A 288,358-nucleotide genomic window follows, 5' to 3' on the forward strand; every position below is an offset into this window, starting at 1 on the left:
GAATGCCATATTCATGCATGATGGAAGTATAGAGAGAGGTTACATACATAGTGACCAATAAATAACTAGATTGCCATGGAATGTTATATATTTTGGCTAAAAAGTAATTTGTATCTCGCAAATATGAGGGCAGTTCAGTTACATAAGGACACAAAAAGAGAGGCAAGTAACGGGAAGTATTTTCTAGAAGGGAGGAATTCATACTCACAATTGGTCGACCTAGGGGGTGTTTCCTATTTTTATGGATCTTTGGTAAGAAATAAATGCAGGGAATTTTGGGAAATTCAACCTTCAAGTAGAGATACTCGTTGTGATCAATAAGGCCATTGGTACGCCATATATCCAACATCTCCCAATAAATAACTTGAAATTCAGTAGTGGGATTTGCACCTAATTTCTCATAGTGCTCCCTGTGGGATAGTTGGTGATGGGCCTCCTTAGTGTAACTCTCTACGTCCATGATTACAATATTGCCTCCTTTATCAGAGGGCTTGATGACAATGGTACAGTTGGATTTTAAATCATTCAAATCTTTCCAATCCATAACTGAAAAATTAGTTCTCTTATATCTTTTCAATTTGTTAAAATTCCAATCATTGCGAAAATTGTCAATATAATCAACTACCAATCCATAAAAGGTGTCAATTAAATTGCCACTGGGTAGCTGTGGATTGAATCTACTGGAAGGTTTTAATGCACTGGAGATGGTGTGATCTACTTTGAATCCCATGTTTTTCAAGATTAAATTATCAGTACCTCTAGTTTCACCAATAGTATCTTCTGTACTAAATCAGGAACATCATCAATATGGAACCCAGAGAGATCAACCACATTCAAATTTGACACTGATAAGTTTTCCTGTGTTTTGTTGGAAAAATGCTTCATTAGACTCAATGTGCGTGTGAATTTATATAATTCTATTCTTGTATCAACATAATCCCAATTCACATCCGGGCAAAAACTCAACCCTAAATTGAGAATACGTTCTTGATTCTGAGTCAAATCAACCTTAAAAATGTTCACAATAATATTGGGATTGTCAAACTGAGTGCCCCCCTCTAATCTTGATGTTTGTAATTTCTTCCTCTTCCCCCTCCGCGTCTTGTGCCTCCTCGACCTCGTCCTCTGTTCCTGTTTGATTGTGGCGTGACTAATTGCAATAATCGCATTTCCCCATGAAAATCCAATTTGTTGGAAGAGGCTTCATCCGCCTATGAACACAAATCAGAACTCTCATCTACAGAATTCGATTGCACATTTGAACTTTCTGGTGTATGAATCTTGTCTTGCGCTCTGAGGGAGTTGTATTTTCGAGCAAAGGTGTAGATTCTTCCTAATTCAGAATCTTTTTTGTCTCTATTGAATTTTAAGGCTTCACGAGTTTTAATTTCATCTTCTTTTTTTGTAATGCATTCTTCTATTTTCACCAACAGTTGTTGTGTTTCTTGTGAATTACCCATTCTTTCCAGTTCTTTCATTAGCTGCTCAATTTTTTGTGTCTGTTACTCCATACGTCGTTTAGCTTGAATAATCAAGGTGTCCATCAATTTAACAGAACAATCAGATGTGTGCGATCTCCATTGCTCAAGTAGATCGGGATCTATAGCACCAAGGGTTGGCAAAATTAGGATCCTTAGACCTCGTGGTACTCAGTCATTCCCTGTATATTTAGTCAGTGAGGTCATTTCCCACCATTTTTTCAGCACTAGAATCCGTGCCTTTTCCAATTCAAAAATGATATTGGATGCAGTACGAGTTTGAGGATTTATGACAGTCGATATCCCTGGAGCATTGCCAAATAGAGTAACTGCTGCTTGTTCCCATAATACTCTTCGATTGGCCATACTGAGCTAGATTGTTCAAGAGATAGTAATTTGGGACCACACAAGAAAAAAGAAAAAGGAAAAAAACAACCATAAAAAAGAGTCCTCATTATGAAGATATACGCAAGTGCTCAACTTTGTATAGGAGCAACAGTCTTAAGGTGCAAAAACTCCAAAAAGAAAAAGGAAAAAGAAAAGCAAGAGGACGGATGAAAAAACAGACAAAATTCCAAAGATGTGTACTTCAAAATGTTCCAAAAAGAAAACTCTGCTCCTCCAAGAAAACCATATATTTGGGAGCATAAAAAATATATGTATAGATGTTATAGAAAAATTGTGTAATAAAGTCCTTTCCAGACCGACCAGAACTATAAACCATGGGACAGCGTGTGAAAATGTAATTTCAAGGGCCGACGTAGTTTGTCAATCATTTTCTACAAAAAGCCACACGAACTCAAAGCACCACGAGCTGGATTTCCAACGGATATTTCATATACATACATGTATATATAAATATACATACAGACACACACATATAAATATAGATATTTATAGATATGTGTTTGTATATATCTGCGGTCAGAAAGAGTGACGTGCTCAATAGCTGGTGCGGAGCAGAGGGCTGACCGAACCCACGATAATGATTTCAAACAAAAAGTAATAGCGACGCACTCTGTTTAGACTCCAAAACAATTAGGAAGCTTATTCAGTGCAAAGGTGAACAATGCTTTTCGACTCTACAGTCTTCTTCTCGGTTACATTGTCCTTCCTCTATTACCTCTTTTATACTACTTTAGTCTGAAGACCAGTTCAATGCATTCTGGTCATTGTAGTTAACTATATATAATATACACCAATTGATCATGTGACATTATTCAAAACTTAAAATTAAATTGATATAAGTCTCAATACATAAACAAAATTCCAGAATTAGAAGAGGACATGGAAAAAATAAATGAACAATTATTATTAATCAATATCTTGACTTGAAAACTGAAAATATTATGCACGTTAGCCATGATTATATCAATGAAATCCTTCATCACTCTATGTTGTCCAAAATGTCCATTAATTTATCAAATTCAAGTATTTTCATGGTTAAATCAAAGCTTAAAAAATGATGGTACTAGAATCCTATGTATGTATATCACCCTCTTGTTTACTAGATTATAAATGAACAAAAAGTTCTTCATCGTTATTCAATCCAAAAGGACTCTTTGTTCTCATTAGAATGATATATCTGGACTCAAGTTGCCTCAATTTTTTAACTCTTTCACCACCTCTTTCATGTTCAGGAATATGGTCTATTCCAAAATATCTTAACATTTTCCAGCTACTTATTTCATGCTATTGAAAATGTTTGTCTAAAGCATACGGGAAGTCATTCTTATGAATTGCTCTATGTTCTAGAATTCTTTTCTTCAACATACAGATAGTACTGCCTATATATCTTAGGCCACAATGACATTCAATTACATAAACTATGAATTTAGTGTTACAAGTTATTCGATGTTTGATATTCATTTCCACTTCATTCCATAATTTCACTACTTTCGTTGACTTACCAATTTTACAAGCTTTGCAGCTATTACATTTCACAAAACCAAGTTGTTGTTCTGTTAACCAATTCTGTTGGCTTTTTATAGAAAAATGACTTTTTACAATATAGTCCTTTATTGACGGGGCTTTCCGATACGTGATCAGTGGCCCTGGTCCTATTTTAGGAGTCAAATCCGGATCTCTCTGTATGACATGCCAATGTTTACACAGGATGTTCCTAATTATGCCACTTTCTTTGGTATAGTCTAGCATTGTCTGATTTCGACTGTCTCACATTGGATTGTTTGGGAACTAAAATCTCATCACAGGGAATCGTTTTAATTCTTTCTAGATTCTTCTGTAGAATTTTTTGATTATAACCTCTTTGTCTAGATCTCTGTATAGTCTCCTTGTACTTTAGCTGCATTTCCTTCTCATTGGAACAATTCCTACGCATCCTGATTAGCTCACCAAATGGTATACTCTTCAGGAGAGGTTTGGGATGAAAACTTTTACCATGTGAAATACTGTTGGTCGAAGTTTTCTTGCGGAAAACTGTGGTTTCTAATCTATTGTTCTCAACATAAATATTAATGTCCAAGAAATTAATTGAATATCTACTTATTTCACATGTAAATTGCAACACTATATATGTATATATAGTTAGGACCTTGTTTCCGTAGTAAAGTGTTCATTGTTTTGTTAATAACTTTGGCATAGCTTGGCGAACTTTCATGACATTTTCAAAACTAGTTTGCTGCTTTCTGGAATGTTTTGAGGTGATCCATCAAGGGGAGGCCAAGAAAAAAGGAGGGATCCCAAAACATGTTTTCCCCATGCAATTTCGAATAGGGATTTTACAGAAGACTGCATCCCGAACAGTGGAACGGAATTACACAAAGTTTGGCAGAATACTAGATCTTGGCCCATAAAGAGTGTTTTTTGTAATTTGGTGTAAATCGCTTCAGTAGTTTTGGAGTTATTAAAGTAAAAAGATTTATGTCTATCCGGAGATACAGATCCATCATGGATCCTCCATGGTTCTGCGTGAAATCACGGATCCATGCACCAACAGTAATCCCATGATTGGCTGGTCACAACCTGAGAGGAAAGTTGTGGCCACTATTTTGTTCATCGGGACTCAGTTCCCAGGGAGGAAACTAAAATTTAAAAGTGATAGAATTGGTCATGGTAGAAGTACCTTGACCCCATTGGACTGATTGAGGGGTGAGTGAGGGACCCCTCATGGGCAAGACATTGTCTAAAAAATATTTATTTCAGAGCACAAGGATTTTCAGATCCACCCGGATCCTCCTGGGTCCTGACGGATAGGGTGGATATGGGTGGATCCAGACCCCAAAGAAAAAAACACATACACCTACTCACTGATCTACACACCCACTCACACACTTACTCACACACCCACACAATCACTCATACATCCATACAACTACTCACACACCTACTCACAGACCCACAGAACCACTCACACACCCACTCACACACCCACTTACACACTCACACAACCACTCCCAGTCCCACAAAACCATTCACAGACCCACACAGCCGCTCACACACATACTCATACACACACACACACACACCCGTATAGCCATGTCATCAGTGATTTCACTGACCATGTCATGAGTGCTGCAATATGTGGGGTTATAAGCATTGTATTGCAGGGGTGTAAGTTATAGTTAGGTGAGGAAACTGTATCTGCTGAATTCCTATGGTTTTGTACGTTTTAAATGTTATCCTTACTATAACGTCCCTGTAACCTTTGGATTTTGCTGTGAATTTCTAAGGTTTTTTAATTCTATTTTCCTTACTATAACACCCCTGTAACCTTTGGATTTTCTAGTGAATTTTTAAGTTTTTTTTCAAATATATTTTCCTAACTATAATGTACCTGTAACATTTGTTTTCTCAGTGAATTTCCTAGTTTTTTTAAATGTTAAGTAGTATTAAAATGTCTTTTGTTAATTCAGCCCTATATCTTTGCTGCATTATGAGCCATTACTGATTTGCTGCGGTAGTTTAGTATGTTAGCATATGTACACTTATATTGTTTGTGTTTCAGAATTTGACATAGAAAGGTAAACATATACCTGTTTTGTTATCTGTTTCCGTACCTAGCCTTTATTTGGGAAACTGTTCTTTAAGTAGGTGCGAAGTTTAATTTTCAGTCTCCTCAAACAATTTCTCAGAGTGATGTACTCAGTTTATAATAGGGGACAACTATTAGAGTGAACCCCTAGTAACATAAAGTAACATAAACATAAAACACCATATACTTCTGTTTGTCTTTCTGTTTTTTTACCACACTCACTTACAAGTAATTATGATCTGTCTACAACACCTAGCATGACAAAAGGCAGAATATATTGAGTATTCTTGGGAAATATAAAAACATATAAGAAGACTATATTTTCTTCTGTTGAAAGTCAAACAGATGAGGCACAAATCACTAGAGAGGTACTTTCACACATTTAATTAATTTCTGTTTTTATTAGGAAGTGCTCTCAAGAAGTACTGCTGTGCTATTGTTTCTAACTTCTAGGCACTATTTTTTTCTTCATAATCACTTAGTAGAACAGAAACGTAATTCCCTGTCCTGTTGTATCGTGGAGGTTGGGTTATTATTGTCTGTTGATGTTAATGTACCATGCTCTGTTAGAAATTGTACATTAGGCTGCTGTGCGAACAATGTTTTACTTTTCGCCACAATGAAGATTGCACAGATGTCCTTTATTATGATTCATGAATTAAAATAATGAGCTATGCCCTGCATTTAGCTAGAACACACAGAGAAAATGAACAGCAGGCTCCCTCATCTAATGCACCTCCACTGGCAGCAGGAGATACTTTTCAATCTCCAACTCCTGCTCCAGCTAAGTTTTTACCAGTGGCTCCTGAGTTGATGAAAGTGACTACTGTCTGCTAACACTGCCGTAAAGTGCTGAGTTTTGGAGAACAGCCTATACAAGCAACTTTGGATGTGGCAAGAAGCCACAAATGTAATTCTTTTTTGTTTTGACAACTTGTTGCACTAGTTCTGTGCATTCTGTTTTAAAGTTATTTTTATAATTGCCAGTCTACCATTTTTGAAAAAACACCAGAAAAATAATAATTTTCAAAAAACTTCAAAATTCACCCCCCCCAAAACAAATGGTTCTTGTTGGAATCACCCTTTATGGTTTCAAGAAAGATAAACTATACATTGCACATTTGTATGTTAATGTGTGAATGTCTGCTTGTGTGTGTGTCTATATATATATATATATATATATATATATATATATATATATATATATATGTTTGTGTGTGTGTATAAGTGTGTGCTTGAGTATGTCAGTGTATGCATAGGTGTGTGCCTGGATACATCAGTATATGCATTAGAATGTGCCTGGGTGTGTCAGTGTGTGCATCAGTGTATGCCTGGGTGTGTCAGCATATGCATCAGTGTGTGCCTGAAAGTCTCTGTGAATGCGTCAGTGTTTGTCTGGGTGTGTCAGTGTAAGTATCAGTGTATGCCTGGGTGTGTCAGCGTATGCATCAGTGTTTGCCTGGTTGTCTCTGTGTAAGCATCAGTGTTTGTCTGGAGGTGTCAGCATATGTATTAGTGTATGCTTGGGTGTGTCAGTGTATGCATCAGTGTGTGCTTGAGTGTCTCTGTGTATACGTTAGTGTGTATCCACATGTTAGTTTGCACATCCGTGTGTGTCTGGGTGTGCCTGGGTGTGTTAATGTGTGCATCAATGTGTGCCTGGGATTGTCAGGGTATGCGCCAGTGTGTGCCTGGGTGGGTAAGTGTACGCTTGAGTGTGATCCTTTGTGTGTGTTTGCAGAAGTGTGTGTGGGTATGTCAGCATAAGCAACGGGCTCTAATACTGCTGGATACATAACTGCTGTGTGTGTGTGAGAAAATGTATAGGTTTCTCTGGTGCTGTGTGTTTGGGTGTGTGAGTGGCTCTATGCTTTTGTAAATAGGTGTATGAGTTGTGGTATGTGTGGGAGACTGGATGTATAACTAGGAAAATGGGTTTGTGAGTGCATATGTAACATAGTGAAACTGAAAAGCACATGTCTTACATTTAAGCACAAAGCACCCTGCACTATGGCCTACCTACAGCCTACCTCTCGGGTGACATATATATTTTGTGAAAGGAGAGTGTAAGGCTTGGCAAAGGGGTTTTAAATGCCAATTTTGAATTGGCAGTAAAAATAAAACTGCACACACAGGTTCTGCTGTAGTAGGCAACATCACAGAACAAAATAAAATAATGGAAGGAGTATTGAAACTTTTCAAACACTCACCCTCAGTCACAGATCTGGGTTTAATCCACTGTTATTTTGCTTGCCACATCACCCCAGTTGGGAGACAGCCGTATACAAATCAGTCCTGACCCTGTTCCCCATTTGAACAGTCCAGCACGAACTGCCAGGCCTGGTCCTCTTGGGACAAGAAACAAGATTCCTGGGACCTGTTTTAGGGTATCACCCTTCATCAGCCAGGCTAGCTTGAATCCAGTGGCACAGCAAGCAAGAGACCCACATCTGGGCATACCCTAGCCACTTATGGCACACAAGATAACATCGCAAAACAAAATAAAATGATGGACGGAGTGTTGAAACTTTTTTAACACTCACCGCCAGTCACAGATCTAGGTTTAATCCACCGGTATTTTGCTCTCAACGTCACCCTATTTTGGATCCAGCCCTATGCAAATCAGTCTTGACCCTGTTCCCTATCGGAACATTCAGGCCGTAACTGCCAGACCTTCCCCGGACAAGAAACAAGCATTCGGGACCAGTTTTAGGGTATCACCCTTAATCAGCCAGGCTAACCTGAATCCAGTGGCGCAGCGTGCAAGGGACCCACATCTGGGCATACCCTAGCCACTTAGGGCGCACAAGGCAACATTACAAAACAAAATAAAATGATGAACGGAGTGTTGAAACTTTTCAAACACTCACCCACAGTCACAGATCTGCATTTAATCCACTGTTATTTTGCTCACCATGTCACCTCAGATTGAACCCAGCCATATGCAAATCAGTCTTGATCCTGTACCCCATGGGAACAGTCCAGCCCGAACTGCCAGACCAGGGCCTCCGTGGACAGGAAACAAGCATCCCGGGACCGGTTTCAGGTTATCACGCTTCATCAGCTGGGCTAGCTTGGTTCCAGTGGCGCAGCAAGCAAGGGACCCAAATCTGGGCATACCATGCTGTAGTAGGCCCAAGACATGCTTAAAAGGTTACTTGTCTGGATTGGTGAATAGTTTGAGTCAGTAGTTAACTACATATATGAGGGAGTGTATCAGTGCCTCTATGGGTGTGCCACTAGATGTTGAAGTAACATAACATGGAAAAAGAGACAAAGGGGTAGTAAGGGTGAAAGGCGGCGCACCTCTAGGCAATAAACAAATGATTTTAACCAAGTAAAGAAGTACGAGCAATGTCTGGTGCAACCTGGCCCAGTGCCTTACTACCCAGTAGGCACCAACACGGGTACTTGGAGTACCCTAGGACAAAATGGGACAAGATGGCCACAGCACACAGAATGTAATGTCCAACAGTATAGCAAGAATAGATATTCCTGATGTCGTATTGCAGGTTGCAGGAAGTATGTGGTTGAAAAGAGTCTCAAGTCTTGTTTGCAGATGGTGTCTTTATTTGAAGGTGTTAGAGATCATTGTGTCATCATGGAGATACAGCCAACACGTGTTTCGTCACACAAGTGACTTCATCAAGGCTGCAAAAAAGTAATGAAAGCAAAAATTGGGCATATATTTATGTTTGGAATCTAGTGTGGACTAATCAGTGACCATGTGGGGAAGTTTCCAAATCCATAAACCAGTAACCAGTGGTAAGGACTTGTGTAAGTGAGCATTGAGTGAAAATGGCAAGCCAGATAGGTGATTGGTGATTGGGACCCAAACTATAGAGCATGAAAAAGACAAAGTAAATCACTGTGGTCATGTGGATTATACTGAAAACCAAAATATTGGAAAGCTTACGTCTACGTCTAGAGTGCTATGTGGATAGAAACAGCGTTGTCTAGCAATTGGTATGCAGAGACAGTGAAGTAAAGTGTGATAAGTGGGAGAGTAGTACAGGACTGAGAGAGGCCAGGTAAAGAAGGTGAGTAGAAAAACACAAAAGGGGGAGATACAGAAATGTACATAGTGGAGTAGCAGAAAAGCGGCGAGGACGGGGGGCTCTGGGGGGGGCAAAAGTAAGAAACTCATACCTGGGCCAGCCGGCCAATGTAGGTAGGTGGTGATGCTGAGTAGCGAGGATGCTCTGTGATCAGTTGAGTGGGCTTGAGAAAGTAAAAAGGAAGATCTGGGAAGAGAAAAAGGAGAGAACGGGGGGATGTAAATATGCAGGTGTATGATTGGCTCTTTTAGTAACTACATGGGTCTCTAAATGTGTATGTAAGGAGCTGTATGAATTGATAATGGCTGTGTTAGTAAATATTGAGGTATGTAACTGTGTGCAATCGGTTCCGATACTGCTTGATACATGACTGATGTCTGGGTGTGTTAGTTAATAGAAGTGCCTGTGTTATTGTCTGACTGGGTGTGTGAGTGTCTCCATGCTTTTGTAAATAGGTGTGTGAGTTGCAGTATGGGTGGGAGACTGGAAGTATCACTGGGTGCATGGATCTGTAAGTGCATGCGTAATTTAGTAAAACTTAAAAGCTTTACAAATCTTCACAAATTTATTTTCGTCCTTTGCTAGTCACTATACTATACCTTGCTATTGTGTGCTCTCCCTTTTATCTACCTTTTCACTCTTTTATACATAGTAGACAGTTTCATCCACCTATTGCACACATAACTTTTTTCAAACATATTTTCTTTAAACTACAGCCTAATTCACATATCCTGTAAAATATGTTTTAGGTTTGTATTTCTGTCTCTCGGTATCAGTTAGAATCTCTTTTCAATGAAAATGCAAAAAACAAGCGGAAGAATAGTACACCACTATCATACAAGGTAACCATTAATAGCAACCTTTTCAACTTTGCTTTCAAGGTTACTTAGGCAGATAACAAATCATAAGCTTCCTTTCATATTTGGCCTATGTCACACTACTTCTGAATGGTTAACATTATTAATCCTTTCTAACACCCCTCTGAAGAACCCTAATTTGATAAGGGGTTCTGAGAGAATTTGTGAATCTGTTGCAGTGCTCAGCGAAGCCCCCCTGTGTACAATTGTGGCAGATTCATGAATTCATACAGCCATTAAACTTCAAAAGCCATTAATCTTTAGCAAATGATTAGATTAGCATTTATACTTTATTTGCTGTACATAAATAAATCACCACTTAAACACTCCATAATCATTATTACTTCTATAACCATATTTCTCTTACAAGCGATCTAGTCTTTTCAGCTCCCTTCCCCCATGCTGCTGTAGCGCTGTTACCATAGTGATCAAGTTTGAAACACTATCTTGTAGCAGTAGGTCACAAGTACTCTTTTTGAGAGCTGCATGCTAATGTCTAAACCCACTGTAGCAGGCGTGGTGGAGTGTTTGAAATTATAGCCATATCCCAAAAACTTTTACTTTTCTGTTATTTCTGCACAGCCAATTACACATCTACCTACTTTTCTCTTACAATTACCACCTACTTTTAGGCACCACCATATTTACAACTTCCAATCAAATTTGCTCTTTCAAATTTTAAATGCTAGCCTCCATTTTAACTGTCTTTCATTTGAAATCTGTATCATTCACCTGCAGCATTCTCCTGTGTGCACATCAGCTTCCCTCCACAATGCTCTGAGTCTGAATTGTGGGCCAGAGCTTTGCATTTTGGGCTAGAGAGGGTGCTAGAAAGAGTAGAATTGACAGCGACCTGGGTTTACCTAATGTGGATATTTCCTGGGTTAGACAGAGAGGGCGAAAGAAGCTTTAGTTGCTGCCGTTGTTTGAAAGCATAGCAGATTGCAAACACTCAGACCTTAAAATTGTGCAATGTGGTGGCAATGACCTGGGCACACTTACTAGAGGGGGGCAGTGGGGTAGGTCTGGAAATCCTAATGATAGATACCTTTTCTCAATTAATGGTACTTTTCCTTCACTTTGACTTGGTGTTCTCCAACAAAGATACACACGGAAGTGGTCAAATTAATTCTTTCCACAGGTAGACAAAGCTAGGAAAAATGTTATTAAAACTGTTTCTGCATTTCTCAGAGACCATAACATAGGCTTTATATACAACAACAATTTACGCTTTGACGTGGATGGTATCTATAGAGTGATAGTGTTCATTACACAGAGAAAGGCAACAAGGTCTTCCTCCACAACTTGAAAGACTGCATCCTGGTTTATGTGTAGTTATCATTCACACACAATAAACAATAAGGCTTTTCGTAGAGTCCCTTATCCCAAACACTGCTTTCTTTTCTTTTTAAATCCTTTTTGTATTATTTCGTACTTAAATTTGCAAATGAGTCATGATTTCACTACACAAATGCCTACATTCAATACATACCAGCACATTTAAAATGCACTGCTGTATGACTGACTCTGTGCATCAGACTAGGTGTGTCACTTACTGCGTAGGTCTGTGAGTGGGTGCGTAAGACTCTGAGTGGCTCTGTGAGTGGATATGTCAATCTCTCAGTGGGTCTGTGAGTAGGTGCAGAAGTCTCTCAGTGAGTCTGAATGTAGCTGGGTTACTCTCTGAATGGGTCTGTGAGTGGGTGTTTCAGTGTCTCAGTGGGTCTGTGAGTGGGTACATGAGTGGGTGTGTGAGTGTCTGAGTGAGTCTATGAATGGCTGTCTGATGTATATATATATATATATATATATATATATATATATATATATATATATATATATATATATGTATATATATATATGTATTAAGAAAAGGGGGAGGAGATTGAGAGCTGACCCTCAAGAGAGCAGAATCCAGGTGGATCATAACAATAGGACCAGAAATACCTTGGGGTTTGAATACGGATGGGGAACTTCATGTCCATTTATAAACAATATGGAAATTATAAATTTTGTTAGGAAATCTCTGATATTTAGAACAGGTGAATATTCAAAGAAAGAAGATGATTCCATCCCTCTGCCTATCACCTGGTCCATCTTTGCATACATGTTTTTTCACCTAATTTACATTTAGGTTCTTCGTTATATAATCTTCTCTTTCTTTTGAGATGTAAGTATTCACATGGGGGGATATATGAGAATGTGACAGTCAAGAAATTGTTAGCTTATATGAGGCTAGCATGACAAATCCTTAGAAGTACTTTACTGGGAGATAGTTACACCTTAAGCAAATATTTGATGGATTATTTATTTGTTATATAGTTTGTTCCCAGGGGGCTAACTGTTTTTTTTAGATAAGGATGAATCATGTGGTACTTTACCAGATCAGATTTCTTTCCGGCACTTTGCACTTTATTTCTCGATGGGATGGCAATAGTGGAAGATAGCAAATCATTTGTTGCAATGAATGTATACCTTTGATAAGCACTTTATTAAGGAAATGCACTTTATAAAAAGAAGCATTGTACCAAAAAATAAGTGAATTTAAGTAAATTATCATGTGCTAATAGTGAAAGATAGTAAATTACTTGCTGTAGCAAATGTAAATAATTATGATATTAAGGAGTCAAACCTATGATAAGCACTTTAATAAGAAATAGCATTTTATCAAAAGAAGTACTGTATTATAAAATGAGTGAATTGATTTAAATGATCATGTGATTCTAAAAACTGTAACTCATTACAAGGTCATTATTTGATTTGGATTCTCATGCTGCCATAAGGAGGATTGATTGTATAGGAATAGTTCTGCATGGTTACACAAGTGTTTTTTGTGTGTTTATACCTTTAAGCGAAGGAGTAGACAACAATGAGGAGATCCCTTTAAATCCATGTTTTCTACTGCAATATGCGATGGCCCAGTCGAAGGCTTTTTGCCGCAATGCGTAGGCCAGGTTTTCTTTGTGGCACCTCGCACTTTGCACTTTATTGAATGAAATAAAAAATCCCTTTTGAAAAGCAACTAGTCGAACTGGATTTGAGCCATCTCTCAGAATTGCCGATTGGGACAGGCTTACTGGGAGAGAACTATATATATATATATATATATATATATATATATATATATATATATATATATATATATATGCAATCCAAAGAGAAAATAAACGCTGCACTCCCGGATGTTTTCAATATGCATTCCTCATTTATTGAGAACCAAACTTTCACTCAGACACCACAACGCGTTTCGACACCTTGTCTTCTTCCAGGTGGCTTTAGTCTGATATTACTCGTTCTGTCCTGACATCATGATTTATAAACAGCATTCTGGGATTGGTAGTTCATGGGTTTAGCACCTGTGAATCATTACGGTGTTACTACTAATTGTTTCCTCTCAACATAATTATTTCAAATATGTGATCTTTCTTTGCTTCATCATTCTTTTTATCACAAGTTGTACTGAATTATATCATCTATAATGCCACTTTTCTGGAATATATACGATGTTGGATATTGCAGGGTCCGGATTGTGTATGTGTAACCTTCGTCTATGGGACTAGAAGCATGTGGAAAAACTAGAACTGGATTGGTAATTGAAACATCGTATACATTTCAGAAAAGTGACATTATAGATGATATTATTCAGTACAACTTGTGATAAATAGAATGATGAAGCAAAGAAAGATCACATATTTGAAATAATTATGTTGAAAGGAAACAATTAGTAGTAACACCGTAATGATTCACAGGTGCTAAACCCATGAACTACCAATCCCAGAATGCTGTTTATAAATCATGATGTCAGGACAGAACTAGTAATATCAGACTAAAGCCACCTGGAAGAAGACAAGATGTCGAAACGCGTTGTGGTGTCTGAGTGAAAGTTTGCTTCTCAATAAATGAGGAATGCATATTGAAAACATCCGGGAGTGCAGCGTTTATTTTCTCTTTGGACTGCACATTTCGAGGGTTTTGGTCTTAACCCTAACGCTGCACCAGCAGGAAGAGAGCGTCGTTATTTTAGACCAATTGTTTTGCCATTAACTTAACAGCGACGGCTCCCGGCATTGAAAACAATTATCTACTAACCCGGAGGAGGCAAGGAGATACTGATCTCCTGCTTGTGTACTAAACACTAGAAGACAAAAGATGGTGTTCTGACTTCTAAAAGCGCCTAATGCCACTCCCGAATGGATGTACACTCTCATCTGACAAAATATGGTGAGTGATGTCCCTCAATGCTTTCATAATGCCGATGCGGCCCTGCTAATGGATATTGCAGGGCCCGGATTGTGTATGTGTAACCTTCGTCTATGGGACTAGAAGCATGTGGAAAAACTAGAACTGGATTGGTAATTGAAACATCGGATATATTCCAGAAAAGTGACATTATAGATGATATAATTCAGTACAACTTGTGATAAAAAGAATGATGAAGCAAAGAAAGATCACATATTTGAAATAATTATGTTGAGAGGAAACAATTAGTAGTAACACCGTAATGATTCACAGGTGCTACACCCATGAACTACCATTCCCAGAATGCTGTTTATAAATCATGATGTCAGGACAGAACGAGTAATATCAGACTAAAGCCACCTGGAAGAAGACAAGATGTCGAAACGCGTTGTGGTGTCTGAGTGAAAGTTTGCTTCTCAATAAATGAGGAATGCATATTGAAAACATCCGGGAGTGCAGTGTTTATTTTCTCTTTGGATTGCACATTTCGAGGGTTTTGGTCTTAACCCTAATGCTGCACCAGCAGGAAGAGAGCGTCGTTATTTTAGACCAATTGTTTTGCCAATAACTTAACAGCGACGGCTCCCCGCATTGAAAACAATTATCTACTAACCCGGTGGAGGCAGGGAGATACTGATCTCCTGCTTGTGTACTAAACACTAGAAGACAAAAGATGGTGTTCTGACTTCTAAAAGCGCCTAGTGCCACTCCCGAATGGATGTACACTCTCATCTGACAAAATATGGTGAGTGATGTCCCTCAATGCTTTCATAATGCCGATGCGGCCCTGCTAATGGATATTGCAGGGCCCGGATTGTGTATGTGTAACCTTCGTCTATGGGACTAGAAGCATGTGGAAAAACTAGAACTGGATTGGTAATTGAAACATCGGATATATTCCAGAAAAGTGACATTTTAGATGATATAATTCAGTACAACTTGTGATAAAAAGAATGATGAAGCAAAGAAAGATCACATATTTTAAATAATTATGTTGAGAGGAAACAATTAGTAGTAACACCGTAATGATTCACAGGTGCTAAACCCATGAACTACCATTCCCAGAATGCTGTTTATAAATCATGATGTCAGGACAGAACGAGTAATATCAGACTAAAGCCACCTGGAAGAAGACAAGATGTCGAAACGCGTTGTGGTGTCTGAGTGAAAGTTTGCTTCTCAATAAATGAGGAATGCATATTGAAAACATCCTGGAGTGCAGCGTTTATTTTCTCTTTGGATTGCACATTTCGAGGGTTTTGGTCTTAACCCTAACGCTGCACCAGCAGGAAGAGAGCATCGTTATTTTAGACCAATTGTTTTGCCATTAACTTAACAGCGACGGCTCCCGGCATTGAAAACAATTATCTACTAACCCGGAGGAGGCAAGGAGATACTGATCTCCTGCGTGTGTACTAAACACTAGAAGACAAAAGATGGTGTTCTGACTTCTAAAAGCGCATAGTGCCACTCCCGAATGGATGTACACTCTCATCTGACAAAATATGGTGAGTGATGTCCCTCAATGCTTTCATAATGCCGATGCGGCCCTGCTAATGGGTATTGCAGGGCCCGGATTGTGTATGTGTAACCTTCGTCTATGGGACTAGAAGCATGTGGAAAAACTAGAACTGGATTGGTAATTGAAACATCGTATATATTCCAGAAAAGTGACATTATAGATTATATAATTCAGTACAACTTGTGATAAAAAGAATGATGAAGCAAAGAAAGATCACATATTTGAAATAATTATGTTGAGAGGAAACAATTAGTAGTAACGCCGTAATGATTCACAGTTGCTAAACCCATGAACTACCAATCCCAGAATGCTGTTTATAAATCATGATGTCAGGACAGAACGAGTAATATCAGACTAAAGCCACCTGGAAGAAGACAAGATGTTGAAACGCGTTGTGGTGTCTGAGTGAAAGTTTGCTTCTCAATAAATGAGGAATGCATATTGAAAACATCTGGGAGTGCAGCGTTTATTTTCTCTTTGGACTGCACATTTCGAGGGTTTTGGTCTTAACCCTAACGCTGCACCAGCAGGAAGAGAGCGTCGTTATTTTAGACCAATTGTTTTGCCATTAACTTAACAGCGACGGCTCCCGGCATTGAAAACAATTATCTACTAACCCGGAGGAGGCAAGGAGATACTGATCTCCTGCGTGTGTACTAAACACTAGAAGACAAAAGATGGTGTTCTGACTTCTAAAAGCGCCTAGTGCCACTCCTGAATGGATGTACACTCTCATCTGACAAAATATGGTGAGTGATGTCCCTCAATGCTTTCATAATGCCGATGCGGCCCTGCTAAAGGATATTGCAGGGCCCGGATTGTGTATGTGTAACCTTCGTCTATGGGACTAGAATCATGTGGAAAAACTAGAACTGGATTGGTAATTGAAACATCGTATATATTCCAGAAAAGTGACATTATAGATGATATAATTCAGTACAACTTGTGCTAAAAAAGAATGATGAAGCAAAGAAAGATCACATATTTGAAATAATTATGTTGAGAGGAAACAATTAGTAGTAACACCGTAATGATTCACAGGTGCTAAACCCATGAACTACCAATCCCAGAATGCTGTTTATAAATCATGATGTCAGGACAGAATGAGTAATATCAGACTAAAGCCACCTGGAAGAAGACAAGATGTTGAAACGCGTTGTGGTGTCTGAGTGAAAGTTTGCTTCTCAATAAATGAGGAATGCATATTGAAAACATCCGGGAGTGCAGCGTTTATTTTCTCTTTGGACTGCACATTTCGAGGGTTTTGGTCTTAACCCTAACGCTGCACCAGCAGGAAGAGAGCGTCGTTATTTTAGACCAATTGTTTTGCCATTAACTTAACAGCGACGGCTCCCGGCATTGAAAACAATTATCTACTAACCCGGAGGAGGCAAGGAGATACTGATCTCCTGCATGTGTACTAAACACTAGAAGACAAAAGATGGTGTTCTGACTTCTAAAAGCGCCTAGTGCCACTCCCGAATGGATGTACACTCTCATCTGACAAAATATGGTGAGTGATGTCCCTCAATGCTTTCATAATGCCGATGCGGCCCTGCTAATGGATATTGCAGGGCCCGGATTGTGTATGTGTAACCTTCGTCTATGGGACTAGAAGCATGTGGAAAAACTAGAACTGGATTGGTAATTGAAACATCGGATATATTCCAGAAAAGTGACATTATAGATGATATAATTCAGTACAACTTGTGATAAAAAGAATGATGAAGCAAAGAAAGATCACATATTTGAAATAATTATGTTGAGAGGAAACAATTAGTAGTAACACCGTAATGATTCACAGGTGCTAAACCCATGAACTACCAATCCCAGAATGCTGTTTATAAATCATGATGTCAGGACAGAACGAGTAATATCAGACTAAAGCCACCTGGAAGAAGACAAGATGTCGAAACGCCTTGTGGTGGCTGAGTGAAAGTTTGCTTCTCAATAAATGAGGAATGCATATTGAAAACATCCGGGAGTGCAGCGTTTATTTTCTCTTTGGATTGCACATTTCGAGGGTTTTGGTCTTAACCCTAATTCTGCACCAGCAGGAAGAGAGCGTCGTTATTTTAGACCAATTGTTTTGCCAATAACTTAACAGCGACGGCTCCCCGCATTGAAAACAATTATCTACTAACCCGGTGGAGGCAAGGAGATACTGATCTCCTGCTTGTGTACTAAACACTAGAAGACAAAAGATGGTGTTCTGACTTCTAAAAGCGCCTAGTGCCACTCCCGAATGGATGTACACTCTCATCTGACAAAATATGGTGAGTGATGTCCCTCAATGCTTTCATAATGCCGATGCGGCCCTGCTAATGGATATTGCAGGGCCCGGATTGTGTATGTGTAACCTTCGTCTATGGGACTAGAAGCATGTGGAAAAACTAGAACTGGATTGGTAATTGAAACATCGGATATATTCCAGAAAAGTGACATTTTAGATGATATAATTCAGTACAACTTGTGATAAAAAGAATGATGAAGCAAAGAAAGATCACATATTTTAAATAATTATGTTGAGAGGAAACAATTAGTAGTAACACCGTAATGATTCACAGGTGCTAAACCCATGAACTACCAATCTCAGAATGCTGTTTATAAATCATGATGTCAGGACAGAACGAGTAATATCAGACTAAAGCCACCTGGAAGAAGACAAGATGTCGAAACGCGTTGTGGTGTCTGAGTGAAAGTTTGCTTCTCAATAAATGAGGAATGCATATTGAAAACATCCGGGAGTGCAGCGTTTATTTTCTCTTTGGATTGCACATTTCGAGGGTTTTGGTCTTAACCCTAACGCTGCACCAGCAGGAAGAGAGCATCGTTATTTTAGACCAATTGTTTTGCCATTAACTTAACAGCGACGGCTCCCCGCATTGAAAACAATTATCTACTAACCCGGAGGAGGCAAGGAGATACTGATCTCCTGCGTGTGTACTAAACACTAGAAGACAAAAGATGGTGTTCTGACTTCTAAAAGCGCCTAGTGCCACTCCTGAATGGATGTACACTCTCATCTGACAAAATATGGTGAGTGATGTCCCTCAATGCTTTCATAATGCCGATGCGGCCCTGCTAATGGATATTGCAGGGCCCGGATTGTGTATGTGTAACCTTCGTCTATGGGACTAGAATCATGTGGAAAAACTAGAACTGGATTGGTAATTGAAACATCGTATATATTCCAGAAAAGTGACATTATAGATGATATAATTCAGTGCAACTTGTGATAAAAAAGAATGATGAAGCAAAGAAAGATCACATATTTGAAATAATTATGTTGAGAGGAAACAATTAGTAGTAACACCGTAATGATTCACAGGTGCTAAACCCATGAACTACCAATCCCAGAATGCTGTTTATAAATCATGATGTCAGGACAGAACGAGTAATATCAGACTAAAGCCACCTGGAAGAAGACAAGATGTTGAAACGCGTTGTGGTGTCTGAGTGAAAGTTTGCTTCTCAATAAATGAGGAATGCATATTGAAAACATCCGGGAGTGCAGCGTTTATTTTCTCTTTGGACTGCACATTTCGAGGGTTTTGGTCTTAACCCTAACGCTGCACCAGCAGGAAGAGAGCGTCGTTATTTTAGACCAATTGTTTTGCCATTAACTTAACAGCGACGGCTCCCGGCATTGAAAACAATTATCTACTAACCCGGAGGAGGCAAGGAGATACTGATCTCCTGCGTGTGTACTAAACACTAGAAGACAAAAGATGGTGTTCTGACTTCTAAAAGCGCCTAGTGCCACTCCCGAATGGATGTACACTCTCATCTGACAAAATATGGTGAGTGATGTCCCTCAATGCTTTCATAATGCCGATGCGGCCCTGCTAATGGATATTGCAGGGCCCGGATTGTGTATGTGTAACCTTCGTCTATGGGACTAGAAGCATGTGGAAGAACTAGAACTGGATTGGTAATTGAAACATCGTATATATTCCAGAAAAGTGACATTATAGATGATATAATTCAGTACAACTTGTGATAAAAAGAATGATGAAGCAAAGAAAGATCACATATTTGAAATAATTATGTTGAGAGGAAACAATTAGTAGTAACACCGTAATGATTCACAGGTGCTACACCCATGAACTACCATTCCCAGAATGCTGTTTATAAATCATGATGTCAGGACAGAACGAGTAATATCAGACTAAAGCCACCTGGAAGAAGACAAGATGTTGAAACGCGTTGTGGTGTCTGAGTGAAAGTTTGCTTCTCAATAAATGAGGAATGCATATTGAAAACATCCGGGAGTGCAGCGTTTATTTTCTCTTTGGACTGCACATTTCGAGGGTTTTGGTCTTAACCCTAACGCTGCACCAGCAGGAAGAGAGCGTCGTTATTTTAGACCAATTGTTTTGCCATTAACTTAACAGCGACGGCTCCCGGCATTGAAAACAATTATCTACTAACCCGGAGGAGGCAAGGAGATACTGATCTCCTGCGTGTGTACTAAACACTAGAAGACAAAAGATGGTGTTCTGACTTCTAAAAGCGCCTAGTGCCACTCCCGAATGGATGTACACTCTCATCTGACAAAATATGGTGAGTGATGTCCCTCAATGCTTTCATAATGCCGATGCGGCCCTGCTAATGGATATTGCAGGGCCCGGATTGTGTATGTGTAACCTTCGTCTATGGGACTAGAAGCATGTGGAAAAACTAGAACTGGATTGGTAATTGAAACATCGTATATATTCCAGAAAAGTGACATTATAGATGATATAATTCAGTACAACTTGTGATAAAAAGAATGATGAAGCAAAGAAAGATCACATATTTGAAATAATTATGTTGAGAGGAAACAATTAGTAGTAACACCGTAATGATTCACAGGTGCTACACCCATGAACTACCAATCCCAGAATGCTGTTTATAAATCATGATGTCAGGACAGAACGAGTAATATCAGACTAAAGCCACCTGGAAGAAGACAAGATGTCGAAACGCCTTGTGGTGGCTGAGTGAAAGTTTGCTTCTCAATAAATGAGGAATGCATATTGAAAACATCCGGGAGTGCAGCGTTTATTTTCTCTTTGGATTGCACATTTCGAGGGTTTTGGTCTTAACCCTAATTCTGCACCAGCAGGAAGAGAGCGTCGTTATTTTAGACCAATTGTTTTGCCATTAACTTAACAGCGACGGCTCCCGGCATTGAAAACAATTATCTACTAACCCGGAGGAGGCAAGGAGATATTGATCTCCTGCGTGTGTACTAAACACTAGAAGACAAAAGATGGTGTCTGACTTCTAAAAGCGCCTAGTGCCACTCCCGAATGGATGTACACTCTCATCTGACAAAATATGGTGAGTGATGTCCCTCAATGCTTTCATAATGCCGATGCGGCCCTGCTAATGGATATTGCAGGGCCCGGATTGTGTATGTGTAACCTTCGTCTATGGGACTAGAAGCATGTGGAAAAACTAGAACTGGATTGGTAATTGAAACATTGGATATATTCCAGAAAAGTGACATTATAGATGATTTAATTCAGTACAACTTGTGATAAAAAGAATGATGAAGCAAAGAAAGATCACATATTTGAAATAATTATGTTGAGAAGAAACAATTAGTAGTAACACCGTAATGATTCACAGGTGCTAAACCCATGAACTACCAATCCCAGAATGCTGTTTATAAATCATGATGTCAGGACAGAACGAGTAATATCAGACTAAAGCCACCTGGAAGAAGACAAGATGTCGAAACGCGTTGTGGTGTCTGAGTGAAAGTTTGCTTCTCAATAAATGAGGAATGCATATTGAAAACATCCGGGAGTGCAGTGTTTATTTTCTCTTTGGATTGCACATTTCGAGGGTTTTGGTCTTAACCCTAATGCTGCACCAGCAGGAAGAGAGCGTCGTTATTTTAGACCAATTGTTTTGCCAATAACTTAACAGCGACGGCTCCCCGCATTGAAAACAATTATCTACTAACCCGGTGGAGGCAAGGAGATACTGATCTCCTGCGTGTGTACTAAACACTAGAAGACAAAAGATGGTGTTCTGACTTCTAAAAGCGCCTAGTGCCACTCCCGAATGGATGTACACTCTCATCTGACAAAATATGGTGAGTGATGTCCCTCAATGCTTTCATAATGCCGATGCGGCCCTGCTAATGGATATTGCAGGGCCCGGATTGTGTATGTGTAACCTTCGTCTATGGGACTAGAAGCATGTGGAAAAACTAGAACTGGATTGGTAATTGAAACATCGGATATATTCCAGAAAAGTGACATTTTAGATGATATAATTCAGTACAACTTGTGATAAAAAGAATGATGAAGCAAAGAAAGATCACATATTTTAAATAATTATGTTGAGAGGAAACAATTAGTAGTAACACCGTAATGATTCACAGGTGCTAAACCCATGAACTACCAATCTCAGAATGCTGTTTATAAATCATGATGTCAGGACAGAACGAGTAATATCAGACTAAAGCCACCTGGAAGAAGACAAGATGTCGAAACGCGTTGTGGTGTCTGAGTGAAAGTTTGCTTCTCAATAAATGAGGAATGCATATTGAAAACATCCGGGAGTGCAGCGTTTATTTTCTCTTTGGATTGCACATTTCGAGGGTTTTGGTCTTAACCCTAACGCTGCACCAGCAGGAAGAGAGCATCGTTATTTTAGACCAATTGTTTTGCCATTAACTTAACAGCGACGGCTCCCGGCATTGAAAACAATTATCTACTAACCCGGAGGAGGCAAGGAGATACTGATCTCCTGCGTGTGTACTAAACACTAGAAGACAAAAGATGGTGTTCTGACTTCTAAAAGCGCATAGTGCCACTCCCGAATGGATGTACACTCTCATCTGACAAAATATGGTGAGTGATGTCCCTCAATGCTTTCATAATGCCGATGCGGCCCTGCTAATGGGTATTGCAGGGCCCGGATTGTGTATGTGTAACCTTCGTCTATGGGACTAGAAGCATGTGGAAAAACTAGAACTGGATTGGTAATTGAAACATCGTATATATTCCAGAAAAGTGACATTATAGATGATATAATTCAGTACAACTTGTGATAAAAAAGAATGATGAAGCAAAGAAAGATCACATATTTGAAATAATTATGTTGAGAGGAAACAATTAGTAGTAACACCGTAATGATTCACAGGTGCTAAACCCATGAACTACCAATCCCAGAATGCTGTTTATAAATCATGATGTCAGGACAGAATGAGTAATATCAGACTAAAGCCACCTGGAAGAAGACAAGATGTTGAAACGCGTTGTGGTGTCTGAGTGAAAGTTTGCTTCTCAATAAATGAGGAATGCATATTGAAAACATCCGGGAGTGCAGCGTTTATTTTCTCTTTGGACTGCACATTTCGAGGGTTTTGGTCTTAACCCTAACGCTGCACCAGCAGGAAGAGAGCGTCGTTATTTTAGACCAATTGTTTTGCCATTAACTTAACAGCGACGGCTCCCGGCATTGAAAACAATTATCTACTAACCCGGAGGAGGCAAGGAGATACTGATCTCCTGCGTGTGTACTAAACACTAGAAGACAAAAGATGGTGTTCTGACTTCTAAAAGCGCCTAGTGCCACTCCCGAATGGATGTACACTCTCATCTGACAAAATATGGTGAGTGATGTCCCTCAATGCTTTCATAATGCCGATGCGGCCCTGCTAATGGATATTGCAGGGCCCGGATTGTGTATGTGTAACCTTCGTCTATGGGACTAGAAGCATGTGGAAGAACTAGAACTGGATTGGTAATTGAAACATCGTATATATTCCAGAAAAGTGACATTATAGATGATATAATTCAGTACAACTTGTGATAAAAAGAATGATGAAGCAAAGAAAGATCACATATTTGAAATAATTATGTTGAGAGGAAACAATTAGTAGTAACACCGTAATGATTCACAGGTGCTACACCCATGAACTACCATTCCCAGAATGCTGTTTATAAATCATGATGTCAGGACAGAACGAGTAATATCAGACTAAAGCCACCTGGAAGAAGACAAGATGTTGAAACGCGTTGTGGTGTCTGAGTGAAAGTTTGCTTCTCAATAAATGAGGAATGCATATTGAAAACATCCGGGAGTGCAGCGTTTATTTTCTCTTTGGACTGCACATTTCGAGGGTTTTGGTCTTAACCCTAACGCTGCACCAGCAGGAAGAGAGCGTCGTTATTTTAGACCAATTGTTTTGCCATTAACTTAACAGCGACGGCTCCCGGCATTGAAAACAATTATCTACTAACCCGGAGGAGGCAAGGAGATACTGATCTCCTGCGTGTGTACTAAACACTAGAAGACAAAAGATGGTGTTCTGACTTCTAAAAGCGCCTAGTGCCACTCCCGAATGGATGTACACTCTCATCTGACAAAATATGGTGAGTGATGTCCCTCAATGCTTTCATAATGCCGATGCGGCCCTGCTAATGGATATTGCAGGGCCCGGATTGTGTATGTGTAACCTTCGTCTATGGGACTAGAAGCATGTGGAAAAACTAGAACTGGATTGGTAATTGAAACATCGTATATATTCCAGAAAAGTGACATTATAGATGATATAATTCAGTACAACTTGTGATAAAAAGAATGATGAAGCAAAGAAAGATCACATATTTGAAATAATTATGTTGAGAGGAAACAATTAGTAGTAACACCGTAATGATTCACAGGTGCTAAACCCATGAACTACTAATCCCAGAATGCTGTTTATAAATCATGATGTCAGAACACAACGAGTAATATCAGACTAAAGCCACCTGGAAGAAGACAAGATGTTGAAACGCGTTGTGGTGTCTGAGTGAAAGTTTGCTTCTCAATAAATGAGGAATGCATATTGAAAACATCCGGGAGTGCAGCGTTTATTTTCTCTTTGGACTGCACATTTCGAGGGTTTTGGTCTTAACCCTAACACTGCACCAGCAGGAAGAGAGCGTCGTTATTTTAGACCAATTGTTTTGCCATTAACTTAACAGCGAGGGCTCCCGGCATTGAAAACAATTATCTACTAACCCGGAGGAGGCAAGGAGATACTGATCTCCTGCGTGTGTACTAAACACTAGAAGACAAAAGATGGTGTTCTGACTTCTAAAAGCGCCTAGTGCCACTCCCGAATGGATGTACACTCTCATCTGACAAAATATGGTGAGTGATGTCCCTCAATGCTTTCATAATGCCGATGCGGCCCTGCTAATGGATATTGAAGGGCCCGGATTGTGTATGTGTAACCTTCGTCTATGGGACTAGAAGCATGTGGAAAAACTAGAACTGGATTGGTAATTGAAACATCGTATATATTCCAGAAAAGTGACATTATAGATGATATAATTCAGTACAACTTGTGATAAAAAGAATGATGAAGCAAAGAAAGATCACATATTTGAAATAATTATGTTGAGAGGAAACAATTAGTAGTAACACCGTAATGATTCACAGGTGCTAAACCCATGAACTACCAATCCCAGAATGCTGTTTATAAATCATGATGTCAGGACAGAATGAGTAATATCAGACTAAAGCCACCTGGAAGAAGACAAGATGTTGAAACGCGTTGTGGTGTCTGAGTGAAAGTTTGCTTCTCAATAAATGAGGAATGCATATTGAAAACATCCGGGAGTGCAGCGTTTATTTTCTCTTTGGATTGCACATTTCGAGGGTTTTGGTCTTAACCCTAACGCTGCACCAGCAGGAAGAGAGCGTTGTTATTTTAGACCAATTGTTTTGCCATATATATATATCTATATATATAGTAAAACAAAAAAGAATATGGCAACGCACTCCATTAAGGATTGTTCCTTCATATAATTTTAATCACTGCAACAAACAACACGTTTCGACCAAACGGTCTTCATCCAAGTTTGTGAGTCCTTTCACTTTGTTTACTTTTATATCGACACATATTGTTGTAACTTTGAGTTCGGACATAAAGGATTCAGGGTATCTATTAAGATTTCAACAAATATGAATTGGAGTGATGAATACTTTTTAGTTACAATTGATGTGGTATCTCTATGCACATCTATAAATCATGAAGTTGGATTGAAAGCTTGTGAATATTTTCTGAGGCAAAGAAGTATAGGTGAATTGGAACACTTTGAATGTTACTTTCTATGATAGAAATGTGTCTCAAGAATAATATATTCATGTTCAATCATGAGATTTATCAACAAATGTGTGGTACAGCAATGGGCATTCCTCTTTCTCTAAATTATGCCAACCTAGTTATCGGATGGTGGGAAAGAGAAATAGCATGGGGCAAGACTAATGACTTATATATGGAAAAGATTGCCTTGTGGGTATGGTTTACGGATGACCTCTTAATTATCTGGCATGGGTCACAAGATGAATTTATGAAATATTTTTCAGCTTTGAACAATAATGATGTTGGATTAAAATTCACATGTGAGACGAGTAAAACTTCAATTAATTTTTTGGACATTACTGTTTATGTTGAAAAGGACAATTTAGAGACAACAGCATATCGCAAAGAAACATCAACTAATAGTGTATTACATGGTAAAATCTTTCATCCTAAGCCATTGATAAAAAGCATACCATATGGCGAGTTAATAAGAATGCAGTGGAATTGTACAGGTGAAAAGGAGGTACAAATACAATTCTAGGAAACAATTCAGAGATTCAAAACGAGAGGTTACAATCAAAACATTTTGAATAAGAACTTAGAGAGGATGAAAACAGTGAGTCACAATGATGTATTATTCCCAAAGTATACTAAAAAAGAAGGAACACAAGATAGGAATAATTTGAGAATGATAATGAATTATACGAAGGAAAGTGGTATGATAAAAAATATTTTATGCAAATACTGGAATGTGATTTGCAGAGATCCAGACTCAGGTCCGAAAGTGGGTTCAGTACCTTTAATAACAAACTGCAAAGCACCATTGATTAAGGATTATGTAGTGAGGAGCCACTTTTCATTGAAAAGTGAACAAAATTGGTTAGTGGAACAACAAAAATAATTCATCAAATGCAATCACTGTAAAGCATGTGGAATTGGTAAATCAACAAGAATGATTATAATGTCCAATGACACTGACATTCAAATTAAGCATAGAATTACTTGCAATACAGAATATACAGTGATTGAATGCCACTGTGGTTTAAAATATGTTGGCAGTACTATTTGTATGGTTAAAAAAAGAATTTTGGAACACATTAGAGCAATTATACACAATGATCTCACTTATGCAGTGGCTAAACAGTTAAAAATACATGAAGCAAACAGTTGGAAAACTTTGAGATATTATGGAATAGATCCCATTCCGGAATATGAAGAGGTGGTGACAGGACAAGGAAGTTGAGACAACTAGAGTCTAGATATATTATTCAAATGAGAACCAAGATACCTTGGGGACTGAATAATGATGAGGAGCTTTTTGTACATTTATAAATTCTCTGAAGTTTTAAATTCTATTGTGAGACAGTTTAGACAAATTTTTGTAAAAACAAAATTAACTCAAGATCTAGTTAGATTTATGAAAACGTGGGTACTATACCAACATGTGTAAATAATTATTGGATTATTTAAATGAATATATATTTAATAGATCCTTGTGGTGAATGTAAATTAAGCTCTTACTGAGCATTGATGATATGATAATAACAATAATGATTTATAATTGATTTTAAATTTATGGAAAATGCATGTGCACTAGAGAACCAATCTTGAGAATTTTTTGAAACTTTTGGAAATTCAAAGTCTTTTTTTAAAAATTCACTTTTATTTTAATTTTGAAAGAACATTTTGTGATATATTTCTTTGTTTATAATTATTTTGTGTATTGACTGGGTGAGTTGGTGGGTGTTATGAGTGCCTGTATGTGTAAGTTAGTGGCTGTGCCAGTTGCTGTAACGGAGAGTGAGAGGGTGTGTGATTAGCTGGATTGGTAGGCCAGTGGATGTTCGAGTGACTGCATGGGTGAGTATCTGGGTGTGTGACTATGTGTACGGTTGAGTGATTGTGTTTCAGTGGTTGTACTGGTGAGAGACTGGGTGTGTATGTGAGTGTAACAGTGAGTGACTGGCCATGCCAGTGACTTCATAGGTGAGTATGTGAGTGGCTGCATGGGTGAGTGAGTGTGTCCGTCAGTAGCTGTGTGGATATATCAGTGGTTAGGTGAGTGGTTCTATTGGTGTATATGTGAGTGTGTGTGTGTGTGTGAGTGGCTCTATGGATCTGTAAGTGGGTGTGTGAGTAGCTGTATGAGTGTGTAAATAGCTGATGTTGTTTTATATGGGTAAGTGGGTTGTTGTCTCAGTGGCTGTGTGAGTGAGTGGGTGTGTGAGTTCCTGGATGGGTGAGTGAGTGAGTGAGTGCGTGTGTGAGTGATTGTATGGGTGAGTGAATGGGTGTCTAAGTGACTGTATCAGTGACTGAGTGGCTGTATCATTGACTTTATGTCCAAGTGTGTGGGTATGTGTGTAGTTCTTTGGGTGAGTGAGTGGGTGTGTGAGTGATTGTATGGGTCTGTAAGTGGGTATGTGAATGGTTGTATGGATGTATGTGTAAGTGTGAGTGGCTGTATGAGTCTGCAAGTGTGTGTGTGTGTGTGTGTGTGTGTGTGTGCAGCCATATGAGTGTGTGAATAGATGATTTAGTGCTGCATGGATGAGTGAGTGATTCTATCAGTGGGTGTGTGAGTGAGTGGGTGGATATGAGTAGTTTTATTGGTGTGTGAATGAGTATGTGAGTAGGTTTCTATTTGTGGTGATGAAGAAGAGTTGGTATGGATGTATGAGTGGTTCTGTGGATAATGTCATCAGTGATGTCATTTTAGATCCCATCAGTGATGTCACTGACCATGTCATGAGTGATCCATTATCTGAGGTCATAAGCAGTGCATTAAGGGGGTGTGAGTTATAGTTAGCTCAGGTAACTATAGCTGTGAATGTCTATGGTTTTGTCTGTGTCAAATTGAAGCCTTACTATACCGTTACTATAAAATCTCTATAACCTGTGTTTTTTTCAGTGAATTTCTAAGGTGCTTTTATTTCTATTTCCTAACTATAACGTCCCTGTAACCTTTGGTTTATTTTTCAGTAAATTTCTAAGGTTTTTACATTCTATTTCCTCACTATAACATCCCTGTAACCTTTGTTTTTTTCAGTGAATTTCTATGTTTTTTATTGTTAAGTAATTACATTAGTATATGTTTATCCAATACCACCGCACATGACCTTCACCTGTGCGTGGCAGGGGATGACACCAGGGCCTGGCCTGTGGCCAGGCCCTGCTGTTGAAGCACGCTATTCTGCACCACTGTATTGTCATACAGACCTGTTTTCAGTGATCTATACATTGCAGGGCTTCAGGTGTGAAAAAGGATAAGCTAGGGGTAGTCAGCTGTTTCAATTCATTGTCTCCTTAAAGTAAGTGAATCTGGTTGGTTTAATGCTACAACTACAGACTCTCTACAGCATAAAGTTTGCTGGTAAATTGCAAATTGGAGGGGACATTAGCCCAGCCCATGATAAATGGGTGGCCCTCTGCTCTACATGGTGGATCAACTAATGCCACCGCTTCATTACTAGCATGAGGCTTTTTGAAGAAATCACAGTTGTATATCAACTATAATTAGTAATATAATGGTGGGGTTTTTGTTTAAAAAGAAGAAATTTAGGAATAGTGTATCATACGTGAACCTCCGCGTACGGTACATGACTTCAGCGTGATTTAGAAATTTATAGAATACATACATACACAAATTCATACAATTGAGGTTAAGACACGTGGTTTAGTAATATTGTTCATTAACTACCATAAAAATACATGAAAAAAATATAATAGTGTTTTTACTAGTTTTTTGAGAGTCATGACGACGTCGCGCACTGTGCTGGCACATATTTCTGGAATCAGGCAGGGTATGCGACTCCGCCATTTATAAAAATAAGATAAAAACATATGTACACATATTTAATGCTTATATTATATAAAGAGGCTTCCTACCACACAAATAAAAATAATGGCTGTGTGTTATGACACTTCTCTGCCAGCCCAAAATTCTGACTTTTTTCTGTAGGGATTTCTTTGAATTTTCATTTTCTTTCAATGGCACCTTCAAGAGAACACAAGGAGGAGGAAGATGTGCATGTTTTTGATGAAGAAGGCCCCCCACCAAAAAAGGAAAGTCTTGTATGGGATTTTTTTCCCATTCCTGATGGCAAAAAAAAGTGAATGCCAGAAAAGTTACCTGCAGTCTCTGTAAAAAAAAAAAAAGGTTTTGTCACGAGGGACTGAAAAAATACTCTTGTCGAACGTTGAGTATGTATATACATCTCAGTACCATCCAACCTACTCAACTTGCCAGAGCAGAGATGCATATGCTGGAAAGGTAAGAAGGTACTTCAAGTGAAACTGCTGGCCAACCAGGAATATCATCTGCTGGAACCCATGTTTTCGGAGTCCCTCCCACTATTCCAGAATTTGGGAAAATTTTAATCTTTTGCCTAAAATGTGACAAGGTTTTGAGTGTGGGTGAGCAAGCTGCCCCAATTCTAGTGCAGACTATAATGCACACAACTGTTTATTTTTAGGTTTTCCGTTTTGCCTTTGCAAGTGATGTTCCTTTTTTACCTGGAAATACAAAGAAAATTCTAAAAAAAACAAAATAGTTAAAAAAACACACAAAAAAAAAAACTAACAAACCAAAAAGCTGTTTCACTTTAAAAAATAAATGTATGACTACTTTAATGGGTAAATGAGTACATGTGTGAGTGCCTGTATGGGGTGTGAGTTGCTGTATAAGTGAGTGAGTAGGTGTATGGGTGACTGAATGCATCAGAGGTAATGTGGGTGAGTGACTGGGTGTATGAGTGAATGTGTGCATGAAAGGCTGAATGTGTTAGTGAGTGGGTGCACAACTGGGTGCATGGGTGAGCGAGTAAGTGTATGAGTGATTGTATGGGTGAGTGGTAGAATGTTTGAGTGGTTGTAAGGTTGAGTGAATGGGTACCTCAGTCACTGCATGGGTAAGTGATTACATTTGTGAGTTGCTCTATAAATTAGTGATTGGGTGTGTCAGTGGTTGTATAGGTAGCGAACTGATGTGTGAGTGGTTCTATGGGTGAGTGACTGGGTGTGATAGTGGCTGTATATAGGAGTGATGTGCATAAGTGGTTGTATGGATCAATGACTGGGTTCATAAGTTATTGCATAGGCAAGTGACTGGGTTTATGAGTGTTTATATGGATGAGTGACCTGGTGTTTCAGTAGATGCATGGAAGACTGAGTGGGTGTATGAGTGGTAGTATGAGTAATTGAGGGGTGTGTGAATGGTTGTATGGATGAGTAAGTGTATATGCAAGGGGTATAGATGTGAGTGAGTGTGTTACTGATATTACTGGTGAGTGAGTGTCTCCATTAGTGTCTGTATTGGTGAGTGAGTGTGTGCATAAGTGGCTGTATGGGTAATAGGATGCCTGAGGTATTGTATATGTGAATGAAAGGATGCATGAGTAGCTGTATGGTTGAGTGACTGGCTACATGAGTAGTTGTGTAGGTGAACAATAGGATGCACGTGTGGCTGTAGGGTTGAGTGAAAGGGGATGTGAGTGGCAGTATGGATGAGTTACTGGGTGTATGAGTGGTTTTATGGATGAGTGACTGGTGCATGAGTGGTTGTATGGGAGAGTGAGTGGGTGAATGAGTGGATGTATGGCTCAGTAAGTGCATGAGTGTCTGAGAGGGTCAGTTAGTGCATGCATGCATGAGTGGCTATGTGGCTGAATTGGAGGGTGTGTGAGTGGTTATATGCTGACTGAGTACATGAATGGCTGTATGGGTAAATGAGTGAAAGCATAAGCATCTGTATGGATGAGTAACAGGGTGCGTAAGTAGCTGGAGGGGTAATTAAATGATTAAATGGGTGTAAAGGTACCTTAATGGGATACTAAGTGGTTATATTGGCGAGTGAGTGCATGCGTGTGGTTGAGTGACTGGGGGCATGAGAGGCTGCATGGATGAGTGACTGTGAGCATGACCGCTTGTATGGGTGAGTGAGTGGATGCATAAGTGGGTGTATGGCTCAGTGTGTGCATGAGTGACTATGTGCATGAATGATTGTATGAGTGAATGATAGGGTGCTTGAGTGGTTGTATAGGTAAGTGAATGTGTGTTTGACTGACTGTGTGTGTGAATGACTGGGTGTGTGAGTGACTATATGTGTGAGTAGCTGCATGAGTGATTGTTTGGGTGAGTAACAGGGTGTCTGAGCGGTTGTATATGTGACTGAATGAGTTCATGATTAGGTCTATGGGTAAGTGTTCGGCTGCATGAGGGGCTGCATGGATGAGTGACAGAATATGCCTGTAGCTGTATGGGTGAGTAATGATATTCGTGAGTGAGAGTGTGCATGAGTGTCTGTATGAGTAAGTGAGTGTGCACATGAGTGGGTATATGGCCGAGTGAGGGTGTGTGTGATTGTATGCATGACTGAGTGCATAAGTGGCTTTATGGGTGAGTGAGTGAAAGCATGAGTGACAGTATGGGTGAGTAACAGGGTATGTGAGCAGCTGCATGGGTAAGTGGGTGCAAAAGTACCTGTATGGGTGAGTAAGTAGGTGTATAGGTGAGTGATCGGGGTATAAGAGGTTGTATGGATGAGTGACTAGGTGCATCAGTGGTTGTATGGGTGAGTGAGTGGATGCATGAGTGGATGTATGGCTCAGTGAGTGCATAAGTCGCCACATGAGTGAGTGACTGGGTGCATGAATAATTGTATTGAATTGAGTGATAGGGTGCTTCAGCCGTTGTATAGGTGAGTGAATGGGTGCATGAGTGGGTGTATGGGTGAGTGACAGGGTGCATGAGTGCTTTGATGGGTGAGTTAGATGGTTCATGACTGATTTTGTGTGTAAGTGAGTGGGTTCATGGCTGTTTTTATGGGTCAGTGGTTGGGTGCATGAGTAGATATAAGGGTGAGGGACTGTCACTGGCTGTATGGGTAAGTGAGCGTTAAACTCTCTGTGTAGGTAAGTGATAGAATTCATGTGTTGTTGTATGACTGAGTGAATGGGTGTGTCAGTAGCTGTATGGGTGAGTGACACAGGATGTATAGTTGAATGAGTGTATCAGAACTTAAATGGCTGATTGACTGGGTCTATGAGTGAGTGTATGGATGAATGTGTGCCAGTTTGGGTGAGTGACTGGATGCATGAGTACATGTATGGATGAGTGAGTAGGTGTATGGGTGATTTTACAGATGACTGATAGGGTAAACAAGTGGTTCTATGCATGGGTGTCTATATTAGTCAGTAATAGGATTTGCAAGTGGGTTTATAGATGAGTGAGTCGGTGCATCCAAGGGTTTATGTCACAGTATTTTAGTCTATGTATAAGTATGTAATTGGGTGTGATACTGTATACATCACTGTGTCCCTGGGTTTATCTGTGCATGTTCATGTTTCCCTAAGTTAGAGAGTGTATGCATATGTGTAAGTCTGGGTGTGTTTTAATTAATCTGTTTTCCTGCTGTAGAATTAGTAAATAATTGTAGAAAGTATATGTATGGATCATGTATTAATCAATGAAGATTAAATTAGTTACCTGCATTAGAGCCAAAAATATGTCCTTCAATCTGTATTTAAAGAGAAAGAAGACAACAAATAGTTAAAGTTAGATATTTTTAATATATCTATTAAATTGTGTTAATCTGTCATAAAAAAACATATTGTATCATTTACACATCTTATGCTCCTTTGTCCACTGGTCTCAGTTTCTATACTTTTTCACTATAAAAGAAGTGTGTATAGATACTCTTCACTGAACAGTGTGGGGGGGGAACAGTCATATGGACTGTAAAAAAAAAACATCAGCGCATAGCATGTTATTTAAAATTAACACTATAATGCATCAGACTAATAACTTCACAGTATTTCACTACAATTGTGTTACTGTGAATTGCCCTCACTATAATTTGTAAAAAGTTTAATTAAGTTACAGTTACTAAACAAAATTATGTATGCTAAAAACATGTTGCTTATTATTGTACCTGGTACAAAACAATGAACAGATATAATCAACCGTTTTAATTATGGACTTCTTTTTCTAGACATGAGTTCCAATAGGCTGAATATTGTGTGAAAGATTAATGGTCCATGCACACAGAAGAGTGTATAGTTATTTTTTTTAGAAATAGTATGAATGTGTTCATCCATAGTTCATTTTTGGAGATATTTTTGTTGACAACACCCTTGATAGGCAAAATGATGTCTAAAACAAGTGTTGATCAATGTAAACTGAAGGTTGGTTACCTGTATTTTTGTGTGAAATCTTTCTGAATATATTTTATGCACGTGTTTCTTTTTGACATCTTTTGGAAGACATCACCCTTGTTTATCCGAATGATGTCTTAGGTAGTAATCAGCAACATAGAGAGAAGAGTGCATCCAGTATTTTTCCACACATCCACCTTAGAACTTTGATTGAAGAAACAAGAAGTAAGAAATAAAAAGTTTGAAAGGTAGTTTTTGTTTGAATTGCAGACTGCTGTCACTGCATTCTGTCCATCTAGTTTGCATTTTTAAATACGCAGTATAATGTCCACATGTGATATTTAGATCTTTATGGAAGATGATAGCCAATGTACAGTGTGTTTTCCCAGAAACTGATATTTGTCCAGCTTTTAAATTTGTAATCTCTACCTCCTATTTAGATCCATATGCTCTGCATTGTTGTAACATTGCTATTATATACTTACCACTTCTCTGTATCACTAATGTAAACAATGAATTTGATTTGATTTGCAATTTGGACAGCTCATGCTTTGCTCGCTGTTCTTTTATTAATTTATCAAAAGAAACACTTTTAGAATCTAGCAACATGAAGTAGAGAAATCGCTCTGAGTGGATTTTAGTGGCTGATGAGAAATGGCAATCATCACACTCATGGTTCCATATGTAACTCATTCGAAATATGGCATCAATATTTACATCTTCTTCTGATAAAACTCCAAGGATCACCATAACAAATACCTGTGCATCTTTTGAGTGTTTATAGTAAATACTATATATCCACTATATTTGTCTACTAGTTCTTGAATGCCTGAAGCAGAATGTATTACATTTCTGTCACACGATAACCGTTGAAGGCAATGAAACAATGCTGTGCACAATGTGCTCCAAGGTGTTTCTTGAATTGTGTTTAGAACATGTGGTAAATGGAATAGAACATTCAGAACAACATTAACATAGCAGTTTAAACTATTAGTGTTATCCAACTGGTATCCTACAAGATCTCCATCCGTTTCTATTTTTATTTTCTTAACACATTACTGTTTCTCCTTCGTTAGCATCTTATCAGTGGTATTCGTTGACTTTTTTTAAACCTTTTATTTAGGACATAATATCAGTTTTTCAATACTGTCCCAAATGAGGAGCATAGATACTTCTTAATCTGTTATACTCTCTAACACAATTAGCATGTGCACTAACTTTTTTATAATCAAGATCAACCTGAAACATACAATGGACAAAGTTCAAACTTGCGACAATGCTACATATGACATGCTTTCTTTAAATACTGTACTTCCACTATTAATAAATGCAGAATCTGCACTTAAAACCTGAGATTTGTGGATAGTTACATATGCAAAACAAACTGGGAAGTCCTTCCATTGCACTTACAAGTAAACACCATACAACACATCAAGCTATTTGCTTCACAGCATCAATCTGATCAAATTTTTAGCTAAGTATTCAACCTCATCACAGTTAGGGAATTGTATAAAATCAATATTTATTCCACTTGCACCATTTACTAATCCTTTTTTGACATTTAAATTACGTCTCAAAATAACTCTATAGTTTTTGTACACACATAAACACTTTTCTAGTCCAGCAGTCCTGAACCCAGATTTCTCCAAAGCGTTCAATTTTTTTTGCAGTTTCCACTCTCAGCAGCACTGTCACCACCTGTTGTTCAATTTTGTCTATAGCTGTGATTTCCAAAATGTCTTCTTTATCTAGTTTAAGTAATTGTTCATTAAAATCAGCACACTCTTGAAGTGTAGAAATTAAAGACACTATTGATTTGCCTTCTTGATAGAAACCAAACATTAGCTCTGCTGCTGTGTTAGTAGTTGAAAACAGTTTCTTAATAAGTTGACTTTCAAAGGTATGTTTCCAATCCTCTGTCAAAACTCATACTCTAATATCCTTTAGAAGTTTTCCATATTCCATGTCAGAAAGTTAATGCATATTTTTAACAAGTTCCTTATATTTGAAATATTGCCAAATGTTTACACTTCCAGTACTTGCAAATGAGTTTTGCATTTCATCATGTAAAAAGGTTTTGAAAACAGGTTGTCCTTTCACAGGGGTAAGTTGTAGTAGATCACCAAAAAGAACTGTATGCTTTCCTCCAAACAGCATGTCTTATTCTGTTTTTAAAATCTGTGCATTCCCAGATGAACAAAGGCAAACATTAAATTTGAAACCATGCTTGCCTCATCAATGATTAAAAACTTAAACTTTTTCAAAACACTTCATGACAAGCTTCACCAGATAGCTTCTTGTATTCCATATTATTGTTGTGTTTAACCGGTAAGATGAGTAGTCTATGTAAAGTTATTCCTTTGATATTGTGTCCAGCTAACCAACTAGGTGCTGTTACTACGCACAATAAGTTTGATTCTATAGTCTTGTGCAGATAACTGGAGAGAATTTTAATCAAAAAGATGTTCCCGGGTCCAGCTTGGCCACTGATATTTAATAGCATTAGCTTGAATGAAGAACACTTGCATTCTTTCTTGTCATGTAGAAATCCATGTTCTATTTTGTCTTTTACTATAACGTTTCCAGATATACAGATTCCTGTCTTGCTTGCCCCATTACAGTTTCTACTTCATTCATAGTTATTACAGCCTTGTTCTCAATAATAGGTCATCCAAGAGGATCCTGACTCAGTGGTTCTGAAATGTAGCTACTTTGAAAACTATCCTTAGCTACCTCAGCAGCAATTGTTTCTTCATGTTGTATCTTATCATTTAATATTTGTACAAAGTTTCTGACAACAGAACACTGAATAGTATGATTAACAGCATTGAAAGAATCTTTGTAGCAGTCATAGTCTCCATGTAATTCCAGTTCACTATGCCAAGGTTTGAACAGTTCAAGAAGGGCCAAATAGAAAAACCCTCTTTCCTCAGGAGTTTGGCAGCTAAGTTTTTGCTAGTTAATTAAATTTACTTTTGTGTGTTTGAATAAACGATCACCACTTCCAAGTACTCCATATTTTCCTTCTTCTATGTTTTCACTTACATTGCTTTTATATCCTTAGTATTGAAATTTTATACAAGCACTTGTCTTCTAGATGTGGACTCCTTCTTAGATCGTATGTGTCCAATACATTTTATTTCACAATATCTGTACTTTGGGGCTCAAACTCTGCTAGGTATCATAATTCTGGAAAGTACTTTAGCACTCTATTTCGTGTACTTGCTAATCCAAGACTTACTCTAACAATTCCCCTTGATTCAAGCTTGCTGAACTCAGCCTGTCACCGGCCTCGTAGAATCCCATTCCCCTATGGGAAAGCATTTTTAAACTGAAGGAATATAATTTCTTTGTAAGTGTCTTTTCGGTAGAAATCTCCTCCACATCTCCTTCATCTCTGTCTTTTTTGATTTTGTAATGTATGAAATGACATACCGAGCCACAGCAATGGAACTGTCAGCCATGATTTGCATTTCCATATTAACCTTCCACATTTTCAGCATGACAGGGCTGTAGTCGTTAATATATTTGGAAGCCTCTGTTCTTGTTAGGTTATATGTGTTCTTTGGTGGTCTGACTGAAGATAGAAAGCTATTGACTTTTCTTTTTTAAATATTAGGTTGCGGAAATCCAAATCAATATCTTGAATAAACTATTCCCTTAGATTTCTATTTACAATGGCAGTACTATCCACATTTATGTGATTGGAAACCTAAAAGTTGGGACCATATTTATACTTTTTTAGTGCCACATTTGCACTGCTTTTTGATGCAAAAACAGCACAAACTTTGCAAGTTTGCGCCACTTTTGCATCAAAAAATGACGCAAATGTGGTGTTATAAAAGTAAAAATATTGGCCTTAGTATCTTAGATCTCTTTCATCAGTAACTTTTGGTATGGTGGATGTTACATATTGTTCAATGTAAGACAGTACCAAAAAATCAGGGTCTTCTCCAAACTTGTTTGGTACTCTTTCTGCCAAAAGAAATCAGTCACTTCCCCAAGAGGAGAATTGGATTTGTCACAGATCAAAGCCATCACCGCTCGGAACCTATCGTTGAAATATCTGCGAACATTCGCAGGATCTAAAGAGCAGAGTTCTCCGAATGTCTTTAGATTGATGTCTTTTATATGTGAGTTTGCCTTTCTCAAAAATACAAGCAGGTCATCCCATGCATAAGCAGCGCAACTGAGTGTCAAAAACCAGGTAGGTAGACCCAGATTTCAGAGCATACATTTAAGTTCTCCATGCCAATTATACCAATATTAATTTGACCCACATTGGCACACCATTGCGATAATTAAGCTGCATTCCAAATTTTCATCTTTTCCATGAACTTTGTCAAGAAAATCTCTTGCAGATTTAGAAAATTAACTCCTCTCTTTAAAATGCACTGTACTGTACAGAAAAGTCCAGAAGGTGAAATATATATGGAATACACTGTCGGAATCATGGATCCTCTGAATATAGTCATGTTGATCGGTATTCAGCTGCTGGAATTTGTGTGGGCCACTTATCATAGAGACCACCTACTCTGGGGGGAAACAGTTGGGAAAAACAACAAACTTCTAGAATTCCCAAACACTCATCAGAACTCTTTTAGCTTTCATCATTTGAAACAGCTCAATATCATCACCAGTGATTTTTTTTAAATGAAAAGGATGGATGCTGTATTGCTCATAAATTTCTTCTGTTCGGGATTGATCTATTATTTCTATGTGACCACTTGCTGCCAAAGCTTCATCATCAACATTTGGCACGTTTTGTTCAGCAGCAAAAGGTTCAACAGCAACATTTTTATAATGAACATTATTTTGTACCAAGTAGAATGTGATTTTCTTTACTTTGTTACCATCAGCTAATTCTTGCCAGATTTTCCTATTCTAAGTTGGGACACCATTTACTAGAATAATAAGTATCTCATCAATAACTTTCTCTACCCATACAGTTTTAACATTCTGTTTAAAATGTAATGGCAAATCACCACTCTTCCTTTGAGCCCTTTCAGTAACTCTGTTGAAAGTAATTTACCTGTTTTTTGGTCCAAGCATATAATTGCTTGCAATGGATTTACAGACTGTATAAGTATGGGCTCATACACGTTGAAATGTTGCCGTTGTTCTGGTTCAGTTACTAGTTCTAAGTTATTTTTACTGCTCTAGCTGGCATTTTATTATCCTCTAACTTAATGTAGCAGTACTAACAAATAATTCGCTGAATAGACAACTCAAAACACTCTTCTACTAATAAATAAGCAGCAAATTCTTGTTGATTATCTCTGTTTTCCCTTCAGTTTTAGACAATTCATATACATTCAGAATTTGACTTTTATAGTAAGTGCGTCGACAACAAATGCACAAACAGTTGGGTTTTCCAGAACACACTGTGTTAAACTTATTAACCTCTTCCATACATTTCTCAGTAGCAACACCTATAGTCTGTTCCTCAACACTTGAAGGTGCAGATTCCTCATTTTCCCTACAGTTGTTTTGGGGACCAGAAAAATTAAATTGCGCATCCTCACAAAGTTTTTCTAGCTCTGCTACTGTCCAATGCAAAAGTACTCTATTCATTTCACCTTAACATAAAGCTGGAGTCTTCACAAAGTAATTCCTCCTAACTAAATTTTGCATCTTTGAGTAGAATATTGCCAACATTCTAAAGTGATGAAAGGACACTTTCTTTGATAGACAAGCTATTGTATGTCCTTGTAAATTAGTATGCTTTCTTACTTTGTATCAATCTAATGCTGGCAAAATTTACACTTTTTTGTTTCAGGCTTCTGCATAGAAAATCACATACAAAATGTCTTAGTGGGTCACTTGATTGCTGTTGAATACTATAAATGCTGCTACAGTTGCACTTATAAACAGGAGCCTGTTAATGCCTTCCCTCATCCTTCTCAGCTATCTCTTCTTCAACATTCCTTGGAACAATCTCTTTTTTTTCAATTGGACTATAATCCTTCTCCTCGTAACAATGGCCAGTTGAATCAACTGCATGCACTAATGTGTCCTCTTGGTAATAGCCTTCTTCATTAAACAAAGAGTCTGTACTGGAGATATGCTTCCATTCACCGCAAAAACATCTGCACAAATTACATCTTCTCCTTTGGCCTCATCTCTTTATACATGCCACTGTTTTGTCTAGTGTCTCCATTCTTTTGAGTCCCAAAATAAAAAGCTTCCTCTTTAAGGAAAATGCCTTATCATCTACATCCTCAACATAGTTCTTGTGTTTAGTACTTTTGTTCTCTTTTTATATTGCTTCATATTTGTAATTAGATTTTGAATTACCTTGTCACAGAACATGTTAGCTCTAATTTCTTTGAACTGTTGCTTTCTGCTTCTGCCATCTCTTTTTCATCAATGATTCATTACTCTTCATTTGAAGTGATTTTTTTCCATCTTTGCTTGACTTCAAACCTTCCTTTTTATGTACCTGATTTTGCAGACTTTGCAATTTTCCACAAACAAACTTTTTTTGGTTTTCTAACCAGTAGAGCTTTTTCCTTTAACAACATTGTGCACATGTTCTCCCATTTGTTTCTCTTTTGCAAATAGATAGTATGCTTTCCTCAGTTTCTTAAGTCTTTTTGTTTTTTTTCGACATTGTAGATGTATGTTTTTATTAAAAAAGATGTCTGACACGAAAATAAATATTAACATATTTACAATTGCATGATATACTGTTAAATTATATTTGATAAGCATTTAATTACAATACAAACAATCACATCACTATCTGGTAGGCGCTCTACATATTTTACTTTTCATGTTTACATCTGTTAATGCGGGCTTCTGTTCTCCAGGCATCAGTTCCTGACTCAGTGTTTCACTGTATGCATCAGTGTGTGCTTGGGTATCTTACAGTATCTATCAGTCTGTGGCTCTGTATCTTATCACATGCTTCACTGTGTCTTTTAGCTACCTTAGTGTATACAGAAGTGTATCTCTTGATATGTCAGTATAAGCATCTGTCTATCTGTGGGTGCATCACACATAAGTGTTACTGTATGGATCAGTATGTGACTGGGTGTATGAGTGTATGTATAAATGTGTCATTATGTGTGCTACGGCATACATGAGTCTCTCCTTGGTGTCTCAGTTTATCCATCAATGTCTGCTTGTGCGCATTATGGTATATATCAGTGTGTACCTCTGTATTTTAGAGTATGGGTCAGTGTGTGAATGTGTGTGTTAGTGTCTGCATTAGTGTGTGCCTAGTTTTCTAACTGTATGTATCAGTGTCTGTTTGGGTATGTCACTCACTCAGTATTTTACTGCATACATCAGTGTGTACTTAACTGTAAAACTCTATGGCTCAGTGCGTGCCTGGGTATTTTATCTCATGCATCTGTGTGTCTCAGTATGTTACTAAATGCATACGTGTGAGCTTGGGTGTATCAGTGTATGCATCCATCTGTGCCTGGTTGTGTCTGTGTTTATATAAGTCTGTCCCTAGGTGTGTCATTTTGTGCATCAGTGTGTATATAGGTATCTAGCTCTATGCATGAGTGTGTCTCTGGGTGTCTCGGTATAACCATCAATGTGTAGCTGTATGCATAGGTGTATCTCTGGGTATCTCAGTTGAAGTATTAGTGTGCACCTGAGGATGTTACTGTATGTAGGAGTGCATGTCTGGATGTATTAGTGTTTTAATGAATCTATGACTAGCTACCCTAGTGTATGCATGATTATAAGAATTACTTTTAAAGGCCTAGTTAACATGGATCCCTTTCACTCATAATAATTCATGAAAGGGTGTTCCATGGGTGTTTCTTGGGGTGTTTGAATACAACAGCCTTGGAACATAACAGAATCTGATGCATTCCCACATTTACAAAACTGGAAATGTGTTGGCGACCTATAGCACTTTATGACTAGTGTTAAAGTGATGGAACAGGGGCAAATAACATGTTTCCCCATTTGCTCCTCTTTCTATGTGTAGTGCATTCTACAGCACACATTTGAGGAGCAAACACCATTAAATATTGTTTATATGCAGGAAAGTGTCCTTTATTGCATATAAACACTCATCCATGCAATGCAGCTACCCGTATTCTATGATATAAAGGTGTCTGCAGTGCTCTCTCTGTAGCAGTCTGTGTGCTAGCACAGAGCAGAAGTACATAAATGTGTCATACCTTCTTATGGTGCATATCTAACCTTTTCTTTGTATGATGTGCAGTGCAGAAAAAAGATGTGCAGCACTACCCTGTGCCAAAATGAGGTCTTACACTACCGACGTCACACACTGATAAATGAAACTGTAAATCTTATCTTATAAGTACATACCATACACCATATAACCTACATATAGCATACTTTAGATTTAACTTATTTAAACTAAACACATTCTAGGTCTTGGAAAGTGTTTAGGAATGGAAAGTGAAGTTAGCATTGGAAACCTGTTCTAGTATGAAAAACTCATAGTTTATAAACAACTAGTGTGTTTCACTTTCTCACACAATAAACACCTTATTATACATTTAAGTGAGAGTTTCAATGCCTGTCTCTCTCTCAGGCAGTATACCTTTCTATATCCTATTTACACACACATCTGTAAATATACATTTGTTATAAATATATATTCTAATTCACACACCTCTCAAATAGCTTTAGTTGAGAAAATACTCTCACAATGTCATTTTAACCCTTTTCTTTTGTAAGCATGAATTCTCAGCATAAGAATGTTCCACCACTCTCACACCATGGAAATCTTAATGGTACCCTTGTCAACTTTGCTATGAGTGACAGGGGTGGTTGTTAACAAATCAAAAAATAGCTTTCATAATTATTTTCTATTACCCAGCATCTGAATGGTTAGTGGCTATTAACCCCTTGTTTCCCTCCCCATTTTAGTATATACTGCTGGAGTTGCAATTCCATTGTGGAGGTCAGTGCGCCTCATGTAGCCTTGCAACGGAGTTGCGACTCCAGGTTGGGGTTTAAAAATGTACTTGCGATCCTGTTTGATCAATTGTTATAGAGATGTAATATGTATTTATAATACTGAAATGGAAAAAAACTTTTTTTCCAATTGATACTTTTTTGAACATTTTAAATCTGCTTTAATGGAACCACCCTTCCCCACAGTCTTTCACCTGAGCTGCTATAGCAATCTTTGGAATACTACACTGTACCAGTAGTTCAAACGTTCACAGGACTGTCTATCTGACAGCAGCATACTAGCTTTCAGTTTCTTCTGTAGCAGGTGTGGTTGACTGTTACGGAGTGTAAGCATATCCAAAATAGCATCACTTGTTTGTGAAACAATCTGACGCAACCAGAGCTCTACTAACTTAATGTTATAACTAACTATCTACTTTTATCTACCAAAGTATTTACAATGTCCAAAGAAATTTGTGCTTTCTCCTCTTGGGACCCCATCCTCCAGGGCCAAAATGCACTTAAAAAGGGGAGAGGGCTGCACGCACCCCTCCCCTAGCCTCATTAGGCAATAGTAACTCCATCTCCCAAAGCTGTACCTAATTTAAGAGGGCAAGCGAGCCATGCAGCCCCCTCACTTACTATTCTCGGGCCCCAGGGACCCCATTTCCCAGGATCAGAGGTGGGTGCCCCATAGCTATTCCAGGGCACCCTTATGCCATGTACTGGGGCAATGGGGGGAGCCACAGGGCACCCTCGGGCACAGCCGGCTCCCTGAATGGTTTGGGAGCCAGCATTGCTCCCGCCCAGAAGAAACAGCTATCTTTGCTTGCTCGCTCCAGGCAGGAGCAATATGTTTCTACGGCCTTTTCCACATCAGTGCAGGCAGGGAAACAGAACACAATTTTGTTCACAGCTGGTGGGAGCATCTTTAAATCTCCTGCCAGCTGGGAGCAGACTTATGTGTTTGCTCCTGTTTGGTAGGAGATTTAAAAAAGCTTTCACCAGATGAGAGCAAACACATGCTTCTCTGCCCAGGCAGGGAAACTGCTGTGTCCTGGGGGCGGTCTCCTTGGACACAGTAAGTGAGCTGGCCCTTGGGGATGGGATCCCCAGGGCCTTTAAAGGCTCACAGGGCAGAGCCATGCACCCTCCTACATATTTATTGGAATCACGGTCCTGGGGAATGAGGTCCCTGAAGCCTTTTAAGGCTCATGGAGGGGGGGCCCTCTCTTTTTAAAAAAAAAACAGCCCAGGGAAATGGGGTCCCTGGATCCTTCAGAGGCTCGGAGGGCGTGGCCTCCTCCCAATTTTTACAAACTCAGTCCCGGGGAACAGATATCCAGGGACACCATCGGCTCAGGGTGAGCGCATGCCTCTTCCATTAATAAAATATGCCCAGCCCTATGGGATGGGGTCCCCGCAGCTTAAAAAAGGCTGGGGTCCCCACTCATGCCCCCTCACCATATACATGAAAAGAAATGGCAGCCGCCATCTTTTTGTTTTTACTGCGATCCTGCAAGTCCTATAGCAACCAATTTATTTTTAAGTTTGCCCCTTGGGGGTCCTCCCAATTTTTGTGGACTCTGTCCTGCATTATGAGATCACTGGGACCACCGTTGGCTCAGTTGCCTCACTTTAATTAAATATGCCTGGCCCCACAGGATGGGGTCTCCTGGGCCTAAAATAGGCTTGGGGACCTACTCATGCCCTCCTCACCATATACATGAAACAAATAGCAGCCATCATCTTTTTGTTTTTACTGCTATCCCGCAAGTCTTTTTACCACCAATTTATTTTTGATTTTGCCCCGAGGGATGAGATCCCTGAGGCCACCATTGGCTCGAGTGTGGACGCATATCCCCCCATCAATTCAATATGCCCAGCACCACAGGATTGGGTCCCGAGGGCCTAAAAAAGGCTGGGGGCCCTACTCATGCCCCTTCACCATATACATGAAAGAATGGCAGTCACCAAATTTTTGCTTTTACTGTGATCCCGCAAGTCCTTTTGCCACCATTTTGTTTTTAAATTTTGCCCCTGAGGGGTCCTTCTAACTTTTACAAACTCAGCCCAGGGCCAGCATTGGCTCGCGAGGTGGGTGCGTACCCCCCTCACATTAATTAATATGCCCAGCCATGGGATTCCCTCATTAGAAATGCTATAACAAATACCCTGAAAAACAACACCACTTACCCACATTATTAAAGTGCAGTTATAGCTTATGTGACTTCAATGAGTTAACACGAGCCTGATCGGTCATTTTTCTCCAATCTACAATCAGACCTTTAATAGTAAACTTGAAAAGCCTTTTTTAAGTGCTGGGTAATCAGAAAAACGATCTTGGAGATTAATGTTGATATTAAGTTCTCCCACATCTGGGAGAAATGTATCACTATCATACATTTGAACCTGCCTTCTGGATTGCATCCCAACAGAAGAGTTTCGCTTGGAGGGCTGCTACATTTGCAAATCTCATTGCTTATTTCATTCTGATGGATTGTATGGTGAAGGGACAATGTATTGCCAAATCTTCTCTCCAGAGGAGGATCTCATTTAAATCTAGGCCATCAGCCAGTTCAACCTCCCACATTTGACCACCCTAGAACATTTTTGGTATTCATTTTGTCACACTGGCCCATTGAAGTTGTACATAAGCCACCAAGAGTGTGGCTACAGAGATTTAGATCTCCCATTGTGTTTCTGTCAAACATTCCATGAGTTCAAGAATAATTGTTCATCTGCTCCTAATCCTAGATAGCAATACTAGTGTACTAAATGAGTTTCTTTATATTTCAGACTTCATATTAGTATCCCACCCAATTATATACTATGTAGCATAATTGAGCACTCATTATAAGTACAATAATGACTAGACATATTATAAACTAGGTTGCATTTCAGCTGGAGTATGTGATAAAAGTGCAGTCGTCTGCAGAGAATAAGGTGGGAGCCATAATCAAACCTGTTGGAGAGGAAATGAAATGCAAAGAAATTGTTCTACACCAGAAATCAGTAGAAAACAATGTAAAAGTATATGTAGGGAAAGAGCAGTGTAGGTCTAAACTTTGTCCTGATACCAGAGAGGTGAAGAGACCACTCGAACATAGAATGCATGACCAGTAATGTCTTAGTGAAAGGAAAACTGTGTTTGTTCGCTCAAAGGAATTTATGGTCATAGTATACAGGCACGTATGGTGTTTTCGCAGTAAATTAAAAACATGATTGAAGAATAGAAGCAGGAGATTGAATTCACCAAGGGTACACAGAATCTAATCAGAGGTCTTGGCAGCAGAGCAATAAAAACACACACAAATACATATGCATTCAAGAGCAGTGATTAGTTAGTTTGTTAAGTATTGTTAGAACTGCAATAAAGAATGTGCAAGAAATAGGTTAAATGTTTAGGGACACCAATGATGTCACATTTTGCAATAAACATGTAACTGCTTAGTAACTTATTACTTGACCTTCTGTAATAAAAATTATTCATGTTGTGCTATAAGTGGGTGCCTGTGAAGCAGTAAATTGAGATCAGCTGTTTACCTGCATGGAGATAGCTACAATAAAAAGTTGTTTTCGCCTTGCAAAGAGGAGTCTTCTCTTTTTCTTTATTTTACATTTCCTTGCAACAAACCTGATTTTGGGGGAGGCAAGGTTTGACTTTTTATGGCTAAGTCAAGTCTGACAAAAACAAATTTAAAAGCTGTGCACAAATAATACACCTCTTCTTCATCCCAAACTCAGCTAGTATTTTCATAATTGGCCTTTTATCATTGTTTCAGATAACACTACCCTGCTATGGCTGTAAGTTGGAGCAAATTCATGAATCTTTTAAGCATATTTAGTGCCTCACTTTTTTGACCAACCAATGACCAATCAATGCTTTGGAACACCTATGAAAAATCTAGAATGTACAATAAAGCAACTGCAGTCTTTATCAAAGAGCAAATCCAGCACACTTAGTTAAAGCAAGTCAGTTCTGACTCAACTGATTATTTGAAGTACATCCATTTGTAAAAAGGGGAAGATTTTCTTGTTCTTAGACTATTTTCAAAACCTTATAACAGAGTGCATTAGCTAGACCCATACTCCCCGGAATTAACAAGACTAACAGCTATAGTTAACACAGCCCCTTCAATCCCACCTTGTTGGAAAACTGGGCTGATTGAAGAAGCCCCCTAACTATTTACCCCCTTTTTTTTACTTATGCTGGAGTTTTTTTTAAACTCTGGTGGTGCCCTGGGCACTGTTAACCAGTCCCACGGCCTGTGCTCTGATTAAAATGATTATGCAAATTAGGCTAATTATAATTCACTCTGTCAACCTACCTATAAGTCCCTAGTATATGGTAGGGCATGTAGGTTCAGGGACCCCAGCATATGTAGTGCACCCATCATCGGTGCACTGTTGTGGTGCCCAGTGTCATTTGAAAGGCAGGCCTGCCTTGAAGGCTGCTTTTAAGTTACCATTAAGTCCAAATTCGTCTTTACAATTAAAATTACTTCCAAAGCCCTAAGCTACTTTATTTTTATATATGTCACCCCTAAGGTGTGCCTTAGGTGCCCCCAGGGTTGCGGGCAGAGTAACTATAAGCAGGGACTTCATAAAAGATGTTTTATAAGCCCTGGTGAGGGGAAAAACAGCTACATTTGCTTTTCCCCATTATAGTGAATGGGCTCCATGGGCTAACGTGGGGAGACTTTATTTAATAATAATAAAGTCTTATTTTCCTTAGAAAGGAGAATTTATTACAACTTGAACCTAGAAAGAGTTTTAGAACTTCCTCTAAAAGGTTCCAGTTTCAGCTCTGTAGTGCCCTACTCTGATTGGCCAGCCTCTGGAAGCCTGGGCAGGCTGCCTTGATGAGGTGTGAAGTGGCATGGGCTGAAAACGAAGGGAGTGCCTGGGGGAGGAGAACTGCCTCAGCAGATGCTGAAAAGGATGGGCGGGAGCAGCCAAACTGGTCTTCAAACTATGGAACGACATTAGGCACAGCCACTATACCTCCCCCATTTCCTGCAAGCCCAGACAGCCAGGAGTCCCCAGATTAGATTAAGGAAGGGTGTGTTAAGGGTAACTTAGCCACAAAAGTGGGTGAGCTCAGCCAGACCTAACCTCTGAGATTGAATTTTTGCCATCTTGGAGTTTTGGAGAATATTCCTCTATGCAATTGATTTTTGCCACACTTCCCAGGAAGTGGTCACTCAAGAGGGTGGTGGCCTGCATGTGATTGGCCAGAGCCTCTCCCCGCTTTCCACCTCAGGGGCAAGCAGACAATTGGCAGAGCTGCACCCCACCTCAGACCCCTACAAGGATCTAGACAAAGAAGAAGGGTTGCCCATCTATACCCCTGACCTGCACCTGGGCAAGGCACTCTGAAGGACTGCACCAGCTGCATACTTGAACTTCACCGTTAAAAGGACTTTGCCTGTCTTCGACTGCTTCAAGAAGGGACTCCCTGTTTGCTACATGTAGACAATAGCTGACCAGAGTCTCCTGCAACAAGCCCTGAAGAAACTGACCAGCTGACCAGTGGTCATTTGTGGATTTGAGGCAGGTGCATTCTGAGAGTTGGAGTCCTAACTCATCAAGTGCAATTCAGAGCTTGTGGAACATTGGGGTGATTTGTGGACTCCTAAATGACCTGCTAAGACCTTCTGGAAGAAGAGTCAGAAGTTTGGAACAGCTTTGGAAAAAAGATCCATAGGTGCACCGACCCGACGCTGTGAGTCAAGCTGGCTTATACTGACAGTGACCCACCTGACTTGCAGGTTCGTTCAGTTGAAAAGCTCCAGAGCCCAGGTCTTCCAGGATTTCACTGGGCACTCGTGGAAAGGCAATCCAATGATGTCAACTCAAAATCAGCTTGCTGTGGAGAGTTGTTCGACATTGGAGAGAAAATGCTCTAAAAAGGTTTCTAGGTCCAAACGTAAAAAGTTGACTGAGGCTTCCCACGCAGTGTATCCGAAAAGGACTCGAGGAAGGTCAGTCACAATTTCAAGTTCGCCCAGGGTGAAGATTTCCATCACGAAAAATCACCTAAGTCCATACGTAGAATTCTTCACTGAGGTCTCCTGCAACGCGTATCGGAAGAGGGCTCCAGGGAGGTTGGATCTGATTTGTGAGTTTGTCCCGGTGAGAAAAAATCTTCAAGAAAAAGGCTAAGGCCCTCATTATGACTTTGGCGGTCTTTTACAAAGACCGCCGAAGCCGCGGGCGCCAAAAGACTGCCAGTTCTGGTGGTCTCAAGACAGCTCTATTACGACTGCTGTCAGATTCAGGCGGAAATCCGACAGCAGTCGGCCTGGCATACGGCAGCGGAGAGGCGATTCCACTGCCACCACCACCATGCCAAAAGGACTCCGCTTACCATATTATGACCTGTAATACGGCGCAGCGGTGTCTGGAAGGCAGTGCAATGCTGGTGGTGGAAGCGCCGGGACCCATCCCCTGCCGGCCGACCTTCCCATTGGAAAAGGTAAGTGATTGTCCAAAAGGTGTGTCTTTGTGTGTGTGTGTCTGTGTGTGTGAGTGCGTGTCTGAATGTATTGAATGCGGGGGAGGGGGTGTCTGCGTGTGTGACTGCGAGTATGTGGAAGTTGAGGGGGATGGTGTGTGCGTGCATGTATGCGGATGGTGGTGTATGCGTACGTGTATGTGGGAGGGTAGGGGAAGTGTATGCACGCGTGTATGCGAGTGAATGTATGTGTGCGTGTGAAGGGGGGTGTTCATGTTCATGTGAGCATTTGCATGAGTATGCCTGGGTGAATGTATGTGCATGAAAGAGTGTTTCTGTGTGCATTTTTGAGTGTGTGTGCTCGAGTGAATGGGGTGGATGTAGTGAGTGCGTGGGTGAGTGTCTTTAAGAGTGTAGAAGTGTGTGGGTGCATGTTTGCGGGTCTGTGGACGTGTTGGGAGGTGTCTCCTGTCGACAGGAACGAATATTCCTGTCGCCGGGCGCAGGACCCCCAGCATTTTCGTGGCGATGCGACTGCCACGAAAATGATGCCGGTCTGCCGCCACATTATACCACTAGCGGTATTACGACTGCCATTGGGCCAGAGGTGCTCACCGCCAAAAGTGGCGGTACGGGTGGCATTGCGGCAGTTTGGCTTAAGCCAAACCGCCAAACTTGTAATATGGCGGTCTTTACCACTGGCCCTTTGGGGGTAAAACCAGACTCGTAATGAGGGCCTAATTCTGAAGGTAAAACTTTGACCGAGGCCTCCCACTCACTGTAGTTGAGCAGGGCTCCATTGTGGTCGGCCTCAAATTTTGACTTTGCCCAGGTCGAGTGCCATCAGATGTCCAGATTGTCACTTTAAGTTTCTATGAGCTAAAAACATTTATTCTTCAAAAATTCAGAGCTCCCATTCCCTTTATTGGATTGTTGTCATTTTAGTGTCATTTTAAATGTAAAAATATAATCTATTTTATAAATTGGTGTTGGATTTGTATTGTGTTTTGTGTTTTACTTATTTACTGTTTGGTGATTTTTAAATGCTTTACACACCTGTCTCCTCAGTTAAGTCTAACTGCTCATTACCAAATTACCAAGGGTTCAGCTGGGATTAATTTATTGAGACCTAACTTGACATAGTTGGGGTTAGTGGCCTATTTCTAAGTGTAGGTACTTACCTGCCCTTACCAATAATCCACTTTCCAACACACCTTACTTTGCATTTTAAATGTTTAATTAATAAGTAAAAGTTGTGTTTAATTAATTTTAAATAATTCATTTTGTATTTACAATTATTTGTAAACAAGTTAGCTATCTTTAAAATGATAAATGATTTTATTTCAACTGTACTAAAATGTTTTAACACTACAATAGCATACATTTATTTGAAAGTCAAAATGATGAATTATTTTTATAGTGTTTGCTATGGGGTGTTAATTTAAGTCCCTCTCTCTAGTATTTTCTATTCGAGTGGGTTGCAGTACCTGTGCGTGGCCATGTCTGGTGGTTAACGTATTACAGGGGTAAACCGTTTTGGGACCTTTATAGCTATAGTTACTTTAGAAGTGTACTTTATAAACAGAATGAAATCTCTCTTTTGTGGGTGAGTGTTTGAAATGTATGTCCCACACTAAACTCCTCCCTACAAACCCAACATGTAAGATCAAATATTTCTGATTTTCCAGCCACTCCCCCTAGTCTTTCAGACATTTACTACCATAGTTTACGACCAGAACCTATGTCCTTGTGTGCGAAGATCTTTGTACACCTGGTAGATATCTAGGCACAGAATAAACAGGAGAGGAGGAGTAGACACTCTCTGCACATAGGTTTGTAAATTTCATTCTGTAGTATGTGAGTAATACTATTAAATGTACTAGGAAATATAGTTTGGGAATAGTCCCAAAACCTTCAGGAATGCTAGACACAAAGGGGGTCACTCTGACCCTGACGGGCGGCGGAGGCCACCCGCCAGAGTTCCCCCACCAAAATACCGCTCCGCGGTCGAAAGACCGCTGAGGGTATTTTGGGATTTGCCCTGGGCTGGCGGGCGACCGCCAAAAGGCCGCCCGCCAGCCCAGGGCAAATCATCCTTCCCACGAGGACGCCGGCTCAGAATTGAGCCGGCGGAGTGGGAAGGTGCGACGAGTGCAGTGGCACCCATCGCGTATTTCAGTGTCTGCATAGCAGACACTGAAATACTAAGTGGGGCCCCCAGGGGCCCCGCGGCACCCCCTACCGCCATCCTGTTCCTGGCGGGAGACCCGCCAGGAACAGGATGGCGGTAGGGGGTGTCAGAATCCCCATGGCGGCGGAGCGCGCTCCGCCGCCATGGAGGATTCACATGGGCAGCGGAAAACCGGCGGGAGACCACCGGTTTTCCGCATCTGACCGCGGCCGAACCGCCGCGGTCAGAATGCCCTGCGGGGCACCGCCGGCCTGTCGGCGGTGCTCCCGCCGACCCGCCGGGTCAGAATCACCCCCAAAATGCCTTGTGTTCAATGTTCTCTATTATCAGTGTTCATCTGTGTCAATTGTGGGTGTCTTAAGTTACCATAGAAGCTGAGCAAGAGGCAAATCCGGTGTATTGCTAACCATGTTTCAACAATCGTGCTAGAAGAGAATTACACCTTCACTGGATGCCTGTAGTCTGGTTGCAGCAACGGTATAGTCTTGTTACTTCTAGTTAGCTCACAGGTATCAGTAGGTTTTCACCCCCATCTTTCAATGGTTCCGTTTTTCCATCTTCCTTGGCCTTCCTGGAAAATGGCTATTCTCTCTGGTCATCCAATAATGACCACAAATCGTGGAGTGCTGTGCAAGAGAAACCTGCTCAGGTTCAGTCTAGTAGCTATATTCATGTGGTGGGTGTCACATCACATAATGGCTGCTACCCTCAGGAGTGTTGTTCAAACCAACCCTTCTTGTTGGGTGTCTTTCATTGCATGCTTTTGGGACTGGAGGGGGTCCCGGGGCTTCAGAGCCCGTTCTTTCCTCCCCTTGCTCATGACTCTAACACTGCTAGGTAAGGATAAACTGCACTCTGTCGTTTCTGATAATTTCTTCTAAAATCTGGCATCAAGTTGTATTTCTAGGAAGGGATTCCAGTGAACAGCGAAGTGAGGCAATGACGGATGGATGCTCTATGGTGAGCAAGGTTTCCTGCTAGACAGGCATGTTGGAGTATTTTCATACTGTGATTCAATTCACAAACAATGTGTCACTTTCGGGGACCTTCTTGTACCTTATTAATATTGTTATGAAGAGCAGCCCACGGAGAAGCAATTTTTGTTGTTTCAAACTCCACCTTTTTTAGATGAGATGAAGCATCTTCATACAGATCGGTAACTCCAGCACAGGCTTCTAAAATGAGATCAAAACAAAATAAAAGAAATGGGTGTGTGTTATTTTTACTTGATAATTGAGCATTTCAGATATCTAGTACACAACATACAATACATTTCAGATTTATTTCGGATTATTTTGCTTCTTATTCTTTCTGCAATTTATGTTACTTAAAATAAATCACTGCTTTGCTTTTATACTTGCCCAACCACGGAATGTGCATTACACTGATGTTTGGTGTGTTTCTCACCCAAAAGGAAATTATTTCCTCATTATGTTGCCCATACATGAAACATTAGTAAGATGTACATTCGTACCTATACAAATAGCTACCATATTCACATAGGCCTATTGGGCCTAAAGATATTTCTTGAGTACGTGTTGCCATAATTAATACAATGCAATCTCAGAGAGCAGTATATATGAGGATCGTGCACACGTAAAAATAGCAATAAAAACAACAACAATAATAATATTATGTAGGGAACTTTTACATGGAGCAGATCTGAGTATAAAAGGAGGCTAACTAAGATTGTATATAATGTAGGATGCTTGTATTCTTTTTACTCTGATTTGTATGTCTTTCTTAGTATTGTCATTATAATCATAATAATTTTAATCCATTGCTTCTACAACAGTCTAAGGCTTATTGAATTCCCACTAATTTAATTGCCTGTTGTGTGGCGTCTGAGACAGGGTTAGACTCGTACTATTCTCTATCAATCATCTGACAGTCTGTTGTCCTTCAACTGTCTTTCACTTACATTTGCATAGCAAAGATGGAAAACACACCCAGGTCGAAAAACGTCTTTGAGAGTTGTCTCTATTTGTCCAACACCTTCAGATGAGAAGCATAATACAATTCATTCATGTTAATTTGAGTGCCGAAAGAACCACCCAACTAACAACAACATGTATGTACGTATGGGCCAGATTCACAAAGGGATTTACATGCAGAGTGTGTACGGTGTGGAGATTCCCCCACGTGCGCGTGCACTTTGCACTTCACGTAAGTGCTTTTGCGAATCGAGCCCTATGTATGTATGTAGTTGGTAATTGTATACAAACCTAGTTAAAACGGCTTCAGTGCTAAAAGAAAAACGGTGTAAAAAATGTCTCTTGTAGGTGAAACGTTTTCAAAGATTGTTATTTAAAAACATATTCTTCAGAATATTTCAAATATATAGTTTATACTTCCATGCTGATAGAAACAATCAGATAAATATATTGTCTCATGTTGTAATTTAGAGATTGAAATATTAAAATTTATAAGGAATGCTTTTACATTGAAAATTACGGGCTGATGGATTCTGCCAGAGAATTTAATTTACTTGACGGAAAGTGTATTCTGATGATGTTGCACAGAAATTTGTGACGTTTTCAAAGTGCCTTTGTTTCAGACCGAGGAATCAGGTTTTGCAGACGTCTTTTAACATCTTTTAACCCGAGAGCTCTCCTACTGTTTCTTGCCATGAGGAGCTCAGATGGCCCCTTATTGCTATGCATCTCAATGTAGTCTGACCCTACCACTTGCTTAGATCATGAAATAAAGATTTTTTGAATATCAGTGGTCACAATATAACAAAAGCACATGTTCTGATATGGGCGACAAGAGTTGTTTGATTCACCTCGAGGCATTATCAAGAAAGATAAGATCTGGCCATAATTTTAAGAAAGAAAATGTGCCTCGATTAAGTCAAAACAATTAAATACACCCCAGTATTCATGCTTATTCTCTTCTTCTGTCACCTCACAAGATTCAGAATGGGTGATGTACACATGTTCTCATTTCCTAAAGCCTAGGCCTATTCAGAAACGTTCTTCCGTGCCGGTCTTATAACAGCTCACCACAGTCAATTATGCACTCGATTTCTTTCTAAAATAAAACGCTTGTTCGGAAATGTTTTAGACCATTGTTAAAATGTGAAACTTTTAGTGGGTTTAGGCCTGCAATTATTATTAAAACTGTTACTTTGTTATGACATGGCCTGTTTTCTTCATGCCTCTCTCAAAATACGGAATAAATGTGAGATTGGCTTTTGAGCATTCTATTTTTAATATACATTAATGAGTAACTTTAACTCAGATCTGGCGCCACGCGTAGTTTCCCAGCAGACTCCATACAAAGGCAGGTGAATTGGGTTTTGATAGATTGATTATATCGTAATACCGAAAGTATGGTCAAAGAAAGTTTATAACTTTTACATCATAGAGAATCCCTTAAGTCACCATAACCCGTTGGCATTAAACCTTTACCTAGGGCTGCCAATCTTGGTTTGCGGCAAGGTGGCACCCCTAATTGAGTATACCAAGGGCAGGGGAGCCCGTAGCAAACGGCGAGACACTGACCCAGAGGCATTCTTATCCCCACTTTTAAAAGATAAAAGAGATCAATCTGAGCTATACCTACGTCTCCAGCCTGATCTTGGAGGGGGGGGGGGGGGGGTATGGGGCCTTTTCAGCAATCTCCACAAGGGTATCTGAGCAATTAGGGGTACCACAGCAGCCTCGAGCACCCAAGTAAAAAAAAATGGTTTCATAGATCATGCCCCCAAGTACATAGCAATCTGTTGCATACAGAAAACATCACCAAGGGATATGGAGGATGTCAGAACCTGCAGGAAACTCTATAAAGAGGCCACTCTAATAAGGAAGGAAAAGATCAGAAGGGAGGCCTGGGAACAACTAACCACTGCTTATGTTCAGAATGATGTAACCCAATTTTGGCAGATAGTGAATGCACCCTTTTATCAAGCAATTCTGCGAATAATGTAGTTGCGACTATTCCTGAACATCTATGAGTTAGTCACTTTTCCTATGTTTATGACTCCCGTAACCTAGTGTATGCTGACAGCACAGCAATGAAGGAGTTAATTAGCTCAGGTGAAGATGACCATATAACAGTCACACTTAAAGATGTTGCTTCCAGTCACAGCTCGAAGCATGCAGAAAGGGGGGGGCGCTGCATGGGGGGATAAAAATTAAATTTATAAAATAATAAACACTTACCTTGCTCCCTGCCCGCTCCTTCCACTCCTCCGTCCTCAAGTGCAGGTACAGGCTCCCAGCCTGCCCTCTAGCCAGTCCTGATGCTGCTCAGAGCAACATCAGGATTGGCTGAGAGCGCCCAGCCAGGTCTCTCCCAGGCAGACTGGGAGCCTGTGCAGGCTCTCTCCAGCCTGGCAAATGTGTTGCTGGGCTAGAGAGAGCCTACTATGCATGAGTGTTTGGCCAGCCCGAGACGGCCAGCCAAACACACATGCACTCTGAGGGGGAGTGCTGTGCTCACTGCTCATCATGCTCGTTGTCCGCCCCTTTACAAGAAAACAATAATAAACTCAGTTTATTACCTTGTAAAGGTTTTGCAGCTGCCACTGCTGGCGAGCTGGGGAGGCTCCTTCCCCCTAATGGAGGAGCCGCCCCTGGTTGTTTCTGATCTGGAAAGATGCCATTGCACTAAAGCACCAGCACCCGATGGGGTCCTGATTGACCTTTTTAAGAGTAAACTGGCACTCTGGGCCCCGATACTGGTGAATGTGCTGCGTAGTGCATTTGTGCTGGTCCTCCCAAATCCTTGTCCGTGGCAATTATTGTTCCCATTTTTTTTAAAAGGGCATGGGGTGATCCCCGGTGTTACTGTCCAATATCTCTAATTGACTCCATTGCCAAGGTGTTAGGCAGAGTGTTGGTGGCTCAATTGGAGAATTGGGCAATTCATAAGGGAATCCTAAAGGCAGCATAGTATGGATTCAGGTAGGGATTAGGAATGGTGGACCAATGCCTGAATCTCCATTTAATAAAAAGTAAATATGTATCTGCCAAAGGAGGCCGCCTTTTTATGGTGTTCATGGACCTTGGCACAGCCTTTGACAATGTCATCAGGGGCAGGCTGTGGAGTATACTGATAGAGAAGGGTGCCAATCCAAAGATTGTCCACCTACTGTCCCAGTTCCATGAGAAAGTGGAAGGAAACGTTAGGATTGGACCAAACAGGGAATGCACATCATCCTTAAATATTAGTATAGGGGTCATACAGGTGTGCGTGCTGGCCCCCTTCCTTTTCAGCATTTATATAAACGGTCTTGACAGCAACCTGACAGAGGCTGATGTTGACTCTCCCTAGACAGGGAGCAGAAGGTTACCATTTGTGATCTATATGCTGATGACAATGTCCTCATGGAAGGAGAGGAAGGGGTCCCCAGAGGCTATTAGACAGATTTGTGGCCTTCATGTCTGATCTGGGTCTGTAAACTAACAAGGCAAAGTCATTCACCATGGCTTGTGGCTGTCCTTTAAGCAGGATTACTCCTTTTCGTATAGATGGTACTGTACTTCAATATGTACACATTTTCAATTATTTGGGAGTCCCCTTCGATGACAGGAGCTCTTGGAAGCATCTAATAAATGTGCATTCAATGCAATTTGAACAGACTGAAGCCTCACTGTTCAAATTTGCCACCAAAATTGGGTCTATGCCACTTGATGCTGCCATCAAAATGTACAAAGCTAGAATTATATCAACTGCTCCTCATAGTGCAGGGGTATGGGGGCACACTGAGTATTTGCAACTTCAGGTCAGGGAAAACAGATTTCTGCACAGGCTGCTGTCAATTCCTAATAGTAACCCAGCTGTAATAACCCACGTGGAATTATGGCTCCAATATTTGGGAGACATTTTAAGGTTTGCACCAACAATGCTCTGGTTTTCAATCTGGTCTAGACCCAAAGCTGCCCTCACTCAGACCATGACCACTGACTGCCTAAAATGTCAAGAGTTCAGAATATCAAATGGTTGATGCACATCAAAGATGAACTGCAAGTTATTGATAGAATGGATTGTGTGAATATCCAGAGAATATAAACTGAGATTCTAAATCTTCAGTGAGAAATGAAATAATGAAATTTGTAGGTGGGAAAAAATAGAAACAGAATGAGGAAGAAGTCAGAGGAACCTTATCTTCTGCTGTGTTCAGCAACCGGTATTGAACTATATCTAGTCATGATGCCATGTCACCAGAGGTTCTATTTGGCCAGAATCAGACTATGTGTGGCCCACTACCTGGTATCCTATCCTTCAGAAGTTTCTACCAACAGAGAGTTGATACTATGTCCATGTGATTCAGTAACTTCCCAGTCCCAGCTGCATTTTATTTCTGTACACTATACAAAGACCTGAGAGTACATATTTTAAAACCCTTGCTGAGAAACTTTAGGAATATTAGGAAGTGCAAGGTGGCATTGGAGTATCTTCAACTGCTTCAAACAAATGTGGTCTGTTATACGATCTATAGATTTATTTCTGCCACAGTTAAACAGTGAAGAAAGTAGAGAAACAGGGGGATAAGGCCCTGGCACTGTGTTTGCAGTTATAAACTTAGCCATAGAGTTTCTATGATATACTTTTTCTTTTTATGCATTCAGACACTTTACGCAATGCACTGTATGTGTTTCACAGATTTTAGCTATTCAGGTTCTTTTTCCTCTTTTATGAAATATATGATATGCATGGAATAAACATGAATTATGTTGATTTTAATGTACAGATTGGTTTTAAAAGAGAAAAGTATGTTATTTCTGTGTTTTGTGGTTTTTTAGCCAAATAAAGAACTTGATTCACTGAGTAGCATTAAATCTGTTGAACAGTGCAATATTTTATATTGTAAAATTATTACAGTTTTTATGCTTATTGTTTTTTTAATTGAACAAAAACACATTTATCTGTCTACATACTCCTCAAAGATAGACAGGCTGTAATCAAGCGGTTAATCTGCTTACTGTCATAGCAAAAGAAGCAATTTTCATAAATACTGGGGACACCTAACTTCGCCACTAAACTATGTAATTCAACACCTCTGTAACTGAGTGGCTCAGTTTTAGGATAATTAGCTAAAAGAATGTCAGTTATTCAAAATGCCTTACTTAATTTTATCAACTTTGTTGGCAAACCAATTCCATTTGAGTCAGCGCTAAACTGAAGATAAGAAAATTGACACCATTTTAGCAGAGCAAGTGGGGCTAAGGCCTCTTTTTCAGGCACAAGGCCACAGCAGAGTTCAAATAGGCAGAAGAAAAAATTCAGGAGAAATACATGATCCACATGGAATGCCCTATGTTAATATATGTAAACTTTGTTGGACCTGGTACTTCATGTTGAAATGATTAAAGAACTACCCAACGTTCATCCGGCTATGCCAGTAATCATGGTTGAACTATAATGATATGTATGCTGACACACTCACTGAAGTTTTCTCTCCACCTAGGGTTCAGAAACCACAAGCCTGTTAGCGAGATACCATCACCATTTCCACCATTAGAGGTCAACAACATTTTTGGACTTGGTGAAGAGTGTAGTAGTCAGATTCACTCAATCATAAATAAATGACATTAAACCATCAACAATTACAGACACCATGAACAATTTAACACTAAATTAAACTCCAAACCAAATAAAGGGGGTTATTCTAACTTTGGAGGAGGTGTTAATCCGTTCCAAAAGTGACGGAAAAGTGACGGATTTACCACCAGCCGTATTACGAGTCCATTATATCCTATGGAACTCGTAATACGGCTGGTGGTATATCCGTCACTTTACCGTCACTTTTGGGACGGATTAACACTCCTCCAAAGTTAGAATAACCCCCAAAGTTTCATGGTTTTATTACAATCTCAAAATCTATTTAAATTGTATGGTGCGCAAACTAAATTATAAACATACATAAAAATCATAAGCTGACCAACACATCTAAAGAGATTCAACCTACTAAACACCAATACTGTTAAACACTCCAAAAGAATAACATAGATTAGCAACAACACAATATGCACATTTCTGCCAGATTTCAAAGTAGATGATAGTGACATCAATAAATCATCAAACAAAAGTATTAACATTCAGATTTCAGGGCTGGACCATTCTTATCACTAACACAAATTTCAGACTTGCATGTGTGGGAATGAGCTAACACATGCGGGCAAAAAGAAAAGAAAGACAAAATAATTTTCTGAAATCACCTAACTAGGGAGACTCTCTACAAAAATATGCTTGTTTAATTATCTAAACTGAAAAGGAAAACAAGAAATCACATTTAGTTATACCTTTCCTCATGGGACAGCTGACCGAAATACCTCATCAGCTAATGCGCTCACTTTCTCCCGACGTCAGTTGACAGCAGCACAGGAAAGTGCAGAACACGGGCTGCACATAGGACAAGTCAGCAGTTCAGAATTATCTGGGTATTTTACTACTGAACAGCATAAACAAATTCCGCAATGAAGACTAAGAGGAAGCTCATAATACACAGAATAAATATGGCAGAAGACTTGAGAGGTACAGGAGGTGGCGATAACAGCAACAGTCTTCGCCAGGCATCAGCAGACTCGGACAGAAACGTAGTAATGATGAGGCAGAAGTAGACTAGCTGTGTCAGAGTTCTGGACAGGCTAACACAAACTAATTCAAAGCTTCCAAAGTTCCTCACTACATAGAAATATTCATTGTCTGTTGATTGGTCCTTCATGTGGGCTCATTCTTACATACACGATTCAGCGTCCAATGTCTGCCAGGGTCACCATCAAATTTGCAACTATTCCATATTTTCTCAGCAAAAGTGCATTTTTACTTCAATGATTTCACACAGTTCTGACAAAATATTACATTATCTAATTATTTGTTACTTCATGTCCTTTCTCATAATACATAAAATAACCTAACTCATTTCACATGGGAATCATGAGTTTCCTGTCTTGTTCGACAGGTAGAACAATTATTATTACATAATTAATATTGAAACATGTTCTTCTCCTTCATTACAAAAGGACATTTAATATCACATCAGAAACCTAGGGAAACAATTCAGGTCAGAGGCAACAGAATAAGCAAGCAATTTTCCTCTACTGCTGCAAAATGAATCTTTCAGGCCTAGTCAAGCTAAGAAAGCCTTAATCCACATTTGTGCAATTAATACATTAATTAACCTATTGCACACCTTACAATTCAAATCACATATGCAAAACAAATTATTTAATTACACAACATTATTAACAACATGTTAGAATTACTTTAAATGTGCATTTATTTCTCTGCACACATGTAACTCATGGTAATAACATCCATTTAAATCAATATTAGTACAATTAATTAATGTTAATTTAATACTTCAATTCTAATATTCATCTTAATAAGAGCACATTAATTATGTTAATTCACATTAGAACATCATTTAATATAAATGCCAAATCTTTTTCATGTTAAAACGTAATGTCTAATACGAATTGCGGCCCCATGGTTCACCATAATTCAAACGTGCAGAGTTTTTATTTCTACATTAATTTCCCTGTTAGGCCTTTAAATGTAGGTTAATTAGTCACCATATGCTAACTTCTATACCACTAATATTTTAATAAAATGTGATCTCTCTCATGTACCTGGGCAATAAAACAATCCACTGGCGCTGTGTGGCATGTAGGGACATGGACCTGTTATATCAATTTCAGAGCGGATTTCTCTCTTTATTCATGATGCCATTAATATTTTTGTTTTTATGCCGTTGTTTACGCTTCATTGTTCTCAAGGCATGCCCCTACAGTACAAGGACTACCCTCACAAATAAAATAAACTTCATTGATGGTTGCACATATGTGAAAGACGTCTGTCTTTGACTGACAATCACGTTTCCAAAGTTGAAAATTTATCATTTCAACCTATGAGATTATAATGTGATAATTTCTGTCTCTGATTTAGGTGAAATTTCTTCGTCAAAGTCTAGACAATGGGCATATGGTATGAAAATAAAAAAAGGATGTAGGGTAGATATTCTCTATTGGTGATTAGTGTAGCAATCACCCACATAGATCTAGCACTATCACTGATATCGTCTGTAAATCGGATATTATCATGTAAAAAGCAACATAATGAGTGACTGTCCAAAATATAATTTTATGCAATGAAAGTTACTACTTCCTCCTCTCATAATTCAGATCTTACTCATAGTGGCAATACATTTTATGTTCTATAATATTTCTCTGCTTTGAACAATTTCTTTATTTAGGTTCATCATCTGACCATTTACAGTCCTTGAATGTGTTAACTGAGGGATCAATAATTCTGTGATTGCTCTACATGCTCTCATAGTTAAACAATAGAAAAAATACTCTCATGTATGTTTGGGCTGTCATCACGAATTTCTCATTTGCTGTCATTCTACACATTATCACTGTAGAGCTCAATGATCTTCTGTGAGCTGCTTTCAAAATCCTCTTAAGCCAACATCTCCGTGTATGTCCACATAATGGATGTAAGAATTACAAACACTGACAAAGATAACAGGTCTAGCTTGAGTTCTAAATAAACATTACAAAAGTGTGCTGAAGTGAAAGAAAAACAGAAGAAAAAAATATTGTTTTCTTTATACAATGTACCTATGAAAGAAGCAAATTAATGTGTGATGCCAGTATGCAATTTGGAAATGTAAAATATTCCCTAATGAAATGCAATCCAAGCACTACATTGGTGGGGGAATGATACACCAAACAGCAAATAGAATGAGGCGACAGAAAATTATTTCTGCATGGTGAGATCAAAGTCCACTATCTGTAAACTTTGTACCAATAGGTCTTGCAGACACCTGAAATCCCTTGTTTCCTTTTGGCCCCTACACAATGAGGGGCATTTTTCCATACTGTTACTTTTGTTCCCACATTTGCATAAAAAGTTGAAACCATCAAAATTCCTAGTGTAGGCTTTGAAAATAATGTCAGAGAATTAAATGGTTGAGTTAAAATAGAATGAAGTTCTTTTTCCTCATATGTTTTGACCTCCAAGTACAGACAAACTAATTTACCATCTAGTCCTTCCTTCATCTGCTTCATTTCAGTTAAGGTCCAATATTCTTTATGCTTTATATTCAACGGAAGTGTGGCTAAATGTGGAAAACCTAACACATCCTAAATGGCTCTTTTATGTGGAGCAAGCCTAGCATTACACAGAATTTTAATCCACAACAACAGAGGTTTCAGTGTAGGCTTGTGATCATTTCCCTTGATATTCTAGTCCAACAATAATAGTGTAGTCTGGGTGCTTGAAGGGCAAAAATGATTCAAAACACTCAAGCCACTCCTCTCAGCCCGTGCTAATGATTCAGATCATATATCTCTCCAAGAATCCATGATAGTACAATGCAGGTAAGAATATGGGGAGTCATTACATTGCATCAAATACATTGGGATTCACCATTATACCCCATTGTCAAGACATTTCAAGTAAACTTCCTTTTATATAGCTGTAATACACTGGTGCTATCCACTCTGCACACATGCCAGAGTTTCCATATAAAAAGCATTTTTCTTTTCTTAATAACTGAGGTGCCATTCCTCCAATCTACATGAAATTTCTCCTAATTAAGGTAATCCGATTTGTGTCCAGTATAGCAAGATGTTTGCAGAAAAAAGAGGAAGGTTCAAAAAAGCTCAATTTACTGTTTCAAGACATATATGATTCTGTAATCCCTTTTACAGAAAGAAACTGGCCCAACACAATTCAACTAAACCTAGTAAGAAGGTAGAACTTTTCTCAAAGAAGTCTATGCTTGATTTGGTGAAAATCCATTCATGAGTTTTTGAGAAACTAACATTTGAAACATTGTCTTGGAAGAGAATGAAGTTTATGAGATCAAACTTAAAGATATTCTGACAGCTGAAAGGGATTGTTTTGTGATTTTTCTTCAACTGTGTTTCCCTTTAAAAGATTTGCATGAAATGTGCTAGATGTTTAGCAAATTTAGCATTTTAAATTATTGCAGTTACGTCTGGAGCACAGTTAAAAAGAGGAGGGGGGTAAAAAAACAGTTAATTTGCTAATAACTGTGCAATCAACAGACAATTAGCCTTTTAGTGTTCTATTGTAAATGTTTCTTGCAGATCAATCGGGGGAGCTAAAGTTAAAAGGAGGGGAGTTGAAATTTTTTGTGTGTGCTCTAGTGCTTTGTAATAAATCTGCATGCAATTTGGCGGGGTGTTAGCAAGTTAAGCCCAGTGCAGACCGACCATGCACTTCGCAAAATTGAACCAAGATGTACATCATGGTTTAGGAGTTAATAAATCAGAGGTATACACAGCCTTCTGCCATCCATACCAAGTATTAATGTAAAATCACTGGCAGGAGGCAAAATTAATGCATAGAGGAATTATATAATATACACAACAGACATTCACATAGAAACACACACAAAATGCAAAGTAGCCAAATAACCTGTACTAAGCTAAATAATTAACAAATGAAACAACCACTCTACTCACATCTATATTCAAAGATACATAAACATACATAAATAAACAATAAAACAGTACACACCTGCATAAACACTCTTCATCATAGAACCAGATATTTTTTAACGTGTGTATTATAGTCAAAATTTCAATACATTATTTTAAAGGAAATTTTGATCTTCGGCACAAAATGGTTAATTTTTTCTTGTCACAAAATGTTGGCCATGTGTTTGTTTTTTTCATTAAGTTCACAATTGTACCACGGTAAACTACCTTTTTGGACCATTTTCCACACCTCTAGGTGGCTGCCAGCATTCCTCTGGGGTCAGTCACCTCTCATAGTAACCCACTTGATAAAGGAAATCTTTGTTTCACAATGTTACGTCTGTGATTTCTTTTTAAATGTGTGGTTTGTCTTGGATGCCTGTGAGAATCAACAAACCAGTATATTTGTGAGCTTTAACAAACTCCTGTAATTACCCTTTCCATCCTAGAAAGGTCACAGTTTTACTCCAACAAAGTAGCGGTGTAAATTCATTCCCACAGTGGCAAAGATAATGGATCACTGTCAAATTTGGTGGGGGTGTATGAGAAGATAATTCTCCACAAAGAGAAATATTTTCATAGCATAGCAGAAAAAAGAGAAACAAAAACACCTTTATTTGCACAAGGAAATCTATTTCCCCTGTTTGGCGCATTTTTAAAACAAGACACTCTGTACAATCGGAATGGATTCCAGACTTGGAAATCACATGTTTTCCCAAGAATTCAGCAAGGAAATCTGTGCTCGGAGCCTGTGGCTAGGCCCTAAGTACAACCCCCAGCGAGCATTCTATCCTTTGCAGTGCACGGCATTGGGTTGGGCACAGGGCTGGACACAGGTGTGTATCATTGACTAAGTGATGTAACAGTATAATGGGTGTCAATTCAAGAAAGACAGATCTACTAACTTTGTCAAAAGGTCAGAACACCAAAATATAAAAAGTGGACTGACTGGCTTTATCAAGTTGTCAGCACATCAACATATATAAAGTAAATATATTGTTTTTGTCGAAAAATCATCAATAATTGTAATAAAATGTATATTTTATGAACATAAATATTTACCAAAAGTGATTGTCCTAGTTTGTTTTACATTTTTTATTTAAAAGAAAAATATAAACAATTCCTGGAGTCTTTCTTATAACATTTTTCAGGCCACAAACTGCAGCCACAAAACCCACCTCAAGGGAGCACTGCACTCCAGCTGAAGAGCATACAGCTCCAGCGCAGAGTGCTTTCCTCTCACAAAACCACTACCATAGGTCCTCACAGACCCACACAGCCACTCACACAACCACTCACACACCCTTTCACAAACTCACGTACTCACTCACACACCTACTCACAGACCCCAAAAACCACCCAAACACTAACTCACACACACACAAACACACACAGAGCCACTCAGACAGCCACTCAGACATCTACTCACAACGTGCACAGCCACTCACACAGTCATACACACACCCGCTCATAAAAGTGCTTCCACACCCACACAGCCATTCACATACCCACTCACACACCCACTCACAGACCCACAAAGACACTCGCACACCTACTCACAAATGCACACAGCCACTCACACACCCTCTAACACACCCCTTCCTGCACTAACACACCCACTCACACACCTAAACAGTCACTCACACAGCCACTCACACACCCTCTCACAGCCCCATACACTCACACAGCCATTCACACACCTACACAGCCACTCATCCACCCACTCACACACCCATATAGCCACTCATGTACCCAGTCACACACTGACTGTATTAAATGTGTTGTTGTTTTCCATTGAATGTATGATTTTAGTTGGGACTGGATCCACGGATCTTAAATGTGTTGTTGTTTTCTATTGAATATGTGCTTTTGGTTGGGGATCCACAGTGGATTGGATTCAAGGATCTAAGTGAGAAATTAAACAAGCATTGGAAAAGCCAATAGGTCTTGCCTATGCAAGAGCTATTGGCTTTGGCAATGTGTTTTAGTCATGTCGTACACCAGAGTGGCTGCTGATCAACATGTCTTCAAATGATTGGGGTGGGGTAGATTAGGATAGAATGGGTGGGGTAGTTAGGTGTGTGGTAGAATGGGTTGGATAAATTAGGGCGGTATATTTGGGTAGAGTGGGGTAGATTGAGGTGGGTGGATTGGGGTAGTGTGTGGTAGATTGGGGTGGGTAGATTGCAGAAGAATGGTGTAGACTGGTGAGGGGAGACTGGCCCTGGGGAGACTGGGGCTGAGTGAGGTAGACTGGGGTGAGGTAGAGTGGGATGGGGTAGATTGAGGCAGGTTGGGGTAGATTGCAGCAGGATAGCTTGGGGTGGGGGTGATTGGAGTGAGGTAGATTGGGTAGGTTTGGTAGGGTACATTGGAGTGGGTTAGACTAGGGTAGAAGGGTGTAGATTGGAGTCAGGATATTAGGGTAAATTTGAGTGGGGTAAATTGCAGTGTGGTGGATTGGAGTGGGGCAAGTTGGTGTAAATTGTAGTGGAGTAGTTTGGAGTGGGGTAGACTGAGGTGGAGTAAATTGAGGTAAGTTGGAGTGGTGACATTGTAGTGGGATAGATACGGGCAGATTGCGGTAGGGTAGTTTGAGGTAGAATGTAGTTAAGTAGATTGGGTAGACTGAAGTAGTCGGAGTGGGCTAGGTTTGAGTACCTTGGAGTGGGGTAGACCGGGGAAGATTGGAGGGGTAGACTGGGGTAAACTGGAGTGGGTACGTTGGGGTAGGTTGGTGTGCGGTAGATTGAAGTGGGGTAGAGTGAGGTGCATTGGAGTGGGGTAGATTGGAGTAAACTGGAGTGGATGCATTAGGATAAATTGGAGTGGGGAGACTAGATTGGCATAGATGGAGTAGACTGGATAGATTGAGATAGGTTGTGTGGGGTAGATTGGGTTGGAATAGATTGGGGACAGGTAGACCGGGTGGGGTAGCTTGGAATAGGGTAAATTGGGGTAGATGGGGTAGATTGGAGTGTGATAAAAAGGGGTGAAGAAGATTGGGGTGGGGTACATTGGGGCACATTCAGGCAGATTGTGGTACAGTGTTGTGGGTTAGGCTGGTGGAGAAAGGGTGGGATAGATTGGGGTGGAGTAGATTGGGGTGGGGTAAATTGAGGTAAATTGGAGGGGGTAGATTGGAGTGAGATAGATGGGGTAGGCTGGAGTGGGGTAGTTAGAAGCAGGATACATTGGAACAGAGTAGAATGGAGTTGGGTAGATTTGGGTAGATTGAGGTGTGGTAGGTTGAATGGATTGGGTGGGGAAAATTGGGTAGGTAGCTGGAGGTGGAGTAGATTGTGGTGGGCAGAATGAGATGGGGTAGATTGGGGTGGGGCAGATTGAGGTAGAGTGGAGAGGGATAGATTGGAGTGGGATAGCCTAGAGTGGGGTAAACTGGAGAGGAGTAGACAGACGCAGATTAGGGTAGAGTGGGTGGGGAAGATTGGTGGGGGACAGATTGGGATGGGGTAGATTGAGGTGGAGTAGATTGGGGCAGATTAGGGTAGACTGGTGTGTGGTAGACTAGATTGGGATAGATTGGAGTGGGGTAAATGTGAGTAGACTGGAATGGGTTAGGTTAGGTGAGGTAGATTGGAGAGGGGTAAATTGGAGTAGGGTAGAATGGGGTAGATGCAAGTATACTGGAATGGGTTAGATTAGGTGAGGTAGACTGGACTAGGGTAGAAGGGGTAGATTGGAGTAGAGTAGAATGGGGTATATTAGGGCAGACGTACGTGGGGTGTAGTGGGGCAGCACAACTGCAATATTGAAAAATTATGTTTCACTACATATCAGCTAAATTTCATATTAGTCCCGAACTGCAATATCAAGAGAAACATACAAGGGTTCAAACTGCTTCCTCCATTTTTAATTGCCTTGGATTGCAAATTAAACAAAGCAAACAAAAATGTAAACAAAATGATGGCCCATTATCAATAACTAAAAAAATAGATCCAGTTGATCATTGTACTTCACTTAGGGTGTTGTTTACTAATACCCATTTGAGGAAAGGCAAGCTACTATCTATGGAGTGTGGGAGGAGTCACATTATAAAAAATGGGGTAGGATGAATGCCTCCGAGATTTTTAAGATTTACTAACCTCGAAAAACTGGAGTAGGGTCATAAAGAATTTTTGATCCATTTCAAATTTTAACAAGCCTACACATGTTCTGCCCTAGTATAGTAATTAAAACTATTAAGGCAATGCATTGAAACTATTTCAGGACATGTCAAAAACTTGTTTTAAGTAAAATGTAATTTTGCTGCACTTTAAGCTTCAGAAGAGGCACAAAGGATTAAATGCAAAAGACAAAAAATACTGAAACTGAAAAGGTTGAAAAGCTGCTGTGTGGTTTAGCAGCATACATTCCAACATTGTAAATGCAAGGCTACCCTCAATGTACACAATACCTGTGGGTAAAAAGCTTTTTTTCCACACTTGTCCAAGCACTAGCGGCTTTTGAAGTACTCAATTTATTTATAAAGAAAAAAACAAGAAATTAGTGTGCACAATTATGAAAAGCTTCCACACATCAAGCTGACTATGAAAAAAACATTGTGTGACTTTCCAAATAAAATATAGATTTGTTGATGCTAAAGTAAAACTTAAATTAATGCGAAATTGTGATGTGCAAGTCAACTAATTTTTCATACACAAGCAACAAGGCGGCACTCGTTCATCCTCTGCCTCTTTCAGCTTTGTCACATTAAGCCTCCATTACTCTAACATAATACACTGCATAAAATGTGACATCTTCATTCAAATCATTCAGGTGCGAAAGTCAAAAATGAAAAAAAGAAAGCGCTACAGAGACGGCAGCAGCCTCAGCAGAATGCTTAATCCAACAAAAAAAGCAAGCACTACAGAGGGAGAAGGAAGCATTGGGAATGGTGTGAAATAGTACTGAATCACGTCGGGAGCAGCGGACGGGCACTGAATTAAGTTGAATTAATCTGTGCTTTGTCCATGCTCCACCACAAGCATCGGAAATTATATTTCAGATGAAGTATCAAATTAGGGACTCTGCACAGAAGAGTGATGCTGACATGCACAAATGGTAACTGGCAGGCGGGCTCCAAGCCCTTTTTTGTAAGCTTTAGGGTCTTGCAAGTGAGACACATGTGCTAACACATTGACTCGCAGCTATAGAGCCCATGTTGTGGTCTCGAAGAAATGCAGAAACAGTTTTATTAATATCATTCCTGGATTTTTCTATCTGTGGACAACATTCAGTTAATCACTGCTACTTCTGTCTTTGGCAAATGTTAAAGAACACCAAGGCAGTATGTGGGAAAAGTGTCATTAATTTACCAAAGGTATCCTTCATTAGGATTTTCAGTTCTACCCCAGTAATGGTGCCTACGGTATTGTGCACAATCATGAGGTCTGGATGCTGGCAATTCGCAATGCTTTCAACCAAAGGCAGCAATTGATACCACTTTAACCCTCTCTGGTCAACCTAACAAGTGCAAAATCATGAGCTCTGGATCTTCGCAATCTGCAGTGCTAGCAACAAAAGGCAGCAATTGATGCCACTTTAACCCTCTCTGGCCAACAGCGGTAATTTGTACATTCGGCAAACCTAGGTCCCTGTCAATATCACTCTTTCTAGCATTCTTTCTGGCCAATAACACAGATCTATGGCCTACAGTCCAGACCAGGAGTAGCACACAGGAAAAGGCTGCAGCAGAGTGAAGCAGTTTTGAAGAAAAAATGGAGGACAGCACCTAAAATATAAAATATCAAATTTGTGCAAGGAACTAGAATTAGGTAATGATTTTAGAAAAAAAGTAACTAACTGTGTGTTAGAAATAGAGTCTCAAGTTAGAAGTCAGTAGGGACCCTCACTCTAGTCAGGGTAAGGGAGATACACAGCTCAGATAATCCCTGCTCATCCCCTTGGAAGCTTGGCACAAGCAGTCAGGCTTATCTCAGAGGCAATATGCAAAGTATTTGTAGAAACACACACAGTAACATAGTGAAAACACCACAAAAGCACTCAACACCAGTTTAGAAGAAAAAAACAATATTTATCTGGTTAAATCAAGATGAAAACATTAAAAATCCAACATACACAAGCAGATACACATTTTCAAAGATTAAACTTCAATATAGCACTCAGAAACACAATGGCTCCAACTTGGGCTACTGCGACATCGTTGACAGAGTCGTTCCAACAATCAGATGCAACATGCGAGGACGGAGGCGCCAGTCACGGAGAGACACGGAACCGTAGGTACAGTACCTTTGGTAAATGAGGAAACAAGCCAGTGCATGGAGTCGGAGGTGAGTGGTCACTGGATCCGGTGTGGCATTGGTGCCTCACTTCGGAGCAGGGGAGGTGATGTGTGCGTCGGTTTGAGGCATTGGTTCCTGAAAATCCAGCGAGGTCGATGAATCCAGTGGGTCAAGACGCGTTGGGCGACCTCACGGGGTCGCAGTCATGCCACAGGGCTACAGACACCGCAGAGGAGTCGGGTGTCACGGACGTCGGTGACACAGCACTCAGGACTCACAAAGTCATCGGACGTCAGTGGGGCTGCAGTGGCATCAGGGCTGCAGCGGTGTCTGGCCTGCGATGTCACTCAGGGTCTTCGCACTCCAGCGTGGCCATGGGTTTGCGTTGCAGGCAACGGCGCGGAGTCATGCAGCGCAGGTTCTGGAGTCGTCCGGAGTCGGTGTGCCTGGATCTTCTTGTTTTCTCACCAGAACTCACTTCCAAGGGCCCAGGAACTGGATTGGCACCACTTGGCAAGTCAGGGTCCTCAGCAGGAGTACCCAGGTGCTAGCAGGTGAAATCTTTGATGTCCCTAAGACTGCTTAACAGGAGGCAAGCTTAGTCCAAGCCCTTGGAGAAATTTCACAAGCCGGATTTCAGAAAGCAGAGTTCAGTCCTTTCCCTCTTAAGGCAGAAGCAGCAGCAGGCCAGTACAGCAAAGCAACAGGCAGAATGGCAGGTCCTCCTCAAGCATCAAGATCTTCTCCTTGGCAGAGGTTCCTCTTGATCCAGAAGTAATCTAAAAGTCTGGTTTGGTCCAGTACTTATACTAATTTCTGACTTTGAAGTAGGCAAACTTCAAAAGGAAAGTCTCTGTTGTTCACAAGATCATGCCTTGCCCAGGCCTGGCCCCAGAAACACTCCAGGGGGTCAGACTATGCCATGTGTGAGGACAAACACAGTCCTTTCAGGTGTACTTGTCAACTCCTCCCTCCCCACTCCAGCCCAGGAGACTTATCAGGATACACAATACACCAAAATACACTGTTCCAAAGAGAAAGGCGGAAAGGGAATTCTTAATTCTAGGAGCAAGAATCCTCACACACACAAATGGGTGTCATGCTTCATCATCAGAGTTGCTCCTTGTCTGACTGGTGCTGCAATGTCTGACGGGCACCCCCCGCAGGGGGGCTCTTTGCCGGAGATCTTTACTCGATGATGCCAAGACCCCAAAAAAGTGAGTTTGGAAGGAGAGAAAGGGGGAAGATAATGGCAAAAAGAATTAATATTGGCTCAGGACCCAAAACCTAGGGGTAACCATTTATTCAACCATAGAGGGTGAGGGCCAAGGTTAAAACTAATGAGGAGAGTGAAATGAATATAATGGTCAAAACACTCTCAACCACATTTAATGGAGTAAGGATGGTGTGGAATTACCAGACCGTCCCTGGAACAAGGGTCAACATGTTTCGTATCTTTAATGGTCCAGGTGGATCCAGCGATGCATCTTCAGGACCAGGTGGAAATAAACTTCTCCTTCTCTACAAATGAAAAAATGCCTATAGACTAAGACTGTCAATTATCAGTGCTCCTGTCACTTACACTAGTTTGTGTGTAGTTTGGACGTCCTATTCCTAATTGTCGCCCTGCAATTAAAAGAACAGGTGACAAGACAATCATGTAGTTACAACATATTGTCAAAAAAAAACTCTTGTATTTGGTGAGAAACACGCTGTGATGGTGCAGGCGGTGGCACACTTGTGCATACAAAATTGTTAAATAGCTTACCCCCTCATTGAAGGAACGAGCTTCATGGGACAGCGGGGGCCCAATGGCCGGGTATGAACTATCTAGTCATTAATTGAACACAAAAATGGCTTTTGATAAAGATAAACAGGGTATAATGCCCCCAGACAGTCGTACAGTAAAGGTGTCCAAATTTTGAAAAATTAGCTGTTACTGGACACGTTAATCTCTTGCAACAACGTAAGGCTAGAATCCAAAAACCACTACACTTCTTAATCAGTAGAATTCAGTCGCCAGGACAATCATAATCAGGTAATAGAATGATTTTAAATAGGCCTCTCTGGTGTAAAGTTTTGTCAAGTGTTAATAACATAATCACCCATTTGTGAAATAAAATCCAAAAAGAGAGTGGCAACATGGTACCATCACAACAATTGTACCGTCCAAAGTACTCAAAATAACGGGGGCAAAAGGTCACAGGCAACCGCCTGTAACCACATCGATTAAATTGCCGAACGGAAAGGGCAGCTGCCGTACAGCGTCCGTCACTATTAGGACCAATACATGTCCTACCTTTTAAATACACTGCACCCTGCCAATGGGGCTACCTATGGCCTCCCTTAGGGGTCCCTGACATGTATCAAAAGGGAAGGTTTGGGCCTGGCAAGTGGGTACACTTGCCAGGTTGAATTGGCAGTGCAAAACTACACACACAGACACTGCAGTGGCAGGTCTGAGACATATTTACAGGGCTACTCATGTGGGTGGCACAATCAGTGCTGCAGACCCACTAGTAGCATTTGATTTACAGGACTTGGGCACCCATAGTGCCATTTACTAGGGAATTACCAGTAATTCAAATGAGCCAATCATGGACAATCAATCACCAATATCTTTTAGACAGAGAGCACTTGCACTTTAGCACTGGTTGGCAGTATTTAAGTGCCCAGAGTATCAAAACCAGCAAAAGCGAATTTCAGCACAGGGTCCAAAAACAGAAGGTCAGAAGCAAAAAGTACAGGAAAACCATGCAAAGAGCTGCTGGGTATAACACTGTGTGATTGGCTTTGCAAAAATAAAAAAAAGTTATGTTATTTGGTGATATGCTTTGAACAGTAAACAGTCAACCACATCTGCTACATTTAATGTGAAGCTAATATGCTGCTGAGAGAAAGTCTTGTGAACTTTTGACCTACTGGTAGGCAGAGACCATTGGAAACATGGTGACTATGGAAACAGATTTTAACGAGTGTGGGGGAAAGGAACAAAACAGACTGCAGTGTGAAACTGAAAAGAAAAAATTGCTCAGCTGGAAGTCTATGTCTTGTAATTGAAAAAAAAAATGTGGATGTAAATCATTAAGAGCAGATTGTTAAATTCTTTTAGGAGCATTTGCGTGGATCTGCCATGGATTTACACAGGGGCTGCACTGAGAACTGCAGTGGATCCGTGGATTTGCCCAAAAAATACCAAATTGGCCTTCTTTACAGAAAACATGGAAAGGGTTACAAAATAATGACCATTGAGAAGTGGTGTAACAAAAATAAAAGATGAAAGGAACTGTGTTCTTTGCTACGTATAGGAGTATGAGTGAAAGCACAGTGGTATGGGTAGCCATTATTGGTATTTTTGTACTAGAGTGGGTGAGTATTGAGAGATTTCCGAGTTGAGATTTGCAGTGGAAAACAGATATTAAAAGATTTAACAGTAAAACGTAGACAACTTTGAAAGTTTACAGTTATGTTAATTAGGATGCACTATAAACAATTTTTTTTTTTTTGAACTATGACACAACTGTAAAAGGCAAAATAGAAAGAGAACATTAACTAAAAATGTGGTGAGCAGCAAAGGAAGACAAGCAATTAGTAAACTGATCAGATAGTTGTTTTATTAAAACAATATCAATGAGTGTGGCTGACATTTGATGTGGGTGCTCGCTTATAGTATGTAATTTAATAGTATGTAATTTGCACCTATGCACACAGTCAGGCAGGCACTTACACACCCAGTTACACTCACTAAAAGCACTCAAGCACCCACCACTCATATAGCCAGACAATGGCTGACACTCTCAGTCACACACCCATTATACATCTATTTATTCACTTTACATCCACTTACATAGTCATTCACACAGCCATACAGGAACTGTCAACTGTCACTCGTACTCAAACACCTATACAGCTATTTATGTACTCAGCACTCAGACAGTCAGTTACACAAGCATGTACACACCCATACACTCAGTTATACTTCCAATCACCCACCCACACAGCCACTCACATATATATTCACAAGCCCATAGAGGCACTCACACACCCTGTCAGACAGTGACAGAGGCACTGAAACATCCGCTCACACATCCACACAGCACTTGTATATCTAGCAGCAACAGAACCACTTTCACAGTTAGACACCCAAAAACCAACTAGGATAGTAAGTCACCAATCCTTACAGCCACTTACATACCCATTTAGACATCCACTCAATCTCTAACACACCAAGGGGCATATTTATACTCCGTTTGCGCCAAATTTGCGTCGTTTTTTTCGACGCAAATTCGGCGCAAAACTAACGCCATATTTATACTTTGGCGTTAGACGCATCTAGCGCCAAAGTATGAGGAAAGAGCGTCATTTTTTTGCGTGAACGCCTTCCTTGCGTTAATGAGATGCAAGGTAGGCGTTCCCGTCCAAAAAAATGACTGCGACACAAATGCGTCGTATTTATACTCCCGGGCAAAAATCACGCCCGGGAGTGGGCGGGGCAAAAAACCCCGCATTTGCGCCTCTTTTTAACGCCTGGGTCAGGGCAGGCGTTAAGGGACCTGTGGGCTCAAAATGAGCCCACAGCTGCCCTCCCTTGCCCCCAGGGACCCCCCCTGCCACCCTTGTCCACCCCAGGAGGACACCCAAGGATGGAGGGACCCATCCCAGGGACATTCAGGTAAGTTCAGGTAAGTATAATTTTTTATTTTTTTTATATTTTTTTTTGGCATAGGGGGGCCTGATTTGTGCCCCCCTACATGCCTCAATGCCCAATGACCATGCCCAGGGGACATAAGTCCCCTGGGCATGGCCATTGGGCAAGGGGGCATGACTCCTGTCTTTACTAAGACAGGAGTCATGTAAATGGCGTCTGGGCGTCGTTAAAAATGGCGCAAATCGGGTGGAGGCGATTTTTTTGCGTCAACCTGACCATTTTAAGACGTCCTAACGCCATTTTCCCCAACGCCGGCGCTGCCTGGTGTACGTGGTTTTTTTCCACGCACACCAGGCAGCGCCGATCTGCTAGCGCCGGCTAACGCCATTCAATAAATACGGCGCCCGCATGGCGCTTCAGAATGGCGTTAGCCGGCGCTAAACTTTTTGACGCTAAACTGCGTTAGCGCAGTTTAGCGTCAAAAAGTATAAATACGGGCCCAAGTCACATGCCCACACGGTTACTTACACATCCAGTGACACACCCACAGAAGCTCTCATACACTCACTCACTTATGCACTCAACTACTCACACACCCAGTCACTTATATATGCATTTATGCACCCATACTAAGACACTTACACATTCTCTTACACACTGACTTAACACTTGTGTAGCTACTCACTCACTTATAGTATGTAATCTAATTAATCTAATAGTATGTATTATAAACCTAAATATATTCTATATTTGTTTTTTAGCTAGCTACTTGTGTTTAAAGAGGAGGATTTACAATGCCAAGAAAGACACAAAGGAGAAAAAACAGAAGAAAGAGTACTATCTACTTAAAAGTGAGAGCAAAAAAGGGCATGATGTGGAGAACGAACTGGAAAAAAGGAGCTGCTGTTAAGCGAACTGAGGAGTTTGTTGAAACAGTATATGGGAAAATTCAAAATGTGAAAAACAGTTTCAAATAAAAAGCAAGGTTTACAATCAACTTAGAAGTAGGGTAATACAGAATTCGGTACACAACATGATGCAGTATAAGAGGAGAAGAGCAGCACTGAAACAAAAACAACATATTGAGAGTGTGGTTGATAAAGCATTTTCCCTGAAGCACAAACTATTTATCTTGATACTATACAGAATGAGAACACTGGATAAAACCGTTTTGTCCATGAAGAAAAGAAGCCAAAAAAGGTGTAACCATAAAAGTAATTTTTGCAGAATTTTCAGAGGAAAATGGAAGCATACATCTAATAATGAGGCTTTCTTTAATGAAGAAAGCTACTTACAAGAGAACACAGTGCATGTAGTTGAAACAACTGGCTAATGCTATGAGGTAAAATACAGTACTCCCATTGCAAAAGAGGAGATGGTTCCTAGAAATGTAGAGGAAGAGATAGTTGAAGAGGTACAAGTAAGGCATAGACATGCCCCTGAGTATAAATGGGACTGCATTAGTATTTGCAATGGTAGCCAGGAATCAATTGTATATTAAGACATTTTCTACGTCAATTTCCAGATAGAAGTGTGAAGTGGAAAACTGCAATGTTGCAAGCATTAGATCCAAAGCAAAGTCAAGAAACGTTCTAAAAGGTGTCCTGAAAAGTGTGCACAAGTACTTTTCATCATTTTAGAATGTTGGCTTATCATCATTCAAAAATACAAAATTTTGTTAGAAGACTTTACTTTTAAAAGCTCCTGCATTGTGTTGAGGAAGAATGCACACAGCACTTTTGTATGTTACAGTATCAGAGATTGAAAATGTTTGTGAACATATTAGTTTACCTTTTCTTGTTTCTTAAGTGCAGTCTAGACAAAATGAGGAGTTGGTGTGTGCAGCTGAGTATAGGACAACAAGATTATATTCAGAGGACCCTAGATTTCGACAAAGTATTCCATGTGTATTCCGTCTCTTATTTTAAAGTGATTTGTCTAGACTGTCATATGTTGTTAACCATACTCTTAGGACAGAAGTTAATGTATACAATATTTCTGCATAAGACTTTGTTGAAAAAAGTCATGGAAAAGATGAGAAGCCTGAGTACAAGTGATACATTTGATGGCATGCCATTGTGGGACCAATGAGGACTGATATAGTCATCATGGTGAGCTCAAATATATTTTGTGAAATTTAGGTTCACCTGCTTGGTTGGTAACACTGAGTTGTGCAGAGTAAGCATGAGTTTTTGAGAGAAGCAAACTATAACATTAAAGGCATCAAATTGAAAACACCAGGAGAACTTTGCTTTTTGGATCCTGCAATTGTTTACAGACACTTTAACCACAGATTTCAAGCTCTGTTGTCCTTCATTTGCAACAAAATCAATCCACCTCTTGGAGAAGTCACTGATTTCTTTTGGAAAAAAGAGTACCAAGCAAGAGGTGCTCCTTATATTCATATCCTGTTGTGGGTAAAAGATGCACCTTAATTTGGAACAGACACAGAAGAGTCTGTACTTTCTTTCATATAACAGTATATTACATGTTACGTTCCAAAAGACACTTAGAAAAAAGCCTAAAGCAGTAAGTATTGATTTTCCAATCTCATAGATGTTGACAATACAGTTGGCAGAAATACAAAGTAAAAGGAGAAATTTACACAAAATGTTGTCTTGGATTTCCAAGACCTGTTATTTCAAAAGGAAGAGTCAACAGTTGTATGTCTACAGTGGGACATGCACTTTCTTGTAAATCACCAAAAAAACACCTACAACCTTAGGAGAAGAGAGGCTTTGAAATATACTAATTACTACAAGCCTGTCATTTTCAAAATTTGGAATGCCAATATAGACATTCAATTTGTGGCAGAAAACTCTATAGCTATTAGTCATTAAGTTACTTCATACACAACAAAATCTAAAAAGACGGAGATGAAAGATGTGTAGGAAGAATATCTGCTGAGAAGTCTCTAAAAAATTGTAAAGCTTCAGTTTAAAGATGCTTTCGTGCAGATAAATTGGATCCCATGAATGCTGTTATAGGTTGAGTTCTGATAGATTATTTTCTAAGCCAAAATGAATTGTTTAGATGAGTCTAGGCCTGGCATCAACTCAAAAGAGAGTTTTGAAGTCTTTTCAACAAATTCAATAACTTTCCATATTGGCAGTGAAAGAAACAGTTGAACCTGGATTTCTTCATGACAAGTAAAAGTGTGCATGCTCAACTTTTAAACCTAGACTGTTGTATGTAAGTGGTCAAGCAAGTACTGGTAAATGTTTCTTAACACAAGTTCTTACTCCTTGTCTACAGACTACTACAGACTGTAATTTATCATGATGTGTGGTTACAGTAACTACTGGATTAGCTGCACACAATATCAGAGGTATTACTTTACATCACCTTTTGATGCTGCCTGTGGAACATGGCAACAACCTGGAATACAAAAATATATCCTGTGAAGCTTGTCATGAAGTATCAAGAGTGTTAAAAAAAGGTTGAAACTTTTAATCATTGATGAGGTGAGCATGGTCTCAAACCTAATGCTTGGCTTTGAACATTTCAGATTTTAAGAGGTTCTGAGAACAGATTATGATGTCCTCTTTGGATGAAAACATTTGATTGTTTTTGGCGTTCTTTCAAAAGAGGATTGGCGTGTTCTACAAAGTTGTCTTTTTAAAAGTGTTTATCCAACAACAAAAAAAGCAGCAGAACTAATGTTCAGTATTATACAAGATGATAAACATATTGTCTGCCTAAAGGCAACATTGGAGGAGTGTGCATCTTTCAACAATGAATTGCTGGAATTGGAGAAAAAAGACATTTTCAACTGAAGGCAATAGCTAAAATGGAACACCAGTGTGTTATTGTATTTTTACATAAAAAGGTACATGCAAAACTGGATTAATTAGAAAAATCTGTTTCACAATCTGCAAAAACTGTAAAGTGATTTGGCACCGAAATGTAAATGTTGAAGATGTATTGTTTAATTGTGCTATGGGTAAAGTTGGTAATTTTATTAATTTCCTAATAGAAATGAGGATGAATACCTTGTGATTAAATGTTTTTGCTTCTGAAAGATTTATATGTTTGACGGAAACAGTCTCCAGTTTCTGTACCATACACTATTACTATGTATAAATCATAATGTTTAAGAATAAATGCAGCATTTATTAATATTGGTAGTACGGTGTTTAAGTAAGGTATGTCACATGTAGGTTTTTCTCAAGTTACGACATTGTCTGGTTTGTATCTATTTGCATCTGATGAGAGAAGAGTAAACCCAGACTCAAGTTGTGTTAGAGAATACAACCAATTAAGAAGTCTGGGTGTTCTTCACTTACAACACTAACTTGTTTATGAGAAAGGTTCCATCTGACTAAAATGGGAAGTTTCAAAGCAGCATAGCGATGGTGTCACAAGGAAGAAAATGAAAGAGAAAAAGACAGCTGTTAAGAAACAAAAAATTTAAATGAGGGGGATATTGTTGGTTATCAACCGTGAAGCTCCTCTGGTGTGAGTTGCTATGCTAATGTTGTGGTAAATGTATTGTTTGCATTTCCCAGTGTTGTCGATGCAATTCAAGAGAAACAAGAGAAGGTATTATGTTCTGCTCTGTGTGCATTGCTGAACTGCCTGCATAGACAGAGAACAAAAATTGAGTCTCCATCAGCAATTTGAGACACTGTAGATGTAGTGGATCTGTGCAGTTCACTCAAAATACTCATGGGGATGCACAGGAGTTTTTTATAGTGATGTTTGCTGTTTCAGAAGAGGTGATACCTGTTAATTATTTATATGGACTTATTTTCTTGTGGCATCATGAATGTGAAGATTGCTCATACACATCAAATACAAAAATAGAATCGGAGCGTTGCATTTATTTAACATTACCAGATTCCAAAACTGGGCTTTTTGATAGATCAGTGAGAGCAGACATAAAGAATAATGTATGTCCAAATTGGCAGACAGATGTTCTGTCAACTTTGCATGTAGCAACAACTGGAAGGTATGTCATTTTAAAGCTTCAACAATGCAGAGCAGATGGCAATATTTTAGATACTGAGATTACATACTTTAGGAGAAAAATCTATTTCTGGTAAAACATACACTATTATTGCTATAATTTTTCAGGAAAGAATTAATATTTGATCTGGTCATTATACTGTTTATCTAAAAAGTAGAAATGGATTGATATAATGTAATGTTAGGAAAACTTAAATTCAGACACAGATTGTCTTGGAAGCTACCAAATTCCTATCTTTTGTTTTTGGAAGCAAACTTCTAACGAGGGTCACAGTTGTAAAAGTGGCATAGTCTAGTTACTGTAGATGCAGTATCAGGATTTATGACATCAAGGGGTCTACCAAGGGTGATGCCTTTAAAAGGTTTTGCCGATGTTGGTGTGCCTCCTATATTAAGTAGTACTTCTAATGATGAAGTTCTCATGGTGTTTACCTTTACCTTCAAGCAGTCAGTGACCCAGAGGCAACTCACTCTAAGGTCCTGGTGAAAGACAGGTATAGGTCGATAAACCCTTAGGCAACCCACATGGCATGCACATTATCCCAACTTTGTGCTTAGGAGAAGTTCAGCGAATTGATATTTCATTGCATTAAACTGCAACAAGCAATGGATTTTTGAATACTTGGTGATCTTCCATTGCCTTGAAGAGGCCTACAATTCAAAAGTGTCAACATCATATTTGGAGGAGCCTATGAATTTTGAATAATTAAAGTAATAACAGGATACACACTAAAGAAATAGAGTATAAGACTAGTCCTATGTGTGTGTGCCATCATAAGGACTACCTCCTGTTGTGGATTGTATAGTGTAATGGAGTGACAGCCACACTTATTTGAGTAATTGAAAGATTTGTAGTTAGATTGAGTACCGGCAATGAGTGTTGAAAATTATTTTCTTTATCAAGAAAAGGTTTAATTTTGCCGTTAGGCTTGTCATTTGATGTTTTGTGTATGTTTGTGTTTTCTGGGCACAAGTAGTATGGGTAAGGATTATTCAAATGGTTTTTAAACTGCAAATACATTTAAGGATTTAACAGTCCTACTAGTGATTAATTTGGGTCTTCAATGAGTGGAACTAATTGGCGTCTATCCATCCCCACTATGCTCTTTTAGGATGTTTGTTTGGTATACCCAGGTTCACTGGGGTTACATGAGTAAATCCCCTATTTGTTCATATAGAAGATCTCATTTTCAATATATGTTTTTTTGGATTAGTAGTGCAAGCATAGATAAAATGATTGTTTAAAAAAATGCTAGTCAGTGCAATGTGCAGCGTTGCTTATTTGCAGTGGCATACTGTGCAGTTGTGGGGGGCTTTAAACAGTCTATATGATTGGTTTTTCTTCACTGTTCAAGAATGGTTCTTTATACAATACATCATTTATGTTGTATAAGTTAAAAAAATCTGAGAACAGTAAAAAGGGAACATAACTGCTCAATTTTTTATAATAACATCAATGTAGAGTGATTCATTGCTATTATGAATTTATGCATTGTTAAACTCTCTAAGTTTAATTTATGATTTTATAAATTGTAATACTAATTCATACTTGTTTTGTTCTATTCTGTACAGATGAATGGCATCACCTATTGGAGCAACGAGGCTTACAAATTAGTTCTTCCGGTGTTGTTGTATTTGATTACTTTATGAGGTGTTCTGGACTGCAATTAAAAAAGTACATCCACTTACAGGGTCAGACACCCATTTACAGTCCAATACTGCCTCTCACATACTCACTCACACATCTATACCGACATTACATTTTCATATCTCTACTGAGTCATTCAAATACTCACTTGCACACCCTTACAGTTAGTCACACAGCTACTCACACACACACACACCTTTAAAAACACACAAACACAGCTATTCAGGCACTCTCACACCCACTGAGACACCCACTCACTCACTCATAGAGCCACTGTCATTCCTACTCACAGACTAACACACACACGCACACACCTACTTGCACACCCATACAGACATTTACATCCCCCCTAACATATGAATAGTCACTCACACAAGTACTGACACACCCACACAGTCACTCACACACCCATTAACACATGCACACACATACTCACATGGACGCACACACCCATACAGATACTCACAGATCCACACAGCCACTCAGACACCGACTCACACGCCCATACAGATACTCTCACTCCCATTCACAGACCCACCTAGCCAGTCGTGCACACACTAAAACACCCACTAACACACCTCCACAGACATTTACACCCCGGCTAATACACCTATAAAATCACTCACACAGCTATTGACACACCTACATAGCCACTCACACACCCACTCACACTCCCATACAGTCACTCAGACACCCATTTAGAAATGCAAAAACAAGCTCACATAAACACATACATCCATGAAGATACTCATAAGCCCACACAGCCACTCAGATGCCCACTCACACACCCATACAGCCACTCTCACACCTACTCACAAATCCATAGACACTCACATATTCACAGACCCACTTACACAGCCACACAGCCATGTACATCCCCACTAACACACACATACAGTCCATCAAAAGCTACTGACACACTCACATAGCTGCTCAGCCAATCACACACACATACCCACACACATGGACAACCACTTACACACCCACATAGGCATTTACATTCTCACTAACACATCCATAAAGTCACTCACACAGCTATTGACACACCCATACAGCCACTCACACACCCACTCACACTCCCATACAGTTGCTCACACACCCATTTACACATGCAACCAGCTACTCACATAGATTCATACACTCATTCAGGGAGCCACTCAGCCACTTATTCACCCACTTATAGACCCCATACAGCTACTCATGCATGCAGATAGCCACTTATACAAGCACTGATACACCCGTAGAGCTACTCATAATCCACAGAGACACCCATACATCCACTTACACATCCATTTCCATTTTAGTATTCTAGATAACATTGCAAAACATGTGCTACTGTCTTCTTCAATAATTTATAGGTTTATTCCCCTAAGTGAATAATAAAGTAGTCATATGTGCAACTTTGACTTCACTTATCATCTAGTTAGCTCTTTATTTGACCAGATGAAGTATTTCCAAAAATAAATGTTTTTGGGTGGATTTTCTGAAAAAAAGTTTTATATTTTTTTTTTCTTCTTTGGAATAAAAGTAACCAGGGTAGTAAAAGAGATAAGGGAAGAAAACTTTGAGGAAGCAACTGGCGTCAGTTTTTACGAAGAATGGAATGTGGAACAGTGAGGGAAAAAAGGTAACATGAGTGGTTGTTGACAGCATCCATGAAGTCGGCAACAAAATATATTATCAGGCCCATTGGAATATGACACTTCCCACAATAAGTGACTATGGCCTTCATTCTGACCTTGGCGGGCGGCGGAGGCCGCCCGCCAAAGTCCCGCCGTCAGGTTACCGTTCCGCGGTCGAAAGACCGCGGCGGTAATTCTGACTTTCCCGCTGGGCTGGCGGGCGGTCGCCTTCAGACCGCCCGCCAGCCCAGCGGGAAAGAGGCTTCCACGATGAAGCCGGCTCGGAATCGAGCCGGCGGAGTGGAAGCTGTGCGACGGGTGCAGTTGCACCCGTCGCGTATTTCACTGTCTGCACAGCAGACAGTGAAATACATGTAGGGGCCCTCTTACGGGGGCCCCTGCAATGCCCATGCCAGTGGCATGGGCACTGCAGGGGCCCCCAGGGGCCCCGCGACCCCCCCTACCCCCATCCGGATCCCGGCAGTCGGACCGCCGGGATCTGGATGGCGGTAGGGGGGGTCGGAATCCCCGCGGCGGTGCAGCAAGCTGCGCCGCCGTGGAGGATTCAATGGGGCGGCGGTACACTGGCGGGAGCCCGCCAGTGGTGCCGGTCCGACCGCGGCTTTACCGCCGCGGTCGGAATCCCCATTGGAGCACCGCCGGCCTGTCGGCGGTGCTCCCGCGGTCCTCCGCCCTGGCGGTCAAAGACCGCCAGGGTCAGAATGACCGCCTATGTCTGATAATTTGTGCAAGACACCAAGGATAGTAATCATCTGGTCAGGCGGTGAAGGTCCCCAAGATGGTCCACCTGCAGATGACCTGCGCCTGCTTCCTTCTCTCTCATCATCCTGTCGTATGTCTATGAGTGAATGGCTTTAAGATGTTTCCACATGGACAATGTGCCATGGTAATACTCCTTGCTGTTCCTCTCTATAGTTTTTGTGACACATATTGCACTCTACAATTTTAGCCACAACCTTTTTTTCTCCTGATGGTATGGAGAAATGCTTCCACATCTCGGGGGAGGTTGCATGTTTACTACAATTACCACTGTTTTGGGTTTTCCATGGTGGATATACCTATTCAGAGATAAGGACACCAAATTGGGATAAATCCTTTTAAGGTTCAAGCTTCAATGACCTACAGCGTTGGCTAGGTACTACCTACCTAGCCAAGGAGGAAATCCTCAATACCACAGACGTCTCAGTATATAGTATTGAGGTGCCTTTACCATGTAGTGGGATAGAAATACTTAGGAGCAGCCCGAAAATCAGTGTCTTACCAAACGTTGGCCGCGTTTTCACTGCTGGTCACTGCCAGAAAAACCCTGGCAGTAAGGGGCAGTGAAAAATGTCTAGTTCTCCCCTCGCTATGGAAGAGAACTCCCATGGTCATTTTTTTTTTAATTTAAAAAAAGAAAATCCCGCTTGAAATTCTGTTTTTTCCATCATGTTGACGGAGCCTTGCATCAGACTTAAAAAGCATTTACAGGGCCCGCCATGATGGTGGTTCCTTCCAATGCTTTTGAAATGACAGTCACTTCTAAATTTGGTGGGAGGAGTTGTCTCAGCCTGGTGGAGGTTAAGTCCTCTGCCAGGTCAACAGAGAATACTCCTTCTTCCAAAATGTAAATCTGGCCCTTCGGAACACCACTTTTGTTTGCAAAGTAAACACCCAGAGGTGTGTACAGGGCTGTAAACGGTTGTGGTCCAACCTACCATGGCATGTTTGTGCATTTCTATTCTCCATGCATAGTCTTCATTCTAGAGCTTGTATCTTGCTACAATACCTGTTAAAAACTATATAGGCAAGGTGGAAGGCCATTTGCCGTGCTTGGCCCTATCTTATGAAAGTTTCTTCAATGAAACTACATGTGTGCACCTCCTTTTTGGAGTTTCAAAAGCTGTATACCTGTAACTGCCGTACAGATTTTAGTCACAGGTGTGTTTTGTTTTGTTATTTCCTCCCCATCTCTCCCCACTGGTCAGGTGTCATGAACCCTCCCGCACCACAATCACTGATTGTTCAGGTGGAGGTTGCGAGAGCACTGCTCACAAGTGTTTGCTTCCACAATCAGACTACAGCTGCATCCTTGCTTTGTGAACCTTTTCTTGCTGTCGGTCTCACACTCCTTGTTCCTCCAAGCAATGCATCATCACTGCTGCACCCAGAGGCTGTTCTTTCCCATTGCTGCCCCACCTTGTTTCACAACCTAGCTTCAGGCCATTCCATGTCCGTCCGATGGGGTGTTGCCTCTGTAATTGTTTCCCAATCAGGTAGTCACCTTGTGTTCAGAGCTTCAATAATTGTAACACATTGTCACCCACCTCTCTTCAGCTGAAACAATTATTGAGTACAGGTTTGTACCTGAGGGTTGTTTGTCATGTAAACCATTTGAAGGAAGCAGCACAATTATTGTATGTGCTATACTGATTAGATTGTCATATGGTCACATAGATTAATTAATTGATTTGTGCCTCGCTAGAGTGAATCCACCTCAATCTTCAGATTTTCTGTGGTAGAGGCGGGCACTTCCCTTTAGAATAAAAAGGTGACATTTTAGGGGACTTTAAATGATTATGCCAGATCCTGAGTGTCATAATAATCCGGCCCATTTGCCTATTGATATGACACCTAAGGGTGTTGTGGAATTTGTGCTGGTCCCGGATAAACCTGCCTTACATCATGTCGAAAGAACCATCACAGCCTTTCTGGGTCCTAAGCCTGAACAGCTTCAGACCTTTTTCACCAGCCTGAATTCCTCAGCCCCAACCTCCCACACTTGCCCTCAAGCCCTGTGGCACCGGCTTTAGTCCATTCAAAATCCACTTTCAAGACCGCCTCCAAAGCAGACACTCTTTAACACTTAAAGATTACATATTTGGACTGAAAGAGGTAATAGTTTCCCTACAAAACGTCCAAAAACCTGATGGTGATACATGCGTCTCTGATAATGAGAAATTTAGATTCAGGTTCACTGCCCCAAAAAAAACAGAGACAGCAAGAACACCTAGACACAGGGAAGATCTCTCAAATGCTCTATCTTCTTGGTTACATGACACTTTTGGTGCATATATTAAGAGGAGACTGTGTAAGCCCTTCCCCAAAGAAATCAGAATTTGACCAAGGCCCCAGGCATTCCCTCCCAGGCAAGGTATCGCTGACCCCTGATATAGATCCCAAATTGCCAAGTTTTTTGGGGAAATTTGTGATGGACACTAAAAAGGAATAGATAAATACTGGAAAGCGTGCAGGGACAACGTGTTAGACACTTCAATCACACTAGCAAACATTCCAGACCTGGCCTTCCTGGGAAAAGAGTGGCATATGTCTACTGACCCAGAAATTTTGGCTGTTTCAGTCCACCGGGCCATATGTTTAGTGGTAAATGCAAATTGCACCTTATCCTCTGAACACTAGCATTCTATCCTCCTTTGAATAGACAACAAGATATGTGAGTTGACAGAGAATTAAGCTGGTCCTTCGGCCGAAGGCTTACTTTTTGGGTGATCCCTTTGTGAAGGAGGTGGCATGTTTTGTAAATACTTGTACATATTTAGACAAGGCACAGATGGCCCGAAAGCAAGTTTTTAGTCTCACTTTTCTAATAGGGCTGGTTGAGGCAAGGGGCACTCCACCACCCATTCCCTCTATCAAGATTCCAATCCAGGTACCACTTTTCAAATTGGACCAATTCTCAGAGAGAATCTCCTTTCTTCCCCTCTCAGGTAAGAGGATCCAGAGAGCTATTCCCTAGTAGGATCTGCATAGAGCATCATCAAATGCCAACTGCCAAGGTAAGGTATTTTAATTTCCTGTCATCTCTAATTATGAAGAAGAATTTGTTTTATTCTCCACAATTGGGTGTTGATAATGCACGATGCCTGAGTCTTGTAGACAGCACAAGGTTTCTGTTTGGAATTCTATATGACACCCTGTCAGGCCACTATACCCAACCAATTTAATTTAATTTCTCTCAAGCAAAGCTTCATAGGTCAAGAGATCGTACTCTTTCTTCAGAAGCAAGCTATTGTCCCTTGCACTCCACATCCCAGCGGATTCATGTACAACACCTTCTTGGTAGACAAAAAAAGGTGGAGGCTTCATTTTGCTATCAACATAAAGGATGTTGGCCACTAGATCCTCTACCAACACTTCAAAATGGAGCGGACTCACTTGTTGAGAGACCCTGAATGAGAAGGTGATTTCATGTCTCCACCTCAACTTAAAAGATGCAAATATAACAGTTTGGATCTTTGCTCTGCATCAGTGTTTCTTGCAGTTTCAGTGGAGGATACATTTTTACAAATTCTGGGCAATATTGTTTGGACTTTCTTCTGCTCCTTGGTGCTTTATGACAGTGCTAAAAAAAGTATCTGAGAGCCAGAGGCATGCATTTAATCATCTATTAGATGATTTCCTGTTTATGTTACAGAACCCGGAGACACTCAAGCACTCAAAAACGTGGAGTTAACGATTTCACTACTGCAAGCTCTAGTGTTTGTCAGCAATGATTGAAAATCCATTTTGCTGTTATCCCAAAAAAAGAGTTTTTAGGCTTTAATTCAGCCTCTGCCACTCCAGCTTTTCCAGTCCAAAAGATCAGAGCAATTCACCAAAAGATCTGCAGCACGCGCTCCAAACAAACCCTGACTCTTCACTGGCTGGCAAGATTGGTTGGACTTCTGGCATCCTCTAGTCAGACAATCTTCCCCGGACCACTTCATTTTCTTGCCCTTCAACATCTCAAGAACACACACTTACAGAAGGACCTATCTTACTCAGACCTAGTACAACTGACTCCAGCAGTGCATTAGAACCTACAGTGGTGGCTCGATCACATGAATGCTTGGAATGGGAAGGGCGTTTCTGATATCATCCCAGACATGATCGAATCCAACGCCAGCTATTTGTGTTTTGGGTTTTGTTATTTTTTTCTACTGCAACTATACTGTTTATTGTATGTTTGCTTACATGGCTGCTGTAGTAATAAAAAAAAGAGAACACTGCATAATAGTCGCTTCCGTGTCCTTAGTCTACTCTTGTTCAAGAATGCTATAAAATTTGCAATTATGGCTTACCTGTAATTTGGGCCCCTTAAAATGTCTCCACAAACCTCAAAACGTGAGTCTTTTATTTTAAATACCCTCCCCAGCTGGAATCATCTCCTTCTAAAATGCACCATCCCAATGTGACAAAATTATCCCCAAATATCAGGTTTATGTTCTACACAAAATCCAAGATCTTTCAATACTCATTCACCTAAACACAATTATGTCAATATTTCACATACAAGTGTGCCTACCTCAGTGTACTGATGTATGTAGATAGTTTTGGGAAAAAGTAGGGAACTTCTTATGTGCCCTCAGGTGCAATCCAACTATTAAGGATGAAGTCCACCCATGCATCATGCCACTCCGTAAAGCAAGAGCAGAGCGACCCAAATGCAGGATCCTCACAGCTCCTGCAGAAAGAGTCCCCTTCATTAAGGAAACCATCTGCCTTTAGAAGCAGTGTCTAATGCAAGGAGACGCCCAGTAAGTGGTCAGACTATGCCATGGTGACCTCCAGGGCTTCATTTGTAAATAAATACATGCCGGTGCCCAAAAGCTCTCCTCTGAAAACACTGGGCTGCTGCAATTCAATGTGCGAGCACAGAATACTGAGGCAGCGTAATATTGAAGCCATCTCAGGCCTCTTTAATCCTTTTACAGCCACTCCCTGCTCCTTTAACTTACTCTTGCAGCTTTCTGCTTTCTCCCTGTGTGACAGTTTTTTTACATTTCCGTCCCCCCATCTTTTCCATGTGTCTTTTGCTTGTATTAAATGCTTGAGGCAAAAAAATAAGAGCCGGCACTCAAAAATAATTGCTGGTGCCCCACACCAGAATCTACCAGCTCAAATTAAGCACTGGTGTCCCGGCTCTGTAAAGGGTCATCCTCTCAAGCAATCTAGCAATTATACAAAGGACGCCCACCCTTCTAGAGTGTTTTTTCAGTATGGTTAGTAGGCCACATGATGCCCAGAGTTGGGACAAAGAGTGTAAATGTTGTTAGGAGTAAGAACCACTGAGTATTGATAAGGACTGCATTCATATGTCCCCTGTTCAAAGATAAGCCTGTTTGTTCAGCGAGTAGTCTGACTGTGAAAGAAGCAGCTTATTAATGGAGATAGTATTGCACTTTTGTTGGGAAGAGACAATGTATGGAGGTAGTAGCCTGACCTGTCTAGAGTGCACTGGCCATGCAGGCAACTCTCTCCCATGCAGAAGAATCCTATCTCTGCATGAGACATCTCAGCCTGGCACCAGCTATACCCATTAATGTCAATTCACCAAAATGCCAGGGATAGTGGAAGTGACCTCACACCTTCTTTGACTTTCAATTTCACTTATGCATACATGATTATACATATACACATTTACACCTATACACATACTCTCTCTCAAATGAACACACAGTCACCCGCAAGCATGCAAAACAACAACCATTTTTAATGACTTAGCTTAACTGCCAGGAAAGGCCATATTCCAGCTAATTGTTCTCCCTTTTTATTACACTAACAGTGAATAATGATACATTATTCACTGTTAGTTTAATAAAAAAGTTGAGAGAAAACAGAGTGGAGTTCCAACCGACGACCTTACGGACAAAATGCCCCTGTGTTCCTCGCACTGATTTTGACACCTCTGCGGACAGGGTTTGGGGCTAGCACGGGGGAAGCCATGGATCACAACTGCGACTCCGGCGACATTTAAATGACGTCCATGGCTATACCAACAAGGAAACATTTTACCAGAGATGAAAAAGTGTAAAATAAGATGTAAAATACAGTAACACAAACATCAATAATTACATCAACACTAAATAGCACCTGCCAGCATTCACCTAAACTGTTATCCTTACACCTCATTCAAAACCAGGTGGGGGTATGATAGGCAGCCCTTCGGTAGTGTGGTATGCAGGTCCACCACATTTGGATGAGACCATGGAAAATCCAGGAGCAGGTGTCTGATTCTTCATTCTACAAAATCTCCCAAAGTGTTTGAAACATTGTTATTGGCTTCCCGCCAGCACAGCATATTCTAGATCTCACCATAGCCAGCCTACGGGATTGTAGCCAGCTATCAGGACTGGAGAACATCAGAAAGCTAACAAGGGACCATAAGTAGCTCCAGGGCTTCTGCTCCTACCATATCTCTCAGTACAAGGCAATGTCTGGGTTATTCGCTGAGGTACAAACACAGCAAAAATTAAAGAAACAGTACAGAGCAACAAATATGCATACTGGCAGTCTGATTTTAATTGAAGAGTACTTGATAAATGGACTACTTAACCCCTCCACCCCATGGACATAATGGTTACATCTGTGGCTGCGGTGCTCAGGCGCCACGGACGTAAGCATTATGTCCTGGGACTGGCCCTCGGGTGAGCCCCCGAGGGCCTCCTCCCCACCCCCAGGGCAGGGCTGGAAGGGGAATCGTTTCCCCTTCCACCCCTCCTCCCTCTAATGACATCAGCACGCAATCGTCAGAGGGTGCCCGACACCCTGGAAGCAATTTGCTTCCAGGCACGTCGTTGAAAGAGGAGCCGAGTTTCTCCTCAGGTGGGGGGAGGTTTGCCAGAAAAGAGGCATGTGAGTGTTGCTTCGCTGGCGGTGTGCGTGGAGTTGCGCTTGGCTGGCGGTGTGCATGGAGTGGCGCTTGGCTGGCGGTGTGTGTGGAGTGGTGCTTGGCTGGCGGTGTGCGTGGGGTGGTGCTTGGCTGGCGGAGTGCGTGGTGTGTCACGTGGCTGGTGGTGTGTGTGGTGTGCTTAGCTGGCGGTGTGCGTGGAGTGGTTCTTTGCTGACGGTGCCAGCTAAACGCCAGTCCACACACTCCCATCAGCTGGTGTGATTGCTGTATCAGGCATGTGGGTGTATGAAAGTGATGGGCCCTTGAATGGCGCTGTCTGTTGATGCGAGTGTTGTAATCTGCTGGGCCCGCGGCAGGTGGCATGAATGGTCTTGTGCAAGTCATGTATGAGAGGTGTGCGAATAGACTGTAAAGCTTTTGGTGCCTTGACGCAGCTTTACAGCTCACGAGCTGTGAGTCATTGGTTCAGTTTTTTAGCCTTTCAGTTACAAACAGTGCATTTCACTTTTGTGAAATCTCTTGTTAATAAAATTTGATCTGCTGAACCTTCACTCATCCTCGTGCTAAATCCAACCAGTATGTGTGGCAAAAATGACAAAACCTGCTCCGCTGTAATCAGGTGTCACAGCACACCCGTGATGATGAAGCATGCCACCAACTTGTTTGGTGGGTGAGGGGTCTTTTTATTATAACCTAAGTGTGTTTCTTTTCACAATTTTAGTGCTTGGAACATCAACAAAGTACGTGGACACATCAAAATGATCTATGACAGAACTACCTGTGTTTGGGGAGGCACCCATCTTTTTGGTCCCGGGTGTGGCCTTCATCTAGGAAAACCACCAAACCCAGACATTTTTTCAAACTAGACACCCCAAGGAGTCCAGGGAGGTGTGGCTTGCGTGGATCCCCAACATTTTCTTACCTAGACTCCTCTGCAAACCTCAATATTTACTTAAAAAACATAATTTCCTCACTTTTTTTGTAAGATCACCTCTCTGGCACAAATGTCCTACCACCCAGCATTCCCCCAGTCTCCCAAGTAAAATGATACCTCGCTTATGTGGGTCCCAAAAGCAGAGTCAGCCTAAAGATGTATAAAAGAAAAATATGTGCTTATCAACTCACTGTGCTATCCTCTCAATCTCTACAGGTTTTTGGCCTTTTTCTGTTGCAGGCACCTGGGCCACCCACACAAGTGAGGTATCGTTTTTATCGGGAGACTTGGGGGAACGCTGGGTGGAAAGAAATTTGTTGCTGCTCTCAGATTCCAGAACTTTCTGTCACCGAAATGTGAGGAAAGTGTTTTTTTGGCCAAATTTTGAGGTTTGCTCAGGATTCTGGTTAACAGATCCTGGTGAGAGGCCCACAAGTCACCCCATCTTGGATTCCCCTAGGTTTCTAGTTTTTAAAAATGCACAGGTTTGGTAGGTTTCCCAAGGTGCAGACTGAGCTAGAGGCCAAAATCTACAGGTAGGCACTTTGCAAAAAACACCTGTTTTCTGTAAAAAAAATGGGATGTGTCCACGTTGTGTTTTGGGCCATTTCCTTTCATGGGCGCTAGGCCTACCCACACAAGTGAGGTACCATTTTTATTGGGAGACTTGGGGGAATGCTGGGTGGAAGGACATTTGTGGCTCCTCTCAGATTCCAGAACTTTCTGTCACCAAAATGTAGGAAAAAGTGTTTTTTTGGCCAAATGCTGAGGTTTGCACAGTATTCTGGGTAACAGAACCTGGTGAGAGCCCCACAAGTCACCCCATCTTGGATTACCCTAGGTGTCTAGTTGTCAAAGATGCCTAAGTTTGGTTGGTTTCCCTAGGTGCCCGCTGAGCTAGAGGCCAAAATCCACAGCTGGGTACTTTGCAAAAAACAGCGGCGTTTTCTTTGGGGAAAATGTGATGTGTCCATGTTGTGTTTTAGGGCATTTCCTGTTGCGGGCACTAGGCCTACCCACACAAGTAAGGTACAATTTTTATCAGGAGACTTGGGGGAACGCTGAGTGGAAAGAAATTTGTGGCTCCTCCCAGATCACAGAACTTTCTGTCACCGAAATGTGAGGAAAAAGTGTTTTGTTGGCCATATTTTGAGGTTTGCAAAGGATTCTGTGTAACAGAACTTGGTGAGAGCCCCACAAGTCACCCCATCTTGAATTCCCCTAGGTGTCTAGTTTCTAAAAATGAACAGGTTTTGTAGGTTACCCTAGGTGCCGGCTGAGCTAGAGATCAAAATCCACAGCTAGGCACTTTCCAAAAAACACGTCAGATTTCAATGTAAAAGATGTGATGTGTCCATGTTGCGTTTCCTGTCGTGGGCATTAGGCCTACGCACACAAGTGAGGTATTATTTTTATCGGGAAACTTGGGGGAACACAGAATAGCAGAACAAGTGTTATTGCCCATTGTCTTTCTCTACATTCTTTCCTTCTAAATTGAAGACAGTGTGTAAAAAAGATGTCTATTGGAGAAATGCCCTGTAATTCACATGCTAGTATGGGGGCCCCGGAATTCAGAAATGTGAAAATAACTATTGCTTCTCAACACCTTATCTTGTGCCCATTTTGGAAATACAAAGGTATCCTTGATACCTATTTTTCACTTTTTATATTTCACCAAATGAATTGCTGTATACCCGGTATAGAATGAAAACCCATTGCAAGGTGCAGCTCATTTATTGGCTCTTTGTGCCTTGGGTTCTTGATGAACCTACAAGCCCTATATATATCCCGGCAACCAGAAGAGTCCTGCCAATGTAATAGCATATTTCTTTCAAAAATCTGACATCGCAGGAAAAAGTTACAGAGTAAAACATGGGGAAAAATGGCTGGTTTTCACCTCAATTCCAATATTTTGTTATTTCAGCTGTTATTTTCTGTAGGAAAACTATTGTGATGTAAACTTGATGAAGTTCTAGACTAGTAAACTTGATGAAGTTCTAGACTATTAGATGCAGAGTATTTCCAAGGGTGACAGTTGACTCTGGGACCTCAGAGGAGACCGACGACAGGTTGTGTGTTTCCGATTAAACATATGAAAGACACCTCCATGAATGCGGACATTCCTTCTTAACATATTTGTCCGTGAGCGTTTGAGGAAATTAAGGTACGGTGCGGTGTCACCCTAAAAACACAACCTGGCGACGCATTACCTGGGATTTTGGATGCCGAGTGGGGCACTGTATTGGCCTCTTTGCGCACCCGCTGTCGATCGGCGGTGGAGTCTCGTGAGGGGTGAGTTCCTTGCGTGCCGCTTCTTGAGCACACCAGCGAACTGAAGTCCTCGCACACACTGGTAAGTTCTTGCAGGTGCTTTTGTGCTGCCGTACGCATAAAGTCAACTGGAACGCCGATCGGCTTCAGAGTAGCCGATACAGATACAGGAAGTGCAGAAAGACTAGAGCGACGACCTGATTCAGCGTGGGAAGACTGTAGGATATACACAAATGACCCCTTGGTGAATTCAGAATTTTGTGTACTTTTCAGAAATGTTTAGCTTTCTGGGATCCAGCATTGGTTTCACACCCATTTCTGTTACTAACTGGAAGGAGGCTGAAAGCACAAAAAAACAGTAAAAATGGAGTATGTCCCTGTAAAACACCAAAATTGTGTTGAAAAGTGTGGTTTTCTGATTCAAGTCTGCCTGTTCCTGAAAGCTGGGAAGATGGTGATTTAAGCACCCTAAACCCTTTGTTGATGCCATTTTCAGGGGGGAAAACACAAGCCTTCTTCTGCAGCCCTTTTTTCTCATTTTGTTTTTAGAAACTAAATTTTCGCTGTATTTTGGCTAATTTCTTGGTCTCCTCCAGGGGAACCCACAACCTCTGGGTACCTCTAGAATCCCTAGGATGTTGGAAAAAAAGGACACAATTTGGCGTGGGTAGCTTATGTGGACAAAAAGTTACGAGGGCGTAAGCATGAACTGCCCCAAATAGCCAAAGAAAGGCTTGGCACCTGAGGGGGAAAACGCCTGGCAGCGAAAGGGTTAAAGGGAGCATCCAGTGTAAAGAAAAAAACAGTTTTCTTTGCCCTGTCCTGCACCTCTAACAATTAGTCAGAAGATACATTCTAGAATATTATTATTATTATTATTATTATTATGGTTATTACATTATTATCATTATTATTATTATTGTTGTTGTTGTATATGTTTAGAGTGGACTTGACCACATGGGTAGTGGAGCATTTCACATACGACATTGCAAAGAACTAAATAACAATACACTTGGGTGCAGGTGTGTATATCTATCAAGAAGAACTACAAGATGAATAGAGCAAGAAAACAGCTGCATCAATGCAAGAGTGGGTGCGTTAATTATCTGTGCTTATGAATTATGTTAGTTTCTTTGATTATGCCAGCTGGGGTTTTTAGATCTATTGCAAAACTTTTGTGCTTTAATTGAGGTAAAAATGCAGTATATTGGAAAAGGTACCGATTGATTTTGATGTGTGGCCATAGTTGCTTTAATGTTTTTTGCGACCACATTCCACTTAGAAGGTAACTTCAGAGTGCCAATGTGAACTATGACTGTGCTCTGAAATAGCCGAAAGTGAAATCTCCATGTAGATGGGCAGTCTTTGTCAGTGAGTTCTAAGCTGTAGGCACCACCAACGGTCACATTAAAAGAAATAAAGGAATTAAGGCACATTCCAAGAACAAAGTGTCCAATTTATTAGAAAAATATAGCAATTAAACAGTACAATTTATACATGCAAGAGGTTTATGGGGTGCTGTGTGTCTCTTTTCGGTTAATTCTGAGCACATGAAATGTCTCTAAGATGTTGAAGTGGCTTAGTTAGACCTAGTCTGATGTCTTTCAGTTGCAGTCCTTTTGTTGCATGGTCTCAGTTGTATGCAATTTTGAAAAGTTTAGATTTTAGCGGTGCTTGTAATTTAGTTTGGCTCTCAGGTTTGGGTCCTGGGTGTTCCACAGCTGGTGCACAATAGTCAATAAAGTGTTTTCAGAGCAAGCTTGATGTGGGCATGTTGAAAGATTAAGGCACATTCTTGCCGAATATGTTTGCCTGTTGATGAGTTTCTTTGGAAATCTTCAAGAGATTACATTACATTAGTCCAAATGTTCTGTAACCAATGTGCTTCTTAGCTCCACACTCTGATTGGTTTGAAGACTGGTTTGAAGAAAAAGGCATATGGAGAGTTTTATGTTGATCGCTGCATTATATTCTGGTGCGAAGTAGACTTTCAAATTGAACATAATACCTAGGTTTGTGCTTTTACTTTAGATGGAGCTGTTCAGGGTGTTCAACGAGGTGTTTCAAGATGGAAAGGAAGGAGCTGGGTTCAGAAACTCCCATCACCAGGATTTCAATATTAGCTACATTCACACAGAGGAAATGTTTATTCATTGAATGGAAGAAGTGACCCAAGCATGAAGAGATGCTATGGTGGTTTTCATTGTCATTCTCCAGCCTAAAATGGATTTGGGTGTCACCAACACACATGTGGAAGCTCACCTGCTAATCTTCAACAATCTGCACCAGAGGGCATACCCAGAGGTTGGCCAAAAATAGATTGTAAAAAGCATACGAGAGAGTAGAACCTAGTGATTGACAGCATAACTTCATTCAGAATGACTATTACACAGGTTTGAGGCAAGCTTGGTCAGTTCTGCAGACTTTCCATATGGATTCCATGATCAACCATACGTACCACAGGCGGCTGAAAGGTTATGGAGAATTATGACTGACCCTTTGTTTTCATTCATTTAGTGGAGAAAAAATTATCTGAGGTGGTTAATGATGATTCCGCAGGCCTCGAAAAATCATAAAAATGTTACTACACATGCAAGTTGAGCAGCTTGAATAATCTACTCGACCTAACTGTAATGTACTTGACCCGGAAACGGGTCTCAAGTTGTGTGATCCTATGCAAATACTGTATTTTACAGTCACCTTTTTCTCCATTCTCATAAATGAGTGCACCTTCAAATATGTGAGTTCAGCATTCCTTCTGTAAAAAAATCCTCTTTTGTTTGACTAAATACACTAAACTTTTGCTCCATGTATAATAAATCTAGCCCACATATAGGGTACACATGATCCATGCATGACTTGCCTCTTAGTTAACTAATAGCTTTGCCATCAGGGCTGGAGTGTTTCTCAGTTTAAGTTTTAACTTTCATTTTAATAAATATATTACTAAAGCATGATATGGTAGCGTACTGTCATTTACAGACAGTAAATTTCCAAGAAATGTCCAAAAGAGCTCCCACTAACGTGCAGCTTTACTGATAAAACTGTATAGTGTATTAACAATAATCTGTGAAAATTGGGTTTCAGAGAACATTTATCTTTTGCACATCACCAAGTAAAGTGCTCTGACTTTTTTTTCATTCTATTAAAATATTTTTTTCATCACACAGAAGTACAAAAATGTGTCTTTTACAGCTACTGAAATATATTTTGAAATGTTTGTAAAGTTGACTTAGTTATAAATGTTGTGTGTTAGGAAAAACCTGATACCAACAGCCTATCATTTCACATAGGTCAGACAGTTCACCTTACAATCCTGGAACTCTGCAGTCACAAGGACAATTATTTGCATTGAAAGAAGACAAACTGACTTTTGACATCTGTCTCTGAACACAGAGCAAATGTGACAAGAATACGATTTAAAAGCATCTTAATTGTTAATTCAGTTTCTGACTGAACAGAACACATTTTCTTTGTCCACTCACCAGAAGGGGCAAGTAGGGTCTAAAAATAGCTCCACCTCATAAATTAAAACTGGCCATAGTGAGTGGTTGAGTAGATCTTTTTTGCCCTGATCAGTATTCCTAGTAGGAGCAAATCCTGACTGGTGATCATGTGCCATGAGTTCTTGGAGCTATCTCTTGACTTCCATTTCCTTGATCATGCAGTGGTAGGGTACATTTGAAATTAGTCAATAATTTGTCAAGATATTCTGGTGTTTTTTTCAGGATTGGTGTGATAACTCTATGTTGTAATCAACTAGCAACCACTCCCTTGGAGAGCCACACATTTCTCATGTTTGTAAAGTCGCCAACGGGTGATGGGAAGACCTGTTTGATGTATGAGGTTGGGCATGGTTCTGCTCTAGGTTTAATTATTTTGCAGATTGGAATGTTTCTCATGACAACATCACATTAGCCAATAAAAAATAGAGAGGGTTACAATTGTCTTTGTCACAATAGTCTAAGGCAAAAAGGAATCTGTATTGAAATATCCTCTAAAGTGCATTATTGGTGATTTCTCTGATGTTTGGATGTGTCTGCTAGGATTTCTAAGTAGGCATTTTGCTGGTTACATCTGGAAGGGCACTGAATGATTCAGTCCAAAAGTGGCCAAGTTCATTCCAAGCAACGTCTGTATTATGCTTCCTCTTCGCGCAAATTCTCGCTGACATATGAACTTGTTTTTCCATGCTAGTTTCCAGGTCAGACATAGTAACCTCCTCACAGGATTGGCACATTTTCGCAGCAGCCCACCTTTGCTTATAAACTTGCTAGTCCTGGTTTTTCTAGTCACAGGGTTGGTCAGTAGAAGCACCAACCACACATAGCAGACACAGAAAGAGCAGTATCAGTGACGCATAGAGCTAACTTTAAGCCATATAGGAGATGGGAGATAGAAGTCAGCGGTCTGAAGCCCAAAGCAGATAGCAGTTCCTGTGCAAAATGGGATAGAAGCCCTAAGCTGACTTCTGAATTTATACGTGACCACTTCCTGGTTAAAGGGATTGGGAGTAGAAGTGCTGGCCAAGGAAAACGTCCAGAACAACGACTCCGGAACAACGATTACATTGCTAACACAAGCAGAACCATGCTTGCGTTGACAATGACTCCCTTTTCCTCTGCTTTTACCATGCATGTGCTGAACAATGCACAAGCGTGGTTAAGGCAGAGAAAAAGGGACAGTGCATCAGGAGAGTACACAGTCAGGTAAGTGGGGCTGGGGCAGGGTTTTGGGTAGTTTTTAGGTGTGTGGTGGATTAAGGGCTTGTGGCAAGGGTGGGAGGGTTGAGGTATTTTGTTTTTTTAGGGGCAGGATGGGGAATCAGGGTAGTTCTGTTTTTTAGGGGAAGGTGATTGGGGAAGTTCTGTTTTTAGGGGCAGGGGTGGGGGTTTGGGGTAGTTTTGTTTAGCGAGGTGGAGGGTTGAGGTACTTTTGTTTTTGGGGGTGGGGCAGGGTAATTTGTTTTTTGGGGTGGGAGCTCAGGGTAGGATGGTTTTGGGGTTGGGGTGGTGGGATCAGGGTAGCTTGTTTTTTGTGGGTGGGGGGACGGGGTACTTTTGTTTGTAGGGTGGGGGCAGGGTAATTTGGTTTTTGGGGTGGGGGATCGGGGTAGTTTAGTTTTTGGGGGTGGGAAGATAGGGTACTTTTGTTTTTGGGGCTGGGGGCTGGGTAGTTTGTTTTTTGGGTGGAGGAGGTGGGGGGTCAGGGTAGTTTGGTTTTGGGGGGTGAGGGATTGCGGTAATTAGGTTTTTAGAGGGGTGGGGATCGGGGTACTTTTGTTTTTGGGGCTGGGGGTCTGGGTAGTTAGATTTTTGGGGGTGGGGGTCAGGGTAGTTTGGTTTTTGGGGTGGGGGATCGGGATGGTTAGGTTTTTAGGAGGGTGGGGTGATCGGGGTACTTTTGTTTTTAGGGGTGGGTTTGGGTTGGGAGATCAGGGTAGTTTTGTTTTGGGGGTGGGGTGGGGGGATCAGGGTAGTTTTGTTTTTAGGGCGGGTGGAGGGGTCAGGGAAGGGTTTAGTGCTAAGGGTGGGTGGGAGGTACCTGGGGTACTTCTGGGTGTTAGGGCAGGTGGGGGGGGTCGCGTGCTAGAAATACGCCTGCCGTTCCCACACATGCCTTTAATAGGCATGCTTTTACAGCAAAAAATCATTGTAAAGGCATGCGTGGTAAAGGCATTTGGGGAACAATGCAGTCTTTGTTCCGACTGCGTTGTACAGGCATGCGTGGTTCCAGCATACATTCGCTGGCCACACACAGTGAAGACAGCACGCATCAGAGTAACCAGCATACGTTGGAAGAAATGGGAGACATGACAGACGAGCATGGTTCCCACAGCAAACAGTAGGATGTAGAAGTATGAATTGGCTGTCTATGGCTGCCCTTCTTTTGAAATGAGGGACTGGGTACTACCCCATACTTATCAGTGGATACCATTTTACTGGAATAGTTTTGATAATAGATATAGTGCCCAAATTTTCTGGCCTTGTGATCAGCAGAAAATGACATTTCTGAGAATCTTCAGATTATTTAATAAACAAATATCAACCGGGACATTCAAGTTTGGCAAATGGGCCTCGGAAATAGTATTATGCCCGGAGTTTTTTGGGGACATGTGTGTCTCAGAGACCAACCATCTCCACTCCTCCTTATCAAAACGTTGTAAGTTAGTAACAGTTGTTGGAGTTTGTTTTCAAAAGGAGTAGTAGGTGGATGAATAGCAACTATAACTTGTTACAAATTATTTCAAATTATTGCTCAAACTCCAATAACCTACAGACATCTAAAATCATGGCATAGTTTCCCACATTCATAAGACGCAAAATGCAAAATGCATCTTTAGATCGCATTGTTTATATGGCGTTGAATTTTATAAAAATATATATATATAGTTGAGGCTAATGAGACAAAAGGTTTAAATCAAAAACTCCACAGACAGAATAAAATGACTGATGTATATACTATGCTCTGTTTTCTCAGACTGCTTATATATATTTGTCTGCAGAATAAAAGGAAAACGAACGTCGCCTCCCCAGTGGCATTACATAAGGGACTGAGTCGAAATTAATGTAAGAAGTGAGAAAAAACAAATGTGCAGAATCCTGAATGAAAATGTCTAAATGTATTTCTTTCAATAAAAAAATCACTTTTACATTTGACTGGAAAACGCTATTTTTTTCAGCTTAAGACATGCTTGTTTGTTTCCTCCTTGACTGCATAGGATTCGACAGAGACAAAGTCATCAGTCTGGCAAAGAAAGAGAATCGGTCTTCCCCTTGTTGAAGTTTTTCTCCTTATGGTTAATATCTAATTTTTTTACCTCACAGTCAGCTCATCAAAAATTAAATAGAAGTCATGGTTTTCAGGATTCTGTGTAGGATAGCTACCACTGGTCCCTGATGAAGCAGAAAATGAAGGTTTTGATTTATTAACGCATAAACGTAGTGCTGACATAATCGTGTGTGACATTAACCGAATTAATGAAGATTGTACGGGGACAAAATGTGCCCTCAGAGTAGTTTGCCATCATTTATATGCGTGCTTTATATAACGTGGTGTATTAGAATTGCACTAATCCGACATAATCATAAACGTGTGCTACGATTTGCTTATTTGAAATGCCTTAGCTTAGCATTACTTTAGCGGAGGCTTTGGCCTAGTTGTCTGGTCTCACGGTTTAGATGTTCGTATTTTTCCACTGTGCTATTAAACGTGTATTTCTGCTTGAAGCTGTACTTTTCCACAGAGACTGTTCACATGCTTATCTTAAAGTTGGTGCCAGCATGGCATATTTTCTCTTTAATTCAAGGTCGGCTAGCAGGTGCGGACAATGGAGGCTCTGAGAGTAAGCTAATCGAGAGACAATGTTGCAACTTGCGTACCCATTTCCAAGGATAATGTATGCTTAAGTAAAAGCTTGAGAACTGTCGTTTTTGATTGGTCAATTTGAAGCTAACCTATGAACCCTCCAATGGAGACCCTACTGGACTTGAACTGTTGTCTATAAAACCCAGGTGCACGAGAGGAAAGCTCTCTATCTTCGGACATCCCGCCATTTTGACTTCGTAGCTACTATGACCCATTTTGCTGCGACGCCATTTTGAGAGACTTTGATGCTTTCTCTAATCGAGAGAAAGAGACCTTAATGATTCTTGCCCTAGAGACTTTAACTTTGATTTGCCCCTTTGCATGAAGTAGTAATCTTATCTTGCCGCCGTGAGGCAATTGCCCCGTTCACCCCTGCCCCTTTTGTCCCGGCCCTATGCTGATCGAGAAACGATACCTGTGAGACGAAGACTTCATTGATTGCTGATCGGAATTGGTAATTATGAAAGGAAATTGTAAAATTGCATTGTGTTTCCTTTAGGTAACCAACTGCTGATTTTGAGAAGGACCCTAGCTAGGAGTTTTCTAAATTGATGTTGCCAAATTGTTTTTGCATGAAGTCCCACATGCTGATGCTAATTTGAGGTTAGACGAGGATTCCATATGTCGCACGATGCAATTTGAGATCTTGTTATGCTGACTAAATGTACGCAATTAGCCCATTACAGATTATCGTATTAGTGCTTTGCATTGCCACTATCGAATGCCTTGTGATTCAAATGCTACATAGATTACACTTGTTCCGACGATATGGACAGCTATTAATGTTCATTTATGTTTATCATTTGGTGTTGAGACACATCTATGTCGTGCTAGCCTTGTTAATATAAGGAAATAAACTCACTAACTTTGCAATAAACTGGTGTGGTTATTCCTGGCTGAAAGGTCAGGGTTCGCCGAAATGTATTCTGGATTAATTGTTAAGTGTTATGTTGTTCAAGGTGTTGCTTATGTTCGTTATTGATTATCGATTAGATGAGACTGTTCGATTAATAGTACGGAGAGTTCCCACAGAACAGTGAAACGCAGAATCCAGAAGCACCATCGGGATCTAAGGATCCGAGTTTACTGCTCACCCCACAGATACCACAGGTTAGGAGAATGTATCCAGATGTGCCCGTGTTGAAACCAGCAGAACATTATCAGCCGCAGATGCCAGGGTACTACAGCAGTGATAATAGTGGAGGAATGATTCTAGATCCAACCATAAGGGGCGTACAGAATGGTTACAACCCAACAATGGCACAAGCTGAATCAACTCAGTTTATGATGCCTCAAAAGCAAATGCAGGGAGGAAATGTTCATGCTCAAATGACGGGGAGTCAGATGGGCATGCCGGCAATGATGGCCCATAATATGGGGATGAACATGCCTCAGAATATGGGAAATGGACAGAATCCAGATGCAATATCACTGCCCATTACCGTAGGTCCAGTGGTACCTCTGTATAGTCAGCCTAACTTAGGCATGAACAGTCAGGGACCAATGCTGCAAAATGGGACAGAAAGAAGGTGCATAGAAAACATTCCAGGGATAACTCCGATAGCGACTCAGCCAACTGGGTGTGGGTCCTTGATGGAGTTTAGTCCCTATTGCGCTCAGTCAACACTGGTGAGGTCGAGCCCCCCACTGATAATACCATTAACATCGAACACTGAAAAGTTGCCGCAACCATCGATGGCAGTCGATGTGAATGCTACACTGATGGGGGTAAATGCGCAACAGCTGACACAGTGGTTCAACAGTCTAAATTCCACACAAAGTTCAGACAGTGGGAAAGGAGACGATTACTTGAGCAGGATGAGGCTGAACATGGAAGCACAAGAATTGGTGGAAGGGAATATGGGTGTGAACAGGTTAGAATCCTACACGGAAGAGGAATTGAGGTATCTATGTCCAAAGATCACGAAAGAGGTAAACAAGGTACATAAAAGTTTGCAGGAAGTAGCAGACAGGAACGGGATTGACATAGGCAAGACGAAACACTTGAGCAGGAGCTATAGGTTGGATTTTGGGACCACAGATTTTGAACACATGAGATCAGCAGGCATGAAGGCACACCTTAGAGAATTGTTGCAGAGTGCCCAAGTGTGGAGGTGCTTAGACAAGTGGGAAAGCAGATGGGTAAAGAGGAAGGATAAGAGGAGGGACAGTGCCACAGAGCACAATGAGAAAGGACCGCAGAGTAGTGATACAGTAACTATGTTACCAATGAGGGAGACAGCAGGGGGAAAATTAGTACATGTACCATGGCACAGGAGCGATATTCAGTCTTTTACGAATGATTTTCCCAAACTGAGAGAGAAGCCGATTGAATGGTATCAACAGACTGATAGGTTTGTGAAGCTTGCCAAATGTCTCTGGGAAGACCTGAACACTCTATTCGAGATTGTGGTTCCGGCAGATTTGTGGGAGGATTGCAAAAAAGCTGTAGGTTGGCCGACAAGTGAACCAGAGAGAGACAGAGAGACGGGCGCACCATCACCTATGGTGATGTGTCTGTACTATAAGGTGATTGAGCATTTGAAGACAAAGGTTGCCGCGAAAAATGTGGATTGGCAGAAAATTGATCGAACTGCCCAAGAGGCTAAAGAATCGATTCATAGTTACTATGAGAGGTTGTTGAAGGCGTTCAAGAATTACAGTGGCACGGAAGCAATCGAGGCGAAGGATATGCTTCATTTTGTGTTCAGATTTGTGGAAGGGCTGAGACCAGAGATAAGTCAGATGATAAAATCGCATTTGATCTGCTGGCAGTCGAAACCGATTGATGAAGTCTTGACTTATGCGAAATACTGTAGCGACGAAATTGAGGTGAAACAGAAAAAGCTGAAAGAGAAGGTGATGATGATGCAGCTTAAGGCGGCTCAGACAGGCTTGCAAGGGTTGCCAGGGATGCAAGGGTTCCAACAGCAGGTACCGCAACAGCAGCCGCAGTTGCAGGGAAACATGGTGTTTCAGCAACAGCAGCCGCAGTTGCAAGGAAACATGGCGTTTCAGCCACAGGCCAGAGGCAGAGGCAGAGGAGGTTTTGTGAATAATGGTCCGGATTTGAACACTGTTGTGACAGGTGTGCAGGCAATGAAGAAAGTGATGCCGTGTCATGCGTGCGGAAACGTAGGTCATTGGAAACGCGAGTGCCCGATGGTGGTGCAGGAAGGCGCAGGTGCAGGTGTAAGTGTTGGTCAGCAAAACAATGATGTCAATGCATTTCAGACAATGAGAGGACCGAAAATGAGAGGTCTAAACCCACATTTTCAGACCATAAACCAATTGCAGGGATTACAACCTATGCAGCCGCAGCAGATGCAGATGCCCTGTGTGCAGATGACGCAAATGCAGCCGATGCAACAGCAGTTACCTATGGTACCTAATCAGCAAATGCAAATACCTTTGGCACCAATGAGTCAGCAGCAAATGATGGTTCCTCCACAGGTAACGGGTCAGGTAGTGAGCACAAACGGCACAGTACAACAGTTCCCATTACACAGTGAGAGTGGAATAAACAATGTATGGGAGAGTGAAAGCTCGGAAGAGGAAGGAGATTGTGTGCTTGCGGCATCCCTAGAAGTTGATCAAAGGGGTCCGTACGTAGAGGGAAGAGTAATGGGTCATCGTGTCTCATTCTTGGTTGACACGGGAGCCACACGTTCAACTGTTAAGAGCAGCGAAGTACCAAATTTGCCACTCTCAGGGAGGACAGTTCAAGTGGTGGGAGTAGCAAACAGGCATCTGACGAACCCAATAACAGATCCGATACCAGTCAACATTGGTAACTATCAAGGGGTACATCAATTTGTGGTGTGTGACTCAAGCCCGATAGCACTGTTAGGAAGAGACCTATTGTGTAAATTGGGTTGCTCGATCATGTGTTCAAATGAAGGAATAACAATAGAGACGAGCAATGATGGGGAAGACGAGGACAGTGTAGAGGGGGATGAGATAGAAACAGTTGACGAAGAGTATCCTCTGATTTGTCTTTTACCAATGATAACTGAAGAAGATATCCCAGCAGAATTACGGGAAACAGTCGGAAAGGAAGTGTGGGACATGACAGGGAAAGAGGTGGGATTGATGAAAGGAGTAGAACCAGTAAAAGTGATGGTAAAGCCCAATGCGATCTTTCCCCAGACCCCACAATACCACATGCCACAAGATACCCTCATGAAAGTTGCCCAACTTATTGACGAATTCGTGAAGCAGGGAGTACTGAAAGAAGTATTAAGCAGCCCATGTAATTCGCCGATAATGGGACTAATAAAGCCAAGTGGGAAAGTCCGACTCGTGCAGGATTTGAGGAAAATAAATGACATCATAATAAAGTGCTGTCCTGTGGTACCGAATCCAGCTGTGATAATGTTTCAGATCCCTTGCGAAGCTGGGTGGTTCTCAGTCATTGATTTGTCACAAGCATTCTTTTCTGTGCCTCTCCATGAGGACAGCCAATTCCTCTTTTGTTTCAAATTCCTAGACAGAGTATACAGTTGGTGTCGAATTCCTCAAGGGTTTTCTGAGTCACCGTCGATATTCAATCAGGTTCTAAAGAAAGACTTGGAAGAGTTAGAGTTGCCATTCGAGTCAACCTTAGTACAGTACATTGACGACTTACTGGTTGCATCAAAGACAGAAAGTGGCTGCACAGCCGATACCATTGCTCTGTTGAACCATTTGGGAGGGAATGGACACAAGGTGTCTCCTTCCAAACTGCAGTTCTATCAGAAGAAAGTGAAATACTTGGGTCACCAGATAGAGAAAGGGTCACGGAAAATAATGAAGGAAAGAATTACCAGTGTACTTCAAATGAGTCCACCAAAGACAAGGAAGGAGGTGAGGAAGTTTTTGGGAATGGTGGGATACTGTCGCCAGTGGATTCCCAACTTCTCGTCTCTAGCAAAGCCTCTACTGAAATTGACCCAGAAGGATGCCTTGGATCAGATCGAACTGAAAGGGGATGAGATGGATGCTTTTGTTGAATTAAAGGAGTGCATGTGCAGGGCTCCAGCTTTAGGTATGCCTGATTACACGAAGCCTTTCACATTGTTTTGCCATGAACGTGATGCATGCTCTTTGTCTGTCTTGACCCAAGCCCATGGTGGTGTAAACAGACCAGTAGCGTATTTTTCAGCTACTCTGGATCCGGTCGCAGCAGCACTCCCAGGGTGTTTGCGCGCCGTAGCAGCAGTTGGTATCAGCCTCACTCAGAGTGAAGGAATAGTGATGGGACACCCAGTAACAGTCATGGTCCCTCACTCAGTTGAGATACTTTTGACCCGCTCCCGAACGCAGCACATGACTGGAGCAAGACTCACAAGGTATGAAACGACTATTCTGGGCTCACCGAATGTGCAGCTGAAAAGGTGCACTACGTTGAATCCAGCTACCTTGCTTCCTGGAGAACATGCTGAAATTGAGAACGCTGAAGACGTCGAGCATGACTGCCTTCAGGTGACTGAATTTTGCACAAAACCCCGACCGGATATCAAAGATACAAAACTTGATGAAAATGACCAAATTCTTTTTGTTGATGGTTCATGTCTAAGAGATGGGGTGGGAATTTTGAAAGCAGGATATGCTGTATGTACTGTGACAGGGGTCTTGGAAGCGGGATGGCTCCAAGGAGTCTATTCTGCACAAGTAGCAGAACTTGTAGCCCTTACTAGAGCATGTCAATTGTCTGCATTGATGAAAGTCACCATTTACACTGATAGCCAATACGGGTTTGGGATTGTGCATGACTTTGGACAACTGTGGTCACAGAGAGGTTTCCTGACTTCTTCAGGATCCCCAGTGAAAAATGGGGAGAGAATAAGGGAGTTGTTACATGCCATTCAAGTGCCAGCTGAAGTTGCAGTGGTAAAGTGCAGTGCTCACACGAAAGGACAGGATTATGTGTCTCTGGGAAATGCCTATGCAGATCAAGTCGCAAGATTTTGCGCTTTGAACTGTATATTGCTAAGGGATTATTGGAATACAATAAGTGAACCAGAACTCGAACCAGCTGAAGCATTTGCCTTGAAGGTCGTAGATACAATAGAAGAACTAAAAGCACTACAAAGTAATGTCAGGGAGGATGAAAGAGATTCCTGGATTAAATCACAATGTATAAAGAGACAAGACGAGCTATGGGTTTCACATGAGGGAAAATTTGTTCTGCCAAATGGTCTCTTATCACAGCTTGCGCGGTTCTATCATGGGCAAGCTCACCTAGGGAGAGATGCCATGATAAGATTGTTCAAAACTGATTGGTTTAACCCCAGATTTCGTCAAGCTGCAGAAGCAGTTTGCCATCGATGTGTCACTTGCCAACAGATGAACCCAGGAAAGGGAACAGTTGTGAACGCGAGCCACATTGGTAGGGCAAGCGGTCCTTTTAGTCGTATGCAGATGGACTTCATTGAGATGCCTGTGCATGGAGGTTTAAGATATGTGTTGGTGATTGTGTGCATTTTTAGTCATTGGATTGAGGCATACCCCACACGTAGAAATGACAGTCTTACAGTTGCCAAGCTATTATTGAGGGAGTTAATACCACGTTTCGGATTCCCGATCTCTTTAGAATCAGATAGGGGAAGTCACTTCAATAACGAGGTGATGAAGTTACTTTGAGAAGCACTGAACATTGAGCAAAAGCTGCACTGTAGCTATCGCCCTGAGGCATCAGGACTGGTGGAGCAGATGAATGGTACGCTGAAGTCGAGAATGGCAAAAATATGTGCATCAACAAATTTGAAATGGCCTGACGCATTGCCCTTAGTGCTAATGTCAATGAGAAACACTCCGGATAGAAAAACTGGATTGTCTCCGCACGAAATTCTCATGGGCAGGGCTATGAGACTTCCTGCAGTTCCCGCAAACATGCTTTTGAATATTACAGATGATATGGTGTTAGACTACTGCAAAGGTCTGGCTGACGTGGTTCGCTCTTTCTCTCACCAGGTGGAAGCGACCACCTTGCCACCGATCCAAGGTCCAGGACACGCACTGAAAGCAGGTGATTGGGTCGTGATAAAGAAGCACGTGAGGAAGTCGTGTCTGGAACCCCGTTGGAAAGGCCCTTTCCAAGTGATCCTGACGACAACTACCGCTGTGAAGTGTGCGGGGGTTCCCAACTGGATTCACGCCAGTCATACAAAGAAGGTGCTGTGTCCCACAGATGAGGAAGTTGAAGCGCTGAAACTACCGGTGCCTGATAAAACGGTGCCGAGTGCTGGGACAGAACAAAAGCGAACTGAAAGCGAACAAGCAACAGCAGGAGAAAAGGAGATATTATTGGAGAACGAAGAGTCCGACTCACTTGGGGAAGACCAAGGAGAAAGTTCAGACAGCGACGACGAAGCTGCAGGTGACAAAGAGCCTGAAGCAGCTGAGGGTAGCAAAAAGCCTGAAGCAGCTGAAGGTGACAAGGAACCTGAAGCAGCTGAAAGTGATACTGAGCCTGAAGAAAGTAACGGTGACGAAGGGCTCGAAGAGAGTGAGAAGGCAGGAGAGCCTGAGCAGAAGGGGGCTTTCCCAGAAACAGACGATACAGAAAAAGAAAAGGAAAACGTGACTGATTCCCCTGAAGGTGGGGACAAAGAGGAGCAGAACGAAAGAGTTCAAACCTCTACAGAAAAGGGTGCAGGTCCATCAAACGGACACGGTGCAAAAAGAAGACTAAGTATCTCACCGATAAAAGAAAAGGGTAAAGAAGGTTTGAACGACGGAGGAAGGGCGAAAGTGAAAGAGAAAAGAAAGGAAGTGACTGTCGTGGAACAATCGTCAAGTGAAGAAAAAGACTTGGCGAAGGAGGAGAGTGCCAGCGAAGCAGAATCAAAGAGAGAAGCAAAATTGAAAAGGAAAAGGATACCAAACAAGAGGTATTCCGGTCCTGAATGGGCATATGCGGTAAATGATGATTGGACTGATGAGTTTGTATCTCTAAGCATCGAGAACGAAGAAGAAGAAGAGATACCAATAGAAAAGAAAAGTTTCATAGACTCTGTTGATTGAAAAGGTAGTAAATGGTATTGCTTGCTGCAATATAACGTGAGACGAACAACCAGCTGAGACATTGCTAAACCGAATTGAGACAAATGCTGCTAACCGATAAGTGACTGGCCTTTTGAAGAAGACGGTGTGAACATTGTGCTCGTTCAAGCTTTGTAACTGAATTGCTAAGTAGTTTCATTTATAAGTGCTTCTAGCTCTCTGATTCTATACAGATCATGCCTAGGTACGCTATGCAGAATAATAGAAAGAAATATTGTAAATACGTGTGTATAGGCTTGGTACTAACATGTGTACTAATAATAATGGCAATTGTGTTTGGAATGCATGGAAAGGGTGAGAATGAGACTATTGCTGCTTCTACTATTGTTCCTGTTACTGTCACTGAACTAACACCATTGAAAAGACTAGCAATGGATGAGAGGCTCTTGCATGATAAGAAAGAGCTTTCGTATAACGTTTTCTATCGCTTATTAACAGAGTATGTTGAGACTATGGATGCGAAAGATTGTTATGTGTGTACCCAGATACCGACATCAGTAAAGGAAGGGGTGACTTATCACCACATGCCTCTTACATATGGGATTACATGTAGTATAGTAATGTCTAGGTTTTATGGTCAATCTAACATACAGTATTTTTTCTCAAATTATGATGTTACCTTTGCTTATGTTCCTATAATAGCGCAGCTAAGCGAGACTGCAAAATATTGGGATTACAAAATTATGAGGGACTTTTTCGAGCCAATGCAACCTTTTGAAACGGCTCATGCTCATAGGGAGAACCTTACTTGCTCCGTCTCTGCTGTAGAAATAAGCTTTTTAGATCGCACAGATGATAGAAGGGCTCAAATGAAGGCGAAATTAGAAAAAGAACTGCATAAGAGGACTTCAGTAGATAATTATGATTTTGCTGCTATAAAGACACAAGGGAAAATAGCTTTAGATGCTTGGCATGTAGGGAAGTTTTGTATATATCGAGGTGAATCTTACTATGACAATATTTTTGTAGGAGCGAGTGAATGCAAACATACGTTTATCTTTAAGGCCAAATGGACATTCATGATGGACGGACTTGACCCTGTCATTCCAGGGGTGTATTACATTTGTGGGCATAATGCCTATTATCGTCTTCCAAAGGGATGGTGGGGAAGATGTTATTTGGGTATAGTGTTTCCAAAGGTTTATCAGCTGGATGACATATCGATGATTGAAAAGACACCTGGATCCCATCGTATCCAGAAAAGAGAGACCGCAGCTGCTGTGGTAGGTGATATATTTGGAGCGATGATTCCTTCATTGGGAGTTGTGCTGAATTCCATCAAGATACGAAAGTTGTCTACTATAGTGGATAACATGTTGACAAAGTTTTCAGGTGCTATAATCCTGATGGATGCTGAACTTGCAGCGGAAAGAGCTATGACTCTTCAAAATAGGCTTGCTTTAGACATTCTTTTAGCAAAGGATGGAGGCGTTTGCAAAATGATTGGTGCACGTCACTGCTGCACCTATATACCTGATAATAGTGTGAAGATTAAAACTATGCTTGCTAATCTAACAAAAGAAAGTGCAGATTTGAAAGAACTGAAAGAACCAGGAGTGTGGGAAAAGGTTGGAAAGGGACTTGCTTCAGTGGGACATTGGATTGGGGGAATATGGAATGGAATATTATTGAAAATAATAGAAGGAATATTAATAATAATAATTTGTGTATTTGGAATTTGGGGAATAAAAAGGGGAATAATAATGATTATGGAAAGAATTAAAAGGAGAAAAGAGGAGAAAATTATGAAAAGAATGGCAGAAGAATACAAAGCGCAAACTAGGGGAACTAAAAGGAAAAGGGAGCTGACAGAATTTTAATGGGATAAAATTTGTGGGCTAAATTTGTATGATGACAAGTAGTCATCAGAGGAGGGATTGATGAAGCAGAAAATGAAGGTTTTGATTTATTAACGCATAAACGTAGTGCTGACATAATCGTGTGTGACATTAACCGAATTAATGAAGATTGTACGGGGACAAAATGTGCCCTCAGAGTAGTTTGCCATCATTTATATGCGTGCTTTATATAACGTGGTGTATTAGAATTGCACTAATCCGACATAATCATAAACGTGTGCTACGATTTGCTTATTTGAAATGCCTTAGCTTAGCATTACTTTAGCGGAGGCTTTGGCCTAGTTGTCAGGTCTCACGGTTTAGATGTTCGTATTTTTCCACTGTGCTATTAAACGTGTATTTCTGCTTGAAGCTGTACTTTTCCACAGAGACTGTTCACATGCTTATCTTAAAGTTGGTGCCAGCATGGCATATTTTCTCTTTAATTCAAGGTCGGCTTGCAGGTGCGGACAATGGAGGCTCTGAGAGTAAGCTAATCGAGAGACAATGTTGCAACTTGCGTACCCATCTCCAAGGATAATGTATGCTTAAGTAAAAGCTTGAGAACTGTCGTTTTTGATTGGTCAATTTGAAGCTAACCTATGAACCCTCCAATGGAGACCCTACTGGACTTGAACTGTTGTCTATAAAACCCAGGTGCACGAGAGGAAAGCTCTCTATCTTCGGACATCCCGCCATTTTGACTTCGTAGCTACTATGACCCATTTTGCTGCGACGCCATTTTGAGAGACTTTGATGCTTTCTCTAATCGAGAGAAAGAGACCTTAATGATTCTTGCCCTAGAGACTTTAACTTTGATTTGCCCCTTTGCATGAAGTAGTAATCTTATCTTGCCGCCGTGAGGCAATTGCCCCGTTCACCCCTGCCCCTTTTGTCCCGGCCCTATGCTGATCGAGAAACGATACCTGTGAGACGAAGACTTCATTGATTGCTGATCGGAATTGGTAATTATGAAAGGAAATTGTAAAATTGCATTGTGTTTCCTTTAGGTAACCAACTGCTGATTTTGAGAAGGACCCTAGCTAGGAGTTTTCTAAATTGATGTTGCCAAATTGTTTTTGCATGAAGTCCCACATGCTGATGCTAATTTGAGGTTAGACGAGGATTCCATATGTCGCACAATGCAATTTGAGATCTTGTTATGCTGACTAAATGTACGCAATTAGCCCATTACAGATTATCGTATTAGTGCTTTGCATTGCCACTATCGAATGCCTTGTGATTCAAATGCTACATAGATTACACTTGTTCCGACGATATGGACAGCTATTAATGTTCATTTATGTTTATCATTTGGTGTTGAGACACATCTATGTCGTGCTAGCCTTGTTAATATAAGGAAATAAACTCACTAACTTTGCAATAAACTGGTGTGGTTATTCCTGGCTGAAAGGTCAGGGTTCGCCGTAATGTATTCTGGATTAATTGTTAAGTGTTATGTTGTTCAAGGTGTTGCTTATGTTCGTTATTGATTATCGATTAGATGAGACTGTTCGATTAATAGTACGGAGAGTTCCCACATAGTCAAAAGATTCATCGACCTAAAGAGCGTCCGAACGCAGGTAAATTGTTACCACGTTCCGCTCTATCAGTAGATGGTAGCAGAGGACGGTTTCGTCTTTTGGGACCCTGTACCATTAGAGTACATGGTGTTGAATTAACGGTTACGCACTTTGAGGCCTCATTCGAGAAGTTGAATTAGATTTTCTTGGATAAAACTGATTGACAAGATGATGATGGGCTAGGTCCACCGCGACTTTCCCGGGATCTCGGAGCTTGCGAATGGAGAGAAAGGAGATGTGGAAACAGCGTTGGCAGTATTAGTGATGGTACGAGTGAAGTTAGGGTTTTGCGCTTGCACAGCTATTGCCGCAGTGTGTGTGAAAAGGTTGCGAGGATTTTCTTTTTAAGGATAGCGGAGGTGCGACTCCGAGTGTAGAAGTAGAGAAGTCGTCGAACTTCATAGAGATAGCGGAGGTGCGGCTCCGAGTGTGAGAGTAGGGAAGTCGTCGAACTTCATGTGCGTCTGGCGCTTTGTGCATAAAAAGGTCCACGTGGTTGTTGTTGTTGAGACGGGCCCTGCGAGGTCAAGAGACTCCGGAGTATGTTGATCCATGTTGTGGTCTGGGCGGTTTAGTAGGTTGATCGGGCGTGGTCAACGAGTGGGTACGTGTGTTAGGGAGTGATAGGAACTTCGACTTCGGGCTTTGACAAGATTCTAAGTGCACTAGAACAGATCATTGACAAGTTGAGAGTAGGTCTGCGGGTCAGATTTGCTTGCGAATGTGGGGACTGAGAAAGACCGAATAGCGGCCGAAGCTGGTGAAAGAGATCGAATAGTGGCCGAGGTTAGTGAAAAGTCCCTAAGGTCCTGAAGCGATTATGTTACCCTTCCTGTAGTAAACCGACAGATCTGTTTTGGTTTTTTTTGGTAGCTCGCGATACATGCAAAGAGTTGTTACGGGAGGACCTGAGTGAAGGAGGATTAGCCGCGAGGCTTTGTCAGCCGCAGTGTGTGTGAGTGTGACGTCACTAAGAGCCGTGCTGGGATAGGTTGGTTGGAGAGAAGGGTCGCGCACGGATTGGACGCAGTCCGTGGCACTCGATTGGGAGGGGAAAGGCAGGTGAAGAGTATTCCGGGAATTAAAGTCACCTATTGATTACAAATCTTGTGGAATAACAGTGATCTATTGATTATAAACTTTGTGAACTAAAAGACGAGAAAATGAAATTCCTTAAAGCATTCAGGAGTGCGATGAAGGGGGAGTCATACATTAAAGCGAGCGTAGGAGAGGAAACGCCGCCCGAGGGTACACCAGCTTACATTGTAATGGAGGAAAAAGGGGTAGCTCCGTGCCTTTGGCTAAAGCAATGGCACAAGTGGACAGAGAAACATGGGAGCGTAGCATTCCCGATACATGGGACATTCAATATAAGGGTCCTAGAGAATTTGAGATTTACGATGTATGACATGAAGGTGCCTCCAAGGCCAGCACAGTTTGAGGCTCTAGCAATTTGGGAACTCATGGCTAGACAGCAACAGAAAAACAAGTTTGAAACAAGGATGAGGAAGGTAGAAAAGACACTAGCGGATGCTAGGTGGGATAATGCGCAGAAGGTGTGGAGGTCAGATGTATTGCAGGGAATAAAATTGTTCCCCGCAATTACCAAAGATGAAGAGGAGACAGGTAAGAAAGCTACCTGTAAGACAGACAGGAAATGTTCCAAGGATAGAGAGAACGAGGAAAAGTTGAGAAGAGAAGAGGAGTTAGAGGATGAGGAGTTGATAATGCAATTGCTGAACGACCGTCCACCGCCTTATGCGGAAAATGGACAAGGTCCAAGTACCAGTTCTGCCCCTCCGGCATCGGTACAGAACAGTGAAACGCAGAATCCAGAAGCACCATCGGGATCTAAGGATCCGAGTTTACTGCTCACCCCACAGATACCGCAGGTTAGGAGAATGTATCCAGATGTGCCCGTGTTGAAACCAGCAGAACATTATCAGCCGCAGATGCCAGGGTACTACAGCAGTGATAATAGTGGAGGAATGATTCTAGATCCAACCATAAGGGGCGTACAGAATGGTTACAACCCAACAATGGCACAAGCTGAATCAACTCAGTTTATGATGCCTCAAAAGCAAATGCAGGGAGGAAATGTTCATGCTCAAATGACGGGGAGTCAGATGGGCATGCCGGCAATGATGGCCCATAATATGGAGATGAACATGCCTCAGAATATGGGAAATGGACAGAATCCAGATGCAATATCACTGCCCATTACCGTAGGTCCAGTGGTACCTCTGTATAGTCAGCCTAACTTAGGCATGAACAGTCAGGGACCAATGCTGCAAAATGGGACAGAAAGAAGGTGCATAGAAAACATTCCAGGGATAACTCCGATAGCGACTCAGCCAACTGGGTGTGGGTCCTTGATGGAGTTTAGTCCCGTATGCGCTCAGTCAACACTGGTGAGGTCGAGCCCCCCACTGATAATACCATTAACATCGAACACTGAAAAGTTGCCGCAACCATCGATGGCAGTCGATGTGAATGCTACACTGATGGGGGTAAATGCGCAACAGCTGACACAGTGGTTCAACAGTCTAAATTCCACACAAAGTTCAGACAGTGGGAAAGGAGACGATTACTTGAGCAGGATGAGGCTGAACATGGAAGCACAAGAATTGGTGGAAGGGAATATGGGTGTGAACAGGTGAGAATCCTACAAGGAAGAGGAATTGAGGTATCTATGTCCAAAGATCACGAAAGAGGTAAACAAGGTACATAAAAGTTTGCAGGAAGTAGCAGACAGGAACGGGATTGACATAGGCAAGACGAAACACTTGAGCAGGAGCTATAGGTTGGATTTTGGGACCACAGATTTTGAACACATGAGATCAGCAGGCATGAAGGCACACCTTAGAGAATTGTTGCAGAGTGCCCAAGTGTGGAGGTGCTTAGACAAGTGGGAAAGCAGATGGGTAAAGAGGAAGGATAAGAGGAGGGACAGTGCCACAGAGCACAATGAGAAAGGACCGCAGAGTAGTGATACAGTAACTATGTTACCAATGAGGGAGACAGCAGGGGGAAAATTAGTACATGTACCATGGCACAGGAGCGATATTCAGTCTTTTACGAATGATTTTCCCAAACTGAGAGAGAAGCCGATTGAATGGTATCAACAGACTGATAGGTTTGTGAAGCTTGCCAAATGTCTCTGGGAAGACCTGAACACTCTATTCGAGATTGTGGTTCCGGCAGATTTGTGGGAGGATTGCAAAAAAGCTGTAGGTTGGCCGACAAGTGAACCAGAGAGAGACAGAGAGACGGGCGCACCATCACCTATGGTGATGTGTCTGTACTATAAGGTGATTGAGCATTTGAAGACAAAGGTTGCCGCGAAAAATGTGGATTGGCAGAAAATTGATCGAACTGCCCAAGAGGCTAAAGAATCGATTCATAGTTACTATGAGAGGTTGTTGAAGGCGTTCAAGAATTACAGTGGCACGGAAGCAATCGAGGCGAAGGATATGCTTCATTTTGTGTTCAGATTTGTGGAAGGGCTGAGACCAGAGATAAGTCAGATGATAAAATCGCATTTGATCTGCTGGCAGTCGAAACCGATTGATGAAGTCTTGACTTATGCGAAATACTGTAGCGACAAAATTGAGGTGAAACAGAAAAAGCTGAAAGAGAAGGTGATGATGATGCAGCTTAAGGCGGCTCAGACAGGCTTGCAAGGGTTGCCAGGGATGCAAGGGTTCCAACAGCAGGTACCGCAACAGCAGCCGCAGTTGCAGGGAAACATGGTGTTTCAGCAACAGCAGCCGCAGTTGCAAGGAAACATGGCGTTTCAGCCACAGGCCAGAGGCAGAGGCAGAGGAGGTTTTGTGAATAATGGTCCGGATTTGAACACTGTTGTGACAGGTGTGCAGGCAATGAAGAAAGTGATGCCGTGTCATGCGTGCGGAAACGTAGGTCATTGGAAACGCGAGTGCCCGATGGTGGTGCAGGAAGGCGCAGGTGCAGGTGTAAGTGTTGGTCAGCAAAACAATGATGTCAATGCATTTCAGACAATGAGAGGACCGAAAATGAGAGGTCTAAACCCAAATTTTCAGACCATAAACCAATTGCAGGGATTACAACCTATGCAGCCGCAGCAGATGCAGATGCCCCGTGTGCAGATGACGCAAATGCAGCCGATGCAACAGCAGTTACCTATGGTACCTAATCAGCAAATGCAAATACCTTTGGCACCAATGAGTCAGCAGCAAATGATGGTTCCTCCACAGGTAACGGGTCAGGTAGTGAGCACAAACGGCACAGTACAACAGTTCCCATTACATAGTGAGAGTGGAATAAACAATGTATGGGAGAGTGAAAGCTCGGAAGAGGAAGGAGATTGTGTGCTTGCGGCATCCCTAGAAGTTGATCAAAGGGGTCCGTACGTAGAGGGAAGAGTAATGGGTCATCGTGTCTCATTCTTGGTTGACACGGGAGCCACACGTTCAACTGTTAAGAGCAGCGAAGTACCAAATTTGCCACTCTCAGGGAGGACAGTTCAAGTGGTGGGAGTAGCAAACAGGCATCTGACGAACCCAATAACAGATCCGATACCAGTCAACATTGGTAACTATCAAGGGGTACATCAATTTGTGGTGTGTGACTCAAGCCCGATAGCACTGTTAGGAAGAGACCTATTGTGTAAATTGGGTTGCTCGATCATGTGTTCAAATGAAGGAATAACAATAGAGACGAGCAATGATGGGGAAGACGAGGACAGTGTAGAGGGGGATGAGATAGAAACAGTTGACGAAGAGTATCCTCTGATTTGTCTTTTACCAATGATAACTGAAGAAGATATCCCATCAGAATTACGGGAAACAGTCGGAAAGGAAGTGTGGGACATGACAGGGAAAGAGGTGGGATTGATGAAAGGAGTAGAACCAGTAAAAGTGATGGTAAAGCCCAATGCGATCTTTCCCCAGACCCCACAATACCACATGCCACAAGATACCCTCATGAAAGTTGCCCAACTTATTGACGAATTCGTGAAGCAGGGAGTACTGAAAGAAGTATTAAGCAGCCCATGTAATTCGCCGATAATGGGACTAATAAAGCCAAGTGGGAAAGTCCGACTCGTGCAGGATTTGAGGAAAATAAATGACATCATAATAAAGTGCTGTCCTGTGGTACCGAATCCAGCTGTGATAATGTTTCAGATCCCTTGCGAAGCTGGGTGGTTCTCAGTCATTGATTTGTCACAAGCATTCTTTTCTGTGCCTCTCCATGAGGACAGCCAATTCCTCTTTTGTTTCAAATTCCTAGACAGAGTATACAGTTGGTGTCGAATTCCTCAAGGGTTTTCTGAGTCACCGTCGATATTCAATCAGGTTCTAAAGAAAGACTTGGAAGAGTTAGAGTTGCCATTCGAGTCAACCTTAGTACAGTACATTGACGACTTACTGGTTGCATCAAAGACAGAAAGTGGCTGCACAGCCGATACCATTGCTCTGTTGAACCATTTGGGAGGGAATGGACACAAGGTGTCTCCTTCCAAACTGCAGTTCTGTCAGAAGAAAGTGAAATACTTGGGTCACCAGATAGAGAAAGGGTCACGGAAAATAATGAAGGAAAGAATTACCAGTGTACTTCAAATGAGTCCACCAAAGACAAGGAAGGAGGTGAGGAAGTTTTTGGGAATGGTGGGATACTGTCGCCAGTGGATTCCCAACTTCTCGTCTCTAGCAAAGCCTCTACTGAAATTGACCCAGAAGGATGCCTTGGATCAGATCGAACTGAAAGGGGATGAGATGGATGCTTTTGTTGAATTAAAGGAGTGCATGTGCAGGGCTCCAGCTTTAGGTATGCCTGATTACACGAAGCCTTTCACATTGTTTTGCCATGAACGTGATGCATGCTCTTTGTCTGTCTTGACCCAAGCCCATGGTGGTGTAAACAGACCAGTAGCGTATTTTTCAGCTACTCTGGATCCGGTCGCAGCAGCACTCCCAGGGTGTTTGCGCGCCGTAGCAGCAGTTGGTATCAGCCTCACTCAGAGTGAAGGAATAGTGATGGGACACCCAGTAACAGTCATGGTCCCTCACTCAGTTGAGATACTTTTGACCCGCTCCCGAACGCAGCACATGACTGGAGCAAGACTCACAAGGTATGAAACGACTATTCTGGGCTCACCGAATGTGCAGCTGAAAAGGTGCACTACGTTGAATCCAGCTACCTTGCTTCCTGGAGAACATGCTGAAATTGAGAACGCTGAAGACGTCGAGCATGACTGCCTTCAGGTGACTGAATTTTGCACAAAACCCCGACCGGATATCAAAGATACAAAACTTGATGAAAATGACCAAATTCTTTTTGTTGATGGTTCATGTCTAAGAGATGGGGTGGGAATTTTGAAAGCAGGATATGCTGTATGTACTGTGACAGGGGTCTTGGAAGCGGGATGGCTCCAAGGAGTCTATTCTGCACAAGTAGCAGAACTTGTAGCCCTTACTAGAGCATGTCAATTGTCTGCATTGATGAAAGTCACCATTTACACTGATAGCCAATACTGGTTTGGGATTGTGCATGACTTTGGACAACTGTGGTCACAGAGAGGTTTCCTGACTTCTTCAGGATCCCCAGTGAAAAATGGGGAGAGAATAAGGGAGTTGTTACATGCCATTCAAGTGCCAGCTGAAGTTGCAGTGGTAAAGTGCAGTGCTCACACGAAAGGACAGGATTATGTGTCTCTGGGAAATGCCTATGCAGATCAAGTCGCAAGATTTTGCGCTTTGAACTGTATATTGCTAAGGGATGATTGGAATACAATAAGTGAACCAGAACTCGAACCAGCTGAAGCATTTGCCTTGAAGGTCGTAGATACAATAGAAGAACTAAAAGCACTACAAAGTAATGTCAGGGAGGATGAAAGAGATTCCTGGATTAAATCACAATGTATAAAGAGACAAGACGAGCTATGGGTTTCACATGAGGGAAAATTTGTTCTGCCAAATGGTCTCTTATCACAGCTTGCGCGGTTCTATCATGGGCAAGCTCACCTAGGGAGAGATGCCATGATAAGATTGTTCAAAACTGATTGGTTTAACCCCAGATTTCGTCAAGCTGCAGAAGCAGTTTGCCATCGATGTGTCACTTGCCAACAGATGAACCCAGGAAAGGGAACAGTTGTGAACGCGAGCCACATTGGTAGGGCAAGCGGTCCTTTTAGTCGTATGCAGATGGACTTCATTGAGATGCCTGTGCATGGAGGTTTAAGATATGTGTTGGTGATTGTGTGCATTTTTAGTCATTGGATTGAGGCATACCCCACACGTAGAAATGACAGTCTTACAGTTGCCAAGCTATTATTGAGGGAGTTAATACCACGTTTCAGATTCCCGATCTCTTTAGAATCAGATAGGGGAAGTCACTTCAATAACGAGGTGATGAAGTTACTTTGAGAAGCACTGAACATTGAGCAAAAGCTGCACTGTAGCTATCGCCCTGAGGCATCAGGACTGGTGGAGCAGATGAATGGTACGCTGAAGTCGAGAATGGCAAAAATATGTGCATCAACAAATTTGAAATGGCCTGACGCATTGCCCTTAGTGCTAATGTCAATGAGAAACACTCCGGATAGAAAAACTGGATTGTCTCCGCACGAAATTCTCATGGGCAGGGCTATGAGACTTCCTGCAGTTCCCGCAAACATGCTTTTGAATATTACAGATGATATGGTGTTAGACTACTGCAAAGGTCTGGCTGACGTGGTTCGCTCTTTCTCTCACCAGGTGGAAGCGACCACCTTGCCACCGATCCAAGGTCCAGGACACGCACTGAAAGCAGGTGATTGGGTCGTGATAAAGAAGCACGTGAGGAAGTCATGTCTGGAACCCCGTTGGAAAGGCCCTTTCCAAGTGATCCTGACGACAACTACCGCTGTGAAGTGTGCGGGGGTTCCCAACTGGATTCACGCCAGTCATACAAAGAAGGTGCTGTGTCCCACAGATGAGGAAGTTGAAGCGCTGAAACTACCGGTGCCTGATAAAACGGTGCCGAGTGCTGGGACAGAACAAAAGCGAACTGAAAGCGAACAAGCAACAGCAGGAGAAAAGGAGATATTATTGGAGAACGAAGAGTCCGACTCACTTGGGGAAGACCAAGGAGAAAGTTCAGACAGCGACGACGAAGCTGCAGGTGACAAAGAGCCTGAAGCAGCTGAGGGTAGCAAAAAGCCTGAAGCAGCTGAAGGTGACAAGGAACCTGAAGCAGCTGAAAGTGATACTGAGCCTGAAGAAAGTAACGGTGACGAAGGGCTCGAAGAGAGTGAGAAGGAAGGAGAGCCTGAGCAGAAGGGGGCTTTCCCAGAAACAGACGATACAGAAAAAGAAAAGGAAAATGTGACTGATTCCCCTGAAGGTGGGGACAAAGAGGAGCAGAACGAAAGAGTTCAAACCTCTACAGAAAAGGGTGCAGGTCCATCAAACGGACACGGTGCAAAAAGAAGACTAAGTATCTCACCGATAAAAGAAAAGGGTAAAGAAGGTTTGAACGACGGAGGAAGGGCGAAAGTGAAAGAGAAAAGAAAGGAAGTGACTGTCGTGGAACAATCGTCAAGTGAAGAAAAAGACTTGGCGAAGGAGGAGAGTGCCAGCGAAGCAGAATCAAAGAGAGAAGCAAAATTGAAAAGGAAAAGGATACCAAACAAGAGGTATTCCGGTCCTGAATGGGCATATGCGGTAAATGATGATTGGACTGATGAGTTTGTATCTCTAAGCATCGAGAACGAAGAAGAAGAAGAGATACCAATAGAAAAGAAAAGTTTCATAGACTCTGTTGATTGAAAAGGTAGTAAATGGTATTGCTTGCTGCAATATAACGTGAGACGAACAACCAGCTGAGACATTGCTAAACCGAATTGAGACAAATGCTGCTAACCGATAAGTGACTGGCCTTTTGAAGAAGACGGTGTGAACATTGTGCTCGTTCAAGCTTTGTAACTGAATTGCTAAGTAGTTTCATTTATAAGTGCTTCTAGCTCTCTGATTCTATACAGATCATGCCTAGGTACGCTATGCAGAATAATAGAAAGAAATATTGTAAATACGTGTGTATAGGCTTGGTACTAACATGTGTACTAATAATAATGGCAATTGTGTTTGGAATGCATGGAAAGGGTGAGAATGAGACTATTGCTGCTTCTACTATTGTTCCTGTTACTGTCACTGAACTAACACCATTGAAAAGACTAGCAATGGATGAGAGGCTCTTGCATGATAAGAAAGAGCTTTCGTATAACGTTTTCTATCGCTTATTAACAGAGTATGTTGAGACTATGGATGCGAAAGATTGTTATGTGTGTACCCAGATACCGACATCAGTAAAGGAAGGGGTGACTTATCACCACATGCCTCTTACATATGGGATTACATGTAGTATAGTAATGTCTAGGTTTTATGGTCAATCTAACATACAGTATTTTTTCTCAAATTATGATGTTACCTTTGCTTATGTTCCTATAATAGCGCAGCTAAGCGAGACTGCAAAATATTGGGATTACAAAATTATGAGGGACTTTTTCGAGCCAATGCAACCTTTTGAAACGGCTCATGCTCATAGGGAGAACCTTACTTGCTCCGTCTCTGCTGTAGAAATAAGCTTTTTAGATCGCACAGATGATAGAAGGGCTCAAATGAAGGCGAAATTAGAAAAAGAACTGCATAAGAGGACTTCAGTAGATAATTATGATTTTGCTGCTATAAAGACACAAGGGAAAATAGCTTTAGATGCTTGGCATGTAGGGAAGTTTTGTATATATCGAGGTGAATCTTACTATGACAATATTTTTGTAGGAGCGAGTGAATGCAAACATACGTTTATCTTTAAGGCCAAATGGACATTCATGATGGACGGACTTGACCCTGTCATTCCAGGGGTGTATTACATTTGTGGGCATAATGCCTATTATCGTCTTCCAAAGGGATGGTGGGGAAGATGTTATTTGGGTATAGTGTTTCCAAAGGTTTATCAGCTGGATGACATATCGATGATTGAAAAGACACCTGGATCCCATCGTATCCAGAAAAGAGAGACCGCAGCTGCTGTGGTAGGTGATATATTTGGAGCGATGATTCCTTCATTGGGAGTTGTGCTGAATTCCATCAAGATACGAAAGTTGTCTACTATAGTGGATAACATGTTGACAAAGTTTTCAGGTGCTATAATCCGGATGGATGCTGAACTTGCAGCGGAAAGAGCTATGACTCTTCAAAATAGGCTTGCTTTAGACATTCTTTTAGCAAAGGATGGAGGCGTTTGCAAAATGATTGGTGCACGTCACTGCTGCACCTATATACCTGATAATAGTGTGAAGATTAAAACTATGCTTGCTAATCTAACAAAAGAAAGTGCAGATTTGAAAGAACTGAAAGAACCAGGAGTGTGGGAAAAGGTTGGAAAGGGACTTGCTTCAGTGGGACATTGGATTGGGGGAATATGGAATGGAATATTATTGAAAATAATAGAAGGAATATTAATAATAATAATTTGTGTATTTGGAATTTGGGGAATAAAAAGGGGAATAATAATGATTATGGAAAGAATTAAAAGGAGAAAAGAGGAGAAAATTATGAAAAGAATGGCAGAAGAATACAAAGCGCAAACTAGGGGAACTAAAAGGAAAAGGGAGCTGACAGAATTTTAATGGGATAAAATTTGTGGGCTAAATTTGTATGATGACAAGTAGTCATCAGAGGAGGGATTGATGAAGCAGAAAATGAAGGTTTTGATTTATTAACGCATAAACGTAGTGCTGACATAATCGTGTGTGACATTAACCGAATTAATGAAGATTGTACGGGGACAAAATGTGCCCTCAGAGTAGTTTGCCATCATTTATATGCGTGCTTTATATAACGTGGTGTATTAGAATTGCACTAATCCGACATAATCATAAACGTGTGCTACGATTTGCTTATTTGAAATGCCTTAGCTTAGCATTACTTTAGCGGAGGCTTTGGCCTAGTTGTCTGGTCTCACGGTTTAGATGTTCGTATTTTTCCACTGTGCTATTAAACGTGTATTTCTGCTTGAAGCTGTACTTTTCCACAGAGACTGTTCACATGCTTATCTTAAAGTTGGTGCCAGCATGGCATATTTTCTCTTTAATTCAAGGTCGGCTTGCAGGTGCGGACAATGGAGGCTCTGAGAGTAAGCTAATCGAGAGACAATGTTGCAACTTGCGTACCTATCTCCAAGGATAATGTATGCTTAAGTAAAAGCTTGAGAACTGTCGTTTTTGATTGGTCAATTTGAAGCTAACCTATGAACCCTCCAATGGAGACCCTACTGGACTTGAACTGTTGTCTATAAAACCCAGGTGCACGAGAGGAAAGCTCTCTATCTTCGGACATCCCGCCATTTTGACTTCGTAGCTACTATGACCCATTTTGCTGCGACGCCATTTTGAGAGACTTTGATGCTTTCTCTAATCGAGAGAAAGAGACCTTAATGATTCTTGCCCTAGAGACTTTAACTTTGATTTGCCCCTTTGCATGAAGTAGTAATCTTATCTTGCCGCCGTGAGGCAATTGCCCCGTTCACCCCTGCCCCTTTTGTCCCGGCCCTATGCTGATCGAGAAACGATACCTGTGAGACGAAGACTTCATTGATTGCGGATCGGAATTGGTAATTATGAAAGGAAATTGTAAAATTGCATTGTGTTTCCTTTAGATAACCAACTGCTGATTTTGAGAAGGACCCTAGCTAGGAGTTTTCTAAATTGATGTTGCCAAATTGTTTTTGCATGAAGTCCCACATGCTGATGCTAATTTGAGGTTAGACGAGGATTCCATATGTCGCACGATGCAATTTGAGATCTTGTTATGCTGACTAAATGTACGCAATTAGCCCATTACAGATTATCGTATTAGTGCTTTGCATTGCCACTATCGAATGCCTTGTGATTCAAATGCTACATAGATTACACTTGTTCCGACGATATGGACAGCTATTAATGTTCATTTATGTTTATCATTTGGTGTTGAGACACATCTATGTCGTGCTAGCCTTGTTAATATAAGGAAATAAACTCACTAACTTTGCAATAAACTGGTGTGGTTATTCCTGGCTGAAAGGTCAGGGTTCGCCGAAATGTATTCTGGATTAATTGTTAAGTGTTATGTTGTTCAAGGTGTTGCTTATGTTCGTTATTGATTATCGATTAGATGAGACTGTTCGATTAATAGTACGGAGAGTTCCCACATAGTAGAGTTCCCACATAGTCAAAAGATTCATCGACCTAAAGAGCGTCCGAACGCAGGTAAATTGTTACCACGTTCCGCTCTATCATCCCTACTTCCTTTTGAGAATAATAAAGTGTGCCTTCTGTTCAAAGCCACTCGCGCAGTTTCCATTCTCTCCGATTCTATGCCTAACCTCTCCATCACCCTCTTCTGTTCAAGCCCATGCCACTTACTTTCATTATCGTACATTCAAGTATTGTGAAAGATATTTTTCCATTTCATAGTCCAGCTCCTTGATGAATAATTCTGACAACTTCAAACCCAATATCAGAGTTCATTTTTCAATTACCCGTAACAAGTATCTAGAGCCCGTATGACTTCCATCATTTTAATGGATTTTTAAACCAAGACATTTCAATATTTTTTTATAAATTAAAAAAAAACAGTGCAGATGTATTTATTGCCTTTTAAAAGGAACATTACATCTTAGACAACGGGGTGGTTTACGATGTTGTTATATATGCCACAGTGATTTGGACAGAGTAGCTGCTGGACAGTTGGACCAGAAGTGAAAACAGCTAGTTTGTGCAATCATGTGTCAAGAGAGTGGTGAATTGCCCTATAACGTTTAGGAATTTAGTGCCCTAAAATACACACTTTACTAAGTATTCTAAGTTAAATTTACAGGAGAGACATAGATGTGATGGGGGACCTTGTTTCGACATTTCTGGACCAATGGTTTCCATATCAAATACTCAATAACCATCTAACAGATCACTAAGGCCTCACAAGCATCACCTAACAACAGTAAAACAAAAGGGGCTAACCCTCATCAGTCTTAGATACTAGCTTCAGAACAACACTCCAACTAAACCACATATTATTAGCCCAGCACATCCATAATAGCACAGACACTACAGGGTCTTCAACTCAGTACGATAAAGTTAATACTATGATGAGGCACACAGACAAGACTGTAGTGTGGTGTTGTGCGCCTAGTAAAACTAAATGGTAGGTTTCATTTATATACATTCTTCCTGCTCGGTATTTTGCTAAACAAATTTCATATTTCACCAGTTAAGCATCATTGCCCTTTGTTTACCTAACAGAGGCTAATGCGTTCAGCTGTGGCTATTAACTACCGTTAGTTGTGCCACCCGCAATTGTGGCACGAGTCAAAGGCAAGAGCATATAATGAAAGGAAAGGGCTATTGACACCTAGTAGCATCTGAGAAGTTGTGGACAAGGGAGCTATCTGTACCCACCCCTTCCTAATTTCACCCAACACACAGACACTTCAACACAGGCGTTCGCCTCTTCATATCCCTTGCTTCAGGCTCTCACTAAACTTAGAAATCAAGCTATCAGCACATACATTTTAAGCTGTGGACAAAGTAGGAAATTTCCCAGAACCCCCACCTTTATGGGGTAAAGTGACAATGTTGCCCATATCAAACATATTTTTGAAAAGTGACAAACTGGCATGCTGGGCCTACCCATCCTTAGACATTTTGCTTTCAGGCAATTGAAAAATATTTTTCTGTCTCTCGCTCTGCTCACTCCCCTCAACTTTGGCTCTGTCTACCTTTCTCTCCATCTTTATCTGTCAACCCTGTCTCTCTTTAGCTCTCTCTTCCTCACTCTCGCGCTGGGCATCTTGAGCCTTTGGCTAATTTGTGCCCACATTTTTATAAATTAAATGCATAATTCAATATATTGTTAGGCACCATTAGGACTTAAATGATCATAAATTAAAAATTGTTCTGAATAAAAAGGCCCACTGGCCAGGGCCGAAGTGATCCTTAAATTGGCCATGGTTCTACGCATTCTGGTTTGCTGGTGTTGTCCACGTCCCACACGAGTTAATCATAATTGATGAACATGGCAGGTTCTTATTTTGATAGGACATATTTGCATGTTTACGAAAACAGAAAAATTGTACTTCAGGGGTGCTGGTTTTCCCAATGCTAAAAATAAGACACAAGTTGTACTGCACTGCTGTCACGATTTGTAGTATAGGAACCGTGCCAACTGTTAGAGAATGGCTGGCGTGATCATTAGAGCATTTTTCTCCACTTAATGTCGATATTAAGCCGTTTAGGCAGCATTGACATCGAGGAGAGGCTGGGCATGGGGATTATAGGATGAAAACACCACATTCAGCATGGAACGCGTCGTGCAGTTGGCAGGCATTAAGGCAGTTATTCCACAATCTGAAAGGCAGGCTCGAAATGTATAGCTCCGCCCTTTGAATGGGATTTCTAGAATCACAGAAATTATGAACAATCCACTCGATAGTATACAGACACAAATGTGAAACAAACCGTCCAGGTAAAGTGCAATGCAGAAGAAATGCCACATAAAGATAACCCAAGAAATGAACGTGTAAAGATGGTACTGTTATGTGAACCTCGAGAATACAAAGTGCGTGGTCCTTCTGGAAAACATGGTGAACCGGCCGCTGTACCTTCTTACGTGACACTGTTTTGTACCACAGCATTTGATGCCAAGACATGAATAGTATGCTTTTATATGACGTTTGTGCTCCTTCGCCTAATGATACGATGAGATCCTTACTATGCGCATGACTTCGCCAGTCAGACTCTTATATTACCACAGTTAATCAAGATTGAAACTGGTAGCCCCAGCAGCTTTGTAAACTATCCTACATCTACTACTTCTGATCGTCGCTGAGGTTATATAAGAGTGTTTTGACAGAAAAGTGTACATAAAATAAATAATACAATTTATCAATGACAAATGATAAAATAATAAATGAAATTTACATGGTCCCTAATACCTCTGGCACTTCACCGAATCGCGATGAGTAAGAGGGGAAAGATCTGTTAGGAACCATGCCTGAAATGTTCACGCAAGCGGAACGACGCTTGTCTGAACAAAGCAGGCCTTTTATCTCTGCCTTAACCACGCATGTGCTGAGCAACGCACATGCGTGGTTAAGGCAGAGAAAAAGGAGGATCCATTGGGAGAGGACACTGTCAGGTAAGTGGCCAGGGTTGGGTTAGCTCTTTGGGGTGGGGGAGGGAGGTGAAGGGTTTGGGGTGGTTAGGATATTTTTTTTAAGGGGCAGGGGTGAGGGGGTCGGTATTATGGTTTTCAGGGCGGCGGTGGGATGTTTGGGTTACTTTGTTTTTAGGGGTGGGTGGGGGGTCGGGTAATTTTGTATTTAGGGGGTGGGGGATCAGGTTTTTAGGGGCAGGGGTGGGGGTTCGGGTAATTTTGTATTTAGGGTGGGTGGGGGGTCGGGTTTTTAGGGGCAGGGGAGGGGGTTGGGGTGATTTAGTATTTAGGGTGGGTGGGGTGGGGGGTCGGGGTGATTTTGTATTTGGGTTGGGGCAGGTTTTTACAGGTGGAGGGCTGGGGTAATTTTGTATTCAGAGCAGGTGGGACGTCGTTTTTTTAGGGGCGGGTGGGACGTTGTTTTTTTTTGTAGTTAGGGCGGGTGGGGGCAGGTTATTAGGGGTGGGTGGGTCGGGGTAATCTTGTATTTAGGAAGGGGAGGGTTTTTAGTGGTGGGGGTCGTGGTAATTTTGTATTTAGGGTAGGTGGGGGGTCGGGTTTTTAGGAGCGGGGGTGGGAGGTCGGGGTCATTTTGATTTTAGGGGTTGGGTACTTTTATTTTTGGGAGTGAGGGTCTGTTTTAGGGCTCAGGGTGGGTGGAGGTATCAGGATAGTTTTTAAAGGTGGGGTTCGGGGTACTTCTGTTTTTAGGGGTGGGGTAGGTGTGGTTGGGGTAATTTTGTTTTTATGGGTTGGGTTGTTTTATTTTTGGGGATGGGGTCGGTTTTAGGGCTCAGGGTGAGTGGGGGTATCTGGGTAATTTTTAAGGGTGGGATATCGGGGTACTTTTGTTTTTAGGGGCAGGGTGGGGGGTCGGGATAATTTTGTTTTTAGGGGTTGGGTTGTTTTATTTTTGGGGTGGGGGTTGGTTTTAGTGCTCAGGGTGGGTGGGGGTATCGGGGTAGGTTTTAAGGGTGGGGGGGTCAGGGTACTTCTGTTTTTAGGGTGGGAGGTTGGCATCCTACAACCATGCATGCCGTTTCCACACATGTCTTTACTAGGCATGCCTTCATAACAAAAAATCGTTGTAAAGGCATGCTTGGTAATGGCATGCATGGAAACAACGCAGTCGTTGTTCCGACCGCGTTGTTCAGGCATGCGTGGTTGCTGCATGCGTAGTTCCATCATACAACCGATTAAGAATTAACTGTTTTTGGTTTTTTTGCACCTGCATTGACGAGCATCATTTACAGCGCCGCCTAAGTGGGGACAACATAGGTTTTATTGGTGCTGTGGGCACCCTGTGATGGAGGATACAAGCTGCAGTGTGGTGTGTCTAAGGTCATTATGAAGGCCTCTGTCCATCTCTCACTAATGCCAAGGCTTGGCCATGGAATCAAATATCTCAACTGCATGCAGTTTGAAAGGAATTTCCTGTTGCAAATTCTCCTTTGCTTTCACCTCACCACTCAATCCTCATCGTCCTGTAAAATGCTCCTGATTTGATAATTTTCAGTTACTTTAGGACATTTCTACAATGACTTTTACAATTCTGTGAAAGTATTGGTTTAGTTCCGATAGCTATTTTGAAGGCTATCTGCTACTTAAACACCGTGTTATGTCGTTATGATAAAGACCTGTCTGTTGAAAGGCAACAAATACCCCCAAGTGATGCTGAAGTAAAATATTTTGCATATTTATTTAAATTAGTTTGCCCAAGAAGTATCCCAAATATTTGCACTATATAAAAAAATGTCTCTCACTTAAGTGGTAAAATCTCTATACAACAGCCAACCATTGTATTTTCTCAGCTGGACATTTCTTGCAAGTCACCCTTTTAAACTTATAGAAAATATTATACATAGTACAGCTATTCCTGCATTGAAAGTCTATTAACCAAAATACCTTGGTAAATTAAATCACATCACACACACCAGGCAATAAATAGCTTTAAAAGGTGGGGCTACTCATGCATAGTCAGCCCATTAACAGTCTGCTGTTTCCTGCTGAATGATTAGCAGAGGATTAAGTAGTGGAATGTGCAGTAAGTAAACATGGCTTACCCTACTTACTTCCTGTTCATGCTGCTTCCTTCTTGACCCCGGAGGCCAGGGGTAGCAATGGCAGCATCCGGGATACCAATGAGCGAGGTAGGGGTTAAAGCTACTAAACCTATTGCATGCCTAATTCAAGGCAATTAATAAGTCAATGGTTGCCAGACAACCCAGCTGTCTGGTTGCAAAGAGATGTAGGGGACAAGCTGAAAGGTTCCCTAGGAAGCATCTCACCCGTTGCTTCCCATTGACTTAGGCCCATATTTAAGAAAACTTAGCATCACCTTTGTGCCATTATTTCTGACACAAAAGCAGCGCTAACCTAGCAGCATATTTATATTTTTTGCTAGACACGTCTAGCGACAACATTTCGGAGTTTGCTTCATTTTTGGGGAGCGCCACCCCACATTGTGTTGTTTTGCAACAATGATGTGCAAGGTAGGCCTTCCCTTCCAAAAATGAGGCTAGCCCTATAGCACCTTATTTACTGCCAGATGCAAAAACGTTGCACAATGACAAATCTATCCAAAAAAATGACGTTAAGTCTGATTAGCATCAAAATTTAATGCCTGGTCAGACCAGTCGTTAAAATAAGGCCCACACCCTACTACCCTATGGAAAACACACAGAAGGAGTATTGGCAACCCCCTGCACAACATGGATCTGTTATTACCCCAGCTCAGCTCACGCCATAGACACCAACAAAAACAAGTCCTACCAGCACCACTGCAGCAACCCCAAACACCACCACAGCAGCCACAAAGACAGCACAGAAGGCAGGAGAGGATATTTCAACAGTGCACAACCATCCTTGCACTCGGGGACTCTACCGTCTGATGCTGGAGTCAATTGTACGCCTGCTGCACCACATTGCACCAGACATCACTGCAAGGATCAAAACTCCAATCAATATTCCACCTATGATCAAACTCCTGGCTGTCCTCCATATGCTGGCATCAGGATCATTCCAGACAACGGGGCATAAGTTGGTGGTGTCTCCCAGCCATCCTTCTCAGCCTTCCTTCCAAAGGATCTGGATGCAATCATCCGCCTCACACCCCACCACATCTGGTTCTCCAACACCCAGCAAATGCAACAAGAGACCAAGCAAGGTTTCTACCAAATCGCTGGGTTCCCGCATGTACTGGGTGGAATGGACTTTACCCATGTCCAACTTGTGCCACCTACTGCAACGGAACACCTTTACAGGAACCGCAAACACTCCCATTCTATAAATGAATATGCAGGCCATTGTGGACCACCATGGGCTCTTCACAAACCTCCTAGACAAATATCCTAGCAGTATCCTTGATGGCTATATATTCCGGCACTTCACCATTAACAAGCGGTTCCAGGATGGACGATATGGCAATGGGCTACTCATGGGTAAGCCACCATGCTAATTATTACTCAGACAACACATCAAACGTATAGGACAAACAATACATACACAACACTAAACACAAATAGACAGGGGAACTCAGATCTTCAGACAACAACACATATGCCACATGCCACACTACACCACATTCATTGCACATCATACAAACATGCATCCATATGTACATAATACAGGCACAACATGACTGACACACCACGTAAGAGACAGGTGATGCTATGTCCCCTTTGCATACAGAAGCTGGGCCCAAACAACTACAAGTGTCCAGAGGTTGAAAACTAAACACAGATCCCTCACACATAACAATTAACAAGGTATATCTCAGCTATGTGAATGGCATTGGCCATGTCAACGTAAAGAAAGTCACATATAGGCACATCCCCACATTTGTCATGGTGTAGAAGCCTCCGGTGGCACCAATATCAAATGCCATCCAAGTGTTGCCATCACCAACTATATATCATCAAAACATACCAGATGTACCCATTGTGTTCACCTTCACCTGTCTGCTGCATTGTGCCACACTGTTGTATTTGCGTGCGTACCCTCGCGCACGGCCTCGCGACTAGAACCCCGATGGTGAAGGGGTTGCTAGAAGTTTAGACGGCGGCGCAAGGGAAACGCCGGGAGAAGGCTGAAGGAGATGGCGGTTGGACGGAGAGGCGGTATTGGGGGCGCTTGGAGACTGTCGAGCTGATTGTATTTTACCCATGTAAAATAAAGGTGATTTGTGCTCACCGTCCTCCTCGCATTCCTCATTTTGGCGACGAGGTGGTCCGGTCTCTAAGCACAGCGGGCCCACGCATCAGCCGTTTAACAGCTATTCACAACTTTGCCCCCAGTGCCTTATTCGTGTGCCAGCACGATCGTTGAGGATCTACACGAAGACAGCAGGCTTATTTTTTGGAACTGGCTTACTCCACCCAGTGGGAGGAGTTTCTTCCTCCTGTATTACGCCAACCAGCTATAGAAATTGCCTTTTTGTGTCTTGATGTGGAGAGGTTACATAATTGAAGATGAACCATTGATAAAGAAGGGTTTGGTTCTGCAGTGCCTCCACTGTACATTCAGAAACAAGTTTGCTAAAAATTTAAAAAGGAAAGGAACACCTATACCCTCTGTAAACGCATAATGGTCATTTACAATGCATTTGAGGAGTTATTTATTCATGATACAACTAGCTAGGAAGCAATAAGGGCTGGTTGGATTATTTATTTATATTCAACATACAAAAACTTTTAAAAGAAAGGGCGTTACAATTTCTGTTCCTGTTTCTAGGAATATTTGTTTTTATTTTATTTTTGGGTCCACCATGCAATCTGTTCTCCCTCCACCACCATTTCTAGAGAGCCCTGGCGAACCACATATAGGTGGTCATTCTGACCTCGGCGGTAAAAGGCGCCTACCGCCGGTCAGAAATCCTCCATAATCCCGCCGCGGTCGCGGAAACCCGCCACGGTCATTCTGACCCGCAGCAGCCAAACCTCCGAAAATCCGACAGCCACAACAGACCGCCAGACCAGCGGTCGGCGGAAAAGTGGAGGTGACAAAACCTCCACCGTCACGCCAACAGAAATACGCCCATGCCATTACGACCCACGAATCCACGCGGCGGTCTTTCCAACGCGGTTTTCCATTGGCGGGACACACCGCCGCGGTCAGAATACACACAAACGAACAAAACTCAGCCACATTGGCCGATTTGAATTCCACACACCTGATACACATACACACACCACTCCCACACACACAATACAATATAAAACACACACCCACATCACCCACAAACCCCTACGACCAAAAATTCCGAAAGAAGGCCAGAGCGAGACACCACCATCCACAAACTAGCAGCCACAGCCACTCAACACCATCACCCACACAATATCCACACACAAAACAACACACACCACCACACTCAACACACTTAACTCCACATACTCCACCCCACACATCATACACACCACCCCATGGCACCCCAAAGACACCCCCGCTTCTCAGACGAAGAACTCAGGGTCATGGTGGAGGAAATCGTTCGGGTAGAGCCCCAGCTGTTCGGCACACAGATCCAATACACCAGCATTGCCCGGAGGACGGAGCTATGGCAGAGGATTGTCGACAGGGTCAACGCTGTGGGACAGCACCCCAGAAATCGGGAAGACATCAGGAAGCGATGGAACGACCTACGGGGGAAGGTGCGTTCCATGGTATCCAGGCACAACATTGCCGTGCAGAAGACTGGCGGAGGACCCCCACCTCAACCCCACAATTTACAACATGGGAGGAGGAAGTCTTGAACATCCTGCATCCTGACGGCCTCGCAGGAGTCGGCGGAGGAATGGATACTGGTAAGTTGAAGCTTCACTACTGCTTCCCCCCCACCTGCATGCCAAATCATACCCCAACCCTCACCCCCATCCTCGAACCCCATCCTCACCCCCACCACCATCCTCACCCCACCACCATCCTCACCCCCACCCCCAGCACACCTATTCCCTGCCAATGTCTCACCATCACAACCCACACATCCCAAAACCTAGGCCTGCATGCGTCCACTAAGCATGGACACCCATCACCAAAGCATGCCCAATGCATATACACATCCCCCCCACAAGCCACCCTCACCAAAGCCCCCACACACGAATGCCAGCACTTGGGGACACGGGAACCCACAGATACACCCATATGCCACACATTGAAACTATAACCATACCTCTATACCCCTGCAGGACCCGACCGTCAACACACCGCCGCGGAGGGCCCAGAATTCTCCACACCCCCCACCCAAGAGGCCGTCAGCGATGACAGCAGCTCTGTCGACCTGGACACCGATGACCAGCCCGGACCATCGGGGACCTCTGGACAGTCGGTTCCCCTCACACAGGCACAGGCCACTACAGACCCAAACCCCTCTGGGAACACCAGCACAGCTCCCACCCAGCGGGCCCATGCCTCTGTCTCCAGGGCGCGTCAATCTGCGGTGTGTCTACCACTACAGGGCACCCAGGATAACCCACCACCCCAACAACAACAGGGACCTGGGGGCAATGGTAGTGGGCACACCGGCCAGGGGGCAAAGGCCCAGGGAAACAGGGCAACTCGGAGGGCAGCTGTGCGACAGGGGGGGGACGGGCCCAGGGAACCCACTCTCCACGAGGCCCTCACCACCATCATGGGAGCATACAACCGCTCCCAGGAGACGATGGCGACGGTACTGGCCCGGTTCCAGGAGATCCAGGTACTGCAGGAGGAACACTATCGGGGGTACAGGGAGGACATCAGAGCCCTCACCTCCACCCTGGTTACCATGGTCGGGCTGCTGCAGGACCTCATCAACACCAGGACGGACACTCAACAACAAAGGGCCCCTGCCACTAGCCTGGACCAAGAACAGCCAACCACCTCCGCCGGCGCTAGTGGACAGGAGGCCCCCGCACAACAGCAGCCCACCAGACCCCCACCTCCTGCAGGAGAAGAACCACCCCGCAAGAGGGCCCTGAGATCTCGCAAGAAGGCAGAGTAGGATGTCAAGACCCCCGCCAGCAAAGGATACCACCTGATGTCATCCCACTGTCCCACATTGTCACCCTGTCCATCCTTGAACTGCCCATGCTCCATCTCTCCACAGGCCTCTGGACAATGCACCTGTGTGACTGTTACTCTGGACTCTGCCATGGACATTCCTTCACCATAGCCCCCACCCACTTGAAACCACCCATCCCATTTTGAGCACTGAAATAAACACCTATTTTGCACAAAACTATCTGGAGTCTGGCTGTGATTTCAAAATATTGTAATTGACATGACAGTGCAAATATGTCCTTGTACATAGTGAAGTCAACAAACAGCTGCCACAAAGCTGTAGTCCATGGGGAAACGAAGCACAGGACTCGTAGTGGGGACCCCAGATCTGAAATAGGGAGGGAAAAGCCACAACTCAGTCATCATACACTGGGGCAAATAGACAGGCAGCAGAGATGCAGGAGAGTAGTTCAGATTTACTAAATTATCTTTGAATTGTTACCTGTGTCCTATTGGAAGTACTGTTCAATGATTCTGTCCCTGTTGTCTGTTTCAGCCCCGTCGTCTTCCTCCTCGTCACTCTCCACAGGTTCCACCGCTGCCACAACACCACCGTCTCGACCATCCTCCTGCAGGAAAGGCACCTGGCGGCGCAAAGCCAGGTTGTGAAGCATGCAGCAGGCCACGATGATGTGACACACCTTCTTAGGTGAGTACATTAGGGATCCACCTGTCATATGCAGGCACCTAAACCTGGCCTTTAGGAGGCCAAAGGTGCGTTAGATCACCCTCCTAGTACGCCCATGGGCCTCATTGTACCGTTCCTCTGCCCTGGTCCGGGGATTCCTTACTGGGGTCAGTAGCCACGACAGGTTGGGGTACCCAGAGTCCCCCAATAGCCATACACGGTGTCTCTCTAGCTGTTCCATCACGTAAGGGATGCTGCTATTCCTCAGGATGTAGGCGTCATGCACTGACCCTGGGAATTTGGCATTTACATGCGAGATGTACTGGTCAGCCAAACACACCACCTGGATGTTCATGGAATGGTAACTTTTTCTGTTCCTGTACACCTGCTCCCTGTCTCTTGGGGGAACCAAAGCCACATGGGTCCCATCAATGGCACCAATGACGTTGGGAATATGTCCAAGGGCATAGAAATCACCCTTCACTGCAGCCAATTCGCCCACCTCAGGGGAAATGATGTAGCTCCTCACGTATTTCATCAGGGCAGACAACACTCTGGATAACACCTTCGAAAACATGGGCTGAGACATCCCAGAAGCAATTCCCACTGTTGTCTGAAATGACCCACTTGCCAAGAAATGGAGTACTGACAGGACCTGCACCAGAGGGGGAATCCCTGTGGGTTGGCGGATGGGGGACATCAGGTCGGGCTCCAGCTGGGCACACAGTTCATGTATAGTGGCACGGTTAAGACGGTAGGTCAGGATAATGTGGCGTTCTTCCATTGTCGACAGGTCCACCAGCGGTCGGTACACGGGAGGATTCATCCGTCTCCTTGCCAAACCCAGCGGACGGTGCCTAGGAAGGACAACATGGAGCACACAGTCAAGCAACCCACAGGTACGTACTCACAGCTAGCACAGTAAACGATTCTCTATGCAGTGAATGGCGTGTCTGAGTGGCTATGCAAGGCCTAGGCCTGTGTGACGCAGTTGAAATTGAGCCATGTGGACCCTCGAAATGGCGGCTGCCTGACCTGTGAAGTGTGACAATGGGATGTGAGGTCAATGCGCTGGCGTGGCACACCGCGGCGGTCAGCGGTCGAAGACCGCGGCGCGAAGCCGCATTGGTTAACATTGAAGCCTATGGGTTTCAGGAGCCAATGGCGAAGGGCGCCGGCGGTGGCGGTACGCACCGCCGCGGTACGCACCGCCGCGGACGTGACCGCCATTTTCTATCTACTTATCCACTTGCGACTTGAACTTTCACAGGAGAGGACCTATATTGCAAGTGTTGCTGTGACCTCGATCTGGAAGGGATAATGGCTGCTGCGACTGGGGAAAGGGCCCCTGCCTTCACTGGAGAGGAGTTGGAGAAACTTGTGGATGGGGTCCTCCCCCAGTATGCGCTACTCTACGGTCCTCCAGACCAACAAGTGAGTTTAATTCAATATGGATTTGGGGCCACTGGCTGGCTTGGGGGCCTGGCGGGGGGCCTGGCGGGGATGGGGGGCATGTTGGGCCTGGCAGGGGGCATGGCGGGGGGCCTGGCGGGGATGGGGGGCATGTTGGGCCTGGCGGGGGGCCTGGCGGGGATGGGGGGGCATGTTGGGGCTGGCGGGGGGCATGGCGGGGGGCCTGGCGGGGATGGGGGGCATGTTGGGCCTGGCGGGGGGCATGGCGGGGGGCCTGGCGGGGATGGGGGGCATGTTGGGCCTGGCGGGGGGCCTGGCGGGGATGGGGGGGCATGTTGGGGCTGGCGGGGGGCATGGCGGGGGGCCTGGCGGGGATGGGGGGCATGTTGGGCCTGGCGGGAGGCATGGCGGGGGGCCTGGCGGGGATGGGGGGCATGTTGGGGCTGGCGGGGGGCCTGGCGGGGATGGGGGGCATGTTGGGCCTGGCGGGGGGCATGGCGGGGGGCCTGGCGGGGATGGGGGGCGTTGGGCCACTGGCAACGAAAATGCAGACAAACTTGAACGTGGTATTTCTCCCTCCCTGTACGTGTCACATAGGTCCGCGCCCATGAGAAGATCGGGATTTGGCGTGCCATCGCCAAGGAAGTCCGGACCCTGGGGGTCCACCATCGACGGGGCACCCACTGCCGCAAGAGGTGGGAGGACATCCGCCGAGGGACCAAGAAGACCGCTGAGTCTCTGCTGGGGATGGCCTCCCAACGTAGGCGGGGTGCCTGCCATCAACTGACCCCCCTGATGTTCCGGATCCTGGCGGTGGCCTACCCTGATTTGGATGGGCGCGTGAGGGCAGCACAGCAGACACAAGGGGGTGAGTCCAAGCATTATCTACTCTGTTGTCGCGCAGTGGAGGTGTCTGGGTGGGGGAGGAGGGCTGTGGGTCCCCCTAGGCCAGGGCGATATCTGTAGGCTGGGCACCCCCGTAAGCCCCTGTGTCCCCAGCCACCACCCTCAGTAGTGTGTCAGTACAGCCATCCCTGGGCCGTGTCATCCATGGGTACAGTTGTCAACTCTAGGCGTGTAGGGCATGTTCCACGGAATGCGTAGCGGACCCCAAGTGCGCAACTTAGTGCAGGGGGCATCTGTGTCTGTCATGTCCGCTAACTGTACCGGAGATCCATGTACTCAATATCCCTTTATTTCTCTCTCCCCCCCCTTTTTGTTTGTCTTTCTGTGCTTGTGTGCATCAGCATCATCAGGCGGAGGAGAAGTGGCATCGGGGCAGGAGGGAGCTGCATCTCACATGGCCCAGGAGGGCCATGCCACAGAGTCTGACTGGACCAGTGAGATGGAGGGCGAGGGGAGCTCCACAACGGGGACGACTGGACCCTGCAGCGACACGGACACGTCCTTGGAAGGGAGCTCCCTTGCGGGGGTGGCACCATCCGTGCCCCCCGCCATTACAGGTACAGCCGCCACCCAGCGCACCATCTCCGCCCTCCCAGCAGCCCCTCAGCATTCGCCCCGTGCCCGCTCTGCCAGGAAGCCGGGCATCTCCTTCGCCCCAGGCACCTCAGGCCCTGCCCCTGTTACCCCCGCTGCCCTCAGTGAGGAGGTCATTGACCTCCTCCGAACGCTCATTGTTGGGCAGACTACCCTTTTGAATGCCATCCAGGGGGTGGAGAGGGAGGTTCATCGCAGCAATGCGTACCTGGAGGGCATTCATTCGGGTCAGGCTGCCCATCAGCGATCGTTCCAGGCTCTGGCCTCAGCACTGACGGCAGCCATTGTCCCTGTCTCCTGCCTCCCTCTACTAACTCCCTCCTCCCAGTCTCCTGTTCCTCTGCCTATCCCACCCACACCATCAGACCAGCCTGCACACACCTCAACACCCAAGAGAAGCTCATCCAAACATAAGCACCACAGATCACGCAGACATTCACACACGCAACATTCCGATGCAGACATGCCAACAGTCACTACCACCTCTGTGACCCCCACCTCCTCGTCTCCCTCCTCCCTCCCTGTGACGTCTACACTCACACCTCCATTCACCTCACCATCAGCCAGTGTTTCCATCACCAGCACACCCTCCAGTCCAGTCCGCACACGTGCAGTCACCACCCCCACTGCCATTTACACGTCCCCTGTGTCCTCTCCCACTGTGTCTGTCACCCCCTCTTCCACACCACACAAACGCAGCCACCCACCCACCCAACAGCCATCCACCTCACGACAGCCTATCCCTCCTGCACCTGCACCCAAAGACAGCAAACGTGACTCACCTACAACTACATCCTCTCCCTCCACTCCCATTCCCACTGTACCTACCACTCTCCATTGTCCCAAGAAACTCTTCCTCGCCACTGCTAACTTCTTTCCTGACCCTGAGCCCCCCCCTCCTTCTCGTCGGGGTAAGAAGAGCACCTCAGCCACCACCAGCCCTGCAGCCCCCTTGACAAGGGTGCAGGGGTATTGGAGCCCACCAGCCCGCATGTCTGGATCTTCGCCCAGCAGCAAGGGGACAGCCAGCCCACCCCCTGGGAAGAGGAGCAGAAGGCGGAAGGGGCGCCGCAGGAGCCCGGCTTCTACATCCCCCCCGGACACCACCCAGACACAGTCACCAGCCACAGCTCCAAAGGGAGGAAAGGGCCACAGACTCCCGACTAAGGAGGGCAAGGGCAGCAAGTCGGAGAGGTCAGGCTGCAGGCCTGCTGCCCAGGAGGAGCCCACCACCCCCATAGCCGCTGGCCAGGGAGGACCCAGCCCAGCTGGCCAGGAGGGCCCCACCACCCACAGCCCAGGTGGGCATTGAAGGAGCACCATCCCCGCTGCCCAGGAGGGCACCACCAGGCAATGAGCAGTTGGCCATAGACCGGCCGCCGTCTCAAGCACCGCTGAACTGGGCCCCGCCGTCTCAAGAACTGCTGAACTGGGCCCCGCCGTCTCAAGCACCGCTGAACTGGGCCCCGCCGTCTCAAGCACCGCTCCGCTGGGGACCGCCGTCTCAAGCACCGCTGAACTGGGCCCCACCGTCTCAAGAAACGCTGAACTGGGCCCCGCCGTCTCAAGCACCGCTGAACTGGGCCCCGCCGTCTCAAGAAACGCTGAACTGGGCCCCGCCGTCTCAAGCACCGCTGAACTGGGCCCCGCCGTCTCAAGAAACGCTGAACTGGGCCCTGCCGTCTCATGAACCGCTGAACTGGGCCCGCCGTCTCAAGCACCGCTGAACTGGGCCCCGCCGTCTCAAGAACCGCTGAACTGGGCCCCGCCGTCTCAAGCACCGCTGAACTGGGCCCCGCCGTCTCCAGCACCGCTCCGCTGGGGACCGCCGTCTCAAGCACCGCTGAACTGGGCCCCGCCGCCTCAAGAAACGCTGAACTGGGCCCCGCCGTCTCAAGCACCGCTGAACTGGGCCCCGCCGTCTCAAGAACCGCTGAACTGGGTCCCGCCGTCTCAAGAACCGCTGAACTGGGCCCGCCGTCTCAAGCACCGCTGAACTGGGCCCCGCCGTCTCAAGAAACGCTGAACTGGGCCCCGCCATCTCAAGCACCGCTGAACTGGGCCCGCCGTCTCCAGCACCGCTCCGCTGGGGACCGCCGTCTCAAGCACCGCTGAACTGGGCCCCGCCGTCTCAAGAACCGCTGAACTGGGCCCCGCCGTCTCCAGCACCACTCCGCTGGGGACCGCCGTCTCAAGCACCGCTGAACTGGCCCCCGCCGTCTCAAGAAACGCTGAACTGGGCCCCGCCGTCTCAAGCACTGCTGAACTGGGCCCCGCCGTCTCAAGCACCGCTCCGCTGGGGACCGCCGTCTCAAGCACCGCTGAACTGGTCCCCGCCGTCTCAAGAAACGCTGAACTGGGCCCCGCCGTCTCAAGCACCGCTGAACTGGGCCCGCCGTCTCAAGAAACGCTGAACTGGGCCCCGCCGTCTCAAGAACCGCTGAACTGGGTCCGCCGTCTCAAGCACCGCTGAACTGGGCCCCGCCGTCTCAAGAACCGCTGAACTGGGCCCCGCCGTCTCAAGCACCGCTGAACTGGGCCCCGCCGTCTCCAGCACCGCTCCGCTGGGGACCGCCGTCTCAAGCACCGCTGAACTGGGCCCCGCCGTCTCAAGAAACGCTGAACTGGGCACCGCCGTCTCAAGCACCGCTGAACTGGGCCCCGCCGTCTCAAGAACCGCTGAACTGGGCCCCGCCGTCTCAAGAACCGCTGAACTGGGCCCGCCGTCTCAAGCACCGCTGAACTGGGCTCCGCCGTCTCAAGAAACGCTGAACTGGGCCCCGCCGTCTCAAGCACCGCTGAACTGGGCCCCGCCGTCTCCAGCACCGCTCCGCTGGGGACCGCCGTCTCAAGCACCGCTGAACTGGGCCCCGCCGTCTCAAGCACCGCTGAACTGGGCCCCGCCGTCTCCAGCACAGCTCCGCTGGGGACCGCCGTCTCAAGAACCGCTGAACTGGGCCCTTCAAGGCAAGAACCGCTGGCCCTTTGGCAGACGTGGCAGGGCAGGATCTGTCTCGGGCAGGGCTGCAGGATGTCCTCTGGCCAACATGCCTCCTCCAGTGGCAGTGGAGTCTGTTATGGACTGTTTGGACTGTGGCTTTGCTCTCCCCAGGATTGCCCAGTGGGCAGGCCACCCACTGTATGGACTGTATGGACTGTGGCTTTGCTCTCCCCAGGATGGCCCAGTGGGCAGGCCACCCACTGTATGGACTGTATGGACTGTGGCTTTGCACTCCCCAGGATGGCCCAGTGGGCAGGCCACCCACTGTATGGACTGTATGGACTGTGGCTTTGCTCTCCCCAGGATGGCCCAGTGGGCAGGCCACCCACTGTATGGACTGTATGGACTGTAGCTTTGCTCTCCCCAGGATGGCCCAGTGGGCAGGCCACCCACTGTATGGACTGTATGGACTGTGGCTTTGCTCTCCCCAGGATGGCCCAGTGGGCAGGCCACCCACTGTATGGACTGTATGGACTGTGGCTTTGCTCTCCCCAGGATGGGCCAGTGGTCATGGAGTCCCCTCGTGGATCTGGCGTCGTGTACTCAAGTGGCTGAGGTGCCCCCCCTTCCCTTCCCCCTGAGGTGCCTGTCCTATTTTCTTTCTGATGCCCCTGCAGTGTTCTCTCCGTGGAGTTCTTGTCATGGGACTGGGCCTTGCCCCTTTGCACAGGACCCCTGTGGTCCACGGACAGTGGTTGGACTACATTTAGTAGCTGTATATATTTTGTACATAGTTTATTTATTTATTGGGATTACTGGTGTCCATATTTCAATATATCTGCCCGTTTATGATCTCTTCTTTTGGTCTTTGCATTATTTCGGAGGGGGGGGGTTGTGGGTTGTGACAGTGATCTGTGGGAATGCATTGATGTGTGTGTTGTAGTGGGTGTGGGTGGGTGGGTGTGTGCCGGTACTCTTTTCCCTCCCCTGTGTCGTAGGTGCAGTACTCACCGATGTCTTCCGCGCCGCCGGGCGTGCTCCTGGTACAGGAGCAGGTATAGGAGTGCGGGGATGACCTGCAACTCGGGTTCCATACTGCCGGAATCTCGCGTGGAGTGCGTAGAGGTGAGCGTTTTCCCGTTCGTAGTCTGTTTCCGCCGTGTTTTTATCGGCGGTGCTCCCGCCCCGGAAAAGGTGGCGGATTGGTGGGTCGTGATAGGGTGGGCGGTACATTGTCTGCCGCCTGGCTGTTGGCGGGGACCGCCGCGCTGTTTGTTTGTTCCGCCGTGGCGGGCGGAGTGTTAATGCGGCGGGCTGTGTTGGCGGTTCCCGCCAGGGTCAGAATTGCATATTTTGGACCGCCGGCCTGTTGGCGGCTTGGGCGCCGCATTATCACCGACCGCCAGGGTCAGAATGAGGGCCATAGTATGGAAGCAGTGGTACGATGCCTTCGAGACGTACTTCGGGGCGATAGGGGCATCACGGTACAGACCTGAACGCAAAAAGTGTCTTTTCCTGCATTCCATTGGTTTCGAAGGGAGGGCTATTTTTAAGTACCTACCGGACATACAATTGGACGATGGTGAAATGGATGAGTACCAAATAGCTGTGAAGAAAATGAGTGTCAGGTTTGATGCTCCTCCCAGCTTAGTGGTGGCCAGGCATAAGTTTTTTAAGAGAGAACAACGTTCTGGCGAAGATGTTGACACTTACATTTCGGCGTTGCGTCTTCTGGCTACGGAATGTCAGTTTGAAGCGCTGGGTGATCAACTCATTAGAGACCAATTTATTTGCCAAGGGACAGACAAGTCTATCAGACAGAAATTGTTATCGTTGGACAATCCAACATTGACTGAAACCATAAAAATTGCAAAGAGCATCGAATCTTCGATCAAGTCGTCCAGAGAAATTGAACAGACAGCAGCTACCAGGGTCAACGCCGTCACCAACAGAGAAGATAAAAAACCAGTAGTTAAAACAAGCGGACAGAAGAACATTAAGTTTGCTAATTCTAATGATTTTTTTAAACAAAAAAATGTTTGCTTTAGATGTGGAAATATGCCTCATCAAAAAGGGTTTAAGAGTTGTCCTGCATAGAATATCCAATGCAGGAATTGTGGCAAGGTTGGGCATTTTGCTAAAGTGTGTCAAGGTGGCAAACGTGAATCTTTCGTGACAGTGATGGATGAGAATGAAGAAGCAGTTGAGTACCTCATGGGAGAGGTTCAGGATATGGTTTTAGTTGTTGATAGTGGAGTGGTTAAGTCTGGTGATCCCAATAACTGTGTGGATCCGTATGTGTGTGTTAGAGTTGGAAACAAGTCCTTGCGTTTGCTGGTGGACTCAGGGGCTAGGATCACCATGATTACTCTCGACTTGTTCAAGCAGAATTGGAAAGAGCGTGCTCTTGAGCCACCAGACAGGGCTCCAGTGTCTTATGAAGGGAGAAAGATTGAGCTTCAAGGTTTTTTTGAGGATATACTTGAGTTTAGGGGGAGACGTATACATGGGAAAGTTTATGTAGCGGCTAAAGGTTTGAACATTTTAGGTTGGTTCCATCAGGGTTTGTTTGGTATGGTGTTGCGACCAGGTACATTAGAACAGGTTGCGGTGATTAGAGAAACGGATGTGATTGAAGGTCTACTTAACGAGTTTCCCAAAGTTTTTTCAGGTGAGTTGGGAAAGCTGAAAGGTTTTAAACATAAGATAAAAGTAAAATTGCATGCTGCCCCTGTCAAGCATAAGATTAGGTCTGTGCCTTTCAGTGTGAGAGAAGATCTGGAAAGAGAATTAGAAAGTTTACAGAACAAGGGGCTTATAGAACCCATTGAGTCCTCTTTGTGGCTTTCTCCACTGGTGGTAGCGAAGAAAAAGAATGGAGAGTTGAGAATTTGTGTGGACCTGAGAGCGCTCAACAGAGATATATGGGTGGACTCACATCCCTTACCTAATATAACTGAAATGTTGTCTACCATTAAAGGCGCAAAGGTGTTTACGAAGTTAGATTTGGCCAGTGCATATCATCAGGTGGAGCTGGATCCCGATTCCAGGTATTTGACAGCATTTGTATCGCCTTTTGGTGTTTTCCAGTTTTGCTGCATGCCTTTCGGGTTGGCGTCTGTAGCCTCAGTGTTTTAAAGGATTATGTGCACATTGTTGAAAGGTATTTCCAATGTACTGGTGTCTCAGGACGATGTTTTAATTCACGCCCCTGATCTACAGGCGCATAACAAGATCCTCAGACAGGTGTTGCAGAAATTCAACGATCATGGCATTGTTCTTAGAAGGGAAAAGTGCCAATTCATGAAATCCTCTGTGGAATATTTGGGTCATGTGATTAGTCAGGAGGGTGTTAGCCCGAAACCTAGTTTGATTGATGCTATTAAGGCAGCACCTCCGCCTTCTGACAAAGCTGGGGTGAAAGCGTTTTTAGGCATGTGTGAGTTTTACTCCCGGTTCATACCGGAGTGTGCTAGTCGGGTTAGAGTCTTGTCAAATTTATTGAAGGATAAGACCAGTTTTGAGTGGAGTGCTGAGTGTGAACGAGCATTTTAAGATATCAAAGTCCACTTAACTCAAGCCAAAGTGTTAAAACCGTATGACCAAAGGTTCCAATGTTGCCTAACAGTTGATGCCAGCAATATTGGATTGGGGGCTGTGTTGACTCAAACTGTTGGGAGTGATGAAAACACCATTGGCTTTGCGTCTAGAGTTTTAAGGGCGCCAGAGGTGCATTACTCCGTCATCGAAAAGGAGTTGCTGGCCTGTGTCTGGGCCATTGAAAAATTCAGAAGCTATGTGTGGGGGAGGCATTTTGGGCCATATTTATACTTTTCGACGCACAACTGCGCCAACGCAGTTGTGCGTCAAAAAGGTTAACGCCGGCTAACGCCATTCTGAAGCGCCATGCGGGCGCCGCATTTATTCAATGACGTTAGCCGGCGTTAGCCGGCGGCGCTGCCTGGTGTGTGTCAAAAAAAATTACGTACACCAGGCAGCGCCGGCGTAGGGGAATATGGAGCTTGGGCGTCAAAAAATGGGGCAAGTCAGGCTGAGGCAAAATTATCGCCTCAACCCGATTTGCGCCATTTTTTTCGACTCCCAACCCCCATTGAAATGACTCCTGTCTTAGCAAAGACAGGAGTCATGCCCCCTTGCCCAATGGCCATGCCCAGGGGACTTCTGTCCCCTGGGCATGGTCATTGGGCATAGTGGCATGTAGGGGGGCACAAATCAGGCCCCCCTATGCCATAAAAAAAAATATATATATACTTACCTGAACTTACCTTATGTTCCCTGGGATGGGTCCCTCCATCCTTGGGCGTCCTCCTGGGGTGGGCAAGGGTGGCAGGGGGGGTCCCTGGGGGCATGGGAGGGCACCTCTGGGCTCCTTCCGAGCCCACAGGTCCATTAACGCCTGCCCTGACCAGGCACTAAAAAACGACGCAAAAGCGTCTGGACATCATTTTTTTTGACCCGCCCATTCCCGGGCGTGATTTTTGCCCGGGAGTGTAAATACGGCGCACATGCCTCGGAGTCAATTTTTTAGACGGGAACGCCTACCTTGCATATCATTAACGCAAAGTAGGTGTCCATGCTAAAAAATTACGCAAACTCCATGGACTTTGGCGCTAGACGCGTCTAACGCCAAAGTATAAATATGGAGTTAGTTTTGCGTCGGAATTGCGTAAAAAAAAACGACGCAATTCCGGCGCAAACAGAGTATAAATATGCCCCTTTGTATTAAAGACAGATCACAAGCCTTTGGTTTCAATCTTAAAAGGAACAAATGATAAGACAGGCACACCTAGAATTGCTAGATTAGTAGCTAGGCTCATGCAATACGATTTTGAGGTCATGCATATTCCTGGCGGAAGGAATATAAGAGCAGACTATTTGTCGAGATTTCCCAGTCAGTTGAGCTCGACGACTGATGAGATGGTGGACGATGAATGTTGTATGATTGCAACGGTTGAGGTTGACCATGTCTGTGTTTGCTCTGAGACAGAGTGGAAGGAAAAGTTGGCTGGAGACAATGAGTTGTGTGCTGTAATGAGGTTCATTGCTGAGGGATGGCCTTATGAGAAAGACTTGACGTTGGCGAGCCAGCCATTCTGGAAAATTTCAGATGAACTTACAATTGAGGAGGGCATTCTCTTGAGAAATGATAAACTCATTCCTCCGGAGGAATTGAGGAGTTTAATAGTGAAGAAGGCGCATGAAGGTCATTTGGGCACCACTATGACCAAAAGACGAATACGTGACAACTTTTGGTGGCCACGTATGGACAGTGAAATTGAGCATTTGGTAAAAAATTGTGCTATATGTTCTAATTCTGACAAGAGTCTGAAAACTGCGACACCACCCCTTATGCCTATTGCGTGTCCTGGAGGTCCGTGGCGGAAGTTGGGGGTGGATATGGTGGGACCCTTTCACTTACTTAATTCCAGACTATGGTATGCATATGTAGTAGTGGATTATTTCTCGAAGTGGCCTTATGTCAAATTTGTACGGGAGCCTAATGCTAGATCTTTAGTGACCTTCTTAAGAGAAGTGTTTATGAATGAGGGCTTTCCAGAAGAAATTATTTCGGACAATGGTGTTCAGTTCGTGTCTGATGAGTTTAAAGCATTTCTGAACCAAGGTTCAGTCAAACACCTGAGATGTTCCCTCTATCAACTTCAAACAAACGGTTTGGTGGAGAGATTCAACCGTGTGGTGGGGGACTGTATCAGGTGGGCTCTGAAGAATGGGTGTGATGTGTTGGCATCTGTACAGGCTATGCTTTGGTTTTATAGAACAACTCCTCATTCTACCACGGGGGTATCTCCTTTTGAAGCTCTGAAAGGGAGAAAGCCCAATACCCAAATCAAACCTGGGTGGATGTTTACGTTTTTTGAACAAATGCTAGTTGGAGAGCGTGCTGATGTTATCAAGGCCAATGTGGAAAACAAGCAGTTTACACAAAAGAGATACTTTGACAATAAGAAAGGGGCTAAAGAGTCATTTTTGGTGGAAGGTGATTGGGTAGTGATAAAACTGCCAACGTTTGTTAAGAAAGGTAAAGCTAAATTTTCCGAACCTGTTTGTGTTGAACGTGTTTTGGGCAATGCAGTGAGGGTGCAAGGCAACAAGTGGTGGAACAAATCCAAGGTGGTTAAACTGAAGGGGAACTGGGATCCTCAGGGTGTCACCAGGCAGAGTTAGTGTTAAGATCGGACATGAATAAGAGTGGAGATGAGGGTCTTGTTTTACGCAGGAGTGATAGAGTACGAAAGTTACCTTGGAAACTGTGTCATTGAAGGAACGGGTTATTACTCTGCAAACTGCATGACTTTTCTGCAAACTGCATCAATGTTAATGATTTTTTTAATGTCTTAGTTCTTTTGTTTTTGTTTTAGGGGGAGGTTTGTTAATATTTGTTAAAAAAAAAAAAACTCAATGTTGTATTTGCGTGCGTACCCTCGCGCACGGCCTCGCGACTAGAACCCCGATGGTGAAGGGGTTGCTAGGCGTTTTGACGGCGGCGTGAGGGAAACGCCGGGAGAAGGCTGAAGGAGATGACGGTTGGACGGAGCGGCGGTATTGGGGGCGCTTGGAGACTGTTGAGCTGATTGTATTTTACCCATGTAAAATAAAGGTTATTTGCGCTCACCGTCCTCCTCGCATTCTTCACACACACATAGGAAAACAACATCACCAGTCATGACAGACCATGTGTATAGAGGGACACCTCACAGCACACCTACAATCATACCCGGTAATTCCACAACTCCCTAACAAAATACCAGGCTTCCAACAGGGGACTGTGGCAGCTGGACTACTGACAATTGATTGGGAGAGGCCAGAAGTGCATGTGAATGAGGAGACATGGGGCTTAGCAGAACAGGTCATGCAATGCAGGGCATTGCAGAAACCACATTATTCCCTCTCCTGTCACACAGGTGTCAGAAAACTCATGCACACATCACAAAACACATCATACAACTGTGCCACACTGTGCCCATGATCCACATGCATATACGTATGCCAGCCAGAAATTGGCAACAACACTTTGTGCAAGGGAGCTTTTCCAAGGGAAAAAGGTGTGAGATTCACATGCTACACACAGGGCACAACACCTGTGTCATGGCACACACAGCACACACAATAGGTTCAAAGCCCCAGAACATCACTCTTCTGCAGGTCTAAAGTGAAAGGGCTGAGGGCCACAATGTCAGGAAATTGGTGCAGCATCAATAGCAGCGCCACTGTAATTGTGCCTCTTTGTCACACCCTACAACTACCATGTGGGCGCTGTATACAATATATGGTGCAACATGGTGCAGAGTAGGTGCAGTAGAGTGCCATGGATGGACTCTGCAGGAGTACTGACAACGTACCTGACCATTTCATGCACAGTACATAGGGACCCATTCAAATAAATGGTGTTCTGTGCCTGCTCTCTGCAGGTGTTCAAAGTATCTTCAAAACATCATGCCTAGGAACGTTGGAGATTCCTCTGCACCAGTTTTGCTAGTCCTCCTATTGTGTGAATCTCCCCCTTGTACACAAGATGCCTGGCAGAGGCATAATCATCCACAAATGGTCTCTAAGGCCCTTGTTATAAGATCAGTGGTAAAAAATGCCTACTGCGCAGTGACGGCTGCCAAATGACCGTTGCAGCGGCTACCAACCGTCTGCCATATTATGACCACAGCTGGATTTCCACAACAAGAAGGGCGGAAATCCGGCTGTGGCCATCTTGACGGATGATGGTAAGGTGGAGCTGCTACCACCAGCAGCATCATGCCAGTAGACTGCCACCAGCCGTATTATGAGGAACAATACAGCCTGGTAGTGTTCTGCTGCTGGGGGCTCCTGGCGGTAGCAGTGCCCTATCTCCTGCCGGACGACCCCCTGGATCCAGGTAAGTCGGGTCTCCGACAGGGAAGGGGGGCGTTGTGTGTGTGGGGGGGTTGTGTGCATGTATGTGTGTGCATGGATGGGGATGTGTGTTGGTGTTGATTGCATGTGTGCATGTATGGAAGTGTGAGTGCGTGTATGTCTGAAATCTTAATGCATGTCTGCATGTATGTTTGAAATTATGTGCAGATGTGTGTATGATTAGATGTATGCATGCATGTATGTATGTGTGAATGAGTGTGTGTATGCATGTGTGTGTGTAGGGGCGTGGATGCAGGAGGTTAGGGGGTATGGAGAGGTAGGGGTGAGGAGGCTCCCCTATGAATGGCAGGGAAGGAATTCCCTGTCACTAATAGGGCCTACCGCCATGGTTTTCGTGGCTTTAGGAACGCCACGCAAACCATGGCTGTGAGCAGGGTCATAATCCCTCAGGCAGCACAATGGCGGCCGGAGGCTGCTACAGCCACGGCGGTCAGAGTAGTACATTGGCGGGTTAGCTTCAGCCAACCCGCCAATATCATAATGTGGCGGTAAGTACAGCCAGCCTGTTGCCAGTACTACCGCCACATTATCGCAGACCAGCAGGGTCATAATGACCCCCTAAGTGTTGCACTACATGCATAGTGCCACATAGAAAAATGGTGGCCCGAGTTTGGCCTTGTAGGGTTAAATGACGGTCTTGTGGAACAAAGAGGTACTAGTTTCCACTACCGTTAGACACAGCCTCACACAACACATATTTGGCATGGTCGAACTCTCAGTCCAGAAATAATTGGACAATCACCAGATCCCTGAAGCACAACCCAGGATAGTAATGTCCATCACCACACACCAATGCAACCATTCAACAAAACAGGAACACACACAATACCAGATGCAAGTCTGAGTAACCACTCCACCTAAAACTTACATCTTCCATTGCAAAAAGGAACCCACAAATATGCATGACTGACACATGTTCTCAAATTTATTTGCAGCTGACCAAGGTTACAGCTTCCAGCCATGGGTGATGAGGACTTTTGGCAATCCAACAATGGAGGAAGAGCGGGCATACAATTATGGCCACATAAGGACATTAAGGTGGAACATGGCGGCAGACGCTGCCCCGCGGGTGGTGGCAGTAAATACCGCCAACAAGCTGGCGGTCCTGACCGCAAAATAATGAAGCACATGGGAAACAGGTAGCGGTCCATCCACACACCACCATCATTGTAGTGCAGACGAGGATGGAGGAGGCCGCTCACAGGCTGGCAAAAAGGAACTACCTGCCCACCAAATTATGAAGCACAAGACCGCCGTACGTTCTGGGGCGGGAAACAAAAAAAAATAAAAGGAAACACTCACTGGAGGCACACAAAACAAGCCAATGCAGACATGGAGAGAGAGTTGGAAATAATACCACTGCTGCTCTTTGCCAGATACCTCCAGAACCGTGACTGCAGACGAAGACGACGATGGTAAAAAAGGGCACAGTTACACACCCACCCCACCCACTCTGTAACGCACTCCCAACCCCTCCCACCATCCCACACCATACACACCAGAACAAGAAGTACTTACCCGACACAAGGCAACAGAGACCTGCACCAAAGTACACACATGTGTACACCACACCCACACACTGAAACGCTGAAACAACGTCACCATAATGTGCCAACAGCACTACTGGGCATTGAAATTTATTCTCAGTAAAAAACCTACTGTCCAAATAAGTCCATTGGCCAGTCCATTTGAAAATCCCAGAAAGGCCAAAGTAGGCCGGACTTGAATCCCACATGTGCACAGGAAACTCCACCTGAAGGGGGCATCAATGGGACAGCCAGGCACCTCAGGGAACAGGGGCAGGTGGTGGCAGGGTGGGGACTTACATCTGGAAGGGGGGCTTGGACTTAGGCTTGGGAGCCGGAAGGGGTTTGGGCTTGCCCTTTTGAAGGTGGGGGATTGGGCTTGGACCTGGGGGAGGCAGAGGGACCTGGAGCAAGACAGGGCTTCTTCCTCACTGGGGAAGGGGCATGGGAATGGGAGGGGCAGACTGGGGTGGACTTTGAAAAAGAAGGAGTGGAGTCGGCAAGGAGATGGGCACGTTCTGGGACGAGACAGGGTGGGCCAGTGGGTTCAAACAGGTCAACACGGGAGAGGAAAAGCTTCTTAGGGGCAGTTGAGGGGATTTGGAGGAAGGTCTGGGAATGGAGGCAGAGGGAGTGCTAGTACCAGGTGTAGGTGTGCCAAACGTGGATGCAGATGCCTGTAAAGTGTGCTGATGTGTGGTGGATGTGTGTTGTGTGGATGTCTGTGAATGTTTGACTGTTTTGGGAGGAGTGGGGGTGAACACAGTAGGACAAGACATGTTGCCAGTGTACATGGATGTTGTCTGGGTATCTGCAGGTCTGGTAAGTGTGCTGCAAGTGTCTGACAGTGTAGTTTTGGTAAGTGCAGGTGTGGTGTCTGGGGTGCATATCTGGATGTCAGATGTTGTAGTGACTGTAAGAATGGGGCCAGCAGCAGTGACTGAGGGTGCAATGCGTGTGGGTGTGCATGGTACTCCCCACGCCCTCCAACCCACTGGCCCCCTTGGCATCTGCCGACTCTGCCTCCTTGGAACAGTGGGGCACTGCATCCCCACTCGCCGGTGCCACTGCTCCCTCGCCAGATGATGCTGATGTACTCAAAGGACACAACAGCACAGGGATGGAGAGACAAAACATGGGAGAACTCCATAAATACCTGAATTAATGTACATCCCTGGCTCACACACACTCCCATCCAGGTCACACACCTACACGCAGCACCTACAACAATAGTCATGGCTGTGCACCTGACTAGTGGCCACTACCCCAGAATACACCCCATTACCCACAGGAGACACGGACCTGATTAACTGTGTAGAGTACACACGTGGGAGTCCATGCCCAGCGAATGCACTCACCAGTCAATAAGCCCACAAAGCATCCAAGATTACAGAAAGGGCCCCCCTCCCATGGGCCTATTGGGGCCACACAAACATGCCCTCACACTATCCCTGGGTCCTTGAGGGGGCAGGACTGCATGAACACACCTGTCCGAGTGCCTGTCACTAGACAGCATACATACCACATCACCCAAGCACATCCATCAAAGAATTATTACAACAGTGTTGGTACTCACCCCCTTGTGGCTGCTGTGCTGCCTTCAAGTGCCCATCCAAATACAGATAGGCCACCGCCAGAATGCGGGCCATTAGGGGGGGTCAGGGTCCGATGGGCACCCCTTCCTCATTGGGAGGCCTTCCCCAACTGGGCCTCTCTGGACTTCCTGGACCAGTGCCTCAGGTCCTCCCACTGCTTCCTGCAGTGGGTGGTCTGCCGGTTGTAGAGCCCCTGGGTCCTTACTTCCTTGGCAATGGCTTGCCAGAGTCCCCTCTTCTGATGGGTGCTGACCTGCATGGGACAAACAGAGCAGAAAAACAGACATCAGTATGTGTGCACCGAATACAGATGACATGTCGTCCCTATGGAATGGACATTTTTGAAAGCCATGTGATGAACACACATACAGTACATGCCAGACAGTCTACGGCTGGGCAGTCACAAATCGAACACACATGCATACTGGCATCCGCCGCAATCACACACATCCAAGGATGACACCCGCCAACTCACCTGCTCCTCTGGTCACCCATACAACTTGGCATACAGGGGTAGGACCCCCATCCACCAGCTTCTCCAGTACCTCAGTGGTGAAGGCTGAGGCCCATTCCCCTGTGACTCGCGCCATCTCTGGAACCAGAGTCAGGACACAGCAGCACATGCAGTGGAGTACTGCCCTGCACGGGAATCAGAAGTCAAGTGGCAAGGGTATGACGACATGGTATACGTTCCACAGCGGTGTGCACCGTACCCACCGGCAGCAATCATGATATGCCAAGGTTCCTCATTGACAACCATGTAATCCAATGACTGGATGCATGGTGAACACCGCCTTCCGACATGACGACTACTGCCTGCGGAATGATGTCACTTCCACTCCCTCAGACCTGGATGGCAGGAGGCTGCCATCTTGCTACCACCACGTCATCATAGCCTGGCCAGGGGCCCCATTCAGGGCCTCCTAATCTACGATCTTAGTTGCTTGCTCACATGAGTTTCTGTTCCTTACATGCACCCATCTTTGGAAATATGTCCACACTGGTATGCCATTTAAACAGAGTTGACTCTGCACACATTTGCCTGACGGTGTACTTCATACTTAGCATTTGTGTGTGTAACCTAAGTGTTGCACATTAATTGATACAGCAACATCATGTGTTGCAGGTGTAGGAGAGCCCTTCATATGTGTTCTATCCTCCCCCATAGTTATGGACCCATGTGGTGAGGGAGGGCCCCATTTGTGTACAGACCTCTGGTTGATTTGGAAAGGATGGATGAACATCACATCATTGTCACCTACAGACTCAATTGTGCTACAATCCATGACCTCTGTGCTTTACTGGATCCTGTACTGACACAGGCTAATCGGAATCATCAGGTCATCCCTACTGAAGTGCAAGTGCTATCAGTACTCCATGTTTTGGCTACAGGCTCTTTTCAGGTGGCAGTGGGCATGGGTGCAGGGGTCTCACAGCCAATGTTTAGCCTCATCCTGTCTAAATTCCTAGATGCATTCGTCCAACACCTGCAGACATATGTCCAGTTCCCCCATAGGGCTGAACTGCCTGCCATCAAGTCTGGATTCTATGCCTTTGCTAACATCCCACATGTGATAGGTGCCATTGATGGAACCCACATAGCTCCAAGAGTGAATGAACAGGTCTACAGGAATCGAAAGAACTTCCACTCCATGAATATACAATTGGTGTGCACTGCTGACCAGTACATATTACATGTAAATGCAAGGTTCCCAGGCTCAGTCCATGATTCCTTTGTCCTGAGAAACAGCAGTGTACCACACTTGATGGGACAACTATAAGGGGACAGAGGATGACTCATAGGTGAGTCTGTATGACAATGGTTCTGTATATAGGTGACAGCCAGCCAATATGTATGTGCAGTCAGTTCATTATGGTTATGTTTACGTCCACAATTGCAGGTGATTCTGACTACCACAACTTGCAATGGCTCCTGACATCAGTAAGGAATCCCAGGACAGAAGCAGAGAAGAATTATAATGAGGCACATGGACTGACTAGGAGGGTGATAGAGCGACTATAGGTCTCCTGAAGGCTAGGTTTTGTTGCCTCCATCTCTCTGGGGGATCCCTGTGCTATGACAAGGCGTGTAAGATAATGGTGGCTTGCTGCATGCTGCACAACTTGGGTGTGAGGAAAGCTATCCCCCTTCTGGAAGTGGGGGGTGCCGTCCAACCAGCCCAGCAACCTCAGAGAGGGGATGAGAGTGATGGTGAGGAAGAAGAGGGGGAAGATCTTAACTCCAGGGCCTATACTTTCAGTGACCCTAAGGTATTGTTCATTGATGCTGTTGTCTTCACTGCATAGTTTCAGTCTGACTCATGTAATTGGTAATGTGGTGTCTATAGTCATTGGCACTATTAACTGAGTAGTTAAGTGGCATGTGCCAGGTGACCCAATATTATGTACAGTGTGACTTACTTCAAACACTACAGTGTGTTGGATCCCCTCCTGCAATAAAGGTATGATTATGAAATTGACTGCATAATGCATACACACTCACAATTTTAACTCATAATGATGAGGGACATACGATTTGAGTGCATATGTGTTTTTGTTAAGTGACACAAATTTGTTATATTGTTGTACAGTGATAGGGAGTGGGCTCATGGTGCATATCCTTACTCTGGTGCATGTGCTCAGCTGTTGGTGGCACTGGATTTTGGTCCATGTGTCCTTTGGTAGATGGTGTGTTGACAGTGGCAGGTCTACAAGGTAGCACAGTGGCACACAAGGGAGGGCACGTTTGCGTGACTGGAGCTGGGCTGCAGGGCTAGGGGTGCTGGTCTCCTGGGTGCCCTCTGGCAGTGCCACCAGTCCAGTAGCTGTTGCTGATGTAGATGGCAGGGCAGTGTCCTGGCTAGTGGTAGGGGTTTTCAGATGGGTGGAGGTCTCAGGCTGGCTAGGGTAGTGGTGCTGCAGCACTCCTGCAGGACTGTGTGACCGGCCAGGGTATTCCTAACTTTCCATACATCCCTCTCCAGTCTCCTGCGTGAGGCCTCGGTCTACGTGTGAGGTGCTGGCACTCCGTGGCCTTTCCGTCCGGGTGGCATGGTGGTGGTGCCTGTAGGGGGGGGGAATGGACATGTATGTATTATGTACTATTTTGGAAATTGATGCACAGCTCTGCCCTTTTTTGTGCTTTTATTTCCCTGTCGTGACATGCAGGGTCCTTTTGTGTACTTATCTCTGCATTTTTTTGGGGTGGTGTGGAGGTGCATTGTGGGTGTTGTAGTGCCACTCTGAATCCTTGCAGGGGTAGGTGACTGTGCACAGGGGGAAGGATGGAGGCCTGGTTGTGCGATTTTGGGCATTCAGGGTCACTGGATGTGGATGTTGTGGCCTGGGTTGAGATGGGGTCCTGGTGGTAGTGAGAGAGGTGGGGTGCTGCATGCATTATAGGTGGGGTGACTATTAAGGTATTGTAGTTGACTTACTAAGTCCAGTCCTCCAGTGAGTCCAATGAGACCCTCCAGGTGCACGCTAGCCAGGACCTTCTCCTCCCAGTCGGTGTAGTTGGAGGGTGTAGGTGGGGGACCGCCACCAGGTTTCTGTACTACGATGTTGTGCCTGGATGCCATTGACCTCATCCTCCAGCGCAGGTCTGTTCCATCTCTTCCAGATGTCCTCCCTTGTGCGTGGATGGTTTCCCACTGCATTGACTTCGTTGACAATCGTCCGCCGTGGCTCCATCTTCCTGGCTATGGGTGTCTGCTGCACCTGTGCCCTGAAAAGTTGTGGCTCGACCTTCAGGATTTCGTCCACCATGGTCCTTAGCTCCCTATCTGTGAAACAGGGGTTCTTAGGGGGTGCCATTGTGTGTGTTGTGGGTGGTGTGTTGTGGGTTTATTGGCGAGGGTGCCATCATGTGGTTATACGTGTGGTCTATGAGGGTGTTTGGGGTTTGTGTGTGTTTTGGTGGTGTATTTGTGCGTGTGAATTTTATTATGTTATGTTCAGTGAATGCGTTTTATGTTGTCAGTCTCATTTGTGCTATTGGCGATGCAAAGGACTGTGGGGTGTGTATGTGAGTGTTTTATAGTGTTGTGGATGTGTGTCAGGTGTGTGGGTTTCAAAGTTGCCAATGTGTGCATTTTTTGTTGTTCGGTCCCATTGCTGCCCGTGGCGGTCCGTACTGCCAATGGTCGTTCGGCATCCACTATCCGCCACACTGATTTGTGCATCATTAGTTGGTGGGCGGAGGATTTGTCTGCATGACGGTGGCGGGGTGGGGTGTACTGCCTTTCCGCCGTCGTAGGCCCTGGCGTTGGATGGAGGTTGCAGGATGTTTGGAGGTTTATCTTTTTGGCATCATAATTTGGCGGTGTCCAGTCTTCCGCCACTGGCAGTTTTCTGTTCACCGTCACCACAGCGGTGATTGCTGCCAAGTTCATAATGAGGGCCTAAATGTGGTGGAGAGGACATATGGGCTCCTGAAGTCAAAGCTCTGACAGGAGGAAGCCTGCTGTATTCACCACATAATCCTTGTATGTGCAATCTTGCATAACATATGTATTTGGACTAATGTCCCCTGGGATGAACTGTAGATGTCCCCAATGAGGAGGAAGATGACAATGGTGCAGCACAGGTAGAGGGGGAACAACAAAACACTGCTGCAGGAGTTTGCAGGAGAAAACAAATTGCACAGATTTCTTCACCTAGACACTGTACAACAAAAATCATCCTGTAAATATCACCATTAAATCACTTTGCACCATAATGTCCGTGGTATACTCATAATCTGCCTCCAATACTATTGGTAAGTTGTCCATACCTCGGAGAGCAGGAAAAAAGCCCATTTGCAAAGAATGTTGGAACATAGGGTCTAGCTCATCCATGCCGCACACCAGTGTCACACGCTGATGTGGCTCCCCAAGGCCTAGATCCACACAGCAGAAATACCAAGTGGTGTAATGTATGCATTGCACAAATTCCAACCCCTTGCACCACATCATGCCTGTACCAGGCAAGATGTAGGCAAGGGGGTGTACATACAGTAGTGTGTGTTTCTAAATGGTGTACTTGAAACTAAGGAACTATACGGTGTTACATCTCAGGCGGGTTGCTGTAACACCAGCACTGAGCAGACGTGACAAGGGTGAACACCAATGGTATCAAAGGACATTTATTTACTGGTCAGAGGTAGGGGCAAAAGTTTGGCCCTACCCTTGCACAGTATACCAATGGTGTTAAATACTGTGAGTGCTGTTGGCCCCAAACCTGCCTCATGGTGTGCTATCCCTCAATTATAGCACACACATGTTGGCTGTGGTGTACACGAAGGGCCGCAAGACAAGTGGAGCAGCAATGGCTGCTGCTTCACTTTCCATTCATATGCCCCAGAGCCAGGAATGATCTATAAAATGGGAGAATGTACCACCACATTAATGTGTGGCTGGAATGTAGGCTTAGTCTGCAGCACTTTTAATGTACATTCCTAGACATGTCACACAATTGTGTTGTCTTGACATATGCCTGCAGCTAATCTGGGAATACATGTGAAGACTGCTGTACCAGTCTATGGCTTAGGTAGGAAAGGGTTAGCAATTACCTACAATGGTTGGTTTGGGTCAGCAAGGTAACCCAGTAAAGTTTGTATGACACTATCACACATGACATATGAAAACATACCTCGCAATGACACTCACATGTCTGACCAAGAGAAAGTGACATACTGCGACCAAAATCCTAAAATGTCGAGGTTTCCCACAGCCAATTCTGTTTGGAATGTGCATGTAAGCCTAGTAATGTCCAAACGTGTCAGACCCATCCAAAATTGTATGGGTGAAGAAGGAGACAGAAATGTTGCAGGTGTCATTTCACATAATCATAGTTAAGAGGGCTCCACAAACTAACAAAATACACTCATGGTGAAAATGACATAGGTTGTGGAATGCAGATGTCAGTGCATGCCCATGTACACCAAAGGATGTGTCAGAACAGCAGAGAGATTCCTCAGACACTTGGGGATACAATATGGGGAGGACACTCTGACACTACACAAGTGCTGTGGCTGGTGTACTATCATGTGTGTGTGGAAGTCATCTAATCTAGCAAAGCCTGGGATTGGGAGGGATATCAACAGTTAGCCAGTAGAAGAAGATGTGTTCATCTACAAAGTACACAAGTTTCACGTAGCATCCTGTTCATGTATGATGGGACAATGTTGCTGTAGGAGATGTGTACAAAGGGTAAGCATCCTAAAGAATGACAGCGCAGCAATGTAGGACCAAATCCATTTCAAACAAGATATGCCATTAATGTTGGAGAAGGAACACACATAGACCAATACTGATTGGACAACACAACAATGTTACTATGTGATCACCAGACACATATTCACAGAGGATGTCTAGGTCAGAACATAACCCATTCATGTTGAAACATTGTGACAGAAGGCAGTGATGGGTCGGACAACATAAGCAAGTTACACAAGATATAAATGCCCTAACTAATTATCATATTGAAAATCCAAACATTGTATAACCATTTGTGTCAAACCATGCCAAATGATGGGGCATGTCCTACACTAACAAGCAGCCAGTCCCCTATACATGATAGGGAAAGCCTGACATCAGGTACCCTAAAGGAAACCAAACATGCTAGGCCATGGGATCACATTTGTGCAGGTGTCTGTCTGCAAGGCACTGTGCAATGCACTGCTGAAGAGCAATCATGATGAAAGTAGATCCCACCCTATGGTGGTCATTCTGACCCTGGCGGTCTTTGACCGCCAGGGCGGAGGACCGCGGGAGCACCGCCGACAGGCCGGCGGTGCTCCAATGGGGATTCCGACCGCGGCGGTAAAGCCGCGGTCGGACCGGCACCACTGGCGGGGTCCCGCCAGTGTACCGCGGCCCCATTGAATCCTCCGCGGCGGCGCAGCTTGCTGCACCGCCGCGGGGATTCCGACCCCCCCCTACCGCCATCCAGATCCCGGCGGTCGGACCGCCGAGATCCGGATGGCGGTAGGGGGGGTCGCGGGGCCCCTGGGGCCCCTGCAGTGCCCATGCCACTGGCATGGGCATTGCAGAGGCCCCAGTAAGAGGGCCCCTACATGTATTTCACTGTCTGCTGCGCAGACAGTGAAATACGCGACGGGTGCAACTGCACCCGTCGCACAGCTTCCACTCCGCCGGCTCGATTCCGAGCCGGCTTCATCGTGGAAGCCTCTTTCCCGCTGGGCTGGCTGGCGGTCTGAAGGCGACCGCCCGCCAGCCCAGCGGGAAAGTCAGAATTACCGCCGCGGTCTTTCGAACGCGGAACGGTAACCTGACGGCGGGACTTTGGCGGGCGGCCTCCGCCGCCCGCCAAGGTCAGAATGAGGGCCTATGTCTTTTAACTCCCCTGCTGAGGCTACATTGACTCTTGACACATTCAGGGGCCTGCTGCTTGTGTACAGCAGACTGAGCTGAGTGGAGCACCATCAACCTGCGTCAATACATGCAGCCATGGGTCTGTGTGGGCACACAAAGTGCCACAAAAGCAATGACGACAAGGGTGCCATCATTGCCTGACAGCAACCCTGCAATACAGTTTTATGCCACTATATGTAACAGTCAAAACAAACATGTTTTTGTTGATTGTATGTATTAAGTGTCTGCCTTTCACACATAAGTCTGAATTCTCTGCACACATGTACCACTTCAATGGCTCAGGCTTGGTATTGTGTATTGGAGTATGCACAAAAGTCAAATTTCCACTAATGAAAATGTATAGGTATTACATGATCATACATAGACGTATATGATCTTCATATATATTCCCACATAGGGAAACAGATTGCACAGATATGAATACACAGCCATGAAACAATGGCCAACATATGTCCATGCTTCATCCCATGAACACATGGCTTTGGCATTCATTACACATATTATACATACAAAACATACATTTTCACACACACGTCACATACCGACCTTTATTGACACATTTTAGTACACCATCTCCTGCATCATATAGGCATGGGGGACCATATGTTACACGTGTAGCACAGCATCATGAACCCTGAACCATAAAATACACCACAGTATGGACACACATGCACTCACATTGCCATGGGTTATGTGAAACCAACCCAGCCATAATCCACAGCATCTTATGTGAACCATTTGTCAAGGGTATCACATTCATGAACATGTATTGGACATAGCCCATCATATCTAAATGGTGTGGTCAAACCTAGGTTCGGATATCAGACATGACAATGTTCTAGACCTACAAATATGTGTTAATCACATATGTACACTACCAGTACACATGTGTTAACATGTATGATGAAAGACTCTACCAACACATACACATATGCAAACGGTAGCAGTCATCGCATGCCTCACACACGCATACAAACATATGGTAACACATTGCGATGTTGCCATTTGTTAGACTTTTCATCCTTGGCGTGGTCTCCCCTAACTTTTTGCCTCTGTTTCCCAGGTTGTTGATGTGTGCTGGTCTCTGTTTTTGCTGTTTTTGTTCCTCTGGGCACTGTACCACTGCTATCCAGTGCTAACGTGCAAGTGCTCCTATCTCAAATGTGCATGTAATTGGCTTTCCATGATTGGCATATTTGATTTACTGGTAGGTCCCTAGTGCAGTGCACTGGAGGTACCCCCAGACTGTAAATCAAATGTTACTAGTGGGCCTGCAGCACCCACATTAGTAGCCCTGTAAAGATGGTTCAGACCTGCCACTGCAGTGTCTGTGTGTGCAGTTTTAAACTGCCAATTCGACTTGGCAAGTGTACCCACTTCCCAGGCCTTAACCTTTGCTTTTCTTACATGTAAGACACCCCTAAGGTAGGCCATAGGTAGCCCCATGGGTAACGTGCAGTGTATGTTTAAGGTAGAACATATCCTAATGTGTTTAAATGTCCTGACAGTGAAATATTGCCAAATTTGTTTTTCACTGTTGCAAGGCCTATCTCTCTCATAGCTTAACATGGGGGCTACCTTTAAATATGATTAAAGCGTAGATTCCTTTTGGGAGCAGATAGACATGTGGACTTTGGGGTCTCTGAGCTCACAATTTAAAAATACATCTTTTAGTAAAGTTGATTTTAAGATTGTGTGTTGGAAAATGCCACTTTTAGAAAGTGGACATTTTCTTGCTTAAACCATTCTTTGACTCTGCCTGGTTGTGGATTCCCTGTCCGGGCCCGTTTGACAGTTGGGCTGTTTGCATCTCTCTCTAGACAGTGACACAAAGGGATCTGGGGTGTAGCCTGCATTTCCTGATGAGCCATCTGTGCTAGGAGGGAGGGGAGAAGTGGTCACTTAAACCTGAAAGGGCTGTGCCTGCCATCACACAATGCTCTCTCCAACCCCCTGGTGTGGTTCTAGGGCCTGGCCCGAGCAAGGCAGGATTTCACAAACAAGAGAGACTTTCCTTTGAAATAAGCCTACTTCCAAGGCCAAAATGGGTATAAGAAGAGCACCCAAAACCACAGACTTTAGATCACTTCTGGACATCAAGAGGAACCTCTGCCTTGAGAAGAGCTGAAGAGCTGAGGAGACGTCCTGCCCTGCCTGTGACTGTGCTTTGAGGAGCTATCCTGCAGTTGCTGCTTCTGCCTGTGCAAGGGGACAAAGACTGGACTTTGATGTGCATTCCTGCTTGTGAAGAAATCTCCAAGGGTTGGTCCTGAGCTTGCCTCCTGTTGTTGAAGTCTCAGGGCCATCAAAGACTTCTCTTGCCAGCACCTGGAATCTCTGCTGAGACTCGTGCCCTACCAAGTGGTGCCCTATCGAGTTCCTGGGGCCTTGAAAGGTGAAGTTGGCAGACCAAGACTAAAAAAAACACGCACAGACCGTTGTGTGGGTAAATTAAAGTCGCACCTTCCGAGACGCGGTTGAAAAACGAGGCGCTGCCGGCTTCTCGTCAGATATCGACGCTTCACCGTTACTGCGGCTGGAAAATTGGTGCACGTAGCTAGAAGAACAACGCGCAACACCCGCTGCCGGAGGCTGATAACGTCACAACCCACATTGCGCGGTTTTGCTGATACCATGCGGCAGGATTTTCGCTGCAAACCTTGGTAAGCATGGTAAAATGACACAATGCCTGCCCAGACCCGTGTGCTGCCCGAATCGACGCATCGCTCCTCTGCGGGGAGGGAAAGCGATGCAAGCCGACCCGACCGGAGAAGGAGAAACGACGCACGGTCTCGCTTGCGGGTTAAAAATCGACGCACTGCTTACCTTTTTCGACACACACTCGCCCGTGTGTGTTATTTTGATGCTACCCAGGTACTTTTCAATGCTAACAGTGTTTTTACTGTTTTCTCAAGTATTTAAGACTCTTTTTTGCTTTCTAATTAATAACTTGACTTGTGTATGTTGGATATTTGTCGTTTTGGTCTTGTTTTGTTTAGATAAATATTTCCTATTTGTCTAAACCTGTGTTGTGTCATTTTATAGTGTTTTAATTAAGTTACTGTGTGTGCTGTTACAAATACTTTACACCTAGAACTCTGAAGTTAAGCCTGCCTGCTTGTGCCAAGCTACCAAGGGGGTGAGCAGGGGTTATCTGAGGGTGATTCTCCTTTACTGTGACTAGAGTGAGGGTCCTTGATTGGACAGAGGGTAACCTGACTGTCAACCAAAGACCCCATTTCTAACAATGGTGATCAGCGGTTGGGATAGGACTTTTATTTGTACTTGACATACATTGATTAAGTGTACATTACGTTTTTCAGTGCAGACCACTACGTGACCACATACTACTTGTCTTGTGATTTTGCTTTTTCTCTTTTTTGGATTTTTCCCTATTTCCATTTTGTAGTAATCCTTGATTGACTTTTGAACTTCATTGGGAACTTGTTTTCTGCCTTTGGAACTTTGCACTTTTAACTCTCCATCATGTCTCAGTCTGGAGATGCATCAGTTGGAGCTGCTTTTGATTTAGGGAAACTGGAGAGTTACACAGTGGCCCAATTGAAACAGCCCTGTAAGGATATTGCCTGCCCCATTAAGAGCTCCACCAGGAAGGAGGAGTTGCAAAAGACACTAAGGCCCTGGGTGACAGCCAAGGAAGCTGAGGGACACACAGGAGATGAGGGTGATGAGGAGGAAGAGGTGCAGAGTATTCACAATGGTATTGTGGGTGGGCCTGTTCTGTCTGGGGGGAGGATCTCCAGGGCTGGTAGCAGTGTCTCATCTAAGGGTCTGACTCCTGAAGAGTTGCAGGACAGACAGGCAGAGAGGGCTTACCAGTTGGAGTTGGAGAAAATGAGGATGGCCATAGAGGATAAAAAGTTATTGTTGCCTCATGAGCTCAGCTTGAGCAAGCTGGCTCAGAGGAGCCAGTCTAGTAGCGATGGTGGCAGCCACATCACAGTGCAGCCTGAGAGGAGTGTGCACATTCCTAAGAACCTTGTGAAAGATTACAAGAGGGAGGATGACATACTGCTGTGGTTTAAGTGGTATGAGTCTGTTCTCCAAATGAATCTGGTCCCTGAAGCTCATTGGGGGGTGGGTCTCTGGAAGCACTTTGAGGTAGAGGGAAGGGATACTCTGACATCCTTAGGAGATCCCCAGGGGCTCACTTACCCTATCATGAAGGGTGCCCTGATCACTAGGTATGGTCTCACCCCTGATCAGAATAAGGATACGTTTAGGTCCTATAAGAAGAAGGAATCCCAAACATAGTTGGAATGTGTTGATTCATTCTGCAGGTCACTGGATGGTTGGGAGAAGGGCAGTAAGGTGACAACATATGAGGGGCTTTACAATCTGATTGCTTGGAAGCACTTGTACAGTTTATGTTTACCAGAGCTACGCCAGCACTTGACTGACAGCAGGCTGACTGACCCCAGGAAGCTTGCGCAGGAAGGAGACCGCTAGGAGAGCACCATGGTCCAAAAGAGGTATGGGGGAGACCATGCCAAGGGTGGGCAGGGTCCCTTTCAGAAGAAAGGGGGATAAGGCTAAACAAGGGGAGTACCCAAGGGGGATCCCCAGCCCCCCAGTGAGAAGAAGCCATGGTTCTCCAAAGATAAATCTGTGGCAGGGGGTCCCCCAGATAAGTGTTATGCATGTGATCAGGTGGGTCATGTGAGATGGGACTCCAAATGCCCCAAAAGTACACCGGCACCCACTGGTTCGCAGTTCCAGGGTTAGGCTAGTGTAGCTCTTGGGGAGGAGTTGGTTCCAGTTCGGTAGGAGCCAGCAGAGTTGACCCTTGTCTCGCTAGGGGACAGTGAGATGGTCTAGAGAAGCCTAGTGCCTGAGAACACTAAGAAGTACAGGCAGTGGGTGACCATCAATGGACAGAGGGTGGAGGTTCTGAGAGACACACCTGAGCCAGTGTGACTACCGTGAGGAGTCACCTAGTGTCTGAAGAGCAAATAGATCACCAGGTACTTCACCAAGTAGTTGTGGTAGACAACTAAGAGCGCCTGTTCAGAGTGGCGCAGGTTCCCTTTGAATGGGGTGGGGGGGGTCCCAGGTTCCTTGAAGGTAGCTGTGAATCCAACCATGCCTGTAGATTGTTTGCTTGGCAATGACCTGGAGGATTCCCCTTGGAAGGAGGTGGAACACAGGTCACACTTGGAAATGTTGGGTCTGCCTGGGTGGGTATGCGAATCCACCAGGTCTATGGCAGCCCGTCAGTGTGATCAATCAATCAATCAATCAATCAAAACATTTATAGAGCGTGCTACTCACCCGTGAGGGTCTCAAGGCGCTGCGGGGGTGAGGGAGGGAAGGGGGGTCACTGTTTGAACAGCCATGTCTTGAGGTTTTTTCTGAAGAGCAGGAGGTCTTGGGTTTTGCGGAGGCTGGTGGGGAGGGAGTTCCATCAGAAGACCCTGGAGCCTGAAAGAGGGGCCCAGGTGTCTGCCAGAAGGAGGAAGGGCAAGGGGCACGGGAAACCGGCCCCAGAAGTTCCCACGGTCCAGGAGGAGGCTCAACCTGAGGGGGAGGCCCTGGATCCTACAGGGGAACAGGTGGCTGAACTGGGTGAGGTCCCTGAGTTGTCAACATGGCAGCAGTAAGGGGGGCCCACCAGGTAAACATTCTGTGAGGCACAGAAGTCATGCCCTACTCTGGATGGTTTGCAGCAGCAGGCTGCAGACCAGGCATCAGGCAAGGAGCCTGGATTACATCTGATTAACTGGGAGGATGGCCTGCTATATAGCGATCCTAAGGTTCCTGAGCATGGGTCAGCACGTGTGCTGGTGGTACCCGATTGCTTTAGAGCCTTCCTACTGGGTCTGGCTCATGATGTGCCCCTAGCTGGTCATTTGGGGCAGGACAAGACCTTTGAACGGCTTGTTACCCACTTGTATTGGCCCCAAATGCGCAGGCACTCTAATGCTCATTGTAAGTCTTGCCCAACTTGTCAGGCAAGTGGCAAGAGTGGGGGGAAATGTAAGGCTCCCCTCCAACCATTTCCTGTTGTCAGTACCCCCTTTGAAAGGGTTGAAATTGACATTGTGGGGACTCTTGATCGCAAGCCAGCCATGGGCAACAGGTTTATCCTGGTCTTGGTGGACAATGCCACCCGGTACTCAGAAGCCATTCCTTTAAGATCAGTCACTGCCCCTGTGGTGGGCCATGCCTTGATGGGAGGTTTTACCTGTATGGGGTTCCCCAAGGAAGTAGTATCTGATAGGGGTACCAACTTCATATCTACTTATATGAAGTCTCTTTGGAAGGTGTGTGGGGTAACGTATAAGTTCACCACACTTTACCACCCTCAAAGTAATTGTCTGTTTGAGAGATTCAACCGCATCTTGAAAGTCATGATTATGGGCCTGTCAGAGCCCTTGAGGCGGAAGTGGGACGTCCTCTTGCCATGCTTTGTGTTCGCTTACAGGGAGGTGCATCAAAAGGGACTTGGGACTATGGCCACCCTGCGAGGAGACCTTTAAGTCTGTTCAAGGAGGCTTTGGAAAAAGCTCCTAGTAAACCCCCCCCAGGGTGTATTCAGCTGCATGCTGGCTCTGAGAAACCACACTGCCCACCTCAGGAGTCTTGCACAGGAGAACTTAGAAGTAAGCCAGGAGGACGTGAAACGCTGGTATGATCAGAATGCCACTCTGGTCGAGTTTCAACCTGGACAGAAAATGTGGGTGATGGCACCAGTGGAGCCTAGGGAGCTCCAGGACAAGTGGACTGGGCCATTTGAGGTGGTTGAGCGCAAGAGTGAAGTCACTTGCCTGGTGAACTTGCTGACTCCCAGGAACCCTTTAAGGGTCCTGCATGTTAACCGGCTCAAGCCACACTTTGAGCAGACAGAGTTGTCCATGCTCCTAGCGACCGATGACGGGTTAGAGGAGGAGAGTTAGCCTCTTCCTGACCTCCTGTCTGCAGGAGAAAAAGATGGGTCTGTGGAGGGAGTGAACCTCTCCCCCTCCCTGACTGCAGAGCAGTAGAGGGACTGTCGCTAGGTGTTGGGATAGTTTGTCTCACTGTTTTCCTTGATCCCAGGGTTCACACACTTGTGCACACATGATGTGGACACTGGGGACAGTACACCCATTAAACAAAAGGTTTATAGGGTGACTGACAAGGTCAGGGCTAGCATCAAGGATTAGGTATCCAGGATGTTAACCCTAGGGGTTATTGAGCATTCCGGCAGTCCTTGGGTCAGTCCTGTGGTTTTGGTCCTAAAGGCTGCTGCTCTTGGTGCCACCCCAGAACTCTGGTTCTGCGTGGACTACCGGGGTCTCAATGTGATCACTAAAACGGATGCGCACCCCATCCCCCGAGCTGATGAGCTCATAGATCGGTTGGGAGATGCCAAATACCTCAGCACGTTTGGGTGTTGGCAGATTGCCTTGACTGAGGGGGTCAAGGAGAGGTCCTCATTTTCTACCCCAGATGGGCACTTTCAGTTTAAGGTGATGCCATTTGGGTTGAAAAATGCCCCTGCCACTTTTCAGAGGTTGTTTATCAGGTGTTGGCTGAGATGGATGAGTTCAGTGCCGCCTACCTGGATGACATTGCTGTCTTCAGTTCCACATGGGAGGAACACTTGCAACACCTCTGCAAAGTGTTGGATGCCCTGCAAAAGAAAGGACTCACTATTAAGACAAGCAAGTGCCAAATAGGGCAGGGTTCTGTGGTGTACTTGGGACACCAGGTGGGGAGTGGCCAGTTGGCCCCCTACAGCGAAAGATTGATACCATTCTGGCTTGGGCGCCTCCCAAGACCCAGACTGAAGTGAGAGCCTTTTTAGGAGGTTTGTCAAGGGTTATGGCACAATTGTTGCTTCCTTGACTGAGTTAACCTCCAAAAACCAGCCCAGAAAGGTGATCTGGACTGAGTCTTGCCAGGTGGCTTTCGATACCCTGAAGGCTGCCATGTGCACAGCACCTGTGCTGAAGAAACCTGACTACTCTAATGAGTTTGTTGAGCAAACAGATGCCTCAGACATGGTATTAGAGCAGTACTCTCACAGCTTAATGAAGAGGGCTTAGATCAACCTGTAGCCTTCATTAGCCGGAGGTTACTTCCCAGGCAACATAGGTGGAGTGCCATAGAACATGAAGCTTTTGCTGTGGTCTGGGCGCTGAAGAAGCTAAGACCCTACCTGTTTGGGATCCACTTCTGGGTTCAGACCGAACACAGGCCCCTCACATGGTTAATGCAGATGAGGGGTGAGAATCCAAAACTGTTGAGGTGGTCCATTTCCCTACAGGGGATGGGCGTTACGGTGGAACACCGCCCTGGCACAGAGCACGCCAATGTTGATGGTCTGTCCAGATTCTTCCATCTTAGTGGTGAGAACTCCCATGAGGTTCGGTAGTTGCTCCCCACTTTCAGCTAGGTGGCCAGTGTTAGACTTTTCGTCCTTGGCTTGGTCTCCCCTAACATTTTGCCTCTGTTTCTCAGGTTGTTGATGTGTGCTGTACTCTGTTTTTGCTGTGTTTGTTACTCTGGGCAATTTGCCACTGCTATCCAGTGCTAAAGTGCAAGTGCTCCTATATCAAATGTGTATGTAATTGGCTTTCCATGATTGGCATATTTAATTTACTGGTAAGTCCCTAGTACAGTGCACTAGAGGTGCCCAGGGCCTGTAAATCAAATGCTACTAGTGGGCCTGCGGCACTGGTTGTGCCACTCACATTAGCAGCCCTGTAAACATGGCTCAGACCTGCCACTGCAGTGTCTGTGTGTGCAGTTTTAAACAGCCAATTTGACTTGGCAAGTGTACCCACTTGCCAGGCCTTAACCTTCCCTTTTCTTACATGTAAGACACCCCTAAGGTAGGCCATAGTTAGCCCCATGGTCAAGGTGCAGTGTGTGTTTAAGGTAGGACATATACTATTGTGTTTATATGTCCCGAAAGTGAAATACTGCCAAATTCAGTGTTCACTGTTGCAAGGCCTATCTCTCTCATAGGTTAACATGGGGGCCCTCACTCAATGCAGTCTCAAACCCCGTGGTGTAGGTTTGGGGCCAGGGCAAGGCAGGATTTCACAAACAAGAGGGACTTTTCTTTGAAGTAGGCCTACTTCAAAGGCCAAAATGGGTATAAGAAGAGCACCCAAAACCACAGACTTTAGATCATTTCTGGACATCAAGAGGAACCTCTGCCTGGAGAAGAGATGAAAAGCTGAGGAGAAGTGCTGCCCTGTCTGTGACTGTGCTTTGAGGAGCTATCCTGCAGTTGCTGCTTCTGCCTGTGTAAGGGGACAAAGACTGGACTTTGTTGAGCATTCCTACTTGTGAAGAAATCACCAAGGGCTTATCCTGAGCTTACCTCCTGTTGTTGAAGTCTCGTTGCCATCAAACACTTCCCCTGCCAGAACCTGGTCTCTCTGCTGAGACTGCTGCCCTGCCAAGTGGTGCCCTATCGAGTTCCTGGGGCCTTGGAAGGTGAAGCTGGCAGACCAAGACTGAAATTCAGCGCACAGACCGCCGTGCAGGGAAAATATCGACGCACCTTCCGAGACGCCACTGAAAAACGACGTGCCGCCGGCTTCACAGCAGAAATCGATGCTCCACCTACATCGCGGCTGGAAAATTGACACAGGTAGCTGGAAGAACGATGTGCAACACCCACTGACAGAGGCCTACTTGTGAAGAATCTCCAAGGACTTGAGTTGAGCTTGCCTCCTGTTTTGAAGTCTCAGGGCCATCAAAGACTTCCTCTGCTAACATCTCAACTCTTTGCTGAGATTCCTGCCCTGCCAAGTGGTGTCCCATCCAGTCCCTGGGCCCTTGAAGGTGAAGCTGGCAAACAAGTGCTGAAAATCCACACACAGAACGGCGTACGGGAAATTTATGTGTGAAATTTACGACCCACCATCAGCAACGCGGCTGATAAACGACATGCCGCTGGCTTTGCAGCTAAAATCGATGCTCCATCTGCATCGCAGTTGGGAGATTGACACATCGCAGCTGGAGAAATGAGGCGCAACACCCTTCTTGCGGCTGATGATAAGGATGCAAACCCATGCAACGCAGTTTTCTAATACCGTGAGACAGGATGTTCCATGCATCGTCCCTCGGCATCAAAGTCAAACTGACTCTGCGCCGATCCGAGGAGCCCCGTCTGGAAAATGACGTATCACTGTCTTGCAAGGGAGAAAAATGACGCATCGCCAACCTGACCGGGGAAGAAACAACGCATGGCCTCCTTTGCGAGGAAGGAATCAACGTATCACTTCCTTTTCCGACGCACGCTCTCCCGTGAGGCTTTATCTTTTACGGTAACCAGGTACTTTGTGCAAATCATTGTTTCTATTGTTTTCTATGGAGTAAGACTCTTATTCGTTTGAAAATTCATATTTTAATTTGTGTATGTTGGATTTTTATTGTGTTGGTCTTGTTTGATTTAGATAAATATTACCTATTTTTCTAAACTGGTGTGATGTCCAATTTGTAGTGCTTCTGAGTTAAGCCTGACTGCTTGTGCCAAGCTACCAAAGTGGTAAGCAGGGGTTAGCTAAGTGTGTTTCTCCATTACCCTGACTAGAGTGAGTGTCCTTGCTTGGACAGGGGGCAACCTGAGTGCCAACCAAAGACCCAGTTTCTAGCAGTAAGTATAGTTAGGGGATGGGTTTTAGTTTCATTTTTTGTTTTTGGGGTTGGGTGTGGGTTTATGTCTGCGGCTCTAAGTAAAAAAAAAAAAAAAAAAAAGAAACATATCAAAACATCCATTACAAAATGTACAAAAAATATATATATATTTGTTTAGGATATAGGTTAAGTTAGTATATGTGTAGCTTTAGTTTATGTTGTTGTAGTGAAATATGTGTTTTTGACCACTGACTTTGTGTGCACCACTTTGCACCCAGATTAGCTGTCTAGTGTTCACCAGTTGCAGACTACATTTTGTATTCAGTTTAGCTGCCTATTGACTTTACCGTAGCCTTAGACACTGCCATGTTAAAGCTGACTGTACATTTCCACATTGTAAACTGTGCTTGTTTTCGTGCTTTTTCTGACCAAGGACTTTGGTTGATAAGGATGTACTCAGACGGCAGGGAACGGCCTTGTTTTGATATAGCATCTTGGGATTGTGGCCAAATCCCAACGTGTTATTTTCAAAGCAGACCTAAACTAGCCCGCATGTTTGAATTGCTAAATTATGTTTTTTTTTCCAGAAAGCTCCTTCTGGTTCCTTAAGATGTGAAAAGACCCAGTGCGACAGCAAGAGGGAGAGCAGCCTCAATCAGGATTCTTGACGTTGGATGCCTGATCTCTGTCCTGTAAAGGTGGTAATCTCTTTCTTGTAGTCGAATGGGGTCATCATCTTGCTGGCATAAGAAAGATGAAGAGCTTGGCAGGCCCTACGGTGATGAATCTTTACTTCATTATTTGCTTAGCATAATATAAAATACCTACATATATTTGCTGTGTACATTGCAGTTGAGAATCATTTTGATATGTTTTCCTTTCATTGCTGTGACTATTTTTAAACGTGTGATTTCACCATGCTAATCTCTTTTTTAGGAACCTTTGTGCTGAAATAATAATTAATGTCTTCTTTGAACTGAGAAGTGCATTCCAGAGATTTTTGTCATCCCGATCATTAGTGAAAGCAAAACAGTTCTCCTACTTGTATCTTGTCTTTTAAGCAGGTTTGGGGGACAGCATTTAGGCCCTCATTATGACCTTGGCGGGCGGCTTCGGTTTCCACCCGCCGGCCCAGCAGGGATCTCGGCCGCAACACAGGAGCCGGCTCCAAATGGAGCTGGTGGTGTTGCGGCCGTGCGACGGATGCAGTTGCACCCGTCGCGCTTTTCACTGTCTGCAGTTTCATCACTGGGGTCTGTCACAATTATTCTTGTAAAGTGCAGCACATTTTATTTCACCTTATTTGGAGTATGTATCCTGGCACACTGACATCTGCCCATCACTAATCAATTTTGCCTCTTCTGTTCCACAAATATTTGTTGTACTAATACTACCATCAGGGGAAATTCCAGCCACTTGAGGTGTGACCCATTCATGTCATATGTCAACTTGCATGGATATCTGTTCAATACATTATTTTAAGGCTATGTAAGTTGGTTGTAGTCCACAACACTATCAGTCACCTTTTTCATTTTAGAGTCCTCTTGTGTGGCTTTGTTTCTGACAGTAACCCACACATGAAATTAGGTTCTGTTCTCCTTGAGATAGCTTCACACAATGCATACATTTAGATGAGTTGATGGAACACAGTAAAAGATGGCATGTTACATATGAATATGGATATTTATTTACATATGCAAGTTTATTGTCCGGTGCAGTATAATGTCCAGCTCACTGACCCCATGAGAGATCCTGAGCCATTTGATGTACATTCAGAGTCCAAGGGTGAGGCACATGTCATGAGACATGGGTAGGAGCAGTGTGCATTAGTGATGAGGTGTCCAAATTGACAATAGATAGGGATTGAGACAATGACAGTCCCTAGCAGGTAAGTCAACAGTGGTTGAGTGAAGAGGGCACATTAACAGCTGTCACAACACTGGCATCATCTTTAGCACAGAACTAAGGAGATACTGTCCAAATAGCACAGACTGATGCCACTGGGTGGTTTTACGTATGAATGTTGTTCCTTCCACATCTTCAATCTCATATGTGTGTGGTGCCTCCTGTGCCATGGGTGGCATTGTTGTTGAAGTTAAGGGGGGCACACACGCACATCAGGGGAGAGAGATGTGGAATCAAAGGTCCTGACAGCTGCCATTTGGGGTAACACATAAGGCATCACTGCAGCAGGGAGATACTGCTGATTTCTCAACACAGCAGCTACTTCACAGTAGTAGACAGCCATGCTTTCCCGGAGGGAGGCCACTTCACACTGTATGGACTCCAGGGCATTTTGTATCACCTCCAGCCTGTTATCTATCATGCTGATGCCAATTTGGGAGGACAATTATTGCAGCCTCTGCCTCATGACAACACCTATGTCTGCCAGGGACTGCTGGAGTCCACGTAGCGGGGAGTGGGTGCCTCTAATGGCAGCTGAGTTGTCCTTATTTGACTGAGCTACCTCTGCACTCCCTCTAGGCTACCTGCCATGGTCTCCATTCCCCCCTGCACCTGCTTGGCCAGCTCCCGCTGGATGCCTACCACTGTCCTCTGAATGGTGATGTTTGGGTCCTCAGAGTCCAGGGCTGGGCAGTGTGTTGATAGTGGGGTGGTTCATGTGGAGATCCCACAACACTGGGTGTACTCCCTGTGACTGGAGGTGGTGTCTGGAAGGATCCTAGGACATTCTGGAGAGTCTCTTCATTGAAGGTCAGCAGCTGGTCATCCATGTCATATATAAAATCTAGGACAAGCAGTTCAGCAGGAGGCAAGGCATCATCCTCTGCAATGGGATGATGAAATGTAAATCTATGACTGTTTTTGGGTGTTGACATGGGTCACCATTTACTTGCTACTGGTGGCTCAGTGACATGTAACAGACCCTAGGTTGTAGTTGTTTATTATGTGTTGTATTGTGCATCACACATGGGGCAACTTTTCAAAGTATTTTGTGCATTGATCCCACACCACCATATTCCTTGTGGGCTCCTTGCCTCAGCCACTGACACCATGGAAGCACGTCATTTACATTCCTATTCACCATGGTGGACATTTCAACAGCAGTGTAATGAGTGTTGTCACTATTTTAGTGCTTACTGCATTGGCACCATGAATGATGACGCTAGTTCAGCATAGCACATGGAGTTCCATTGCCTACAATGCTTGTGTAACTTTGTCATCTGTCTTTACCAGGCCCCACACACGTGCTAATTGGATGCCACAGTGGAGTGTCAGCCTCATTAGTTTGTCTCTAGCTACATTAGGGACGTTTCCTTGCATTCAGATTATCTGCTAGGGGCATTTGTTGGTGTCAGGATGTACAATATGGATCAATGCATGTATTTTGAGAGTTTGTTAATGTGGCACAAGGGGGATAGGGAGCTTGGATATACATTGGCAACTATTAGTATGATGATACAGTTGCATTAGGGGCTAGTGATATCGTGTCCGTAGTGCAACATTGATGCCTCGTGTGCCTGTTCTAATGCCAGAAGGTGTCCCTTTGTGCACAACACCAACCATTCCCACAACACAGGCAACCTTGTTACATGGTAAAATGGGAGCTACTTGTACAGCAACACAAATGATTATCATAGACTTGCCCCTTATGTTCTATATATTCACTTTTGTGCCCATTCGCAAATGGTGCCTGGAGGTTGTGAAAGTTTTTATTGGTGTTATTGGGCCACCCGGTGCGAGTTGCGTCGGACATGTTGCACACTAAGGCCATCATTTTTTCTAAAGTTGTGCAGCTCAGTACAGGGGGAGATTTGCTGCACCGCACTACACCACTTTTGAAATGCAAGGATGCACCGTATTTACAGGAATTTGGCGCACCCCTGTGTTTCCCCCTGCGCCTGCACAGAATTAAGCTCCCTGCATCTATGAGGCATCTTTGCACTATGGTTCAAGGGTGCTTGCATTGAGGGGATAGATTGTTTACATGCAGGAAGGTGTCCGTTCCTGCACAGAAACAATCTATTATCAAGATTTGGCATTTCCATATGAAGGGCAATGGTACAAGGAGGAAGGAAAGCATTTTGCCTTGTTGCACCATCCTAACACCAGCCCTGGGTTGGTGATGACTTTAGTCACAGCCTCATGTTAAAATGTAGTCTTGGATTTGGGACAACAAAAATTTGCAATGGATTGCATGTGTAGGGGCCATATTTACAAGGTGGCATTAAGCTACTGTACGTGGCTTGAGACAATGTTGTATATATGTCGGAGTGCATAGCGCCACCAGAGTGTCACTAAAAGTGAGGCTCTAATGGCAATGGTGCCTTTTGACTCTAGCCCTATGTGTTCCAAAGCAACCCATTTGCTTGCATTCAGTGTGTCCTATTTGCGTCCCCCTTCTGCCATTTGTGAAATTCCAGATAGTCCATACCTGCAACTTACCATACCTTTGTGGTAGTTCTTGGTAGTCTACGCTGTCCTGTCCTGTGATTTCAGTGACCAGCACCTCTGGTATAACCACTGCCACCATCTCATCCAGTTCATCCAGGTCCTCCTGCGGTGCAGGACTTCCATCTCCAGTCTGCAGTGCTGTCTTTTGGTTTGTGGCCAGTTTCTCCTTAGTTCTGCACTTGCAATCGTGCCAGTGCTTCTTATAATCAGTGACAGTCCTCTTCCTTTCTCCACGCGGTTGACTTTATTTACTATTGTCTGCCATATAGCCTCTCCTACCTATTGCCTATTTGGAGGTGACGAAGAGCTAGTGTTGGTGCTCCATCACCTCTCTGACCAAGATGTCATTCTCCTCCTCACTTAAGCAACACTTCTGCTTCCTCTTCTCCTTCTCCTGGGACTTTGCTAGTCCCTCCTGGCTGGTACTGGGCTGAATGAGACCTCTTTGGGGTCTCTCCTGGCCTGCATTCTCCAACTTGTCTCCCCAATTATTTTTTGGGGCGCGATGCTAATGCTGTTAAATATGGCACTAAAACATTTAGCATAAAAAAATGTGCAGCTAATTGTGCTAATGCCACTTTTGCAGCATTAGCATCCTTTTTCTTCCAGGCATGTCCCAAAGGTTAGCATCATTTTTTTACGCTTATCATTCCTTAGCACCATTGTGCATCATTTTATAAATATGGCACACATAAGCAATGGTGTTAACTAGTGGTAATATTTTTGACACAGCTAACAAAGTTGTGTGTCATTTTTGTTAATTATGAGCCTTAGTGTTTTTTATCTCACATTTGCTTCCTTTCTATTTTCTGGCTGTATTTATTTTAGGCTGTCCAATAAGTCTTTGTCCCTCCAGTGGAGCATAGCCTGTTTGTGTTTACCACCTCCCTGATAGGTAACTTGAATTCTCCCACAAGTGCCCGCTTTATGGAAACTGATTTTTTTTTTCTTTTTTGTGAGGCACTCCAGTAGAGTGCATGTGTTTCCGGTTGTCCTCTGTATCTTAGTACACAGTAGTAAGGGTGTTGTATTTCTTTGAAAAGGTTTCCTGACTCCTGTCTTTCTGCTTGACTGATTCTACATATATCTGCCAGTACATCAATCTTGCATGCCTGTGAGGAACAAAGTTCTGTCTACAAATTTGGTGGTCAGTGCTCTTCACTAATAGCATAAATTAAACAACTATCTTCCTTAATTTCACACCCATGTCCCAGGCCTGCCACTGCAGCCTGTAGATTTCATCAGCCTGGAGTTGTCATCAATGTCCTCAAGCCCCCACCTAGGAGTGGCAACATGGCGCAGCTTCTCTGAGGAAGAGAAACTGACTTGGATTTTGAAAATGGACACCATGAATACTGGTTTTAACCGGCAAGAGGACTGGATAGCACTGCTATAGAGTTTTCACTGCAAGTTTGAACCTTGTACCAAGTTGTTGATCTCTACCTAGGCTTTAATCGCTTTGTAAAATAGGATGTCTGTCATTCACACCGTAATCTGTACACAGTGTGCTCATTTTTACCTGTTCTAATCCTTTATTCCATTTGTGAACCTTCAAATTCCTTATGACTGTCCTATGTTCCTATTGTTATTATTTTTACGTTTACTTTTGAAGCATTTTTTCATTCCTTTTCTACCTATTTTTTTTTTCAAGTGCCTCCTGGGCCCCTTTTTGCCTGCTTTCATATGTCCATATTTGTTCCTCCCCATTAGGTAGCTTAATTATTGTGACCCTTGCAAGATAGGTGCCGCGCATTTTTTCCTATAGTACCTTCTCATTTTTTAACCCCTTTTTCATTCGGCCACAGACCCCAGCAGTCCCCTTTTTATAACTATGCAGCTGGTGGGCACACAGTCATCTCCATCCAGTCCTCTGGGATACTTTTAACATAGGCCACCAACCTCACTTCACTGTTTTTCTCCCCTGGGCCACCAGAACTTCACTGCGCCCGAACTCCTCTGTTGCCTTCACCACGCTCCTGCCTACAGCATAGCCTTTACATTTTTTTGATTTTCTAGTGCTGTTGGGACTCTATTTATGTACTGTGCACTTTCTGCATTAACCGCTTGAGTGTGGCCCCCTGGTTTCGGAACCCAGCACTGCCATGAGGAGGAGTACCAATTCCAGGCATCATTTTTTGTATTCTCCTGGTTCTTTCCTTTTTTCAGGCCAAAATTTAACCTTTATTACATTCTCCTCATTTTTTCACGGGATTTGTTTGGTCCTTTGCGTATTTCTTTAGGTCCATCACAAATATTTATCAGGTGAGCTTTGATCACCATGCTGGAGGCATTTTCCATGTTGAGGCATTTATTTTGAAGGTTCACTACATTCTTTACTTCGCTTTTCCTTTACCTTTGCAGTACAAACATAGGCCCTGCTATCATGTAAGTACTATTGACACTTAATTGTACCTCACATCGTTTTTACCTTTCTTTTTCCTGACTATATTTATTGTTTTTATTCCAATATGAATCTTGGGCTCAAATGTATATAACAGAGCCCTGATGTTGACTCCTCCATTTGAAATGGGATCATAATAATAAATTGACTTACAAACCCGTCCTCATACTACAAATGTAATGATAATGGGCCTTGCTGCTCTTGCTTTTTTCGATATGCACATTTGATCACTATTTGTCAAGTGTGTGTATCACTGATGTTGAGAGTGCACCGAGCATGCTTATTTCACCCACTGCGCCTGTTTTTTTTACACTCCGTGCCATTTTGACCAAGCAACATAAATCTTTTACCATGCCTAAACCATTTTTATTACAATGACTCATTTCTAAGGTAGGCCCCTAAAGGGTCATGTGGCAGGTATCTAAAAAGTAGAACATGTGTACTTAACCCCTTGGGCGCTGAGGACAAGGTGGTTACGTCCTGAGGCGCGGCGCTCAGGCGCCATGGACGTAACCACCTTGTCCTGGACCCAGTGCACGGGGGAGTGCTAGTGCTCCCACGTGGGCCTCCCACCACCTCCCATTTGCAGGGATGGAAGGGGAATCGCTTCCCCTTCCACCCCCGACCCCCACAGTCACGTCTTATGATGTCAGCACGCAATCGAGTGCAGACCTCATCAGAGGTCACCTCCCTTCCGGCTGGAAGCATGCTTCCAACGTGATGCGGAAGAAACCTACTAAGCATTTCTCTTCCGCCTAGGAGGAGGGGGCAGGCAGAGATATCAAATGAAGGAAAGGCTTTTCCTTTCTTTTGATGTCATTCTGAGCATTTCGATCAGGCTGCAGAAATGCCCACCAGGGATTTAGTTTTTTTGTGTTAGTGTATAAGGAGAGCGCCCTTTGGGCAAGGGCCGCTCCCCAGGGGGGGCAAATAATTTTTAGGCCTTTTCTGACCCCCCTTGGGGGAGATTGGCCATATTGATTAAGCTAATCTGCCCCCAGGGGGGCAGAATCCACTAGACAACAGGGATTGTTTTTTGTGTGTGTGTGTGTTGTATCATAAGGGGAGCGACCCCTTAGGCAAGGGTCCCTCCCCAGAGGGCAATCATTTCATTAGGCTTATTCTGCCCCCCCGGGGGTAGATTGGCCTATATTGATTAGGGTGATCTCCTCGCTGGGGGGGCAGAAGCCACTAGACACTAGGGATTTTTTTTATGATGAAATTGGCATAAGGGGAGCGACCCCTTAGCAACGGTCTCTCCCCAGGTGGCAGTTTTTTTATTATGCCTTTTCTGCCCCACCTGGGGGAAGATCGTCCTAAATTGAGTTGGCCGATCTGCCCCCGGGGGGGGGGGGCAGAAGCCACTAGACACCAGGGACTTTTGTTTTATATGTTTTCATTGATAAGGGGAGTGACCCCGTTAGGCAAGGGTCACTTTCCTGGGAGAGCAAACTGTTTTTAGGTCATTTCTGCCCTTATTTTGTTAGCCAATCTGCCCCAAAGGAGTGCAGAAACCACTGGACACCAGGGATTATTTTTTTAGGTCAGTTTCAGGCAAGGGTCACTCCCCCTCGGGAGCAAATTTATTTTAGGCCATTTCTGCCCCTGTTGGGGAAAGATTGGCCTATTTTTGTAAAGCTCCTCTGCCCCCCAGAGGGGCAGAAACCCCACCAGACACCAGGGAACATTTCTTTCGAAAAAAGAGGGTGGGAGTATGGCCATACCCCCACCCAAAATAAATGGGGAAAAAGTTGTTCTGCCCACCGGTGGGCAGATGGGGCAATTACCTTCGATCCACTCACCGGGGGGGCAGAAAGCCTACTAGATGCCAGGGAATTAAAAAACAAAAAAGGTGGACTGGTGGCTACCAACCAGTATGGGCATGGTTATGCCCCCACCCCAACTGAAGGGGGTAACAGTCATTCAGCTCTCCCCTGCACACTAAACATGTTATCCCACAGCAAGCAAGAGGACATTTGATTATTCTGGGTTTTGATTTTACATTTGGGCCATGAGAGCTTGGCTAACTCTCAAAAACATCCCACTTGGAATGGTGAGAGCTGCACTTTTTGGACTTTGCCATGTAGGAAAATCCACAAGACCTAGACACATCTGAAAACTAAACATCTGGGTGAGTCCAGGATGGTGTGCTTCACATGCACCTACACCATTTTCTTACCCACAATGCCCTGCAAACCACCAATTTTGCTGGAAATCACACATTTTTCCCAACATTTTTCTGATGGAACCATCCAGAATCTGTAGGAATCCACAAACTTCCTACCACCCAGCATTGCCACATCTATACCAGTAAAAATTCTGCCCGCTTGTCAGCCTAAAACTATTTTTTTTCAAACTGCCCTTTTGGATCCGCTTTGGTTCCACCTCAATTTCCCTGTCACAGGCACTTGGCCCACCTACACAAGTGAGGTATAATATTTACCGGGAGAACGTTGGGTGGTAGGAAATTTGTCCATGTGCGGTGATCCCACACAGAAATGTGGGAATGTTTTTATTTTTTTGCTAAATTTGAGCTTTGCTGACAATTCTGGGTAAGAAAACACTGGGGGATCCCCACAAGTCACATCTCCCTGGACTCTCTCGGGTGCCCAGTTTTCAGAAATGTTTGGGTTTGGTAGGTTTTCCTATATGGCTGCTGAGCCCAGGACCAAAAACGCAGGTGCAACCCAGCAAAAACAGGTAGTTTTGTATTTGATAATTTTGATGTGTCTAGATAGTGTTTTGGGGCATTTCCTTTCACGGGCTCTAGGCCTACCCACACAAGTGAGGTACCATTTTTATTGGGAGACTTGGGGAAACTCTGGGTTTACAGAAATGTGTGGCTCCTCTCAGATTCCAGAACTTTCTGCCACCGAAATGTGAGAAAAAAGTGTTTTTTTGGCCAAATTTTGAGGTTTGCAAAGGATTCTGGGTGACAGAACCCTGTGAGAGCCCCACAAGTCACCCCGTCTTTGATTCCCCTAGGTGTCTACTTTTCAAAAATGCACAAGTTTGGTAGGTTTCCCTAGGTGCCAGCTGTGCTAGAGGCCAAAATCCACAGCTATGCACTTTCCAAAAAACACATCAGTTTTCAATGTAAAAATGTGATGTGTCCATGTTGCGTTTCCTGTCGCGGGCACTAGGCCTACCCACGCAAGTGAGGTGCCATTTTTATCGATAGACTTGGGGGAACAAAGAATAGCAAAACAAGTGTTATTGCCCCTTGTCTTTCTCTACATTTTTTCCTTTCAAATGCAAGATTGTGTGTAAAAAAGAAGTCTATTTGAGAAATGCCCTGTAATTCACAAGTTAGTATGGGCCCCCGGAATTCAGAGATGTGCAAATAACCACTGCTTCTCAACACCTTATCTTGCACCCATTTTGGAATTACAAAGGTTTCCTTGATACTTAATTTTCCAATCTTTATATTTCAGCAAACAAATTGCTGTATAGCCGGTATACAATGAAAACCTATTGCAAGGTGCAGCTCATTTATTGGCTCTGGGTACCTAGGGTTCTTGATGAACCTACAAGCCCTATATATCTCCACAACCAGAAGAGTTCAGCAGACGTAACAGTATATTGCTTTCAAAAATCTGACATCACAGGAAAAAGTTACAAATGGCTGTTTTTGTTACCTCGATTTCAATATTTGTTTACTTCAGCTGTTATTTTCTGTAGGAAAACCTTGTAGGATCTATACAAATGACCCCTTGCTAAATTAAGAATTTTGTCTACTTTACAGAAATGTTTAGCTTTCTGGGATCCAGCACTGGTTTTATACACATTTCTGTCACTAACTGGAAGGAGGCTGAAAGCACACAAAATAGTAAAAATGGGGTATGTCCCAGTAAAATGCTAAAATTGTGTTGAAAAATGTGGTTTTCTGATTCAAGTCTACCTGTTCCTGAAAGCTGGGAAGATGGTGATTTTAGCACTGCAAACGCTTTGTTGATGCCATTTTCAGGGAAAAAAATCACAAGCCGTCTTCTTCAACCCTTTTTTCCAATTAATTTTTTTAAAAAAACATTTTCGCTGTATTTTGGCTAATTTCTTGGTCTCCTTTAGGGGAACCCACAGACTCTGGGTACCTCTAGAATCCCTAGGATGTTGTTAAAAAAACAAAAAGGACGCAAATTTGGCATGGGTAGCTTATGTGTACAAAAAGTCATGAGGGCCTAATAGCGAAGTGCTCAAAATAGCCAAAGAAAGAAAGACCTGGCATCTGAGGGGGAAAAGACCTGGCAGCAAAGGGGTTAAATATTACATGCCCTAGCAGTGTAAAAAAACCTCCCATAGACTAACACTGGGTTAAATTATTACACTTAAAAAATAATAACTTCAGTTACACTGGTTGGGCCTGCATGCCCCTACTAGGGAATTCATGGGAGAAAAATCTGCTAGAATGGGTCGGGCAGGAGAAATGAGAAAGCCCAGGAGGTCCTGATGGCCTGTGGCACAATCACACAGGTGCTCTTGGTACCCATTGATCCCAGCCAAAAGACCACTGATTCAGTGCAAGAAGTAAAAGGGTGACCCCAAGAAGGAGGGAGGGTTCCAGGTGACTATACATCCGTAAAGTGGATTTCTACTACCCATATCGGGAAATGTCAGGAGGGCTACTTCAGTGTGATGCATTTCTATTTCAATGGAAGCTGCAAGGAGAATGGGTGGAAAAGGACCCTGGCTTGGTCAGACCTGTTGTATGGATATTCAGATGGTTGTATATTGCAGGTAGGAAGAGTTTCATAAGTTTACAACACATGAACAAGATTGTGTGATATTTGTTATACAACGGTATGTGTATAAAGAAATATTTTTAAAAAAACACTAACTTCAGTTTGGGACCTGACAGATTCTGTTTCAACTAAAATTAATTGTAATTGAAAATGCTCTTCAATGGTAAGGTCTGGATTTAAGTTTCTATTCTAAAGATGCCACTTTTAGAAGGTTAGCATTGTTCTGCCTAAACCAAATGTGCCTTTTTATCTCTGTCCAGGGTCACATGACTGTGAATGGCTCTCCTGTGGTGCTTTGTGTTTTCCTTACTGATATCAGACATGAGGACAAAAGTGCCTTGGGTGTGGGGGACGGTATACACCTCCTGAGCAGGATGCCCTAGGAGTTGTCCACAGCCTTCCTGAGCTTCGAAGGGTAACCTCAGGGCTTGCCCATCCCCTTCCTGAGGGAATGAGCTGCCTGCCCTGCCATTGACCAATGCAGCTCACAACCTAAGCCTGCCTGTCCTTTGTTATCCTAGACCATTTCAAGCCAACCCATGAAAGGGGAAAGATTAGACAAAGGGGCCATCTCCCACAACAGACTGGCACTGGGAATAAAAGTGACACATTCAGTACATCTTTTTAGAACACTCTTGGACTTCTGAAAGATTCAGATGACACACTGTCCTGCTGAAGAAGGAAACTGGACCTACTTGCCCTGAATCCAAGCTCTCCAGAAGTGACCCCAAGGGTCAGTTGGCTGATGACTTGTTTGAGTTACAGGGACACAACAAGTTTCCAGAGGCCTCCCTCCATATGTCCTGTTGACTTTCAGGTGCTGGACCCTTGGCGAACATCAAAGTGTACTTCTCCTGCATCAAGACTACAAGTCCTGAGTTCCAAGTGAAGATTCAGATGTATTTTGGGCTCTTCTGAACCGCGAACAGACTCCTTGCGTTGCCCGATGACTGTCTGTGACGCCGGACAATTCAAATCTACAGGAAGGACCTGCTCTTCATGTCAGCTCTGAGATTCAGCATCAATGCCAAGTATAAGCATCAATCATCAATGCAAATATCCAGCGATGACCGAATCTTCATGCCAAACAGCAACCGTCTGCCATACCCTCCCTGCTTCTTGCACCAACAATGGACTTCTTGAATTGACCACCAATGGTAAGCTCCACTACAGCTCCCCATTTGGACTTGGATACAGAGAAAATAGAGTCTTCAGTGGGACGAACCTGGTTCCTGTGTTCAACCAGCACTCCATCGTGGTCAGCTGCACTTGTGACTTTACCCTAGTCCCTCACAACCAGATCACCTCAATAGGCGCTTTGTGCTTTTTGGCAGCATTTTCACTATAAAATCGAAAATTCTTAACTCCAGTTTCCATTGATTGGATATTTTTTTATTGTGGTGTCATTTTATTTATTAAAATTAACTATATTTTTTTTAACTGGTTTGGGATTTTCTTGTGTTGTGTGATCACTTTGTTACTGTTTGAGTGCTGTGTAAATATTTTACGCATTGCTTCTAAGTTAAGACTCAGCACTTTTGTGCCACATGTCCAGAGTGTTAAGCAAAGTCTTTTCTAGTGACTTTTCTGGTTCACCCTGATAATGACTGAATGCTCTATTTGAATGGGGCTCTCACCTCTCTCAACTAATAACCCAATTTCTTACATTTCCTATTTTGTAATCAGTTCTATGATTACTTTCCTAAAACATTTAACAATTACAGCTGTAACACAAACATATCCCTTATCCAAGCCTTGGGGGTGATTTTAGGAATACCCTGGGTAACCTGGCCAAACCCCTATATCAATTCGGAAAGAAGAACCATATCTTTAACATCTTTGTTTTGTCAGCATAACTGTTATTCCAATAACTCCTATTGGTCTCCTAAAAGGTCCTGTCAGCCAACTAAGTATAGTACTAACACCATAAACATGATTCAGGGAGTTCCAGATTGTTATCAGGAATATATTGGGATCTTTCAGAAACCCAGTAATCCCATTTTACCTCCTCATCGAATCTATGACTGTGCTATTCCATTGGTTCCCGATTAAGTCGTACCTTTTGGTCGAATGTATTCAGTGACAGACCAAGAAAAGAAGGTGCTCAAGGAATACCTAGATGACAATTTACAGAACGGGTTAATTGCTCCTTCTACGTCTCCTGCTGGGGCTCCTCTTTTCTTCGTCCCCAAGAAGACGAAAGATCTGCGACCATGTGTCGATTTTCGTGAACTCAATAAAATAACAATTAAGGATCATTACCCTTTACCCTTAATTCGGGATATATTGGATGCCATCCAAGGAGCCAAGATGTTCACCAAATTAGATTTAAGGGGTGCCTATCATCTTTTATGAATCAAAGAAGGAGATGAATGGAAAACAACTTTCCATACTCCTTTCGGACACTATGAGTATCGTGTCATGCCTTTCAGATTGACCAACGCACCTTCTGTCTTCCAACGATTCATGGATTCAGTGTTCTCTGACTTATTAAACCAATATGTATTAATCTATCTGGATGATATCTTGATATATTCCCGTAATCCTGAGCATCATGCGGAACATGTACTGCAGGTTTTGGAAAGACTTAAAAGGAACCAGTTATTTTGTAAACCAGAGAAGTGCGAATTTCATAAGACCGAAGTGAATTATTTGTGATTCAGTATCAATCAACACGGAATATCCATGGATCCCAACAAGGTCAGAGCCATCCTAGATTGGCCTTCTCCATCGTCAATAAAAGAAACGCAATGTTTCCTTGGGCTATCAAACTTCTATCGCCAGTTTATTCAGAACTTTGCCTACCTACAAAGTTTCATTACCCAAACGATTAAGAAAGAGAATTTTAAGAAGGGCTTTGTCTGGACCGAAAATGTTGAACGTGCTTTTCAAGGGTTAAAGAAGTTCTTCACCCAAGCACCCATTTTGGGACACCATGACATTACCAAAACATTTATAGTTGTGACAGATGCCTCTGACAGAGCCATAGGAGCAGTTCTGCTTCAGAAACAAGACAACAATGGATTAGAACATTCTATCTTCTATCTTTCTCATATTTTAACAGAAGCAGAATGCAATTATTCAGTACTGGAATGAGAATTACTTGCTCTCCAAGTGGCATGTAAGGAGTGGAGGCATTTCCTGATGGGTTCCAGAGAGCCTGTTGAAGCCAGGACTGACCACCGCAATTTACAATGTCTTTGAAGTTTCCAGTGTCGCAACAGTCACCAACCAAGATGGGCTTTCTTCTTTAGCCAGTATGATTTTGTGTTAACTTACATACCTGGTTCCCAGAATTTAGTGGCTGATGCTTTATCCCATCAATATCCTGACATCACTGAGATCTCCTCTCCACACATTATTGAGTCTAGTAGAATCACAGGAGTTACTCAATCTTTTCAAGAACGTGTTAAATCTGACTACCAGTTTCTTTCTACTTCAGAATGGAATAAAGTGACACCCTTCTTACAGAAGACAGATGATTACTTCTATCATCAGAAGGCTCTTTTCTCATCTACTAAGAAAGTTCAGACGGAGGCATTACAAATGTGTCATGATCCCCCAATAGCTGGGTAGGAGGAATTAGGAAGACCCAGGAGCTGCTGCAACAATCATTTTGGTGGCCTTCCCTTAAGAAAGATACAGAATTCTATGTTTCAGCGTGTCCAGTATGTGCCCAGACCAAGACACCCTGAACGAAACCAGCAGGTTTATTAAGGCCTTTACCGGTTCCCTCAGCTCCTTGGTGTACCCTTACCATTCTCTTCTGGTAACCACGTAATCATGGTAGCAGTTGATTCCTTCACCAAGATGGCACATTTCACAGCCTTGAAAAAGTTACCAACAGCCCCTGAATTGAGTCGCATATTCATGCGGGATATTTAACGCCTCCATGGTCTTCCTCAAGAGGTCATTTCGGACAGAGGGCCACAATATGTGTCACAATTCTGGAGAGCTTTTTGTGCCTTGTTAACATTGAGGTATCCTTGTGCTCTGGTTTCCATCCACAAACGAATGGTCAAACTGAACAAGTGAATCAGGAACTCCAACAATATCTGAGATGTTACTGTAATGCTACTCAAAGTAATTGGTCAGAGTTTCTTGCCCTTGCCGAATTCTCCTATAGTAACACAGTTCATAGTGCGACCAAGGTTACACCTTTTTATTGCACCTATGGATTTCATCCTAGGGCCATGCCTACTGTTCCCTGTAAAACCTATTTTGTTCCTACAGTCACTTCTTTTGCACGTCGGATCTGCCAAATCCAGGGCCTAATTCATACAACTCTCTTAGCTTCTAAACAAGCAATGAAACGGAAAGCGGATCGTTATCAACAAACGGCACCTTCGTATCAAGTAGGCCACAAGGTGTGGCTTTCGTCCAGATTTCTACCCTCCCGATTTTCTGTCAATAAATTCAAACCACGTTTTTATGGACCCTTTCGGATTGTGTAAATCTTGAATCCTGTTGTTGTGCAACTGCGATTGCCTCATACTTGGAGGGTTGATCCAGTTTTTCATGTGTCCCAATTAAAGCCCTTCGTTCCTGATCCATACCACTGACAGTTCCAGTGTCCTCCTCCGCTTTCTGTAGGCTGCCATCCCGAATATGAAGTACAGGAAATGTGTGATTCCCGATTCTTTCGGCGCAGACTGCAAATTTTGGTCCACTGGAAGGGCTACCTTCTCAGTGAATGCTCTTGGGAGGATGCCTCCTCCGTCCATGCTCCCCGCTTGGTTCGCCTGCTTTTTGCCCCTCACCCTGACAAACCTGGGGCCTCGGGGAGGGGACCTACTGTAATGCCGTATTGTTGCAGCGTCTCTTTTTCCGACCACGGTCGTATCGCGCTGCCGAATTTCACAGCACCGTCCCCTGCGTTTTCTTGCCATTTTGGCGACGCGTTCCGGGAAGCGTGTTTTGCGCTCTCGGTCGTGTCACCCTTACCAACTTTAGGGCATTCTCTTCTCTCCTGTCGGTGGTGGTCTTTTTCTTGTCTTTTTTCTTGCTTTCTGTGTTCTGCATTTCCTTAGTGTTAGACTTTTCATCCTTGGCGTGGTCTCCCTTAACTTTTTGCCTCTGTTCCTCAGGTTGTTGATGTGTGCTGGACTCTGATTTTACTGTTTTGTTACTCTGGGCACTTTACCACTGCTAACCAGTACTAAAGTGCAAGTGCTCCTGTTCAAAATGTGTATGTAATTGGTTCTCCATGATTGTCATATTTGTTTTACTGTTAAGTCCCTAGTAAAGTGCACTAGAGGTGCCCAGGGCCTGTAAATCAAATGTTACTCGTGGGCCTGCAGCACTGGTTGTGCCACCCACACTAGTAACCCTGTAATCATGTCTCAGACCTGCCACTGCAGTGTCTGTGTGTGTACCTTTACACTATAAAATTGACTTGCCAGGCCTAAACCTTCCCTTTTCTTACATGTAAGGCAACCCTAAGGTAGGCCCTAGGTAGCCCCAAGGGCAGGGTGCAGTGTATGGATAAGGTAGGACATATAGTAATGTGGTTTATATGTCCTGACAGTGAAATACTGCCAATTTCGTTTTTCACTGTTGCAAGACCTGTCTCTCTCATAGGATAATATGGGGGGGTACCTTTAAATATTATTAAAGTGTAGATTCCCCTAGAGAGTAGATGGACATGTGGAATTTTGGGTCCCTGAACTCACAATTTAAAAATACATCTTTTAGTAAAGTTGATTTTAAGATAGTGCGTTTGAAAATGCCACTTTTAGAAAGTGAGCATTTTCTTGCTTAAACCATTCTGTGACTCTGCCTTGTTTGTGGATTCCCTGTCTGGGTCGGTTTGGCAGTTGGGTTGTTTTTCACCTCGCACTAGACAGTGACACAAAGGAAGCTGGGGTGTAACCTGCATTTCCTGATTAGCCTTCTCTGCTAGGAGGGAGGGGTGGAGTGTTCACTCTCATCTGAAAGGACTGTGCCTGCCTCTGACAATGCAGACTCCAACCCCCTGGTGTGTGTCTGAGGCCTTGCCTGGGCAAGGCAGGATTTCACAAGTAGGTGTGAGCCCCTTTGAAGAAAGGTGACTTCAAAGACTAAAATGGGTATAAGATTGGCACCCAAATCTACAGACTTGAGAAACACTTCTGGAACCAAGAGGAACCTCTGCCTGGAGAAGAGCTGATAGCTGAGGAAGAAGTGCTGCCCTGCCTGTGACTGTGCTTTGTGGAGCTTTCCTGCAGTGCTGCTTCTGCCAGAGTAGGAGGGCAAAGACTGGACTTTGTGTGCCTTCCATCTTGTGAAGAAATCTCCAAGGGCTTGATTTAGAGCTTGCCTCCTGTTGTTTGAAGTCTCAGGAACAGCAAAGATTTCTCTCTGCCAGCACCTGAAGTCTCTGGAGAGACTCCTGCTCTGACAAGTGGTGCCCTATCCAGTCCCTGGGCCCTTGAAAGGAAAGCTGGTGGAAATCCAAGGAAATCGACTTCGGACGACTCCGGACCGACGCCACTGCTGAATCCGGTGACGCCGCCTGCACCCGACGCCGTGAGCTTCGCTGGAACGCGATGCTCTTCGCAGGCCCGACGCCGCTGCAGCCCCGCTGAAGTCCGCGACTCCGTGGAAGTCGCTGCACCACGTTGTGACCGACGCCGCTCGAAGTGCACGGATTCTACGTTTCGCACAGACGCTGCGATCCCTGACTTCGCGCATCAGCTTGTTTTCACTCTTCACCAAAGGTACTGTACTTGGGGGTCTACACGACTCCGTGTCCGGCGCCACTGGTGTCGGCTTGTTGGGAACGACTCCGTCACGACGCTGTGTTAACAACTCATCAAAGCATTTTTGTTTCTAAGCGCTATTTTTGAGTTTAATCTCTAAAAATTCATAACTTGACTTGTGTATGTTGGATTTTTGTTGTTTTGGTCTTGTTTTGTTTAGATAAATATTTCCTATTTTTCTAAACTGGTGTTGTGTCATTTTGTAGTGTTTTTCATTAAGTTACTGTGTGTGTTGGTACAAATACTTTAAACCTAGCACTCTGAGGTTAAGCCTACTGCTCTGCCAAGCTACGAAGCATGGGTTAGCTGAGGGTGATTCTCTTTTACCCTGACTAGAGTGAGGGTCCTTGCTTGAACAGGGGGTAACCTGACTGTCAACCAAAGACCCAATTTCTAACACTTAGTATTCCTACTGGTCTCCATGTTGTCTTCTTCCTGTTTTCATTTCCCAGCATGCCCTTTTCTTATATACTACATCCTTTTTTCCTATTCTTTTCTATGGGCTTTTCCCAATTCAACATTGTGTCGTTTGCATTTCCTGTGAAGTCACTTCCTCTTTTCCAGTATATAAGTCACTCAGTCTTGCTCTACCTTGCGTTGCAAACACTTCCTTTTAGTGGTACTCTTCGCTCCTGTTCGTCGTTCCTGTTTTCGCTTTTGGAGAATTTTTGCCTTTTTTCCTGTTTTCAAGTCCTGTTTTTTTCTTCTTTTTCAGGAGTACCTGTTTGAGGTTTTTTCCCCATTTCTTGGGGTTTTTCCTCTAGGGCTCCTTCTGGAGGGTACGGTCTGCTTAGGCATTCTCTGTCAAGCGGCACCGTGGCTACAAGAAAGGGTCGCCTCTATCTGGGATTATTCAGAACCAGCAGAGGACCGGGTGTTTTCTCCAATCCTGCATCCAGAGGTGAGAAGCCGAGGGCAGTTTGTGACAACACCAGCATACAGGAGATGCACACCGACCCACATCAGAGCACCCTCACCTTGTTTCCAGCCCCGACACCATTCACCACACTCACCATGTCACTCCCCCAAACATCCATGCTTCACCTAAAGGGATTTAAGGACCATGGTGAACAAGATCTTGAAGGTGGAGCCACAACTATTCGGGGCCAAGATGCAGCACACACCCATCGCAAGAAAGATGGAGCTGTGGCAGACCATTATGAACAGGGTCAATGCAGTGGGACACTATCCACGCACCAGGGACGACATCCGGAAGAGATGGAACGACCTGTGGGGGAAGGTCAGGGGCATGGCATCAAGGCACCACATCGCAGTGCAGAAGACTTGGGGAGGACCGCCACCAACACCACCAGAATACACAGACTGGGAGGAAAAGGTAATGGCCATCCTGCACCCTGAGGGACTCACTGGACTCAATGGAGGAATGGATTTGGGTAAGTCATCAACATATACCCCATATATACCAAACCTGTAATGCATGCACCACCCCACCCCACCCACACCCTCCAGGACCAACACCCCACCCAGGCATCAGCCACTAAATCCACCCCGCATGACCACAAACCCACTAACAGGTCCACATCCCTCCCCCTGCGCAGAGCCACCTACCCCTGCAAGTACCCACAATGGAACGACACCCCCCACCTCAATGCAACCCACACTGGTGCTAAATGCAATGTCAACCTCACTAAGGCACCCTGGAAGGCCACTGAAAGTAACACCAGCACAAAATAGCCCAGTCCTGTTCACCTCAAACATTCATGCAGCTGTAACAGACATGTCTATGTCCCCCAACAGGCACCACCACCCATGCAACCATAACAGATGGGACAAGGAGTGTCAGTGCCCCCCAGGGAGACAGAGGCACATCACAGGACACTGGTGAAGGATCCCTGGACACTGATGAGCAGGTAGACCCCTCACACAGTCCTGGACTCTCACCATGCAGCAGCCCCACCCAGGTAACCACTGTTACCCCTACCACCCGGTCAAGACCAGCAGCCCAGGGCAGGCGTCCCCACACCAGTGTATCCAGGCCACAGACTGGTGGAACACAGGTACAGAGGCCACAGTCTCCCACTCCCAACATGCAGGAAGGCGACAGCCCCAGTACAAGTGGTACTGCCAGACCTGTGTAGGGGACACAGGCACAGGGCGCCAGGGCAGGTGCAAGGGTGGCAGAGGGCAAGGGGTGAGGCCGCAGGATGGATGCAGCAGCCCAGGACATGATATCAGAGGTTATTGGGGCCTTACCAGTATACCCATGACAGGTTGGCAGGAGCACTGCTGCAGCTGGTCCAAAACCAGTCTGACACCCACACAGGACAAGAGGCCCCCACAACAGCACCGGACAACCAGCATGGGATTACCCCATCAGCAGAAACATCCCAGGAACTACCCTCACAGGAAACTCAAGGGCCTACCATGTCATCCCCTGAAGATCAACAGCAGGCACCCAAACGGACCGTCAGGCCAAGATATGGCACCGGAACCCCAGCAAAGAGCAAGGCCCCCTTCAAGAAGTAACTCAGCAACCATCTGCACAGCAACCATACCACCCAATCACCAACCACGCATTGCTAAGAGGCAATATGAACTACTGTAAGACAAGATGGACCCATCATTAGTACCAACAAGGCTGCCACCATGTTGGTCTTGAGGACACCCACCCCTTACGACTTGCCATCACTGTCAGTAGCACTATTCACTCACATCAACCAACAAAACACGTATCACACCTGTAACTCTGTCCCCTGTGGTAAATTGTGAAAAAAGTGAAGTATGGATGCAACTGGCTGAGAACTACTTTATTGTCAAATCTGTGCATGAAGGGAGTCCTGTGTGCCTAAATGGTGGCAATGAGTAAATGCATACAATTTCAATCTGTACCATGCAGAAGTGGAACATGTTTCGCCTATCATTACAAATCCCCCCTATATGACTGAGCACACTGACAGTATTTGTCACAAACCCCAATGTCAGGCCCAAGTCCCACACATTTACTAGAAGTAGAGTTGTATCAGTTGGTTCCTGGAATTGATATCTTCACCTTCCTCATCATCACCATCACTCTCCTCACCTCTCTGGGGTAGCTGATCAGGATATACAGCACCCTTCACCTCCAAGAGGGGGATAGAATGTCTCACTGCCACATTGTGCAGCATGCAGCAGGCCACCACTATTCTACACGCCTTATCAGGTCCATAGGCCAGGGAACCCCCAGAGATATGTAGACAACGAAATATAGCCTTCAGGAGACCTATAGTTCGCTCTATCACCCTCCTAGTTCATCCATGGGCCTCAATGTAAGTCCTCTCTGCATCCGTCCTGGGATTCCTCACTGGTGTCAGGAGCCAACGCAAGTTTGGATAGCCAGAATCACCAAAAAAAGGTGCAATACAGAGTTGTCACTGTTATGCCCCTCAGTCAGACATCCTGGCTGTCTGCTATGTGTCAGTTAGTGACAGGCACACTTACCTATGATCCACCCTCTGTCCTCTTGGAGTTGTTCCATGTTCTGTGGCACACTACTGTTCCTCAACACAAAGGAATCATGGACTGAACCTGGGCACATGGCATTCACATTTGAGATGTACTGGTCTGCAGTACATACCAATTGGATGTTCATGGAGTGAAAGTTATTTCTGTTTCTGTACACCTGTTCACTCTCTCTTGGGGGTATGTGGGTGCCATCGAAGGCACCTATAACATGAGGTATGTTGGCAAAGGCATAGAATTCCAACTTGATGGCAGGGATGTCAGTACTTTGGGGAAACCTCACATAGGACTGCAGATGTCGTACAAATGCATTCAGAAATCTTGTCAGTACCATGCTGAACATTGGCTGTGAAAATCCAGCACTCATGCCCACTGTCACATGAAACTAGCCCGTGGCCAGGAAATGGAGTGCAGAGAGCGCCTGCACTTCAGTTGGGATGGCATGCTGATTATGATTTCCCAGAGTTAGTGCAGGATCCAGTAAAGTACAAAGTTCCTGAGTTGTTGCACGTGTGAGTTTGTAATTGATTATGATCTGACGCTCCACCATGGTCCTCATATCCACAAGTGGTCTGTATACCGATGGTGCCCTTCCTCACCTCAAGGGTCAGTACCTACGGGGGGTTTCAAAAAGGTGTGATGAAGACACATACATAGGCACACTTGTCATCATTTGTGCACTGCATAGTTCATTGAAGTGAGTCTACATGAACTGCTAACTGACAGATAAACATGTACATCACAAAGAGGGAAAAGAGTACTTCATGTGTGGTAGAATACAGAATGGACAGAGGCCTAGCTGCTCCCCACTGAGTTGCCCGTGCCCGCTCACCCAGAAAGGTGGGTGTCTCCTTCGCCCAAGGCACCTCCTCTCCTGCCCCAGTCAGCCCTGCTGCCCTCACAGAGGAGGCTATTGACCTCCTGAGAACCATCTCTGTAGGGCAGACAACCATCGTCAATGCCATCCAGGGACTAGCATCAGAGGTGCATCAGACAAATGCCTATCTGGATGGCATTCACGGTGCCGTGTCTCCCCTACAGAGATCTTTTCAGGCTCTGGCATCCTCTCGGACGGCAGCCAGTTTCCCTGGCCATTCCGTCTCCCCTCCAACCTTCTCTACCCCTTCCAGCACCCAACTCCCTTCACCCATCCAAGCACACATTCAGACATGCAGTCAAGCACATCAACACCCAAGAAACACACTTCAAAACACAAGAACTACACCTCCCACCACAAGCATTCACACATCCAACAGACACGTGCACAAACAACAACATCCAGTTCCCCCAGTGTGCCCACCTCTTCCGCCTGCCTGTCTGTCCCCTCTACATCCACACCCTCATGCACTGCACCTTCAATCACTGTTGCTTCTCCTCTTACTGCACTCACCACAATAGCAGACATCCATACATGCACCCCAGACACCACACCTGCACTCACCACAACTACTGTATTTGACACATGCAGCACACTCACCAGACTTGCAGACACCCACACAACATACATCCACACTAGCTGTCTGTGTTCTCCCACTGTGTCCAACCCACTCCTCCAAAAACACACAAACGCACCAAGACACCCAGACATCCACCACACCACAGCATACTGTCCAGTCACCTGCACCACTACATGCACCCCTACACCACATGCATCTCCTGCCTCTGCCACCACTCCCACACCCTCATCCAGGACCACCCCAATTGCTCTGAAGAAAATGTTCCTCTCCCGTGCTGACCTCTTCCAACCCACTGGCCCACCCTGTCTTGTCCCCAAGAGTGCTCACCTCCTTGCCCTTTCCACTCCTTCAATATCACAGCCCACCCCGTCCACCCTTCACATTCCTGTGCCCCTTCCCCAGATAAAAAAAAGGCCCGGACTGAGCCGAGTCCATCTAGCTCCACCCGATCTAAACACCACCCTTCAAAGGACAAACCCACCCACCCACCTTCCAAACGAAAGTCCAAGGCCCACCCCCGTCGCCAATCCCCCAACCCGACCATCCCCTGCCCCCGTTCCGTGAGGTGCCTGGATGCCCCTATGTTGCCCCATTAGGTTGAGTACCATGCACTTGTGGTAGTCAGGTTGGGTCCGTTGTCGCCCATGGCAATTTTAGCCATACGGACTGGCCATTGGCCCTGTTTGGACTGTTTGGCTCTGTGAGCTTCACATTAAAGATTTCTGTGTCACCTGTGTTTTGGCAGCATGCTGTTGAACCCTGGTCTTTTGTTTCATTGTTTATGGGTGTGGGGCATTTGTATGTACTATGGTCAAATTGGATTAGCCTTGTGTCGGGTAAGTACCTCTTGCTGTGGGGTGTATGACTTGTGCTGCTGTCAAGGATTGGGGGCGTAGCAGGGTGGGTGGGGTGGGTGGGTATGTAACTGTGCCCTTTCCTGTATTGTTTCATAGATTGCGGTACTTACTGTCGTCGTCTTCATCGGCGGTCTCGGTCGTGAAGGTATATGGCAAGGAGCAGGGCTGGCATGATCTGCAGCTCTCTATCCATGTCTGCTTCAGCGCGTTGTGTGGCCCTCCGGTGAGTGTTTCCTTATATTTGGTTCATTTCCACCTGGCATTGTGTGGGGGTGGTTTCCGCCCTGGAACTGGCAGCGGACTGGTGGTTCATTATTTGATGGGCGGGTTGGGCCTTTCCGTCGGCCTGTGGATGGACTTTGCCGTGGTCGGCAGCACTCCTCTGCTGGCGGTGGGTGGTTTTCGGCATGCCTGTGTTTAGTTTCTTTCATTATTTGGTGGTCCGGCCCGCACCTCTGTTGGCGGTTTTTACCGCCACTGCTGGCGGCGCAGAATGGACCGCCAAGTTAATAATGAGGGCCAAAGTCATTACAGCACCAATAAGAACACCTACGCATCTGCCCTTACATGGTACCATCAGCAAATCAAAGTCACCAAACACTCTGTTTACACAGGCCGCACTAAAAGCAGCACCAACAGCACCAGGAAACCTTTGCCATAGTGAAAGAATTTACCTCTCCAGCAGCACTCTCCACCAGCATAGCACCCTCTCAAGACCTCTGCACGCAGCTGCCCAATTCTCTAGCAACAATATTACCAACATCTATGAAAACTTCAAGTCCCAATCAGACCCTTTCACCTTTGCAGCCCTCTGGCCCATATCTGTCAACACCCAGAGGACCACTCTGACCAACCGGCCCACTATTACCATTCAAAAAGCTGAAATGACCATGCAGAATGAGATTTCTTAATTGTGCTGGGCTTATTACTAACCTGGCTAATTTTATTGGTAAGAAACCAATTGCCCATTTTTTAGAAGTTTATAAGAGGAAACGTCTCCTGGTTTTAACTTTTGGTTCAATCATATGGGGGCTACTAAAAAAGGCCTAGCCTCCGATTGGAGGAAGACAGAGTATGCAGAAGGCTTTTAGGCCTCCTGCCAAGTAGCCCAAGTTTAAATTGCAAGAGGAGCGTGGCTTGGAGTATGTCAGTGATCATATTAACCTGGCCCTTTTGCTACTGTGGTGCTCTGTATGGACCAATCCTCAAGTCCTGTATGATAGTTAAATTATTGAGGAATGTGTATCTTGCAGCATGGATCTCGAAATTCTGTGGCCTATTTATGCCAAGCGGATGTGTTGTTTATTGGGTAGGCCGAATTGCTCCTTAGACCAGAAAGGCTGTGCAAGCACGACAGATCTCAGTTGTAAGAATTGTTTCTCTTAATGAGACAGCGAGAAAGGGAAGACGGAGAATTAAGTGTGACCCAGAATAAAGATGACATTTTAGTCCAAAGCACCCTAGGGCTTGAGGCATATCTGGAGTCTGTGACTAGCACTTGGGACAGGGTTATTTAAACTAGATTCAGGCTTGCGTATTTTAAATGGCAGCTATATTTTTCCATGGGGCAATATGAGTTCTCTTCCACCGTTGTTTGCCCATGCAATGAAAGTTATTCACAGAGTTTGTTGCATTTCAAGTTTTTTGTAGATTTTATTCTTGTTTTACAACATGCTTTTTAATCCCACTATTAAGGAGCTCAGGGCAAACTAAATGTAGACCTGCCCTATAATACCTACAGATACTGAGCACATCACTAGCATTAGCTCATTTCTGAAAAGCACTCCTTGTGTTAAGAGTCATAAGATCTTTTGAATCAAAGATGTAATAAGGCCAGAATTTTAACATAATGTTTTTTGTTTTTTTTAAATTGTGTAATTATTATATATTTGCTTTTATGATCACGTTTAATCTTCAAATAAAGCTACTGATTGATCGATTGACTATGCAGTCCACACACTTCGGAGCACAATCGGACCTCCTATCTTACCACGTCTTCATCAAAGGACTGCACTGAATCAGGGAAATCCCACCCCGACCTAAACAACACTCCTCCGCCTCAAAAAAACCTCAGTAGATTTGAAGAAGCTGGCTAACTACTGGCTTATCTGCCTGCTACCCTTCCTGGCAAAAGTAATGGAAAAGGTGATCAAGAAATATCTAGCCACCCACCTTACTGACAACCCCCTTCCCAGCACCACTCAATGTGGATTAAGGCCCAAACACAGTACAGAGATCAACGTCTTCACAGCCACAGGTGACATACAGATGATCATGGACAGAGGTGAGACTACATCCCTCATCCTACTGGATCTTTCTGCAGACTTCAGCTACCTCTCCATCCTTGTACAACAACTGCACAAGATAGCATCCAAGGTTTCGCACTTCACTGGATTTTCTCCTTTTAGACAGTTTGCACCCAATCAGTCAGCCCTCCTAGCAACCCATGCAAAAAACCTCAGCATAGTAATTGATAAACAATTCACCATGACCTGCCAAGTGAATGCAGTCTATATTTCCTGCTTCCACACACAGAAGATGCTCAAAAAGATTCACATGGCTCCTCACCAACACTGGCAGAACCATCACACATGCCTCATACACCTCATACGCCCTCATCACTAGAAAGATATACTACGGCAATGCACTCTATGCTGGAATCAACACTCAACTCCTCACAAGGCTCCAGACCATACAAAACTCAGCAGTCAGGCTCACCCTCAACCTACCATTCACATCACTCCACACCTCAAAGAGCTCCACTGGCTCCCAGTCCACAAATGAGCACTCTCCTAACTCCTCATGCACACATACAAAGCCTTACATGACATTAGCCCCACATACCTCAACTGCATACATTTCCACAAACCTACCAGACACCACCACATAGCCGCACTCCTACTTGCACAAAACCTTTGCATACACAGGACCAGACCTGGAGGTCTTGGCTTCTCTTACTTCACTCCTAAAGCCTGGAACAACCTTTCCCTGCACATCAGAGCCTCCACCTCAGTTCTTGAATTCTGCAAGAAACTGGAGACTTGTATCTTCACCTAGCCCCAAACCTGGCTCAGCTCATAGAGGTCCTCCTTCAGTGGCATAATACCATCCTGGGTGAGCTGCGAGCCTTACAAATACACATAACATTACATTGGACGCAACCAATAATGCATAGAAAATGAAATTGAAAATGTTTGCATAACATTTTAACATGATTATTTTGTGTTCATTTCTGTAGGCAGCTTCTCTTTTATCCTTGCATTATTTTTACGAGTTTCTATTTGTATTATGTTTTTTTCTTTTTTTCTTTCCTGTAGTAACTTACCAATATGGAAAAAAATAGAGAGGAGTATATGCATATACTGAAATGTAATCCAAACTCTGTGGCTGACTGACAGCTATGAGCCTGGTACATTAATTACTATCTCACGCTATTGCTTTCCTTTACCAGATGTAACTTCATCAATACAACATATTGTCTTAAGAAGCTGAAGACTCAAACGGCACGATTGTGACAAAGTGGTTTATTAGATGCAGCAGATTGATGCCCACCACAAATAAGAAAGACATTATCTTGTTGGGTCCAGTCAAAGGTTTCAGTAATTCAAACCTGAGCTCAACCCTTGGTATCCGTGGTACGCAGCAGACAAGCTTAACTTAGAGAAAATATGTAAAGGAATTTTGAGAACTAAAACCGTTAAAAAGTCAAAACTGCAACACAATAAAATTCCCACTCCAGTTTACAAAAAGAAAGAAAAACATAATAAGCAAAATGACATATAAACAACAATCATTCGGTAAGGGTTTCTATAGATATAATTTTTTTAAGATGTAATAGAAAATAGCAAGAGGAAGCCCAATGGCCAAAGTTCGCAGTAGACTCGGACCTAGGTGCAGTTTGAGGGCCCCCGTGATGGAGTATGAGTCATATACACCAAACAGATTGGCCTTGCTAGGGCCTGGAGTTAGGGAAGTTCAAATAAGGTTCTGAGTTCCAGTCTGAAAATGGATGGTGTTGTTTTTCTGAGAAAGAATGCCTTTCCACTTGGGACAAACTTGATGACGTGGAACTGCTGGCTGGATACTTTTTAATGGTTGGCGGGTAAACTTTGCTCCACCGGTGGAGTTGGCCATCTGCTGCATAGCGGAGTTCACCCATGCCCATTGCCCACATTTTGCTGCCTTTATCTATTACCTTAAACTTTCCTCTTGTTCGGTGCCCTTGGTGAGCCCACTACACTGTTATCTTTTATAAATTCGCACAGAACAATCATTTAAAACATGGAGATGGATGAAGTCGCCCTCTGCCATGTGGCTAATGGCATACGTCTGACAAAAGGTGAGCCCACCACTGCCACGCTCCACAATACTGATGCTTTTAAGCACTCCACAAAGGACAGGCAATTACTGGAAGGTTAGCTCTGCCTTATTGAATGTTGTAACAAATCACTCATTGTCAGGCTGACATTGCGAAGAGGTGGCCCTCTTGAGTGAAAGCTGCTGGTCACAAGAGATTTTCTGTTGTTGCTCCGGATGACTGGATACAGAGTTTAAGAGGATGGGAACTTCTGAACCAGTGAGTTCCAGGAGCTAAGGCTCAAGGGGTTGTGGCAATTTTGCTTGGCAGGTTTTGGTTCATAGCACAGCACGTTCTGCCCCATTTCCGAGCTCTTCTTGGTTCAGTCTGTCCACTACTCTTCCTGCATTCACGTCAGCTGTTCTGGTTCGCTTTACAGACAGGAAGGAGAGTGACACGTCTGGGATGCAGGCTGTGGGAGTTAGAGGTGCTCTCGGCCAGGAGATCCTCGAAGAGTCCTGCAGCAGAGGTGAGGCAGGAGCTGCAGTACAAAAGATGCACAATCTGGCTGGGGTGTCTACAGGGAGTTGTCACATCGGTTGGTGTTTGGCCCAAGAGCTTCTAGTTGCATTTTGGAGACACTTGCTTAATTAACAACACACAACATGCACAATACTTGTGATGCGTGCTTGCTGCTTTAATGCACCACCTTATGTTTTGTACTGTGCGCAAAACTGTTTAAAGTTGTTTGTTTGTTGCACTTATGGGTGGGCGGAACTCCACAGAATGGAGCAGAGTTTTCATGTAACACAGCAGAATTCCATAGAGTACAACTCTGCAAGTTCCGCCCACCCCTAATACTTTTTCATCAATCATTTATACTATCAGTCAATCACCTAATACTTTTCAATACTATCAATCAATCACCTATTACTTTTGAATCACTTCAAGTTTTAGAGGTCAAAGTTATGCAGTGGTCACTGGACAGCAGAGCCCTGGAATGCAATCTAAAAAACAGTGATACCATTCCGCAGTAAAATGTTGGTGACCAGACAAAAAGGAGCATTTTCTCACAGCGAATTAAACATAATCTGACTGAAACTCTGTGTTCATACTGGTGAGGACAAAATCTTTACGTACTTCCCCTTTGGATCAAGGACAATACATTATTTCTTAACTTTATTAATACAAGAGATGGCATCTTCAATTATCTTACTCATTGTGCTTTTAGGTCGTGTAGTTTTTTTAGCCAACAAAAACATCTGTAACACAAAGATACCAGTGTCTATGTCCCTAGGGCGTTCTGTGTGACTTTCCACTGGTTCTCATGCCTTTTGAGTTATATTTTGTTTTACAAAGGAAAAGCAGTCTTTAGACTCACAGTACAACATATACAAAATGGACTTGCATATGTTTAATATTTTCTAGATGCTCCTAACTGTCATTATTTCCGTAGTCTGCTCTGCTGTTTCCTTGTATTAGCATTCATTTAATATTTATACATGATACTTATTGTGATTATTTCTGTAATCAGTTTTATCCTTGGAGTATCAAAATGTTTTGCACTTGTTTTGTGTTATATGGTGTCATTCTGTTTTCTTTTATCTCTTCACTTTACTTGTACTCCTACCTGCAGGCACACAGCAAGAACAGTTGCGATTTACATCGATGTTACGCCCATCTTTGGGAGCTAATGTTTTTATTAGGAAAAAAACTAACTAAAGTTGTTAAAAAAGAACAGCCGCCGAACATACATTGGAGAATGGATCTACGCTTACGAAATTATTTTCATGTGCATATAAAAGGGCGGTGGATGTGTGTATTTGTGTGAGGGAGAGAAAAAGCGGTGGGCTAGTGAACTATGTCACCACCTACGAACCGGACGTGACACAATATCGCACACAGAAATAGGAGTAACGAGGCTTCACAACTGGCAGCATTGGCTATAAAAACACTTTGACTTCTTCCTAAAATCGAATACCTTGCATCTGGACTTCTTGCTAAAAACTGAATGGGTGGCATCTTCTTAGTGCTGTGAAATTATCACCGTGTCTTAACTTTGGCCTTTATTGTCTGATTCAACAGGGTCATTAGACATTTGTGACTGAGGCTAGGTGTTTGAACTGCACGGGGTGGGGAGTTGAACACGTATGCACAGAGGTCGCATTTTTCTCTTCATCTCACTCACACAATCTCTCCTCTATTTGAGGACATCCATATTCACCAACAGATAAATACGGACACTGAAAATGTTGACAAGTGATAGGATCCAACGACTTAGGTGGCAGCAAAGAAAATATACTGGTGCACAGTGTATATAATAAAGCATAGGTATAATAGATAGAGTGTGAAAAAGACAGAATATTTCTCTGGCTCATGTTTGGGGAATAGGGCTTCTTGATTTTAGAAACGTTCAAACATTTTGTTATCACATGTCTCTTCATATTATCATTCATTATTTTTATTGTGCATGAAATGAAGTCAATGTAGACCATCACTGCCAATTAACCGGGCAATCGTGCATTAAAAAACAAAAGAAGTAAACCATCACAACAGGGAAAAAGCACTGGCAAACCTAACTGGTCTCTTTTGGATATAAAAGAAATGATTGGCTGCGGATGTAATTGTTTAAATTGCACCCGTTTCACCAACTTTATGCCTTTTATCTCCTTAATTTGAGAATCACAGTTGTTGCTGTTTAATGCTATTGATTGAGTAGTTTGCAAAACATAAATCAGTTAATGCTCGCACTGTCAACACAAACAAAGAGAAGTGTATTTTTCGATTTTTTGAAATATATATTAGATGTTTAAGACATTTGGGGCCAGATGTATCATCACGGCCCTTTTCGATTCGGAAATAACAATTTTTAAGAAATCGCTATTTCCCACTCGCAAAGTGCCATGTATCACATTTGCGAATCGGTAATAGCGATTTCTTAAAAATTGCAAATGCTATTATCGAATCGCATATAGCGATACCAGCCCCATTCATAGCTATGGGCCTGTTGGCCCATATCTGCAAATTTTTTGCATTTCCAAAATTGCGATTTCTGAACCAGAAATCACAATTTTGGAAATGCAAAACCCCAGGGTGCTGGGGGCTAAGGTCCCCTCTGCTGCACCCCAATTTTTTTTTGGGGAGGACATGTAATGTGCACACATGCCAAAAGGGCATGTGTGCTTTACATGTACAATTTAAAAATGCATTTTAAATGCATTTTAACATTTTGCACATGGTTACCACCAAGTTCAACTTGGTGGTAATTAGCGATTCCTAAATGCCAAAATCGCATTTAGGAATTGCTTCATACATGTGCTAAGGAATCACAAATAAGGAATCCTTATTTAGGATTTCTAATTTAGAGAGTCGCAATTTGCGACTCTCTAAACAGGGTCGCAATTTTAAGGAATCGCTATTTTAGCGATTCCTTAAAATTGCGTTCAGACTGTATTTCATACATTCTGAAATGGCATTTTGCATTCGCAAACGGGCATTCACACCGTTTGCGAATGCAAAATGCTTTCATACATCTGGCCCTTGGATCTTCCTTTCCAGCTTTTCAACAACTGCCAGCTGTGCTGTGTCAATTATTTATTTAATTAGTTCAGCAGTCATTTTACTGGGATTACAAACAGATACCAAGGTCTTCACCTTGTTCCTAATTAGAGCTGGAAAATTAGTGAAAGAAGCTGTAGCAGAAAATTCGATGAAAGAGAAAGGAATTGGATCCAGGCGCTGCACAGTCCATTATAGAAGCAGCGTGCGGAATTAGCGAAAAAACCGTGGCAGAGAAATGTGTCCAGGAGTGTACATCCGAGCGATGTAAAGGCACAAATAGAAGCTACGCCTAGGAAATCGAACAAGCACATACAAACACTAACAAATGGATAATGTAAATAACAAATTAACACCAACAAGAAAAATGTCCCATCACATCAGACGTGGAGGATAAAACACAAAAAGGCATTTGTGAGAAAGGTATGGGACACAAAGCAATAGAAAGGAAAGCAGCAGAACATTCAGCGCAGACAACAAAAAAAGCAGACAAAAGAGTCTAAAATTGATGGAAAGGTATGGGACGTAATGTTGACTGCAAAGCCACACAAGTGAAGGTACAATTACCTAATTCAAAACCTCTCAAAGAGATCTGACTGGTTTGCTATTAAACATTATTGCTGTGGTTGCTGGAGAAACGAGAAAATTGCACAATAGTGTAAGCGGCAACTCACCCTGTTCATCTAGTTCATCCAATATGACTACTTTTGGGATACCTAATATGATTACTCAGTCCAGATTCTGGGTGCGTAATTGGAGTGCCCTGAAACACGGCACTCAGAATCCATTTTTTGAGCTGTGGATATTTATCCTAGACCTGCTACTTTACTCACCCTCTCTCTGGAGCAACTTACTTTAATATACCTTCTTTCCTTCTATCGAAAAAAAAGTTTACATGAAGTTTCATTTTGTCCTAAAGAATGCCGCTGTGTTATGACTTGAATTGTTGCTATGCTTCTACTCCTTACTTACCAGTTTCCTGCTGCTCAGCGAGTGTGAGTGTGATGTAATAGAATGTTAGTGACTGTCTGGCTGGGGGAAAGGTCAGTTGGAGAGAGTAGGCTGAGCAGCAAGCATGCTGCTCATAGTGGGGCATTTGCATAGGCATTTACCATCTTACTCATTACCTGCAACTAAGACTTTATTCTTCAAATAAACTTCATAATAAAACTTAGGTTGCCTGCCTACCGAGGATCTATCATTGATTGCAACAAAGGCGATGAATTGTAAACCTACCCTCTGCATGAAAGGAGATTGAAGAGAAAAAAGTTTATAAAAAACAAAGTGAAACAAGATGATGATAGGTGAACCTACAAAACAATCTAAGAGAAGAGAGATTGAAGCCTGAATAAAAGTGAAATGTCCTGAAAGCCCCATTAGTGTCTTTTCAGCCAGACAGCCTGCGATCAACTCAAGTGTGAAGGGTGTTTTGGACGTGCTTAACCTTGAATGTATGCTGATTTATTGTGACTTTGCTGCCAACAAGGTTGGAATTGGATTAGACATACAATATTATGATGAGTGAATTAGCAACTTGCTTGTGCATGATATTAGCGCTAAGACTGTAAGTACATTTAATTCTTGAAGAGCTCCAGCATGAGAGATTGTTGGTACTTTTCAGGAAAAGCCGTTATCTGGAGCGTGTGTATTTATTAAAAGAGGTGCATTGTTGATGGGGCATGAGTTGGAGAGCCGTTTTTGGAAAGTAAACATTCTGACTAACTACACTGCATTTTGAGCACAAAAGTAAGGCTTACTATACACCAGGAGGATTGAAGCACGTCCTTCCTAAAGCTGAGTGTGGCCATTTAAAATGATCAGCGACCATCGTTCAATCGGTGTCTCAAGCACGTTCCAAGGAGGATCTTTGTTCTGTCACATTCTGCCATGGACAGGAACTTTGACGGAAGTGACCGAAAGACTAGAACGTAGACTACACGTGTCAAGAGAACTCCGCAAATGTCTATTGTGTGTCAAACAAGTCGACTCTATTGACCCAGTGGGTCAGGAGCATCTATAGCGCCAAGAGTAGGAATACTAGGGCTCTTCACAGCAGCCTAGGCATTGGACACGCTTATTGTGAAGTGTGTGATTGGCTGCATGCCCATTGAATGCTAAAGTGCTGCCCAGGCTGGTGTGAGAGCATATCAGTGGATTGGATTTCAGCTCAATCCTAGGTACTGTGATCATACAAGTAAGGTGTATTTTTTAACTTTGCTGAAAGCAAAGGACAGACTGGTACTTTGATTCTATATCTTCTGACAAGTTCTGATGTGTTCGGGTGAGAAGTCACTCACCGGGGTGAAGGATGAGTTACCTGACAGAAAGAATTTCTAATGTTGTGTTCATATAAATACAGTCAAGTGTTTTGATGCTATTCTGAAGATGTTATGCTAAACTCTTATTTTCAATGCTATGCGGAAAGTTACACATGACCTTGGTGATGCTATGCTGGACATTTAGGTTTAGTGTTTTGTCTGAATTTGCTGCCTGGATATATTTTCAATGCTCTTCTGGATTTGCTGCATGCTGCATTTTGTCATTTTAGTTAGGGTTGAAAAAGATTCATTTCCAAAGTTATGTAGTGTCCTGTGGTTGGGGATGAGCTTCAGTTGGTAGATACCCTTTGCCTACTAGGGGTTAAACGATATCATTGTGTCATTATGGTGAGGGTTGAAAGAGATCTAATTCCAAACTTATGTAGTGTCCTGTGGTTTGGGATGAGCGTAGGTTGGAAAATACCCTTTGCCTACTGGGGATGAAAGATACCATTTTGTTGTAGTGAGGGTTTAAAGAGACCTATTTCTAAATGTACGTAGTGCCCTGTGGTTCGGAATGAACAAGGGTTGGAAGATACAGTTTGCATTCTGTTTGAGTAAGGGTGAGTGGAAGACACCCAGTCGAGTTAAATTTTTTGTAGTATGTTATTGTTTGGGATGAGTGAGGGTTGAGTTACCCTTTGCCTACTGTTGTTATGTGTGAGTATGAAGTATCCCCTGGCGGAAGGATGAGTGAGGGTTGGAAGATACCCTCTGCCTGCTGTTGTTATGCATGAGTATGGTTGGAAAAGACTCTTTTAGGAATTGCTACCTGGCTGAAATAAACCTTTTTATGAATTGCTACCTGAGTACACTAGTTGCCCTGTGTTTTGGCGATGAGTGTGCTGTGAAAGAGACCTTTTTCTATGGTCACAAGATGCCCCGAGTTTCTGGAATGAGTGTAGGTCAAATGATACCTTTTCTATGGTCACAAGATGCCCTGTGTTTTGGGGATGAGTGTGGGGTTGAAACAGACCCTTTTCTATGGTCACAAGATGCCCTGAGTTTCAGCGATGATTGGAGGTTGAAAGTTACCTTTTCTATGGTCACAAGATGCCCTGAGTTTTGGGGATGAGTGTAGGCTGAAATATACCTTTACTTTGCCTACTGCAGTGAGGGTTGAAATATATCTTTACTTGGTCTACTGCAGTAAGGGTTGGAAGATACTCTATTATTATGCACATTATGCTGTTGGATTGTAAGTGACCTTTTGCTTACTTCTTTGATGAGGATTCAAAGATATGCATTATGTATTTTTTATATTTTCCATAAGGAGAGGAAATGTGTTGTGACTTGAATTGTTGCTATGCTTCCTCTAGTTGTGATGTAATAGAATGTGGATGAGTGCCTGGTTAAGAAGGTGATCAGTTGGAGAGAATGGGCTGAGCAGCAAGGATGCTGCTCCTGGTGGGGCATTTACATAGGCATTTATTATTTTACCTATTACCTGTAACTAAGACTTAAATATTCATATAAAATTCATCATAAAACCTATGATACCTGCCTACAGAGTATCTACTGTATCTTGGATTGCAAAAGTCTGCTTTATTAGTCTACATCCAATTAATGGTTTGTTACTATGCTAGCATTATTTACATCTTGCTTTCTTTCAAACATTCCGCTAGCCATTAGCTTTCTGTTTCATTCCACATATTAATTTTCATATGTGCTTCCATCATTCACCATGCATTTTGTAAACAGTTAAAACACTCATTAATGTATATCTCAAAGGGGAGACCAAGCCTCTGCAGTAGCTGCAGGTGATGCCCACCAGCACTCATTTTTGGGGACTTGCACTTAATTTTCTCATCAGACGTTGGCCCAGAGAAAGAACAAGTAAAACATATGAGGGAAAAGAGAAAAAGAAAGGCTGAAAAAACGTGGCAAACAGAGAAAGCAGAGGTAAAAAATAATATTTTCCATCCCCTGCTTTAAAAGAGTAAGACAAAGGGGTGGCACACCATATACCTACCCGGACATTGTTAGATATTTACATGCATTTGTCTTATAAATAAATGGTAAAGTACCGTATTTCATAAGCCTAACATACAAGAACATCATCCTGCAGAAGTATGTTATTGCAGATGAATATTACCCTGAGACTTACAATACAACAATTTTGAATGTGGTGTCGCCCACATGAAGGGGTTAAGAGAGCAAGTATGTTTCTCCTGTAGAGAAAAACAAAATGCAAGTATATATTGTTGTGATGTTACCAAAAATTGTGGAGAAACCAAGTCCACGTTAAACAATATGCAGCTTCTATACACTGTATCTGGAAATTTGTGCTTATTCTGTTCATGACCCAAAGCTGTTATCGTGCGCCTCAGGGCTCACGAAGCTGCAAGTGGAGAATGACAACAACAGGGGATGTATTATGTATACTGGTCATTGTCCCTGTTTGTGCAATGGCACATCTTTGAAAAGATGTGCTGCAAGCAAATAGGGACAGTGCATGATATTAAAAGAAATACACTACCCCCAGGTCAGCTGCAAACTAAAGCTGCCCTCAGGGCAATGCACTCAACTGAAATACAGAGCAGCTGCTTCTAAGGCACCTTGTGTTTCACAGTGCAGGCAGCAACCTGCCTTCACTTTGAAGAAGGGAGAGAGAACTCCTTGCAGGTGTATGCAGTCAGTGACTGCATACACCTGCAAGGAGATGTTTTGTTTCCTCCAGAGGGCTGCCTTTAGGAGGAGCATGGAAAGTGAGCCACCTTTTTGTGGCAATTCAGTGCCCCTCCTACAGGCATTTATGACTCCGCTCGCGTATCCTCAATATGGCATGGGATCAGAAGCAAAGTGATTCCCTCATTTGCATTAGGCCACGCCCCCATGCAAATGCAGGAACACCCCCTAATGATATCGCGGGTGCTACACGTGTGCCAGTGCTATCAGTAGTACAGAAGGGGGTGTACAAGCGTCTCCGACTCCATCTGCAATAGGTTTGTGCCCCGGGGACACTTTGTGCCTCGAGGCAGAATGTATAATATAGTCCCAGGTGTCCCACATTCATCCAACTATTGAGCATGCATTTGAGTGCCCTTTAACCTGTATTACTGTGGAGATCCTTTTTGTGTGTGTCATACCATGCTAATTGATTACAGTATTTCACGCTAAATAAAGAGAAACCGATGCCACTGTGCACCACCTACTGTCAAGTGTTCAGTCAATCAATCAAAATATTGTGTTAGATCAGTGATCTATAAAATGTAGATTCAGCTCAAAGGGTCAATTCCAAGCATTATCGCAAGCTTGTGCCCCCTTATTAAACACTCACTGGCCACTGTTTACCTTTTGACACATCACATGCAAACACAGTCTAGTAGTGTATTGTGTATTCAATAGTATGACTACTGTTAGATCTGACACCTTCGGGTGGTAATCCCTCAAACGTTTCACCTTCCCCCCCTCCTGTTCTGCTGAATTTATTTTTGTTTGCATTATGCCTCTCTGCCCTTTACCATTTTTCCAGTGCTAAAGTGCTTCTGCTCTCTCCTTAAAATGAGGTCAAATTGGCTTACACCTGAGTGACATATTTAATATTCTCAGAAGTTCTTAGTAAAGTGGCATACCACATGTCCAGGGGTGGTAAATTAAATGCTACTAGTGGACCTGCACCACTTATTGTGTCACCCACTTAAAAAAAAAAAACATTTTACTAAGTTTACAATTATATATCATTGACAATAATGCAGAACGTATCAGTACATCAGCAAAGCACAGTACTCATATTTAGTCATTGCGCTATACATTGTAGTCAGATTCCATGATGGTATAAGAGCATGTTAATTGGTTATACTCAAAGAACCGAACATGAGCCTTGAAACCTACATAGAATGTTAACAGAGTAAGAGGTGTACAATCTCAATTGTGAATCATCCACAGGTGTGATGGGAGGGGCATGTACGTGGGGGTGCATGTCAGGAGAAGGGGAAGTGCCACTACAGAAATGCCCAAGACAGGTGGATGCATGAGATACATGATCAAGACTACCTCTTATCAGCTTCAGGTGGTCCTGAAGGGCAGTAAGCAATACACCCCATTCCTCGGGATGGGGCACCTTTGTAAACCCCATATTTCCGCATAGTGCAGCACAGCCACCTCAGTCAGACCCCACTGAACGGTTTCACGCTGCAGTACGCCGCACCAGGTAGTGTTGAGGCTTTCCAGTGCATGGCAGTGGTCTGCTTAACTATCAATTGTGTCAGGTTAATGAAGCAATTAGTGCTTCCACCCAGTTTACTGCACCTGGAAAGACCAGGCTAGCCATGTAGTCCAAGTCTCCTCGGCCCATGACACCTGAGAGTATGATGCAAACTTCTGCCCATAATGCTATAGATGACAAACTGCTTCAAAAGATATGTGCCGTATCTGCCACCTGCAACAAGGGCATTCCATTGATGCTTTAGGGTATATCCTGTGCATCATAACTGGTGTTAAGTAAGCTCTATGTAAATCATTAAGCTGTATATATTGAAAGTGGGTATAAACTTCCTTGGGTACATCAGGACCCTGTCCCACTCCTTTTGGCTCATTGCATGTCTGACTTCCCTCTCCCAGGCCTGTCGAAGAGTACCCAACAAGTCCTGAGTGGTATAAGAGATGGCTCTAGTTAGGCATGTTATTGATGTTCTTCTGTTACCCATAGTGCAAAGGATCTGCGTTAGAGGGTGCGTCATGGGTTTCATATCAGTAACACTCCACATGCGTTCTAGTGTCAACAGAAAATGTCTGTGTGCAAGAAAATGGCCCGCCGGTAGACCATTTTGCTGCACCAGGAGATCAAAGGGGATCAGAGCTCCATCATGAAACAAAGCCCCCAGTGTATCCACTCCTGCCGCTCCCCAAATTGCTAATCACTCCCTACCCAGACTCGATCAAAATTGACTGACAGAGCCCAGAGGGATCTCTGGAACATAGAGCGTCAATCCAGGTTATTGTGTCACACACTTAAGTAGTCCCATAAAAACATGTCTTAGGCCTGCCATTGCGTCCTGTATTCAGTTTTAAATTGCCTATTCGGCTTTGAAAAATAAAGGTTTTGCAATACAAAACTTCCTTTTTAATAAATTAACGGCACCCCGATAGTAGGCCCTAAACAGCCCATAGGACAGGGTGCATTGTATTTAAAATGTTTTTCCTGCTCTTGTAGAGAAAAACTTGCACACTTGTTTTTCACTACTGTAGGGCCTACCTCTCCCATAGGATAACATTGGGTTAACTTTTTACATTTAATAAGTGCTAACTCTTTTTTGGGGGGAAGGTAGCTATGTCAAGATTGGTGTCTAACGAATTGTAATTCAAAATAGTTTTTAATGGGAACGTCAGATTTTAGGTCACAACTCTGAAAATGCCACTTTTAGAATATTGGCATTTTTAGTCCTAACCATTTGGTGCCTGTAGCCTGTTCCTGGGGCAGATGACTAGGTGGAGTTAGCAGTTGGCCTTTGTGTATGCCTCCAAGACAGCTATCCAATAGAGTGACTGGGTGTTGGCAGGATGGGGCATTCTGACTAGATGGGGGGCAGAGCTGTCACCTGTCACACTTGCACTTCAAAGACACTGGCTCAGCTCACCAAGAAAGAACTTCACACTACCCCACTGTGCCCCCCAGACAGACTGTGACCACAGCAGGAAGGCAGAATTCCAAACACTTCTGTGGGGGGGGAGGGGACACTAGAAGTTTCTTCCACTTCAAAGCTGGCATCAGGTATAAAATTAGGGCCCTCAGACCCACTCTTCAGTACACTCCTGGACCTGTGGATACTGCAGAAGAAGGACTGCCCTGCTTCCAGAGGACTTTCCTGCTGCCTGAGGCCTGCCTTGCTGTCTGAGAAGAAAGACTGTACCTGATCCCTTATTTCCAGGCTACCTGAGAGATTCCAAGGATCAGCTGTCTGATCTCTTATTCTGACCTACAGGGACACAACAAGCTCTAGAGGCCTCTCTGCAACTGCCCCCCTCACCTGCTGCACTGAACCTGTTCTGCCTGAGCCCTGTTGGCCTCTGCTGGAGTCACTTCTTGATTCCCAATTGGTGCCTTCCCAGGTCATGGGCCTTTGGCTGCCATCCGAGAGCTCTTCCTGGCCTAATTGGAGGTTCCTCCGAAACTGATGTATGGAAACACAAAGCCAAGCAAAGCCTGGCCGCACAGCTGCAAGCTTCATCGGAACCAACACTGGGCGATGTGAAGGCTTGCAAAGCCTTGCCACATAGTTGATGGCTTAATCAGAATCAATGCTGAGTGACGCACAGTCCAGCAAAGCCTGCCCCACAGCTGTCAGTATCACCAGAAACTAATGCAGAGTGACACACAGTCCCGCAAAGTCTGCTGCAGAGCTGGCAGCTTCATCGGAACTAATGCCAAGCATCACAAGGCCCTTCCAAGCCATGCTGCAAAGCACATTTGAACCAATGCAAAGCCACAGAAAGGCTCGCCACACAGCTTCGATGGAAATGACAATGCAAAGCCTTGGAAAGCTACACCACAGAGACTGGGCATCGAAGAAATATGGTACAATCCTCAGCAGAGATAACTTGGTCCTGAGCGCTGCCTACACTCGATCATAGTCAGCAAGAATTTGTGACTGTCTTGGTCTAGCACAACCAGATACCCTCAGTTAGCACTTTTCTTATTTCGGTAATACTATTACCTAGATCTTTAAAATTGCAAATCTCCAGTTTTACTGATTGAATTATTTTTGTCTTGGTTTCAAACAGTTTATTAAAATGTACCTTATGTTTCTGAATTGATGTGGGTTTTTTCTTGTGTTTTCACTTTATTACTGCTTAAGTCAGCTATAAATACTTTACAAATTCGTCTTGGTTAAGCCTAACTGCTTTTGTGCCAAGCTACCAGAGTGTTAAGCATAGGTTAATTTAGTGACATTTAGTTGCTCATTCTGACAAGGGTTGTGGATGTTCTTTGAGAATGGCTCACAACCCTTTCAACAAACAACCAATTTCTCACAACCACTCTCTGGACTCTATATACCTTCTGTCATATTGCATGGTAAGAAACTATGGCCCTCATTAAGACATTGGCGGTCTTTTCCGAAGACTGCAGAGGTGATGGCTGCCAACACCACTGCAGAGGCGGTAATCCGCCCGCCAGATTATGACACACAAACACTAAACCAACAGAGACCAGCCACAACCACAAGTCCTCCAGACCCAACAAAGGCGAAAAACTGTCAGACCCACCACACTCCCTGCTACGCCAGCAATACACCCCCTCCAAATATTGACCCACGAATCACCACAGCGGACATTCAACGGTGGTCCGCCATTGGCGGTGCACACCGCCGTGGCGGAATAAGGCACCCGACACCACTTGAAGCCAACATTGGCCAGAAAAAATGAACCCACACCTGACACATATACACACACCCTACACACCCACCAACAGCACTATAAAACACTCCCCCACATAATCCACAATCATTTGCAAAGACGAAAAGACTGCTACACCTTGCCAGGCCAAACCCTTAGAGAACTGCCCATACATACCACATCCACATATACATCCATCACTTATCAAACACCGCACACCCTACCTCAACACCGAACAACCTCTGCAGAACATACACACCACACAATAAGCATATCGCCACAAAAGCACTCCCGTTTCACTGATGAGGAGTTGCTGGTGATGGTGGAAGAAATAGTCAGGGTAGAGCCACAGCTGTTTGGTGCACAGGTCCAGCACATCTCCATTGCCAGGAAGATGGAGCTATGGCGGAGGATCGTGGACAGGGTGAACTCCGTGGGATAATATCCATGCACAAGGAGCAACATTCGAAAGAGGTGGAACGACCTACAGGGGAAGGTGCGTTCCATTGCATCAAGGCACCAGGTCACAATCATGAGGACTGGCGGTGAACCCCCACCTCCTCCACCACAGTTGACAGCATGGGAGGAGCAAGTCTTGGCAATCCTGCATCCTGAGGGCTTCACAGGAGTCACTGGAGGGTTGGGCACAGGTAAGTCACCATAACTAACCTACCTCCACCAATACCTGCATGGCATGTAACCCCCTCACCCTGACTCCCTATACCCCACTCCATCCCATACAGTGCACCACCCCATTAAACATAACAATTGTGTACCCCTGCATGCCCTACCCACTGCAAGCACATCCCTCCCAGCTCAGCATGCATACACAACAGCAATGCATGGACAGCATGTAGAACTACCAATTCAACAATCCATCACCATACACTACCAAAGGTGGGAGGACAACACCAAACCCATTGTGAAAGCCAGAAATGAGGAACATGTGATAGACAATGGCCCTAACAAATCACTTACATCTTCACAGGAGCCCCAGCCAATGTCAGTGGTGAGTAGGTGCCACGGTAACCTAGTCATCTACCAGAAGATGCCCTCAGTGATGACAGCAACTCTGGATGCCTCAAGCTGGATGAACTCCCTGGCCCATCTGGGACCACAGGTCATTCGACTTCCACATCCCACAGTCAATCCACCACAGGGACCCCCTCTGACTCCAACACCACAGCAGCCACCCAACGTCACCCAACCCCCTGACCCCAGGACACATTGATCAATAGTGTGCATACCTGTACAGGGACCCGAGTCGACATCACACAGGCAAGACGGTGAAGGTCCTGGTGTGTGTGGGAGTGGGTACACCGCTCAGGGGACACAGGGTGCCAGGGACAATAGGAAGTCAGCTGTGTGCCAGGGGTAGGCCAGGCCCAGGGACGGACTGCCCACGAGGCACTCACACATGTCCTGGGGGCATACCAAAAATCCCAGGACAGGATGGGCCAGGTGATCACCATCATGCAAGAGAACCAGCGGCAGCAGGAGGTACACCACCAGGAGGTCATGCAGCAGTTGCAGGACCTAAATGGCAACATGGCCTCCATTGTAGGGGTTCTGTTTGACATGGCCAACACCATGCAGGAGAACAGGGCACACCGGTGGCCCACTTCCACTAGCTACTCCACTCACCAGCCATCAAAATCTGCAGCAGCTAGTGGACAGGAGGACCTGCAACACCACCCACAGGCCAACAGCACCCCTCCCCCTGCAGAAGGTGAACCACCCCGCAAACATTCCCTGCAACCCAGACAGATACCAGAGACTTGCCAAAATCAAGACCACTGCCAGGAAACGAGCCCCTCCAGAATGTCCCCCTTGTTTGTATCTGAGTCACCTTGTTCACTTTGGACCATCCTTGCTCCTTTTCCTATGGCCCCATGGACACTGGACCTGTGCTACAAACTAACTGGGCCACTACACTCAAGTTTCCATCCACCATCACCCCACTCTATTCCACTATCCCTTCCTTTTTGTCATTTCAATAAACATCCTTGAACACAACTGGAGTATTTGTGCTTTATCATACAGAACATTGCAGTGTATTGGACTGTATTATCCTGTGCAAATGTCCTGTAAGGTGTGAATCCATTCAACAAATGTGTTTAAGCAGTCTGTAGTCATCACATCAGTACACATTTGTGACCACACCAACATCTGCAAAAAGGGAAGGCATAAGTCACAGTCATTAGAAATTAAATTAAGTGATTAGCACAACACAGCTGGACTCAGCACTTAACTGAAATGGAGATATGAACAGAATTACAGTCTTACCTGAGTGTCATTGGACGTACTGCTGTATGATATGTGTCCTGGTGTCCACATCCTCCTCCTCATAACTGTCTTCAGTGTCCTCTGCTGCCACAGGTGCATTATCTCCCTCCTCCTCCTGCAGGTAGGGCACATGGCGTCTGAGGGCCAAATTGTGCAGCATGCAGCAAGCCACCACTATCTGGCAGACCTTCTTAGGGGCATAGCAGAGGGATCCACCTGTTAAATGGAGGCACCTGAACCTGGCTTTTAGTAGACCAAACGTGCGTTCTACAATCCTCCTGGTACGACCATGTCCTTCATTGTACCGATTTTCTGCACCTGTTCTCGGATTCTTCACAGGAGTCAACAGCCAGGACAGGTTTGGGTATCCGGAGTCACCTGGAAGTAGTGAGGGACACACATTACTCATGTACAATGGCATGAAGTACAACTACAGTTAGCATACACTGACATACACTGTATGAAGACTGAAGCTCACCTATGAGCCATACTCTGTGCCTCTGTAGTCGTGCCATCACCTGTGGGATGCTGCTATTCCGCAATACATAGGCATCATGCACAGATCCAGGAAACTTAGCAGTGACGTGGGAGATATTTTGATCAGCAAGGCACACCATCTGGACATTTAGAGAGTGGTAACTCTTCCTATTCCTGTAGACCTGCTCATTTGCCCTGGGAGGGACCAAGGCAATATGGGTCCAGTCAATGGCCTCAATCACATGTGGTTTGTGTCCCATTGCATGGAATCCAGCCTTCAATGTGGGAAAATCTTCTCTCTGGGGGAATGAGATGTAGCTGCTCATGTGTTTGAGCAAGGCAGCCAAGCCCCTTCTAAGTACAATCGAAAACATTGGCTGTAACATTCCTGCAGTCAAGCCCACTGTCACCTGGAATGAACCACTTGTCAGGAAGTGAAGCATTGAGAGTACCTGTACTACAGGGGGAAATGTTGTAGTGCTATGGATAGCAGGAATTAGATCTGGCTCCAATTGTTGACACAGCTCAGTAATTGTGGCCCTGTCCAGACGGTAGGCGAGTTTGATGTGCCGGTCCTCCAATGTAGCCAAGTCCACTAGAGGTCTGTACACGGGTGCTTGCCTCCTCTTCCTCCTCCGCAGTGGTTGGTATCTAAGTGAACCAAACATGAGATGTGTGTGACAACAGGGATTGTAGACACATGATTTCACAGTACACAGTGCATATATGTATGTAGAAGACTGGAATTGTCTTGGTGTGTACATTCAATATCTATGACGCACATAAATCTGTCCAACATGGGTACAAGCATAAGGAAATGACAACTGCCTATCCTGTATGCAGGGACAGGTGAAAGTGACCTCACTCCATTGGCGTTTGGCATCATAGCAGGAGGCGGTCTGCACCACCGTGCAACTCCTCATTGCTAACATTGAGCTCAATGGAGTACAGGAACCAGTGGTGATCAATGCTGGCGGTGATGGTGTTCACCACCACGGACGTGACCACCATTTTTTCTGTACCACTTCACTTGATTCCTGACTCTCTTCAATTAAACATCTCCACTGCATGTGCTGCTGTCTCCTCTGTCTGGAACCTGTGATGGCCCATGCTACAGGGGAAAGGTCTCCAGCCTTCATATCCGAGGAGTTGAAGAAGCTTGTGGATGTGGACTTACACCTGTATAGGCAGTTGTGTGGGCCTCCAGACCCACAGGTGAGGACATAATGGGTACGTTGGATGCGACATGGCTGCATGAAGATGTGTGTGTGTGTGTGTGTGTGCTGGCAGTGTGCCATTTGGGGGGATTTTGGCTGCATGCAATGTGTATGCAGAGGTACGGGTCGTGTGTGGTTAATGTGGGTCAAATGCAGTATGTAAGTCATTTGTGTTACAGAATGAATTGTTGCGTTCATGGTGTCCTTCTGTCTGTGTCTCCTCTGCAGGTCAACACTGACCAAAAGAAAGGGTTGTGCCATGCCATCACCAAGGAGGTGCAGACCCTGGGGGTCCATAGCCAGCAGAGCACCCACTGCAGGAAACAGTGGGAGGACCTGAAATGCTGGGCCAGGAAGACCGCAGAGGCCCAGCTGGGGACAGCCTCCCAACGAGGAAGGGGTGCCCATTGGAGCCTGACCCCCTAATGGACCCCATTCTGGCGTTGACCAGTCCTGAGTTGAATGGGCACTTGAGGGCGGCACAGCAGCCACAAGTGGGTGAGTATAGGCGGTGTGGTATTTTGTGTCTGTTGCCTGTCCTGGGGTCTGGGTGCAAGGTTCTAGTCAGTAGATGCCTCAATATGTTTGTTTAGCTATTCTTGTGTGGTCCTGTTTAGCAATGTAGGGAGGTATGTATATTTGGTATTGGTAAGTAGCCAGCATACCATGACAGACATGGCTTAGTGAGTCCCAGTAGGTGTGCAGATGGTGGTGTTTGTTTCTTTTACTGATGTTGTAACCAGGTCATGGTTTGGTATTGTGGTCCATACTGCACAGTGGTAGTCCCAGTGAGTGACTGTGATGTGTATGCCATATATGCTGTTGGTGCTGTGATTGACCCTGTGCTCCCTTTCTTTCTCCCCCACCCTCTCTTCTTTTCTCATCCTGTCCTTATGTGCATTAGCATTATCTGGCGAAGGAGCAGGGGCACCGGCGAGTGGGGGAGCTGCAGCCCACAGGACCCAGGAGTCAGAGTCCACTGACAACAAGGGGACCAGTGAGTTGGAGGGTGATGGCAGCACCATGGGGGAGGCTGGAGCAATAACTACCGACTCAGATTCCTCCTCCGATGGAAACTCCCTGGTGGTGGCAGACCCTTCTGGGACTACCCAGCTTCAAGATCTTCTGCCATCCCTGTACCAGCACTGACCTCTCCCAGTAGCCTCCCACCCAGTTGCCCGTGCCCGCCCACACAGGAGGGTGGGCGTCTCCTTCATCCCAGGCACTTCAGGCCCTGCCCCATTCAGCCCTGCTACTCTCATTGAGGAGGCTATTGACCTCCTGAGATCTATCTCTGTAGGGCAGTCAACCATAGTGAATGGCATCCAGGGGCTGGCATCCTAGATGCATCAATGCAATGCCTACCTGGAAGGCATTCACGATGGCTTTGCTGCCCTACAGAGATTTTTACAGGCTCTGGCCTCCTCTTTGACGGCAGCCATTGTCCCTAGTTCTTCTGTCCCCCCTCCAACTACCTGTTCTCAGTCCCAAAACCCTCTCCCCAACCCATCCCATTCACACAATCTGACAAGCGTGCACACAAAACAACAGACAGGACTCACACAGACTTCACTGCAGAAGCACACACACACAGCCAACACACAGATGCACATGCAACAACAGCCACTGCCTCCACTGTCTCCCCATCCTCCCCCTCCCTCACAGTCACATCAACACTCAGACCTGCATGCACTGCATCTTCAGTCCCAGATCCTGCTACCTGTTCAGCCTTGCCCACAGTCATCACAACAGCAGACACGCAGACATGCAACCCACACACCACATGCGCAGTCACTACCACCACCATCACAACCTCATGCAGCACACCCACCGCACTTGCAGACATGACCACACCATACATACACACATCCTATTTGTCCTCTCCCACCCTGTCGGACTCCCCCTCTAATTACACATCATCGCTCACACTGAGACACTCAACAGCCATCCACCTCACACACCCACACTGTCCATGCACCTGCACCCAAGTCCAGCACACCTACTCCTCCTACAACCACTTCCTCTACCTCCACTCCCAAACCTCCTCCCACAACCCACCCCATTGGTCCTAGGAAACTGTTCCTTTCCTATCTTGACCTCTTCCCCCACCCCCATCCTGCCCATAAGAGAATGATCCCTCTCCCCCAGCCCAGTACCTCCAGCTCCCAGTCCACTCCTGTTCCTCCCCTTAAAGCTACACCTGCCACTAAGTGGCACACGAATTACACTCTGGCCCCAAACCCACTACTCTGCCTCTAAACAGAAGAGTAAAGACCCGCCCCCTCCAAAACCCATGTCCAAGTACCCCTCTCCCAAGAAGAACCCCCAGACCCTTCTAACCTCCCCACCCCCTTAGGTGCCTGCCTACCATCACCATGATGCCCCTGCCCAGTGGAGTGACTGGGCTGTAAGGAGTCAAGTTGGGCCTTGGATGTTACCCTGTGACCATTTATTGTCTAAGGACTGGCCAATGGCCCTTGTATATATTTATATATTTTAGATTGAGGATGCTGTTCCCACATAATTACAGTGGTTGGACCAGAGGTATGTGTCCTGGCTTACTTTGCTCCTGGGTTATGTTATGTTGTTGTTGATTGACTCTGCAGATGGTTCTCGGTGTATGGTATGTGTGTTTGGTGTGTGTTGTGCATGTGGGTGTGTCACTCTCCCCTCCCTCCCTTGTGTGATGGTGGTTATACTCACCATCGTCTTCTTCATCGGCGTTTGTGCTCCTGGACTTCCATTGCGTGGTACATTTTCGGCAGGACTTCCAGTTTGGGCTCCATGGTGGCCGCGGACTACTCTATGTCCCTAGAGTTGAGTGTCTCCTTTTATATGATGTGTTTCCGCTAGGCTTTTGGTGGCAGTGGGCCCACCCCAGAAATCCAGGTGGTCTGCTATGTCATAATGTGGTGGGCGGGTGTAGGAGGCTGGACTGGCTTGTAGTGAGTACCAAGGGGTACTTGCACCTTGCACCAGGCCCAGTTATCCCTTATTAGTGTATAGGGTGTCTAGCAGCTTAGGCTGATAGATAATGGTAGCTTAGCAGAGCAGCTTAGGCTGAACTAGGAGACGTGTGAAGCTACTACAGTACCACTTAGTGTCATATGCACGATATCATAAGAAAACACAATACACAGTTATACTAAAAATAAAGGTACTTTATTTTTATGACAATATGCCAAAGTATCTTAGAGTGTACCCTCAGTGAGAGGATAGGAAATATACACAAGATATATATACACAATAGCAAAAATATGCAGTATAGTCTTAGAAAACAGTGCAAACAATGTATAGTTACAATAGGATGCAATGGGGAAACATAGGGATAGGGGCAACACAAACCATATACTCCAGAAGTGGAATGCGAACCACGAATGGACCCCAAACCTATGTGACCTTCTAGAGGGTCGCTGGGACTATTAGAAAATAGTGAGAGTTAGCAAAATAACCCTCCCCAAGACCCTGAAAAGTGAGTGCAAAGTGCACCAAAGTTCCCCTAAGGACAAAATAGTCGTGTTAGAGGGAAAATGCAAGGAAAACACAAATCAGCAATGCAACAACGATGGATTCCTGACTGAGGGTACCTGTGGAACAAGGGGACCAAGTCCAAAAGTCACAAGCAGCTCGGAGATGGGCAGATGCCCAAGAAATGCCAGCGGTTGGTGCAAAGAAGCTCTTACTAGGCTGAAGAACTGTGAATACTGCAGGAACGACAAGGGCTAGAGACTTCCCCTTTGGAGGATGGATCCCCCACGCCTTGGAGAGTCGTGCAAAAGTGTTTTCCCGCCGGATAGATGCCAACAAGCCTTGCTACACGCAAATCGTGCGTTTGGCGTTTTTGGACGCTGCTAGGGCCCAGGAGGGACCAGGAGGTCGCAAATTGGACCTGCAGAGAGAGGGGACGTCGAGCAAGACAAAGAGTCCTCACTGAAGCAGGTAGCACCCGGAGAAGTGCCAGAAACAGGCACTACGAGGATGCGTGAAATGGTGCTCGCCGAAGTTGCACAAAGGAGTCCCACGTCGCCGGAGACCAACTTAGAAAGTCGTGCAATGCAGGTTAGAGTGCCGTGGACCCAGGCTTGGCTGTGCACGAAGGATTTCCGCCGGAAGTGCACAGGGGCCGGAGTAGCTTGCAAAGTCGCGGTTCCCAGCAATGCAGCCCAGCGAGGTGAGGCAAGGACTTACCTCCACCAAACTTGGGCTGAAGAGTCACTGGACTGTGGGGGTCACTTGGACGGTGTCGCTGGATTCGAGGGACCTCGCTCGTCGTGCTGAGAGGAGACCCAAGGGACCGGTAATGCAGCTTTTTGGTGCCTGCGGTTGCAGGGGGAAGATTCCGTCGACCCACGGGAGATTTCTTCAGAGCTTCTGGTGCAGAGAGGAGGCAGACTACCCCCACAGCATGCACAAGCAGGAAAACAGTCGAGAAGGTGGCAGGATCAGCGTTACAGAGTTGCAGTAGTCGTCTTTGCTACTATGTTGCAGGTTTGCAGGCTTCCAGCGCGGTCAGCGGTCGATTCCTTATCAGAAGGTGAAGAGGGAGATGCAGAGGAACTCGGCTGAGCTCATGCATTCGTTATCTAAAGTTTCCCCAGAGACAGAGACCCAAAATAGCCAGAAAAGAGGGTTTGGCTACCTAGGAGAGAGGAAAGGCTACTAACAACTGAAGGAGCCTATCAGCAGGAGTCTCTGACGTCACCTGGTGGCACTGGCCACTCAGAGCAGTCCAGTGTGCCAGCAGCACCTCTGTTTCCAAGATGGCAGAGGTCTGGAGCACACTGGAGGAGCTCTGGACACCTCCCAGGGGAGGTGCAGGTCAGGGGAGTGGTCACTCCCCTTTCCTTTGTCCAGTTTCGCGCCAGAGCAGGGGCTAAGGGGTCCCTGAACCGGTGTAGACTGGCTTATGCAGAATTGGGCACATCTGTGCCCAACAAAGCATTTCCAGAGGCTGGGGGAGGCTACTCCTCCCCTGCCTTCACACCATTTTCCAAAGGGAGAGGGTGTCACACCCTCTCTCAGAGGAAGTTCTTTGTTCTGCCATCCTGGGCCAGGCCTGGCTGGACCCCAGGAGGGCAGCTGCCTGTCTGAGGGGTTGGCAGCAGCAGCAGCTGCAGTGAAACCCCAGGAAGGGCAGTCTGCCAGTACCAGGGTCTGTGCTACAGACCACTGGGATCATGGAATTGTACCATCAATGCCAGGATGGCATAGAGGGGGCAATTCCATGATCATAGACATGTTACATGGCCATATTCGGAGTTACCATGGTGAAGCTACATATAGGTAGTGACCTATATGTAGTGCACGCGTGTAATGGTGTCCCCGCACTCACAAAGTTCAGTGAATTGGCTCTGAACAATGTGGGGGCACCTTGGCTAGTGCCAGGGTGCCCTCACACTAAGTAACTTTGCACCTAACCTTTACTAGGTAAAGGTTAGACATATAGGTGACTTATAAGTTACTTAAGTGCAGTGTAAAATGGCTGTGAAATAACGTGGACGTTATTTCACTCAGGCTGCAGTGGCAGGCCTGTGTAAGAATTGTCAGAGCTCCCTATGGGTGGCAAAAGAAATGCTGCAGCCCATAGGGATCTCCTGGAACCCCAATACCCTGGGTACCTCAGTACCATATACTAGGGAATTATAAGGGTGTTCCAGTAAGCCAATGTAAATTGGTAAAAATGGTCACTAGCCTGTTAGTGACAATTTGAAAGTAATGAGAGAGCATAACCACTGAGGTTCTGGTTAGCAGAGCCTCAGTGAGACAGTTAGGCACCACACAGGGAACATATACATGCACACCTATGAGCACTGGGGCCCTGTGTGACAGGGTCCCAGTGACACATACATATAGGCCACAAACCTATGAGCACTGGGGTCCTGACTAGCAGGATCCCAGTGACACATAACAACCATACTGAAAACATAGTGTTTTCACTATGAGCACTGAGGCCTGGCCATCAGGATCCCAGTGAGACAGTGAAAACAGTGACAAACACCCTGACATACACTCACAAACAGGCCAAAAGTGGGGGTAACAAGGCTAGAAAGAGGCTACCTTCTCACAGCGGGTCGTTGTCTTCAACCTGCCTTAAAATTGCTACCGCTGTGGTCAGTGGAAGGACCACACTCGTGGTTCAGGTGGTACAGTGGCTGTTAATGGGAGGCATCACTGCCATGGTCATAATTTGGCGGCCTTTACAAACGGCCTGGCGAAAGTACTACTGCCATCACCGGCATGGCAGTCAGCTGGCCACCAATGTTATAATGACAACCTATATTATTTGTTTGTATGTACACAAGTTAGACTATCTCTGGAACCTAAAGAAATCTGACCTGCAATCTCAATTTAATGCATCTGGATGGGTTAATAGTACTATTCCAAACATGCTTATTTTACTGTTTATACCTGAACTGAACATGAACCAGCATACCCAACATATTTATAACATATGAAATAAAAAGTTCACTGTGAAATGCACCCTATGCCATATGAAATCCACACATTTGACCTGGGAGAGCTATTCATTCGAAATTACACATTGATATTGACTTTATTGTGGCAGTCAGAGCTCAATCACAAACTGTGTCTATGAGTCACCATTTCAGTCTGTGCACACAAAATATTTATGTTGTGTCAATACCTTATAGAGATCACCCACGTCGAAAGTATGAGGCCACTTTGATTGTACTTTTGTTCAAGCCAATGTGTCACTAACGGTGCTTTTTCATTCAAATTTATTATACTACTTTTGTATTTTGTGAATCGTATCTTAGCTTTACAACTGATTTTGCCAAAATATCCTTTTCCACATGGGCACTTGATGAGGTAGACAAAATGTTGTATCAATGTAGTGTATTGTTGGAGGTCAATCATTTCGTTTGGTGTTTAAGGTATGAACATTTAATGATAATTCCCATAATGACACAATTAAGTCACAAGTAGATTCCTTTCTTTTGGGAAACCAAAATACTTGTAGCGTGGTTCTGCTCTAGTGAAGGTGTCTCCCATATTTCAATAACAATATCACTAGTTGCACAGTAAAAAATGATCTGCCTGCCCTGGTCGTGTTCTATTATTTTCCTTTTTTTAGTATCACTTTTGATTTTTTTATTTATTTTGTCTAGAAACTTATTTACAAAAAACAGTTTGCTCTGATCTATATTGATTTCGCCTTTGGAAAATGTTCTGTCTGTGTTTCCTATGCAATGTTTGGCTTCTGGGTGGGAAGCAGGCCTTGTCACTCTTAAAAGTTGGCACCACAGCAGATTTAGGACCTTTATGAAGCAGGAAAATTCTAACATGCCTAATGTATGGTCAACGTTAAATAATAATGTTTATTCCCAGCTTTAACTATAAAGTAAACATTTTCCAGTTCTTGGCTTTGGTCACTTTAGTGGGAACTGCGATATCAGCACTATAAACTAGACACAACTATTGTTCTTTGTAAAGTGTTAGACAACATGTCCCGTTTCACCACCCAAATGGTGCATCTTGATGGTGTTCTAATAGTTCTTCTTGAATCTGCATGTATTGAGAACTAGCTTTATTACTGTATGTTACATTGTAAAGCACACTAACTCCCATTTAAGGGACAGTCGTGCTAAATAACAGTGTGAAACAAATAAAGTAGTAGCCACCCAAGAAATAAACAAAATCCACACTTTCTAATGGTATAAAACTCAAAGATACAGAATTGGCTCACTGTGGCTTGAAATGCTAAAATGGATCAAACACTTCAGGATAAATTTACAGGTTAGCTTGAATGTTAATAACGTCTTCCATTGTGTACTTACTGTTTGTACTCGTAACTCCATGATTTAAATCTTTGTTCTCTGCAGGGATTACTCCATAAGTAGAATGATGGTGGTGGTGATGGTGATGATGGTGGTGGTGCTTTCCAGAGGTTTTGGACACACATGGTGTACCACCATTTTCTTCAGTGGTGAACGGGTTGAAGTCAGTGTTATTTAGCACTTGTGATACTGAAGGGTAGCTGCATAAAACGGAACAAGAGTCAGAATACACTGAGACTCCATAAATATGTACACAGGACATGTAAGTAGAAGGAAAGAAAGATGGCAGTCACTACAGTCCTCGTGATACTAAACGTGTGACGGGATAGTCTGTTCTAGCTACGAGATACATGCCACTAGTTCTAAATAAATGGCATTTCTAATAATCACTAGCAACAATAGAAAAGCATTTAGTCTGGATTACGTTTGACAAATTAATCAACTAAAGACATATGCATGTAAAACATCCTTAAAGATATTGATTGCAATGCTATACAAAAAGTGCTCACTGCATCAGTATGGCGGCCCAGGCCATTCTCTTTAGTGTTAACATGATTTTGAATAAAAACGCACAGAGTAGCAAGTGTCACTCACCCTGATCATAAATTAGAGAAGTAATTTGACAAGGAGATGTGTTTTGTTGCTGGAAATATACATAACGTATGCGAGGCACACCTATTTCCGCCATTTAATCACGCCAATGTCAAAGAGTCATGCTGCTCAATCAGTGTGCTGTAGGTATCAGACATTAATTCGCATCAGAATCACTGAACAATCGTATGCCTTTAACTAATCATTTGGCTTCAATTTTGTGCTCCAGTATGACTGATAATAAAATCCTAAAAAAGGGAGCCTCGAACTGCATCATTTAATACGGTGGTTTCTTTCTGTGATGACGTGCGGTCCACCCTCTATTCCCCGATGCAACACAAAGCGATTTAGATATAATTTTATGTGCTAGCAGATCTGTACCTTCCCACGTTTATGTCTTGAATGAAAACAGCAAACCATTTGGGAGCTGTGAAGGTCTTCAAAGCACTGAGCAATTAAAACTCAGCAAGAAGATTCGAGTTTAAAGAGGCACATAGCAGCTGTCCCTATCTGCATTATAAACCAGGCAATCTGTTTCACTGCTGTATACTCAGACATAAAAAAATACGATGCTTTGCCCCTTGAGTCAGGGCGTGACCAAAGTGCATCTAGTGGTCTTCTTATACCTTAATCAAAACACAAGATTTCTCTGATGACACCCGATCCTTTGTTATAATTATTGTGTTTTGCTGATTTAGTAGCTGTGGTTACCATTTCGCCATTCTCCCGATGAATCTGTCAAATCCCCTTGCTGTGTTTATGAAATCAGGGCCGCCAGGAAGAACTATAAACTAGCATTGAAACAGCGGGAATAGGGCCAAAAAGAGAAAGCTTCGGAGTCGCTATTAGAGGCCAGTCATATTAAGTACAATCTAGCATTTTGGGGTGCGATTAATTCCTCCTTCTCAAATGAGGTACAAGGGCCACGGCTGGAGATTGCTATTAGTGAACTAGGCTGGGTGTCCCATTTCTCCAGTATTTGTTCAATCTCTGGTGAGAGCTCGGCTGAAGTGATCTAGTAGCCGCAATGCTGTCGCCTTCCACTGTTTGATCAGTTTATCTTTCACATCAGATGAAGTAATTAAGGCCTTGAATGCAAGTAAAGGGGGAAAGGCTCCGGGTCCTGATGGCATCACAGTGGAGCTTTTCTAAAGCCAGCGTTTCATTGTAGGGCCTATTAATTACAGATGTCCAAGGAGCCTGTTGTCGGGCAGGTTTCCGGGGTCCTGGGTAGAGTCTCTCATTGTCCCTATCTATAAAAAGCATTTGCAATGCAACGGGTCTCGCGTTTGCTCATGTTAGAGCTGATAGCGTTGTAAACTCCTAACCCGACTTTTCACCTATGGCAAAAGTGCATTTATGTACCTAACCCGAAAAAGTGCAATTAACTGTGTAAAGCGCTTGACTTTTGCCAAGCGAAATCGCGCTAGTAAAAAGTAGTCCACGAGCCAGACAGAAAACAGCGAGCCTCGAAGGTTTTCTGTACTTGGTCGCTGCGCTGGAGGAGGGCTAACCACCGCAAAAGGCATAACATATGCATGCCTTCCACTAATGAAAGCAAGCAGATTTAAATATGCAAGCCCACGAACCAATGAAAAACATTGACGTGAGGTCGACAGGGCTCCGAGCCCTTTTCTAAACCCTAAAGCGTCTCGCTGCTATACGCATGCGCGAGCGCATGCAATGCAGACTCGACCCTAAAAAGGGAGACCAACACAACCCTGCCTGGTACTGGCCGGTTTCATTACTGGATTCCTTGGTCAAGGTGGCGGGCGTATTCATCTAGACAGACTACAGATTAGGCCTGAAGATAAGGGCATTTTATTTGACCTACAGTACAGCTTCTAGCCTGGAGTGGGAACTATGGAGCAGGGACTCAATCTTACAAATATTAATTGGGAAATACTCCCAGTTTAGAAAGGGAGGTCTGCTCTTAGTCCTTGTAGATCTTTTGTTTGCTTCTGAATGTGTTATCCACAATAAGTTGTGATCTATTATGTTGGACCTTGGAGTAGACCCTCCTACTGTACAGTTTCTCAGGCAACTTTACCAGGGTTGCAGGGTAAGGGTGCAATATGGAATGAAGGGAGAATGTACTATGTTGTTCAGCATAGAGAAGAGGGTGAGGCAGTGCTGTGTTCTAGCACCCTTCCTCTTTGCATTCTATATAAACAGTTTATGAAGGCTGTTGGTCGAACAATGCAAAGGTCTTCCCCAAATTGGACACCGACCGATTCCCGCCCCCCTCTATGCTATCGATGCCGTACTCATGGCCTGCACACCTGTGGCTGCGCAACAGTTGCTAACTCATTTTGTCTTTTATAGAGAGAAATAAGGGCTGTTAGTTAATAAGAGCAAGGCTTTTGCTATAGTGTGTGGAGAAAAGATTCTCGAAGACCCCCAATTTGATGATTGGTGGCACCAAGATTTGTAACAAGACTTTCTTGTATCTGGGTATTTTGTTTGACCAAAAGGGTCTGTGGACACAAACCATTTATGCTAGGAATCTACATTTTCAGAAAGCTACCATGGCCTTGTGTGATTTTGACTACAAAGTTGGGAAGAGGCTTTGTGTGGAATTATTGACTATCTATAGGAAAAAATGTTTGTCCACAGCCTTATATGGGGCGGCTCTGTGGGGGCATTTAAACAGCCATGCCCTGCAATTGGTAGAAAACACTTTTTAAGTTATATTCTTTCATTACCATCTAGAACCTCTTTGTACATCTGTCATGTTATGGCATAAGATTTGGACCTCTGAGCACACAGGGTTAAATATCGAGATATTAAGGAATTGTCTCACATCTGAGGTGGTGTTAGATAAGGGTGAAATATTTTAAAAAATGTATGAGTCATCTGGAACACCCCGAATTTTCTGATCAACAAGAATCCATGGATCGGGTTGCAAGAAACAATTCTAAACAAGCATTTGCAATGCAATAGGTCTCGCATTTGTGAGAGATCAAGCTACTGGCGTCGTAAATGACAATTTCTTTTACCTATGTGGTTTGGTTTGGAGTGTTGTGGATGCATGAACAGAGATGCAGTACTGTCTAGAGGACTAAGAATGGGGAATTACCACTAAGAACAGAGATTAGATTAGGAAAATGAAAAACACAACCACTATCAGTTTATAGCAGTTGTATGAAGAAATCATGCCAAACTTCCAGGTCAAACTTCCAGGTCATGTGATAGCCGTGGGAATTGGTTCATATATTTTTTCTACATTCAGTACGAATATTAGAGATAAATAATGCTCTTTTCACTCTATTAGTGTGCCGCAAAGCCAGCAGAGATATGATGTATTTACTAGAATTATGGTGTTTGAATCAAATGGTCTAATCTTAACTTCAGCACTTAAATACATTTCGTCATCATAGTTAAACAACTTCTTGTGCCTGTCTTCTAGTTTTGTGATAGAAGGAGAACCATCCACATACGAACACGGGGAGTGTGGTTCAGGGTCGTATAGCTAATGGACCAACCTCAGTTCATAAAAGAGAATATGGCTGCCAGAATTCAGTAAACATTTGTTGCATTCTGGGACTGGTAGTGTTTAAGTGCTAGGATTGTCTAATTGGACGCACATGATGGTAGACGAGCCTTAATGGTCAGGAGGAAAGTGATCAGAATAAATGCAGGCTTTCCCCAGTCCTCTCTGCTGGCTGAAAGAGGGAGCTGTGTTTGTCTAGGGCAAGCTCACTTGTCACAAAAGTCGGGTTCATTTATTTATTGAAATCCTCGGACTGCTTAGTTCAGTACACAGGCAATCTGTCAATATTAAAAAAAAAATAATCATACGCTAATGTTTGGAAACATTCACTGTGTTTCCAGTTCAAATTATTGTCCGTATAAAGTGTGTTTTTGTTAAGACCCAAAAGTACCAGTATTCTTTTTCGGATAAACTGACCTGTGTTAACTCGACTTGCAGAATTGGCCGGTATTGTTTACTCTGTTCAGATATTGTGGTACGGAAACAGTGATGTGTTGGGCTGTGTTTAACCTGAGTACTGTGATTTAATTAGGTAGACTGTGACCAGTGGGTAATTTGAGCCGGAGGGGGCCACCAGCGCTCATTTTTGGGGATCGTTACTTGTCTTTCTACATCAGATGTTCACCGGAGCAAGAGAGGGAAAATGCACAAAACAGACAGACGGAGGAAGAGAAAGACAGAAAAACCGTCACATTAGGAAGAAAGCAAAATTGTAAGAGTGAGAAATGGGTAGACTGTGCAGCCTTGGTATTCACCGAACTGACCTTTAATTGCACCGGATCGCTTCAGAGCAGAGGTTAGGACACCACCAAACTTTCTTTCACAATTAAGCACTTCAAACGTGTAAGAGTGTATTACTTTAGCGGATATTAATCAGCAAAACCAAAATAATCACTACAGATTTTCATCCTATAAATAAGTTGCATCATTAAAGTGATGCAAAAACTTAATTGAAATCGTCTTTTCACACAAATTGTAAGCCATCCCTTCTCTGCCTTTCCGATCTGAACTTCAAATTTCTACGTGCCTGTTTGGTGCATATGTGTACCTCATCCACTCCTAGTTTCTTTGTATTCTGATAGATGCAGATTTACATTTCCCATTAACAACTCAGGACTACAACAATGCAACGGTTAAACAGTATTGCATGGCACACTTGTTCCCGGACCAGAACGACTTGTGATTGTTTCTACTGGTGGTGTCCGGGTGGCTGTAAATATCGACACTAGTCATTCTACTGAACTACCTCGCCCCTGCATTTACTACCCTACGAGAACCCGGTCTCGTTCCTGGTGTCAAAGCCGAAATAGCCTCTTCCTAAGCACTGCATTTTGGAAAGCTTGTAGATACAACGGGGGTCATTTCAATTAAATGTTATTGTTGTAAGGTAACCCCGTGTACGTGCAGTCAATTAGCATGTATTGCCGTTACCGCCAAAACAAACTTCGAAATGCGCCAGTCACCCTTATGATGAAATGCCTGATATCTGCAAATAAAGGACTGCCATTCATGCCAAAGTTTGTGGATTTATTGTTCCCTTTTCACTGTTTTTTCGTCTCCTACATCGTGTGATTTTGAGTTATCGCTCTCGTGAAAATGTTTTTTTTCTGAAGACATTTAATGTGAAGTGGCAAAAGCGCGAAGTTTGGCCTGAGAGTGAACTGAGATTTATTGGAGTAGGAACTGATAATGCTTTAGTCTGTTCTTTGGTTCACCTCACGAGCTTTGTTTTAGTAATGTGGCATGATTAACCAAGCATCTGTCTCACAGCGAAGTGCAGGAGGACCTGCCTATGCTGATTTATTACAAGGAATACAGATCAGCGTGTGCAGCACTTAGTGGCAGGATTCACTCGTGGGTTTCCTACGTTTCATAACGGAAATTCTATGGCTGTTTGGAACTTGATGGCAAACTATTTTTAAGTGTTTTAAAGCAATATTTAGAGAAAAAGATGTGGCGTAACATCCAGCGCTGCTGACTTTGGCACTGGGGAGCTGAGTTCGAGTCTCTGCGTCCTGTGCCTAAAAACAAGATTGTGAATACCTTGAAATTGTTAGAAAGGAACTCCTGTCGGCGTAGAGGAGGAAATTTCCAAAACAGGGGCAGGAACATACCGAGGCAGGAAATAATTAAAAAAAGAGTCCCCCCCTAACAACAGATAAACAATAAAAGCGAAAGGAAACTGTACTTGGCTGGTGCGCCGCAGCCCGAACGGAAGTGACGTATCGGAGGCCTGATCCAGTTAGGAGGTAGCAAGGAAGAGTGACGTTGCAGAGAACCAACTGTAAGCAGCAGGTGGGACTAAAGTCCTTTTGCTGAATACAGCAAGTCTTTCCAGACAGCGCATGCGCGGTGTCTAGGCTCGACCTAAAAATGAGTCCATGGCTCTACTTGAGGAAGTACGATTGTCTGTTGAGCTGTTAAAGCCAACGGTTTAAAAAAATCAGATGATGATAGTAACATGCAACCTTATTTAAAACAGGTGAATAATTCTCAGCATAGATATGTATTAACATGCTTCACACTGGAGATATTTCATTGTCAGATGAGTTTTCCTAATAATAATGATTGGTCTCAAACTTTAGAAAAATATCCTTGTGATAATGTGGGGAGCAAAAGCACATTCCATGTAGTTCTGTTTTGTAAATATTATAATGCTCAGAGGAAACAATTGATTGTGCCATTACTGAGATCACTGGATTTTGTACAATGTCAGCCTGCCTATCTGCTTTTACAATCTTTCCTGTCTGTTTTCATTTATGATGTTTTGTCTAAATTTTATAGGCTCTGATTAAACATAGAAAGTTTATACACCCCTAATATGCTAGATTTGTTACTGCGTTAATTACATGTTTGTTGTGACTCATAGATATGAGAAGATGGTGATGATATTATGAGCATGTTTTTTCTTTGTTTAAACTAATATGATTTTTTATTGTTTTACTTTTATGATTTTATACGTAAAATCGAACAAAGCTTGCAGTGCAACTGAAACTGAATCTGTCACTTTTAATTGGGAATCTGTGGTTTGGGGTGGGGTACAGCTTCATCCCCTGTACTCTCTGGTAGAACCTGATTCCTTTACAAATTGAGTTTCTGCTTCTGTAACTGATAATATTCAGAAAATTGTTAAAGATGGGTATCACATCTTTCCAGTTGGTGACTCAGAGATGCCATCAGGAATGACATAACACCTCTGGGTGTCTGTTTTAACTCGCAGATGTTAACACTGAATTTTATTAATGAATATTCATGTATTCTGAGTGTTGAATTTGCATAGAAAATTAATTAAAGTAGAGAAAAATAATGCACGCATTTGAAGTTGTGCCCTCCTGAGTGGCCGTTAATGTTCACGAAGTGTACTTATTAATGGCTTATTAATGTAAAATGTTGAGCTTATGTTTGATTAGTAGAAAGTGGTAATATGTCATATTAAGGGTTATGTATTATGTATTAGCTTTCCAAGCGGGAACCGTCAGAATACCGCTGCGCGGTCAAAAGACCGCCGCGGTTATTCTGAGTTTCCCGCTGGGCTGGCGGGCGACCGCCAGAAGGCCGCCCGCCAGCCCAGCGGGAAACTCCCTTCCATGAGGATGCCAGCTCCGAATGGAGCCGGCGGAGTGGAAGGGGTGCGACGGGTGCAGTTGCACCCGTCGCGGTTTTCAGTGTCTGCTCGGCAGACACTGAAAATCTTGGTGGGGCCCTGTTAGGAGGCCCCTGCAGTGCCCATGCCATTGGTATGGGCACTGCAGGGGCCCCCAGGGGCCCCACATCACCCGTTTCCGCCAGCCAGGTTCTGGCGGTCAAAACCGCCAGAACCAGGCTGGCGGTAAGGGGGTCGGAATCCCCATGGCGGCGCTGCTTGCAGCGCCGCCATGGAGGATTCCCTTGGGCAGCGGGAAACCGGCGGGACACCGCCGGTTTCCCGTTTCTGACCGCGGCTGTACCGCCGCGGTCAGAATGCCCATGGGGGCACCGCCAGCCTGTTGGCGGTGCTCCCGCGGTCGTTGGCCCTGGCGGTCCATGACCGCCAGGGTCAGAATGACCCCCATAATGTTTAATGTAGAATGTGTAAGACTGACCTTCCCAGGAGTAGACAATGGACACACTGACTGGAGTATAAGCTGCAACAATATTGATACCCTACGAGCAGAATGATGGGAATGGGAGAAGAGGAGCCAATCATCAACATGTGAACCGTGTACTAGTCGAATTTTAGATTTGGGGTTTTATTTTCATTGGACTAAGTGTAACCATGCAATTCTTTGACCAATAAGGACACGGGAAGTAGTTTTATGAAATCTAACTTAGCCAGACTGCACTGAGAGAAGAGAGGCCATTCTCCCCATTCTTCTTGAGCATTTAGTGATTATTCTTTTCCAAACTGCCTGAAGAGACTTTGCTTTTCTGAACTCTAGTGCTGAATCCTGATGTCTTGCTGACCGAACTGATGTCCTATTGACGAAGACTGTCCCAGCTTGTTGATCTATACTGACGCAAGGTATAAGACGATGTTACTGATTGCTATTTCTATTTGCTTTTGTTTCTAGGTACCAACCGCTAATTTTGATAGAGCCATAGTTAGATGTTTCCACATTTGTGTGACTAAATTGTTTTGCATGAAGTCCAAATATGCTATTCTAATCTGATGTTAGTTAGGGTTTTCAATGATGAGGTCCCCTACGTGAGATAACAACTGATGTTTTCTCTTTGCTGAATCTAAATGCATATAATTTATTTTGCACAGTTATTCTTGCTATTAATTTGTACTGTAACCTTAGAATGTGCAGTGGCTCAAGCTTTGATTAGAGTGCGATTCTTTCGATGCTTTAGGCAGCCAGTATTGTTTCTGTATGTTTATCATTTGATTTTGAGACTAAGTCACATGACGTCAGCATTGTTAATATAGGGAAATAAACATTTCAACTTTGACATAATGGTGTAGTTATTCATGGTCACAGTATGTGGAAATTCCTGAGTCCTATTGATTATTGATGACACTGATTGTCACTGCTATTGATTTGTATTGGTATGGGGTTATATGGTGGGACATACTCGAAGCGCAGTCAAAAGGTCCATCGGCCAACACACATATCCTTGTAAGTTTTCTTAATGAGGTCAGACGCGCTAACAGAGATGGTAGTAGAGATTGATGAATTGTCTTCTTAAGAGCCCATCATAGAGGCCCGGTACATGGTTTGTCTCCCTAAGAGCCCATCATAGAGGCCCAGTACATGGTTTGGCTCTTTAAGAGCCCATCATAAAGTTCAGAGATAGGTAGTAGAGTATTGGGTCCCAGAGATAATAAGCAAGGAAAAACAGGTGTTCCCAGAGATGGCAGTGGGGTAATGTTTAATATCCTACAAAGAGCAAAGTAATTAGCTGATTTGGTGACATTTTGGATTTTTAGATTCGATGATACAAAGTGGAAAGAAAATGTGCCCCTAAGTATTTAAAATGACTTTCCCAGATTCTTGGAGCTTGCAGATGATTGTTTGAGGATGCCCTTGGCGTTCTAGTGACAGTGTGAACGAAGCAGGTTTTGCGCTTGCACAGCTTATGCAAATCGCAGGTGAATTGTGATGTTTGTGAGGGTTTAGGGAGTTTGCATACTCCAAATTTAGTTGGAGAAGGAGTGTGCATACTCCGAAGTGTGAGATTAGGGAAGTCGTCGAACTTCACATGTGTGTGGAGCTTTGTGCTCAAAAATTGCCCACGTGGTTATTGGTATACAGACCCTGCGTGGTCTAAGACTCCGGAGTATATTGAAACGTTCATGAGACACTTGGTTTTTGTTGTAATTTTTCTGTTTTAATAGGTCGATCAGGCGTGGTCGACAAGTCAGAGTGTGAGTTAAAGTGAGTGAAAGGAATTTTCAACTGAGACCTGGCGAGCCCTATGTGCACCAGGACAGACCCACTGATCAGTTGAGAGTGAAATTTGCAGGTCGAATTTTGCTTGTGAATCAGCGAAGCTGAAAAAGAAGGAGCAGCTGCTAGATCGAAACGCCATCAGTGAAAAATCCATACAGTTTCTGATGCGATTGTGTTACCTTACCTGTAATAAACAGACGAATTGGGTTTTGATTTTGTTTACTGCTCGCAATAATTTTGTATTAGTTTCACGTGAATTTGAGTTTGGGAGGATAAGCTGCAAGACTTTGTCAGCCGCAGTACGTGTGAGTGTGACATCAGGAGAGCCGCCATGGGATAGGTTGGTTAGTGAGAAGGGTTGCACACGGATTGGCAGCCAATCGTGAAGCACAATTGGTTGAGAAGGTGGGTGAAGAGAGTTATGAGATTAAAAACCACTTCCTGATTTGATTTAGAATAGCATAAATGTTGCAAAAATGAACATTTTCAAAGCTTTAAAGAGTGATTCAAGGGGAGATACGTACATTACAATGAGTAAAGGGGATATTGAACCGCCAAATGTACACCGGCTTACATTGTAATCAAAGAAAAGGGTGCTGCACCATGTCTTTGGCTGAAGCAATTGTGCACAGTAACATAGAAAGATGAGAGTTTAGCATTTCCTGCCCATGAAACATTTAATTTGAGGACCTTAGAGAATCTGAGGGGGGTGTTGTATGATCTGAAACCCCCTCCGAGACCAGCACAGTTTGAGGCATTAGCAATCTGGGAATTAGAAGCTAGGCAGCAACAGCAACAGAATTTTGAAAGGAGAATGAGAAAGGCAGAGAAAACACTAGCGAGGCTAGATAGGACAGTGATCAGAAATTTTGGAGAACCAATACTCTACAGGGGATTACGCTGTTTCCAGCAATTACACTGGACAGCGAGAGAGAAGGAAGGAAAGCCACTAGAATGACAAACAGAAGCCCTTCCGAGAGTAGGAAGGCGAGATCAAGGGAGACTAGGAGATCTTTGACATTTGAGGAAGAGTCAGACGATGATGAGTTTATTTCGCAGTTTTAAAGAAATCGTCCTCCACCATTTGCTGCACTAGAGAGTGGTCCAAGTACAAGAGTAAACCCTTTAGCTCCGACACAGGTTAACGTGACAACTAATCCAGTGCAGATCAATCCAGGCATGCAACCAAGCCCAATGCAGAGCAGTCTTAATGCACGTATCACTCCAGTAGTACAAAACCCGGTGCCACAGCCAAATGTCCAGAGAATTTACCCTGATGTACCCATAGTGGAAACTGCCAAAAACTTAATAGTGTCTACAGGATAGGTTTTCCGAAACCGACATTGGTTCAGACAGAGCCAACTCCACTTTTACTGCCTCAAGTTCAGTCATAAGAAATGGCAAAGTACACTCCAATAACGGGGGACACAGTCAGATATGTCTGTATTGTGATGAACCAGAATTTGGGAATTATACACCCACAGAACCTGAATGTTAGACCAAGCCCAGGTGCTGTATGTACCTGTTGCCACTGGCCCAATCGTACCTCTGTTTGCACAGGACAATAACAGAGCAGGTGGACAGGGAGTCTTGAGTCAGAATTCAATGAGGGGAGGACTCAATGAGAATATCCGAATAGTCTCTCCTGTGGGACAAACCTTTGATGGAACGAGATCATTGCTAGACCTTAGTTCCTCCAGATACTGTAATAGGGTTGAACGTTGGTCATAGCCTGAAATTACTGACACCACAGTCTTCAAATCTAGTTGTGCAACTGATCCCACATGCCCAGGCCAACAACATTTCGCTGCAAGGTTTGACTGCCCAGCAATTGACTGAATGGTTAGACAAGCTGAATACCCCTCAGAGTGCTCCTAAGGGAGAGGAGTACTTGAACTATACTAGACTAGGGATGGAAGTGGGTGAGCTCATTGGAGGACATGGGTGTGAACAGACCAAAGTCTTAAACCGAAGCAGAGTTGAGATATCTGTGCCCGAAAATTACGAAGGAAGTGAGCAATGTGCATCAGAGGCTAGCAGACTTGGCAGAGAAGTACGACATAGAGAAAACAAAACATTTGAAAAGGAGTTACAGGTTAGATTTTGACACAAAAGATTGTGAACTCATGAGGCTTGCAGGAATGAAGGCACACCTTAGGGAGTTACTCCAAAGTGTCCAGACATGGGGAGCATTAGACAAATGGGAAGGCAGATGGGTAAAGAAAAGAGATAAAAGGAAAAGGGACTCTGCAGAGCTGACTCCAAATGTGCAGCAGGGCAAGGATCCAGTGAAAATTTTACAGATGAGAGAGATTCCAGGAGAGAATTTTGCTCATGTCCCTTGGAGCAGAAATGATAGTCTGTCTTTAACAAATGACTATCCCAATACAAATACGAGTGCACCGTCTCCTGAGGTAATGGAATTTTATTACAAAGTGATTGAATTTTCGAAAATGAGAATTTCACCAAAAACATTGACTGGCAGAGAATAGACAGGACAGCTCAGGAAGCCAAGGAGTCAATAAATGCTTGCTATGAAAGATTGTTGCAGGTGTTTAAGCATTACAATGGTACAGAAACAATTAAACTGAAAGACATAATTCATTTTGTGTTTAGATTTGTGGAGATATTGAAGCCTGAAACTAACCAGATGATTAAGAGTCATTTGATTTGCTGGCAAGCAAAGACAATTGATGAGGTATTGCAGTACACAAAGTACTGTAGTGACAAGACTGAGTTGCAGCAGAGGAAGCTGAAAGAAAAGGCGATGGTGATGCAGATTAAATCGGCGCAAACAGGGATGCAGGGAAATTTTCCACAGCAGCAGCAGGGAAATGTGATATTTCAAAATCAGATGAGAGGTAGAGGTCGCAGAGGAATTGGTGATGGAAACTGTCATCCCGACTTGGGTACTGTAGTGGTTCAGAATGATGTGCAGGGAATGAAGAGATTGTTGTCTTGTCACGCTTGCGGATCAGTCAGACATTGGAAGCAGGAGTGTCAAATGATGGTACAGGAAGTTGTTGTCCAGCAAACGGGTGGCATCAACTTGTTCCAAAACATGAGAGGACCGAGAACGAGAGGTCATAATTCAAATTTTCATAACAATGTGAATCCAATGCAAAATATTCAACCCATGCAGCAGGTGCAAATGCCACGTGTGCAAATGACACAGTTGCAGCCAATGCAACAGCAGGTTCAAATGGTACCTAGACAGCAAGTTCAAATAACTCAAGCCCCAATGTAACAGCAGCAGGTGATGCTTCCTCAACAAGTCACAGGTCAGAAGGTTAACCAGAATAATAACAGAGTACACCAATTCCCGTTACACAGTGAGAATGGAATAAACAATAATTGAGTGAATGAGAGTTCGGATGAAGCTTGCAGCTTGGTTAGAAGTAGATCAGAAAGCCCCATATGTGAAGGGAAAGTTAATGGGTCATAAGGTTTCATTCTTGGTTGACAGAGGAGATACACGCTCTACAGTGAGAACTGCAGAAGTTCCGAACTTGCCCCTTTCAGGAAAGACAGTCCAGATTGGAGTAGTAGCGAGTCAGTATTTGACCAATCCAATCACAGAACCAGTCCAGGTTAAAATTGGCTACTTTAAAGGATTGCACAAATTCGTAGTCTGTGACTCAAGTCTGGTATCCCTGCTGGGGTGAGACTTGCTGTGTAAAACCAGGTGCTCGATTACTTGTTCAAATGATGGAATCGAAATACGGATGAAAAGTGATGATGAGGATGACCGAGCTCCAGAGACCAAGTGTGAGACTATAAATGAGGAGTACCCCCGATTAATTTATTTCCAGTATTCACAGTGAAGGAGTTTACTCCTTATTTACAGGTGTGGGATTTGACAGGGATAGAGATTGGCCTGATAATGGGGGTTTAAGCCAGTTAAAGTTCTTGTAAAGCTAAATGCAGTTTTTCATCAGATTCCCCTGTATCACATGACACAGGATATCCTTATGAAGGTTGCTCACGTAATTGCAGAATTTGGAAACAAAGGGGTCTTGAAAGAAGTGTTAAACAGCCCATGTAATGCTCCGTAATGGGATTGAAAAAGCCCTGTGGGAAAGTTTGAATTGCCCAGGAACTGTGAAAAATAAATGACATTGTGATCAAATGTTGCCCTGTGGTACCAAATCCAGACATGATTCTGTTTCAGATTGCATGGGATGCTGAATGGTTCACCGTCATTGGCCTGTCACAAGCTTTCTTTTCTGTGCCTCTTCATGAGGACAGTCAATTTCTCTTTTGTTTAAAATTTTTAGATCAAGTTTATTGTTGATGTAGAATCCCTTAAGGGTTTTCAGAATCACCTACCATATTCAATCAGATCTTGAAAAAGAATCTGGAGTCATTGGAATTGTCTTTCCAATCAACATTGGTACAGTACATTGATAACTTGCTGATTGCATCCAAAACAAAGGAAGAGTGCAAATATGACATGATTGCCTTAATGAACCATTTGGGAAAGAATGATCATAAAGTGTCTCCACTTAAATTACAATACTGTCAGAAAGAAGTGAAATACTCGGGTCACCAGATCAAGAAGGGATCAAGAAAAATATCCAGAGAAAGGGTCACAGCCATACTGCAGATGAGTCCCCCAGCCACACAGAGAGATGTCAGGATGTTTTTGGTTTTAGGGATGGTAGGCTGCTGTCTCGCCAATGGATTCCCAATATTTCAGTAGTTTCCTAACCCTTGCAGAAGCTGACTCATAAAGAAGTCACTGATCCCCTAGTGCTAAATCAGGCTTGCATGAAAGCATTTTCTGAATTGAGAGAGTTTGTGTAAAGCTCTAGCTTTAGGAATGCCTGACTACACTAAATCCTTCATGTTGTTTTGTCATGAGCATGATGCATGTTCTTTGTCTGTCTTGACGCAGGTCCATAGAGGTGTAAACCACCCAGTAGCATATTTTTCAGCTACTTTGAACCCGGTCGCAGCAGCTTTACCAGGCTGTTTACGTGCAGTTGCAGCAGTTGGACAGAGTCTCACACAGTGTGAAGGCATTGGGATGGGACACCCTTTAACGATAATGGTCTCTCACTATATCGAAGTTTTACTTACACAAATCAAAACCCAGTACTTGACAGGTGCCAGATTGACTTGTTATGAGACGAGTATTTTAGGGTCACCAAATTTGTAATTGAAAAAATGTACAGAGCTTAACCTGGCAACTTTACTTCCAAATGAAAATGTTGAAATTGAAAATTTTGAAGACATTGAGCATGATTGTCTTGAAGTAACTGATTTGTGCACAAAACCGAGACCTGATATTAGAGGCACCTGATTGGAAGAAAATGACCAAATTATCTTTGTTGATGGTTCCTGTCTACGAGACAATCTGGGAATACTGAGAGTAGGATATGCTGAGTGCACAATTTCTGGTATACTTGAAGCGTCCTGGCTTCAAGGAGTATATTCTGCACAAGTAGCTTAACTGGTAGCCCTTACTAGAGCGTGCCATGTTTCTGCCCTGCTTTAAGTTACCATCTATACGGATAGCCAGTATGGATTGGGAATAGTCCATGGCTTTGGCCAGTTGTGGTCACAGAGATGTTTCATGACCTCTTCAGGTTCACCAGTGAGGAATGGTGAGAGAATTTAAGAGTTGTGGCAAGCCATCCAGATGGCTGAAAAGATTGCAGTGGTGAAATGCAGTGCACATCTGAAATCGTAAGATTTTGTGTCAATGGGGAATGGATATGCGGATCAAGTCGCAAGGTTTTGCGCATTGAACTGTATATCGTTCAAGGATAAGTGGGAATTGTTACTTGAAGAAGATGAAACATGTCCAAGTTATGCATTGCATGTAATAGATACATTGGAAGAACTGAGAACACTGCAGAATAATGTTGATAGGGAGAAAAAATGACCATGGAGCAAAATTAAATGTGTACAGCGACAGGATGAATTTGGGGTTTCAGAAGAGGGTCAATTGGTTTTACAGAACAGTTTGTTGACTCAAATGGCTAGGTATTATCATAGTCAAGCACATGTTGGGAGGGATGCAATGATTTGCCTCTTTAAACATAATTGGTTCAAACCGGGGTTTAGACAAGTTGTTGAAGCAGTTTGCCATTGTTCCCTCATTTGTCAACAAATGAATGTGGGAAAAGGGACCACAATTAATTTGAGCCACATTGGAAGAGCAGGAAGTCCATTCACAGAATGCAAATGGATTTTATTGAAATGCATGTGTATGGTGGTTTGAGATATGTGTTGGTGATTGTCTGCATCTTTAGTCATTGGATCGAAGCATACCCTACACGGAGAAATGACAGCCTCACAGTAGCAAAACTGCTGCTTAGGGAACTGATACCACATTTCGGGTTTCTGATGTCTTTAGAATCAGATAGCGGAAGTCACTTCAACAATGAAGTAATTAAATTACTATGTGCAGCCTTAAACATTAAGCAGAAGTTGTATTGTAGTTACCATGCTGAAGCATCAGGACTAGTGGAACAAATGAATGGTACCTTGAAATCAAGAATGGCGAAAATGTGCACATCCACGAATTTGAAATGGCCTGACGCACTGCTGTTAGTTGTGATGACAATGAGAAACATACGCAACAGGAAGACAGGATTGTCGCTGCATGAGATCCTCATGGGCAGAGCAATGAGGTTTCCAGCGGTTCCTCCAAATCCTCTTGGGAACATAACAGATGATATGGTGTTGGACTACTGCAAAGGTTTTGCTGATGTGGTTAGCTCTTTCTCTCAGCAGGTGGAAGCCACCACACTGCCACCGATCCAAGATCCAGAACACAACCTCAGAGCCGGTGACTGGGTTGTGGTCCGATAACATGTGAGGGAGATGTGTTTCGAAGCTCGGTAGAAAGGCTCATTCCAGGTAGTTTTGATCACTACAACAGCTGTAAAGTGCGCTCGAGTTCTGAACTGGATCCACGCCAGCCACACGAGAAAAGTGGCATGTCCTCTGGACAATGGAGAGTAGTTGGTGAGAGTACCAAAAACGACCAGACAAGCCTCAGAACCAGAAAGAGAAGAAAGAGGAACTGAGAGTGGATCTGAGCACATTGAGAATGGTTTAGTCATTCCTGTGAGAGACGAAGGAGAAGACCTCCAGGAGAGTGACAATGAACCAATCTCGACCGAGGCAGCAGGAGAGTCTAGTCAGAAGAAGACTCTCCTAAAGAAGACAATTTTATGGGACAAACAGAGCAAACGTCAGACCATGAGGGGGAAGGAGCTGAGGTGGATCAAAGCCAATGTCGTCTGACTCTTCCTGAACCAGTTGCAGGTCCCCCAAGAGCAAAAAGAAGTTTCGAGTTCAACACTGACAAGAGCATTGACCAAGGGTCCACTGAAATGAGACAAGTGGCCGGAGTCACAAGCAAAGAGAAAGGAAGCAGTTGTTGTGACAACAATTGAGGAAGAAATTGATACAACGAAGATAGAAGATCTGAGTGAAGGTGAATTGAATGGAGACTAAAAGTTGAAAAGAAAGAGAATAGCAAGTTGAAGGTACGCAGATCCTGAATGGGCAAAGGGAATTTTTGTCTTTTTGTTTTGATCGAGACATTCCAGGTCAATATTCTGGCACTCAAAGGAAATCACAGACCTGAACTGTTGAGACAAGTTTGAGAAAAGTACAAAGAAAAAGAGACAGTTGAAAGTAACCAGAAGATACTTTTTGATAGCCTGATCTGACTTTTAAAACCTGATTTGACAAGGTAACCAGACTTGACAAGCTGCTAAACCGATTTTTGACAAAACCTATCGATGTTGAGAAAAGGATCCTGGAAGTGAGACTTAAAGCTGTATATAACTGCTGAAAGAAGATTTTTGTTTTTGATTTTTGCTGCATTGTTTCAAAATTTTCCTTCTACTTTCTGATTTTTCACAGATCATGAGTAACATTAGTCAGCAGGGTAGGAAGAACAGGTGCTGTAAATACAAGAGTATTGGTTTGGCAATTGTATGTGTGATATTGTGCGTGATATTGATTGTGGGAATGAATGTTCTTGACAAGAGTAAAGCCAACCATACTTCAGCTTTAGAGACAACTGCTGCATTAACTGCAATAGAGAAGTTTAGGTTAGATAGAAGTGTCTGCACGTAGGCAATGCACAAGGGGAACGTTCCTCTAATGTTTTCTATTGCTTATTGAGTGAGTATGTTGAGACGATGGATACAAGGAATTGTTATGTGTGTACACAGATTCCTTCATCAGTCGAGGAAGGAGTTACCTATCATAATTTGCCCCTCTCTTACGGGATAAGTTGTAGTCTATTACTAACACGATTCTATAACCAGGAGTACATTCAGTATTTCTATTCAAACCACGGTGTTGTGTTTTCGTTTGTTCCATAATTAGATATCTGAGTAGAATAGCTAAGGACAATGACAAAGTATTATTAAGGGGTTTCATTGAGCCTACTTTATCTTTTGGTAATACATATGCGCACAAGAATAATTTGCTTGCTTACGCCACTAGAAAAGAGCTTTTTAGATCAGACAGATGATATGAGGAAGGCATTAAAGGAGAAATTAGAAAAAGGCTTAGAGAAAAGGTCTTTTAGAAATGATTATGCTTTTAGTGAAATAAAGACACAAGGGAAATTAGTTTTAGATGTGCAACACAAAGGAAAGCTTTGTGTATATAGACCTGAATCTAGCACTGACACTTTGTTTGTGGGAATGAGTGAATGCAGGCATGTATTTTTGTTTCAGAGTAAATGGACATTTATGTTGAATGGACAGGATACAGCGATTCCTGAGATATATATTACATTTGTGAACCTAATGCTTATTACCGTCTTCCGAGAGGATGGTATGGCACATGTTACTTGGGGATGGTTTTCCCAAAGATATTCCAACTTGATGACTTTAAAAGATTTCCGGAAATGACTGAATTACATCACATTAAAGAAAAGAGAGAGTCTCTTTCAGGTACAGTGAGAGATATATTTGGAGAAATAATTCCTTCTGTAGGAGTTGTTCTGAATTTTATAAAGATTGGAAGGTTGTCTACTATTGTGGATAACATGTTGACAAATTTTTCAGGAGCCATGATTTTAATAGCTATAGAATTTGCTGCAGTATGATCTATGACTCTTCAGAACCGCCTTGCATTAGACATTCTTTTTGCAAAAGATGGCGGAGTTTGCAAAATGCCTAATTCGAGGCATGGCTGCTCGTACATTCATGATAATGGAAAGGAAATTAGAAACTTACTTACCAATCTGACTAATGAAAGTGCTGATTTGAAAGAGTTGAAAGAACCAGGCGTCTGGGAGAAAGTTGACAAAGGGTTTGTTTCAGTGGGAAATTGGCTCAGCAACATTGGGAAAGGGATATTATTGAAAATAATACAAGGGGTATTGATTATTGTGATTTGTATAATTAGAGCATGGGGAGTATGTAAACTGTGTAGGATGATTAAATTGAAGAAGATGAAAAATGATCAGAGGAAGGAAGAAATGGAAAGGGAAAATTTGCTTCGCTAAAATTCAAAGAGGGAGCGAAAATATGAAGGGATTGAAATGACAGAATTTTAAGCTGAAGCAAAAGAAAATTTGTGTGGGAAGATTTAGTGTGATGACACATTTAGTCATCAGAGGAGGGATTGTTAACGCTGAATTTAATTAATTAATGTTCATATTTTCTGAGTGTTGAATTTGCATTGAAAATGAATTAACTTAGAGAAAAATAATGCACGCATTTGAAGTTGCGCCCAGCTCAGTGGCCGTCAGTGTTCACAAAGTGTACTTCTTAATAGCTTATTAATGTAAAATGTTGAGCTTATGTTTGATTAAAGTAGTAATATGTCATATTAAAGGTTATGTATTATGTCTTAGCTTTATTAATCGTAGGCCTTAACTTAGCGAGGTCTTGGGCCTAGTTGAACAGCCTAGTTGTCAAGCTGCATTTCTTAGGCGATTTATAAAATGGCTGCTTAGAGAATTAAATTGTGCTTTTCCGCTGTACTGACCAAGTTCTAGTAGCTGAAATTCTTTCTCATGAGAACTGCTTGCTAGAAGATGTTGTACTAGCTAGGGATACAATGTTTAGTGTAATATGTGTAAGACCGACTTTCCCAGGAGAAGACAATGGAAGCACTGACTGGAGTATAAGCTGCAACAATATTGGTACCTGACAAGCCGATCAATGGGAATGGGAGAAGAGGAGCCAATCATTGACATGTGAACCGTGTACCAGTAAAACTTTAGAGCTGGGGTTTTATTTTCATTGAACTAAGTGTAAACATACAATTCTTTGACCAATAGGGACCTGGGAAGTAGTTTTAGGAAATTTAACTTAGCCGGACTGCACTGAGAAGAGAGAGGCCATTCTCCCCATTTTTCTTCCGCGTTTAGTGATTATTCTTTTCCAAACTGCCTGAAGCGACTCTGCTTTTCTGAACTCCAATGCTGAATCCTGATGTCTTGCTGACCGAACTGACATCATATTGGTGAAGACTGTCACAGCTTGCTGAACCATACTGAGGCAAATTAAAAGACAATGTTACTGATTGTTATGTCTATTTGCTTTGGTTTCTAGGTACTAACTGCTAATTTTGATAGAGCCATAGTAAGATGTTTCCAAATTTGTGTGACTAAATTGTTTTGCATGAAGTTCAAACATGCAATTCTAATCGGATGTTAGTTATGGTTTTCACTGATGAGGTCCGCTACGTATGATAACAACTGATGTCTTCTCTTTGCTGGATCTAAATGTGTATAATTTCTTTTGATCACTTATTCTTGCTATTAATTTGTACTGTAACTTTAGAATGTGTAGTGGCTCAAGCTTTGATTAGATTGTGATTCTTTCAATGCTTTGGGCAGCCAGTATTGTTTCTGTATGTTTATCATTTGATTTTGAGACTAAGTTACATGATGTTAGCATTGTGAATATAGGGAAATAAACATTTTAACTTTTACATAGAAGTGTGGTTATTCATGGCCGCGAGGTATGGTTATTCATTGCCGCGAGGCGTGTGGAAATTACTGACTCATGGCATTAGGGAGACCTGGCAGCTCTGGGTAGAAGCAATCGTGGTTTTTGAGACCCTCTGTCGGGAGAAAGGAGTTGTGCGATTCCACAAGGAGTACAACAATCAGAAGGCATGGATATGATGGACTCACAAAGACAAAATGCATCCTGTTTGGTGTAATATTTTGTTCCTGACAATGAATAGATTCTCAATGACTGGATGGGCTACAATCTTCTCCAGCAAACTGCGGAGATCCCTTCAGTCTGAAGGCTGCCACTTCGGGGAAGAAACAGTCCTACGAGCGCCCCATTTTTTCAGCGCCGGCATCTTGAGGAGCAGCAGGGAGAGCCCGGGAGCGGGCCTCGGCACTGGTGGTAGTTGCGTTTGCTGCTGAAAATCCTGAATAAGGTCACTTCTGTCTGTGCCTCGTAAGCAGGGTGAGGCTGGTTAGGAAGCAGCCAGGCCAGGGTTGCTGCACCTGAGCTCCCTCTTCTGTCTATAAACTCCACACAGGAGAGTCTCAGACTGACACGTGCACAGAAGCGGCCAAGTCAGCTGGCAGAGAGGGAAATGCAAGCGGTGGCTGTCAAGGAAAATAAGTCTGGCTTGAATATACTGTTTTCGTGAGTTAAAATATTAAAACTGCCTTGAGAGAGCTGGGCTATTGTGGAAAGCAGCAAGGATTTTGTGGCGCTTGGACCCACAGCGCATTGCGGCGTCCCGAGCCCACCTAAGCATCATCTTCCCGATCACCATTCTGTGAGGAGGACGCAAAGGATGCGGGATGCGGGACGGGAGCAGAGCAGGTGGTGGTAGCGGTCGCGGTGAGTGGGGAGAGTGGGCAAACTTGGGGGATTGGGACGCGGGATCAGGAGGGCTGACAAGGGTGGCGAGCGGTTAGGGGGTTCGGTGCCAGTGGCTGGCTGGGTTGAGCGCTCCACCCAGTGGCACCTTGTGGAGGGGAGAGTGGTGCGTTGCAGTGAGGTGAGCAGGATGGTGGAGGCCAGCAGTGGTCAGTGGAGGGTTCACTTGTGTAAAGCGGTGCAGGGTTGGTGGGTTTAGTGGGTCTCGAGCATGCTTGGAGCATGCTCTGGAGGGCATTTGGAGCAAGTTGTGTGGGCACTGCACTACATCTGACACACTCTTCGGTGCACTGTGCACCCCTCTGTTCTCGCACTTCCACACCGCAGCCCTTGCTCCCTGTGCCTCTCTACCAAACGGCCTTGCTCCCTGATCGCTGACTACTGTGCTTCGCTGATCCATACTTGCTTGCTTTGCCATTGGCCGCCCTGCACTGCCCACTTCGCACCTTGAGCTACGCGCCCCTGACCCGCACACCATCTCCCCCACGCTTCATTCTCTGCTCCGTCTTGCCCTGTGCTGCCTAGTCCTGTCCCCCACTTTCTCCTCCCCTGGCTGGTGTCCACTCGTTCCACTCTCCATCTCCCGCCATCCCAGCAGGAGGCCTTATGAAAGGTGATCCCTCGATCGGTCCATCCATTAGAGGTGAGCATAGCTATTCTAGGTAACAGCCGCAGAGTGAGTGCACCAGGTCTACACAGATGCCACCCAGCCAGGTCTGGGTGCGGCTTATGAGTGACCTGTGTGCCCCGCTCACCTCCTGTCCCCAAGTTCAAGATCTTCCAGTCTTTTGCCTCCAAAAACCTTAACTTATAAGGCACAAGCGGACCGTGAATTACCAGAGAAATTCGAGACATGAGACCTGTTCCCCGAATCACCATGAGATCTGGTCAAGTCAGGGTTCTTATGGAGGGCAAAACCAGGACCCAAAGACCCCATAGGAGGGCGCAAAGCAAAGGGAAATGTCCCACATCTGGAGCACTAAACAGCGGACTCGACCAACGGGTATTGCCTCTCACTCCTCTTCAAGTCTACCTTAAGAAGCCAGAAAGTATTAATAAGTTTTCATTCCTAAAAGATCCAACTGCTGCTTTTTTTTCAAATCCTAATACCATTAAGGCCCGTCCAACCCCACTGGTCCCACAAACACTGGGTTCAGTGCATATGGAGCACGATGCATCAGGCAATAAAAACTCACCAAGAACTCTCACTTTCCTGACAGCTTCGATCCAGTATTTTGTGCCGTAATCCCCCCTTCAGGAAGCTTCAGAGGAGCAAGCCCTTATAGGACACAACATAAACTTAGTCCGTGAGCAACAGAACAACCCCTGGGACATGAGCAACACAATAGCGCATAATAACTTTCAGGTGTGTAGCACCCTGATCACGGCTTGGCAGCAAGACATGACAGTTAATCTATGCAACACTCAACCTCCAATCATTTTTGGAAACTTGACAGAGGCATTCAATGCCCCAGTGTTTGCCGGAACTCACCAACAGTCACCTCCCATGTCACGGTCAATCCCTGCCCTTCAGGGGGCTAAAGAGAGGTTGGACATCTGCTTTGATGCATCTACAGGAAAAATGGAAGACACTTGGTTGCAGTCACTCTCTATAACAAATGACAAAGTCCTAGTCGAAGCATAGGACCTGAAAACCTTTGACTTAACAAACACTAAAGAACAGTATCTGAGCCCACCACCACTGTCGGAGAAGGCTAATCAAAGCCTGCCAGTACTGCAACAAGAAAGAGGCGGTCATTCTGACCGCGGCCGACGGCGGTAGCCGCCCGCCATGCGGTCACCGCCATTTGGCCGCTCTGCGGTCAAAAGACCGTGGAGGCCATTCTGGCTTTCCCGCTGGGCCGGAGGGCGCCCGCCAAAGGAGCGCCCGCCGGCCCAGCGGGAAAGGCCCTGCAACACAGAGGCCGGCTCCGAATGGAGCCGGCGGTGTTGCAGGGGTGCGACGGGTGCAGTTGCACCCGTCGTGATTTTCAAAATCATGCTGGGGCCCTGTTAGGGGGCCCCTGCACTGCCCATGCCAGTGGCATGGGCAGTGCAGGGGCCCCCAGGGGCCCCACGACACCCGTTCCCGCCATCCTGTTCCTGGCAGTAAAAACCACCAGAAACAGGATGGCGGGAAGGGGGTCGAATCCCCATGGCAGTGCTGCTTGCAGCGCCGCCATGGAGGTTCAGCCCTGCCAGGGGTATTCCGGCGGGAAACCGCTGGATCCCCTTTTCTGACCGCGGCTTTACCGCCGCGGTCAGAATGGGCACTGAAGCACCGCCAGCCTGTTGGCGGTACTAACGTTGCCCGCGGCCCTGGCAGTTTAGGACCGCCAGGGTCAGAATGAGGCCCAGAGTCTCCAACACGATCATTGAAGTCTCAAGTGACATGAGCAAACTACAACAAGATATAGGTGCAACGGAATTTAGAAACCTGGACTCTCCAGTCTCCAACAACACCCCTGTAGATGCTAACAAAAGAAACAGCAAAACCCTCCCTAAAATCCACCTTCCAGCTGAATCTACTGGTTGCGAGTTGGGGGATCTCGCTTGGCTACACGCCTCACTTCTAAATGCCCTTCACACTTTAGTGACAGTCCTCAACATGCAATCGGACCAACTAGATTTACAAACTGACCTAATGAATGTTATGGCCACTCACATCGCAGATATTAATCGTAAACTGGATATGCTGGCCATTTGGCCACCTGACCCAAAGGCCAATGTGAATCAACAGCAAGATCTCTGCAAATGTGGACCGATCATCGACAAATTGTGTACACTACCAAATATTTTAACATACGTATTAGAAAAATTAAAAATAAATGAGAGCAACCTTTTTACTCCCAAGAATCCTAAACATGGACTATCCCACTCAGTGTGCCTGCATAAAATACTAGGAGCAGTGTCAATAAAAGATTTTCGCTCAAGCTGTTCATCAAAAATTGGGTAAATACTTAGGCCACAATCTTTTGTGGAAATGATGATCCAAAAGTACGAAGTAGGCCATTCACACCCTTAGCACTCTAGATGTCATTCATGCCACCACAATGGGGACACAGAAGGAAAAATCAACGTCGATAAACTCAAATTGTACAGAGAAATTCACACAGATGGGAAAAACAGTGTTGACAAATTCAGATTGTACAAACAAATATTAAGCACCAATGCCCAAACGTGATATAAAAGGCAAAAAAAGAGCCAGAAAGGCAAGGAAAAAAATGTATACCAAAGAAACTAGTGGCAATTTGTACCCAATATTTTCGGCACAATCAAAGCCACAAATATGGATTTCTGGGTCCTCAAGCAATCCCCAGGTTTCAAATCATGTGAAAATTACAAGGGTAGGGGCTGCCAATGGCTCAGATCAGTTAATCTCTGACCACATTCAATCTGCTGCCTCTCCACCATCCGCAAAACACAAATTGCACCGGCTGACGGAACAACTTCAGATTAATTTACACCGTCCGAACATGAGGGAGGAGGAGCTCATGGACCTGGACTCAGGCCAGGGGTGCACAATGGCAGCATCAGAAAACATGTTAGCACATATAGGTAGTGTAAAACCGGTGGCCCAATTAGCTACTCATCCATATGCGCAGGACCTTCCAGGTAAGCAAGTGGCTTTAGTAAGCGGGTCGAATTTTATCCATGATTGTGGGAACTGTGAAAAAGGAGCAAGCAAAAGCTGAAGGTTACTTTGGAAGGTTCTGAAGCGTTTGTGTTACCCTACCTGTAGTAAATGAGCGGATTTGTTTTTTTAAGTTACCTCGCAAATTAATATTGCGTTGGTTTTGTGTGTGCGGGTGTTGAAAGATTTGGCACAACAGACTTTGTCAGCGTCTCAGCGAGTATACTGAGGAGGGGTGAATGTGATGGTGTGATGTAATTGGTGTCGTGCTGGGATTGGTCAAGAGTAGAAAAGAGTCACGTACGGATTCGTCAGTCAGTCCGACAATAGAGTAACGTAATTGAAAGGAGAGGGGATTGAAGAGAATTGTGGGATCACAGTCACTTTTCATGATTGATTATTGTTTCCTTATTTTTGATTAATGATTTGTATTGCTTAGTTTAATCAAGTTTGACATTAATTTTTGTTGTGGACATCAGGTGTGAATACAATTTTTGTCAAAATGAAGTTTTTCAAAGCTTTGAGAAGTGCGTTGAGGGGTGATGAATACATTCCGGCACTTGAAGGAGAGGTTTGTCAGCCAGAGAATACTCCAGCATACATTGTGTTTGAGGAGAAAGGTGCAGCAGCATGCCTTTGGTTGAAACATTGGGTTAAGATTACAAAGAAAGAAGGTTGACTATTTTTTCCAGAACACAGTACATTAAATTTGAGAATTCTGGATGATTTAAAGTCAAGGATGTACAGTTTACAACCTCCACCTAGACCAGCACAATACGAAGAATTAGCAATATGCGAGCTGTTAGCAAAACAGCAACAGGCTTTAATATTTGAAAAGAAAATAAGAAGGGTAGAAAAAATGCTATCTGAAGCTGTATGGGATGAGGAGCAGAAAAGGTGGCGAGTAGACATATTACATGGGGTCAGATTATTTCCGGCAAGAACAAAAGAAGATGAGATTGAAACAAAAGATGGAAAAAAAAAGAAAAAGGATTCATTAGGTACAAAAGAACAAAACGTGAAGGACCCGAAACTTGCTGTTTTATGATGACGAAATGGAGGAAGATGAGATAGTTACTCATGTTTTAGAAACATATCCTCCACCGAATGTGAGGCAGCAAAATGATAACAGGTTAAATGGGAGTGGAATTAGTAATACAATTCCTACTGCACCATCGATTTAAGGATCAGCAAAAAGCATTCTAGACAATGAGAGAGTCCAGATGCAGATTAGTTTTAATGACTCATCGAGCAACAGACAACAATTGAGATGAACATTCCTGAGATACAGCCAGAGGCTCAGGTTGTGAAAACAACTAATGATTTAGTGTTGTCACAAGGTCAGCAAGGAATGAATTTAAGAGAAGCTGTTTGTGTACAGATTCCACAGATGCAGAGCCTGGGAACAGGACAAATGCAGAGAGTTGGAACATTAATAAGTCTGGACGCAATTACTGTACCTATTACAGTGGGTCCGGTAACTCCATTATATGCTTATGCTCATGTAGACAATAATGGAGAGAATTCACTAATATATGTGCAGAATAGACAGATAGTTAAATGAGCCGAATTCTTTAATTGACTTGTCTCCTGTTGAGAATTCTGGGACCACGCTTTACAGTAATCAGGGGCAGAGAACAATGGTTCCACAACAATGTTCAAGTTCAAGATAAGAACAAGGAGCAGGTGCACAGGCAAATGGAGTTTCATTAAATGGTCTCTCAGCGTAGGAGATAACAAGATGGTTGGAAGACCTGAGTGGTTCAAAATCACAAGGTAATAAGGATAAGGAGGATGAAAGAATAAATAAAATAAGATTGAACATGGAAGCGAGTGAACTTCTGGAAGGAACAATGGGGGTGAGTGGACTAGACTCCTACACTGAAGAGCAGTTGAGATACTTATGTTAGGTCATTACAAAGTGAGCAGACAGAATTTATCAACCGTTTTAAGATGTGGCAGATGAGTATGACATTGACTTGTCAAAAATGAAAACATTAAAAAGAAGCTACAGATTAAGGCCCTCATTATGAACACGGCAGGAAACAGAGGAGCAGTCCGGACCACCAAATAATGAACCAACTGAAACACAGGCATCCTGAAAACCACCCACCGCCAGCAGAGCAGTGCCGACAACGACGGCAGAGCCCGCCCAGAGGCCGACGGAAAGGCCCAACCCGCCCATCAAATAATGAACTATTAGACCTCCGTCAGTTCCGGGACGGGAACCATCGCCTTGCCATACACCTCCACGACCGAGAACGCCGAAGAAGACGACGACAGTAAGTACCGAAACCTGCGAAACAAGGCAAGAAAGGGCACAGTTACATACGCACCCACTCCACCCACCCTGCAACACTCCCACAACCCTTCACAACAGCGCAACCCATTAATCCTACATCAAGAGGTACTTACCTGACACAAGGCAAATCCAACCTGACCATAGTACCTACAAATGCCCCACACCCACAAACAATGAAACGAGAGACCAGGGATCAAAAGTGGGCTGCCAAAACACATTCCACACATAAACATTTAATGCAGCTCTCTGAGCAAACGATTCACATGAAGGCCAATGGCCAGTCCATAGTGCCAGACTTTTTTGGGCTACAATGACCCCAACCTGACTCCCAAAAGTGCTACAGTACTCCACTTTATAGGGGCAACAATGGGGCATCCAGGCACCTCAGGGAACAGGGGCAGCGGGTGGTGGGGGTGGGGATTTACGATGAGGGTGGGTCTTGGATTTGCGTTCGGAAGGTGGAGGGGGTTTGGCCTCGGAAGGTGGGGGAATGTGCTTTGACCGGGTGGAGCCAGATTGAATTGGCTCTGCACAGGGCTTCTTCCTCTCTGGGGAAGGGGCATGGGAATGTGAAGGACGGACAGGGGCGGCCTGTGAAGTAGAAGAAGTAGAATGGGCAAGGAGGTGCGCACACTTAGGGACAAGACGGGGTGGGCCAGTGGGTTGGAAGAGATCAGCACGGGAGAGGAAACGTTTTTTGGGAGCAATTGGGTTGGACCTGGAGGAGGGCGTGGAAGTGGAGGCAGAGGGTGTGGATGTAAGTGGTATAGGGGTGCGTGTTGTGGGTGCAGGTGACTGGACAGTATGGACAGTATGCTGAGGTGTGGTGGATGTGTGATGGGTGGGTGTTTTGGTGCAGTTGTGTGCTTTTGGAGGAGAGGGGGTGGACACAGTGGGAAAAGACAGGCTGGCAGTGTGAATGTATGTTGTGTGGGTGTCTGCAAGTCTGGTGAGTGTGCTGCATGTGTCAACTACAGTAGTTGTGGTGAGTGCAGGTGTGGTGTCTGGGGTGCATGTCTGGAGGCCTGCTATTGTAGTGAGTGCAGAAATAGGCTCTGCAACAGTGACTGAAGGTGCAGTGCCTGGGGGTGTGCATGTAGAGCGGACAGACAGGGAGGCGGAAGAGGTGGGCACACTAGGGGAAGTGGATGTTGCTGTGTGTGCATGTGTATGTTGGCTGTGTGAATGCTTGTGGTGGGAGGTGTGGTGCTTGTGTTTAGAAGTGTGCTTCTTGTGTGTTGAGGTGTTTGACTGCGTGTCAGATTGTGCACTTTGGACGGGTGAAGGGAGTGGGGTGCTGGAAGGGGTAGAGGAGGTTGGGGGGGACGGAATGACCAGGGAAACTGGCTGCCGTCAAAGAGGAGGCCAGAGCCTGAAAAGATCTCTGTAGGCCTGACACAGCACCGTGAATGTCATCCAGATAGGCATTGGTCTGCTACATCTCTGATGCTAGCCCCTCCGTGAAGGCAGCAGGGCTGACTGGGGCAGGGGAGGAGGGGCCTGGGGCGAAGGAGACGCCAACCCTTCTGGGTGAGCGGGCACGGGAAACTCGTTGGGGATCAAATGGAAAGCCGCGGTGATGGCATGGAGGGTGGGTGGAAGATGATACAGTAGGGGTGTGCCCACTAGGGTTCGCCACTGCCAGTGAGCCCCCATCGGAGGAGGTATCGGCGTCACTAACCTCCAGTGGTGGTTGCCTCCCCCGTGGTACTCCCCTCACCCTCCATCCCACTGGTCCCCTTGGCGTCGGATGACTCTGCCTCCGAGGATCCGTGGGCCGCTGCATCCCCACTCGCCGGTGCGTCAGCTCCCTCGCCAGATGATGCTGATCTTCACAAACAACACAAAAGAACAGGGATGGGGAGACAAAACAGGAGAGACACTTGTAAATAGCTGAAATGAGTGAACATAGTGGTCAGACAAACACCGATCCAGAAGACCCTCCAACAGGCAGCACCCTCCACTATACCCATGGCCATGCCCCTGACTAGTGACCAGAACCCTGCTCTACACCCATTACTTAAACAACCTAAGGACCCGACGTGTAGGAGACCTGACCCAAACACCCCTACTTCCTACGGGGTCCATCATGTAGATGGACATCAGTCAGAGTCCCTGCGACTAAGCAGCATAAACCCGAATGAACACACAGACATCCATCAAGGGTTAAGAATGTGGTATGTGTACTCACCCTCTTGTGACTGCTGTGCAGCCTTCAAGCGTCCATCCAGGTCTGGGTACGCCACCGCCAGGATGCATAGCATGAGGGGGGTCAGTGCCCGACGGCCACCCCTTCCCCGTTGGGAGGACTTCCCCAGCTGGGCCTCACAGATTTTTCATGCCCAGCGCCACAGGTCCTCCCACCTCTTCCTGAAGTGGGTGCTCTACCTGTTGTAGACACCCAGGGTCTGCAACTCCTTGGTGATGGCATGCCAAAGTGCCCTCTTCTGATGGGCGCTGACCTAAAAGGGACACACAGAAATGTAACACTGAGGTCAGGCACTTGGCAAATATATACAGCTGGCTAGACGCCCACTATGGGACGGACAGTACAAACAGACTAACAGGACATACGCACGCAGCATGTCATGAACCATGGCCCATGCAGGGTCAGAGGTGCACACATATGTACTGCCAACACCATCCATTACAGACAACCATTGCCCACAATCCCCCGACTCACCTGTACCTCTGGCCGTCCATAGAGCTTGGCGTACAGGGGCAGGACCACGTCCACTAGCCTCTCCAATTCCTCCTGGGTGAAGGCTGGGGGCCTTTCCCCTGCAATTTGAGCCACTTCCATGACCAGAGGCAGGACACAGTAGTACACTCAGTGGAGTACCTGCTTGCACAAGATCAGGGAGTCAAATGAAGTTGGGGTGACGAATTTGCATACGTACTGCAGCGGTGTACACCGTCACCACCGGCGGCGATCACGATACGCCAGGATTCCCCATTGGCATCCATGTTAACCAATGACTGTGCGCACAACGGTAAACACCGCCTTACGCTGTCACGTCAACCGCTAGCAGTATGAGGTCACTTCCACCACAACAGTTCTGGATTACGGGGGCAGACATTTTGGCCTTACTACGCATTTATAATACTGCTATCTGCACAATGCAGACCCTAATGTTCACCTAACACACCTATGCATGTGACCATTAACAAACCCCCACACATGACAAACCCTGATCAATAATTATGGTCTAGTTGATGTTATGTGAAAAACATTTAGCATTTGATTCCCTACAATCAAGTCAGCAGTGCCCAATGACTGACAATGTGTGCCGATGTATGTGTGTTCCTCACACATGTTTCAAATTCCTCCTAGGTACAGACCCTTGTGACGAGGAAGGGCCCCATCGGTGTACAGACCACTTGTGGATATGCGGACCATGGTGGAGCGTCACATCATAATCAATTACAGACTCAACCATGCAAATATTCTCAAACTTTGTGCATTACTTGATCCTGCACTGACTCCGGCAAATCGTAATCAACATGCCATCCCTACTGAAGTGCAGGTGCTCTCTGCACTCCATTTCCTGGCCACAGGCTCTTTTCAAGTGACAGTGTGCATGGGTGCTGGATTTTCACAGCCAGTGTTCAGCATGATACTGACAAGATTTCTGAATGCATTTGTATGACACCTGCAGTCCTATGTGAGGTTTCTCCAAAGTACTGACCTCCCTGCCATCAAGTCTGACTTCTATGTCTTTGCCAACATACCCCATGTGATAGGTGCCATTGAATACCCCCCAAGAGTCAGTGAACAGGTGTACAGAAACAGGAAGAACTTTCACTCCATGAACATTCAATTGGTATGTACTGAAGACCAGTACATCTCACATGTGAATGCCATGTTCCCCGGTTCAGTCCATGATTCCTTTGTGCTGAGGAACAGTAGTATGCCACACAAGATGGAACAACTACAAGAGGACGGAGGGTGGATCATAGGTAGGTGTTTCTGTCACTAACTGCCACCTACATACAGCCAGGCTGTCTGACTCTGAGGCGTGACAATGACTGCTCTGTTTTGCACCTTTATCTAGGTGATTCTGGGTAGCCCAACTTGCGGTGGCTCCTGACACCAGTGAGGAATCTTGGGACAGATGCAGAGAGGAATTACAATGAGGCCCATGGACGTACTAGGAGGGTGATAGAGCGCACAATAGGTCTCCTGAAGGCTAGATTTCGTTGTCAACAAATCTCTGGGGGTTCCCTGGCCTATGGGCATGAAAAGGTGTGTAGAATAGAGGTGGCCTGCTGCATGATGTACAATGTGGCAGTGAGAATTTGTAGTCTCCTCTTGGAGGTGGATGGTGCTATATATCCAGACCAGCTTCCTTAGAGAGGGGACGAGAATGATGGTGATGATGAGGAAGGGGAAGATGTCAATTCCAGGACACAACTGATACAACTATACTTCTAGTAACTATGTGGGACTAAGGGCTGACATAGGTGTTTGTGAAACATATTGTCAGTGTGCCTTGTCATCTAGCGGGGTTTGAATGTACTAATTGCAACGTTTCCAGGTCTGCATAGGACAGAATACAATTTAGTGGGTCTTTTTGTTAACATATTTAGGAACAACAACATGTAAGGTGAGTGTGTACTTTCATGCTACGCAGGTACAAATAAAGTAGTTATCAGCCAGTTGCATCCATACTTCACTTTGTTCACACATTATGACAGGGTACAGTGTTACAGGTGTGACATGTGTTTTATTTGGTGCAGGAATTGAATAGTGAAAATTACAGTGATGGCAGTTGGTCATGGGTGGTTATCCCAAACGCCAACATGGTGGCAGCCTTGTTGTAAGTACTGGTAGGTCCATCAATGCTTACATGAGTTCTTATTAATTGTTAGCACTGTTTGGTGGTTGATTGTGTGGGATAGTTGGTGGACAGATTGTTGCAGGGTCACTTCTTTGAGGGGGCCTTGTTTTTGGCAGGGGTTCCATTCCCATATCTTGACCTGAGGGTCCGTTTGTGCGCCTGCTGTTGACCTATAGGGGATGACATGGTTGTTCCTTGTGTTTCCTCTGAGGGTAGTTCGTGCAATGTTGCTGCTGATGCTGTCATTGTCCGGTGTGTCTCCTGTGCTGTAGTGGGGGCCTCCTGTGCTGTGTGGGTCTCAGACTGGGTTTGTACAAGCTGCAACAGCGCTCTTGGTATGCTGGCCATTGTGGCGTTGTGTGTTTTCCACTGCTCCATGGCCTTTTGGTGGTGTTCCTCTGACTATGCTCCATGGTGGATACTATCTGGGCCAATCTGTCATGGGTATGCTGGTAGGCCCCCAGGACCTCAGAGATCACATCGTGGGCTGCAGCATCCATCCTGTGGCCTCCCCCCTGGGCCACTGATGACCTCCCACTGGGCCTAGCCCTCTGTGCCTGTGTCCCCTGCACAGGTCTGGCAGTGCCACTTGTACTGGAGCCATCGTCTTCCTGCCTGTTGGTAGGGGGTGACTGTGGCCTCTGTACTTGTGTTCCACCATTCTGTGGCCTGGATACACAGGTGTGTGGATGGTTGTCCTGGGCTGATGTTCTTGCCTGTGTGGTAGGGGTGTCAGTGGTATCTTGGGTGGGGCTGCTGGATGGTGACAGTCCAGGACTGTGTGAGGGGCCAGCCTGCTCATCAGTGTCCAGGGTTGCATCCTCAGAGTCCTGTGAGGTGCATCTGTCTCCCTGGGGGGCACTGGCACTCCTTGTCCTGTCCGTCAGGGTGGCATGGGTGGTGGTGCCTGTTGGGGGAAATGGACATGTCTGTTACATTCGCATGGTCGGATGGGGTGCAGAGGCCTGGGCGGGTTTGTGCAGCGTACACACTTTGGGAACATGCAGGATGCTTTAGTGGGGTTAACATTGTTTTTAGCTTAGGATGTGGAGGTGCATTGTGGGTGTCATAGGTTATTGTGTTTCCTTGCAGGGGTGGGTGGCTGTGCACAGGGGGAGGGATGTGGGCCTGTTAGAGGGTTTGTGTGCATGCAGGGGTGGTGGATTCAGTGCCTGTGGCCTTGGTTGGGTATTGGTCCTGGTGGGTGTTGGAGGGGTGGGGCATGCATTCCAGGTGTGATGTATATGGGTAAATGTAGACGAATTACCCGAATCCATTCCTCCAGTGAGTCCAGTGAGTCCCTCAGGGTGCAGGATGGCCAGTACCTTTTCCTCCCAGTCAGTGTGGTCAGGTGGTGTTGGTGGAGGTCCTCCCCCTGTCTTCTGGACTGCAATGTGGTGCCTGGATGCCATGGCCCTGACCTTCCCCCGCAGGTCGTTCCATCTCTTGCGGATGTCGTCCCTGGTGCGTGAATGGTGTCCCACTGCATTAACCCTGTTGACAATGGTCTGACATAGCTCCATCTTCCTGGCGATAGGTGTGTGCTGCACCTGAGCCTCGAATGGTTGTGGCTCCACCTTCAGGATCTCGTCCACCATGGTCCTTAGCTTCCTTTCTGTGAAGCGTGGATGTTTGGTGGGGTGACATGGTGAGTGTGGTGAATGGTGCCAGGGGTAGAATCGCAGTGAGGGTGCTCTTGTGTGGTTCGGTGTGAGTCTCATGTATTGTGGCGTTTGGTGTCTGCTTCTGGTGTTCTATATCTTCGTTGGCCTGCTTTCATTGCAAAGGATTGTGGGGTGTGTCTGTGAGTGTTTTATGGTGTTGTGGATGTTTGTCAGGTGTGTGAGTTTCTAACTTATCCAATGTGTGCACTTCTTACTGTTGGGTCCACTTGCCGCCCCTGGCGGTCTGCACCAGTGATTTGTGCATCATTATTTGGAGGGCGGGATGTGGGTGTGCTCGGCTGTGGCGAAGTGGGAGGTCCAGCATTTCCACCGACAGGGTCCTGGCGGTGACTGGTGATGTTTGACGGATTCTGGTATTTGGTTCATTATATGGCGGGTTTCTGTTCACCGCCAATGGCGGTCTTCTGTTAACCATCGCCACAGCGGTCAGCAGTGTTTACCGCCGTGTTCATAATGACCGCCTAAATTTGGAGGAGGAAGATTTTGCTTACATGAGGTCTGCAGGGAAAGTGCAGGTTTGGAGGGCATTAGACAAATGGGAGAACAGTTGGGACTGAAAACGAGAAAGAAGGAAGAAAGATGATGCAGCATAGACAGGAGATGCAGTGAAAATGCTGACGATGAGGGAAACACCAGGAGGGAATTTTATACATGGACCCTGGAATAGGAGTGATATCATCAGTTTTACAAATGATTATCCAAGATTGAGGGAGAAACCAATGGAGTGGTTGAGGTAATGAAACATTACTATAAAGTCATTGAGTTTCTGAAAACAAGAATTTTGCCAAAAAGTGTTGATTGGCAGCGCATAGATAGAACATCACAGGAAGGGAAAGAATCAGTTCATGCATACTATGAAAGATTGTTAAAGGTGTTCAAACAATTCAGCGGTGTAGAAACAATTGGAAAGGAGATCATGAATCATCAGTGTCCAATGTTGAATCAGGAAGGAATGGTTCAGCAAACAAATGGTGTCAATTCATTTCAGGGCTTGAGAGGAATTAGGATGGGAGGTCAAAATCAAAATTTCCAGAACAATGCGAATAACATGCAAGGTTTTCAGCCTTTACAGCCAATGCAACAGGTACAAAATGTACAACCTCAGGTACAACAGTTACAAATGCCACAAATACAACAAAAGCAACCACAGGTGCAGATGGTGCCTGTACAACAAATGCACATACCGAGGCAGGTTCAAATGATACAGAGCCCAATGGAACAGCAACAGGTAATGCTTTCACAAGTGGTCACAAATTAGAGTAGAGACAAAAGTGTAAAAACAGTTGAACAATGTCCTGTACACAGTGATAGTGAAATAAATGCTGAATGGCCATTGGATAGTTCAGATGAGGGGGAGTATATGATGGCCGCATCATTAGAAGTGGATCAGAGAGGTCCTTATGTGCAGGGTGAAGTACATGGTCATAAGGTTAATTTTCTGGTTGATACAGGAGTGACGCGCTCAACAATAAGAACTGTGGAAGTTCCAGACATACCTGTTTCAGAAAAGACAGTGCAGATAGTAGGAGTTGTGAATAAACACTCTTACAGAACCAGTTCTTGTGAAAATTGGAAACTTTAGAGATTGTCATTGTTTTGTTATTTGTGACTCCAGTCCAGTGTCATTATTGGGAAGGGACTTGCTGTGCAAGATAAATTGCTCAATTATGCGATCAGTTAAGGGAATTAGAATAGAGACCAACAGTGATGATAAGAAAGGTTTGTAAGTTAATGTAGAAAAAAGGGCGATGTCTTGCGAAATAGCATTGCTGGATGTTGAGGAAGATCAAACAGATGACAATAAGCAGGTGAATGAAAAGCACAATTTTGAAGATTTAATTAATTTCTTCCCAGTCTTTTAAAGAAAGGATTTGCTGATCGATTTGCAAAAAAGAGTTAGACAGAAGGTTTGGGATTTTTCAGGAAAAGATATTGGTTTGATCAAAGGAGTTGAAGGAGTCAAAGTGGCATTGGAAGAAAATGTGGTGTTTCCACAGACAGCACAATACCCAATGACAAACACAATAATTGAAGGGATAAGACCATTGATAGAGCAATTCTTGGAGCAGGGAGTTCTGAAGGAAGTGTTGAGCAGTCCTTGTAATTCACCAATAATGGGTTTGAAATAGCCGAATGAAAAGATTCATTTGGTCCAGGATTTGAGAAAAACAAATTACATAGTGGTAAAGTGTTGTCCAGTTGTGCCAAATCCAGCAGTGATAATGTTTCAGATTCCTTGCGATGCAGAATGGTTTACAGACATTGACTTGTGTCAAGCATTCTTTTCAGTGCCTCTACTTGAGGATAGTAGAAATCTCTTTTGTTTCAAATTCCTGACTAGAGACTACTGTTGGTGTAGAATTTCTCAAGGTTTTTCAGAATCGACATCAATTTTCAATCAGATTTTGAAAAAGAACCTAGAGTCATTGGTAATGCCTTATCAATCGACTTTAGTACAGTACATTGATGACTTATTGATTGCGTCTAAAACAAAAGAAGGCTTTAAGGAGGATACAATTACGTTGAATTTTCTCAGAGACAATGGTCATAAAGTTTCTCCTGCTAAATTACAATACTGTCAGCAAGAAGTGAAATATTTGAGACACTTGATTGAGAAAGGGTCAAGGAGAATTTCAAAAGACAGTGTAGCAAAATAATGAAAATGAAAATACCAAGTTCACAGAAAGAGTTGAGAATGTTTCTAGGAATGGTAGGCTATTGTTGCCAATGGGTCCCAAATTTTTCAGCCATTTCAAAGCCACTGCAGAGATTAACACATAAGGATGTTTCAGATCCAATAATGATGGATGAGGAATGCATGAAAGCCTTTACTGAGCTGAGAGAAAGTTTGTGTCAAGCACAAGCTTTAGGTATGCCTGATTACATGAAAGCTTTCTTATTGTTTTGTCATGAGAGAGATGGATGTTCTTTGTCCATTTCGACACAAACACATGGTGGTGTCAATCGACCAGTAGCATATTTTTCAGCTACTTCGGATAATGTTGCAGTAGCTTTACCAGGTTGTTTACGAGCAGTTGCAGCTGTTGAGCAGAGTATAACTCAAAGTGAAAACATTTTAATGGGTTATCCTCTGACAGTGATGGTACCTCATTCAATAAAAATTCTGTTGACCAGGTCAAAGACACAATACCTGACAAATGCGAGGTTAACAAGATATGAAACAGTGATTTTGGGAGCACCAAATGTCACAATTAGAAGGTGTACAGTGCTTAACCCGGCAACATTATTACCAAATGAAGAGGAAAATTTAAATAGAATTGATGATGTTGAACATGATTGTTTGGAGGTGGCAGAATTATGTACCAAACCAAGAGATGACATTAAAGATACCTGTTTGGAAGACAATGATCAAATTCTTTTTGTTGATGGCTCCTGTTTAAGACATAACAGAGTTGCCTTAAGATAAGGGTACGCAGTGTGCACAGTCACTGGAATTCTGGAAGCTTCATGGCTCAAAGGAGTGATTTCTGCACAAGTTGCAGAATTGGTGGCTCTTACTAGAGCATGTCTGTTATCAGACCAAATGAAAGTGACAGTATGGATTCGGAATTGTACATGATTTTGGGCAAATTTGGACACAAAGATGTTTCCTGACCTCTTCAGGATCACCTGTAAGAAATGGAGAGAGAATACATTACTTGCTACAAGCTGTACAAAAGCCTGAGAAAATGGCTGTGGTTAAATGCAGTGCACACCAGAGAGGACAGGATTATGTAACATTGGGAAATGCATATGCAGACCAGGTTGCAAAATGTTGTGCTCTGAACGGGATTTCATTCAAAGGAAATTGGGAATTGATGTCTGAAAATGATTAAGTCTTTGCAAATTTGCCATACAAATAGTTGAGACATTAGATGAATTGAAAGCGATTCAGAATAATATGCCAGAAGAGGAACGTAGGGATTGGTTGAAACATCATTGCATACAAAGAGAAGAAGAGATTTGGGTGACAGTAGAGGGGAAAGTGGGTTTGCCAAACAGTTTACTGACACAAATGGCCAGGTTTACCATGGTCAAACACACATAGGGAGAGATGCAATGATCAGGAGTTTTAAATAGTTTTGGTACAACCCAAAATTCAGACAAGTGGCGGAGCTAGTTTGCTATAGGTGCGTAGTTTGTCAACAGATGAATTTTGGCAAAGGAACAGTTGTCAACATGGGACACATAGGTATGGCAGGAGGTCCATTCATCAGAATGCAAATGGATTTCATTGAGATGCCTGTTATTGCCGGATTGATAAACATGCTGGTGATTGTGCGTATTTTTAGTCATTGGATTGAGGCATACCCAACAAGGAGAAATGATAGTCTTACAGTGGCTAAATTGCTCTTGCGAGAATGAATTCCACATTTTGGTTTCCCGGTTTTGATTGAATCAGATAGGGGAACTAATTTTAATAATGAGGTGATAAAATTACTTTTTTCAGCATTAAACATTCAACAAAGACTACCTTGTAGTTATCGCCCAGAAGCTTTAGGTCTTGTGGAGCAAATGAATGGGACATTAAAATCACGATTGGCAAAAGTATGTGCGTCAACAAATCTAAAATGGCCGGATGCTTTACTACTAGTGTTAATGTCAATGAGAAGCACACCAGATAAGAAAACTGGGTTGTCTCCGCATGACATTTTGATGGGAAGAGCGATGAGGTTGCCAGCAACTCCTGTATTACAGATGATATGGTGCTCGATCACTGCAAAAGCCTGGCTGATGTAGTGCGGTCTTTTTCTCACCAGGTGGAAGCTGTAACAGTGCAACAAACACAATGTCAAGGCCACAGTCTGAGAGCTGGCGACTGGGTGTTTATTTGGAAGCACATACAAAAATCTTGCCTAGAGCCACGCTGGAAGGGACCATATCAGATTGTGCTAACTACGACGATGAAGTGTGCCAGTTTGCCAAACTGGGTGCATGCGACCCATACGAGAAAAGTGCATGATCCAAGAGAAAGAGAAGAAGATTACCAACAGTTGGAAACATTGGAAACAAAGAGAAAGAGCAAAATGTCGACAATGACAGATATGTACATACTCCTATAACAGTTGAAAGAGAGCAAAACACTGAAGAAACTGAGCAGTCTGTAAAAGGAGTAGAGGAGTCAGTTCAAGAAAAGGAGAAGGCTGATTCTGATCCAAGGAGGGTATCCTTGACTGAGAGTGAATCGCAAGAATCATGAGAAGAAAAATCTGCCCAGAGGAGGGTATCCTCAGAGGCAGGTGGTTTGACATGCCAAACTGAAGAAAAGACAGAACCCATTGGGAAAGGAATTGAGAATAGTCCCGCCCAAGTGGATTATACTCTTCCTGAACCAGTAGCGGGAACGTCAGAAGAAAAAGGTTCAAAGGCAAGTGAAGAATCAATCTTGAGAAAATTGCTGACGAAAAAGTCATTCAAAGGAGACAATTGGCCAGAAAAAGATTTGAAGAGTGGAAAAGTTGATGTGATTCCACCAATACAGGAGGAAAGAGAATTGAACGAAGGAGAACATACTAGTGGAGAAGAAAGTGAAAGTAGCAGAAGGCCAAAGAGGAAAAGAGTGGCAAACAGAAGATACTCAGGACCAGAATGGGCATACTTGCCTACAAATGAAAATCAAGAAGAATTGTAATTACTGTTTTGACAGAGACATTGATGGTTTTTATTTTGGTACATGAAAATAACGAAGAGAAAAATTGGGAGAAAGAAAGTCGTACTACTGTACTTAAAGAGAATGCGATGAAACATACTGAAATGAACAAATAAATAACTGGACTTGACAAAGCTGCTATACTGAACTGACAAACGGACTGTCAAGAGTGAACAAATTTTTTAAAAAAAAGTATATGTATATATTTAGGAGGGATTGTTTGGTTTTGTTTTGAATTTTTGAAAATGTGAGAATTCTTTTATTTTTTTTATTTTTGTCCTTAACATAGAAAATATGAGTAACTCATATAACCAAAACAATGTAATTAGTTGTTGAAAAGTGATTAGTATTGGATTGGCGGTAGTGAGTGTGCTAATATGTTTATTATTGTTTATTGGAGTGTCTGTTTTTGAGATGAATGGAGCCAACCAGACTATGAAAATTGATAGTACTTTAGACTTGACTGATATGTTGCTAACAAAGGGTAAATTTAGGACAGATGTCAAATACTTACATGAAGAGAAAGAACTTTTCTTCTAATGTCTTCTATCGCTTATTGCATGGGTATGTTGAGGTGACGGATGCGAATGATTGTTACGTGTGCACGCAGATTCCGACTTCAGTTAAAGGAGGAAGTACTTATCACAGCCTTCCTGTAACCTAAGCTCTAAGTTGTAGTCTTTTGCTAACCCGTTTCTATAATCAAGAGTATTTTCAAAATGTTTACTCAAGTTATGACATAGTATTGTCTTTTGTGCCTGTCATATGATATTTGAATAAAATAGCCAAAGAAAATAACATAGTAATTATGAGAAATTTCTTTGAGCCTACTTTAACTTTTGGTACAGCTTTTGCTCATAGAAATAACCTAACTTGTTTACTAAAACCAGTAGAAAAAAAGTTCTTAGATAATACAGAAGATATAAGGAGAGAGATAAAGTCAAAGATAGATAAGGGAATTATAAGTAGAAAGCCTGGAATAGATTATGCTTACACTGACATTACTAAACAAGGAAAACTAACAATAGATGCTGATCATGTAGGGAAACTTTGTATATATAGACTTTGGAGTAAAAATGATAGAGTATTTGTTGGGAAGAATGAATGTAGACATGTTTTTCTATTTACGAGTGAGTGGGATTTTATGATGAATAGACAGGATCCTCCAGTACCTGGGATTTATTATATTTGTGGGAGAAATGCCTATAATTGTCTTCCTAGAGGATGGTCTGGGACATGTTATTTGGGAATAGTCTTTCCAAAAATCTGTCAGTTGGAAGACTTGAGTAAGATTCCTGAATCAATGAAATTCCAAATGAGACACAATCGAGAATCAATTTCTAGCATTGTGGGTGACATTTATGGAGCTATAATTCCTTCGGTGGGAGTAGTTTTGAACTCAATTAAGATTCAGAAGCTGTCTACAATAGTGGACAACATGTTGAGAAGATATTCCGGAGCTATCATTCTTTTGGATACAGAATTGGCTGCTACAAGAGCTATGGCACTTCAGAATCGCCTTGCTTTAGACATTCTTTTGGCAAAGGAGGGCGAAGTTTGTAAGTTATTAGGTTCTAATCATTGTTGTTTTATATACCAGATAATTCAGGTAAAGTTAAAGACTTAACTAAAAATGTAACTACTACTAATAGAGACGATTTAAAAGAACTAACAGAAACTACAGTTCATGAAAAAGCTGGGAAATGGATCAAAGCTGTGGGAAATTGGTTTAGCAATGTGGGAAGGAATATCATTGTGACAATAGAAAAATGGGTATCAATACTTGTACTTTCTATAACTGGCATTTGGGGAACATATAAAGTGATAAAAGGTTTTAAGAGGAGAAAATCAGACAAGAACAGGAGAAATTTTGAAATACAAATGAGTGAATTCTTTAGAGGGAATAAAAGAAGGAAAAGAAATAAAGTGACAAAATTTTGAAAATAATGACAATAAATGAATTTATTGTAGGTTGATGCGATGACATAGTCATGAGAGGAGGGATTGTGAGGTGTGAATTTTCTAATAAGTTTATTAAAATTATATACTAAAACATGTGATGTATTAATGTGGAAAAACGAGTAATGTTTAAACAACAGTTAGTAATGCTGATTTGTTTGTCTTTAACTGAGCAAAACTTCAACTAAATGCTGTGGTTATTTTCCACAATTCAAAGCTTACATAAATGTGTTTTCGAGGCTTCTGTAGATGTGTCCGCTGCTACCCCTATTGAGTTGCTCCACTATGTCTTACAAGGTCATGTTTTAACTGAGCATTGCATAAGATGAAATGTCTTATTGTTTGAGAATGTTACTAATATTTTGCCTTTCCTCGAGGATGAGAACAAAACAAGATACTGTAAAAGTTTCTTCCTGAAAAGTGGTGACTGAACAGAGATGGGACAATGGAGCCACAGACGAGTCAGAAAAGGAAGAGATAGTGTTGAGGAAAATGTTTCAGTCAATGTAGAATTGTCGTATTTTAGGTTATCAATTTAGTTGTTGATTGGCTAGAGAATAAATACCCCAAGGTCTGACCAATCATAAGCTTTCTAGAATTTAGTGTATCAAGTCAGGGATAAGGAAAGGTAGGGGAGAGAGAGATCGATGATGAGAGTCAGACGAAGCAAGAGGCTAACATATGTTCCTGTATCAGAGGAGGGTTTAGCTATCGTTAGGCCCTTATTCGGAAGATAAAACTGATGGTGTCCACTGGCTGAAGTAGACTGCTTGTTGATGTTTCTAATAATTGGGTAAACTATAATAGTGTGATGTTATGTGTTACATTTTGTTTTCCAGATACCCATTGCAATATGTGATATTGACTGCTGCATAATAAAATAATAATGTTTTTATTACACTAATCTAGGATAAGAGTTTTTCTAAATTTGTATTAATAAATTCTTTTCACATGAAGCCCAACATGTTAATGCTAATTTGAGGTTAGTGAGGGAACTAATTTGAAATGCTCATGATTTATCTTTAAATCATTTCTATGCTGAAATAATGTATACATTGCCATTATTACTGATTTTTATATTATTAATAAGTGTGATCCTTTAGTAAATAATTTGTTTGATTGTCCTAATTAGATTGAGATTTGTGAGACGTTTTAACCAACCACTATTGATCTTATATGTTTATCATTTGTGTTTGAAAGTTATATTTGTGACATCAGTATTGTTAATATAGAGAAATAAATTCATAATACTTCTCAATAAACTGGTGTGGTTATTGAATGTGGTTAAAAGATTGATTTCAATTGTTGGTTATTGTTGTTCACCTCACTCACTGATGATATCCCCTCAAACCTATGTCGCTTCAATCCATCGTCCTCTAGCGCAAAATCCACTATTCAGTGTAAATAATAGCTAGGATTTCCAGGCGCTGCATCACTACTCTCTCCCCCTGCTGTCAAGTTCTATGGAAAAATTAAATCATCAATCGTATTCAAAGGCCCACTCATATGCACTGGGGATAAATATAGGGGAGTCAGAGAAGAGGCAGTAGAGCAAGGAGAAGTCAACCAAAAAACTTCCCACGACCCCCCAACTGCTCTCAGCCATATGTCAATATCCCCACAGAATGATGGTCAGGGCGAATGGAGTTAGATGGCCTATATCTTAAACTCAAGAAGGAACAAATGACTTAACAATTACAATGCGGAAAACATGGATCAGGAGTCGGTTGTTACCATCATGTCCTGGAATATCGCCGGAGCAAAAACAATTATTACAGATGGATTCTCAGTTGTAAACAGCTACAATTACACTATAATTATATTACAAGAAACATGGCTAATAGACCCGGTCCACTTAGGAGGTTACACATTACACCACGGTCAGTGCCGAAAAACCAAACAATTCAGGCAGGCCAAGTGGCGGTCTAGCCATGTATGTTTCCATGGCACTACACTTTACAACAGAGCAGCTGGCATTCTCAATAAAAGATCTGCAGGCCATCAAACTCACTTTCAGTGATAATCGACAAACCCCTCTTGTAGTTTTTATTGTTTCTGCTCACCCGCAGAAATGCCGGAAAACCCTGCATTTTGAGAAATTACTGAATAAAGCAGAAGAGATAAGATGTTCTCACCCAACATGGGACATGTTATTGACGGGTGATTTCAACGCCCACTTAATCCACACTTCTGAACCCGATGAGCAATTGGCAGCTGAAAACGCTTTATGGTCAGTTCTGCCTTAACTTACACCAATATGGAAGAGACTGGACGTAATGGGTAAGCAATTGGTAGAGGCATTTGAGCATGAGGGTTCTAAATGGTAGGACCAAAGATGATATGCCGCCTAGCCATATCCATTATAGCACAAAGGCTGCAACTATAATAGATTATACAGCTGTGTCTCGTCCCTTGCTATCTCGTGTGAGTAAATTTAAAATTAAAACCACTCTCCACAGCGATCACTCATACCAGTATGTAGAACTGGACTTGAGTGCCCCACATTTCTTGCCTGCTGTTGCTGAACCAGGAAATATTGCATCTATCAACTTAAAACCCTGATTTGGTCAGAGTCCTCATTACTGTGGTTGTATGAAAAGATAAAAACTCTGTTTCAATCGGCAACACTCCAGGACTTGCCTGCAGTGGAAGTGTGGGCTGCCTTTCTAATTTTGTTTTCTTCACTCAGCTTTGCTAAGCGTCAATCACCAACATAAAATAGGATGGTGACTTCAAGTCTATCAAAGAAAATTCTAACATTAAGAAAGGAACTGAGGCATGAGCTCAGAGTAATAAAAAATAGACCTTTAACAGAATCTTCATGTTTTCAAATAAAGGCTCTTCGAAAATACTACAGAAGTCAAGTATGGTGTCAGTGCATCAAGAGGGAGGACAACGTCTGGCTCAAATTACTCGATAGCTCAAGAAGGGCCAATTCTAAGGCCTTTTGGGCAACGATCAATGGCATTGACCGGCAGTCAAGAGCAATTAACTGTTCATCAATTCCCAAAAATAAATGGGCGGACTACCCGGCCAACATCTTTTTCAAACTAGACTCATCAGAAGCAAATTCACATCCAAAGGAGCCTGCAAGTCCTAAGGTCCTCTCTCAGATTGATGTTGGATACAGCATCAAGGCAGTCTCCCAAGTAATTAGGAGGGGGCGTAGGGATGGTGCCCCCTGCCCTAATGGCCTTCCTCAGGCAATATTTAAAGCCGATCCGGAGTACTGGTCAACTACACTGGCAATTCTTTACACTGAAGTAGAGCACCAAATAACTATCCCTGACAGTTTAAGAGGATCTATCATCAATCTGATATTCAAAGGGGGTGACAGAACAAATCCGGCCAACTACAGACTGAATGCTTTAATTGACAGTGAGGCCAAACATTTTGCCACGCTGATTTTGGACGATCTGCTCAACTGGTCCAATTCAAACAACCTCATTTCCCTGAGTCAAAATGGTTTCCGGAAGGGTTATGGCACAATGATTAATATTCTAGCACTAAGTGACATTGCCGACAAAGCAAAACATCTAAAGAAAAAGTTCCACTTATGCTTTGTGCACTTCAAAAGCGCATTTGATTGGGTGGACAGAGCAATTCTTTGGTGCAAATTTGCAAAGTTGGGGCCTGAAGGAACGGCTTCTCCAGAGCATTGAAATGCTATATGATAAAAACTGGGTGTAGATCAAGTTAGCAGATGGTTTGAAAACTTTCAAGAAGGATTCTAACAAATATAGGCTTAAAACAAGGATGCGTTCTGGCCCCACCTCTTTTTAACCTTTTTATGGCTGACATCTCCACAAAGTTAGATGCAACCTATTCACACCCTCTGAGGATGGGGAACCTGCTTATATCACACCTCTCATATGCTGATGACATTGTTTTATTGAGCCACAGAAAAATAGGGCTACAGCAGCTAGTAAGCACCCTGGAAATTTCGCAACATTAAACAAATTAGAAATCAAAACTACAAAGACAAAAACTATGTCTATAGGATGCCCTTTTAACTCTGTAAATAAAATTAAGTTGGGCTTCATTAGCCTTGAAGTGACTCGCTGCTATAAATATCTGAGTTTTACTATAGTCAACAAAGCTAACCTTGCGCCGCAAAAGCACCACATCGCTGACATTCGCTTTTTGCGTCCTAGCCAAAAGGTTAAAAGGGCCTTCGTATAAACCTTTACTGTCCGTCATGTCAGCCAAATTCCTTACAGCTGCCACATATGGAAGCGCAGCACTATATGAGAAAGATGCCTTGCTCCTGGATCAGCAATAAATAAAAATCTACAAACACGTTTTCAATCTTCCCCGCACTGCTTCCCCTACTCAAGTTAGGCTAGAATTTGGCCTCAAACAACAACAGTTGGACAGGAAAGTACATACGATAAAGACCTGGGACAAAATAAGAAGAAACAATGCCAGTGCTTTAGCCGTGGCTTTATGGAATTCAGTAAGCAATGATTCAAAGTCAGTATACAACAGGTACCTGCAGTACTCGCTTGAAGAGACACAAATGGCACACCTATTGGACTCTAATATGTCATATCCCCTTCTGTGCCACGTGTTAAAAAAGGAAATAGGTCTGCAATCCTTGCTAGGTGATAAACACAAATTTTTACGACGCACGCATCCCTGGTTTCTCATGCATACTTACACAATCTCGGCACCATCACAATATCTGATATCAACATTTTCAGTACACATGAAACACCTTCTGCTTGCGATATGGCTAGGATCCCTTCCATCTAGAGCAGACCAACCACTGTGGAAGAATGGCGGAGAGACGTCATGCTGGCTCTGCAATGCTGCCAGGGAGGACATGGTCCATTTGATCTGTATCTGCCCGGCCCTAATAGAAGCATGTTGCCAACTGCTGAAACCAGTTTTTATGAGAAATGGGATACGTTCTTGTCGGCCAGCAGTGATGAAAATGTTTGACTCAACTGATACGCGGATAAACTGTAGACTTGTTAAATTTTTGTCTGCACAGACCAAATGATTAAACTCGCGGCCTGGGACTGTTAATACACCATAAAGATGTAGATTATGTTCTTGAAACATGTAGAACCAGGCACATCGAAAAGTTTGCGCTTTTAATAATTCTTTAGTTACTCTTATTACTATTTCAGCATAAATTCAAGAATTTTATAGTGGATATAGAATCTTAATTGTGTGTAGTTTTATTAAATATCACTATTCCTATACTTTGTTAGGCCAGCAACATAAAGGTAGCTCTTTTAACTATTGAGCTGTAATAATCGTGTAATTAGTTGACTATTTTGCTAAGATTTTAATTAATTATGCAAATAAATAAATAAATAAATCTACTGACTCCTATTGGGTAGGTAAAAACACAATTTTATTAGTTAATTAAAACCATAAAACTTTCCTTCCACATAAACATTTAACAGAACAATTTTAGTGCAAAATGGCAATTACAGTTCTTTAGCTTAAGGTGAAGTGGTTAGTGGGTTTTTCTTCTATATAAAGATTTTAAGAAAGGAACGTACTAGTGCTTTAGGTATTGATAATGGGACAACAGAACAATCTTATTGTGGGTAAAATAAATACAACGGCAGATAAAATCCTGTGTTTAAAATGAAAAGCTATATGAAATATCCTTCCCCCGAGATATTTAAGGAGAACAGTAGCAGACAAATGAGGCATTGGTAAAAATAGGACAGAGTGGGAAGAGGCCTTCTATCAGATTTATCTACCCCTACTTACGTCTGATTGTTGAAACCGGGCTTTATTACGACACGAGCTAAGCAACCCTGTGGACTACATAGGGGCCTTCCCTTCTTTAGGATGTTCAAAAGCGGGTTATAGGGATTTCACTATTGTTTCCGCCCTCCCTCTATCTGGTCGTTTCAAGAGGTTGTGGTTTTATGAGTGAAAATTTCCAAAAATTGAACCAGCCTAATGTTCAATATTTTATTTTGAGGGTTAAAAGCTGCAATTAGTGCTTGTCTGCAGGATCTAATTCTTAAGCCGTTAAATTCTTTTATCAGCAAGAGTCTCCTTTCGGCCGCCACGGCTGGACAAATGCAGACCACATGCATCAGGTTTTCATCTGCTAGATGGCAGAGACGGCACTCCTGTGAGTCTACTTGCCGCTCCTTCTTCCATTTTGGCAAGAGGTCTAAAGTAGGGACTTCACCCAGCCTAAGTCTGAGAAAGGATTGCTTGATTTTCCGTGAGTACGAGCCCGCCATAAGTGGTGATTCTTTAAAAGTTTTGTAGGAATTAAGGATCAACCAACTATGCTCCCTTTTGGTCAGTGAGATCTTATCTTCTAGCCAGCTCTGTAATTTACTCACTTTATTCACTGCTTTGCTGAAAATGGGGATGGGTAGGGACCTGTTCCATACCTCATCTAATTTCAAAAGACTCTTACTTTCTTCCAGATATATAATATATAGTTGGAGTTCCCTCTTTCTAGGATAATTTCCTGCCAGACTAGATTGGCTAAAGACCCCTTTGTAGCGCAGCTCAATTTGTAGCAGCATTTAATGTATGCCGCCGGTCGGGCTAACGACTGTTTGACCAGCGTGAATTCCAGTCTGACCTGGGCTGGCGATGCACTCCCAGGTAGCCGAAAAACGCGTTTATAGGTTTTTATCAGAAGCTTTTCCAGAAGACCTACTTCCATCCCCCTCATTATTTCAGTCCCATAGGTGATAGTTGGAAGTAGCTTCGCTCTCATTACAGCTGTTAATGGGTTCAGAGCATGACCACAGATTGAATTTGCTAGCTTACAAAAGGCGTAAGTAAGGGCCTGCGTCTTGTTTTTTATTGCTTCTTTTTGTGCCGTGTAATTACCTCTAGCATCCACCACCAATCCTAGGTATCTCTATGATGTTACTTCCTCTAGGGTTTTCCCATTCATTTGCCATTTACCTTGGGTGGATGGCCTGCGGTTTAAGGTAATCATTTTCGACTTTTTATGATTAATTTCTAAATCATTGGAGCCTGAGTATTCTTCTAATGCCTTTAACAATTTCTGCATGCCTATTCTGGTATTACTGATTAGTAGTAGGTCATCTGCATATAGTAGGTTGGATACTTGTTGACCGCCCAGTGAGGGAGAGTGGGATGAGTGACCATTTAGCTTGGAGGGGAGGTCTGCTATGTACAGGTTAAAGAGTGTTGGGGCCAATACACAGCCTTGCTTCACCCCCACTGTTGTTTTGACTGCCCTGGATAGGTGAGAGCCTTCCCCCAGTTTAACCTTCACCCAAGTATCAGAGTATATTATGTTGATGGCATTTAAAATAGAATGTGGCAGCCCCCACTGTAGTAATTTGGCCCACAATTTGCCACGGGAGACTCTGTTTATGATCAAGCCTAGCCCCATAAGATTTGTTAATGTTCCTTGGTGCTTGGTAAACCCGGTTTAATTAAAGGGTAGAATATTGTTATCTGTAATCCAGGTTTCTAGATGTTTTAGCACATAGCAGGAAAAGTACTTGAGGTCAACGTCTAAAAGTGTTATTAGTCTGTAGTTGCTTGGGGAGAGCACGCACCCACTCTTATATATGGGGTGGATTATTGAGCCTTTCCAGGATGCCGCGACGTTGCCAGTTGTGATCACGTCATTAAACATTGCTGCCAGGAAATTGGCCCATCTTTCCGTTTCTTGTTTAAATAGTGCTTGCAGTAGGCCATTGGGGCCAGGGGCGCAGTCCATTCGTGACTTTACAATGATTTTTAATAGTTCTGGTGCCGTAAATTTCAAGGGTTCCGGAATGTTGGGTTCCCAGCTAATCATATGCGACTGAATTTGAGGGCCTTCTTCGATGATCCGTTCTTTTAGATGGGACTTTAAGTAGGATACCCATACTTCCTCTGTTATGTTTGCGTTATTGCCTGCTTTTGCGCCATTGTCTATTGTATTGATGATTTTCCAAAATCTTTTGGAATCAGATGTTTTAGTAGCAAAATGTAATTTGGCCCACAAGACCTCCTGTTGGCCTTTTTTAAAGGACCATAGATCCCTTTTGTACAATTTCCTTTGCTCTCTCAGGGCAGTCAGTATTGATACATTATCTGGGCATTTACGTAGTGACCTTAGTAATTTCCCTACAGCTGCTTTCCTTTTTCGCACTGGCAACGGTAAAAGTGATCTTTGGCGGTGATTCAATTGCGCTCCCTTTCTGTGTTACGTAGGGAATCTTTTTTAATAAGATCTAGGGCAAAGTTCTCCCAGACTGTTGTCAGTTTTGCCCCACTTGTGGTATTTGGTTCTAGCTTTCGTAGGGCCTCTTCTGCCTGAGTTTTGATGGTGTCTGAGGACCATTTGAGTCGCTTTAGATTTTCGGTACCTAGTGTCCCGTTTAGGGCTGCCACTTTCTCCGGTTTTTGCGGTGATGCACAGATCCCCAATACATGTGGCTTATGGCCGCTTTCCGTGCGGTCCATGATGGTGAAGGTGTTTACTAACTTATATAAAGCAGGTGACACTAAAGTGTAGTCTAGATAGGAGACTGATTTCCAAGAGAATCTTGTCCATGCCGGTGGGATATCGGGGCACTTCTGTCCGTTTAGTGCAAAGAGGCCTACTAATTCACAGGTGTGTATGAAACTCTCCCCTATTTTGTCTTTCCTGAGTTTTTTGGGGAGTGTTTGGCTGGGCATTCTTGCCACTGTTTGGGTGTGATTCTCAGTGGGGATGTGGAATAAGCCGAGATTTAAATCGCCCAATATTAACCAGAAAGCTGATTTTACCATACCTTTTATCCTTAATAGTTGAGTTAAAAATGTATTTGCTTCGATTTTTTTTTTTTTTGATTGATGTATGTGTTGACCAGAATCAATGGCTCTTGTGTGTTTTTCCCCCAATCGTCTAGCTGGAGAAGTTGGAAAGGTTGGTTTTCCTCCTTATGCTCAGAGATTTTTACTAAAAGGATGGTACTAACGTAGATGCTATTGATTATTGATGGCATTGATTGTCATTGCTATTGTTTTGTATTGGTACGGCGTTACATGGTGGGAAATACTCAAAGGTCAATCGGCCTATATATGTCTCCTTGTAGGTTTACTTAATAAGGTCTGCCGTGCTAACAGAGATATTCATCTAATGCAATAACTCTCTCCCAATTACCATTAAAATTTACTCTGAAGAAAGAATCTGTTTCTTGATGGGACGAAACTTGCAAATCAGAGCGGAGTGATTATCAGATCGTAATTGGGCTACTCCAATTCACTACTGGCAGGAACCACCAAAACGTACCTAGTATAACATGCAGTACAGAAACAGTATCCCAGACCATAACTAATGGCTCTAACTTTAGAGGCATCCCGCCAACCTCAAGAGCCATTCACTTGTTCCTAGTTCTCATAACAGCAACATTCAAGTTGTTAAGAATCATCCATAAGATTCTGTTTTGAACCATGTCAATTATTGCAAACACAGCATTTCACGGTATGGGCCATCTCCTCCTTGCGGGTGGTTACACGTTTCCATGTAAAGTAAGCGTACTGTGCTGCCAGAGAGTTGCCCTTAATGTGGCATTCTCTCATTTAATTCTTTGTTTTAATGGTACTGTTTAAGATATGGGTACACACAGACACTTTTTGGGGTCTATGGCGCTCAGCTACCTCATAGAGTTCAATACTCTGAAAGCCCTTATAATTAATACTGTATGTCAGCGCAGACTTTTTTTTTAAATTTGTGAACAAATTACAAATCTGGGTGGGACGGACGTTTATGGTGTGGTGTCTACTTCCTCATCTGGGACATCGGGCACTATGCGAATTACCAAAATCAAAGTGCCAGCTCCTGGGCATAGTGCCCGATCTTTGCTTCCCAACCCGCTTTCCCTGGGAATGCGGGATCAGGGGGACGGGGCGGATAACTCAATCAAGCTGCATATTTCAGAGGAACAGAAACACCAAATATATTTTCTTTTTAGGAGAAAACAAGAAAGAACAACATCCATTGCTCAGAGCAAACTGTATTTGGCATAGCTGCAATTCTGGCCCTTTCTACACTGTAATCTATATAAATTGACACAGGTGGGATAACACGCTGAGCAGGTCCAGTGCAGGTAAGTACGATAATATGACGTTCATGTTCAGCTTGTTTTTAAAGTTAGTGTTTATTTTCAAGCATATATTTGTGGTAAAAAAAAATTATACATTCCAGCATGGTCCGTAGGGCCTTATGGTGATTAAAACCTTTTGTTAATGCTGGTAATTTGTCTTTCAAAGAATTTCCTGCAGTGTCTTCTGTTTGCCACCCTACATTGCAAGGAGGCTTCTCTGATGCTGGGTACTGCTAGTTAAAAAAACTGAATGCCATTGTTTGAACGGAATTGCTTTAATAGCTTTTCGCCCACGAGGTATGGTAATGTAGTATTGATGGAGTACTGATTTTCAGGTCTCAGCTAAAGACAGAGGCAGCTGTTTGTCTGAACAGACAGATGTAGCTGTTTGTTGGAATAGACTATTGTTTCTAATACTTGACATATACTTAAAGGTGGCAGTGGATTAGGCCATATATCACAATTAAATGGCTTTAATGTCTATCTCGTGTCTCTGCTTTGTGACCTAATTTTCTGTTCTTGTGTTTGTCCCATCCAATGAACCTGTAGTCTCAGAGTGTTCTGATTGTATCTCTTCACTGCTGATTTGATTGACTCGTTTTTTCTTTGTGTTTCAGCAATCCACAGCGGTGCATGTTTTTCCTTTGCCTCTCTGCTACTTGCTGGACCAGACATGCCAGCGCCCCTATCTCCCTGCTCTCTATTAACTACCTTCTCCTCTCTGTAGAGAACCACCCGGGCTCTCCTTTTGCTTTGCGTCAGGTTCCGCGTGTCTGGACGCAAGGCGGAACCGAGTTTACTTAATAAAGTTAGGGCTGCGCTGACGCAGTTCCCCTTGAGACTGCATCCCTGAGTACCCGTGCCTTATTGTGTCCTCCATATGCAGCACGGCCAAGGGATAGTACAATGGCGACGACCGGGATCCTGAGACTCCTGCGTCGCGGATGAGCTGCCTTGGACATTGGGGAGAAACTAGGGACGTGACCGTCTCAGCGCCCCTGTGCCGTGGAAGGAAGAACGCGTGGCCAGGACGGCGCTCGCCCGTATGCGGAGGAGGTGCGCCCTGTTTGGTGAAGGTACGCCCTCTCCCTCTCGGTTGAAGTCCCTGGCCGAGTCTGGTGCCCCCTTAAATCCTTGCCACTGCCCACGTGCGCGCAAGAGAAGAAGTAAAAGCTGCCTCACCTCCGGCGCTTACATAAGCACAGTGTCTTCGCCGAGGAGGCCTTGCAGCACCACTTGGGGCTGTGCGTCGTGAATACACACATGCGCACGCCCCAGTACAAGGCAACTCGACGCTCCGGCTGCATTCCCCAGGGAGGGGAACGCAGCACAGGAGCCAGAGGGGCAGGAGCCCCGAGAGACAGAAAAAAATATATAATAAATAAAACGTAAAGAAGATATAATAAATAAAATTAGGAAAGGCAGGAAAAGCCCTGAAAGACCCTAGAAAAGGGGGTGAAAAAAAAAGTAAAGAGAGAGGAAAGACTGAAAAAAAAGACTATAACAAGGAAAAAAAAAGAAGAGAGGATTTTATTTTTTTCTTCTCCTTTTGATGTTATTACCAATTCAGAGTGGCCCTGGAAGAAAAGAAAGGAGGGAAGTATATTGAAAAAAAAAAATCACAGATATCACGAACTTTAAAGAGAAACTGTAAAAAAGGAACATACAATACAACAACAAAGCGTCCGCAGACCATGAGACATTATGAGCACCCCACCGCAAGAAAACCCCCAGCTGCCTGCGCAAGCGGACGCCAGCGCTCACTCCTCAGTCACTGCGCTGCCCCCATTTAGTCAACTGATTGATCCAGCTACAGCTTCGCCAAGATGGCGCCTATGGTTAAACCGACTAGAAAACTACTTCTGCGCCACAAGAGAGACAGACGGGGCCGTGCGCAGATCGCTCATGCTGCTCATGGGAGGTGATGAACTGTTTGATGCACTCCCAAACACAGGTGACAAGTCGGATTTCAATGCGGCAGTGGAAGCACTGAACAAGCATTTTGATCCACAGCTGAACTCAGATTTTGAGGGTTTTAAAACTCCGGCAGGCTCAGCAGACGGATGTTGAGTCAATGGACATGTTCTATGCGTGACTAAGGAAACTGGCAAGCTCATGTGTAGGCCTCAATCAACAAGAGGATATCAGAGCACAAATTATTCAAGGATGCCGATCGAATGCACTAAGGAAGCTCATCCTACGCCAGCAGGGCATGCCCTTGACGACATTTTGGTTTTGGCACAGTCGCACGAACTATCCACGGTGCGGGCGGATGCCATAGTGGCAGTAAGAGGACAATCTCTGGCCGCTGCGTCAACCACACGTCCAGTCCAGGTGAAAGAAGAGCAGATAGACGCCATCCAGATGCGTCAACCGCCGGGACGAAAAACAAATTTTGTCAGACAGGGGGTACGCACCTGCAGGAGCTGTAGGTAGGAACACAAACCACCTATGGTGTGCCTGGCAAAAGGGAAAACATGCGATAAGTGTGTCAAGGACAATCATTTTGCGAAAGTGTGCAGATCAGGAAGAGGCTGGCAAGGAAACCAGAAAGGAAGAGACAACAAGGTCAGAAGCATAACCAAAGAGACTGATGAATCTGGTGAAATCGCAGAGCAGAGAACTCCAGTCTTCGAGGAAGATGAGGAGGAAGACATCTTTGTGATCTCGTTCACCGGTGGGAGACAGCAGAAAAGGCGACCACCACCTATGAGCAACATCCAAATCAGTGGCAAGTCGGCAACGGTGCTCATAGATACAGGAGCATCGGTGAATGTGATGGACGAGGCTCTGTTCAAGCAATTGACCCCAAGACCGTCGCTAACCCCAACTACCACAAAGATATACAACTATGGGGGACGAGATCCGCTTCCACTAAAGGGCACAGTGAAGGTGGCAGTGTCTAGCGGGCAGGTGTCAACACAGGCAAAGTTCTATGTGGTGACAGGAGACTGAGGCACTCTGTTGGGGTGCCACACTGCAGAAGAGCTAGAACTAGTTTTCTTCACGCGACAAGTATATAACGCTCACGCTGAACACCTAATTAACGAATTTCCACAGCTCTTTGAAGGGTTGGGGTGACTCAAAGGTAAACGTGTCAAGCTACACATAGATCACCGAGTTACGCCCGTTGCACTTAGACACCGACGCGTTCCGTTCCATTTGCGACCAGCGGTGGAGAAGGAGCTACAGCTACTTGAAGAACAAGGGGTGATTGAGAAGGTTGAAGGGCCTACACCATGGGTGTCACCGTTGGTGATAGCGCCAAAGCTCAAGCAACCTGGCGCCATCCGTCTCCGTGTCGACATGCGCCTTCCCAACAAGGCCATTAAAAGGGAGAGGCACATAACACCTACGATGGATGATATCATAGCGGATCTGAATGGGGCGCAGTGGTTCTCAAAATTGGACCTTAATGCCGAGTAACATCAGCTGGAGCTGGAACCCGACAGTAGGAACATCACCACCTTTTCAACATATGTGGAGCTTCGACGATACAAGAGACTGAGCTTTGGGGTATCTTCAGCTGCCGAAGTATTTCAAAACATGATTAGGGAGACGCTGTCAGGACTGCAAGGGGTGATCAATTTGAGTGATGACATCCTCATTTATTCCAAAACCAGGAAAGAACATCACCGACATCTTAGGGCTACACTGCAGAGGTTGTCGGAGGCAGGGTTAACACTCCACAAGAAGAAATGCGCGTTCTATCAGACGTCGGTGGAGTTTTTTGGCTATGTTTTTTCAAAAGATGGTCTACAGGTGGACCCTCGTAAAGCTGATGCCATCCGTCAAGCACCGATTCCGAAAACCCCCACAGAAGTAAGGAGCTTCCTGGGCATGGCAACCTATTGTGGAAGATTCATTCCGCAGCTTGCGACCATGGCTAAGCCTCTCAGACAGCTCACCAAAGCAGGTCATCAGTGGGAGTGGAGCCCAAAGGTGAACAGGGCATTTGCTGACATCAAGACGGCGCTACTGGATAAGTCAATAATGGCTTATTTTAACCCTCACAGACGTAGTGAGGTGATAGTGGATGCGAGTCCAGTAGGTCTAGGTGCTGTTCTTCTCCAGGAGCAGAACCCGCAGGAGTGGGTTCCGGTTGCGTATGCCAGTAGAGCATTGTCTTCGGTTGAAACACGATATGCTCAGATAGAGCGAGAAGCGTTGGCGATTCGGTGGGCATGCAAGCATTTTCACCTGTATTTGTATGGCCAAGAATTCCAGGTGGTGACTGATCATAAGCCTCTTTGCCGGGTGCCCTCGGTTGGCACCCCCTGGAATAGAGCAGTGGACTGTTCTGCTGCAACCTTATCGGTTTACCGTCCTCTATCGACCGGGAGCGAACAACCCTGCAGACTACTTATCTCGCCACCCATCCCCAGTCACGACTGATGACGCTCAAGAGAACGACGAGGAGAACACTGAGGTGTTCGTCAACATAGTGGTACAGTCGGCCTGTCCTAATGCCCTAGTGGTAAGAGAAATTGTTGATGCCACCAAGGGGGACACTGTACTCAATCAGATAAAAGAAGTGATGGGTCACCGGAAGTGGAAGCTTTTCTTGGAAAAGACTAAAGTGGCCAATCAGGAATGCAAATTAGCAATGTAGGGGATGTGGAGGGTGCGAGCTGAGTTGTCCACAGAGACTCAGGGACTGGTTCTTCGAGGAAGGAGAATTGTACTGCCTCAGAGCTTGTGGGCCAGGGGAGTAGAACTAGCACATCAGGGCCATCAGGGCACTGAGAAAACCAAGGCAAGATTGCAGGCCAAAGTGTGGTTCCCTGGCATGGACAATCAGGTGGACAAATTGATGGGAAAATGCCATTCATGCGTCATCACATCAGGGGAACCACCCTGCTGTCCAGTAGTCACTGAACCGGCTAGCACGAAACCCTGGACCAAAGTGAGTATGGACTTTGGGAGTTTCCCGGATGGGAGGCTGACCACCGTCCTCATCGACTCCTCCACCAAGTTCCCTGTGGTAGACATTGTGTTGTCTACGGCGTTCGAGAATGTGAGGCCAGTGCTTCAAAAGGCGTTTGCCATGTTTGGGCTCCCTGAAGAAGTCAGAACAGACAATGGCCCACCGTTCAATAGACAGGAATTTCGGTCTTACCTGGAAGGGTTAGCCGTACATCACCGCAAGGTCATACCCTACTGGCCGCAGGCTAATGGGGATGTCGAGAGGTTCATGAAAACTTTGAACTGAGCCCTCAGAATAGGTGTTGAACAAAGATCAGACAGTGAGCAATGTCGACAACAATTTTTGAGTGCTTATCGCCAGACACCTCACAGTACCACAGGGTGTGCCCCGGTTGCACTTATGTCCAAAGTTCCGCCTCAGGATTCCATCCCGTCTGGTCCTCAGTGGACACCCCCAGAACTGGATGTCGAAGCCACTCAACAACGCAGAGAACGCACGAATCGGAAAGCTACTGAGCGACGGCGAGGTCGGTATCGGGACTTTCAGGAAGGAGATATGGTGGTAGTGAAGAACCCCCGGCCAGGCGGAAAGTTCCAAACTCCATTTGAGCCTGAACCCTGGCAGGTCGTCAGTGTGCGAGGTACCATGATAATAGCCGCACAGGCAGGCAGAGAGTGACCAGGAACGTATCACACTTCAGGAGAGCAGGGGTTTCGGTCACCTCTGAGGAGGAAGGAGAGGTCGATGACTCAATGGTTGAGCTCCCGGCTGCGGTGGTACAGACCGAGGATGCTCAGGTAACGGCTCCCAGTGCACAACAACCTTCGGGTGAAAATGCCGACCGGGGAGAGTCAATTCCCAGGTGTGTACATTATCGTCTACGCCCCAACCTGGTGCCGAACAGCCAGCTCAGAGACGTTGGCCCTCATTCCGACCCTGGCGGTCATAGACCGCCAGGGCCGCGGGTGACGGAAGCACCGCCAACAGGCTGGCGGTGCTTCCTTGCCCATTCTGACCGCGGCGGTAAAGCCGCGGTCAGAAAACCGGGTCCGGCGGTTTCCCGCCGGATTTCCCCCGGCTGGGCGAATCCGCCATGGCGGCGCTGCAAGCAGCGCCGCCTTGGGGATTCTGACCCCCTTACCGCCAGCCTGTTTCTGGCAGTTTTTACCGCCAGGAACAGGATGGCGGGAACGGGTGTCCTGGGGCCCAATGGCATGGGCAGTGCAGGGGCCCCCTAACAGGGCCCCAGCATGCTTTTCACTGTCTGCCTAGCATACAGTGAAAAGCGCGGCACCCGTCGCACACCTGCAACACCGCCGGCTCCATTCGGAGCCAGCTTCAGTGTTGCAGGCCCCTTTCCCGCTGGGCCGGCGGGTGCTACCTTAGGGCGGCCAAATGGCGGTTCCCTCCAGGCGGGCGGCAACCGCCGCCCGCTGGGGTCAGAATGACCCCCTTTGTCTGTACCCTGGATCCCTAGGAAGCAAATGTTCGTTCATCGCCACCTGCTCGCCAGAGGGCCGTTGCCCCTGAGACTTTGTTTCTTTTTGTTCTGTTCTGTCATTACTTGAATTTCCATCTCATTTTTCGTTTTAGTTTTTCTGTATATTTCTCTTCTCTTCTGTGTGAAATAAAAAACATGGGAGGGATGTAGAGAGCCACCCGGGCTCTCCTTTTGCTTTGCGCCAGGTTCCGCGTGTCTGGACGCAAGGCAGAACCGAGTTTACTTAATAAAGTTGGGGCTGTGCTGACGCAGTTCCCCTTGAGACTGCAGCCCTGAGTACCCGTGCCTTATTGTGTCCTCCATATGCAGCGCGGCCCAGAGAAAGTACACTCTCCCGATCTGTTATTTCACTTTTGTTCCATCACTTCCCAATGCTCCTGGACCACACCACTCCCCGTTTCCAGCATTTTTATGATGACCCAGTAGCTGCAAAGCGCTACTCAGTGCTTCACTTCCTTTTTAGTTCAGTCACACACTTTCTTTTTCTTTTGGCCGTGTTGGAAAAGTAATTTAAAATGGCAAAATGACCACCAATGAGTTACGACGCATCAGCACGTCTGCGCTACCATGCAAGTGCGCGCATGTGCACCTATTGGTGGATATCTTGGAATGGCTTTTCTTTACTACAAAACCAACTCTAAGATAGCCATCTACTGACAAAGCTGATAGCTTAGCAGTTTGCAGACAAGATATATTGGTTTTGACAATGTTTGTTTATCAAATGGAGTCTGGAAAAGTGGGATTGTGTAGCATTCAATTTAAGTCGCAGGTAGAGCGAGTTTTGGGGTGCAAATGTGAGGAATTGGCCTGGTTTATGTAACATGATGTGGACGTTCTAGCAATCACGTCCTCCATGGCTCGGCTCCATAGAATTCCATCTCTAAGTCCCTGGATGATGGGCTGACCAAAAACTGTAGACATGTGTAACATGTGAGTGCCTAAAGTATACTGTGAATGTGATAGACAGAGCACAATTTCGGAATTTTCCTGTAAGTGATTCTAATCTGTAGAAAGTTGAAACGTAACATGGATTCACATTCCATATTCCACTTGATTTCTATATTACTTAATAGGCAGTGGTTTATTCAAAATGTACAACGTCAAATATTTCAAAAATTGCTTTACAGTCAAACGCCTGGCTATTCACAGGTTTTTTTAAAATAGACACAGGCAATCTTATTTTTTGTATCTACAGAAATAGTTTCGATATATGCATAGCCCTTAAAAATAAAAACATATATCAAATATACACAAATTGACACATATTTTTAAAAGAGAAAGGGACATACCACCACCTAACCGAAAATAGCAAAAAAATAAACAATGAAATTCAGTTCCACCCGTTTAGAAGAAAGTACAAACATATCACCCTTTAAAGTGCAGCATCATTCTATATTGTTTAGGCATGTGACAACATCGATGGAATCTTTAACTTGTGACAGTCTCCAGAAGTTGCACCATGCATCCAGGTAGATCCACTGTAACAGACGACAGCAGTATTGCACTGACTCTGGCACCTGGTAATCATGTAATATTAATAACATGCTTGCACTGTACGCGTGTGCTCACTGCCACATGCACTGAAGAGAGGCTACAAGCAGCAGAAACTCACATGCATCTTTTCACGATAAAAAGCTTCATGAGCTGCGTTTGAGCTAAAATACGCAGCGCAGCGGGGGTCTTACTTTTTGAGTTTGACAGAGTGGATATGGCCTTCATCTCCCGATCTATCCCAAAGGATAGGAAGAGCCTGTCTTCTAATGGTCAGGACTATGGACTGAAATGGAAAACCGATCTTCTCCGGATGCTTGACAGGCGGATGGGCAATGCTGCCAGCCCTCAAAGCAGTCACTTAACATAAAGTTTACCATAATGTAAAGTTTACATTGACCTGTTAATCCTCCTAATTTGAGATTAGAAAGCATAAACTGCAGTTGCGTACAATCTGCTATATAATTGTAAACTGTTGTTTTTCTAGAAATAATTATAAACTATGGAATGTGATACCTGTTTTGCTACATTATATGCGTTTTGGTACATAATAGCTATTGCATTCTAACTCATTTGTGCAAAAGGATCTACATGATGCTCTTTACGTTGACACCGCATACGCGGCATTGGGAGCGAGTCGGCTGATTCGGATGCTCTCTGTGCAGGCGAAGGCTACTCCTACAGGCCCACAAAGGGAGAATTCTGTGGCTTCCAGCCCGCAGTCCCTTCAGAGTGCTGGTATCCTGGTGGGCCATATGCCTCCTGCGCTCACAACTCCCTCCTAACCTATGGATTCTGGAGACTATAGGAGGGCCGAAGCACGAGGAGATACCCCACACCTGAAGCATGTGTCCCCATTCTCCAGCAGTAATTCTCCTGTTTCTTCTAAGAGCGGCTGCCATTTGAGAAATAGATGTCTAGGCCCCCTACCTTCCATTGCAGAGGGGCAAATGGGGTCATTTTCCCTATCTTTTAGGCAAGGAGCATTCTCTTTTCCCACTGTATTCACTGTTTTGCGCTGGTGGTGAGGAAGGTGTGCCTATAGCCTTGTTATGTATAGCTTCCACAGGGTGCCTCTATAGTTTACACCACATTCTATATCTATGACGTAGCAACAGTTAATAACAAAACCAGTGCTTAATTTGTAAATAAAAAGGTGCCTGTGCTCAAAGCCCTCCTCTTAAACACGCAGTTTCTGCAATTAAATCTGCGAACATGGAATACTGAGGCAGGGTAATCTCGATGCCATCTCTGACCTCTTCAATCCATTTAAAGCCACTCCCTGCCCCTTCAACTCACACCTGCAGCTTTCTGCTTTCTCTCATTGTGACGCTTTTTCGGTTTTCTCTTCCTCCGTCTTTCCCAAACGTGTCTTTTGCTCGCAGCAAATGCTTGAAGCAGAAGACTAAGCGCCGGCCCTCAAAAATAAGTGCCGGTGCTCAGCACCGGAAACAGCAAGCACAAATTAAGCACTCAACAAAACTTATTACTCTGGCCATAATGACAGGGCTCTCTAAGTGCCTTACAGTCCAGTGCTTTTTGTTTGCTTTGAGTGAAAGCAGAAAGCACAGCTGCAGGAGGGGGAAGGAAATCAGGGAAGGTGGTGGGGTTGGTTAAGGAAAGCAGGCATGGTGTTTTTCCTATGATATGTTTTTAACATTTGTTGCAGGGAGGAATGGCCATGTTATGTTTGGAAACCACATTACTCCTCTGCCCCTGTGTAGCAGTTGAAAGCAGGAGCAGATGATTTTGGAAGCCATACATAACATAAAATTAAAGACGGGTAAAAATAAAGTAACAGCAATGTTTTTCACCTCAGGGTTCTGACTTAAATCATAGACAACCCGGGCTTTGCTCCCATTGTCTATTTCATGTCACTCTGAACACCTCAGTGTAAAACATTCCTTTAATTCACTGTTACCCATGTATAATCCTATATGTTATGTATGACTCTGGTATACATCCCCCCAGTGCATGGAGACCCTCACGGGTGAGTAGCGCGCTCTACAAATGTTTTTGATTGATTGATTGGTAGAGAACAACTAGTGTGAAAAACTGGATTCAAATTCAGTAATACTGCTATTCCATAGCAACAGTTGTTCACAAAAGCTGTTGCACACTGTTGCTACATTATAAACAAATTCCAAACTGCTGTGGCTGGTTTCTTCAAGAGCCTATCAGAGCAGTGCTGGAAAGCAGACAGCACAACTTGTGGAGGAGAGGACACAGAGATTGGTGGTGGTGAGTAGCAAGAGGACAGTTGTGTTTGTACATTTGGACATGGAAGAGAAATGTTATATATGTCGCACTCAGTATTCCTGTATCACTGCATAGCAGTAGAAAGCAAGGACAGATTATTTTGGGAGTCAAATATCACATCAAATTATTAATTATTAATGGATAAAAAGTGAATTACTGGGATGTGTTTTTCACCTTAGGGTTCTAAGTGACATCAGAGACAACTCAAACTGCACTCTGGTTATCTATTTGATGTCACTCAGAAGCCTTCTGAGAAAAGCAACTCCATAATTATACAATTATGTATATTGTCCATACCTGCAGGGCAATAACCACTGTTAATTACCCCTGCCCCTTGGTATGCACCCTCGCTTTTGACTCGGGCTCTTAACTTGCGGGAAGGGTAAAAAAACATTATTTCCCAAAGATAATAACACATAGTATTTCAACTTCTAAAAAGCTCTTTGTTATTGCTTCATGGTATCTACCTCATTTAGGGACATATTTATAGACCCCTAGTGCCACAGGAGCATCACTTTTTGTGACACTCCTGTGGCACTAAGCACTGCGCCGTATTTGCAAGGTGATGGAAAGCCACTTTTTGTGGCTTAACACCACCTTGTAAATACTCCCTTTTTCCACACAGCACTGTGCGTGGAAGGGGAGTGCAATGGGTGTTACTGTGGGCGTGCCACAGCAACACCCATTGCATTTTGACGCTGGCTCAGATTTATGAAAATTCGTAAACCTGAGGCAGCGCCAAAATCTAACGTCACCCCCAGGGGTGACGTTAGCAGGGCGCAACGAGGAGGATTACTTTCATTGCTCCTCGTTATTTGCTTTTTCCATACGTGCTGCATTCTGCAGCACGCATAGAAAGAGCAAATTGCCGGAAATCATTGTTTATGTGCAGGAAGGTGTCCCTTCCTGCACATAAACAATCATTTGAACATGACGCTCTGGCACTTCTGTGTGTGCTGCATTGTGCAGCACACATTGAAATGTCAAAGCACCATTAGTGATTGTTTATGTGCAAGGAGGGACACTTTCCCGTACATAAACAATCACACCCCTCAAAGCAGACATCCTTGCACGATGGTGCAAGAATGCCTGCGTTGGCAGCTACATTTAGTGCCAGTGCAGGGGGAATCCTAGGGTTGAGCAGTATGCAGTTAAATACTGCACATCCCTGCATTTCTAAAGTGACGCAGCACAGCACTGCCAATTTTGGCACAGCACCGCACTGCGCCACTTTTCAATAAATCTGGCCCTTAAATTATTGTTCTCTTTAAACTGCAATAATATTCCTGGGTGCCCATGTACTAAAAAAAGTGGTATATAATTGAATAATGAAATTCTGCAGAGTGTGACTCTAATTTTGGTGAATAGCACACTTTATATCCTCATTACCTTGTGGCTGAACAGCCGAGGAAACATAAAAACACCAGGTTCCATAATTGCATCATAAATCCGATCATAAGACAAACGCTACTGTGGAAGATATTTTTATTTTAGTACCTTGTTTTTGTTTATATATGACAACATAAATGCTGAGCAGCAATATGCTTCTTCAATATTATCTTTATTTGAAGCCACTGCACTAGGCATAAGTATCATAATTTTTTGATCAGCCACATTCAAGTAACATAAAACATATGATCTAAAACTCACGCCTGAATGCAACAAGGCAGCTCCTCGTGAATCATCTCAATCTTTATTTTTACCAACCAATTTGTCAATGTATTGAGGTGCATTGTATCTCTATTATACTGTCCATGTGGATTTTACTTATTTTTATGAATAGAGTAGTTTATTCATGCTTAATCAATGTGAGTTACCACCTCCTAATTAATTAGGAACAATTTAGGAGACAGTTGCACCAGGCATGCTTGTTGTCTCGGAAGAATTACCAGCAATTTACTTGCTAAGACACTTGAACTCTCCTCTAACCACGGGTCATCGCAAC

This window comes from Pleurodeles waltl, chromosome 2_2, assembly GCF_031143425.1.
Source record: "Pleurodeles waltl isolate 20211129_DDA chromosome 2_2, aPleWal1.hap1.20221129, whole genome shotgun sequence".
NCBI lineage: Eukaryota > Metazoa > Chordata > Amphibia > Caudata > Salamandridae > Pleurodeles > Pleurodeles waltl.